The sequence below is a fragment of the Cheilinus undulatus genome, linkage group 2 (assembly GCF_018320785.1).
Source record: "Cheilinus undulatus linkage group 2, ASM1832078v1, whole genome shotgun sequence".
NCBI classification, from domain to species: domain Eukaryota; kingdom Metazoa; phylum Chordata; class Actinopteri; order Labriformes; family Labridae; genus Cheilinus; species Cheilinus undulatus.
In genome coordinates, this window is record NC_054866.1 from 48,924,968 (window position 1) to 49,213,325 (window position 288,358).

General features: G+C 39.1%; 8 protein-coding genes, 1 long non-coding RNA gene and 3 other non-coding genes across 17 annotated transcripts; 7 read left to right on the forward strand and 5 right to left on the reverse strand.

Moving 5' to 3' along the window:
* Positions 1-9,355: 9,355 nt before the first annotated feature.
* Positions 9,356-35,761, reverse strand: zgc:85932 (uncharacterized protein LOC405875 homolog). Its single transcript, XM_041810788.1, has 20 exons — positions 35,473-35,761; positions 28,410-28,479; positions 24,769-24,887; positions 24,413-24,546; positions 23,943-24,114; positions 23,685-23,756; positions 23,414-23,505; positions 22,876-22,950; positions 22,296-22,456; positions 20,131-20,288; positions 18,967-19,175; positions 17,793-17,841; positions 16,518-16,592; positions 16,155-16,215; positions 15,229-15,293; positions 13,237-13,305; positions 12,757-12,835; positions 12,084-12,200; positions 10,256-10,314; positions 9,356-10,165 (listed from the first exon to the last, which is right to left on the reverse strand). The coding sequence occupies exons 1-20, from the start codon at positions 35,719-35,721 to the stop codon at positions 10,139-10,141; spliced, it is 2,112 nt and encodes a 703-aa protein (XP_041666722.1). The 5' UTR covers positions 35,722-35,761; the 3' UTR covers positions 9,356-10,138.
* trnak-uuu lies at positions 14,543-14,615 on the forward strand. The gene has a single exon. It is a non-coding gene; the product is annotated as a tRNA-Lys (tRNA).
* On the reverse strand, positions 14,937-15,009 carry trnak-uuu. The gene has a single exon. It is a non-coding gene; the product is annotated as a tRNA-Lys (tRNA).
* Positions 17,056-17,128, forward strand: trnak-uuu. Its single transcript has one exon. It is a non-coding gene; the product is annotated as a tRNA-Lys (tRNA).
* Positions 35,762-37,814: 2,053 nt separating the features above from the next.
* Positions 37,815-44,215, reverse strand: eif3k (eukaryotic translation initiation factor 3, subunit K). 2 transcript variants are annotated; one of them, XM_041807876.1, is made up of 8 exons: positions 44,024-44,215; positions 43,204-43,302; positions 42,872-42,992; positions 42,458-42,532; positions 40,002-40,068; positions 39,763-39,840; positions 39,328-39,453; positions 37,815-37,958 (listed from the first exon to the last, which is right to left on the reverse strand). In XM_041807876.1, exons 1-8 carry the CDS (start codon positions 44,083-44,085, stop codon positions 37,927-37,929), a joined length of 660 nt encoding a protein of 219 aa, XP_041663810.1. In that variant the 5' UTR covers positions 44,086-44,215; the 3' UTR covers positions 37,815-37,926. The 2 variants fall into 2 exon arrangements, with proteins under 2 accessions (XP_041663810.1, XP_041663803.1); XM_041807869.1 differs by having other exon boundaries at positions 42,458-42,535.
* Positions 44,198-51,873, forward strand: LOC121523112. Of its 2 annotated transcripts, none has more exons than XR_005993023.1 (3): positions 44,198-44,297; positions 46,057-46,178; positions 49,099-49,167. It is a non-coding gene; the product is annotated as an uncharacterized LOC121523112 (long non-coding RNA). The 2 variants fall into 2 exon arrangements; XR_005993022.1 differs by lacking the exon at positions 49,099-49,167 and adding an exon at positions 51,796-51,873 and having other exon boundaries at positions 44,199-44,297.
* Positions 51,874-55,792: 3,919 nt separating this feature from the next.
* On the forward strand, positions 55,793-122,099 carry LOC121526116 (mitogen-activated protein kinase kinase kinase kinase 5-like). 2 transcript variants are annotated; one of them, XM_041812487.1, is made up of 32 exons: positions 55,793-56,053; positions 83,239-83,296; positions 92,135-92,225; positions 92,305-92,369; positions 94,432-94,487; positions 94,627-94,674; positions 95,267-95,309; positions 96,602-96,674; positions 99,577-99,708; positions 101,857-101,919; positions 102,726-102,807; positions 103,093-103,209; positions 103,347-103,428; positions 103,729-103,781; positions 104,135-104,181; positions 104,269-104,313; positions 105,156-105,176; positions 105,267-105,312; positions 106,128-106,284; positions 106,683-106,783; positions 106,935-106,976; positions 107,508-107,586; positions 107,679-107,755; positions 109,334-109,394; positions 111,093-111,195; positions 111,299-111,357; positions 111,651-111,754; positions 113,921-114,098; positions 115,913-115,981; positions 118,844-118,933; positions 119,022-119,148; positions 121,448-122,099. In XM_041812487.1, the coding sequence occupies exons 1-32, from the start codon at positions 55,946-55,948 to the stop codon at positions 121,542-121,544; spliced, it is 2,574 nt and encodes an 857-aa protein (XP_041668421.1). In that variant the 5' UTR covers positions 55,793-55,945; the 3' UTR covers positions 121,545-122,099. The 2 variants fall into 2 exon arrangements, with proteins under 2 accessions (XP_041668421.1, XP_041668430.1); XM_041812496.1 differs by having other exon boundaries at positions 111,654-111,754.
* A 1,254-nt stretch (positions 122,100-123,353) lies between these two features.
* On the forward strand, positions 123,354-151,404 carry zmp:0000000529 (WD repeat-containing protein 20). The gene is made up of 4 exons (XM_041807271.1): positions 123,354-124,078; positions 134,310-134,492; positions 137,945-139,345; positions 145,761-151,404. Exons 1-4 carry the CDS (start codon positions 123,680-123,682, stop codon positions 145,806-145,808), a joined length of 2,031 nt encoding a protein of 676 aa, XP_041663205.1. The 5' UTR covers positions 123,354-123,679; the 3' UTR covers positions 145,809-151,404.
* Positions 151,405-153,471: 2,067 nt separating this feature from the next.
* LOC121525204 (piggyBac transposable element-derived protein 4-like) lies at positions 153,472-157,330 on the forward strand. Its single transcript, XM_041811063.1, has 3 exons — positions 153,472-153,597; positions 155,494-156,754; positions 156,890-157,330. The coding sequence occupies exons 1-3, from the start codon at positions 153,491-153,493 to the stop codon at positions 157,307-157,309; spliced, it is 1,788 nt and encodes a 595-aa protein (XP_041666997.1). The 5' UTR covers positions 153,472-153,490; the 3' UTR covers positions 157,310-157,330.
* A 1,116-nt stretch (positions 157,331-158,446) lies between these two features.
* Positions 158,447-188,757, forward strand: hif1al (hypoxia inducible factor 1 subunit alpha, like). 2 transcript variants are annotated; one of them, XM_041813029.1, is made up of 15 exons: positions 158,447-158,569; positions 173,520-173,710; positions 174,869-175,023; positions 176,413-176,497; positions 177,129-177,244; positions 179,309-179,493; positions 179,950-180,056; positions 180,309-180,456; positions 180,594-180,844; positions 183,050-183,219; positions 183,330-183,425; positions 183,603-183,754; positions 184,294-184,405; positions 184,855-184,978; positions 185,646-188,757. In XM_041813029.1, exons 1-15 carry the CDS (start codon positions 158,535-158,537, stop codon positions 185,711-185,713), a joined length of 1,995 nt encoding a protein of 664 aa, XP_041668963.1. In that variant the 5' UTR covers positions 158,447-158,534; the 3' UTR covers positions 185,714-188,757. The 2 variants fall into 2 exon arrangements, with proteins under 2 accessions (XP_041668963.1, XP_041668971.1); XM_041813037.1 differs by having other exon boundaries at positions 174,872-175,023.
* A 7,043-nt stretch (positions 188,758-195,800) lies between these two features.
* zgc:152863 (uncharacterized protein LOC562658 homolog) lies at positions 195,801-226,644 on the reverse strand. Its single transcript, XM_041809076.1, has 5 exons — positions 226,499-226,644; positions 209,895-209,995; positions 203,945-204,145; positions 198,381-198,519; positions 195,801-197,121 (listed from the first exon to the last, which is right to left on the reverse strand). Exons 2-5 carry the CDS (start codon positions 209,980-209,982, stop codon positions 196,794-196,796), a joined length of 756 nt encoding a protein of 251 aa, XP_041665010.1. The 5' UTR covers positions 209,983-209,995; positions 226,499-226,644; the 3' UTR covers positions 195,801-196,793.
* Positions 226,645-232,449: 5,805 nt separating this feature from the next.
* On the reverse strand, positions 232,450-284,733 carry pak4 (p21 protein (Cdc42/Rac)-activated kinase 4). Of its 2 annotated transcripts, none has more exons than XM_041800904.1 (11): positions 284,582-284,733; positions 254,819-255,058; positions 254,427-254,635; positions 253,689-253,896; positions 252,573-252,806; positions 251,590-252,048; positions 251,057-251,190; positions 247,886-248,012; positions 242,922-243,047; positions 242,691-242,825; positions 232,450-238,425 (listed from the first exon to the last, which is right to left on the reverse strand). In XM_041800904.1, the coding sequence occupies exons 2-11, from the start codon at positions 255,020-255,022 to the stop codon at positions 238,270-238,272; spliced, it is 1,992 nt and encodes a 663-aa protein (XP_041656838.1). In that variant the 5' UTR covers positions 255,023-255,058; positions 284,582-284,733; the 3' UTR covers positions 232,450-238,269. The 2 variants fall into 2 exon arrangements, with proteins under 2 accessions (XP_041656838.1, XP_041656845.1); XM_041800911.1 differs by lacking the exon at positions 284,582-284,733 and adding an exon at positions 270,463-270,717.
* Positions 284,734-288,358: the final 3,625 nt, after the last annotated feature.

Consider the following 288,358-nt stretch of genomic DNA (forward strand, 5'->3'; position numbering starts at 1 on the left):
GCCAGACTGTCTAGAAAATTTTGAACAACACGTTTGTTTTAGGAAAAACGTTGCTGTTTGGATACTTGATGGAGCAAAATATATGACTGAAAAATGAACAGGACAAATAAAAAAATACACCCCGTTTTCTCATGATGGGTGGGTGATGAGATCTTGACAAATCACTTCATCATCTTGAGGAAAGCTTTGTTATCGCTAGACAAGGAGATAAATGAGTTGAAATTAAAAAACATTGAAATTGTCCCATTATCAAAGTAAACAGAATAAAATATAAAAAATGGATGCACTGGCACTACAGACTTCAGATTTTTTGACACCTTTGTTCTCCAGACACACATTTGGGACCCATGTGCAAACATTTCTGTGACTTACTTTTGGGCCCCAACCCACCAGTTGAGAACCGCTGATCTGGGCTACTTCATGTTCTATCACCATCATGATCATTTTTGGGTTTATTAGCTATTTTGTTTGCTCATCAAGTTTTATTTCTATACTCCATTTGACAAAAGGGAAAGTTTTGGAGTATTTGTTTGTCCCATAAAAGTCCATTAGTCAAAAAGATTTAATCAACTCTTAAATTATATGAAATGCACTGAGATACAGGAATGTGACAAGACCATATATCTGACATTATTGTAAAAAACAAACAAACAAAAGACCAAAGCAGTCGTTTTAGTCATTTTTTGATCTTAAGTTGATTTTTGAAACAAGGCAGTTATCAGCTAACAGTTACTCTACAAGGCCTCACACCAAAATTGTCATATCAGGATGATTTTAGATTGAAAATCAGCTGTTGAAAAGATTTTTCTCCGTCAGTTCATTTTGGATTTCTTCCACGTTCGTTTATTTCCCCCTCTCTAGGACCTTTATTTTGAAGGCAGCCTCGCCTCCTTTGCGCTGTGAATTTGTATTTCCGTTCAACTTGACTCACCTGTCTCCAGTAGCTGCCATAGGCTCAGACAGGTCATGAATATTCATGTTTGATTTGAACATGAGCTGCTGAAATAATGACACAGTAGAAACGCTAGAGACTTTAATATTAAAACAGAATGGCTCACACTGTCATTAATTTTATAGTTTTTTTTTCAATTAGACTCCAGAGGAATAATTGACTATTTAAATGTTAACATTTGATCCTCTCTCTCAGCAGACAAAATATGATTTGCAGATAAATCAGCCACCAGCAAAAATTTATAAAAAATATTCTAAGAGGTAGTGTCAAACAGATCAGAACAGTTCTTTATGCAAGATTTAATAAAAAATAATGTTAGGCAAAGGAACTTTATTCAAAGAGAAGCAGTCATATAGAGTGATCCAAAGTGTTTTACAGAGTTCAGAACAGACATTAAAAGTAAATATAAAAATATAATAAAAGAAGAATGAAAGAAAGTCAAATTCAGTAGAAATAAGAAAAATAAAATGTATCATTTTCAAAATGATTCAAAGCGTAACCAGATGTAGAACTCCTTAAGTTCTCTGGTAGTTTGTTACATAGATGAGGAGTGTAGAAACTCACAACTGCCTCACCCTCTTGGTTCTAGTTCTGGGAACAGGTGTAGACCTGCCTACAAGTACCTGAGTGGTCCAGGTGCCTCGTAGGGGACTTAAAGATCTGATCATTTTGTCCCAAGTCCATTTAGTGTTCTCTAAACCAGGCATAGGATTTTAACTGTGATCCATTGCCTCACAGGAAGCCAGTGTAGAAATCAGAGGACTGGTGTAATGTGCTCAGTCTTAGTCTTTGTGTTGAGGACTCTGGCTTTTCTGCCCCCCCCCCCCATTAGACCCATGAACACATCTTAACAATAATCTAGCCTGAACAAAATCAGTCTCCTTTATTTACCACCAGGAAATTTTTTGCAAATTCACTCAGTGATTTCTTCAATAGTCCTCCTCAGGGAGTGTCAGGGAGTGCAGTCATGTGATGACAGCAGGATATAGTTGTGCATCATGATCTGCATGGGCATGATGAGAGATATCATAGAGTCAGAGCAGGTGGCAACATGACAATATTAAAAAGAATAGTCCCAAGAATTAGTCCTTAGGGAACACCGCACGTCATCATTCTATGCTCAGATTCATAGTTGACCACAATTAAGATACATACAAAATAATTCAGATGTTTTTCTGATTCTGTTGTCACTCTCAATTATTTCTAGAGATGGAGCTGTGGTCCAGTGGTTGGTTGGCACTGTCGCCTTAGAGCAAAAAAGATTCCTGGTTCAAATCCCAGTCAAACTGGGCCTTTCTGTGTTCTATCTGGAGTTTGCATGTCCTTGCTTGCATGCGTGGGGCCTCTCCAGGTACTCCAGCTTCATCCAACTCTCCAAACACATGCTCATTAGGTTAACTGGTGAGTCTAAATTGACCGTTAGTGTGACTATGGCTGCTTGTTTGTCAGTGGCTGACTGGTGATCAGTCCAGGGTGTATCCTGCCTATCACCCAGTGACAGCTCAGACTGACTCCAACCCCGTAACCTTAGCATAAGTAGTATGGATAAAACGTCAATGGACAATCATTTCTATTCTTATCGATTCTGTTTGCCACCAACAGAATTAATTTAATGCATACAGTGGAAAAAATATCTATCTAAGAGGGAAGGCACACAGATGATGAATACATCAGTGGTAAAATCCCTGACTTACAGCGACAGGTAAAAATGAAGAGGGAAAGGAAGAACAAGATATGAAGATGCAAGAACTACAAAATAAAACAGGAAACACAAGGAACTGCAAAAAAACATAAAAATTATAACCATACAGGGATCATTAATGTCAAGACACCAAGTCGACAAGAGCAGACAGAGGCTGTGGAGGATCACTGGTCTCCTTATACCATCAGACCTCCACTTTATTTCTGTTTTATTACAAATATTAGAGGACAATGTAAAAACACATAAACTGATGGGGCAAAGGGGGAAATTTTCAGTGTTAACAACAGCAAAAAAGTTTATAGGAAGGGAGAAATATGCAAAGTGCTAGGTGCATCACATAATCGAATAGATTAAAAAGGAAATCTTGAAAGAAATGGAAGTGCTACAAAAGAATATTTCCCATAAAAGAGAAGAATACAATCCAAAAAGTGCACAAGAAAAGATGTTATTGCACAGTTAAGCTCTATTATTGCACCAAATCGGTCATCATTACAATGCCTTATGACCTCCTGTAAATCAGCCAAGCCTTGCTAATATTCAACTTGGTTTACTCTAAATTAAAGCTGAGATTCAATTCTGTAGAACAAGCATAAGCTTTCCATCCTAGCACAATCCATCCTCTTTAACCCAGCATGCACTGTGGTCAATTCCACGCCGCTTGCAGAAATGGGTCACATGTGAATGTAGTTATTATGTCTAACCTGGTCATTCAAGCTCACAACATCTGATTTACATGTGAAATATCTCATTTAAACATCAAATTCAGACCTTTTCAAAGAATTCAAACATGATTTTTAAAAGCTTTTGGTGTACAACAGCACACTGGTAAATTCTGTGTACTTGTAGCTGGTTTTAAGGCTCAAGGGTGGCCTGTTACTTCATTTAGTTGATATCTTGCATCATGTTAGGCCTAAAAATGCTCGATCGGGGGGAAACGTAAACATCCCTTTAACATACTGTATATATTGAATACTTTAATTCTTTTTTATTCATTAAAGACATAAAATAGTGTCTGCTGTCTCCGGTGATGAGTAAAGAAATGAACTAGCCTGATTAAACCCTTCATGGTGTGAGTCATGTCCAGCCTGGGAGCATGCAGAGGTCATGATCAAACCACTGACCCAGAGGACTGACTCCCATAAAAACAGTAGAGCCCAAGCTCTACTATCATCCATTACATCTGTCTGGGCAGAGGGGGCAGGGTGTGGTGGTGGAGGTGGGGGCTCAGGCTGGTTTGCAGGGTGACGGTCCAGCCTGCAGGATCCACCTCCAGAAGTAGGTCATGTTCAGGCTGTCGTGGTCGATTAGTGTCACGGCAGCTCGGAGCAGCGTGCAAACTGAAGCAGGAGCATGTCTCAGCTCTGATGCTGTCATGTGACGTCTCACCGAGGAGGTCTGCCCGTATCGGCTCTGTGATTGGTCGGAGCAGTGGTGAGTCATGACTACAGTATCCTCTGCACGAGGGAGATGCTCATGAATGGGCTGTTTTTAAAGAGGAAGCTGAACAAAGGGGGACACACATGCAGCTGTGTGCTCACAAAGGGGCGATGATGAGAATGACACAGAAATGCAATCATTGTGTCTTTGTGTGTGTGCATCACATCAGCAGCTTTTGCATTAATGTAAACATTTTTACGTGTAATCCCAAAGACAGAGCAGAGGTAATTATTCTATTTTAATGCCATCATGAATGATTGCCAAAATAAGAGCTGGTTCAACCAAAATGACAAAAATAGTACTGAAGAGGTAAAAACATTCTAACAAAGCATCCTAATATAACACTGATCACACAAACATAGGTGTCATTGATCAGCAGTCCTTTGCTTGGGTATTGAGACTATCTTTAAGTTTGCTGGTAATGCAGTGAAGACATTTGCCTAAAGAAAGGCCTGAAAACAGACTCAAAGTGTGTGACATTGGTCGTGGATATTTCTACAAAAGAAAGTATCATATAATGCATTCACAAGCAAGGGATGACCACTAGGCCTAATGACCTTTGACCTTTAGAATGAAATCAGATCATCCTTGAGCCAGAGTGGACATGTGATGAAAATTTTGTACATTAAGGAGAGTTTGGGTTCTATTCAACATCCTTTTTACAATCTACATGTGTTTTTTATTTAACCAAAATATACCAGTGAAATATTCCCTGTAAAACTGTTTCCGCTAAGTTGCTGTTTTTTATTAGAGCAGAGAAAAATCTATTCCATTTCAGTTGTAAGGGCCAAAAGACTAAATTCAATTCACTTTAGTAAATGATCACTCTGTGTATTTACCACTGGCAAAGGATGTTCCTCAGGGTACACAGTTTAAAGGTCACATATTTTACCCATTTAAGACAAGTTTATGTTGGTCTCACAGGTCCCCAGAACATGCCTGTGATATTTGTTGCTGAAAAAACACTCCAGTATTGGATTTTTGCTTGTCTAAAAACCCCTCTGTTCTTGTGTCTGTGGCTTTAAATGTTAATGAGCTGTCTGACCCCCCCCCCCCCCCAGGAAATGGATGTGGCTTAATGGATGTGGCTCTCCTGATCCTGAGGCGGACCTTTCTTCCAAGCAGGGAGGGCCAACCAAACCCGGGGGCGGGACTAACTCCCCACATGACATCATGAGGGGAAAACCTTAGAACTGTATTGTGGACAGGACAGGGGCACATCTTTTTGCTAGAAAAGCCTGAAAAAGTGTTTTTACATAATATGTGACCTTTAAATGAGTAGCAGTTCCTTTCTTTTTGCAGATTACAGAATTCTTTTTTATTTTATAGCAATATATTTAGAATCAGACAGCAGTTACCTTATTACAACAATAATCATGAAGTGTTTTAAGATACCAAATCTTGCAAAAATATGAAGATGTTTTAAAATCAGCACATAAGAATCCATCATCTTGCAATAAAACTCATCTGAAGCCAGAGAGGACAAAAAACTCTTAATAAAACGGGAAATCCACACAGTCAATACATCATAACTACACATCTTAACTGCATTAGCAGCATCAGCATTAGCATCAGTCCTGATGAGTAAGGGTCACTTCCAGTCACTCTGACAGAGTTTTAAAGTTTAGCTGACCTTCATTAATACTAAGCCAGGAAAGACATCGCTGACTTATATATACAACTGGACATCTGCCCTCATACATCAACTCCTTATTGAACTTCTCTGATAATAATTTGGCACTGTATTGTGCTGGATAAACATTAAAACTGGAAAAACATCCTTTCAGATTTTTATGCAGCACACACGGGACATTTAACAACAAACATTAAAATTCAGATCAACTGTTACCTGAAAGACAATTTCTATAAATGGGTGTAGAAAGATAAAAAGTAAGAAATAAAAAGTAGAAAAACAGGAAGAGAAAATGTGTAAAGTTGTGTCTGCTGGACAGCTTTAATCCTCTGTTGTCCTTACAGAGTGTTTGAACAGTAGCAGAACAGGAAACACACACAGCTGTAGCTAAACGTTCTCACTTTAAAGAAAGATGCTGGGAGACGGATATTTACACATACCAGACATTAGCAGAGAACACAAGGTCATTTCTGAAAAATCCCTCCTGTGGAGCCTCTGCAGAGGAAGAGCGAGGAGGAATAAAGCAGAGAAGAGGGGAAATATAAGCCCCTAACAAGACAAATAATCAGTTTACTTTAACAATAAAGTAAAATAAAGAAAGAAACCAGAGATGACATGAAAAACAGCTACTAATCCTCAGACGCAGAAAATGTTTGTGACTCCAGTTTGAGAAGTGTCTGTAAATATCTGAGAGTTTCTATTTTCAGAGAGTGACCAACGGGCTCATTATTTATTTAAGTTGTTCACACGTGGCTGGATGATTTGCATGCTTGCGGGGGCAGTTTAAGTGATTTGGAGGCCCCAGGAACATGTTAATATGTGGCCCTTCTTTATTTATCTAAACTCAGCCAAAGTGAGAAAACAAAGTATGTGACTTTCAGGTAACAGAGAAGTATTGGACACATCCAAATCTGGATGACAAAAACTCGAACGGCCTTCAAAACTCAAACTCGCCCGTCTCACAGGTATAACTTATTGAAACAAAAATACATGCTCAATGCAATTTTTGTTCTTCTGTCAAAACTCTGTTTTTTATCACACAGTAATACACCAATCCATGGTTTCAATATGTGGATAGAGATCTACTTAAACAGAATGTGCTTTGTACAGAAATACTGGGGCTTTTTGAGGGGCCTGGGAGGCTAGGGGTCCTCCCAAAGAAAATTTTGAATGATCAGAAACTATTTTCACTCTCGGCCTCTTATTTATCACCTCCGCCAAGGAGGTTATGTGATCGGGTGGGTTTGTTCATTTGTTAGCAACATAACTCAAAAGTTGTGGATGGATTTTGATGAAATTTTCAGGAAATGTCAGAAAAGGCATAAGGAAGAACTGATTAGATTTTGGGAGTGATCTGGATCACTGTCTGGATCCAGGAATTTTTTTTAAGGTTTCTGTACTATTGGGAGATAGGGACCTTTAAGTAAGGGACATTTACCTATAAACCACCAATGCATACTTATGCACATCAGGTTTAACACAATTTTGAGCAAAATTATGTGGTATCCAGTTGTATGGAGGACTTCAGTATTAGTTGTGTGATTAACTTACACCATGTTTCATGCAAATGATATTTCCCTCTGATTTTCAGAAATAGTTGATGCAAATGAGTCAGTATAATTTTCAAGTCACCAAACTTTAGAGCATAATTCAAATTTGATTGGACAAACCTCCCAATGACATCTGTTTTTTTTTTCCAAAAATAAAAAAGGTCAAAATACACTGTTCCAAAATTATTATGTACAACACAGTTTCAAAACATTTTTTGGTTGTAAAGAACTGAAAATTGTCATTTGTTGAATTTGCAGCATTAGGAGGTCATATTTCCTGAAATCAAATCTTTTTCAATCAAAAACATCTCAACAGGCCAAGTTACATGTCAACATAGGAGCCCTTCTTTGATATCACCTTCACAATTCTTACATCCATTGAACTTGTGAGTTTTTGGAGAGTTTCTGCTTGAATTTCATTGCAAGATGTCAGAATAGCCTCCCAGAGCTGCTGTTTTGATGTGAACTGCCTCCCACCCTCATAGATCTTACGCTTGAGGATGCTCCAAAGGTTCTCAACAGGGTTGAGGTCAGGGGAGGATGGGGCCACACCATAAGTTTCTCTCCTTTTATGCCCATAGCAGCCAATGATACAGAGGTATTCTTTGCAGCATGAGATAATGCATTGCCCTGCATGAAGATAATTTTGCTACGGAAGGCACGGCCCTTCTTTTTGTACCATGGAAGAAAGTGGTCAGTCAGAAACTCTATATACTTTGCCGAGGTCATTTTCACACCTTCAGAGGGCCCTACCAGCTCTCTCCTCATGATTCCAGCCCAAAACATGATTCCTCCACCTTCTTGCTGACTTGGCAGCCTTATTGGGACATGGTTGCCATCCACCAACTATCCACTACTCCTCCATCTGGACCATCCAGGGTTTCACAGCACTCATCAGTAAAAAAGACTGTTTGAAAATGAGTCTTTGTGTATTTCTGGGCCCACTGCAACTGTTTCTGCTTATGAGCATTGGTTAGGGTGGGCTGAATAGTAGGTTTATGTACAACTGCAAGTCTCTGAGGATCCTTGAGGTTGGTGGGACTCCAGAGGCACCAGCAGCTTCAAATATCTGTTTGCTGCTTTGTAATGACATTTTAGCAGCTGCTCTCTTAATCTGATGAATTTGTCAGGTAGAAACCTTCATCATGTCTTTTTCTGCACAAACCCACCTGTGCTCTGAATCAGCCACAAATTTCTTCACAGTACGATCACGCTTAAGTTTTCATGAAATATCTAATGTTTTCATACCTTGTCCAAGACATTGCACTATTTGAGGCTTTTCAGCAGCAGAGAGATCCTTTTTCTTTCCCATATTGCTGAAACCTGTGGCCTGCTTAATAATGTGGAACGTCCTTCTAAAGTAGTTTTCCTTTACTTAGGCTCACCTGACAAAGTAATGATAACAGGTGTCTGAGATTGATTTCAGTGTTCCAAAGAGCCCTGAGACACAAAATCATCCGTGAGTTTAAATGAAAAACAAAAAAAGTGAATGTTAATGACACTAAAATCCAACTTGCATTATAATGTGAAACACGGTGGGATTTTTACATGTGCATATTTATGCATGTAGACAACATTCTTATTGTGCTTTTAGTCTTGGATTACTGAAAACACACCACGGCAGCTTAACCATGAAGCTGAAGACCATGTAAAATTACAGAGCAGGGTCAACGGCTATTAGGGCTTTTGTCCATGTAGTGTACTAAGTGACAGATCTGCAATTATTTTCATACAACTAGAAGGCCACCATCTTTGTTTTACAAATGACCATGCTGGCCAATATCAATAAAATTAAACCATACTTTCAATCATTACTAAATTTACCAACATTTTCTGTTTCAGAGAATCTTAACAGAATAAAACAATACTAAAACAAGTTTGTTGTTGGTATCGTTGACAGGAAATTGAAAAATGGGAACAAAGACATCACTTCTTCTGTCTCACTTTATATCATCTTTACTCAGACAAAATGAGAAGAAAATAGAAGAAACGAGTGAAACAACCATTAATGTACATTTTTACAATCATGTGCAGGGCATCTATCCAGAATGATTGAACGATCATTTACTGTTAAGGCCTTTTGTTGTAATTTCATTGGTTGCAAAGAAGAAAATCAACTAATACAGTGTCAAAGAAATGTGTCATGGAAGATGTGAAAGAAATGGTTAATGAAGTAAAAAAGAACTCATCAAGAAATCTTGCTGGTTTTAAAATAATTGTTCTAATGCTATGTTTTAATATTTCTCTTTGTTGTGCAGATCATTGGTGTGTCATGACTATTTACAGTACTAATTATGTTTTACCTTGTTATGATGTAAAAGCATGTCTTAAAAAAAAGAAACTAGTAAATCTTAATGTGAAGAAGCAGACATAAATCTGTACATTTTATCTACTCCATTTCTCCCTGATAGTTACATAATTTATGTTGTTTTCCCTGATGTCTTGTTTATCCCAGTAGGATAAATTTTCCAGAAATAAAATTTTCTCTCCAAAGTGTATTCTTTATCATAGGAATACTGAGTAAATTAAATATGATAATTTTCCCCTCTGGGCCCCCATATGTAATGAAACTCATCTAATAGAGTGAATCAAAAAATATTTATTCCTAGAACTTTACATGACTCAAGAGTTTTTAAAGCCATCGTAGTTTGTATTGTTGGAGTGATAAAAAAATATGAAAGAAAAAATGTTTAAAAAATCTTACTTCTCAGCCTGTTGTGTTTTCTACATGTCTCTGTCATTAACTCCACTGTACATCTACTTTAAACTACTTTACACATTAAAATCACGCATTCAAATTAAGAAAGCAGTAAGACCAAACAAAGAAAAGTCCTGAGGGATCGGTCTGACGGGACCAGGTCAGGTCAGTTGTACATGGTCATGTGAAGCCACTGGAACCAATCAGAGAACAGAAAACGTTAAGCTGAATCACTGAGATTAAAAACTTGTTGTGATAGGAGTGCAGGTGTCAGTGTTCTCACCTGTCTGTAGCTGACGGTCACTGTTCCCATCCCTACCATGTCATAGGCTTGAAATTTTTCTGTACAAGACAAAAAAACATGAGAAAAAGGAACACACCCCAGTGTTAAATGGCATGCGATATATTTCACACCCATCTGGGCAACAGCTCATAGACGATGTTTTGGAAGACCCCTTCAAACTCTTGCCAAAGATGTTAAGAGAAAAAGAGCAAAAAGATCTATTCCACCAAGAAAAACTTTCAGTGCACTTCTTTGCTCTTTTTTAATAAAGAAAGGTCCAGATCTGATAAAACTACAACTGTAGCTGCATCCACACAGGCTTGCAGTCACTTCTACAGAACCACACATGTAGCTATGGCCACCTGCTGTGCTGGCTGGTCCAGTCATTCTCTGACAAGGAACAAACATGGAAGCTTAAAGCCTTGCAAGGTGGATCTACTGGTAAATTCAGGTTGTGTGGAGAGAGAGAAGGAGAGAGGAGCTGCAGCTGCTGTTCTGAAAAGTCAGCCCCCCTGTTTAAATAATTGGATGATTGCAAAACATGTAAATAATCAAACCTGTTGCAAAAAACATAATGATGGATGTACGTTTTGGATTCGTCCTGCAAACATGATTCTGGTTGAAGAATATTTTGGGGCTTTTGCCTCTGTTAGATACTAACATTTATAAAAGACAGGAAATATAGGGAGAATACAAGCACCAAAATGTACCAGGCTTGGGATTTGAACCTGAAACCTGTGAATCAAGAACTGCAGCATCTGTGGGTGTGTACTATACACTCAACCAGCCTAACTCTGTGTGCAAGGGCCTTTATTGTTTTGATTTCCTTCAAAAACAGGTCATCAATACACATTTTTCTTCCTGCTGTCTTTGCTGAAGAAGCTTAAACCCAACATCTACCAGAACTGTCAGAACAACAGAAGCTTTGTTTGACTCTGCCTGACTGTTAGTTTGTTAATAATGATCCACATCTGTGATATTCAACCCACAGAGCCACATGTGGGTCTTCCGTGAGAAGATGTGGCTTTTTAAGACCTACTTGAAGAAACAGTTCTGTTTGAAAAAACACAGTTATCCAATGTTGAAATCTGTAATGAAGCTGGCAGGGTTAGGAAACTGAATGAAGTGACATATGCTTACATTATGATGTGTTCAGTGTAGGCTTAGAAAAATGATTGTTAGGTAAATATAAGGGCTGCATGGCAGTGCAGGGGTTAGCGCTGTTGCCTTACAGCAAGAAGGTCCCTGGTTTGCTTCCCAGTCAGGGCCTTTCTGTGTGGAGTTTGCATGTTCTCCCTGTGCACACATAGGTTCTCTCTGGGTATTCTGGCTTCCTCCCACCACCAAAAACATGCTCATTAGGAGGGAAAGTAGGGACTAACATGAAGGAAAGGAGCCATGGGTCATACTCAAACCCTAGCCTCCTGCTTTTAGGACCTCAACTTCTGTACATCAGGCATGATCCTACTTGGACCCCTCTACCCAGTTTTCTGTTTTACTGCGTCTTTTTTTCCCCACAACTTTTTCATCACCTCGCTCATCCTCTCCCCTGCTCCATTTCTCTCCCATCATCCTTTTTCCTGTGCACATGTTTGATATCTTTCCATCACATCATTGCTGTCAATACAAACTCCCTAATGGAACATGGTGTACATGTCGGCCTGCTGGTGGTAATCACCAGCAGGATCAGTGGGACTGAATTGATTTAAACATGTTATTCTTTCTAATTTGTAGCATCCAGCCCCTCTCTATTCTTTAAATCCAGGCACAATGCGCCTTTGTATTCTTAACTAAAGCCCTCCCTGTTTTCCCTGTCTCCCTCCCTTACGGATCATGCTATCCAGTTTCATCAGCAGGTAGAGGAAGCCGGGGTAGCTGATCGTCATGTCTGGTTCTGTGTATCTCAGTCCAACCAGCTGCATCACCAGATCATCCACCATGATTCCTGGAGCAGAGACAAATTCAGGTCAGAATAAAGTTTAAATGTGAGGTGGCAACAGGAGGAAGATTATCTGCTGTTAAATATATTGTCATTGGTATAGTAACAGTATGAGCAGATATCAGCTTTAAAAATGAATTACAAAATTTCACTGTGAAAGAGGACTGGAAAAGCATCTGGTCTGATAAGTCTCTATTTCTGAATGGTAGGGTGTTTCATGACATGAAAGCCTACCAGAGCGCCAACAACAAAGTCACCTAAATCCACTTCCATGATTGGCAGATAACATGCTGATTCTGCAACTGAATATTTTGTTAATTTTGTCATGATGACAACATTTACATTAGTTCGAGTAAATACAATGTTAACCATCATGAACAGATTATAGTACATCCCAAAGAAAACAGAGGAAGTGTTTTGGCTCCCTCTGCTGGTCACACAAGTTTGTGAATAATGTGGAAACTAAATTCTATAAATCATGATGCACAGGTTTAAATATGGTCTCACCTGTCAGTAAATAATTTTTTAAACATTTTTTAAATCTGTGTGCATTCAGTCGTACCCGCTGCCTTCAGAGCCGGGGCGACCTCAGGATACTCAAGGTGGAGAGTTTTGTTTTTGTCAAACACGAGGAAGATATCCTGAGAGGAGATGAGATTGAACACAGCATACTAAACGCATGAAAAAAACATCATTTAAAATGTCTGTCTTACTATTGGGGTGAATTTTTAGAACATCTTGTAAGAAAGAGCAGCTAAATTCTCAAAAATGCCAACCAACCTATAACTGTCAGAGAGTAAATTAGACCATTTAATGTAGTGTAATAAGTGTAAATGTGGATCCTAAGGTGTTATATGCTTGTGCTTTCTTGTTACTGAAACAAATTAAATACACAGATAAACATGGCTTTATAAATATAAAGACACAGACAAGCAGTGAGTTCATATCCATTCAGAGGCAGATCTATGCACGCAGCTTCCATACGATCAGTGATGTGTGTGAAATGTTGATGTTGCTGCTGCCAGAATGACTAAGAGCTTACTGTCCACTTCCTGATCTTGTCCCACAGACCCTGAAACTCTGGCCAGCTCAGCTGAGCGATGCCCTGACTCTGAAAACACCAATGTCAAAGAAACGAACCAGACAAACCAAAGCAAGCCTTCTCAGGATCACCTCTATCAGACAGAGGGGATAAACGATAAAAAAATAAATAAATAAATAAAAACACTTCATATAACAATCAAATAAGTCATATCAGAGGTTATAGTTTGTGGTGCTGTTGAACTGTTTTTAATCAGTAACCCTTTAATCTATACCATTATAAATTACATTAAGTGTGGAAAAAATGTTTCAGTTTTCTTTGAAGAGCAAAGGGACAAAATCTGGTTTTTAAAAAGGCCGGTATGACTGCTGGTGGACTCAGATTGGGAGTGAGGGGGAGCAATCCCTAATGTTCTAAAAAGCGCTGTAAAAATACTGTCTTGAATGCCCCCTGTGATACATAAAATATGAAAAAGGGCCTAAGTTTTCAACTGGTGTGTCAGGACTCAGGACCCGAAAGTGGGTTGCAGAGCCATTTTCAAAGGGTTGTGAATGTGTGCCTGGAAAAAAATATGTGGCAAAAAATATTTTTGTTCCATCTCAGGTTCAAACTGCCCCTTTTCATTTAGATGTTTAGTTATGATTAAAAATATAAGAAATGTGGACTGTGATTTGTTCTGAAGGGGATAGTAGCGGATGCTGACGCTAGATCAGTTGAGAACCAGTGCTCTATGGTTCCCCTCCAGTAGACAGAATGTGCTTAGGTGTCCTCAAGGGCCTTAGTTCCCATTGTGGGGTCCAGGACCCCTTAGGGGGCAACGAGAGATTTCATGGGGGGACGTAAGCCTGTTAAAATAAGATTTATACATACTACCTAAAATCACGATACAACACTTCACAAAGGCCTTTGTGTAAGAGATTAGATTAAAATAATAATAATAATAATAATAATAATAACAATAATAATTTGAACTTAATTTTAAACCACAATGTACCACGTTTTTGTTAATGGTCCTCAGGAGGCTTAAATATCTTTCTGAGCTCATGTCATCCAAATTTGGTAAATGCACAAAAGATCTAGCCCCTTTTTTGATGGCAACTAATGCATTTCTATGATACCAGCTTTAGATGAAACAGGTTTCATAGTGAGGAGTTGTGTTGGCCTTGGCCAGCTGCCTGATCAAATCTGAGTAAGATTTGACTAAAAATGATAGACATAGTACTGGTAATGTGCATTATAATGGCGTCATTATTCTCTGTTGTTTTCATATGATAAAAATTGTGAATACAGTGTAGACATAGTCAGAGTCTGGATAGCTCAGTCGGTAGAGCATCAGACTTTTAATCTGAGGGTCCAGGGTTCAAGTCCCTGTTCATATGTAGTTAGTTTTAAGTGCCATGCTAAGGATACAGTATGAACCGACAGATTCTAAAGTTAGATCACTGGTTGCTACTCTGGACTAAGCTGTCTACTTCAGTCATAAATGAATCTCGAATCAGGAAAAAATAAAAACTCTGGAGAGAACAGAATTCAAGACACCCCAAAGAACACATTAGGTTTCAGGAGGGAACTTCATAGTTTACTGTTCAGTGTACACATTTCACCCATAACCACTGGTGTATAGTGGTTTACTCAACATACGACTACAAGCAGACTTTCCTGTTATGACTGTAAGTCACTAGGCTTATTAAAACTGTCCTTGCCTGAACAGGGACTTGAACCCTGGACCCTCAGATTAAAAGTCTGATGCTCTACCGACTGAGCTACCCAGGCTCGTGTCAGCAAGGCAATAGCATACATTGATCACAAATACTCTTCAAATGAACCTAGAGACTAAAAGGATAGAAGAAATTATATTTCTCCTGATTCAAAAGAGTTCTCCACCTTTTCTTTCACTCATTCTTTGGAAGGTCATCTGTTTGTGTAAAAGTTTTCTTTTCTTTAAAACCACAGAAATAAAATAAATCTTTGATAACTTCTTAAGGAGGATACATCCATGAGGACCACCAAGCTCTTGCAGTGCTCCAGAGCCAAGAACTTCTCACTGCCGGCCAACACTGAGAAAAAAAACATCCAGAATTGTCAGTGAACATTTCAACATAAACACATTAGAATTAATTAGAACAGATGTTCTGTCTCATGTTTGATTTTGACCTTATCAATATTATTTAAGGTCAAGAAGCAACAAAGCTTTTTCATTTCATGGTCTTTGCTGTGACTTTTAAAAGATGTTGTCAGTGTCATGAATGTTGATTTAGTCATGTTAATGAAACTCAAATAGTCTGTCAGTAGAGGTTAGTGTTGATTCTTTCCCTCAGTACCATTGTCTCCTAATCTCTCCCACTTCTTCTGTTCCTTAAAACACTGAGCTTTATCTGCCAACATTGACGAACACAGCTCTGTGGCAGGACATAACACTGAAGTGTTAACAAAGGGAATACTGCAGTGACCTGCTATAAAAATAACAATCATCATTTAATCCTAACATTAAACATTAGCAAGTGTCATGAAAGCCAGTTTAATGTGGTACCAGGATAAAACAAACACAAACTGGTTTTAAGAGGCTGTTTAAACAGATAGTGTCACCAGAGTGAGGCTCACAGGTTGATTTAAAAACTAGATGGCTGAAAGCCACAAACCAAACTGGTTTGACTGGTATAAATCTGATTTCAGAGATAGTTATCAGCCTTAAAAGCCGGGCCACCCGCGTAATGGGTCGCGCCTTAGACTGTTAGGCCATCTTTGAAGATGACACTGGGAAGGACAACCCTGGGAAAAAAGATACACTCCTTCACCCATGCATGAGTCATTGTGCCAAAAACAACTAACAAATTAAACACTGAAAATAATCTTAGATTGATTCAAACTAGACAGAACAAGTGCATTAATCCTGTTGTGAAATTAGAAACATCACTAACCTCCTCCCTGTAGGGCCTCTGTCAGCAGGTTGTAGAGGTGCAATGGTTTACAATATCCTTTCTGACGGTACAAAGCAGGAAAGAGTCACAACACATGTAAGAGACCAACATCCATCTCTATAAAACTACATTTAACATACAGACAGCTTATTAAAGCCTATGGTTTTAATCTGTATTGTTACATAACTTTAGCATCTAAATTGACCTGCTTTGAGCCCTAGAGGGGTGGATGAACCACACCAGAATGGCTCTGAGAAGTGCCAATAAACTCTGGCTGGGAATAAAGCTCTTCAGACGTGTATGCAAATGTGAATTCACCCAGCTATTGTCTGGATTTACAGCAGCCGTGTGTGCAGATCTCACCTTGTTGCAGTGCTTCTTAAACAGCTGTTTGGTGGATTTAGGAGAGGGAAGAGCAGCCTGATGAGGAAATGACAGCTACAGTGAGAGAAAACAAAGAGCCTGAATTATACCATTATAGGGACATGCAGAACATGCATTTTAAAGCTCAATACCGAGATCAGGGCTTAAACTGTCTGGACAGTAACTTAAAACATTTGGCTTATATCTCCTGTCTGAATTTAGGGTGAAAGCATTGTGCAGCTTTTAGCTGTTGGGTCACAAATATCTTTCTGCCAGTGAAGCTGAACGGTAGCAACATTGCCAGGTTTCTGTTTTAGTTCAATTGACAGTTTAAAACATCCTTTATGTACCAATTATCCACAGCCAATGCATTCTGGAGTCGGTCCCAGAGGAGGGTAAACTTGGGTGTGGGTTACACATTCCAGCACTGGGCTTGTGTAACTAAAGTGATTGACATGAATTCTTCTCTTCTTCTAGTTTTTTCCCCTGAATAGTTTCATCAGTGATTGGTCAGATCAGGAGACCTCCCACGACAAGAGCCTGGATAGCTCAGTCGGTAGAGCATCAGACTTTTAATCTGAGGGTCCAGGGTTCAAGTCCCTGTTCAGGCGAGGATAGTTTTAAGACACTTTGACCCCGAGATACAAACTAAAGTAAGCATGTTTCATGAACAATTTCAGTCATTTCACAATAAATCAGAGAGCTTGTAAAGCATACAGCGTTTATACAGTACAAAACATGTATAAATTGAGCTGCAGCTTTGAAATGACAAAAAAAAAAAATGTAATAAATCCACTTCCTTGCCAATCAATCACAGTAATACCATCGTCAAAAACTAAACAAGTGTGAAAGAATGAAGGCTCAGGAAATCTTTGCAAAGACTTTGCAGACTTTTCCATAATATTCTAATATTTTGAGATAGTGGACTTTTGATTTTTATAAGCAGTAAACCGTCATCATCAAAATGTAAACAGGCTAAAGATGTTTCAGTTTGTATGAGATGAACCCAGAATTTATGGAAATGTAACTTTCTAAAGAAAATCACAGTAAAAGTTGAAATTTTACTTGATATTAAATTTTTTTGAGATGTACCTATATATTGTCTGACTTGTGCACATGGAAAATTATGTAAGCTTAGTTTCATCACAGCAGTGGGACAAGCAGAGTTTAGACAGAAGGAGGGGCTCTCTTAAGGAATGTTTTACTGTCATTCACAATTTAAAATGAACAGACATTTTCTTTTATATTTACTAACTGCTCTGGCTTGTCTCCTACCTCTGATGCTGAAGAGACGTCTTGTGGTGGTGGTGGTTTCTGAGCTGGACTGGATGAAAGGCATAAGACATGTTCGGATCATATTTTAATGAGAAATCTGAAAGTTTGACATCGATGGAAACACTTCTAAAATACACTGGTAGCCTGCAAATTCCACATACTCGGCCAGTGCTGCGTTCTGGAGCACAGTGCTTTGCTTCAATAGACGGTGAGCTACCCTCGCCCACTAGAGGCGTTCCTGGAGCACAGCCCTGAGCAGCTGGAGACTTGAGATCACAAGATCCCAGGAGAACTGCCAGTTCACGAGGGAAGAGCATGAAAATGTCAGATTATTTTGCCTGGGATTGATTTGTGATTAATTTTGAACTGATTCCATCATCTTTTTCGCTTCTGTCATTGGTGAGTACATTAGGAAGTTAAAAGGTTTGTGTTTGTGTTTGCTACAAAGGATGCAGGGGTTTCAAGTAAAATCATATGATTTTCCAAAAAGTTAACTTTTTCCTCATCAATGAAGCCATAGCAGCTCTGTGACCCACTGACAGATTGGTGACTTGTTGCTTGTGCCACAAGATGAAATGTGGTGTTGATATAGTGATGATTTACAATTTGGAGTCAGTGCATTATGTTGTATTTTGAAGTTGACAGGATGCATGGAATGTTTTCTGGCTCAATCTGCTCTACATGGACTGATGCGAATGGGAGCAGCTGGCAAAGACCTGGCATGCATATCAGCATGCAGAGTGGAGCTTCAACAGGCTGAAGAGGGACCAGAGTCCGTGCAATGGAGTTGCTCAGACAATCTAGAGAGAATGATTTGCTCAGCACTGAGCTTCGGATCGCTGCGCAGAGTATGTGGAGTTTGTAGGTATTAGTGATCTTTTCTTACCTAACACACTTTCAAAATTAAGTATTGTTTAAAAACAACCCCAAAACGTTAGGTTTTCTTTAAAATGGCACACAATTTCAAAATAAAATCACTAAAATCTTCACTTCTTAGCCTTGATGGCAAATAGAGCCTTGAAATATAAACCTCTAAAGGTCTATTTAACCCCTGGATTTAACTGTAAAATGTGACATGAAGTTTCTTTGTCTCATCAGCAGATTTGAATTTCCTCTTTATCTTTTCTTCTTTTGCACTTACAACTCCATCATTTGATGCTGTTTTAGGACTCACATTGCATCATTTCCCTTCTCGGTCAGCACACGAAGGAGGAACGATCCCTGTTGGTCGGGCTCGGAGGTTGAAGCGATGATGATGTAATGACCTGGTGGGAGGGAGCTGCGGAGAACGACCTCCCGACGTGAGGAGTAGATGGGGGTGTAGAGGACTGGGTGGAGCCTGCTTAAATCCTCAGGTGACAGGTATGTATTCTTTCTCTGAGCCTGCAGAGAAAGCATGCGGACATTAAACATGTTTATACACAGGCAGCAAAGACCATGGAGTCAAGGTTGCATCAGACCTCAGTCAGACGGATCTGAGCAGTTATGAGAAAATAAATCAAACTTAAAAAATTTGTCCTAGTAATTTTGTACTTATATTATTACAGTTTTTTTCTGAAGTATTCTAACAAGTTAAGATGAAACACTGCAGTGAGTCAAGAGGGAAATGTACCTTTTATGGATAGGGTAACAACTCATACATATTCTTGAGCTTGGAGCTCAAATAAATGTTAGTGGAGCAAATGAAATATGATATGATATACTTAAAATATCCAACTCTAAAGGCAATTTAACACAAAATTAACACACTACAAAGAGCTGCAAAAATTGAACTTGAGCACAGGACATGCAATCAGTTGCAACCCCTAACTCCAAAAATGTTGGGACATTGTGTAAAATGTGAAATAAAAGAATAAACAGTAACTTGCAGATCTTTTTCAATCTACTGTCAACTAAATACAGCACAAGGTATTTAATACACCAAGTTTAAGATATTTTGAAAACATACACACAATCGGAATTTCATGTCTGCGGCATGTTTCTAAAAAAGTTGGGCCAGGAGCACGTTTACCACTATTTAGCATCCGCTTTTTCAGAGTTTCTGTTGTCATATTTTGTGCCCAATACATTTCTAAAAGGAAACAGGTCTGGACTGCAAGCAGGCCTGTATAGTACTGTGAAGCCATGCTGTTGTAATTCATGTAGTATGTGTCTTGTCCAGTTTATAAGTTTGAAAATGAATCTTCAATTGAAAATTAGTTGACAAGGATTTACAAATCACTCTGTTTTGTTTTCATTCACATTTCACGCAACATCCCAACTTTTCTGGAACTGGGTGTTGTTCTTCAGACTTTGCTTCACTGTGTGCATTTGTGTGTGTATATATTTGTATGTATACCGGGTAGATGTGCAGAGCTATAGACAGGTTAATCCCTCTGCGTCTCTGGTGTTTCTGCATCAGTGCCAGAACGAAGGAGCACGTTTTCTTGGAGTCGTCTTGGTTGCTGTCCACCTCTGACAGGTCGAAGTAGAACTGAGGATTTTGATAAAACCTATCTGGAAACACAGATGGAGACACATTATCAGTATAACAAATGTCTTACATGGCTGTCCTCAGATTAAGTGTGCACATGGAAATGAATGTCGTTGTCATTTTCAACAACCAAAACATCCATTTTAGCATCTTTAACTCTAACTGAATCTTGAATTATGTTTGTTTTTATGACAAAGTATTTACAAATGTTCCTTTGCAAACTGATTTATAAATGTCTGTAAGGGTCATTGCTGTTGTGTGCTGTGACTCCTTCTAATCCAAACAATTAGACCAACTAGAGTCTGTGATAACATTTACAAAAAAGCAAAGTTAAACTACACCACACCTCCACTGAAACAGACAGATAGGCACACAGAAATGCAGCATGTGTTTCTACAATCTATGCTGTCTTAATGCTAGTAAAGACTACACAAATAAACGTGTCTGCACCTGATAAAAGCTGGCCCTGATACAAAAAAGATCTGTGAATTAAAAAAACATTCTGACTAAAATGCTTTACAGCTTGTTTGCTTTAATCTCTACAAGCATTCAAGCTCAGATGTGGATAAGAAATATGCTTACATGACATTTTCAAATAAAAGCAGAAAATAATGGGTGTGGTGTGTTTGAACAAAAAAGTCTGGAGTCACACACAGCAAGTCCTACCTGCACTACTATCCCTCTTGTAATGCTTTAAGTAACTTTCTGAAACTTTCTCAAGACCTAAAACCCGTTGATATTGTGTATATTCATATAACAACAGTGGCTATAGAAACTCTTTGAAAACAATGTACAATGAAATACTAAATTGATGCAAGAAGACTGAACAAAATAGAAGGAAATTAAGTTTATACTAGCCAGGTTTTCAGCAAGCTAACTGATGCTGCTGCAAAGCAAACATTCATTAAATTTAGTCGGCTGGTCAGGGCCATACAGGCTTCAGACAGTGATACAGCTCTCCCGCTAAAAAAAAAGCTAACATCTGGTCAATAAAAGATAACTGGAAAGAGCTTAATTCATGTTTACAGCTATAATGCCATTCTCCTCTTGATATTTTTTTGTTTTCTGTTTTAAAGGCATATACACAGAAAAAAGCATACTTAAAGATCAATATTTTATGTATTTTATAAGCAGAGTACTGGATTAGAAATGCCACTAAAACCAGATCATTAACAGACGTATTTCAGTAAATTTTCTGAGACTGTCAAAACTGTTCACAAATCAAACATTTACTTTTGAAGATTTAAGAGGGAAAATATTCCAATCATGTGACAAAAGGGGCTGCAAGTCAGCCTAGAACCTGGGCTGCCTGATTGGAGGAATATATTCTCCATTCATGGTGTGTAACCTAACTGTGATTATGCACAACTGGTGCTGAGTAGAGGCAATACTAAGGCAATTTTTAGATCAAAGGTCATCAATTACATTTGTGCAAGGTCCAGCTTTATTCTTGGAGTGCTTTCATGGGCCAACATGCTAACAGGAAGTTGTTGTCTATTGGTTCTGGTGTCAAAATAGGAACACTGCTAACATTTTCATAGCAAAAAAAACACTGTAAATATTCACATAATTATAGATTTCACGATGTAGAGTTGTAGTATCAAAGCTCTGAATAAACAAAACTCTTTGCGCCTGGATTAAAAATCTTCTGGAAAGGGTAGAAACGCCAGGAGCAGTCTGTAGATCAGCAAAAAGGTAAGCTTAGGGTCACAATTTAATCCAAAGAGATTCGTCTTTTGATTCCTGAGATAACGTAAACAATGTGTGCACTGCCACTAGGGATCATTGGTGATCCAGTAAGATTTGGAGGGTGAAAGTGTTTCTGCCTCGATTGTTTATGGGGTTGGTTTAACATCTGAAGGTCTGACAAAAAGGATACCCTCAATATCACAACACCTTTTTCCTCCGTACACTTGGATATAAATGAAAAATATATACTTACAGGTGTCACAGACTGGGTGTTTTTTTTTAAATGTCATGCACAGACCAATAAACACAAACTATTTAGCAAGTGTGATTGTATTTCTTACCCCCCATTGGAGACCCCCCTGCTGTGACGCGCGGCACCCAGTCCCCATGATACATTATGCAGGACCACGGACGCACTTTGGAGCCTGGTTCGCTCAGAGCGTCAGGTAGGTGGCACACCTCCATAGTTGCAAAGTACTGTCTGAAGTCTGCCACTGACATCCTGATGAGGAGACAAAATAAAAGGTGTAAGGATATATTTTTTGTTGACAAACTCCATAATCAAATTCACACTGAGCTCTGTGTGTAAGATAGTTGCATGTATTTTATAATAACTGAAAATTGACTGAATTCTTTTACTCCATGATTTATAATAAAAAATTCTCTCCTAATTCACTATGTCTGCAGATTCAGAAGTGTAACAGCAGCTGCGTTTGCGTTGCTTTGTGTCTTTGTCACGAAAGTGCACAGTCTACTTTTTCTTCCTTTGAAAAGTAAGAATAAAAGGAGTGTTTGCCTGGGAAAACGATGAATAAGGAAGGACAGAATGGTCTCAGAATATGTGTTGTGTTCGGGGCCCTATGTGCTGTCATGTGCTGTTCTGCACAAAGAGAAACTGAAGTTCACCATGACACCACATACCAGAACTCTCCATCCTCCCGTCTGACTCTTTCCAGTCTTTGCTGCTCCTTCATGCTCACAGTGTTCCATTCTGGGCTGGATTGCCAAAAATTAACATAAAAAATTAACTCAAAATGTCAGCACTCTCTGAGAAAAAAGTGTCAGTTATGTTGATTAAAACCAGTTAGTATCAAATTATTTTCAATAAACTTAAAAATATCATGTGCATGGGCACAATGTTGGTTTGGTGTTGCCTCAGCTTTAATCTAGAAAAGACAGCATTGTTCCCAAGTAACAGGAAAGCACTGACAATGAACTTACACTTCTATTTATTTAAAGAGAACAACAATTGCTCCCATATTAAGGAGTTAACCTGCCATAGCCTTACAAATACCTGTTCACATAATTCTCTACAAGGCTGTGGCCAAATGTTTGTCTTTTAAGTGGCATTCTTCTCATGGCAGAACCTATTTATATTTCAAATCTGACTATAGATTTAGGGGAGGAAATGTATGAATCACACAAACTTCCTGCTTTCTTCATGTAAAAATGCACAAACCCTTTAAGGTCACTCCAGGGCCCCTCCCACTCTGTGTTGCCCCAGGGGTTGAGGATTCTCACCAGATAAACCTCACCGTGTGCCGTCTCCACCTAGAAGAGGAGCGGCAAAACAGACAGAAATAAGAGGAGGAGAATAAAGAACAGAGGACAAAAAAGAGGAGAGAAGAAGGCATTCTGCTGCTCCTACGATGCACATAAACATCTTTTAATAAAGCTTAACTTCTGCAAAGTACCAAAATTAACATGCACCTTTGTCTGGGGACATTTACCTTCTCAACTGCAGTCAGGGAGTAAGCATGTCTGAACATGATCCCAAGTTCATTCTTTTGCTCCAAAAGACCCTGGAGGAAAAAAAAAACATCCACCCAAAGGTGGGACAGAAGGTAAAGGCTAAATAACACACCTGACTCATCACATAGAACTACTCTTCCTGTGGGGACATGTTTGCTTCTGTTACCCCAGCAGAGCCAGGGATTAAAACTTAAGATAATTTCTCTGGAACTTACGTAACTTTACTTCAAGCGTACCTCGCAGTTTGCACAGTTGATGAGCGCTCCCCTAGCCAGCAGGTGTCTGAGGAAAGTGGGCAGGTCTGCAGGCAGAGAGGCGATGGGCACAACTTCAGTCACCCCGCCCGTCATATCAACCATGGCTTCATGAGGGAAGCCCATGTCCAGAGCTCTGTAGCCCCCCTTCAGCCTGGAACAAAACAAAAGAAGAAATGTTCGCATTTGTTGAAGCACTTTCATTATAATGTTCTAGTTTTAGGGACATACGTATACTCATCTATAATCTGGATGATTGACTTCCTTCTGTCTGAGTACATAAATTATCAGTTGTGATCAGCCAATACTGTCATATTTTCCAGTGCTAAAAGAATGAATCTGTACATGACACTGACCACGTCACTCTCTAATCTTAATCACAACAGAGGACACCTGCTGACAGTGTTTGTTTCAAGTTTTTATGATAATGGGGGTTCAGAAAAAGAACTTACTTGGCATAAGCTTTCTCCAGTAGTGAGCTCCAGAACTCGTTTCTGTCTGGGGAGCTGAGATAGATCAGTTTGTTGTTCTTAGTTGGCAACAAGTCGTCTATCCTGACCTCCTCCCACTGACCGTACTGCCAGAACTACACAGAGAGAAATGAGACAGGAGCATGAATGGGAGTTTTTCTTTACATGAAAGGATATATATTTCTTTTCAGTTTCATAAAGTTTCTTAACCCTGCAGCCATGGAGAATCTCTCTAATCTTACTCATATCGCCATAGTGTAGATTTTTATCTTGGGACGAAAATTCTAAATCTTATATTTTGTGCAGCACAGAAAAAAAGACAGAAATTAAGAGGTTACCCTGAAGGTGAAGCAGCCGTTATATCCGTCCTGAAAGCTCTGATCTAGAGAGACGACCTTCTTTAGGAGGGAGCGATGAACACAGAGAGAGGCGATGGCAGAAAGTAACCAGCAGTCATCTACAGAGAGCAGGTTTGAGAAGACAGGAAGATGCATCCTTTATATGCTGTAATAAAGTTGTCACGACATTTTAACCTTTGATATACTGGTAAAATTTTAATTATATGGCAAATTTTTAGGCTATGTCATCTGAAACTAGAAATCTGAGACCCCCAATACTGGCAAGTGTCTTTTCTTTTCTATCTAAAATAGCAGACAAACTCTTGCACCCTGTTTAAATTGCATGAAACCACTGGTAATGTTTTGGTGCTAAAACAACTGGCAACTGTACCGTTACCCATGCCAATGTTTAAGTACAGTAAGTTCATTATCTTCTCTGGAGTAGGAGAGCTGAACTTGAGGTGAGAGGACTTTTGTGTTTTTCATGTCAAACTGAAAATATTCAGCTAGTTTTCTTCTAGGCTTTTAACCAATGGGTTAATAACAAAACAACCTAAAAAGTGTGAAAGTAAAGCTGTAGTTTGGATTGTTGTTAGTTAGCTGACTTGTTAGAAGGTTGTTAGCCTTCATGCTAGCAAGAAGTTCCAGTTGGGGTTGGTTGTCACATTTCTCTTTGGAGTTGGTTGTCGCAGTGGTAGGGAGGTATGGGAAAAGTGTGGATGTGCAATAAGTGGGCACACAAGCTCTGCTCAGTGATGGAGCATGGACCCTACATTTGTTATAGGGGTGAATCGGTATCGGCCAAAAGCAGAATCGGCAGGTCAGCTTTTTAAAGATCGGTGATCGGCCAGAAAATTGCAATCGGTGCACCCCTATTTGCTATCACTGTAACTCAGATAGTGAATGTGTGTACCCTAGTTGTGTATGCTATTATTGTTAGGCCTATTTGTTTTATTTTTTATGTTGCTACAGGCCTACAGGCTGGCCTAAAGAAGTTCATATTCCTCTTCTTTGCTCATTTTGTGTAAAAATGCATTAAGTTATGTTGTCAACTTGTCAATGTAATTTAAGTTTCAAGTTTAGTTCTGCCTTCTTGCCTTCTTTAAGATTTTCCCTTTAAGATATCACTTTGACAAACAACCCCATAGTGTGTGACAATCATACCCGTGATGGGGTTGGTTGTCACAATACGTCAGAGTGTCTTTAATCATTAATTACGTCTTTGTTCCAATAAGCTGGAAAGCGAGAGGGATGCACATTTCAAACCTTAAACTTTTAAGTAATGTAGGAATGACTTCTGATGGATGTTCTGATGATGAGAAATTCACACTGGAGTAAAAAGTGTGACAAGCAACCCCGCTCTCCCCTACATCAAGACAACTTTTGTGAGTTGTCTGGTGCATCCTCTTAGGCTCTCGGCTTCCCATATTTCATTGTGCCACTCACTTCATGTCATCAAAAATCCACACAACCACACTGGCTTTAACAGGTATTTGTCTTTGGGTGAGGTAGCTAAACCTCACGACACTGACAAGCCTGAACTTCTCCACAGGGAGCTAAATATTTGCTGTTTGTTCTTGTTAGCTGTCTGGAAAATCAAACAGAGGATGTTTGCTGTCTGTGCAGCCACTGGACTGATGTGTTTGGAGGAGAAGCAAGTTTCATCTGGTCCTCATAAGAACCTAACTTTGTGAGCTGCATCCTATGAAGTATAAAGTCCCTGATGTGGAAACAACAAGTATAGTCCCAAATATGGCTGCATAAAAAGTAACTGCATGAGGAGTGGTCAACTAATGTAACCAGGCTATGAAATGCATGTTAAATATCAAGTATATACTGTCGTTCTGATAATAAATCTAATGTTTGGTGTGTCATGGCTAGCTGATGCTATACCTTTGATGCATATAAGGATACAAAGGAAGCTTACAGATACCAAACATTGTAATACCACTAGGAATCATGTGTGCAATATTGAGCAGCGTAGCCAACAGTAAAACCCAGAGAAGCATAAAACAATAAGAGGAGTATTTTGGAAAGTGGTGAAACTTTTTGAATAAATAATAGCAAACATTGTGTGAGTTATTAGACACTAAAAACATGCAGTATAATTGAAGCCAGCTTACCTGGCTACAGTGACAAAATACTATAACAAAATAGCAGAGCAGGGATCAGATGAAGGGGGCAATGAAGTAAAGGTGGAGGCACTTGTGATACCCCAACCTCTCTTTAATTCTTTTAGCACCCACCCATACATAACAGACATGTGTGAGTTCAAGGGTAGTGACAGTTCTATCATTTCTGCTTTCATAGGTAAAGGGAGCATAGATAGTCATACTGGGCAATCAATTAAGTTTCACTTTCATACAGTTGCTTCCCACAATAATGACACAAAAAACCCCCCAAAAAACAAGATTAATCAGTTGTGTGGGATTTGTTTTGTCCATAGGTTTTGTCATGTGTGCACTTTCCATTCATAAAGTAAAGACCCTCCCATCAAAACAGCTTTCACTTTGATTTAAGTCAGGAGCAAAGGGAGGTATGTCTACTCCAGTTACAATAAAGACACAAAGCAGGAGAGATAAAGAAGACAACAGAAGTGCGGTCATATAGAACCACTATGGTTTGAGTCAGATCTGGAATGATGCAAATTAGCCTGAAAACTTATTTCCTGGTTGCAGCTAACCCTCTAGACCAGTGGTTTTCAAACTTTTTTCACCCAAGGCCGTGTAAATTCAAGGCATTTTAATTACAAATAGTGTGCCTTGGGCAGTTGCAGTTTTTCTATTTTTTGACTATAAAAATTTGCATTAAACCCACTTTTTAATCATGCAACCACCCCTTAACCAGATGAACTGAGCAAATCAAGCCCAAAATTTCCACAGAGCACCTGTGAATGCAACTACAGAGACCCAGCAGTGCTTCTTTTTGTCCTCAAGCACACCATATCTATTTCCATGCAAAATAGCCTCTTTAACTCTTGTTATAGTATCTTCTGTACAGTTATAGTAATGATACAATGTTATACAAATTCCCAAGGCACAACTAGACATGCCTCAAGGCACACCAGTGTGCCTCGCCACACCATTCGAGAACTACTGCTCTAGACAACATGACAAAATCATATAATCATTTCAGATTCATGCACAAAGTGGTATGTTTAAAACTGGTAATTGCAATATAGATAAAGATGATTGTGAAACCATTTTTTTGCCCTAATTTAGCATCCCTATCTTACAGGTATGCTGCTTTCTTCACCAGACTCAGTGCCCATAACAGTGTGGTATTTTTGTCCTTTATGCAGTTGAACAGCAGTCAGTAGCAGTCTTCATCCGTCTCTTAAAGCTTAAAGCTGTTGTCAAAGTGCTGAAAAATGCTCCAACATCAATCTGAACCTGATATAACTCTACTTTTCTAAAGGGGTCATAACAATGTAGTAATTATTTTACTTGTGATGTAAACTTTAACTATGTTTCATGTGGTTTTATTCGACCTCTAAACGTAAGAATGGAAAAACACAGCAGTGTTGTAAACTACTCTCCATGCAGAGGATGAACCAGGTTTGACCGAAGCGTCTTCGTGAGAAGCTCTTCTTTTGTTTAATAATAGTGTGTTATGTAACACTACGATAGTCAAGTACTTACTGAGTCCTCCCTGGCGGACGTCCAGGCGCGTAGCTCCGTTTACTATGAACTGAGGTGATGAACAGAGCTCCTAAGAGAAAGACAAAAAAACATGAGAAAAGTTAAAATGACAGAGGGGTGGAGAGGAAACCACAACATAATACATCAAACAAGACTCAGCAAGTCTGAGTGCTGCCAAAGGGAGTGACAGAAAATATTAGAGATCAACTATCAGGAAGATTTGGCATGAACTTGGCATCAAATCTGTTCTTTTTAAGGAGCCAGGCAACAAAATGAAGAGTAGTTTAATCTCTTCACAATGCTGCCAGCTGTGCTTAAATTGTTATATTGATTTACATTACATTTTCAAACCCAAAAACACAAAATCACTGATAAACTGGAGAGAATGCAGACAACTTTTGTGCCATCAAACATCATAATAAACAACTTTTCAGGACTACTTAGGTACGGAGGAAGTGATCATCTTTTATAGGGGGCTTAAGAACAAACCTGCCCATAACTTTCTTTTAGACCCTGGGCTGTTTCATAGGGCTCAGATCACATTTATCCAGATAACAGACCTGCAGCTCAGTGCTGTGGAGCCAGGATGTTATCTCCTGTTGAAAATAAAGTTTTAGTCTGTTTTTTGAAATTCTCTGGAAATGCCATTACCTCTTACCCTGTTTGGATCAAGTAAATTTCCTATGAAATCTAATCAAATATGGATGCTGTTTTAATGTCTTGGCTATGACACAGCAATGGAGCTGCAGGTACAGGGGAGTTGTACCTGGCTGCCTAATTTAAGGCCATCTGCCTCTATGTGGTATACAAACTAACAGCTGAGCCAGACATTTCTTTAAGTGATTAAACATTTGAATGCAAAAACAGGCCTGTTATTTAATTTCTGATCATTCTGATTGCTGAATAGGGATACCTTTAATTTTATCTATTTTATTTAGCTAGATTTATTTAACCAGGAAAGACTCATTGAGATTACAAATCTTATTGACACAAGTGTCCTGGCCAAGACAAGCAGCAGCACATTCACAGAGTTACAAACATGAAACATTAAACATAAAAAACAATACAAGGCACAGATCAACAAATCCTGAGTCACCGATCAGAAAGTCAACCTAACCTTTCTGAGAAAGGCTTTTATAAGCGGTTTGATTCTGCCTATGTCTTTACAGTCACTACTAAATATATGACTAGTGACTTTGTTAGAATTGTCTATACCGTGCAAACATTTTAGATTTTGTGTGATGACGAAATAAAAACAACAACTACTACAACTACTTCTACTACTACTAGATGTTCCAAAGAGGTAGGGCTGCACTAATAAAAGTATTCAGCCCAATCTACTTAGAAAAACCTAGGCAACTTTTGCATCAACTTTTTTGTAGATCAGCCAGATTAATCTTTGTAAAAACCACTGTTCTGTTTTAGTTCAAGAACAAAAAAATCAACTGAAATTGACTTACACTTTCAAGATTCAACAAGACTCATCTTTGTTTAACTTAATGTTTTCTTTGAAATACATGTAATTTCAATTATTCTCAGCTTGTAAAAATTACTCATGCTTTCAATAAAGTCTAACACAATAATATGAATAGTATAATTTATGATTCCCTCCCAGTGTTCGTTGGAACAACCTGTAACAGTGCTAACAAAGGAAGTATCTGCATGTGTTTCTACGCCTTCTTGATTTTCCTCATAAAAGAAATTAACAGAGAATAGTCAGAGAATAAGTCAGGCAAAGTCATTTTCAGGAAGTCCTCTTTTCACTCATGGTGCAAAGGTGTTGACCATCAAAATCAACAATAATCCATCAGAAAGACGAACAAAGAAATCCCAGCAGTGATCTCTGTACAACATTCAACATCTAAACTCACCTGATCACATTTAAACATATCTAGACACATACAAACACTCTGCCCCAGGGCATCATGGGAAAATTCTGTCTACATATCCCCAGATTTGAATCCCACCAATCTGATCTATCATCACTGCCATGCCTTCACTTAGTAGTTCATCTATTCCTGGTTGTTGGAAAAGCCATTTATCACTAATTTGAAATACCCAAAGTGCATCACAGGGGGCATTTATTCATGGATAATGAAGTATTTTGAAGTTTTGAAACAGAATGAAACTGAGTAAAGGTAACAAAGTCAGGCTTAGTCGTGTGGACAAACTTTGGAAGATTGGCTGACATTACCTAAAATATTCTAGTTTTGGAAAAAATCACAGTGTCTTGTATTTTTAACAAAAGAAACTGACTACAAAATAAGATTAACTTATGTCAAGCTAAAAACTTGGATTTTTATTGTCAATATCAAAGATTAAATTAAGTTAAATTTACATTGTACCAGATTCATTTTTCTCAGTGTGGGTGATATGACCTGAAAATTAAAATCTCATATTTTTTCACATCAAACTTGATGTACAATTTTTATCCATTTTCTTTCCTACAACAAAAACAAAAACAAACGAAAAGGAAATAAGTCAAACAAGTTTTACTTATATTTATCACGAACATTTGACAAAAGTAAACACAATTTTTTTTCATTTCAGGGTTACAACGTAAGCTATAAACTTTCTTTTTAAATTTGCACCGTAGGGTTTGAAGGGATGAGGAATAATATAGTATTTTATTGAGTTAAATATCGATATTAAAAAAAACATGTGCTTTTGTTATATGTATTGACCCTTTCCCCATAAAAATTAGACCAATTAGGTAGAATGGGAACAGTCATGACAGAAAAAGGCAAAATTATCCCATTTACACAAGGTAGGATTATATATTTTGATAATTTGGAAAACCTGCAAAATCATAGAGATGCATTGGGGGAAGTTTAATTTTTTTTACCGTAATACAGCGGCTCTTCAACTAAAGGCAGGCTCCCTATTATAGAACCATCACTTATAAGCCTGACAGTGAATCAGTGTTTCCTGTTGTAGAGTTAATGTTTGATAAATATGACAACATTGTTTGCTGATCTGAGAGGTGTGTTCTATCTATTTTTATTACAGCTGCATTGCTACTGCTCTAAAGTGTGCCAACAATAGAAATGAACAGTTCTGTTTCCTAAAGTCAATAAGATGATCATAAAAATAACAACCTTAACCGCCAATTGCCTCCATAAATGTAAATTTGACCTCGTATATTGACTTTCATTTTTACATCACATTAAGATGACAGTTTTTATCCTTATGATCACTGTAAAAAAAAAGTTATTCTACCATTGGTAAGTTTCTTTTAGGGCTACCTTAAGATTTAAGGTTGAGTGAACTTGAAAGAGTATGCTGAGATAAGACTTAAAAATTTTATGTTAAGAGTCAAAGGCCACTCCTTAAAATAAAGTTGGCCCAAACACATACCTATAATTATGATAAAGCTTTATGAAGTGACTACCTAGCACAGTGGTTACTGTCCAGGCCTTGAAACTAGGAGCTCTCAGGTTTCAAGTTCAGTGGACCTGAAAGATAAAGGCAGTCTGAAAACTAACTTTCTAAACTTTGAAAAGCTTCTTTTTAACAGTTTCATTTTTAGTTTCTTTTGATAAGTTAATATTTATTCAACTAAGGTCCTTTATGTCTACAGGAGCCATTGTTATCTGAATCAAGTCCTGACCTGCTGGATTTGTTCAAGGGGAGGAAGAAAATAGATAAAGGTGGCATTTATCTATGAAAACTTGGCTTAGATCTAGCGAGGTGCTTTGCAGGCCTTTGTTTGTGTGCATAATATCATCTATTTTATGTAACATCCCAATGGCATGTCGCTGTCACACACCCAACAAGGGTAACAGAAACATGACTGTGAAGAAGTCAATAACTGAGGCAGCATACCTGGTAAATATACAAAACAGCAGGTTCAGATCTGACGTGGCTTTAACCACTAATTATAATATTATGTCATGTCAGCAGAGCTCTGAGTGTCATTCACCAACCGTAAATTTTAAATTAAGACGCTGTTATGTAAGCTTTGACATTCACTGGCTTCATCTAAAAACCCAAACACACGATGCCTGGTGTGTTTTTCTCAAAGGTTTAACCATTTCATTTTCTATAAGATGTTTAAAAAAGCCTAAAGTGTTTCACTTTTGACTCTTGCAGGGTAAGTGGTGCACTGTTATAGAGTCTCTAGTAAATCCTCCTAATTGCTCTTCATTGCTTTTTTGAGTTTTAAGACTTTTTTTTTAGTAATCACAAAGTAAACTTACATAATAGTCATTTTCATATTAATTGCAATGGCTTGTTTTTGTGTTTTTTGGGGGTTTTCCATGTTACAATTAATTCCTACTCAATCCCTCCTAAACTATTTTAATATTCTGATAAGTTTAAGTCATCTCTATCTGATGATAAATAACAATGATCACATTTTGTAAAGACATAAAGTATTTACTTTAAACATTCAGTTTCTAATTCCCTTTTAGTCCATACCTCACTATGCATCTTAATACTACTCTACTGCCACAGGGGTGTGGAGTAGTACTACAAACAGGAGCATTATTATCATGTCTAACTTTCTAGTGCATTGTTTACATTCTGCAACATGGATGATAAATAATCACATGAGCAGCACGTCATAAACTCATAAATCATGAGTGAAACTATCCAACAGCAGAGGTGACGGTAGCACTGAAATCTACAGAATCACTCAGCAACACAACTCTACCCTACAAAATATTAGAAGTAGAATCACACATTCTGTTACTGAGTACAACAGTATTATAACTGGAATGTAATCAATACAAGAAGTTGAAGGGATAGTTTATAGGTAAATTATTGTATTATTTATTAAATTGTAAAAATAATAAAATATGTCTTAGAGGAGACAGAGCTTAAATGTTCAATAGTAACTAATACTTGTTGATTTTAAATTTATTTTCTTCTGGCCATTTTTAAAAAGTGCAGAAATAGGTGATAACAGCTGTCAAATAAATGTAGAGAAGTAAAGGCAGGTTAGCGTCACACACCTTCAAATCCACTTGATGAGAACCATGAATGAAATAAAGCTGAGTATGAAGTTGTGCAAATTAGAGTACATCAAAATAGTGATTAGTCACCACATTATTGTGGCTCAGACTTATGACTATATCTTTATTTGGCTTTTCTCAATCTAAAACTTTCATCTCTTTAATATAAATCTAATACCTGTAATTTGCTATGAAGGCAGCATATTGGTGTTAGCAATGTTGCCCCACAACATCTATGTGATGTTTGCATGTTCTCCCTTTTCATGCATGGGTTTATTCTGTGTACTCCAGCTTCCTCCAGCAGCCTTAAGCCATGCATGTTAGGCTGACTGGGAATGCTAAATTGCCTGTAGGTGTGTGTGTGGCTGCTTGTCTGTCTCTGTGATTCACAGGCAACCAGTCTCATGTAATAACAACCAGGATTTGCTCCAGCCCCCCCAAGACCCTGAATGTGAAAAGTAGTGCAGATAATGTAAGTATTCTTAATAAACTTGCATCAGCTCTGCTGTATATCATTTTGGTCTAACTCCTGTTGTTTCTACGTGTGCTGTATATTTAAAGTGACTTGACTTTGTTACCTTAAGCACTACTGTTACAGCCGCCACGTATCCCCTGTGTTTTCCCTTCCTCTTTGTTGTGTGTCTGTGTGGTTTTATTTGACTGGGCATGTCCAAATTCCACTTTTTTTCAGGCTGCTGCAGATCCTGATTGGACTGATTCTATCCATCTGTGCAGCTGCTGTTTTCTGGAGTGCAAGCCAACCTGATCAATCAGAGAGCGGATCACTGTAAGAAGCCTGCAGACCTGGGAGCCAAGGACAGCCGTGGACAGCCTTGCTCTGTGCCCTGTGTGCTGTTAAAGAACTGTTATAAAGAAAACTGTTTCTGAAGCACTAGTTTTTCAGGGCCAGCGTAGGTCACTTTAAGGCACACATTTCGCACACAAGTTTACTTTATTTACATTTATTTTAATGGCTTGACACATTAATTAGGGGTGTTATTTTGTTGTATTTTCTATTTGATATATTGAGTCTGTTAGTCCTAAAAACTCTAGGTTTGAGTGTCTTTTGGTTCTCCATAGTTCTTTATTTAAATAGAGCTCGTTTGATCCTAAATTTTACCTCACTTTTTTATCATTTGGGAATTTTTTGCTTATACTAATTTCATTTGGTTTTATGTTAATTTCCTTTTACCTATAACAAGCTGGCTGTAACAACTGTCTGAACTGCACCAAGACAGGAATCAAATGCTCTTTATTTTCTAAAACATCAACATCTTGTCTTTCATTTGACATAAGTAAATTAGCAGGCCTTCAGACTGTATTCCTGAAATGTTTATCTAGAAGGTAAGTGTCAACTTTGTGTACTAAAAAAACAAACAAACAAACAAAAAAAAAACATTTTAATGCAATACTTTATAGTGTGTTTGTAATTTACTTCAAAGTGTGACAAAATATGTTGATTGTATTCATACAGCGACACAAATTTATCTTAAAATGTACAGTTTTGAGTGATTTAAACAGACAAAGTAGCCTATGATTGCAAGCATAGAATTAGACCGATGGTATTAATGTGTCTTTGTTTATTTCATACACATTTATAAAAGCTATGATAAAAGTGCAATTGTTATACTCCAGCATTATATTCTAATTTCACTTCAAATACTTTTATAATGTGACAAAAAGTACCTTTGGATAATATATTGGGAGTCTACCTTAATGTATTTAAAGCTATGTTATTTTTACTAAAAGAACTTTTACATTACAAAGTGCATACACTTTAGTAGACTATATAAAAGTGCATCTGGAATACTCAAAATAACCATGTTTACAATACTCCAAATACATGTAAAATGTTCTGCTATTTAAAAACTAAAGAAGGCCTATACTTACCATAAACATTTTTTTTATATATTTTAACACTTCAAGGAAGAAAACCTCTAGTTGCTTGGCAAGTATAGCCTACCATTGTGCTTGTGTATATAGCGCTCATTTGCATTAGCCTATTTCTCATTAGCATAATCTTGATAAACCTAGCTCTATGAAACACGTGGTGCATCATAAGAATAAAACAACAGCTCGACAAAGCTACGTTTCCATCTTCTATTTACCCTTGGTCGTTTCCAAATGACCCCAGACTGCATCTCCAGCTCCCCCAGAGGAAAGTGATAATCCACGAACAGCCCGTCCCGGCCCATCGTGTTCACCTCCCCGGTCTCCGGAGGCAGATCCCCGGTCATGAGTTCACTGAGCCAGCGGCGGGAGTGAGAGCCAAGCAGCTCGTCTGAACACACCGAGTCCAGATCATCTTCAAGGGGAGGGAGAGAGCTTTCTGAGGAGACGCTCAGAGACTTTATCATGGCTGATTTAACGAGTTAAACTCCACTGTAGGTATGCTGTCAGTGCAGAGCTTCCTACCTGTCTGCCTGACTTTCACCTGAACAGAAAACAAATATACTGAGGCCACGCCCTGCTGCTGGAAAGGTACACAGGCAGATGCTCACCTGTGCGGAAGGTGTGTGTGGTTCATGCTGTTACAGAGTTCACGCCAGTTCGCACGTGGATCTGCAGGGCACACCTATAGGTTTTAAGGCTGGGTAATTTATCGAGTTTTAAAGATCAGTCAAAGTATTTCCAACGAGGTGGAGAAAAAAAAAACTATTTTAACCTCAGAATGCTGCTCTCTCACCCTACATGACTGTGGAGACAGGCACTGATGTAGTGCTTGGTGTATATCTGGTTGAAATAAAAGATTTCAGATCACTCACCCAAATACATACACATTCAAAAAACGTACTCTTTGATTTTTCTACCAAGTGAAAATTTCCAGTGAAGACTAGGTACAAAATAATCATGCCTGTTTTTAACGCCACCAAAGATCACCTACATCCAATATTGACCGTCAACCCGGCCCTTTGCTCACAGAAATTTCTCCATATTCTCTGTTTGTTTTTATATCATGCACTGTAGATGGTGTGATATTCAGTCTTTTCAGTTTTACATTGAGAAACACTCTTTCTGAAATTGTTCCAAAATTTTAAGATGCAGTTTTTGCAGATTGGTGAACCTCTGCCAATCTTCTCTTCTAAAAGACTCTGCCTGTCTAAAATGCTCCTTTCATACCCAGTCATGTTACTGACCTGTAGCCAGTTAACCTTATCATTTGCAAAATGCTCCTCAAGCTGTTTTTCCATGAGAAGCACCTATTATTACAGCCTTTTGTTGCCCTGTACCTACTTTTTCATAATGTGATGCTGCAATCAAATTCAAAATGAGCTTATATTAATTATAAAATGGTGAAATGTCTCAGTTTAACATCTGATATGTTTATGTTCTTTTTTGAATAAAATGTTTAATGCAAATCATTGCAGTTTTACTACATTTAACAAAGCATCCCAGCTTTTTTAGAATTGGGGATGTAATTCAGAATCTAATAGGTAATTTGGTAACAGGATAATCTGTTTTAAATGTTCAGTCTTAATGGAGAATAATAATTTGTTTATTTCAGTATTATTAATTTTAGTATAAAACAGGGTCATAGCTAGGGATTTAGGGCCCCCAGAAAAAAAAAAAAATAACACAGGGCCCCCTTTAGCCGGCTAGCCAAGCAACAAATGTTGTGTAATTTACAAATATTTATGCATTTTAATGTATTTTTGAACCAGAATTTCTCCATTTCTGAGCAATACTTTTCATATGGTCAAATTAAATTTTCTTACATTATTTCTCAGTGGGGGACGATACCATTTGGACATTCATAAAAGAGGAGCAGCCCCCTCCCCAGTATTTTTTTTATTCTATTTGATACAAATTTCAGTCTGTTTTTTTTTGATTCATTGAATAATGACTGTTATTACTGAGAAAAATAAAAACACACTTCTCATTACAGGCTTCTCAAGGGCCCCTCCCTACTGGGGGCCCAGGTATTCAGTACCCTTTTTCTCCCCTGTGCTATGCCCATGGTATAAAATTAGATGATTTTGATCCCACAGCAAGAAAATAGAATTCCCAGCATCCAATGTTGGGGAAATGTTTTTAGTTATTCAAAATTTCATGCAGAGTCCTGTTCTTAGGGGTTTTTTCAAGTTCCTGAAAAATGTGTGAAATACCGGTAATGACCCATCACATAATCCTTTAATCCAAACACACCGGATACCCATGAAAACACACAATAACATAATCACAGTGCAGAACAAAACATTCAGCAGCCATTTAAGCCCCACTACTCTGATTCACAGCAAGTCTTTATTTTTAACTGACACAGCCGACACCCTGATACCATCTGGGATTAACAAGGAAGGAAGTCAGGGAATTCCTGGGAATACTGAGTAAATAGCTCCATTGCAAAAATTTAGCATGGTCTGATGAAAATTTCTATCAATGACAGAAATGCTGGATTATTTTTGAAGAATTACACAAAGAACAGCATAAAATACGACACACAGACACAGGCTGGAAAGGATAAATTACATTTATTGAGAAAAGTGTGATTATGAAAACAAAATGACCTGGTTAAATCTTCAACAGCTGATGTGTGTGTGTATATGCACGTGTGTGTGTTTGCATCACTGAGATGTGGCCATAATGCTCGACACACCTGAGAAAGAAAAAAACAGGGCGAGTGGAAAGAGAGAAGAGGGAGAGAGAAAAAGAGAAAACATAAAGAGAATATTTAGTTTGACTTAATTATTAATCTCTAATTAAGACAGAAATAGGAAATAATCTTAAACTGTTAAATGTGTTATGTCAGACAAACTGGTTAAATGTAAGTCAGAAATATTGTTTTGACTTCCTCTCGGCTACAAGGAACAAACATGGATTCTATAATATATAAGCGTATATAATATTCTATGCTTTAAATAAATGTTTTTATAAGTTAAGTCATTAAAAGTATAAAAAAAAAACACGAAGAAAAATACTAACTGGAACTTTTTTCTGTCACTTACATGCCTCCTTTAGATATACAAGTATTAGACAGTTAAAGCTGGGCAGTGGATCAAGGAAGCGGGTGGGGTGGTTTTTGACGTTGACCTACAACCTCCTAGATGTGTTGAGTTCATACTGAGTCAGATTTGAAACTCGCACACAGTTGAAAGAAAACCCCTCAAATCATTCTTAAGAAAATGTTTTCACATTAATAGCCTGGATGTATGGGTAGATGTAGGAACGTACAGTCAACATGAAAAAATCACGCTTCCTGCCGTGGCTGTTCACAGAGTTCAGTCACATGACCTGTGCGTTGGCCTGGAGGGCAAAAAGAGCTTAGACAAAAGCCAGGGTCAGAGGAATTATGTTTTCAGGATGTTTGATTCTTGTGTTAGATCTTAGATGTTACAGGTCAAAGGTCAGGGTCATCAGGCCTTATTTTCATCCCTTGCTTTTGAATCTAATATCTAAAGAACACTGAGGGATTTTCTTCAAACTGTGCACAAATGTGAAGTCAGAGTCAATGATGAACTGAGTAGATTTATGGGGTACAAAGTGGGCATAAAGTGTGCAAAATGTTTCAAGAATACAATGAAGGATTTTTACCAGATTTTGAAGAAACCTTCCCTGGGACTCGAGGCTAAACTGATTAGGTTCTCGAGGTCAAAGGTCACTGTACATATTTTGAGGTTGCAGTGACCTTGTACTTATTTATATTTCAGCCTCTAAGGATCTTGCCTTCTATCATTTCTTATTGCTCCAGATCAACAAAACATCAGCAAGAGCAACAACTTCTAGGTTTGTGCCAAGTGTTAGTTCTAGCTTTTGTTTGGTCAGTGCAACTGAAGGTCAATATTTGAAAGGGGAGGATATGTCTGGGTCTGAATGTTTCTGCTGTCAATAAATGAGCACTTTAGGAGAGCCTGTTTTTTGTGTTTTGTGTCAAAGTGGCGATACTGCAGTGACCTGCACTCACACACTAGTGGAAGATTAAGTGGTCTATGTTCTGATGTATGCTGAATAAAGTCGACAGCACTCACTCTCAAAGTCGATCTTCTCCACGATGTTTTTGGGCTTGACGCTCTCCTCCTGGTTGAAGATGAAGATTTGTCCCTCCTCATTCTCTGTCCAGCCGTACTTATTCATCCAAATCTTCACCTGTGTGTCTGTGAGGACAGAGAGAGTCTTAAACTTTTTTTTTATATTACGAAAATTTTCTCAGATAAATATTTGATTATTAGAGCTTTAATGTTAAATCTGCTCATCTGTTATAGAGGTTCATCTGTCTTTGATGTGTAGAATTTTGATGGTTTTACTGTTATTTAGCATGAAGTCTGGCGATCCTCTCACATAATAATTAAACAAAGTGATGTTTTATGATCTAAATTTAGGCTTTAAACTGCAGGTTGTTAAAGATCTGCTGTGTTACTGTCTATCTGGTCTGAGTTTTCCTACCAGGGGCTCCTTGTTCTTACCCAGAGGGTCTCCCAGCATCTCAGCCAGTAACCGGTGCTCTATGGTCTGGTAGGTGATGCCCACGACATGGCAGATGACTGAAGAGGAAAACCAAACAGACATCGATGAATCCCAATAATATCTAAACAAATCACTACGGTTGTTCAGTGGTTCAGACTGTACAATAAAATCCTCCTCTTCCTTGTATTTGCTGTAGGGCTTTAACGTTAACCATTATGAGTCAGATGACAATACTCACACTTGCGGACAGAGTCTTCAAAACCGGTGATGCCATCGATGAGCTCTCTGTTCTCCTCCAGACTCGTCTGTGAGGAAGAAAAGGAAGAGGAGGTGATTAAAATGATCAACCACTGTTGCAGGTTTTGAGAGGAGAAAATTATCAGCAGGTATGAGAAGAAAAGAGATGTCGCAATGAGGGAGCAGAAGCAGCATTTAATGATGGATGAGTCAGGAATTTCACAGCAGTGAATGTAATTAGATCACAAACACTTTGATGATTAATAACAACATCTGTCATGACTGAATGTGGAAGATAACGACGGGAATCACCTTTGGAAAATATGTTTTAAACTAGAGAGAAACTTCCTTCTATCACAGCAACTCTTCTAACATTCAAATATGAATGAGGAACTCTGATTTAAAATGCAACTTTGACATCTTTGGACTTCCTAATGAAGTAATCCTTCATGCATAACACTGAAATAAGTTTGGGATAAAATGGAGACATGGATAATTTAAATGTGAAAGAAGAATAATGAGGATATATAAAGAAAAAGACTTAAATTGGCATAGGTCCATTGGTCCAGTCTAAAACTACACTAACTTATTAGTATATTTGGCCAGAACTTATAGAAATTTTGATATCTGCCAATACAGTTATTTACTTTTCTTATGCTTATATCTGCAGATTCCGATATCAGACTGATAACGTGCATCCCTCCTCTCCAGTGAAGGATATGCAGTTCACAAGAGTTATCCAAACAAGAGAAAACAACTAGAAACAAACCAAATGTTCAGTTTAGAGGCACTTAAATTTTCATTTGTATGAAGCAGAATAGATTTGTTATAAACCTTAGTGCTCCGTGGTACACAGTATCTGAACATTTAAGGCAATGGGAAGATGCACGCATGTACAGAACATCACTTTAATCAATCAGATGCATAAAAACGGCAGCAACAAGCCTATTCTTAGCAGCAAAAAAACCCCCAAGACTTATTTCTTAAGAAAAAGCCCAGATGCAGTATTAACTTCTTTACAAGTTAGTCGATATGACGCTTAAAAGACAAAGATTCATCCACCCAACACCCAGGTATTTATACAAAGACACAGACTCAATCACATCCACCTGAAACGCAGTGATAGAGGAAAGGTTTGGTGGCTTTTTCTTTGAGCTTGAAAACATTATGGGTTTGGTTAAGTTAGGATTCAGAAGCAGTTTTAACTTGCACAGAGTTTCCTGTACAATATCAAAGGCTTCTTGTGCATGACAGACAGGCTGATGCTGCGTAGGAGCAAAGCAATAAATGACAATATCATCAGTGTTTAAGTGAACATTTGCATGTGGTACATTTTGACATGTGGTGTTTTTAAAGAGCTGGTGTTTGGAATACTTGAGGAAAGTGTATGTTTTAAAATGTGACATCACCAAAATGGGCATGTTTTGCAGAATTGACTGTATGTTTATGAGTCTGTGAGTAATTTCTATTGGTGTTATTTTACTATATTAAGATGTTTTTATTTGTTTTGCTTCTGTATAACTGCAGGGCACTCCTAGAAAAGAGACCGTGGTCTCAATAAGCTTTGACCGATGTACTTTTTACTTTTCCTTGAGTAGGTTTAGAGGCCGGCATTTTTGCTTCTACTTAAGTAGATTTTAACCGAAGTTACTGTACTTTGTCTTGACTATGAGTCTTGTACTACTTCCACCTTTGAGTAGTTCCAAAATAAAAGGAAAAAAGGCAAAGTCATAAGAGTTTGCATAGCACCATAAGGGTTTTAATAGTCATTAGATCTCGGGACCACATCAAAACAAGGATATATTCTAATACTTTTTCAGTCTGAATTCTGTTATCAACACAGCACCAAAACAACCCTGATCAAAGTTACAAATGACCTCCTCCTTTCCTCTGACTCTGGACATCTCAACATCCTCATCCTCCTCAACCTCACAGCTGCTTTTGACACTATCAACCACAATAATTTTAAGTACAAGTACAGGATTATTACCTTTATCATGGTAAAATTTCTAGGTTTATATTCTTTTGCATATATATAATCTGAGAATCTTTCAAGATTTGTCTTAGATTAAATATTTTTCTGTCATATCTACTATTTTTTGTACCAAATACTGTAGAAAAGTATGAATGAGAGTATTGGTAATAATCGCATCAATAAGCAATATTGGCATGCCTACTATTCCACCATGAAATTAGCACTAAGAACCATTTAGAAAAGTTTCAATGGTGAGGAAAAGCGTCTTTTTACCAGGCAGAAACCCAGAGCAGAACTAAACTCAGGTTAAACACGCTGCTGTGGCTTCTGAACATTTTTCCTGGTGATCTAAAAAGGTCAAATTTCCCTTCATAAACTCTGAACATGCCTTATTATAGAAAGTATTCAATGTTTCTGATGTCTGTTGTATCTCTGAAGACTGACACTGTCTGTGGAGTCTTGAAAATGTTCGTGTGTCATACCCAGAAGTTCTGGAAGTGGCAGGTCTCCAGCAGGTTCCCCAGGTACAGGATCTGTCTGATGGGGCGCTCCTCCTGCTGCGACACTGTAGTCAAGGAAAGGACCCTGACCCCAAAAACATGATTTTATTCCTACAAACAGATCATGGTGGGCAGGTAGGCTGGAATCAATACAGTATTATTACTGCCAATATGAAAATAAAAGTAGCAAAACGGTCAAAAAGGCATCAATGCAATGCTACTGATCTGTTTTTGTTGTGTTACTAATCATGTCTTTAACACCTTAATCATCCCTGCAAGGAGAAGTCTCTGTAAATCATGAAATATTGCATGGTTTTCTGCAGACCAAACACCACCAGTAAATCATTACAGTGTGGATCAACACTCAGGGCAGATTAGACAGCAACGAAAGGATACGTGAGTCTGGTCGATCATGCACTTGCAGAGAGTGAAGTCGGTGTGTGGCAGGTTGGTGAGAGCCTTCAGCAGAATCTGTGACGTCACCTGAGTCTGGAAGTAGGCAGGGTTGAACTGATACCTGCACAGATGAAATGAGTTCAGCTTTTTACTGATGAGTGCAAAACAATTTACAAAACTGAGAGTAAAGATTGAAAGAAAACTTAATATTTCTCAGGTCATGATGAAACTCTCCCTACAATACCAGCTACTCTGTTACTCTACACAGTGTCTCGTAATAAGACTCAAGGTAAATTGTAAATGGACTGCTGCACAGAAAAGGTGTAACTTACAGCTTCAGGACAGCCAGGTTGGCCTCCAGATCGTAGGCATTTTCTCTGGCTTGTGTTTCAACGTAGCGCTCCAATGTTGCAAGGTTTTCTGGGTTATACCTTTAGGAAAAGACAAGAACATAAAGTGCAGGTGAATCAGTGTAATCAAGTGTGCACTACATGGTTCTTCTTTTCCATTTTTTAAACTCATATCTACTACAATGAAGCTCCCGTAAAGACTGTCATAATATCAATACTTTGAAACCGTTTGAAACATTTATTTTAATCCCCTTTACTGTGATATGGAACTTGAAACTGCCATGAGATAATGACAGAAACCCCAGTCTAAACTGCATGAATACATTAGCGATTTCCCCAACAACACAGAGCCAATGTATTAATAAAGACGGAGAGCTGGAGACTATAATTCTATAAAGTTAAGCCTTAAAAATGAGCAATGCAACTGAAAGAAGTCTCGATATGGTTGGGTTTTTCTGTTGTGGGAATTTCTTTAAAATTGTGGTATACTGACAGCACAAGAAAGATTTCATTTGGGAAAAAAGACAGATGCTGACGACCACAACAAGCTAGCATTAGCCGCTTCCATAGTTTTAAATGACAGCTCAGTCTGTTTTAGATTCATTTCCTTATTTGCTTATTCTTATAAAACCACTCTTCTGTCTAGCATCAGTACAGGGAAAACAAACTCGTAATGCAGGATGCTGACAGCTTTCTAAATGAGTTAACCTCCCATCTCAACTTAGAGGCGTTAGCTTTAAACATTAGCAACCATGCTAATTGTCCATTAGCTCTTCCGCCCGGGTTTTCTCCTCATCCATACCTGTCGATTCCTCGCAGGAGTTTACCCACGTTCGCCCTCATCTGCTCAAAAGACGCCGACATTTGGTCCAAATTTTTAAGGCCAAACTTATGGATAAAAACCGAATTAAATCCACACGTGGGCTGCAAGGTACAAAAAAGCACCGGGCGGAGGAAGATGAGCCGGACCGAAAAGAGCGACACACAGGCGGAGCGGAAAGTGTACGGACCTGGAAAGTGAAGGACCACTATCGAGGCAACCTCGGCAGTAAAGGTATTAAGTTTTACAGACGAAAGTAAGTGACGTTATTTACGCTTAACGTGACATAGCCGTCGTTTTTTTTCATTTACGAGTAATTGAATATTTGATGCCATTCCTCCGGTTTTAGAAAAATTGTATCTTTATGTCATTATTATTTTGAAAGAATTAACCGGAAGCTTTCGTCTGGAATTGTATGGTGACCACTGGGGGGCGACAAATACGCTTAATTGAATAGACTCCTAAACTCCACTGATTATTGTCAGTGGACAAGGGAACGTTATAATATAGCAGGCTAAATTAAATCCCCTTTTAAGAATTAATTGTTTAATACGTAACGACAGAACTTATCTGATCTAATAAGAAATTCAGAGGATGTAAATTTTTCAGTTTTAGAAGCTATTCTTAAAAATGTATTCATAACAAATCCTTTCTGAGATTAAGATGGCGTATGAAGGCCACTCTTAAAACAATAAAAAAATAAAGAGTCATTAGTTAATTTAAATTTCTATGCTATTTAAGTCTTAAAATTACGAAAAAGCAAACTCAGAATTTTGAGTTTGCAAACTTGTTGATTGTTGTTGATGTATCTTTTTACTCATGTATTCATTCATTCAGGAGTAACACTTCTTTGATATTACTATTTTAAAAATTGAATCGTTATATTTAGTTTACCATCCAGTAAAAACCTAATGTGGCCTTTTATGGGACAAACAATAAATGAAACCGTTTTACTGCCCCCGTGGAACTGCAGCATTAAAAGGGGACGTCTTTTTTAAAGGTTTTTTAAAAGCTAAAATTTAGTTTTAATTATTTTATTCAATCTATTAAACTAGTAGTTTATTGAAACATTCACTTTTACATATATGTCATTGTCATTTTTTAAAATTATTTTTTACAAGTTTAGATTAATATTATTTTATGCCATTATTGAAATTACTTGATTTATTTAAATCATAATTCTCATTTCTTTATTTAAAATTTGAATAATTGGAATATTTGATTTAGTCTGGTTTAAGTTTTTTATTTATTATTATTTATTTTTTAATGTAACTGCATTTTTTTTTTTTTTTTTTTTGTCTCTTTGGAATCGCCCCATAAACTGTGTCATAATCGGCTGTGGTTTCGATCAGACGTTGGAGAGACGGTAAAGAGCGCCTCCTGCTGCCGCCTTATGGTCATAACCTGAAACTGCAACATATTAGTAAAGGTAGCCTTAATGTGCACAACTAAGTAAACACATCCGGCGGCTATTTTCAAAATAAAAATATCTAAGTGATTTTTTTTGTTGTTGTAGTTGTTTTAATTTTTTCAAAAGTTAAAACATATTGTATATAATAACAGACAAAATTCTACCGAGAGATGTTACTTACCAAAGACATCAACTCTTAAAGTATCCAAGCAATTTATCCAAATATTAGCTAACAGTAAAATTAGCGCTGTTAGCTTTTTCTAGCTCTAAAGCTATCTCGTAGTTTTGTAAGCTGTTGTTAATTTCAAGGGCGACATTATTTTTAATTTTGTTTCTCTAAACAACTTTGTCTTTGAGTAAGTTAGGTACAGTTTACGTTCTAAAAAAGTATCCACCTAAACTTACAGCTACAAATTGTCTGATGTACGGGTATTGAACGTTACATTGTAGTTCACTACTTTGACCAGAGGAGGGAAGTGCACTCTAATTATCATCAGTTATAGACACCATGCTGATGCAGCGTGTGTTTTACCCATTGATTGAACTGATATTACATTTTCCAACAGTATAATAGGATACTGTAATTTCACACGTTTCCTCCTAGGTCTCTCTGATCAGGACGTCTTAGATTGAGACCAACTTTGGTGACTTTATTGCAGACAATGTGAACAAAATACCAATGTCTACAGAACGGCTGCCTGAGACACGGTTAATGAAACTCTTCAGGTAAGTGTATTGATGTAACGTAGCGCACGTAGACTCATCATAGTCATATATCATTAAAGCAGCTTTATGCAGGGATCCATACAAAGTCTTATGAAAAGTTGAGTCTAATTTTTAAAATGTAAAGCCATGAAATGTCTTAAACATGTAAACTCCGCTGCCAGGAAGCTCTCAGTAAAAACAAAATTACAATATTACACACAGAGACTAGCACTGCTCAGCTCCACTCACCTCTGCTCTTCTTGTTTTGAGCTGCAAACTGTTCAGGATACTCCGTTAGGGGAATTTACTGAACAGTACACCAACACTTTGGTTTCACTTGACTTTATCATAGTGAGGAAGAAAAGCTGTCAAAAGTGGCCTTCCTGGTTTGGGATATTTAGAAAGCATTCTGGGATTGCTCACAGCACAGACCAGGGAAGTCCCTTTCAACAGCTTTTCCCCCACATTACATGATATTTATCAATGAAACCAAAATTTCAGTTTTTTTTCAAAATAAAAACAAAACAAGTGGAGGATGGCTTGCTGAATCTGGTCTCAACTCGATATTTAGGTAATGTAAGACTGATAAATAAAGACATTTCAGTGCAAAAATCTATATATTGTTGGGTTAAAAGTTTGAGATGGCACTCTGCCAAGTGTCTGAGTATGTTATGAGGTTTACGCTGTCTACTAAATATCACATTTTGTTTATTATTCTTTTTGGTCTATTTTCATCTCATACCAATTTTACAAATTTTATGGCAGCTTTTCCAGCAGTGTTTTACATATGACAGAGAAGATCGTTTAAGGATATTTAGATTAGAGATGAAGAATACAGCCAGTGGATGTCAATGGCCGCTATTATGAAGGGACTTGCAAGTCATGCAAAAAATAAATTGATAATTTATTTCAATTCAATTAAGACAGGGAATCAGAGCTGTTGAAGTCCAGAAAGCCCTGACCCTACCTATGACAGAGGTGCTATTCATTTATTCATTTATCTAAACAAGCAAGTATCCACCCCTTACTAAAATAAAACAACCTTGATCAGTCACTTCCACAGAATTACAGGCCCATTTCTCAACTCCCATTCATATCAAAAGTCCTTGAAAAAGTGGTTCTTAACCAATTATCATCTGTTTTAACTGAACATTTTTGATAAATTTCAGTCAGGATTTTGCAAACAACACAGTACAGAAACTGCTCTTGTCAGGGTCACAAATGATTTATGAATGAGTGCTGATAACAGTGACTGCTCTGTTTTATTAATGTTGGACCTAAGCTCAGTATCTGACACAATTTGTCACAACATTTTAATCAACAGACTGGAACAATGTGTGGGTATTAGTGGAACTGCACTAAAATGGTTCAAGTCCTACCTGTCAGACACAGAATTTTCAGTCTCCACTGGTAACTCTGTTTCTTCCTCTGCTCCAGTGATGTACGGTCTGCCACAGGGTTCAATTCTTAGTCCTGTTCTGTTTTCACTGTACATGCTTCCATTGGAAAATATTATCAACCAGTTCAACGGGGTCTCTTACCATTGCTATGCTGATGACACACAAATATACATGCCACTTAAGTCCAGTAACATCGACAACCTTACTACACTACTAGAGTGTCTCATGACCATAGAAAAATGGATGAGCTGTCATTTTTTTGCAGCTGAACACAGAAAAGACAGAGGTGATATTCTTTGGCCATGATCACTTAACTAGTAAAATAGAGTTGTCCCTCGGTCTACCAGCGCACAATATAAAATCTACAGGTAGAAACCTTGGTATTATCTTTGATTCTCAACTCAACTTCAATTCACATATCAGTAGTCTCATAAAACTTCCTGTTACTTCAACTTAAGAAACATTAATAAGATCAAATCAACTCTGTCTTTTCCCGATCTACAAAAACTCATTCATGCCTTTGTTTTTTCTTGGCTTGACTACTGCAATTCTTTATTTACCTGCATTAGTCAGTCTGCAATGGCTCGACTCCAACAAGTTCAGAATGCTGCTGCTCAGATTTTAACAAACACAAACCGTAGGTCCCACATTACCCCGATACTTTCTTCTCTACATTGGTTGCCCATAAAATACAGAATTGATTTTAAAACCCTTTTATTAACATTTAAAGCACAACACCATCTGGCCCCTCCATATGTCACTGAGCTCTTAACTCCCTATCCCCAAAATTGCAATCTAAGAGCCCCTTCATTCGCTGTTGCCAGGTCCAGACTGGCTACCTAAGGTGACTGGGCATTTGCCATTAAAGCCCCTAAACTCTGGAACTCCCTACCAGAGGATATAAGGCTGACCAACTCGCTCCCAGTTTTCAAATCTAAGCTTAAAACTTATTTTTATAGGAAGGCTTTTTCTTAAAGTTGAAAATCTTTGTTAATCTTGGGTGCTATTTGAACTGTATCTATTTCACCCCCTCCCTAATATATTTGTTGCATTTTTATTACGTGTATTAATCATCTCCTTTTTACTGTTGTTCGTTCTTGTTTTAATCTGGCCCTGTTTATCTTGTTTTATTCTATGCATTTTGTAAAGCACTTTGAAACTGTGTTTTGGTAGGTGCTATATAAATAAAGTTTATTATTATATTATTATTATTCATGTTCAGGTCTTTAAAGGTCTTAGACTTGATTCTAAAGGTGCACAACAGCCGTTTCGGTTACAGAACACTTTTTTAAAAAACATTGTTTCTTTTTGTAAAAATGATGATGATGATGATATCATCAGCATCACCTGTGCTGAAGGTCAGAAGTCAGCTCTGTCCATTAGACGACTTCAAACTTCACTTTTTTAATTCTTTAGGATGATTTTTTTGTGCCTGTTTCAACAACCCTCTGATCCTGCTCTCAGGGCTGTGCTGAGGTTAAGGCAGTTATTTGTGGTTAACTCACCTTGTTGTGTGTCTCTCACATCATGTGGGCGTTGAGGGGTCACAAGGACCGAATGAGACAGCAGACAGACAGTTGACTACAGAGAGAAGAGGAGGGAGGTTGAAGGTCAAACGTTGAAGATGACATCTTTAGTGCTGCATAGAAGGTGTGACTTCTTTCTGTTTCTACGCTTTTCACAACTTCATCAGTCCTGCATTCTGACACACAAGCTCCTTTTTCATCATAAAAGTCACAGTGAGTGACTTCTGCAGCTGTCTCCAAAAATGAGGAGTTTTTGTCCTGTAGGTTAGTTCAGAGTATTTCACCTCAACCTCAGAACCAGATGGACTTTGAGTTCAGTGCTCATTCATAAATCTTTAACATGCTCCCAGGATAAAGAGAAAGATCTGATCATAAATACACTTAAACATAGTTATACCTCCTTATTATCAGGACACGAGTGTCTTCATTGCTGCTGCAGCTTGCTGACATCAGAGAATTACACCCTGAAAAGTGCCTTGTCTAAATGTTCCTCCTCCATCTCTGACGTCACATCAGAGCGGACTCTGTCGGCCATTTCTGATTGCTTCTGAAACAGGCCGTTAGACTTTTACACCCACGTCGAGCTCTGATTGGCCGGCTGTGTGGAGGCGAGAGATGAAGCTGAGGTTTGAACTTCATCTGTCAGCGTGTCACTTTGCATTTGTTGCACAACCGTGCGTGTTTTTATGAAGAATATTTTATTTTTACCCCTTCACGTTACATTATAAACTTCACATAATAACAACAGAAAAACACACAAAGGAAGGAAAAAAACACCAAAAAATCAGCAAAACAAACATGTATGCACAAAAAAGAAAGCTCAATAAAAACTCAACATCAGTGTTTGAGGTGAGACGGGTAATTTGAATAATGCATTCAGTACTTCCCCTTAATTTACACATAATCTGTCTTTGCACCGTCCATCCACACTCTGTCCTCTGGAGCCCCTGTCAAGCCAGTCTTTGGGATTCTGCAGAATGCAGTGAGATCCATCTTTGGCGTGTGCCAGGGGCACTAAAGATTGCACCATGTCTGTTTTCAGTGAAGCCCGCCGCCGTAACACGTAAAGCTCAACAGAGCAGATCGACTCAAACAGGAAGTCACACAGGAACACACAGAGCATCTGGTCATTTTCAAAATAAAACACCAGATTCAGACTCCAGATCATTTATCCCATCACCAAACCAACATTATGTCCAAACAGGAGGCAAATGAACAGCAAATCACTCCATACGGGCAAAGAGACTTGCTGTTGGTGTTATATTCCTGAATGATCCTGTGATCCTGTGATGCAGCTGCTCAGCCCTGTCTGAGCTGAGCCTCATGGACGAGGGTGTGCACTGTTTGTTGCAGAAAAACCATGGTATAGTCAGACAATGCAGACATTGACCATGTAGGTTTGCAGTGCTGTCACAGATGGGGCCCCTTTAGGGAGGTTTCCTACTGTCATTACAAAATTTGCTATTTACCTTGCAAAGCCAATGAATTGGTCAGACTCCATGTCTGTCATCAGGTAAAACCATCATGTAAGACTCCAATCTGAGACCACTGTGCCATGTCTGAGAATGGACCTGACCAATCAGCATACTTTGAGGAGAATAAGGCGGAGCTTAGATGTAGCTTTAGTAGAGTGGCAGATTTACATTTCTTTATTAAATAAAAAGAAAAGCACAGCAATGAAATCTTTTCATGACAGAAAAGATGTTTGTGTTGTTCTGGTGACCTGCTTCAGCATGAGTTTGTGATTGTTATGGGTTGGGTTTAGTTTTACTGTAGGATGCGTTTACAATGGCTGCTGCCAGTCTAATGATTAGCCTGGTTGTAGCTGTAGTATAGCAGCAGTTTTATCAGAAGTGGGCCACATTTCTTTATGAAATCAAGAGCAAGAGACCACACTGAAAGCTTCTCTTAGCAGAGATGTTTTTGCACTCCTCACAAATGGCCTCAGCATTAGTTTTATTCACCAACAACGCTCCGCTGTTCATAAACTACGATAGCCAGCCTGTAGAACTCAGATTACCACCTCATTTTTTCTTGTCACTCTAGATGGCCTGTCATGAATGTGACAGCCAGAATATGTATCCAATCACCTTCCCAGAATCTTTTGAAAAGTCTTGCCCTTCAGCACTAAAGGGCTCCCTACAGACCTGAGGCCCCTTACCATTGCCTGCTTTGTATTTTGGCAAGCAACATCTTTTTGAAAAAAGGAGGACAAAAATGCCCACCTTCATGTGGAGTAGGCCTGAGTGCAGTGACAACAGATCAACAGAAACACAAAAACATGAGATTGTAAAACCTCCCAAACTAGATAAAGTCCACATAAAGTATCAGTAAATAAACCAATACATACAGAACATTAAAACACTGTAGAGTTTACAGAAATGTTCAAGTGCTGTCCATGAATGAAGTACAGCTATCAGCTTTTAACAGCCTGATGCTGGAGGAATAAAGGAGTCTCTGAGGATGATAGTGCCATCCAGAGAGCGATTTATAGAAGTTATGGTCAGAGAATGTGGTCAGGTTGGTTTACTCCCCCCTCCAGTCTTTCACCTGGACTCCTGTAATCTCAGACTTTTATAAAATTATTTATACTGATCTAATCTGTCACAGAAAATTTGTTAAACCAGCTAATTGAAGGAATATGAGAAGGACTTTGATATGATGAGTTAGAAGGATTTGATATCAGCTGATGTGATTTGTTCTCTTTGACAGGAAGTAAAGAGCGCCCGCGTTCATCTGCAGGGAAACGCTTTGAAACAGGAAGCTTGATGGGGAGCTCCGAGCAACAGTGAGTTTGCTCCTTGCAGAGCTGCAACTCACACACCTACACAAACACCTACACACACACCCACTCATACAGAAACACACGATTTAGTGGGTTTGAAGAAAACCTGAACCCTCGTTTGAAATGAATGACAATGAAAACTGAAACAGCAGAACCAAAAACAAGACCTCACGTACTCACACACTCCGCTTTATCTTGTGTGCTGAACCAGGCATAAACTTTGACTCCATTACTCAAATTACTTCACCTGACACCAAAAAGACTGTTTTATATTTATCCATGGGCTATATTTCACACCAAAGTTATTAGAGTGAACTAAAACTAACAAAATAACTATGATTAAATGTTAAAATCATTTAGATAATTAAATCTAAAATTAAAATGAGGCTTTACCAAAGAATAAAAGCTAAGACTTTATCGTATGCTCTTAAAACTAACTTAAATGAAATAAAATTTGTGACAAAATCTCTTAGTTTTAGTGTTTTTACAGCAGCGACTGACTGAGAGGAACACCCAGGCATTGGGAGTGTAAAAAAGCCTGATTCATTAAAGGAAGACCTCACACAGTGCTAGTTTTAGGTGCTCTCTGGTGCTACTCTGTGAGATTAACTTTAGCTACGTAGCTACGCAGCTAAACTAAGCTCACCAAAAAAGCTATGTAATCTACGCAGGTACCTTAGCTTTAGCTACATTTGCTAAAGCTAGCTTAGTTATAGATAGTGGAATTCTAAAGCTAACATAACTAAAGCTAAGCTAACAAAGCAGCAATGTAAACTATGCAGGTACGCTGGCTTTAGCTATGCAGCTATCATAGCAAAACTAAACTTACAAGAAAGCTATGCCATCTACGCAGGTACCTAATCTTTAGCTCCATTTGCTAAGTCTCATGTTGCTGAAGCTAACATAGCTATAGATAACGGAAATACTTCGCTGATATAGCTAAAGCCAATCTCACAAAGCAGCTATGTAAACTAATCATGAATGTCAACTTTAGCTACATAGCTAATGTAGCTTAACTAAGCTTACAAGAAGGCTATGTAATCTTCGCAGGTACCTTATCCTAAGATCCAATTGCTAAAGCTAACTTTGCTAAAGCTAACACAGCTATAGATAATGGAAATACTTAGCTAACATAGCTAAAGCTAAGCTCGCAAAGCAGCTATGTAAACTATGCATGTACGTTGGCTTTAGCTACATTTGCTAAATCTCATGTTGCTAAAGCTAGCTTAGCTTTAGATAATGGTGCTACATAGCTATGGCAGCTAAAGCTAATGTACCAGTGTAGTTTACATAGTTGCTTTGTGAGGTGAGCTTTAGTAATGTAGCTAATGTAGCTAAACCTAATCTCAAAAAGCAGCTATGTAAACTAATCATGAATGTTAACTTTAGCTACGTAACTAATGTAGCTGAACTAAGCTTACAAGAAGGCTATGAAATCTTCGCAGGTACCTTATCCTAAGCTCATGTTGGTAAAGCTAACTTTGCTAAAGCCAATGTAGCTATAGATAACAGAAATACTTAGCTAACATAGCTAAAGCTAAGCTTGCAAAGCAGCTACATTAGGTACATTAGCTTTAGCTAATGTAAAAGCTCATCTTGGTAAAGCTAACTTAGCTAGCACTGCTTATATTGTGATATTAACTACGTAGCTATTGTAGCTTTGTTAGCTTAAGTTTAAGCTTATGAAGCTAAAGCAAGCAACTGATTTTATAACTACTTTTTAAACAGGTCTATTTATGGGGCGCAGGTGGCCGAGTGGTTAAGGCGCACCCCATGTACGCGGATGGCCCGGGTTCAAATCTGGCCTGAGGCCCCTTGCTGCATGTCTCTCCTCTGCTCTCATCCCTGTTTCTGACTTTATCCACTATCCTCCTCTATCAAATAAAGGCATAAAATAAACCTTTAAAAAAACAGGTCTATTCATGATTTAATCCTGGATTAGACCCCTAACTTTTCTCTCTTCTATTTATGAAATGTTGCTGAGTCTGTAATGTTTGTAATGCTATTGTTTCTTTACTTGTAAATGCTACTTAGCAGACATTTAGCAGATGCTTTTATCCAAAGCAACTTACATCTTGTGTGTATCCTGGCGTGTACAGTGTAAACCACTGAGCAATCCAGCAGTATTTAAATAAAGATGAATTTAAAGAAAATTGGTAGAGTTGAAATATGTTGACCAGCAAATTGTGGCACTTCCTTTCTGAGATTTACGATGTCTCTGATGAAAAGTCTGTAAGCGTGGCTGTCAGAAATGTGTGGTCTGCAGCCAGACCCCTCTCAAAGTAGAGAGTGGCCTATTTGAATACATTTCAAAAATGTACAGTGCTTAACAAATTTATTAGACCACCTGTCATATTTGACTCAAAGACCATCCAGCATCATGAAGTACTTTAATGCAGACTCTTTCATTTTCAGTGAGCTCTCTATGTTTTACCATTTTGAACAGTAATGAGGAATTTCAAACTGAATTCACCCAAATTTGAGCCAGCTCACTGGGCTTCACTGAGAAGTCCGAAATGAATCAAGCATAACATACAACCACTAAAACTATTTTTTTCTGTTCAGGAATGCAAGTAAATAACTATAATTTGACATATTAATCAATAAATGATAATGTGCTTTACTATTTTTTCAGTTTTTTTTAATATCAGTAAATTTGAAAATTCATGCATAACAATAATAATGATATTTTAGCATTAAAAATATCATTTGGGTTAAAGAGCTTCTACAAATTGGTGTATTAACCATTGCAGAAATATAAAAAATGATTTTGGTAATTACCAGTGCTGTTAATTTAGGGCAGCTGTGGCATAAACATTACTTTGGTTAGGGTTAGGGTGGTCTAATAAATTTGTTTAAGCACTGTATATGTTTACTTTTTCCAGCCCTTTGGGTTTAGACCCTAACAAGTATCCCATATTTCCCAAAAAACTAAAACTAACACTACACTATTAAAAACTTGACTAAAACAAAGTATTTTTACAAAGTGAAAACTAAGCAAAACTAACAAACCAGTGGGAAATACTTGTAAAAACTAAACTGGAATTGAATCCAAAAAGTAAAACTGAAAAAATTAAAAAAAAAAAAAAAAAAATTACTACCTCCTGGACAGGATTCCTCAAAGTGTCACCTTTCCGTAGAAACCAAGATGATGTCTATGTTGAAGCATTCAGGAATAGCTGACTTTAATGGTTACCAGGATCAACAAGGGTCCTTTTTCAGAGTCTTTAGCTTGTAAACACCCGGACTTTTCTCCATAAAACAGGTGTAAAATACTAAATCTCTGTTCTTTTGTTATCAGCTTTGAACCTAAACTCCCTAAGGCTTTATGCTTTGGTCTAGTTGAGTTTTCCAGCTAATACCTCCCAGCTGCAGTCATCTACAGGCCTCTGTTTCACTATTCAAATTCAAAGGTTACATGGGCTGCACCACTCAGTTCTGCAAAGTCCCCAGCAGAGGGTGCAAATGTAACACAAAGCACCAGTCCCATTGGAAACTTACAGGAACACAATAAACAAACAGTGTTAACACAATAAAAATAGTCAAGTGTAAACTATGGCAGATTAACTCTCATCTAGTGTACTTAAAAAAGATAACAGGCACAGTTTGTCCTCTTGAAAGAGCTTAAAAGTTTTTTTTATGTCCCCATAAGCACAAAAATCAAACCAAAACAATAAAGCACAAATCATTAAACCCTGAAAGAAAGCTGTCACCACCCTCAGCCTGAGCGTGTCAGCCTCATGCTCTCTCACCCAACAGGAAACAGACACAAAATATGCAAATGACTGAAAAAATGTGTGTGAGAGTGTGTGTGTGTGTGTGTGTGTGTGTGTGTGTGTGAGTGAGAGAGAGGGAGGATCAATAGCAGCCTGAGAAACAGAAACAGGAAGGTGTGTGTGCTGGTGTGTGACAGCAGCTGAATGACAGACGGTCACAGAGACCGAGAAAGAGCGAGTGACTCTCTCAGCCGCTCCTTTCTTCTGACATTTTAGACGTCTGTGGATGTAGATGCTGTTCAGCGTGTGAGTGAGAGAGAGTGTGTGTGACATGTCTGAGGAGGAATACCAGTGACAGAAAATGGATTTGTCAAACCGGACCGGCCTGGATATCTCCACCAGAAACCCTCAGGATGACTTTGAGATCCTGCTGAGAGTTGGAGGAGGGACATACGGGGAAGTTTACAAGGTGAGAGAAGTTTCTGCCGCCCAGTGCTGCTGATCTGAGTCAGTTTAAAGCTGAGAGTGATGGGAAATCAAACAGTTACTGACAGAGAAAATAGTTTTATTTTGATTAAAGTGTGAGGCTGAAAACCAGAGGGAGTTCAGTGAGGACGTTTGTCATCTCAAGTGAAGCATGTCAGACTTCTGCCTTCTTCACAGCTGACTCACTTATCTTTCTGGTCTTTGGCTCTTCAAACTGTTGCCTGTAACATAAATGTACAGCACAAATGCTGCTGTGCACGGTGAGAATTTCTTCATGAGTTTTAAAGGAAATAAAAGTGTGACTGATTCTAGTTTCATTGGTTGATTACAATCACATCTTTGAGTGTAGGCCCCGGGTCCTTCTGAAGGAAGTGGTTAGACTTGAAGTGAAAGTATTTTTGATCAGTTTTACTCCAAGGAGAAGTTAGTCGAAGCTTCTCCCTATTTGTGGTTGTGTAAAATAATTGAAGTTTGAGACGAAACTTTAAGTTGTTGTTGTTAGTTGTGATTTATTTTCAGCATGTAAAGTAAAATAAAAACACAGAGAAGGCAAAAATCAGTAACACATGAAAAATGATCAAAGCAAACACATCAAAAAATTATTTTACACTTCTGAAAAAAGAATGGAAGAAGTAAGGCTGAGAGTGGCAAGATTTGGCTTATGAATGGCAAAAACAGGCAGAAAAAAAGTGGTGGAAAGAGTTTAAAATAGACAAAAATGGGTTTTAAGTTGCAGAAATGTGTTACAATTGGCAAATTGGTGGGAAAAGTGATGAAAACGGTTTGAAATTATTTGGAGACTCCCTCTCAGTGTCTTGCAATCCCCAATGGGGTCCCGACCCCAACGTTGAGAACCCCTGACCTAGAGAAAGCTAGTTATTTAGTTTCCTTATCAATAAAAACCTATTTTTTTACTTTGACTTGTTCTGACTTATGACATTTGATCCTAGTTATCATTGTCATACAAAAACAAGTACATCACAAAATCCAGTAAAGTACGAAGCTTATTACTGAAAAACGAATTCTTATAAATAATCACTATTTTTGATCCTACCAGAAACCTGTTAGATGTTCTTTCCTATCTAAAATAGACGTTTATACTTACAGTGTGTTCAGACCACCTTCACTTTTGTTACATTGTTAAGTTGCAGCCTGATGCTACAGTGGAAAAAAAATATCCCCATTAATCTACACTCAGTACACCATCATAGCAAAGTTAAAAACAGTAACTGAAGTATTCAGACCCTTTGCAAAAAACACTTGAATTTTCACTCAGGTTCCACCCATGTCTCTGGATCTTTGCTGAGATCTTTCTACACCTTGATTGGAGTCCACCTGTGGTAAATTAAATTGGCTGGACTTGATTTGAAAAGGCGCAAACCTCTCTATAGAAGGCCTCACAGCTGACAATGATTGCATAGCAAAAATGAAGCTACAAGGTCAAAAGAACTCTTTGCACTGAGGAGAGGCTTCAGTCTAGCCACTCTGCTATAAAGCCCAAATCAGTGGAGAGCTGCAGCGATGGCTGTCCTTCTGGAACTTTATTTGTTCTTGGTCACCTGTCATACATATCTCTTCTCCCCAGAGCAGTCAGCTTTTCCAGGGGACCAGCTCTTGCAAGAGTCCTGGTTGTACTTCAGTGCAGGGAATGATCTTTTTGTTGTGTTCCCCAGTACTGTGTCTTGCAACAATCCTGTCTCTGAGCTCTGCAGGCCGTTCTCTGGCCTCATGGCTTGGTTTATGGTTTATATCATAGTTAGCTGTGAGGCCTTCTATAGAGAGGTGTGTGCCTTTCCAAGTCATGTCCAACCAATTTAATTTACCACAGGTGGACTCCAATCAAGGTGTAGAAAGATCTTAGCAAAGACCCAGAGAAAAGGGAGGAACTGGAGTGAAATTCAAGTGTTTGTGTAAGGGGTCTGCATACTTAAGCCAATGTGACATTTCAGTTTTTAACTCTCAGTAAATCAGCAAAAATGTAAAAGTTCTGTTTTCACTTTGTCATGATGGGGTACTGAGTGTAGATCAGGGGTGTCCAAACTATGGCCTGGGGGCCACATGTGGCCTGCGGGCCATTTTTGATTGGCAAATTCTAGAGTTTAAGTGAAATATGGCCCACATTAAAACATGAAGCGTGTGCCTAACTGTATTGTACTTTCTGGTATCAACAAAAGGCAGTGCTACCATGTTAAATCTGTAAACAAACATTTTGACAAGAAGATATTTTGATTAATAATGTCCTGATGGTTTATCACAGCAGCAATGATAACTTTTCGAGGGCAGAGCCAGTGGAAGACAGGGCTAAACAGCTCCCAGGAATCTGACTGGCTCCACAAAATCCTATAAATGACTGTCTATTTGCCCTGTCAGCCATCAACCAGCAATTTAGGCGTACTCAATCACCAAGCATGTATTTACTTACATTGGGTTGGTCTTACTAACTTTGATATCCTCGTGGCAAAGAGAATGAAAGTGCCCCTGCCATCCTAATATATTTTTGTACGTGGCCCTCTGTGGAAAAAGTTTGGTCACCCCTGGTGTAGATTAATGAGAATAAAAGTTTTTTGTTTTTTTCTTTGACTGAAGCATCAGGCTGAAACAATAAAATAGAAAAAGTGAAGGCAGTCTGAATACTTTCTGGATGCTGTGCTTATATATCATCATTTATTTGAAATAATACATAATGTTTGATATACAATTCATGTAGAGAGTGTTATAATACATCTGTAACATCCAGTATAACACACCATCTGTGACCCTGTATTTTCATATGAATGCCTCTAGATTTATTCTGTTATTATTGAGAAAAATAATCGACAGTAAACAATTAGTCCTCAGCAATAGTCAAACACCTTCCTCATTACTGTACCTCGTCAAAAATCCTATTTTTATAGCACTTTTTAAACTGACACATGTGTGGATATTCCTTTAACTCCACGTTTAAGCTCCTCCATAGCTTCACTGCACACAAAAGATTTTTCTTGTTGTACGAACACTCAAACTTTGATATTGTATTTACCCCTTAAATGATTTTTTTATGTGTGCTGTTCAAATTCAACAAGATCTGAGTGATTTTGCCCGTAGATCTCAGAGTTTTAGAAATGATGTTTGAAATGAATCTTTTTGGCTGTGTTCTCACTACAAGCATTCATTCTTGATTTTGATTTTTTTTTTTTTTTGATTTTTTTTTGGGCATTTATTAGATTGATTTTGACTTTTGCTCATTTCTGATTTTTCTGTTTGCCCTCTCAAACTTTTTTTAACCCTGAGACCTAAGGCTGCCTAAAAACCACCCAACCTCCCAGAGCCTGAGGGGTTTTCTGAAAAACTGCACGGAATTTCAATGATGACTAAAGCCTTTATTCTCCACCTCTGTGGAGGAAAGAGGCATAGAATAAAAACAACCAGGAAGTTTAAACTCTTAACTCTAGTTTAAGTGATTGAATTTACACTGAAGTTCATTAACTTTTTTTAAAACAATCAAAAATCAGTATAATCTGTTTAAGTTTCTTCTCAAAAAGTACATTTTTCTTGATGTTGCATTTGAACACATTAAGGCATTGTATTTACATTCACCTGATAGCCATTTTTACAGAGCTGACCATGAACACATCATAACAGAATCCTCTGTGGGCTCTTTCAGCGAGCTTATTAACTTCTATTCTGCTGATTTCAACATAAATTTCAACACTGGATTCTTATTTTAACTAACAGGAAGTTTGGGAGAACTTTTCAAAGGCAGATGAGGAAGATTAATGTCCTGGAGCAGTTAAAGACAGTGTTATTAGTGCATACCTCTCACAGCAGGAGACCGATTTGTTTTTTTCCAAGTACAGCAGAAGGAGCCACATTTTGGTTTGATATGATGCTGATGTGCTTGTCATTCTTGTGATGTTCCTGTCTAGTTACTTAGACACTCTAAAATGTCACTGCAGTCCGCCTCTTTGTCATTTCCCTGACACAGGTTGTCTGTGTCACAGCTCAACTATAGGAACTTTTTTCATCCATCAGCATGCCAGCGTCTCATCTGGTCTTGAGGGAACATACACGCAAATACAGTATCCGGTCTAAATGGGTTAAATGCACCCTGTGTCCAGAGGTCGTGCAATGTAAATGCAGGTATATGGAGTTTACTCTCTTATTGTTTTGTCTTCATATAGTATACATACTTCTAAATAAAAAATGTACCCAATAAAGCGTATATCAATTAAAAGTAATCCAACTTCTTCTCACACTACACCACCCCCTGTTCAGACTCCATTCACCTCGATGAACCCACCTACAGAAGTGTCCCAAATCACATTTGAAAACCATTGATACCTGATAGCTCAGGCTGTACATAGAAGTGGTGTGGGAGGCCTTCATCCAGATTGGATTGGTTGTGTAGACACAATAGCACACATTAAAGACCGCATCGTCATCTGCTGTATTCCACCAGTAAACAAAAGCATGGCTTTATTCTTGGCTTTGCTCTGAGTGATGGGAACTGTGGCTCTTTTTAGAGATCTGGATTATTCTTCTCACCTCAGTAAGAAGCCAGTCTTTTGGTTACCAAACAGCCCTTTATGAGGTCCTATTGTGCCTTCTACATATCTTTAAAACAGCAAACAGGAAAAACGACTCTGTCTCTCAGACAGGAGTCAGCTCCCATTGATCACTAAAGGAGCCAGCTCTTAGAACCAGCACATGATGCATCGTGACTCCTGCACAACGAGCCTTCTCAATTGTCTTATCATCAGATTGCAAGCACGCAATCTTAAATGGTAATATTAGTGCAATTCAGGCTGCAAAAGTTTAATTGCATTTTTGACTATTAGAATAAATAAACAAGCACTGTTTTTCCAGGACTTCTGTTGTTGCTTTTGTGGTATCAAACAGGTACTGATAGGATCTGTTTTTGATCAGGTTTTAAACTTTGATATCGAGACATCTCTACACATGATGAGTCTTCTCACCCACTCTGATTGGGGGACAGTCCTGTAGATCTTCCTGTGTTTTATCTTTTTACAATTATTTTTGACCTTAAGTCCCAGCAGACCTCTCAGACATCATACAGTAAACTAACTCAGTTTTGTTTTAACACAACATTCAAACAGTTAAATAAATTATGATTTTATTTATGCTCTAAGATAAAAGAAATAAAGTTTATGTTTGGCTGAGACAGCAGTTTCTTTCATCAGTTTATTCAGAGTTTTACCTTTGTTGAATATATATAAGGCTGAAAAATGCTGGGTTTGTGCTTTAAATGTCTTGTATGAGGAGAAATAACATAATGCATGTAATTTAGTGTTAATTACCATGTAATTCCATGTAATTAAGTGTGTAATTTTAAGACTCGTGAGGCTGATTACTGAAGATTTTGATGATGCTGGGTCATCTAAAGTTTAACGTCATATTTTAGGCAGCTGTGTCTGTGAGTCAGGATGTCAATGAGAACTGGCTGCTTATGAAGATCTGATAAGACTTTGGATTTTTTTTTTCTCATCACACACAAGCTTAACGGACAGAATAGAATAGGATAGGATGGGATAGGATCTAGGGTAGGGTAGGATAGGATCTAGGGTAGGGTAGGATAGGATCTAGGGTAGGGTAGGATAGGATAGGATAGGATACGATAGGGTAGGATAGTATAGGATGGGATAGGGTAGGGTAGGGTAGGATAAGATAGGATTGGTCTGGATAGGATGGGATTGGTTGGGATGACATGGGGTGGGATGGGATAGGATAGGGTAGAGTAGGATAGGATATGTTTTTTTTAATATATTTTTCGTTTTTTCTCATTTTATGCAAGTCCAACATTTAAACTACTCATTTGATGAAAAAAGTAACACAAATGGGATATTTAAAAGTGTTAATTTTGTGTTTTAAAATGCCCTATTCTCGCAGTTGCTGCAAGGATATTGAGGGGAGGGGAAAGCGAACTGCAGGGTGATAATTGGCCGCTCAGTCTGCCATTGTTCCCAGTTTCGCCCATTGAGATGGACAATAACAAACACCGCATGGCTCAAACGCCACCCCCCTCGGCACGTAACTACAGCTTTTTCTAGTTATCACCTTTAACAACAAGCCTCAAGATGCACCCTGCAGCGAAGAAAAGTAGAAGGGACGATGAAGAAGCAGCAAGAATTATAAACAGACTTCGGACAACTTCAAGATCCCTCAACAGGGCAAGTTTGATGACGGCGGATTTTCTGAGGGAATATTTTGATGATCGTCACCAGTCGATTCAGAAGCTTGGTTTAGGTGGATTTTATGTAAATGTGGCTCTATTGTTCACGCCCATCTCCTGGCCTGCCTGAAGGTAGGAGAAGTCCTGAAGCTTTGAGCCTGTTTTTCTCTGAACAAACAGGAACTAGAAGTTAACATTCAAATAAGCATATCTTTGTAAAATATGATCAGATTAAGGTGTATGATACACCATTTGAAAGCTTGGAATCTACACTTTCATAATGTGTAAAAAACTCAAAAATGACCTTGGACGACTTGCAGGACTTTTTACCAGCTTTGGTCACATATATTTTGATTCAATGTGTTGGATCACAATATAATATGATATGATACAATATGAGGCTTTGTTCTCAATTGAAAGGCAAATCAACAATGAAATTAAATTACTAAGGCTCTCCCTGAGTCAAACGATAAATGGCAATCAAAATAAAAGGCTCAAAAGAAATTCAAGAATTAAAAACAGCATAAAAACTGAACAACTGGGCATACTCACACCAGGCCACGATATTCTAACCACACTGAAGCCCATTTGACCCCCACCTCTGTCCCCCATTGGCCCGCACTTACACTGCTCAACGCATCCAGGCCTGGGCAAGGACACGTCACTCACTGACACATGAAGCATCTACTGCTGATGAACTTATACGTGTTGATGACTCAGTATACATAAGTATGGTTTTTAGGCTGTAAAATAGCAACAGATTTATACAAAATCTGATCTGACACCAGAATTATTTCAGCTGACCTGGGATCAGTAGACTACGTTAACTATACAGTGCCCAGTGAGGAGAGAGAGGGAGAGAGAGGAAGCGGTTCATAGCGGAGAATTATCTATCACAGCATATACTACTAATCTTGAGCCTGATCAGAGTCCCAGGCACTTCTGCCGAATGAAACCCAACTTTTTAACTTGTATGAGCCCCTACAGTCATTCTTCTGCATGTCTGTATAGCTACTATCTGAATCCCCCTGGCATTCCTTTATGTGCCATGAGCTGTACTATTTCTATGCATAATTCTGGATGCCTGCTGCACCAAACAAGCTCTCATGTCATAGGACAGCCTGTGTCCAGAGCAGGATTAAATGTTAAGTTAAAAGATTTTTTTACTGTGACGAGAGCAATTTTAACCCTCTGATAAGAGCTGGAAGTGAAAACGCCACAGGATTAATAAATGAAGTTCGGTTCAAACATCAGCGATCAAGATCCCAATTTCACTTCTTGGTGACATTAAATAGAATTAGAGGTAAGTTAATTCAGTGGATGATAGTTTGGCATTAATTTTTCTATAATAAGAGAGAGAGGTTAAATCGGTTGTGAGATTAACCCCGACACTTGTCTGTGTATTTGGCACTTCCTTTACGCACGGAGAACAAAAGGTGTTTGTTATCCTGTGAGCTGCTGTTTGTGACTCAATCAAGGGAAGAAGCTTTATTTACAAAACCAAAAATCCCCTAACGGTTGTTAAAGCCTAGCTTTGCAAGAAACTGGTCAGAAATGTGGACAGGGCTGGGATCCATTAGAATGAGGTTGTAGTGGAGCTGTGCAGAGTTAAATTCTACAGCTCTTATAAAGTCCTTGTAACTTGTTGAAATACAATGAGACAAAATACATAGTTCTCTCTATCTCTCTAGAAAAAAATCCTGCTGTCTCCTCCTTCCTGCAATCCTGCATGTAGCTGCTGCCTGCTGTGCTCTCTGTGCTCTCAGGCAGGTTCTTTTGTTGTTACTTCATGTTATGTCACATTCCTGTGCTTGTGCTCCTTCATTTGCATCCGTGCCATGCCTAGGCCCACCTTGTCCTTCCATGCCGCGCTGAAGCCTGGAACGATTGTACTCACCCTGGCCAAACGTACCAGACTTTCGGCTGAAATGGGCCCACGTGCGGTACGGATGGCCTGGTGTGAGTGCACCCAGCCCAAAGACCAGTAACACCACAAACTGCAGTGGATGTTCAAATAAGCACATCACTCAGCTTCACTGTAAGACTGTCATTATTTTTCATGCTTTGATTCTCTAATTTTGCATGTTAAAAAAATGAAACGGTCTTTGTTATTAATGATCAAAAGTACCGAAAAGCACCAAAGTTTTAAAGACAGTTTCAGATCTTCAATCCTATTTTTAACCAAAGCTTTTATAAGAGAGAGAGCAGTGTTGGTGTTCTCAGATTCACACATCGGTTAATACTGACATTGGAGTCTTTAAAAGATCCAGTAGTTACATTTATGTCCCTTGCAGCGCTTTGTTCAGGATGCTTATTGAAAATAACGCAGAAATACTTTGCATGTCAGTTTTATAAGATAGGAAAGGAAGTCCTTCAAAATACAAGTCCTGCCAGTGTATGTGTGCAGTTTGGAAAGTGTCGCTTGTAATTTTGGAAAGTGAAAGTAAGAAACAACCCGGTATTAGGAGCTTTTGAGCTCTATTTCTGTCGTAGTGGTAGTGAAACAGCAATTGATATTGGTGGATTTTACTCATTCTGTTGTAAAAACACAGGGCCTGATCTTTAATCACATGATGTGATTGTGTCTCTGGTTGCTAATATTTATAAAACAGCAGGAAACTTTGCTCAAGTTGTTGATCAATGTACAGAAATCCATAACCAACAGAAATATTTATTTTGCTTCTTATTTTTTATAAGTACACTGAGCGATGGTTCAGTTCAGTTGGCAGAGCAGACGCTCGTCTGAACGCTACAGTCCTCGACTCTCTGGTGGCAGGTTTGATTCCTGGTCCTGGTGCTGTTTGAGTCATGTCTCCCCTCGTGCCCTCTCCCAATATTAACGGTCTCTTTTCAGCTTTCTTATCAGATAAAGCAAGAAGCCTAAAAATAATCAGATAAACCCAAATAAATCACTGAGAATAATCTTAGACCTGAACCTCATATGTGATGCACCCTTCCGTCAGCCATCGTAAGGCCCCTCTTGTGGATATTTGATCTAAAAACTGGTTTTAAAGGACTCATTTTAAATCTTCTGTCACGTTTATCTCATTTACTTCATGAATTAAAAAGCAGTGCTGTGTCAGCCTTAGAAATATATAACTACCTCTTTGGCTTATCAGTGAAGTATGTGAATAATGTAGGGTAGGGCCATTTAGCTAGTCTGGAATGAAGGCCAGGTCCTGAATAATGATCCTTGAGGTGGGGTTGCATGAACAGTCGACTTTACTATTGTCTGATGACCTTTTTGTTGCTTGAAAAGCAAAACCAGTGAAAAACCAGTAGTGCACCAGGTGTGAATACTATATACTTTATTTATTGCTCCATAAATGTGTTAGCTGCCTGTTGTTAGTAGCATATCTTTATAATAGTGCTGTTACTCAATTACAAAAATAATCAAGTTAATCACATCACTACACTTTGATTAATCATGATTAATGTGATTGATCATGATTGAACATGATTAATCACAGCATTTTTTTGAAATAGTTTAAGTAAGTTTTTATGTTTTCTGATTTTTTAAAGATTGTTATTGTCAAGTGTTTTATTTTTATTCTTTTAATTCTATGTACAGCACATTGAAAGTGCTGATCTGAGTCCTTATCGATACCACTATCAATGCTTTCTATAGTTTAGTGGAAAGACAAAATAAGGGCAAATATTAAACCACAAGTGGTCTTAGCTGAGAAGAGCTTAAGTTAAAAGGATATGATTCTTTCTGTCACACCTATTGTATATCCCTCAAATAAAAACACATTCACAACTGTATTTATTGAGATTTCTCATCAAAAACTAAATTTTCCCATTTTTATGTGATATTTGAACATGTCATAACATGTAGAATGCAGTCGTCTAATTTACTGAGGTTACCTGAACGTATCATATTTTCCGTCTTCAGCTCCTAAAGTTCACTTATTAACTTCAGTTTTTCTAGTGCCACCGTGGATTTCTACACTGGATTAATATTGTTATCAAACAGGACTGTCTCAAAGTTTTGGAGCACTTTTCAGCATTTATCTGAGCAGCTGAAGAAGAAAACTGTCCTGAAGCAGCTGAAGAGAGTGGTATGACCATGGCTTGATCCCATGTTGTTCTTAGCGTCTTTGCTAACATTAGTAAAGATGTGCTTTGCCCGAAGGTGGAAATTCAGACTCATTGTGCTTCGGTGTAAAGGTAGTTCAACACTGCAGCATGCACCCACAATTTAGGTTTCATCTTAACCAACATTCACCAGCTTTTTAAAAAGAAAATTGCAATTAAGCCAGGGATGTCAAACTTAATCACAGCAGGGGCCGAATTCTGTATTTGGGCCAACCTGAGGTCCAACATTTATCCATAAACTGTCAACTTCATTTTCACTAGCAATTGATTTTGGAGGGAAAAAAACTTTAGCACTGATGATAAATGATTTTGAGATCAAAAAAGTAAAAATGCTGAGTTTAAAGCCTCAAAATCTGAGATAAAAATTCAAACTTATTGGCTCAAAAGGCCATTAGAGTCAAAATCATGTTTTTAAAAAGGCAAATATATAAGAAGGAGCGTTTAAATCATGTTTTTCAAGGGTGAAAACATGAGATTAAAATTTGAAATCATGAGTTTTAAAGGTCAACATATGAGAAATTTCAAAACCATTGGGTAAAAATGTCAAAGCCTGAGAAAAAAATAAATACATTTTGAATTTCACAGGTCAAAATATTACTTAAAATTTAAAACTGAGGATACAAAAGGCCAAGTTATGAGATAAAAGTCAAAGTATGGAGCTAAAAAGGTCAAAATGTGAGAAAAAATAAAATAAAATTGTGCATTAAAAGTTCAAAGTATTACTTAAAATTTCAAAATTGAGACTAAAAAAAGGTAAAAAAAAAAAAAAAGATAAAAAGTCAAGATGTGAATTGAAAAGGTCAGTATATGAAATAAAGTTTCAAAACCATAAATTTCCCTGATAACTTTGAGATGGATGTTTTGAATCATCAGGGTTAGGTTTACATTTTTAAACTGGAGGAAACCTGCAGATCAGTGGGCCAGTTATAATAAGAATATGATACGATCTGAAGGGCAGGATTTGTCCCCCGGGCCTTGAGTTTGACACCCCTGCGTTAAGAGGACCTGGGTCTGTCTCCTCACTCATTACTGCTGGCTGTGTCTGACCCTCTCACCTCTTCACCCCCAGGCACATAAACATCCACACTGGAGGACTATTGGAGCAAGTTGTGGTCAAACTTAGTCATATGATTAAATTTAGTTGTCATCTTTTTAACGTTAGGGTTTCAGGATTAATCACAAGCCTTAACGTGTTAATGTTACAACCCTACTTTATAATGATTTGAGATTGTTGTCGGTTGTTGCGAACATTCCCTTCTAATGAGGATTTATTCATGATGTCATCAATGATCAGTCAAAGTCGACTCACTTTTATCATGCAGCTTCAGTAAATCATTTTAAATTGCACTGAAGAAAACACTGGGCAGGGCGGTGTGAAGCTCCTGGCATCCAAGCATGTGGACAAAAGTCTTTTGATCCTCTAGCCTCTGTTTCATTTTGTTGCTGCATTTCACACTTAAATCTAAAAACAACTTAACATCTTTGAAATTTCAGCCTTTAGAGTTTTCTTTCATGAATCTGTGACCTGCTGTACTCAGAGTGTTAAACAATGAGACGTCGCTCAGTAACTGTAACTGATGCAAAGCAGGTTAGCTGCAGTGAGCACACTTCCTCTAAACAGGTCAGTAGACCCTGCTGTGAGAGAGGAGGGGAGATTTACATATCTGCCCTTCCTTCACATTTAAACACACACTCACACCTTCCAACAGATACGATCACACACACACGTGTCCACAAACATGTTTCTGATCACGTGAAGCCACGCTAATGGCGCAGCAGAGGTCGGCCTGCTAATGCTGCAGTTTTACAGGAGCAGCAGCGGTGAGAAAGTAGGCCTTCACTCTGCAGGAGTTGGTGTGTGTTTTGACCATAACAGAGATGACCTTATTTATGCTGATGGTGCAGCAGCAGGATGAAGTTTAAACCTTTAGACAGAGAGAGTTTAGTGAGCTCCTGTAAAGAATCAGTCAGAGGAGTAGACGCTGACATAAAGTCAGCCAAAGAGACAGAGACGTTCTGGATGAGTCAGATTAGTAGTACAACTAGCCGCATTTTTCCTTCTGTGAAGTTTGTCTTCATGACTTTTATCCTTACCCAGTAGACTGGAGGCACAACTCCAGACTCCTAAATCTCTGAAAGTGCCGAAAAGAATAGACACAGTTGGACCTCTCAGGTCTTTTATCATAACATTTAAATGTGACATTATGAAACAAGGGACAGGAAAGTTCAGAGGTATGCTGTGTCTGTTAAGATGCAGGCATGTACCCAAACAAGATTTCTGCCTGCTGAGGCGTCACTCTTGTTTCCTTTATTCAACTGCCAGCCACTGAGCTGGAAATAGAAGCTAGTTTAACGCGTTGGACGATGACACACAGCCAAATAAAGGTGGTGGGAGGGGGTGCAGGTACCATAGGCCACATGATTGTACTCACTATCAAGTCAGGTTGAACCAAATCCAGTCTGTTCACTTTATCAGTGCAGGTTTATGGCATGTAGTCTTTGTATTCCTACTGAGAGAAATGCTGCTTCTGTTTTGACGTAGGAAAGTTTTTTTTTTGATAAGCCACATGCAGGGGGCTGCAACGTGGCTCTGTGGTTAGTGCTGCTTTTTCACATCAAGAAGGTTCAAGGTCTGTATCCTGGCCAGATAGAAGCTTTTCTGTGTGAAGTCTGCATGTTCCCCCTGTGCTAGTGTGAGTTCTTTCTGGGTGAATTGCCAGTAGGTGCTTGTTTGTCTGCATACATCAGCTAGGGTGTGAGCCACCTCTCACCTAAAGGCATCAGCAGTGGTGCAGTGGTGCAAGCAGAAGTGGGTGTGCTCTTAATTTAAATTCTCTTTTCTGGCTATGCCTTTTATTCAGAGGATTTTATACTCTGTGGAGAAAAAAAATGTAGGTATACTCTGTAGACCTGCGTCAGGGGCTTGCCCCTGCCCTCTGTAACCACACATGGTGGATGTAAACCACATGCATGAACACATTTTTCTCTCATACCGTTGTGGGAACTTATACGACACCCCTATACTGTATATCTATACATATAGATCAAGCCAACCTGGGTCGCCACAGTTCACAGGAACAACTCAGGTGCCAAGCTAGAGGTGTGTCATCATTTTCATATTGAATGTAAGGCGATGAAAGCTGGAGACGTATCCACCAAAAAATCATTCATCATGTTATATGAATCCATTTCAAGCAAGTTGTTTTGTCACAAATGTCAGACATTAATTTATGATTTTGGATACTTGTTTGAACAAAAAAATGCAGGTTTCATACTGAAATGCTCTTTATTAGCACTTTTCAAATTGTTACAATGCAAGCAGTGTAGTCACTGGTAACTGGCTAAATGAAGCTTTTCTCTTTGCTAATTCCAATTGTCTAAACACATCAACTGCAAAAATATGCCTAACTATGCTAATGTCCAACAATAAGTCAAGCCTATAGGGTTAGATCAGGCAGGTCACAGAGTGTTGCCATGTAATTGAGATCTCACACAAGCCCCCCATCAGCTGACAGCCAGCTGATTCACTCTAAGCACACTATTGGCTAATCACACTCATGCTGCCATATTCAAACTGATCTAGCCTAGCTATATGCTGCTGCTCCCTCTGCAAGATGCTTCTTGCAACCTTCCTCCACCCCAGCTCCTCCTTTTATCTGCTTCAGACTTACAGTGTCGTTCTGTTGCCATTCGTGCTCCGCTCTGGGTTTTTGATGCTTCTCTCCCTGCTTCAGACTTTTCTTGTAGGCACTAGGCTAGTAAAAGAGACTAAGCTTTGACCTGGGGTGAGCTTTAATTTGAAGTTTAACAGTTTTGAGATAATAATGACACCTGATAGGTCAAAGCTCAACATAGATATTCTAGTGTTTTATCTGCCACTGCTCTAGATGTGTTTTCTCTACTCTTTTAGCCAACCCACATACTAATCAGGGTGTGTAAAAGGTCATGACCTGTTGAAGGTAAATGCCTCACACTATAATCTTAAAGATGAAAAAACACTGTGTAAATGTTAAATGTATTTAAGAACATGAAGCCGTCTTACCCTCATGTTGAACTATGAACATAAACACAAACACTGAGCCACACGTTTGCAGAGATGTGATCTGTGTGATTGTTCTTTCATTAGGAGCAACATGCTTCTGTGTTTAAACACCGTCAGAGGATGACAGTAGAGCTGGGCAACATGGAACAAACCATAGCTTGTAGTTTTCTTAGCTACATTGAAAAATATGATATATAGTGTTTTTTTTTTTAAAGAATCACCAAATAGTTATCCCAGTACCAGAATTAAAAACTTTGATATGACTCTAGTAAAATCAAACCATATTGAAAGCTGTTTGACATCATTACAACACTAAAAGTCCTAGACTGGCAGAATGTCCATAATTTTATTTTACTTTGATGATCAAAAATCGCAGACAAACCCCCACACACAGATTAGCAACATTAAACTACATTGCATTTGTCAAATTTTCCATATTCTTAATGTGTTTCAAAATGAAATCTTTATTATTTTAATGTTTAGAGGCATCTAAACAAACAAAAACATATGGCACTGCATAATAGTGCAGTGGTTGCAGCCTTTCTGTGTGGAGTCTGCATGTTCTCTCTGTGCATGTGTGGGCTCTCTCCAGGCACTTCAGCTTCCTTCCACAAACCAAAGACATGCTTGTGAGATTAAATGGTGACTCTAAATTGCCCGTAGGTGTGAGTGTGAGCATGCCAGGTTGTTTGTCTCTAAAAACCAGCCTTGTGACTGACAGGTAACTAGTCCAGAGTGCACCTCGCCTTTCACCCATCGACTGCAGACCCTGGTGACCCCAAACGGGACAAGACGAAGAGATGATAGATGAATAGATGAGGTCATTATTTTAACCAGTGTTTCTGGAAATAGTGATGAGAAAGGGAAACCCTCACTTCTTGCTACTTTCTCTACATTTCCATACATTTCCAATGTATTTGTTCAATTTAGACTGTGTGTAGGAGTTTGTCTGCAGTTTTTGGTCATTGAAAACATTGACATGTCCAAGATTTACTGTCTGATACTTAAGCAGAAGAACCAAAATGGTATCAATATGAAAGACTTTTAATAATATACATAAATCATTTTGAATTACATAAATTAAAGGATAATTTGAGATGCACCAATACCACTTTTTTCCAGACCAAGTACAAGTACTTACTCACCAATACTGAGTGCAGCTATGAGTACTTAATGATACTAGCAATCTTCTTACAATTAATTTGAAAGTTTGTCATAGTAGCTACAAAAGTTAGTTTGGTAGTTACACTACCGCTCAAAGTTTGGGATCCTGGCAAATTTCATTGTTTTCCAAAATTAAAAAAAATAAAAAATTTCATGCAGTTCACAAACAGTTATCATCAACTGTCAGTCCTCTGCATCAATCTACTAGTATGACTGCTAATCCAAGTTAATCATGTTTCACAGCTAAAAACCATTTTACTAATAAGGGAGCAAAAAGACTGGCCACTGGAGGACTGTAAGAAGGTGTCATGCACAGATGAGTCCAAGTTTGAGGTCTTTGGTTCAAACTAAAGAACATTTGTGAGACGCAGAACAAATGAAAAGATGCAGGAACAATGAACCATCAGTCAGGTGGAGGCAGCGTGGCGTCTGGGGGGCTTTGGAGGTGGTAGAATAGGAGATTTATACAGAGTGGAAGAGACCCTCAGGAAGGAAAGCTATCACAAGATTTTGCAATGCCATGCCATACCCTGTGGACAGCACTTGCTTAGGACCAGTTTAATCCTACAACAGGATAATGACCCAAAACACACCTCCAGAATGTCTACAAAATATTTAAATGGAGTGGCCAGCACAGTCTTCAGATCTGAACCCTATTGAGCTGTTGTGGGAGCAGCTTGACCGTACAGTATGAAGGAAAAACTGACAGCTAGAATGTCTGCATGGCTTCAGCTGCTGCCAAAGGTGTTTCTTTTTTCTATGAAGGAAAGTTTAAAGAACATTTCTCATTAAAATCATTATTTCTAACTCTGACAATGCCAGCATGTCCAGTTTATTTGCTGTATTTCCTCCTCAGACTAATTTCATGAGTTTTTCCAAGGAAAAAAAGGAAAATTCGGAGTGATCCCAAACTTTTGAGCGGTAATGTACGTTCTTCATCCCTCCTCTTGACATTTTATTCGTGCATAATTTCATTCTGCTCTACTGTTTTCATCCTCCTCTCTGTTAAAATATCAGCAAACTGCAGACACAACCCTCACATAATGAGAGGCTAACATCATGCTTTAAAAAGAGGCTGAGTGGGCTTGGTAATGGCATTGATACCCAATATTGATATCGTTATCTGGAAAGTACTCATTCGAATAGGTTATCTGGAGGTCAGTTAGCTTGATCTTTACTTATCTACATGACCTTTATCAATCTGCTACTTTCTTTATATGAGTAGGACTAAAAAAATAGTTTTGTACCTCAGTGGTAATACTCCTGGTTATATAAAGGTCAAATATAATAAAGAAAAAAAGTCAATTCATCTTAAAAACTCAATTTCCTGCCCAGCCTTAGACTACAGCATCTTCAGCCACTTTCACAAACCAAAACTCTTTATCTATTTAGAATATTTATGCTCACTAAATTGGTGTTTCTCTCACAAAACTGCTCAAAGTCTAGGTTTATTAATTCAGGATATGTAAAAGATTTTTTCAGAGCATGTTTTTGGAGCAGGGCTTCATTTTCTCTAGAGTTGACTCAACTCTGATGGAAGCTACTGCAGCTCAGCATAAAGCCTGACTGTGTTTATCAGATGTGGCTGTGCTGCTAAACTGCAGTTTTGGTTGCAGCTCTCATTACAGACCTGCAGCCTTGCTGGAGCTGTGGGCTGCACCTGGTATTTTAGTGTGTGTGTGTGTGTGTGTGTGTGTGTGTGTGAAGGCTTTGACACAAAATCAAGAAGTGAGAGAAACCAGCAGTGAACAACAGGAGGTGCCTGCACTGTTAACTGTGTCAGGTTTCTTTGTGCGCACATTTAAATGAGTGAGGATTTTTTTTTTATTATTATTTATAAAAGAGGAAGACTGATGACACTTAAGACTGACAACATCCCACAAATGACATTAATCAGCCTGTGACTGACATTTATGTGTGGGTTATCCAAGCTGCCTTTGGGCAAGAGGTCAAAAGCAGGCACACAGAGACACACAGTTAGACTCACACCTACAGGAAATTTGGATGGTTTCACAGTAGGGACCCAGGCCTAGATTCAAGTACAAGTGACCCTATAGTCTGGTTCATTCGAGTCCATTTGGTCTCAGGCTGATGTGAGTTCACCCATGTCTGAGTACATACTACCTGGAGTAAAAAGAGTTGTAAAGGCACTTACTCTGTCAGGCAGAATACATATGCAAATGGTGCAAAATGATGCTACTAATGTGAAAAATTCAAGTCACTCATGACCTAATACGAGTGATGTTGGACTGTGGGTGGAAACTGGAGTACCCAGAGAGAATCGGTGCATGCACAAAGCAAACATTCAAACTAAAACAGAAACGCCCTGCCTGATGGGGATTTGAACCACAAACCTTCCTGCTGCAAAGCAACAGTGCTAACCTCTGCACTGACACCTTGCAGCCCCAGGATGAAACAGGTGTTATTAAAAAAAAACATCTGCTAGGTTACATTTTTCACCTTTTAGTAACAAAACTTCACTGACTTCTTAATCTTTTGACTTGAATTACATGATGGGAACAATAAAAAAATTTGGACTATCACAGTAAAGTTTCTAGATAACTCAAATCTAATTGATCCAAGCTAACTGCTAACTTCTCCCGAGATGTCAGAGTCTTATCTTACTGTTTTATCTGTGCATGTGGTTTGAAGCATTTTATCTGATTGTTAATCAGATTTGTTCTCGTGTTAGTCCACATTACTTAAAGCTCTCCCTTTCTGTGTCCTTCCATATCATGTCAAATACTCGGTTTGCATTGTGATAGGAAACAGTTAGACTTGTACATTGCTTTGAGAGCAAGGACAGTACTGCATATTTACTGTTTTCTGTATCTCTGTCTTCATTAGGATGTGCAACATTAGGCTGCATGATTCCTGCATAATTGTGATCATCCCAAGCTGCCATCACCATCTTAGCACGGCAGCAAAATTCACAGACACAAATAAGCAAAAAAATTCTCTAACTTAGATATCAGCTGAAAACAATTATTTTTCCTCAGACAGTTTTAGCTACTACAGCCTTGATTTTCTTGTGTGTTATCTAATGAAGCTTAGCATTAGTTTATGCAGGACAAAAAAAAAAAATCATACGCTCAGCTTTGATAAGCTAGTGGCCAAATGATCACCTTCCAGCTGCCTCAGCCAATCACAGAGCTTTCTCTCAACACATTAGTGTATTTAATTATGATGTACTTCTCACTAATCCCTGCTTGCATTAATGCTGATGCACCACTCTGCTGCCAATGGAAAAGCTTAACCTCCTCCACCCCAGCCTCCTCCTTTATAGCATAAAGCTTGTTGCACTCTCATATTCAGGTTCATGCTACTGTGGATTCATTGCTTTTTAACTAATTACATTGTAGTCAGTATGCGTTGTCATAAATACATCTATTCATATGGAGGTTTCTAGCTACATGCTTCCTGGAAAGTCATAGCATGCTGCTTGGCTTACCCAGGGAGCTTTTTCTGAGCAGAGCCTTGTCTACCAAGTAAAACTGTGTATATGTATATGTATACAGACATTTTGCAATAAAATGATTAAACGTATAATGAGTGTCCCTGACTGAACTGCTTTTAAAAGTACACCTCTGCATTCTTGCTGGAAGCAACCTCAGAGTGCATCCTTGGATCCCAGAGCACATGCCCATTCTGGGGCTGCTTCCATCATGAATGTGAATGTGGAAGTGCACTTTTAAGTGCATTTCCCCCTCATTATGAGAAATTTATGAGTGAAAACAAAACTTTGATTATCTAAGCCTCATGAGGAGCCATTATTGAACAGAGTCCTCAAATCAAAACAAGAAGTGAAGAGTTTGGCAGAGATTGGCAGGACTGGTCTGTACTTGTCATATTGATAGAGAGGCCACTGAAGGCAGAATTTTACATATTGTGCAATTTACAAAAGGCATGTAATTGTTTAAAAAAATTCCTGATTTCAGAATCCAGATTTCCGTTTCACATTTACCTGCTTGCATTTCCAGAAATCAGCTCACTAGTTTGATGAACTGAATCGCAGGCAAAACCTTCAGACGTCCTGATTTCAGCCTCAATAGCTCAGTTCATTTCTGCTGTAGCTGTGTCTGTGATGCTCTATAGTGGTTTGCTGTGTCACAGATCTTTAGTCTGAGCTGGGTTTAAGATGGAACAAAACATATTAAACAAAGACAAAATAAACATGCTTTAAAAGGTCACCATCAGCAAAGCAATTGGAGTACAAGAATGCATACATTTGATGTTATGTTTCCCATGGTAACAAGTAAATTTTGGTTGTTTAGTGGAGATCTCAAGATATAAAGTCATAACTGTGGGATTACCAGTGTTGTTGTCTTAATATAACACTGTAAATTAGTTGAAATCTTGAAAAAGCAACCAAAATATACTCAATTTAATGGAAAAAATGTTGAATAAAAAGCACAGATGTAAGTCTGCACATCATAGATTTGTCTGCCATATTTTTTCCAGCATCCCACAGAAATACAAACTGGACTAAACTTTTTATTGATTATATAAAAATAAAATCAAAGCATGCAATTCTGTATAAATCCAGGAATACATTTGACTATAAGGCCTTAAGCGTCATTTATTCCTTGCATGTCATACTGGGTGGAGTTCTGGTAATATGCCTTAAAACAATTATTAATTCAATAAAAATGAGCCATGTGACTAATATAAGCACTGTGTAGTTCATGAATACATGACTGTTGACTTTAACTTACGGTTTATAATTGTTGCATTTTGTGTGATGGCTGAGTAAAAATACTGCTACTACTAAATTAGCTGTGTGACCTACTCATAGCTCCTACCCTTCAGTTGAGAACCTGTCTCACAGAGGTCAATGAAAGGAAAGAGCCCTCCTCATCTATGATCAGACGAAAGGAGTCCACTCACTAAGAGATGGAAACGTTTGTGTGGAAGTTCTGCGGCTTTCGCTTTGACGTCCACCTCGTGTGTTTGTGTGTGGTTGTATGTTTAGTTGTTTACTTGTTGGGCGTCTTTCCTCGCATTGACCTCTCTGATGTCACGCACACACTGACACAGTAACACACAAATATGCACACATACACAGCCTTACTGCAGTGGACTTTCCACTGTCATTGTTGCTTTCATGTTCAGTCTGGGCTGTACCTCATATGAGAGTCTGTGTGACTACACAGCTTCTTTTATTTCCCACATGTTGACCTTGTTCATGTGTGTTTTATGTCTCATATTTTACACGAAGAGTTGTGCAATAATGCCCAAGAAAGTACACGCATGGCTGTGCAGTAATCTGCTCTCTAACAGTAAAAATGACTAAACTTTCTCAGAAACACCCATCACTGAAAACAAGCAGATTTAGTTCTTCTTTTTAAAAACAGTATGGAGGTTTATTTGTTTTATTTATACTGAATGATACCATTTAGTAATGTTAAAGGTTTCACATTAAGTCTTTTAGAGGCTTTACTTTTTCTATGTTATGAATTAATTTGTTTTTCTAATTTGCCAATTAGAAATTCGACAAAGCGCCCTTCTAAAGGCCCTCAGAATAAATACACAAACGCTCTCTTTAATAAAATTTAAACAAAGTGTGCCTTCAAATGCCTAATTAGAAAAAAACATCTGATTAAGTTCCCTCCTGAATAATCAAAATATGACAAAGTGCTCTCCTAAGGGCCCTCTGCATAATTAAAATTTTACAAAGTGCCCTCCTAGAGGCCCTTCAAGATACAAAATATGTTTTGACAGAGCACCCTCCTAAGGGACCTTTGAATAATCAAAATTAGACAAAGCACCCTCCTAAAGAACCTTCAAATAAACAAAATATGACTAAATGCTCTCCTAAGGTCCCTTCAAATACACAAAATGAAAAAGGGCCCTGAATAAACAAAATATGATTATTTGGGTAAATGACAGTGTCTCAAAATTTCCTTTAAATGGCTAATACATGCTAAATTGCCCTCCATGCGGCCTTTCCAGTGGAGATTAAATGACAAAGTGCTCTCCAGGGTTGTCTTTAGTGGGCAGGGTCTCCTCTCAGTGGACAAAACTATATAACCAACAGTGGAGAAACTAGCCCTGAAGTGCTTAAAGCTCCTTGGTGAAAAGTTCATGTTCATTGAAATCCTCCATTGTCTATCTTTGTTCAGTCAGTCCTCAAATGGTTCCTGATTTCTTCTGTTTTTACAGAAGTGTTAGTGGGTATAATCATGATTAAAATATCAAAATCTTAACCAGGATTTCAAACTATTCGACTATAAATGTTTGATAAATTAAAAAAAAATGGTGCCCCACTTCACACAGTAGGTTCCTTTTAAAATCATCATACTGGGCCCTCAAACACCCTGAGTCCACCAGTGTTGCAAGGCTTGGGTAGAATGACATCAGCCCACCTTTACACCTCCTTGTCTTACCAGTGCAGGCGAGGCATAACGGATGTAAATATTCCACCTTCAAATGGCTGTCTGTAAGCACCGAACGTCATGAACTTTAACTGAAATCGAAGGAGACGCTTGACAGTTGAAAATATTTTAATGTTGGAGGTGGTCTACGTAAAGTCGGCCTAATTGTGGTGTCAAAGTGGAACGGTAGGAAATCAGCGAACTACATCCACAGTGATGAAATGATCAGGATGGACAGAAATGACGCGAAAGAGAGGGGTGAGAGACGAGCTAGTCTTTATTCAGCCATAAATGACGCTGAACACAACCTTCAGATAACTGATCTCAGACTCACTTCCCCCAAAAATATCAACTTTCTCCTGCTGGTATCGAGGCACAGTTTTTGTTTAACCAGTAGACATTTGAAGTTATATATCTCTGAGATTGTCTTTGCTGCTCTCACATAGAGGTGGGAATACAGGCTGGTTTGGGACTTTGCAGATTCTGCATGAAGAGTAAAATATTGAACAATGTTTTACTAATAAAATGTCTCCAATGATGATATTGATTGCTGAAAATAGAAAAGGGAGCGTGATATCAGGTCATTTTGCATGAAGACAGATCATGTAATCAGTTTAAAAGCAGATGGGTGCCTTTACTTCTTAAAGGCTCTGTGACTAACGCTTCATGTTGTTTTCTCATTGACACATTATAGTTTACATTTCTTACAATTACTGGTGTCAGGTGCTGTACCAAGCCTTCTTAACTAAATATACTTTAGTGATTTAGTTTCTCTGGCCTTTGTCGCTGATGTTGACTAAAGCTGTTTGTCTTACACTGAGCCCGATCAGACAACACCTTGAGCAGCTAGGCTTGAAAAGACTTTTATTTGCATGTCTCCACATTGTCAGATTGGCCGACATGCTGCTTATTTTATCTTAAGCTGCAACACAAAAGGGCAGTGTGCCAAAAACAGTGCTGTCTGAAAGAGGTAAAAGATGAATGCTGACCACTGTGCATAATTATGAAAAACTCTTTCCTAGAGAGTCCATGAAGGACTCCACACATGCTCACAGCAGCCCATACTCACCACTGCCCTCAGGTCAGCAACAGGACTTGTAACACAAGGTGCCACATATTAAAAACCTTTAAATACTTATGAAAATATAAATATTTATGAAAGAAGACACAATAGAGTCAATGTACAGTGGGCAAGACAGTCTCTGTGAGGTCTTGAATTTACAAACATGAATATACAATCCTGTTTTTTGGTACTAACCAAAGACTGTTTGTTAATGTGTTAAGGTGCCACATTTGTAAACAGAGCTGTTGAACTTGATGCTGCATTGCATCGACTAACTTCACTCTTAAAACTTAACAGAAAACTGAACTCCTGGACATTAATTATCAACTACAGCCACTATCATCAGAGTGTGGGTTTGACTTAAAGTTATTTGACATGTGTTTAACTGTTGCAGTTTGACCCATGTCCCTTCTGTTAACATGGTGGAGGCAGTGTTCAGGGCAGCAGGCTGAGCTTTAAATATTTTACACCACATCCTGACAGCATATGAGCGTCCGACATCACAGCACATCACACAGTACTGCATGCTCACTGTCCATGCTGCATCTGTTAAATGTTTGATTCTGCACCCTAAGAATTTCTCCTTGTAAAAAATATGACATCTAGCACTTTTATGTTTTGAAAGCAGGAACCAGGCTTGTGGCGCTTTGGATTGATAAGCATTCGACCGCTTTGAGCTGAATAGTTTTGTCTCTGTGCTGACCTGAGTCAGAGCACAATACTCTGCAAACAAGAGGACCTTGGGCAAAGTCCTTCATGCCACAAACACCTGCCTATCTCTCAGATGTGCAGTGCTTTGGACAAATGTGTCTGCTGAATGAGATTCTGAAATTGTTACATATGGATTATTCATTCAAAGAGTTTCCGACTTTATAAATAAACAAGAAGTCAAAGAAAATCATGGAAATAATCTATCTGACACTTCATTGGGCCTGCACAATATTTGTCTGTTTGGATTCAGAATCGCTCTTATTTTGAAAGAAAACTGGGAACTTTGGGTAGATTGAAGAATGTAACATTAACTTATCCACAGAAAATGGAACTTGTTAATGATGTGAAATGGAGATAAGGGAACAGTGAAGAGATGAGTGTTTGATAACAGAAGATGCCGATGACTTCTGACTTGTCCACTGAGATGTCTGTAATTTTTTTAAGGACAATGAGATATTGAGGAGCAGTGGCCTTCTTTGGCATCACTGTTGATGCAAAAAAATGCTGACATGACTCAACCAAAGTGTGCTGAAAGGGACATGCCATTAAAAAAAGTTAGTGCACTGATCAAGGACTTAAAGGACCTCCAGGTTGGACTTTAATAACCAATGAGAGCGAGCTGAATCTAGATATTATTCTCTTTAAATTTTAGAAAGATAAAAATACCTTCTTCTAAATCATGATTTCACCCATGCTTCTGTCCTCTTTTCTTCCTTCAAAGCAGATCTTGCACCAATATAGCCAGCTAACAAATTGTCCTCCACATTAGTTTTTCTTTTGAAGTCAAATCTGATCACTTAAGTTTCTGCGAGATATCTTGATTGTGAAATAACCATTTTGAAATTGCTGATACAAACACCAAACTGGGGTCTCATTGTCGGGCCTAATTCTCTAGTGTATCGGACTATAACGTTTAAAATAAGTGGAAACTGTCCTCATGTCTGTGGGCTGTGTTTTTAAATCAGTTCAGCTGTAAAAATCATCTGTGCTGCCGGCCTTAGCAGATTCAGAATGAGATGCATCAGCCATCTTTGTCCTTACAAAAATGCATCAATTGTGTCAAATCATCCCTTTGACATTATATGAATCAGGCCGGATGTAAAACTCCTCTAAGCGGAGAAAAGACACTTCTGACTGATAATTAGATAATAAATCAATCCCGAGCTCAGAGACTGAGACGGCAGAATTTCCATCGTCTGTGTTCCCTACCTGACCCACACTCGCTGACCGACTACACATATGACTGTCTGTGCGTCAGGGCAGACGCAGGGTGAGCAGATATTTCCTCCCTGAAGGAAACATGGTGGTGGCAGTGTGATGGGCTGGGGCTGCTTTGCTGCTTCAGGACCTAGATCAATTGCCATAATTGATTCAACCATGAATTCTGCTCTTTACCAGAAAATCCTGAAGGAGAATGTCTGGCCATCAGTTCATGACCTCAGAATGAAGGTACTAGGGTTATGCAGCAGGACAATAATCTGAAAAGCACCAACAAGTCCACCTCTGAATGGCTTCAGAAAAATAAAATGAGTGGCTGAGCAAAGTGAAGATTTAAATTGGAACGAAATGCTGTGGCACAAGACCTAAAACAGGCTGTTCATGCTTGAAAACCCTCCAAACAATTCTGCAAGGGAGAGTGGGCAAAAATTCCTCCTTTCTTGTCTCTCTGTGAAAGACTCATTGCAAATACTTGCTTGCAGTTGTTTCCCCTAAGAGTGGCACAACCAGTTAGGAGGTTTAAGGGACAATTACTTTTTCACATAGGGCCAGGTAGGATTGGATGGTGTTTTACCTTAATAGATGAAATCATGATTTAAAAACTGCTTTTTGTATTAGTATGGGTTTTAGATTTTTTTATATTTAAAAAACAACACAAATACCTTTCATTTAGGACCATTCATTTTTAATTTGTTACCCCACGGTGTTGTCATCAGCTATTTCCACCTGAGTGTGGATGACACTCAGCTCTATGTGGCTGTATCCCCTGATACTATCAGACAAACAGACCCACTTTTAACTTTTTTTCATATATATATATATATATATATATATATTTCATGCTGAAGTAAGGCGTGTAATGGCGAGTCCACCTGAGGGCCCCATCGAGCGGGAAGGAGGATTGACACAACCCAGGTCATGCTCTGGATGTCTTTGTATATCACCAGGGGCATGGGAAAATAAACTGATGAAAACAAAACAAAACCCACAGCTTTAGGGCGGAGTTATGGGTAGATGTGGTGCTTAAACATAGCCTAGGGTGCTATTAGGGCAGGTAAGAGGGTTGCCACAACCCCCTGGTTGTTGTCTGTATGTTTTAAGCACCTGAAAGCTGTTGGTGGTTGCTGGGCGTATTACCAGGGGTGCAAAGGCCCGGACAAAAGAAATGCTGTTAAGCTCGACCTTGGCTGCTGAGCAACACACATTCATGTCAAATGTGTCGACACTGACTCTGGCCGCCCTCCCTCCTCTCTTCAACCCGGGGTTGTGGAACATCAGGACCTGTGACGAACCCTTAGCGCTCTACATGCCTAAAACTTCTGCACAGTACTGTACATATATATAAAGCCATGGTAATACATTTTTTTGTAACTTGATTAGGACAAAACAGGTGTCATCATTGGTTCAGAAGCTCAGACAGAAACTGATCCCTAAACTTCACAAAATAGGAGTCAACTCAAGCAAAGAAACCCAAAATGCAGGAGTTATCTTTGATTCTGATTTAGATTTTAAGGCTTACATGCAGGATGTCATTTAAACAGCGTTTTATGACTTGATAATGGTGCTAAAGAAAGGTAATTTCTTTTTCTCATATTATTTAATGATTTATCTTTTTATTGTGTTAATTCATATTGGTGTACATCAGACTAAGATCGAATATTTTAGTCAATCACTTTTTCTGTTTACTTGCAAACAACTTTAAAATGCAACTTAATTTGTCTGTAAGGGGCTGTACAAATAAAGTACGATTAATGGATGAACTGGTCTGCAGCAGTAAACTTTACTCCTTTTTTTCTCTGCAGCTTTTAAAGATTTTTAAGACTTTTTCTCTTAGATCGTGTCATTAGTATCCTCATGAAAGTGAGCCAACGCTTGATAAAGAGAGGACTACAGCCCAGAACCTCGCTGATTCAGGCTGAGCCACATTCAGTCTTCTTCTGATCAAACACTTGTAGGGTCAACTTGCTGAAAAAAAGCAGCTCGAACACATTTAGAAAAAATTTCTGTGTAAATGCAGCCGTGGTTTCTGTTAATAAATAGCGTGAATAACAAAGGGAAGTGAAACCAGTCCCTGGTATCACACTTTTAAAGGTCATCGTTTGTGTATGTTGGGCTCTGCAGGCTACCATGTGTGATATATTTTTGTCTTTAATGACACAGTGTAGTACATGGAGCTGTTTGTTTAACGCCACTGATCTGGGCGACAACCATGGAAATGAAGCTCTGCAGGCTCACAAGAAAACTCCACTCAAACACACAACAGTCACACACACAGAAAGCTGCATTGTTTAATAAGTACCTCTGTGTATGTCTGTGTTTCTGTGTTCAGGCACGTAACAAGCAGAATGGAGAGCTGGCAGCAATCAAAGTCATCAAGATGGAGCCAGGTGAGTGCTTACCCTGTTTTTGATTTTTGTTTTCGTCTCATCCATCTTAACTCTTATCACACACTACGTTTGTACATTACATCCATTACAGTTGCAATTTCAATTCAGCTCCCTCTCTTGTCAGTTAGATTGTGGTATATTTTAAAGTGCAGTGTAAAAACTCATAGTTTTGCCACAAATCAAAAAGTTGCTCCTCCATTTCCGACTTCCATCCAACTTTATGCTTCTCATGTATTATTGTTGCCATGGCTGTGTTTGTTGTGCTTCTTCCTTTAGTTGGCCTGCCGTCTGATTTTGTGACCATCCTGCTCCTGTCTGGTTGACTGTCGTCACTGTTTCCCTCAGAGAGCAGATCAGACAGGGACAGATCCTTATTGATATACCTTAACTGACACACCAGAGAGACTGTTTCAAAAATCCATTGTATGGATATATTTCACATTCATCTGGCAAAGCTCCTGTAAAAAGCATTTGGAAAGGGCAGGACTTTTCAAGAAAGTCTTTGAAGGTGATCGGATGATCAACCTGTCACATTCATGATGGACCAATCAGAGTGATAAGACAAACTGAGGCTGTAATCTGTACTTAACAGGCAATCGCTGCCACACTTTATGAACGGCAGAGTTTGATGTGAATGAAACCCATGCCAAGGCGGCCAGGAGAAGAGCTAAAAGATCTTCTCTGACAAGAAAATTAAATAAAAAAATGTGATCCAGTTCTGATAAAAATTACACTATGCAATAGCAACCTCTGAGCTAAGTGTTACACAGCCATCAGCCATTGCTTTCGTCTCCCAGAACAAAAAAAACCCTGTCCATTGCTACAGGGGAGTAGCTAGAAATTCTGGGCCCCCAGAGAGAATATTACACAGGGCCCCCCTTAACCGGCTAGCCAAGCAACAAATTTTGTGCCATTTTTACAAATATCCATGCGTTTTAATGTGCTTTTGAACCATAATTTCCCCATTTAGGAGCAATATTTTTACTATGGTTAAATTACATTTAAGTGCATTATTAAGCAGTGCTGGACTATATCATTCAGACATTTTTAAGGAAGGAGCAGATGCCCCTCAGTACTGTATTTTACTCTATCGGTGACTTCTTCACCTCAAATGAGGCTGATTGGATATTTCTGTTTTCAGACCTGGCACAAACATTTCAAACTGGAACTCTGCAAGCTGGATTTGCCTTTTGATAGATATGGAATCTGGCCAATCCATCTGATTTGCACACCTCACACCACAGGAAAATCTGGCAAGATAATCTTTAGATACTATTTGGTCTTTGCAGACTTTGGTTGGAAGAGGGGAAGTGGCTGAAAATCAACACAGGAAAATAACTTCCCCTTTTGATTAAACGCAAATTATTAGGACATGTCTAATGTCTGGTAAATACAAACCAACTTCACTTTACAACAGTTAAGCAACTTCATACCTTAGTGAGGTGGATTGGTTTGCAGAATGTTTGCAGGCCTTCGATCCTCTTTGTAGTTGTTTAAAGCCCACATTTCTTGGTTACGTGCAGATGTGGAAAAAGTACACAACTGTTGTGCTCAAGTCAAAGTAAAGTTACTCTGGTTAAGATTTACTTAAGTAAAAGTAAAAACACTGATCTAAAAATCTACTCAAGTTAAAGTGTAAAGTGGCGAAGTTAAAATATGCTAAAAGTACTAAATATCTACTGAGGAGTAGTTCAGTAAATGTTATTTTTTCCTTACTGGCATAAACAACAAGAGAATAGATCTCCAACCTGGTTGTTCAGTTAAAGTCACAGCCTCAATAATAAAGTAAAATACACACAGAATTTAAAGTGTTAATTAAACTCATGTAGAGTTAAATTGAACACTTAAAAAGTGTCTACATTAGACAACACTACATATAGTTAAACTACTCTTAAGTCAGACAGAGCTGCACTAACTCCAACTAACAGTCAACCTCATAGCATGGCAATGCATACAGATGAAGAACTGTCATAATGCATCCCTTAGGCACAGCTACAGTCACAGTTGGAAACATGAATTCACTGGATAACTTCATTCATGGTGCAAATATGCCTTAAATCAAAAACAACAACAATCCATTAGAAACAAGAGCAAAACAACCCAGCAGTCACCAGCTGTTTTGGGTTGTGTTGTGGAAGCATTCTCCTGCTATGTTCTACTATTTAGTCAACAGAGGCTGGAAAAGTACAAGAGTTCAGTACTCAAGTAAAAGTACAGTTACTCCAGTTAAAACATGCATAGGTAGAAAGAAAATAACTGATTACAAAATCTACTCAAAAAATGACAAGTATCCACAAACTTCTCAAGTACAGTAATTTGATTAAATCTTAATAATCACTTTCCATCCCTGGTTATATGTGAGTATAACCTCTGGACAACTTTATCCCTGTACTGTAGATCAAAATAGTGCTAACCATGCTGTTTGAAGAGATGCTATCAGTTGCTACTAGTTAGTCATTCATGTGGGAGTAAAGAGCATTGTGGTAGCTAGGCTTTAGTCATTAAGAACCACCACAGTTGCTACTAGTGGTAGACGGCTGTATTACAGGTTAGACAGAGGGTTTGACTGGGAGTGTGAGCTGGAAATGACAGCTAAATGTTAATAATTTAACTGACTAGCAATTATGGTGCCCACTACAAAGAGATCTGACTTAAAACCTTTAGCTGGCTAATCATGTTTCCCTATAGTCAAGGGTCATGAACTACATTTGTCCTAGGGCCAGATTTTTCCTTGATGGATGCTTTTGGGGCCATACTTTCAAATAAACTTAAATTAAGAGATTCTTTTGGTCTAATTAACGTACTTAAAAATTCATTTTGTTTTGAATATATGGCATTTTTAGCCTCTTAAAGTAAGATCAATCCCTATACCATATCCAGCCACAAGGGGGTTATTGAGATATTTTAGCTGAATATCTCCAGTGCTGTTATGTTCTCCATCTCTGAGTTCGCTGCTAATATGGTGTGCCCTGATTGAAAGAAAGCTGTGCTAGTAAAAGAATATTTAGTGCTGATTCTCAGGCAGGAAAACGCTTGAAGTCAAAAGAAAACCATAGTTCTAATCAAGAATAAACTCAAAATATGTGTTTATCGTGCATCATATTTGGTGGCAATGAAATGAATCAAACGTTTAACCAATCCAGACAATTTTATCAATCTCAATTTTTTTTAAATAGCTGTAGGGAATTTAAAAAAGGTACCTTACATACATCAACCTATTTTTTCCTTTGTATATTTCTGAATTTAATCATGTTCTGGGGGCCAGATGGGAAGATATGAGGGGCCTGATGTGGCCCTCGGGCCCCCAGTTGATGATCACTGCCCTATAGAAGGATTGACCTGCTCTGAGCCTGTTTGTTTAATGGCATCCGGACTCCTTCTTCTCATATTTCTTGTCTCTCTGTAGTTGTATTTGCTGTAGTTAATAAAGGCAAGAATGTCAAAGAAAATGTAGAACAACAGCAGGAAAGGATTCAGATTTACAAGGAAAATTCTGTTTTATAGCCAAGTGAGTCTTATCAAGAAAAAATAAAAGATGCAGAGAGTCACAGCAATACCTGGGAAATTCATATTCACATCTCAGTAACAACAGATCAGCAGACGCACTGATCACTTATGAAAAGAGAAAAAACAGACTCGAGTTGCATCAAACAGGTGAGGATCTACCCTGCCCGTAAAACCTGCTCTCTAGTCTCTGATTTCTCTGTTGATATAACTATGACTTATTCGTTCTTGTGTCCTAAGAGGCTCCTGGGAGCATGCTTCTCGCTGTGGTTGAGTGTGTAATCCCGCCTTCATCTTCATAAAGTCCCCCAACATTTAACACAGTAACAAACTCCTAACCTCATTATGCTCTCATTACAGGAGCTTTTAACAAACACTACCCTGCAGTAAAAACTCAAAAGCAGGGCCACAACCACTAATTCAGAAAGAGAAAGAGAGAGTGGTTATTTCCCTTGATACGAACCCTACAAATTAAAGCTATGAAGTATAAACACCAGTAATAACAAAAGAAAACAGGCTACTATTACTGCAGCTAATTAGACCTCCAGAAGTTAAACTCACAAAAACAACATCTTTAAAAATTCAAATTACAATTATTGGAGACCCTGAGTCACTATCAAGTTTATGCTGTGCAAGATAAATCCTCTAGATTCACTGGGACTCATCCTCAGTGATATGTCATCAGACACCCACCCAACCGGGTTACATCAGACCTCAGCAGCAGCCGCCCACGAATCTGCCCTCTTGATCCAAGGCCATCTGGGGGCATTCTCCAAACCATGTCCAGCTGGTTTAGGACTTCACCCAACAAGTGTCCCACAAATCCTCATTGCCAGCTTCTGTGGAATCTTGGGTTTTTTGGGTGGGGTGTTTCTCTAGCGATGGTGATGGACTTATTTGGCTCATGCTGGTGTTTCCCTGAGCTGATGGGGGTATCTACAGTCTTTAGCACATGGCTGTGTCACCAGTGATAGTGGCTGTCTTTAAGGGCTTTTTGGCAGCTGCTGAGGAGATGCTCTGGACTAGCATTGTTTCCCAACCTGGGGTCCAGTACCACCCAGGGGGGGCATCAGGGACCTTAGGGGGGGGCATGAGGCTTTGTCTGCTCTGAGGCTGCCAAAATTAGATTTGCAAATATTGACTAAAACCATGACAAAACAGTTATTAAGTAGTTTATACTAAGGTCTTTTGAGTTAAAAAAAAAGCATGCATGGGCCTTTTTTAGGGTATTATAGTTGAAATAATTCAATAATTCGGGGGGGGGGGGGGCGCTCCGGTACATGTAGGGGGGGCTCCAAGGAAAAATGGTTGGGAAACTCTGTTCTACCTGAGCAGAGTGTGCAGGAAAGCATCTCATTCTTGCTGCTGGTGTGAAGGTTTGCATGAGTTGGTAGAATGTCGTAGGCAGCTTGGACAAGGAGCCAGACATGGGGGAGGTCTGCATGCACAGTGGCATTAGATATCAGTTAAAATCATAACACAGGAACATCGAATCACTTTGACCTCTTTATATAGACTACCGCTTTGAGTCTATCTTTAAATCTGGTTTCACAAACAAACAAACAGTGGAAACTTGTGGTTTGTGTCTAAAGTTGAAGCATTAAAATACTGCAGACCTGATTGGCCTGTGTTTCCTGCAGAAACAAAAACAAAGAGCATTCATGATTCTGAAGAGCTGCATGATATCAAATATAGATTTTACTGAAAAAGCTTCGAGTCTAGACAAGGAAAAAATTCAAATTAAATAGTAAGTAAGCAATTAAAACAGCAGATTTTTTGTCTTTCTCTTCTCCCTGCACACACTGTAATCTTTACCCTGTTGGGATCTCATCTTCTTATGATAATTGTATCCAGGGATGCACAGTATTATCAGTGTGATGTCTCATAAAGTAGCTGTATAGAGGACACTCAGCTGGGCAGAAGGTGACTGTATAGATTGATGTTTTGACATTCTGTCAGTCTGACTGGATAATTAATTAACCAGTGGATCAATCAATATACAGTACTGTGCAGAACTTTTAGGCATGTTTGGGCCAAAAATTGAAGCTGCATTAAGGCATAGAAGTGGGGAGTGAGCCCATCTGAGGGCACCAACGGTGGGAGGAGGATCAACACAACCCACCCCAGTGGTGCTCTGGATGTCCTTGCATATAACCAGGGGCATTGGAATATAATCTGTTACAAAATGAAGTCCACACCTCTAGAGCGGAGTAAGGGGTGGAAGTGGCAGGTATGCATGGCCTAGGATACCGTCTGGGTGTAGCAGAACAAGGGTGTGCCAGAAGCCCCTCATCATGCTGTGGACGTCTCAAGGGTCTGAAAACTGAAAAAGAAATGCTGCCAACACATGTGTCGACATGTTTCAAGCTTGAATCTGCTCCCCCCATGAACCCTCGGACAGTGGTGCACTCCAACAACATGGTCAATTTTGTTGTTCTTATTGGCCTGTAATGCATCTCCATCAGAGTAGACACAGTGAGTGTGGAAATGTTAGCCCTTTGCACCTTACTAGAATGCAAAAAAGGTGAATTGTGTTCCAGTCTCTTCTTTGGATTTGCCTATGAGAGGGAGACCTTTGAATCATCTTCTGAATTTCTTAGGAGCACAGGAGACTATTTAATCATAACAAAAGTCATCCCGAGACATTTTACAAAGGGGGGAGGTCTACACCATACTCTTTTTTTTTGTTGTTGTTGTTGATTTAGAATACAGTCTAGGATGAAAGTATTGGCATCCGTAGAATTTTTCCAGAAAATACACCATTTCTCCCAGAAATTGTTGTAATTACAAGGGTTTTTGGTACACACATATTTATTTCCTTTATGTGCATTTGAACAACACAAGAAAAAAGCCAAAATTGACATAATTTTACACAAAACCCCAAAAATGGGCTGGACAAAATTGTTGGCACCCTCAACTTAATATTTGGTTGCACATCCTTGGGAAGAAATAACTGAAAACAATCACTTCCTTTAACCATCAACAAGCTTCTTACACCTCTCAACTGGAATTTTGGACCACTCCTCTTTTGCAAACTGCTCCAGGTCTCTCAGATTAGAAGGGTGTCTTCTTGCAACAGCAATTTTGAGATCTCTCCATAACAGGGCATGTGAGCGGAGTGGAGCGATGAGATTTCCCGCTCCTCGCTCACAGAGCTGTTCCTTGCGCCCGCTCGTCCGCTCAGAGGGGAGTCACGCCGCTCCACTCATTATCGCTCCACCTTCCACTCAAATTTCTACCCACTCCACTCAAATCACTCACCGCTCACTCAACGACAACACGGAAGCGCATTACCATTACCATCCTCGCGGTTTCAGACACTTGGAAATACTGATGTTTTTAAAAAATGACGATGGTGTTAATATTGGTATATCAACACTGTGCAGGCATCTCAAGTCTCTCGGATTATTCCGGCGGAAAGCCCAGTCTGACGTGCTGGATGTCGCTGTCTCTCTGCAGGAGCAGTGAAACCAACATGGGATACTTCACGGATACAAATTCTTGCAGATGCATTCTGGGTGAGACATGCTTCAGACGCATGGTGTGAGCGGTACTGGAGCGAAATTGGAGTGGGATGGAGCGCAAGATAGGGTGCCAGTCCAGCTTTTTGGAAAAAACCGCTCCGCGCTCAGGCCAAAATCCTTCCGCTTGCGCTCCCCGCTCGCTCCCGCTCCGCTCCGCTCACATGCTCTGCTCCATAGGTGTTCAATGGGATTTTGATCCGGACTCATTGCTGGCCACTTCAGAACTCTCCAGCCCTTTGTCTCCAACCATTTCTTGGTGCCTTTTGAGGTATGTTTGGGGTCATTGTCCTGCTGGAACACCCATGACCTCTGTACCAGACCTAGCTTTTTGACACTAGGCCCTACATTGCGGCCGAAAATCTCTTGATATGCTCCAAATTTCATGACTCCTTGCACACAGTCAAGGCACCCAGTGCCAGAGGCAGCAAAACAACCCCAAAACATCTTTGAACCTCCACCATGTTTGACTGTAGGTACTGTGTTCTTTTCTTTGTAGGCCTCATTCTGTTTTCTGTAATCAGTAGAATGACATGCTCTTCCAAAAAGCTCTACCGTAGTCTCATCTGTCCACAAAATGTTCTCCAAGAAGGATTGAGGTTTTCTCAGGTACATTTTTGCAAACTCCAGTCTGGCTTTTTTTTATGTCTCTTTGTCAGCAGTGGGGTTCTCCTCGGTCTCCTGCCATAGCGCTTCATCTCATTCAGATGACCACCTATGGTCCGAGCTGACACTTTTGCACCCTGAGTCTGCAGGACAGCCTGAATTTGACCGAGGATGTTTATCCACCATTCCAATTATCTTACGTTGCATTCTTTTGTCAATTTTTCTCTTCTGTCTACTCCAGGGAGATTAGCCACAGTTCCACGGGTTATAAACTTCTTGATTATATTAAGCAGTGGACAAAGGAATTTGAAGATCTCTGGAGATGGTCTTGTAACCTTGAGATTGTTCATATTTTTCCACAATTTTGCTTCTCAAGTCCTCAGACAGTTCTTGGCTCCTCTTTCTCTTCTCCATGCTTGGTGTGACACACACAGACACACAACACAAAGGTTGAGTCAACTTTTATACATTCTAACTGGCTTCAGGTGTGATTTCTAGATTGCCAGCACCTGTTACTGCCACAGGTGAGTTTAAATGAGCATCACATGCTTGAAATAAAATGATTTACCCACAGTTTTAGAAGGGTGCCAATCATTTTGTCCAGCCCATTTTTGAGTTGTGTGTAAAATTATTTCAATTTTGGCTTTTTTCTTCTGGGTTTTTTTGTGTTGTTCCAATGCACATAAATTAGATAAACATGTGTGTACCAAAATATTTGTAATGCAACAATTTCTAGGAGAAATGGTGTATTTTCTGGAAAAATTCCAGGGGTGCCAGTGCTTTCATCCATGACTGTATACTCGAGAGATCATGGCAGGGCAGCCCTCATTTTCAAGTCAATTCCAAGACAGAAAATAAATCATTTAAAGAACCAGAACACAGATCAACTCTTTTGTTATATTATTTTCAAAGATCCAAGATTAATCTAACCAGAGTACACTAAGAAAGATTAAGCAAAGTTACAGTGGTGAGGAAAAACTTCATTTAACCAGACTGAAACCTCAGACTCAAGCTGGACTAATAATGATAGAAATGCATTTAAAAACAGTCTTTTATATTCCGAGCTATTCAGAGGACTTTCTGTACCCCCGAAAGAGCAGAAAAGTTAGTGCTCTGCTCTTATGTTTCCTGCTGAAAATATGTGTGTACTTGTGTTTATGTGATTACCAGTGATGCTAATAAATGTGTTCTCTTTCTGTGTCCACAGAGGATGATTTTTCCATCATCCAGCAGGAAATCGTCATTGTAAAGAGCTGCAAACATCACAACATAGTTGCATATTATGGCAGCTACATCCGGTTAGTTCCTAAGTTTCTTAACTCTTTCTATGAATCATAGAAACAGAAGTTAACTGAGCTATTTCTTCTCTCTCTGCAGAGCTAACAAGCTGTGGATATGTATGGAGTTCTGTGGAGGAGGCTCCCTGCAAGACATTTACCATGGTGAGGGAGTTTGTTTGAGTTTATCTAATAATGAAGCTTTGTGTTAGTTCATCCAGGACACGGATGTCATACACCCCGGCTGACAGCCTGCTGATTGAGTTATCGCTTTTTATCATTTACTAACCAATCACAGCTCATTCTTACACGATTCAGGCCATTTTCTGGTCCCTGCTACTCCAGTACTGATCACATTACACTGGTGCTGCAGAGCTTTGCCTCTACAACCCCGGCCTCCGCCTTTCAAGCTTAAACAGAGGCCGTATCACCCTGTGCTCTGGAAGGCTGGGACGTACTGCTCAGCTAACCCAGAGAGCATCTTTAGAGCAGAGCTAACAGCATCAGGTTTCATTGTGTTTCTGTTAGAAAAAGGAAGAGAAAATGTCTGATGTATTGTACAGTTACAGTTTGAAATCTAAGGTTGTGTTTGTGCATTTGTGTAGCTTTATCGGAGCTACACATTTTAGCTGAGCTGCTTAATGAGCAACACAGCAGAGAGAACCTTTCTCTCCATATAAGCAGTCATCATTTGTATTAATGAAAGTATCAAGCAGTCTTAATGCTCCCTAACAATAGATAAACAATTGATATTAATCAAAAGCTAATTCCAGCCAAATGTGAGTGTTTGAAGTCCATTTTGGACCAAAACCTCCAAACAAGAGGAGCTGAAGCTCACAACTTCTTGTAACAGGCCACTCTGGTACTTTCTGATAGCGTGTCGGTTCACACCACTGCAACTGGAAAGGGGATGTATCGTTTCCATTCCAACAACTCTCACAGTCACTCAGCTTAAAGTAAAAAGTTTTAAAAAGTTAAAAAGATATGTGGTTCAGTTCCGATTGAACCATTGGTTTCCTACAGCTGCATCTAAGCTAACGGCTACCGCAGCAACCACTGGATACACCACCAAACGATCGCAAACCCATGCCAAAGCAGACCGGAAGAAGACCGAAAACATCTTTTCTGCCATGAAAACCTTTCGGTGTTGCTCTCTTCTCTTGTTTTAATAAAGAAATGTTGTCCAGCTCTACAAATCAGCCACTGTGGCTAAGTCCAAGCTAATCCACTCCACTAGCAGCCATATATACCCACTGACACAACAGCCAACCCTTTCCACCATGACTATCAACACTCATGCCAAAGCAGGTCAGCAGAAGAGCAAAAACCTCTTTCCCAACACAAAAAGCTTTTAGTGTTGCTTTGTTCTTTATCTCATGCAGAAACGTGGTCAAGTTCTGATAAAATTGAAGCGTCACTAGAGCTATATCCGAGCTAATCACCGCACTGGAGGCAGCCATTGCAAACGGCTTTGAGTACAACTAAACCCCGTCCTTAGCTACCACCTCATTATCCTCGGATGAAGCTGGTTGTAATTTGCAGGTTAAACCTGCACAACTGATTCGAAGATTCGAATCAGGCCACAAGCAAATTTGCATGCCATATAAAACTACATACAATACCAAACAAGTTCAATCATGCAATTTGAGGAGATTTTTTTAAAGCTTAAACAGTTTTGTGTCAATAGTGGCTGCCGAGATTTTTGGATAGAATGGCAGCCATCTTGAATGGACACTGATGACAAGATGGAAGACAAAGAGTCCACGAATCTAAAATTTAACATCCTTCTATGAGGATGCTGGGACATAGGAGGTTATAGACGGTCTAAACCCAAAATTCAGTCACATGTAGATCTCAGTGTTTTCACATGTTTACCATATTCCAACATATCTAATGTGTTAAGACAAAAACTTTGGATTTCACTTTACAGGGTTTTTAAAGACCCAACCTTTAAAAGCCTGCAACTTTCCTTTCATCCTCTTTGACACATCCTGAGCAGAGAAGTTTGTAGTTTAATTTGTGGCTGCAGCATTGGTCATAAGATTTTCCACTGAGTTTATACACTAAATAATGTCCACAGTGTTCTGCAAATGTCTATGCCATACATCACACAGCCATGTCACTATGTGATCACTCAGGTTTTCTTTCTCTTGTCACCTCCTGGAGGCTAATCCTACTTTGTCATTAAACAGTTTCTACATAGAGTAAGTGTGCTTGTGTTTCACAGTGACTGGTCCTCTATCAGAGCCACAGATCGCCTACATCTGCAGGGAGATGCTACAGGTGAGGCCACACTGAGTACCATACCTTTGAATGAACAATGTGAAAGACACTACTCCTGATATAGCACAAAAAAAATCAAACATTTGAATTGGTTACAACAGTTTTATGTATGTATGTATATGTATGTTTGTATGACCAGGGCCTGGACTACCTGCATGGACAGAAGAAAATCCACAGAGACATCAAGGTAAACATCTCAGACATTGATCATTTAGGATGTTTGTATTTTTGTTTACACATATTTTGCATTTCTTTGCATGTTTAACTGTCGTAGATGAGACTTGGCTGTTAGCTAAATTGGGTCACTGCAGCAGCAGCAGCAGAGAGATGTAAACAGGAACTCAGCAAACACTTCAGAGAAGATAAAAAAATTCACCTGAAAAATCACAGTAAAATAATCTGCATATTTTTATAAATCATAGCGAGTGTAAAGATAATCTCAAATTAAATTTTCACGATTAATAAATGTGGAAGTTCCAAGTTTCTAAACTTCCACTATTAGGAAACCAAAGCGTAAGTCTGCACATTAGCATCCAGGGTTAAAGATTCATATTTAAATAGAGCTTAATGTATCTGGGAATTAGCAGATAATTAAGAGAATATAATGAGAGACTGTAAACGAGGAACCAAAGGCAGTCATATAAACTTTTAATGAGACTTTTAGGGTGAGCAGATGTCTGATTTCCATCATGAGTGGGTTCACTTGAAGATCAGCGAGTGGTTAAAGGAGCCTTCTCTGTTTGTTTGTGTTTCATGTCTCTCTCCTCTTCTGTCTCCAGGGTGCCAACATCCTCCTCAATGATCAGGGCGAGGTCAAGCTGGGTGGGTGGATGTTTGCTCCGCTCTGCGCTGTGCCCATGTGGTTCAGATGAGTCACCCATCGCAGAGAGACGACTCAGTTAACGTCCTCTGTTGCAGCGTTAAAACACGGCTGATGTGAATGTTGTTGAGGGACTGAGTCGGCCTCAGCGCTGTTTCCCGCTGGTTTAGAGGTTGATTTGTTTTAGTCTGAGTTAGACGGTACCTATTTTGCTGCTGAATGTTGTTTCATGCGCACGCAAACTACTGTCAAGGGAAGTCATTTTCCTTTTAATTTTTTTATGAATACACTCTTCCAACTAAGATAGAACAACTGCATGTGAAATTTCCATTGGGATATTTCTTTGTGCTTTAAACGGGACATATTTTACCCTTTTAAGACAAGTTTATATTGGTCTCAGCAGTCCCCAAAGCATGCCTGTAAAGTTTGTTGCTGAAAAAAACACTCCAGTATTGGATTCTTGAGCCCTGCTCAGAATGAGCTGTTTCTATGTCCTGTGTCTGTGGCTTTAAATGTTAATGAGCTGTCTAACTCCACCCCTGACTCCGCCCTCTCAAGATGGATGTGGCTTAATGGACATGACTCTTCTGCTGGCAGTTTAGAGGAGGATCAGGAGAAGAGGGCAGAACTTTCTTCAAAGCAGGGAGGGCCAACCGAACCTGGGGGCGGGGCTAACTCCTCACATGACATCATGAGGGGGAAATCTGAGAACAGCTTGTTTCAGCACACATTTTCTGAAAGGTGGAGAAAGAGAGAAGGGAAGAGAATGGATTTTTCTGGTCTTGTGGACAGGTCAGGGGCACATAGTCTTATTAGAAAAGCCTGAAAAGGTGATTTTTGTATAATATGTCCCCTTTAAAAACACAACTAGTGTTGAGACACTGATGGCCTAGTGGTTAGCTTAAATCTGATGTGTGGATGCTAAAGTGGCATGGCTTCAAGTCCAACCTGCAGCTTCAGTCTTGCTCTGTGCTCTCAAACAAAGGTGTAAAAAGCCTTTAAGCAAATCCTGAAATAGCACTAGTTCTTAAAAAATTAAAAACATTTTGATATGTTTAATGAACTCCAGATGTGTGAGAACTTTTAGTTTTGTAGCACTAATTATTTTATCTGTTTAAATAAAACATTGAGGTGGATTTTCTTTAAACAACTGATTTTGGACTACTTTAAGGTTTATATCATCTCCAACATTAGAATATTTAGTCACTAACAAGTATTTTAAAGGATTTTTATTCAGTCAGATTAAGTGGCTATGTGGTTTAATGAAAATCTTTTCTTTTCCTCTGTTGGGCAGCTGACTTTGGGATCTCAGCTCAGATCACGGCCACTCTGGCACGGCGGATGTCCTTCATTGGGACGCCATACTGGTAAGCTGAAACCAGGAGATTATTTCTATTATTTTTTATTAACCTTCATTTTGTCAGGAAACATTCCTATTGAGATATAAAATCTTTTTTGGAGGCAGTCCGGGCTGAAATGGCAGCACAAAAGTTTCACAACAGACCACAGAATAGAAATGACGTCAGATATTAGCAGTGTTAAGCAGGAAGAAGCAGGTACGTGGTTAAATGGTTTTGAGGTCATCCATGCTAATGAGATGCTCTGGTTTACCCTGTAGCTCAGACCGTGATGAAGGAACGAAACATTACAGATGGAAATTAGCAGTATTGCTAACTCCGGCATGTTTACATTTGTCTTTTAGGCTTATGTTCATTTCAGTCAGTCAATTCACGTGTGCGATTTTTTTAAGCATTTATTATGGTAGCATAGCATAGCATAGTTTGGCATCAGGCTCCGACTTCATCACTCCTCGCCGATAAATCTTACATGCAGAATTGAGGAGTGATGAGAGAACATCTTAAACCCCCCGTTGGAGCCAACAGGTGGATGCTGGGGTGGAGGTGGGTTGAAGCGAGAGCACAGTGCCGAACCAGGCAGTAGGCGATTGAGCAGAGGAAGAGACAGGAAATCTTGCAGCTTAAATAGGCCACTGAATTAGGAGGATGGGAGTCATATGATTTGATTAATAGATGTCAGGTGTGAATCGTTGTGCTCAGAATTACTGCCTGAACTAACTCATGAAGCTTGTCACATTAATGTGCTCTGTCCCTTTTAGATAAATAAAATGAAGGCACTTTTGCCAAAAACAGAGCAAGTTTGAGGAAATAAATAAATGATATGTCCTCACTGAATGCTTTCAGTAATTCAAAAGAGGTTTGCTTGCAGCTTAGGTTTACTTCTAGAAGGTGTTTGACTCGGTGAGAGATGCCTTCTGGAGGATTCTGGAGCTCTTGTATGATCCTACATTTGCTCATCCAGCTGATGTATGGTCTGTATTTTTGTACAGAGTGCTGTTAGGTGTGTTGGTTCCACCTCTGACTTCTTCCCAGTTGATTCTGGTGTGAGGCAGGGGTGTGTCTTAGCCCTTATGCTCTTCATTACCTGTGTGGACTGGATAATGGCATGGGTAACAGGGACAGTGAACTGTGGTGTGTCATTGGGGGATTTCCAGATCACTGATCTCGACTGTTGTGATCCTTATGGAGACTGTAGATGTCCTTCTAGGGGCTCTTATCTTGTTGAGTGAGGAGGCTGAAGCGTCCGACATGCACATCTCCAGGGCCAAAACAAAGATCCAGGCATTTGGGGATGCCTTGGATGCTGCCATCGGATCTGTGTTTGTGAATGGTGAGACCATGGAAGTTGAGGAGCAACAAGGCTGAGATCAACTGCAGACTTGGACTCGCATGTGAAGTGATGGGTTTGCTGAGCAAGACAGTATTGCCTTCCCAGTATCAGAATCTTTTGGTCCTTGGTCCTTCCAATCTTACTGTACTCTTGTGAGGACTGGATGTTGACTGGTGGCCAGAGGTACTGACTGGACTCCTTTGTGACAGCTTCTCTTTGGCAGATCTTTGGGTATCACTGGCAAGACCGTGTGTGTAATGCTGACGTGTTTCAGGAGAGCGAAGATTGGAAGGGTCAGCTGCTTGATACAGGGATGGCAGCTTTGCTTTTATAGGCACCTTGCGTGGTTCCCTGGGCCTGATCCAGCTCACCCCATACTGGGCATCCAGGATTCAGTAGGCTGGTCCAGACTTCGGGGGGCAACCATGTGTATCGTGGAGGAGGCAGCTGGGAGGATACCTGGAGAGATGGGGCATGGGCCTGGCGCAGGCCTGGATGATGGCCAGAGCACTACAGGACGAAAGGTTGATGTTGCAAAGTGCACATAAACTTGCATCAAACTTATTGACTACTTCACGTATTTCACACATCTCTTACACAGTTTCATGAATAAGGGAATGGTTTGTCAAACAGTAGAGTACCTTTAGTAAATATTCTTTGTAGTGTTGTTGATCTAGTATCGTAGTTTTTAAAAAAATTTTACACATGCATAGAAGCAATATAAGCCTGGAACTAAAATTAGAAAATTTGTTCAAACAGCTTGAGTTTTTCTCAGTCTCTTTATTCTTTAGTCACATGGGACTCTTGTCTTTAACATGATTATATTTTAGGAACACATTTATCTTGTGTGCAAAAAATATTTCATTATAAGAAAAAGGCTGTCTCTCAGAAACTGCAAGAATCACAATTAAGTTTTTGGAGTTATGGTCTCACAACAAGTTAGATATTCAAGTTATACACCATTTGAACTGTAATTGCATTCGTGAAAGAATACAATGCCTGCAGCTCGATCAGGCTGTCACAGCCGAGCTTAATGATTCACACCTGACATGCATCATAATCAAATCACATGACACACATCCTACTAATTCAGTGGTTTATATAAGCTGCAAGATTTCCGGTCTCTTCCTCTGCTCTGCAATTGCCAGCTCTGCCCTGAATCAGCACCGTGCTCTCGCTTTCAACCCACCTTCACCCCAGCATCCACCTGTAGGCTCCACCGTGGGTTTTAAGATGTTACCTCATCACTCCTCAGATCCTGCATGTTGAATAAATCTGTGATGAAGTTGGAGACTTACGCCAAACATACTGCCAGAATAAATGCTTCAGCAATTACAAACATGAGTTGACTGACTAAAATGTAGTTACCATAGTTACTTTGACATAGTGTGACTTATGTCTATCTTGTAGTTGCATTTTATGTGTATACTTTAGTTTTGAATCTTAAATGATGATTCAGAATAGTATTTGCCATCTGTCAAGTTTCTCTTTAAACTGTTCTTCAGGCTGATGAAATATCTCCTCTTCACCTGTTTAGAGTAAATACCTCCTTACTCACTGCTGTTCCCCTCCTGTCCTCAGGATGGCACCAGAGGTGGCAGCGGTGGAGATCAAGGGCGGCTACAATGAACTCTGTGACATCTGGTCAGTGGGAATCACAGCCATCGAGCTGGCAGAGCTACAGCCGCCGATGTTTGATGTCCACCCATTACGGTAAAAAGACACAGAGTGACTCAAACTCACCTGTCTACACCTCCACAAAAACTGACACAGATATAAGTTACGAAATATTTCCTCTCTGCCTCACAGCAGCATTAAAAGATCACACATTGAGTTTGTCTTGACCTACAGCAAAACACTTCTCTCTGGGTTCATGTTTAAGAAAAGTTACTTTACTCCTTTTAGCGGCCTGTATGGCTAAGGTATTGTGATAGTTGCATCATCTGACCAATCAGAATCAGGAGCTGTTTGTGTTTTTATACAAAAAGCACATCACTCACAGCCAGTTTTTTTTAAGGAAGCTTTTTCTTGCAGGTTAGAAACACATCAGCATCACTTTGTGTTCAGCATACTGTATCTGTAGGAATCTCCTTGCCACGGCTCACTCTGCACGGGGACTTTTCAAATCTAGAAGAAAACGGGAAATCAGAAGTTTACGGAGATTAATGAGTCAGTAGTTTCAGGGATATAGCTGCAACGACTGGTTGTCAGACAAAAGAGTGAAGTCATCAGACTTGTTACTCAACTAAAAGCTCCTGTGATATTTTAAGCTGGTTATGAAACATCCCGCATTAATGCTGCTTCCTTTATTGTTTTTCTCCTAGCTACAAAAGCAAACAACCATCAGCAAGAAGACATAATTATTTCTTTAAAGATATTTTTAATGCTTGTGAATGCTGCTGCCAGGAAGGTGTCAAACATTTTCTGCTGCAAATATGAGTATGATACAGTCGACGGCTAATGATTAACAGCAAAATGAAATTTATTTTCAAATCATAAAATCCTTCTTACACCTGTACAGGAAAAGATCCTCAAAGAGCCTTAAACAAGAAGAATTGAAATCATAGATAAAACTGAGAAAATGGCTGCTGCTGCTATTTTTGGGTCGCGGTCTCTTCGCAGTTCTATCCAAAATCACAAAAATTAATGTCATCTAATTTTTAAATTATTATATAAAATTATTATCATTATTATTTTGATTATTCTCTGATGATTTAAAAAGAGTTCTGCTTCTATTGTTTGTCCTACTAATGCACTTCTAACACCAGAAGCAGCCAGGGTCTCTGTATACCTAAAACAGCCAGCAGGTAAAATTGACCCGCTATTAGAGTGCATTCATTTTCATTAATAAACCAGACAGTGACCAGCTTGTTCACCACAAAAGAGACTTGGATCAGCAGGTGGATTATGATCCATTATATCCAAAACTATCTTCAAACAGATCATTCAGTCTGAAATCTCACTAACATCAGATTCTTTTCCACTAAAAGCACTGAGCAAATTTATTGGCATTCACAAAAATGAATCTCTGTTTTTGCCAGGGGTATCAATGTTAAAGGTTTTTCTATGACTTAAGCAGTGTAGCAGCAAAGAATATGCGTTTTCATAGCGACATCTATTGTTTATCTGCTAGCATGAAATTACACAGAGTGGAAAATCAGTGATTTCTTATGGGGTCAATTTTATCTGCATGGTTGTTCGAGATATAAATAGCCATTTATAACATTTGGAGTAATGCAAACAATTTTTATGACGCCAGGTGCTACCCTACAAACTTTTGGGAAAAGCCAGTGACTAATAGACTTAAAAGTTGTATTAATTCAAAGTTAGAGACCATCTAAGAGCAGCCTTAGGTAGATTTTACCCGATGGCGGTTCTAGTGTAAAAGGGAAAGTTAAACCCGCACTATTGAGATGCTTAACTAAGACACAGTTTCCTTAAGTTTGCAGCCTATATTTTCCCCCCTTTTCGGCCCTTCAGTTCACTGGTTTGAATAAAAATCTGTTGCAAAAACGAACAAAATTCCACACACAAGTTTGTGGGCTGTAACAGCCTGAGTTTACGTCTCATCTAGGTTATGACTCAGTCTTTCATACGTTGATTGAGGCAGAACAGCGTCACCCACAGTAAACTTTAAATGTTACGTCTTAGGGATAGCAGAGAAACTAGTTTGGCTCTGACATGCTCACTATTGACAGCTGTCATACTTTATAGAAAACCCACTTATCCAGGACTTTTATATTCATTTTTAAAAACCTGCACAGATAGAATCACACAAAGTACATCTTCACTTTGCTGAAGAAAACATGACACAGAACTGACTGGTTCTCACTAATTGTGCTCTTTTCATTTTTCCTTCAGGGTCCTGTTTCTCATGTCCAAGAGCGGCTACCAGCCTCCTAAACTGAAGGACAAATCTAAGTGGTGAATGAATAACACACACAGCAACCATTCATTTTCTATAATCAACATAGGAAAGACTTTATACAATATCATTTAAGCTTTATGAAGTCGTTCTTTCATTTCAAAGTGATGATGTGTGATTATTGAAACCAAGTGTTTTGTTTGGAAAATAATGAGAATATAATTTCAAACTTTCTTTTAACTTTATCTCAGATACATAGGTCCCTACTGTCCTCATAGCAGCCAAAAATAACAGCACTCTGTGGGCATTTTGTCTGTTGATGCTAACAGCTGGTGTTAGCTTTGAAAGATAGAGTCAGTCTTTTGCAGTTGCCTCTGCCTTTATATGATCCCAGTCCTTATCTGACAACGAGTGTCCCTTGTATGACAGCTGAGATAAAGCTATCATGAATACATTTTTAGACTCAGGTGACCTACACTTATATTTGAATATGAAATTTCTAACAGCATTAAAGGTTGGAACATTATCAGTGACAAATTGCTCACACTTACCCACCTTGGTAGCCTAAGTATGATTATTGCATCATTTATACCACCGAAAGCATTTTCACTTTCACTTTAGTATAACGGCACCAACCACAGCACACACAGCACACTAATTAGAAGAATATTACAGTTGATTCAAGCCACCAGGAGTCAACAAAGCGCATGTAAAGAAGATCGAAAAACACCCTGCTGGCATGCTTTATAAGCCGATGGTCTTAATTAAATCATCCATCACATATTTTTACTGTTGGTTTATAAAGAATAGTGTGCTTCCTTTTATAAAGTTTTATGCCTTATAAAGCCATCACTCCTGTCTGCAGGTCATCCATGTTTTATAACTTTGTGAAGGCCATGTTGGTTAGGAACCCAAAGAAGAGACCCAGCGCCTCCAAGATGCTCTCTGTGAGTTCTGATCAATAACATATAATGACGTATAACTTCATTTCAAGGGGACATATTTTACCCCTTTAAGACAAGTCTATAATGGTCTTTTCTGGTACTTGAGGGTATTGTGGACAGGCCAGGGGCACATATTTTTGTTAGTAATGCCTGAAAAAGTGATTTTTGCAAAATATGTCCCCTTTAAGGTTTATTTAGTGTCAGTCTAGTGATGGCATTATGAATCAGTCATTCTGCTCCAGTAATGCTCTTTTTCTTCAACTTTTGCTCCTTGTCTCTTCTCTGCAGCACATGTTTCTGACGCAGCAGTGTCTGAACCAGGAACTGACCCAAGACCTGCTGGAGAAATATCGCAATCCTGAGAAACTCAAGACCAACCTGATGACAGAAGACGAGGACATGGAGGTTTTAGTCTAGATTATTTCACACTGTTTAAAGTTCCCTGGTAGATATTTACTATTTGTTTAAACACCAAACACAATGTGATCTGAAAAAAACCCCAAACTGTTCACTATATCACTATATTTTCTTGTTGTTTTCAGGTGGCGTTGCCTGGATCTTTAAAGAGGATCCAGTCAATCAACAAACACAATCAGGCAGAGAGGACAAACTCAGACATAAGCAGTAAGACAACACTTCATTTAAACTTTAACCAACCCAATCAGACTTCAGACTAGATAAGTCTGCGTTATGTGAATGTTTTTCTCAAATAGAATGAAAGGAAAGATTTTTCCATCATTTTTGTTTTGCTCCTGTCGCCCTTTGTTCACTGAATATAATACTGCAGAATAAAAGAAAGAGTATAAATTTATGCTGCTCTCACTGTTATTGAATCCTCTCTGGATGAAATATTTTGTAAAAAAATGACTGAAATGTTAATGCGCAGAGTTCTACTGTGTAACGTCTTTTTGTTATTGCCATCAGTGGAACAGATCTACACTCGGAGGCCTATGAGGAATGTTCCACCAGACACAACGGTGAGATATGTTGCATGCATACAAACAGAAACTTCTGGTGTCTGTAGACACATTTATAAATACATGCAGTACATTTGTATGTACACAGACCTACTCTACACTCTAACAGTTTTAACACTGAGAAACAAAATCACAGCATAAATGTGCAAATAAAGAGTTGTTTTAAACCCACAAGTTTACCCCTTTCACATGAATCTATCTCTGAAAACTAAACGAGATATTTATATAAAGTCAGGAGAATGGAGGAGTGTGAAAAGATTTCAGGGTCTTTCTTTCTTGCTTTCTTTTTTTCTTTCTTTCCTCCTCGTTAAAAAAACTCGTTTTACAACTGATTTCATGTGTTTTTTTTACAGTTAAGGCCTTCTCTGGACTCAACAGACAGCAGCAAGAGTCCACAGAGGTAACAGGATCAGTCAAAGACATGAAGTACCATTAACGGCCAGTATTTTTATAGAATAATAAAGATTTATTTCTCATTCTCTCTCAGGGATCAGGACACAGACACAGATGATGACTACGATGATGTGGATATGTAAGAAGACATTAAACGATGCCACCAAATACATGCTTAATAAAAAAATACCAGAGAGTATACAGTGCCTATAAAAAATATTCACCCCATGGATGTTTGACCATTTTAAATTTTTGTAAATCAATCATGGTCAACATAATTTGGCTTTTTTGACAAAGAAAACACAAAAAACCTCTTTGATGCCAAAGTGAAAACAGATTTTTACAAAGTAAGGTCAATTAAATAAAAGTATGTAATGTAAAATAAGTGAAAAATATAAATATTTACCCTCTTTAAAGTGACTGACCTAGATCAACAGAGGTTCAGCCAACTGGTCCTAGGAGTCTCACAGTTAGTGAAATGGGGATCACCTGAGTGCAGTGAATTTGTCTCTCTGATTGTAGTATAAAGACACCTGTGTCTGGAATGTCCAGTCACTGGTTAATCAGTATTTCTTGCTACCATTACACCTTGAAGACAAAAGAACACTCCAAACAACTAAGAGAAAAGGTTCTTGAAAAGTCTAAGTCAGGGGATGGAGACAAAATTATATATTGACCATGATTGGTTTATAAAATCATTAAAGAGTTAAACATCCAAGGGGGTGAATATTTTCTATATGCACTGTATATGATGGGTTTTTATGGAACAATTCTGTAGCCTAAATTTAACATGTTTTGTAAGATTCTGAGTTAAATGTCTGGCAAACTGATGACTTTATGAAAAAATGTCATTTTGTTATTTCTTTCTGCTCTGTGTAAGTTCAGGTTCGTTTTCCATTTCTTTCTCTTTTATAGCATTGATTGTTTTCTGTGATTTCAATTATTTTTACTGATGTATTCTCTTTGTTTTTCCCTCCTCAGTCCAACATTAACAGGCTCCAGGTGCGTGTAATGAACACAAACACATCTTCATTAAGGACTATGTTTTATCATTTGTGAGTCAGACTGAATGAACGCTTTCTCTGCCCACAGTCTTATCATGCCACCTGACGAAACGCCACCTCCGCTTCCTCCAAAGGTGATTACGGATCTGACAGAGAACACTTCCTCTATACATGAAACGTGCTTTTCTTTATCTTTTACAAAATATCATTCTATGAGGACGTTTTGTAAACATCCGTAGAACAGTTTTAGCAGTTAATCTGATTATAATGGTGATAGTTATTATGGCAACGATAATTAAAGCAAGAATGCATAGACTCATTTGAAAGGCTTGTACCAACTCTGTAACAAATTTGAAATGAAGGACCATCTGTAGTCAGGTCACTGATATTTGTTTAGTGTTAAATTTAAAGTGGACTACAGTATTTTTTACTGACAATGGGCAGTTTTTATGGTAAGAAGAAAGCATTTCTCAGAGGGAGTTTTTCCACTTCATCATATTAAGTTAAAAGACTTAGCTGTATGATAGAAGTTTCAGTTTGGGTCTGGCATTAGCATATAAAACCTCTTCCTTCTTGTCATTCCAAGTATTTAGGATAAGAAGTTTGTCACTTTATGTTATTTAACTCTGCAGCCAGGAGCGTCAGAGCATTATATCTCTGCAAGAACAGCAAAACTCATCTTTAACCTTAAAAACAGAGGACATTTGATTATGCTTGGTGTTTCATTTTTGCTTAAGGTGATGGTTCTTACTGTCTTTTGATGTTAAATTTCCTTTTTTATAAATTTAAATGTCTCATTTTTCTTTATGCCATGCCTTTTAATGCTCATCATATTATAAATGTTCTGTTTTTAACCTGTAAAGCCCTTTAAACTGCTTTATGTATGACTAGTGCTCTGTGAATCAGCCATCCTTGCCTTGTGTTGATGTCTGTTTGTTTCTCTGTTCAGCCAAAAGTGCGGACCAGTTCGGAGGAAAGCGTGACCGGGGATGACGACCGGGTGAGGAAACCCTGCTCTCTGTATGCCCCCTCATCTCCACTCCTTAGGACATCCAGTGGGACTCACGTCAGACCTACGCCCAGACCACGATCCACCCGACACTCAGGTCAGCTGCTTCACCTTCATACTGTTATATAAGAGCACAAAACAAAAGTGATCTGGATGTGTCCTCATTCAGTTTTTATAATGTTTTTAACCTGCAAAGCTAATGGCTAGATTCCATGACAGTCATCAGGCCGATTCATATTGCAAAGCTTCTAACAGAAACTGTTGTTCCTAATGATTTGACCAATCAGCATCATTTGTAGAGAAATAGGCATATTGTGGATCTTGCTAAAGTGGGATTTATATTGACAGCCCTAAAATAAGTAAAGGGTAAAAAGTCTGTCATTAAGAATTTTTGTGCTGCTCTGTTAGTCTTTTGGGGCTTTTTTTCTGCTTTACAAATGAATTGCAAATGTTGTCACACAGTTTTTAATATGTTCATATTTCCGTACGGTCCAGACCCAGCTTCGTTACCTGTACAGCTTAAAGACACCCCGGCCAGCCTCGTTCCTCCAGAGCTCCCTCCTAAAGGCATACGCAAACGACAAGTCATGTCAAAGGTAGGGCAGAAGACAAAATTAGAAAAGGATTTGTTTTCATGCCTGTTTCTAACACAGAAACGGCATAAAGTCTACAGAAGCTAATATTTAGCTCCATTTTCTTGTCTGACCCACATTTTCTCTCCTCCACACTCTTGGCGTTTGTTCTCAGGACCTCTCTGAGTGTCTCAGTCCCATCATGAAGAAACCTCCCGTGAGTTTCCTTTTATCTGCTCGACTTCTCCTCCTTCAAATCAGCTCCACTGCTGAGTGATGTGTGGTGTTTCATGTGTGTGTGTTAGGTTTCTATCACCCAGGAGAAGCTGTATGACTTCAGATTCAGCAGGCTTCATATTTATTATGATGTCTTCAATTTTAAAGATTCTTCACTTCTGAGATCAGTCTCCAAAAGAAAATATAGAAGCCCAATTTTTCCACCTTTTATTATTCTGAAACATTATTCTTGGCATATTAGCTATGCTGGGTTTAGTATGAATGAAAAACAGATTAACTAACAGAACATTATAAAAGTATTTAGCAAATAAAACATCCCAGGTGTATGAAAACATACCTAAGGATGCAGATGTTTATATAGTTTGGTATGGGTTGGGTTTGAAGGTGTTTTTATCCAAAGATGATGCAGGTTTTCTGTCATTTCTGTCATTACGGCTGCAGGTGTGTCTGTTATAGAAAGTAGTGCAGAGAGGACAAAATGAATTATTGAAAGCCTCCTGTGTCTCTGCAGGTCTTCTTTAAAAAGATCTTCCACGGCTGCCCTCTTAAAATAAACTCCTCTACGACCTGGGAAAACCCGGCTAACAAAGGTTGTATCATCAAACATGGCTCTCAGTAAATTCTTCTCTCTCTCTTTTGTGTTGATTTGTCTGACCAGCTTTGCTTCCTCTCTCTCCATCAGATCAGCATCTCATCCTGGGAGCAGAGGAAGGGATCTACACCCTGAACCTTAGTGGCTCAGAGGCCACGATGGAGCTGGTAGGACTTGATCATTTATACAGAGAATAATCAGGCTTTAACTGAAATGAGTTTGGATTAAAAGAAAAAGTTAGGAGGAGAATGAAACGGGCCCTAAAAAGAATTATGTTAATGACACCAGGTCTGAAAATCTCTTCCCTATAGCCAGTAGAGGGCGTCTCCACTAATTGCAAGAGTACTACTACAGTACAGAGGTCTATGGTTGTTTTCAAAACCACATACTTAGAGTACACATTGCCTGTGACACACTCAGTTGGTTTATACTGAAAACCACAATATACTAACCATTTCTGGCATGCCATCTACACCATAGGTCAGACTTGGGGTGCTGAAATTCCTTCTGAGTTTCCAAGTTGAAGTTCCAACTTTAGCAGGCATTCATCAGGATGACGTATCTGACTAACATCCTGGAATTTTCCAGCTTCCGAGTTTGTCTGGACTAAAATACTTCCAAAAATTCTTTCTACTTATCAAAAAACTGGCTCATTATAAGTCAGGTAATACTCTAGGTAGCATTAAGAAGTTCATAAGCTAAATGCAACATTAAATAAGTTAGCGCTAAGCTAGCTCAGCTGTTGGAACTTTTGTTTTTTACAAAGCTGTGTAATTATTTTTCAACAGTTTGACTTAAAATAAAATGAATGAGGCGGTAGTTTATGAGCTAGCTTGTAAAGGAAAAGGGAGGAAATAAAAAAATTCAGATGGTGTAGGTAGATTGCAGTTATTTATTACAAAGGGAGTTAAAGTGTGGGGGTAAAAAAGCATCTAATAAAATGTAACAATAGAAGAACTCTGATGAGAGGTTTAAATTCTAATCTTATCTAAATTGAGTTGAAACGTGCACCAGAGTAGCTTCTCTAAGAACTAACTAGGCATTCTAGTGACTTTATATGCTTGCATAAATTTATGTATGCAATTTTTGTGATATAGTGGGTACATAATTAAACCTATGTATGCTAACCAGACGTCTGTGTGTGCAAAATAAGTGCAATAGGGCAACGTGCAATATATAACAGCACTTTAAAAAAATCTAGCACTCAAGCACTTTAGCACATAAAGCACTTTAGCACACAGGCACTTTAACTTAACAAGCCAAATCCCCAAGATTTTCTTTTTTTTTCTGATCTGTCATGAGTTTATTGTCTGTCAAAGTTGTTTATTGTACTTTTCATTCTTATTTGCAATCTTTTATTCTCTACCTTTTATTGCTATTGTACCTCTGTTTTATTGATTGTACATTGTTAACATCAACCTGTCCAGGGTCAAAGGATGGAAATTAACCACTGGCTACAATCCTACATATTTACATGCAAGTGTTTAATAATATGTACTGACCTTGATATTTCAAATAAAATAAAATACAAAATACAAATACAGAACTAAGGTTTAACCACACAAAAAAACAATCCTAATGTGAGTATTTGTGTGTTTCTAAAACCAAACTATTACTTGAACCAGCCGCCCTAAACAAGTGACTCATAAATGAGTCAAACCAACATTTAAGAAACTTTGACTTCTTTTAAGACTCTGGATTTAAGGATGTGGTTAATAACAGGAAGTCTCTTCTTTCTCTTTCAGCTGTACCCTGGGAAGTGTACCTGGATCTACACCATCAGTAATGTCCTCATGTCTGTGTCAGGTAAATCAAAAGACAAACAAGAAATGCTTCATTCAGCCACAGAGCTGTGTTCTCTTGGAGCTTCTTGAAGAAGATGAGGTCTGATACTTGAGTGAATTGCGGACATGCCAGGGGCACATATTTTTGTTAGAAACTATGCCCCCTTTAATCAATAGCTCAAAATTTGTTTCCTTATGGACCCAGCAACAGTGGGAAACAAAACTTATCCTTCAAACAACTCTTAGTTGACAGTAAAGATATTTGTTTTGAATAATTTATCGGGAGATTGTAGTTTCAGTTAAAAACACATTTCTTTCCATCCGTTCAGTCAGCAGGAAATGTATGGTGTCATTTTCCTGTTGATGGACTACAAGGACTTCTCAAGGCCAAGAATGAGCCAAAAATCCACTAAAAGCGCTGGAAGTCATGGAAAATATCATTTAAATTTTTTGAGACTTCCAAAACATAAAACATACCTAACATTCCCTTAAATTTCCAACACGTTATCAAAAAAAAAAAAACCTGGACACTTCTTAAACATTAAAAAAGTCAGAGAAAACCCAAATTTCCCTAAAAGATTTCCTCAGCAGTCTTCCCCATGATTGTTGTTGTTGTGTGAACTTACCAGAGTGAGAGAATGAAGACTCAGACAAACTTTGCAAATGGGACTTTTCCACAGTATATTTTGAGGTAGTGGAATTTTAATTTTCATGAGCTGTAATCATCGAGATTAAAACAAACAATGTCCTAAAATGTTTTTCTTTGAGTGTAATAATCTAGAATATGTATCGGTTTTAGTGTCTTAGGAGGATGTACAGTAAAGCAGTGGTTCTCAACCTTGGGGTCGGGACCCCCTTGGGGGTCGGGAGACACTGAGGGGGGGTCACCAGATGCCTTAAAAACACTAAGAATATTTTTAAAATTACGCTGTTGCTACTTTATACCAGTTTTACCAAATTCCAACCCTTTTTCATCACTTTAAAGCACCAATTTTGCCAATTTTAGAACATTGTTGCCACTTAAAACCCATTTTTGTCCATTTTAAACCCTTTCTATCACCTTTTTCTGCCACTTCTAAACCAATTCATGCCACTTTCTGCCTATTGTTGCCTCTGTTGACCCATTATTGCCTCTATCAATCATTTTTATAACCTTTTTTGCCCATTTTAACCACAGTTAACACATTTTTTTTTTTTTTGGTTTTGCTAACCTCCACGGGCTCCCAGTTTGGCTGGGTCCCAGAGACCTCCCTCTTTATCCCCCTTATGGACAGCTTTGTCTACACTATCCTTGAATATGCATGGCAGTGTTCAACCACCTCCAGGCACAGTGGGGGTCTCTGGTCTCTGGAGCCTTTGTTTTGGGGGTCGCAGGCTGAAAAGGCTGAGAAGCACTGCAGTAAAGAATATTAACTTTTGTCTAAAGTGTCATTCAGGGGGAAGAGGTGTTGTGGTTTTAAATATAGGCCATATTTTTATCAGATTTTGGAGCTTAAATAGATACAAAGTACTAGAGGTTAAGAACTTGCTTTTCTGTGTTTCTTGGAATGATAACCATGAAACCGATGATTTTTTTGCCAAGCCCTAGCATTCTTTTTAATCACCCTGGGACTGATAAATTATTCCTGGTTCTGATTTGAGGTCTCTGAAGAGACTGCTGTAATAAATGTGAGTGTTTTTGATTCATTCTTCCCCACTGCCTCTGATTGTGTGTTTGCAGGTAAATCATCACAGCTTCACTCCCATTCGCTCAAAGAGTTGTATGAACAGGCTCGGAAAGACCAGAGGATGGTTGCCTTGCCGACTCACAGACTGTTACCAAGGTAACACAGGAACTTACTGATGCTCTCAGTTTTTAATTTGAAAATTAACATTAGAAATTACATCTATTCTGTTAATTAAAAACTCTATCTGTTGTACCTTTAGGAAATTTGCAGTGACGTCAAAAATACCAGATACAAAGGGCTGCAAGACATGCTCAGTTGGTGAGATGATGCAAAAATAATCTGATATTTTTATTATTAATTATGATATTAATCATGCTAATGAATCATTCCCTTGACTGCAGTATGAAGTGTGCATGTTAAGCTTTAAAGTGTTGTGGATAAGACTTTACATTTCTTCCATTTCCCTCTGCTTCTCTGTAAATATGAACTGACTCTGTCTGAATACAACTTTGTCTGGTGTTTATTTGAGGATTTGAACTCTATAAGGAAACAGATGTCTACTCAGTTTACTATTTCACAGAAATCTTGTATTCTTTCCTGTTTCCCTGTAGCAGATAACACGGTGCGAGGCTGCGTGTTCCTGGCCTGTGCTCTGGAGTCCAGTGTGGTGCTGCTGCAGTGGTACGAGCCCATGCACAAATTCATGCTCATCAAGGTACGTTCATAAAGCAGTGACCAAGGTTATTACTGTTAACTAAAACTAACTAAAAACTAAGCTTTCTTGAACCAAAGTATGGTGAAAAGTAGAACAACATCAACTCTTTATATAAGGGACAAATGGGAAAGGGAAATAAAGAGGGGAAATAACAGAACAGGAGTGTAATGTGCACGACACAGATGAGGACTTCTAGCTCCAGATACTGGAGGAATATTGTCAGATTGTTTATCACCCCTAGTTTAAAGGGCAGCCTTGAACTAGGGGTGATAAAAGCTGGAGAAAGTGTGGAGAGCAGGATGTTGATTATACCCATGTTTTCTGGTATTTTATGAAAATAACTATATAAATATTGGGAAGAAGTGGGAAAGGGATGAAAGCAATATTAGGATATGAGCTTCCCATGACTTTTGAGGTATTATACCTGGGTAATTTAACACAAGAAAACACACAAGCTAAAGACAGATACTTGGTTGAAATACTTCTTGTGGCATCAAAGAAGGCTGTTACAAGGAAATGGTGTAAGAAGGATTCCCCACCCCCTAATCAGAGAAACTGGCTGGACATTGTGGAAGAAACACATGATATGGATAAATTCACACATGCTTTACAGTTGCAACAAGATTCAAGCACCCAAAAGTGGGGAAAATGGACCAACTTTAAATCTGTTCACAGAACATGAAAAGAATGGACAACTTTAATGGAGGCTTAAAGGACTACTCTTTTGACACCAGGCTTTGTTTGTATGTTTGTATGTTTTGCTTTTGTTGTTATTGTAAAAGCGAGCAAATAAAATTTAAGTAACAAAAAAAAAACAAAAACGAAACTTTCAAAAACCTAGAAACGAATTAAAATTGAATTCTATTCTTTGAAAAACTAACTGAAATAAAATAACATATATGCCGAGGCCTGGAGAGAGTAAAATCCCCTGATTTGATTGGAGAAGACTTCACAGTGGTAATTTTTGGTCTTAAGTTGTATAACATCAAAATTGAATAAATAAAATGAAAAGGGATGAGCTCTTTTGGGTCTGACCCCTGGCAGGTATGCGATGTTGCAGAAAAAACTAACAATAAAACTAATAAAAACTAATCTGAAACTAAGCATTTTTGCAAAATAAAAACTAAATTAACAAACCAGCAGGTAAACTAATTAAACCTAACTAAAATGTAAAACAAAAGATAAAAATTAGATAAAAATACAAAATAAAGAAAAACTTAACTAAACTAAATATTGACATATTTACACACAGAAAAGGTAATTTTTAAAAACATTTCCTGTCTGCAGAGACACAGAGGGACACATCACAGGCTCTCTGTCTCTCTTTTATGAGCTACATAAGTCATGTCTTTTCAATATTTATTGATTTTTTGCTTATTTGCAAAGCGAAAAGAAAGACATACAGATGTCATCACAATAGCAACTCACCTGTGTTGTATACGCACATGAACGTAGGCCCTCTCTGTAAAGATAACTTCAGTTATGAATGGGCGCTTTGCAAACAAAGACTGATTGTATTTATGTGGGTAAATCCAACAAAAATAACACTTTTCAGTGTTACTGATTACTTTTGAATCTTATCTTACATTATTTTTATTTCCTTTGTGTTGTTTGGATTTAATGTTGCATGAAAATGTGTCAGAAAAACAAAATCCCTGCCTCTTTTCCTCCTTTAGATGTTTGCTACATCTACAGTTAAAGTCTGTATAATAGCAGAGGGTGAGGAGAGGAACAACATAACCACCTGTGATGGAAAAACAACAATTAGTCTAATAGAGGACATTAATTATGGCAATACAAAAGAAGCATGCACAATGAGATGTTGTGTAATGGACTTATCTTTGTGTGTCTCCAGTTTAAACCAGTTTTATTGGTCCATTAACACTGACAGCAGCAAATAAACATCTGCTGGCAGGGATATGAAGCACGTTACAATCACTATTAAATGTATGAGTTAGCTGTTGACCTCTGACCATGAAGTGATTACAGTTTTCAGAATAGACTCATCGACCACACAATGGAAGGAAGGTCGCAGGTTTAAGTGTCCTTGAATGAAACACTTAACCCGTTTGCTTTGTGTGCTTCTCTGAGTGAGAGGGAAAAATAACACAGAGCTGAACATCCTAACAGGAAGATAAACTCCTGACTGTCATCTATCCTCTGCAGCACTTTGACTTCCCCCTGCCAAGCCCTCTGCGTGTGTTTGAGATGGTGGTGGTGCCGCAGCAGGAGTACCCGCTGGTGTGTATCGGGGTCTCTCGAGGGTCCAGTCCCAACCAGCCGGTTGCCATAGAGTACATCAACCTGAACTCTAACACTTCCTGGTTCACAAACTCTGGCTTAGGTAGGATGATACTGCATTTTAGAGTCCATTTTAAAGACTAGAGAATAAAAGAAGCTACAAAACTAAACGGTGCATTGGTTTTGCTCTCAATTTGGATTTTTAATTTAATTTTGGCAGGAAAAATGTATGTGACTCCAACTCAACCTTAACACATCTATGCATTAAACTTTGAGTTTATTTTAAACATGTCTAATGTAAAAAGGGTAGGTTAATAAAACTTGAAGACATAGCTAGAAAAACTTAATTTGTCTCACAGAGACAAAGTGATTTTATGTTGATCCAACTCAATTATCAACATAAAATATTAAGACTGATCTAAATCTATCCAGCTGTTTTATGGGCCTAAGTAAGGTAATAAGGTAATGGCATTTAATAATAATAGTAATAATAATAACAGTAATAATACATTTTATTAATAAGCGCCTTTCTCAACACTCAGGGTCTCTTTACAGATAAAAACAAGTACAGTAAAACAACAGATGAAAGCTATCAAGTATAAAACAGGACAAAGTAATTACAAAGAAGAGGCTGTCCTGAACAGGTGGGTTTTGAGTCTAGATTTGAAAAGAGGGAGAGAGTCAATATTCCGGATGCAGAGCGGCTTAAAGCTCTGCTCCCCATGGTGCTGAGGCGGGCAGAGGGCACAGTGAGGTGGATGGAGGAGGAGGATCTGAGGGAGCAGGAGGAGGTGGCTATGTGGAGGAGATCAGAGCGATAACTTCACAGCTTCATTTAGCTGCATTTTGTTGTTATCTAGTGTTGCCTAATGCCAGAGAATACATAGACATGGACTCTAATCCAGGGCATAGTCTTTAACAGAAAGAAAAGCACATCATTGAAATATTAACTCTAACCAGACAGGGAATTACTACCTGAGTGGATAACTTCAGCCATGGTGCAAAAGTGTCCAAAATTAAAATGACAACAATCCATCAGGAACATGTTCAAAAATACCCCAGCTGTAATCACTGTACAACAGGGGACACCTGAACACATCTGTCCAGCTGTGGTTTAACTACCGCAGCCTTTCAGACAGTAGAAGTGACTCAGAGATAACTGACTTTACCTAAGTGTTTGGTATAAAGTAACCAGATTTTTTTGTGTCACTCAATTATTTTGAGTTCATTTTTAGAAGAATTTAAGAATAATATGACTGGATAAATTTTAATCGAGCAAAATAAATAAATAAATTAATTAATTAAATGTGTCACATCTTTGAATGGCCTAAATAAGTTTTTTTGGTGCATGCAGTCTCCCTGATTTCAAGTCCGGCTTTTGGCCGCTTTTCTGCAAGTCATTCCTTCTCCCTCATCCCTGTTTCTGACTATCCACTTCTTTTCTCTTCTCCATGAATAAGGGTACAAAAAGCCCAAAAATACATCTTTAAAAAGAGATCAATCAAATCAAATCAAAATCAAACCAGCCACAGTTACATGAGGTGGTTGGATCTTAGGCAATGTCAATGTCAAGGTCAAAATATGGAGTTTTCTTGTTCTATTCAACAGACTGCTTTACATTTAAACCAGTGTTTCTCTCTTGAGATTTCCTGTTGAGTCCCTGGTAAGGAAAAAACAAATCCTGCAACGCATATGGCATGAAACTACTCATTTTATTAAAATGAAGACAAAATAAGTACTCAGATATTATAAATAATGGTGTCAAACTTAATATTTTAGCTTCCTTAAATACCATAACAATAAATATACAAATAACTAAATGTTATAAAACTACAGCAAATAACATGAATACCTTGAGCTGTGCTTTACTCTGTCACTTTTGTTGATTGTGATGTTTTGATGTTTGTTTCCTTCCAGAGAGACCCTGTCCAGATGTGGTTCAAGTAAACCAGTTGGACAGTAGTTCCCTGCTCGTTCTATTGGAAAGTAAGTAACATGGGATTCCTTGCTAGTACAGGCAGACAGCTCAAACTGTGCTGGTTTCACACATGACATCCATCCTTCCATTCAGCTGACAAACATCCTCCCAACTGGAGGTCAGTGTAGGCTTTAGGAGTTCCTGTTTCTACCTCTGCTCCACCACTGCTTTAACACTGCGTTCTTGCTTTCAAACCCAATACCACCCCAGTTTCCACCTGTAGGCTCTGACAGGAGGTTTAAGATACTCATCACTCTTCAAAATCTGCATGTTAAATAAATCTGCAAAGAGTAATGAAGTCTTAGACTGGACGCCAAGCACAAACATGTTCTGCTGCTGCAAAAGGAAACATGTTGAACATAAGCTGTCTGACTAAACTGCCCATAATATCGAAGCGTTTGTTATTAAATTTACAGGGATTGTATCTAAACAGAAAATATCTTTGTATGGTACCGGATAAAAATGCATAATATAGCCTAGATTATAAAAACATCACAGAGGAGTGAAGCGCTCTCTGCCAACAGATCATCTGTTGCATGAATAATGTGTAGAGTTGCATCACATTGTACAGACGGGCCATATTAATGTGTTCATTCCCATTCTGTTATGGAACACCATAACATTGTTTTAATACTGCATCCAACAGGGTATAACTGGGTTTAATGTTATAAACCAATTAGCTTTAATTTATATTTGAGATGCAATTGATGTACCATCCTTATTTACAGTGATAAGTTCACAATACAAAAGCAGTTTAAAGACGAACAAATCAGATGATGATGAAAGGTCAATAAAATGACTGAAAAACTGAAATATACACTGACATAAATGTTACATTTACAAGGTAAAATGAAATAAAATTGAAAGATGAAGCCTTAAAATGCAGTGAAATAGTCATCAAAGTTTAGTGAAAAAATGTAGAGATATTTAATAAGGTACACCCAAGATAGAGAAAATCCAGAGATAAAAAATAGAGCAGAAGCTTCTTGTTTGGACTTTGTTGGACTCTCATATTGGAATAATTCATTTGTTCCAATTTTTAACTGCTTTGGAACATTATTTCCACCTATTTTTGCCACTTTTATGTGCTGTTCTCATCAATTTGCACTTTTTTTTTTACACAATTTTGTCTTTTTCCTTTCTTCCTTCTTTTTATTTTTTTTTTCCTGTTACAATTTTTGGACCATTTTAATCCCATTTCATCACCTTTTTACTCCCATTTTTGCCACTTCAAAAACATTTTGTCACTATGGACCAATTAGCCCATTTCTGTCAATTTCAAGGCATTTCTGTCAGGTGTGGCAAAAACCTCAGACTTAACATGCAGCACAGGAAGCTAACAGCAAACAATGAACTGACAACAGACAGGGAGAAACACAGAACTTAAATACACAGGGAGTGATTAGACAAGGAGAGACAGGTGTGGTAAATGAGACTCAGGTGAAACTATTGAGGGCAATCACAGTGGAGGGAAACTGACACAGGAAGCAAAACTGGAATCACACACAAGGGAAGGCAACTACAAAGTAAAACAGGAAACATGAAACATTTCACAAGAAGCACACAAGGACTGAAAGACAACAAAACAGTACACTAGAAGCTTAACTAAGGAAACACTGAAAACACAGGAGGATATGTAACTGAAAACACTAGAAGCAACAGGGATTATAACATACAAAACCTAAATACAAAATAAAAATAGAAACACGAAATACACAGAAAATCATACAAGAAATACTGAAACACCAAGGTAATTGACTAAACACTAGAAACATAAAATACACAGAATAAACACAGGAACACACTAGACTACACAAGAATTAATGAAACATAAATGCTAATCAACTGAACACTAGAAACATGAAACATACAGCACAAAATACACAGAAACACAAGGGCTATAGAAAAACTCCTAATAAACTGAAAACCTTAACACAAAGTCAAACTAGAAACATTGAAATCACAGAATTAACAAAGGAAAACACTAGAAAAACTCAGGAACGTAATAAATCAAAACATGAATCTTGACAATTTTGCCACTTTTGTTTGACATTTTCATCAATTTGCACATTTTTGTTACATATTTTTGTGTCTTTTTCTTTTTCTTCATTTCTTCTGATTTTTTATTTTTTCTATTACAATTTTTGGACCATTTTAATCCCACTTCATCACTTTTTTACTCCCATTTTTGCCACTTCAAAAACACTTTGTCACTATTGACCAATTTGCCTATTTCTGCCAATTTTAAGGCCTTTTGCCACTTTTTAAACCTTTTAAAACCACTTTTCTGCCTATTTTTCCACTGTCATTTTTGCCTTTCTTAACCTCTTTTTTAAACACTTTTATAGCCCTTTTTTGCCCATTTTAACGCCATTTCACTATTTTTTCTCAATATTGCAACTTTTATCCCATTTTTGCTACTTTCTGCCAATCTTTTTGTCAGTTCACACATTTTTCCACTTAAAATACATTAATGCCAGTTTTTCATTTTATTTCAGAGGCCAATTATTGCCTCTGTCAACTCATTTTTTTGCTACTTTTTTATCCTGATTTTTGCCACTTCCAACCCTATTGTAACCTATTTCATGCTGTTTTAAGAAAAGGGGTTTACATTTTGAAGGGTATGTACTGCAGCATAAATTAAAAAATATATATTTGTTGCTTTGATATGAGTTGTTACTTTTTATCTTTAAGAAAATAAAATATTGTTATCACAGCTTTACTTTACAATGGACCCTGATTTTGCTGTCCTCCATTGGCCCCCAGTGTTGCTGGGCTCCAGAAAGCTCTCTTTTATCTCACCGTATGAGCAGCCTTGCTCCTCAGTCCTCCTCCACACTGATGTTTTTGCTGTCCTCTCTCCTCCACAGAGTCAGTTCATATAGTCGGACTGGAGGGGGAGCTAAAGAGCAACAGGCCTCTGCAACAGGAGACCTTCCCTCATGATGTCGAGTCGATAGGTGAGAACATCCAGAGACAAACTAGAGACAGGTATTATTGTTCAGAGCTCAGCAGTGACTCAGTCTCTCTGTCTGTCTGTCTATTCAGTGTATTTTGAGGACACGCTGCTGGTAGTGTGGCGTCACGGCTGGCAGAGGAGAGGACACAGTTTCACTGAAGTTCTGGAGGAAACCACTGAGCTGAGGAAGATCTACAGACTGATTCATTCAGACAGGTACAACACATCCTCACCCACTGATGTGGTGTTTTATGTCTGGAGGCTGGGGCTCTCTGATGAGAATAGCATTTGTTCATTTTTTTATCTGTCTGTTTGGACATTATGACAGTCAGCTCAGCTTATGTTTGGTATAAACAATCTGGGAATGCCATGATACAAGAATTTTAAACTTTGATGATGCCAGTAAAAATCAAATAGTACTGATACCTGTTTCAGTTCTCAACGACCATAAAGATGCCCTTGCTAACAACTACTGAGTCATTTCTTAATTTGGGTAACAAAAAAACTCAGGCAAACTCACTCACAATTAAAATTGCAGAGACGTTTTCAACATCAGACAGTGAAATATATATATATAATTATTTCAATTTATTACAGTTTTTTGTAAAACTAAGGAAGGTTAAAGGAGACATAGTTTACCTTTTTTAAGACAAGTTTATATTGGTCTCAGAGGTCCCCAAAACATGCCTTTGAAGTTTGTTGCTGAAAAAACACTCCAGTATTGGATTTTAGCATGTCTAAAAAGCCCACTGTTTCAGCCTTGCTCAGAGCGAACTCTTTCTGTGTCTGTACCTTTAAATGTGAATGAGCTGTCTGACTCCTTTCAGCTGCCAGCTGAGAGGAGGATCAGAAGAGGAAGATAGAACTTTCTCTCAAGTGGGGAGGGCCAACCGAACCTGGGGGTGGGGCTAACTCCCCACATGACATCATAAGGGGAAAATCTGTGAACAGCTTGTTTCAGCACACATTTTCTGAAAGGTGGTGGTGGTGGTCAGGGGGTGTTCTGGTATTTGAGGGGATTGTGGACAGGTCAGGGGCACATATTTTTAGTAGAAAAACGTGAAAAGGTGATTTTTGCATGATATGTCCCCCTTTAAAGCTTCTCTCAAGAAAGACTTACCAGTTTTTTAACCCTGAGTCAGAGGGGATATTTTTGTTCCTATGGTCCTGTGCTCTTGAATCAATAAATTCTTATCTATTTGTATAGCCCCAATTCATATCCAATGTTATCTCAAGACACTATTTGCCCACTTTTTCCATGTTCCAAGCAGTGTTTCTATTCATTAATTAAATGTTTGTGTCCTTTGTTTAAACAGCTGTACAGACAAAATACAAATCATATAGAGCTTAATATGTTTTATTGCTTTTATCCCTCAAAGCCCACTAATTGTCAACACCCTTGAAATTTCCATCTAAAACTCACCTGTAGACATTTATATCCCCACAGTGCATTGGCAAATTTGTACCGTAATTACAGCACTTGAAACTTTCTTCAGCTTTTTGTTGTTTGTACAGCCAAACTAGGGAATATTTTACAATTTTAGAGAACAAGGAATTTTAAAAACATAAGGATGAACCTGTCTACAGAAAACAAGCATCTCTGTGTTGCTATTTAAGCCTTCAAACATCTGGCTAAATATTGCATGCTGCTCTGTTTGCCAGGTCTGAACTCACTGTGTTCCAAACAACATACTTCTGCACTAAATACTTGATATTTTGGGTGCACAAAGTGAGTTGACTCTGAGAAGTATGCTCAAATGCAGAGCACTACCAGAGCGCCAAAAATCATCCAAGAGTTCAGTGTGGACGATGAACACTTCACACTCTCGATGAGCGCCATATTGGTGAGGTAGCAGACATGGTACTGTTAGCATGCTAGTTAGCCAGCTGACGTTGGCTTTCGCTATCTTGTTACTACAACGTTAGCATATTTTAATCAATCAAAACTCATTTGAGACAAAATAATTTTCTTTTCTTGGATTAATGTTAAAATAAAATACAAGTTGATTGAATTTAATAGTGAGTGAAAATAGTAGTCAAATTTCAGTGATAATCACTGAACATCTGTTTGCAGTCTGTTGTTAAAAAAAAGAAGTAGAAGAAGACAGAGGCAGTTAAACCATCATCACTTCCTGTAAGTGCAAAATGACAGTGCACAATTTGAGATATTTTTCTAGTATTTTGCATGTTAGGAAGTGAGCTTAGAAGAAGACTCAGGTCTAGACAGGGTTGTTGTTTGTATCCATGGGTTAAAGAATTAGAATAAGGTGCTGTATGACTTATATTGTCATTTTCATGTCTGTTTTTTCCTGATGTTTTCTTTTTTATCTGTGTAAAGCATCTTGAGTCACCCTAGAATATATTCTACATGTGCTTTTTGGGGAATAAAATCTATGTGACCCTTATCCATTCATGCACACATTCGCCTGTGAGCCCCTTCATTTCTCAGCTATTATGATTTCCATTGAGTTGATTGGTGGTTAATGCAAATTCTGTCTTATTAACGGTCATACAGGATGGTCGTCTTGGAGACACGTCAGACGGAGGACCAGACAGGACTGTCCAACCTTTATGTTCTGGAAATAGCTGAAAACTACGTCATGCTGCCCTGATTCTTCTGTCTGCTGGCACAAAGCATCATGGGAAACTCCTTATATAGATGCCTCCACTCAGGACTTTCATCCTTTACCGTGATGGATATGGATGCATCACTGCCACAGTATTTTACTTTAATTTAACGGCAGGAGAGTAGAAGAAAATAAATGACAGCAGCATGTTGCAAGGATTGTTGTGCTGCAGCCTTAATCCTCCAATCTGGTGGAGTCTGCTCTTATTTATGCTGATTTCAACTTAGTATGTGACATCAAGAAGAATCTCCACCACACAGACAACTGATTAAGCCGTTAATGAGGACAGAAGGGTGGCTCATCTCTGATTAAAAGGGAAGGATCTACTTTCTTCTGCCACATAAGTGTTGATCACAGCAGCAGCTGTCTACAGGGACAGTAATATACAACACAGCTTCCCACACATGGCACAATCAACACAAAGGACGAGAGATCAACGTCTCTGCTGTTTCTAATGCAGGTTTCACCTTTATGTCAGTGTTGAATCAGAGATGCACATTTGTGACTGCTGTTATTCTGTAATAAATTTAATTAACACACGATGGATGATGTGAACTGTGATCACTGGGGATTCTTTACTGTGTTGGGGCCCTGGGCCAAATTACACAGGGCCTCCACTACCTGCATGTATCAATATTTTATTTGTAATTTTAAATGAACAAATATACAAATGTATATTCCTGCCTCTATATGGGTGCCTGCTCTACCAGCTCAGCTAAGCAGGTGCTCTCTTAGGCACATTTTGGGTATTGTTGGCAAGACTGTGTGTCTAATGCTGACATGATCAGGAGAGCAGGGACAGGAAGGGTCAGCAGCTGCACTCCTAGGGGCTCCTGGTGTGCTTTTTCCTGAGCCTGACCCCGCTCACTGCATACTGAGTGCCAGCGGGTTGGACCAGACCTCGGGGATGGCTATGTACATCATGGAGGGGTCAGCTGGGAAGATACCTAAAGGATTGGGCATGGCACAGGCCTGGACAATAGCCAATCAGGCCAGAGTAGTAGAGGGCCAAAGCTGACAGGGCAAAACCACAATATGTGCCAGGTTAGCACATATGTCCTACCTGGGCTTCTGTAATGATGCTTGGTGCTTCTTAAACACGCTTATGCCCTGTCTCTTGGTTCAGTTATTTTTGGTTCAGTCTGAGGTTTGAGGCTCATTTTTATCACAATTTCTTGTTAAGGAGGCTGTTGTGGACCCTAAGGGTAGACCAGTTGAGAACCACTTTTCTGGATTGTTGGTTCTCATCAGGGGGTCCAGAGGCACTAAAGATCTCAGAGAAATAGAGGCTTGGAGCTGTGTCTTCTGTGAGGTTGTCAAAATTAAATTTGGACATCTAATTCAAATAGTGATAAGACACTTATTAGATAGTTTATTCACAAGTTTGTGGCTGGAATGATGTGAAGTTAGTGTTCCTTTTTCAGAAATACCAGGCTACCAAGTCAGTCACACTTGTAATTCGGGATATAATAAAAAAAATTAAAATTCTGGTAAATTTTGGTTAGGTATGATTTGTTTTTTTTTCCAGTTTAGGTCAGCTCCAATTAAAAAGGCTAGGTACTTCCTGTAAATGACACTTCAAAGAATTTAAAACTTTACGCCCATATGGCATCATCACTGCCTTTCATAAAGGGGAGGGGGGAGGACTACCACCCTTGTTTATTTCTTTAAGGTGGTCCTGTTGGGTGTCACTGGGAGGTTAAACGGGAGGTAAATGAAGCGAGCTGTCCAGGGCCGGGTGCCCTCTCTTTACCCCCCTTCAGTCACATCAGTGGGAGTGCGCAGTGTCAGACCGGGCCAGCAGCAGCAGCAGCAGCGACGCATCCTCTCACGTCTTTACGCACAGTGGATGGACGGAGGCAGAGACCCGGTCGAGGATGCTGCTCTCAGCGGCTCAGGAGGGCTCTCTCTCGGGGTTTATTTATCAGGTAGCGGTGGTTTGGTCGCCGGTGCTGCTGTAAAATGCACTGGAGCAGAGCGGCTGTGCTGGTCGGCCTAGCTGAGCTCGGCTGCTGCTGCTCGCCGTCGCCTCTCCCATTTCTCTTCTAGTACTTTTTATTGTAGCGTTATTATTTCCAGGTCAAAATCTCAGTTTCCTGTGCGGCTTGTTTGGACCAAAAATGGCCGGAGATGGCGGCGCTCTGAAGGATATCAATGAGATTAAATCCCAGTTCCGGACCAGGGAGGGTTTCTACAAGCTGCTCACCCTCTCGGACTCGCAGCAGCGGGGCGGCCTGCCGCGGGGTCCGTCCTCCGGAGCCACGCTGGGCCCCGGAGCTGGACCCGCTCCGATACCCGGCGGAGGGGTCGGGTTGCTGCAGGGGCCCGGGGCTGCCGCCGCCGCTGCCGCCTCCTCCTCCTCCAATGCCGCAGCCAACTCCTCTCCTGCGGGCTTCCTGCCGCCGGTTCGGGTCTCTATGGTCAAGCTCCAGCCCGAAGACCCGAGCGAGGAGTCGGAGCGGGTGTGCTTCAACATCGGCAGGGAGCTTTATTTCTACACGTACACCAACATAAAGAAGGTGAGCCCGTTCATCATCCTCCTCTCTCTGAGTGATACTCTGGATGGTCAGTGTTAGCTTAGCATGCTAGCCTGCTCTGCTAATGGGATGCTGTTAGCTTAGATTTCGTCATCTTTTCAAACAGAGCAGCCTTGGCTGCTTCTGCTGCCCTGGCCGGACCAAAATGAACATTTTATGTTTGTTTTCCTCAATACTGAATGGGATGAAAGCCAATTCAGCTGCCTTTAGAGTGATGGTGCTTCATACAGAGGGATGCTCAGAGTCAGAGGAGGCTACAGGAGGTACCAGTGTTACTACAAGAGCAGGAAGCAGACAGGGAGGCTCTGACACACTTCATTCACTGAAATCATTATCACTGAACGCTGTTCATCCTCCAAAATGCACCAGCATGCATCCTCCACTTTCTAGCTAGCTGTCTGTAAAGACTGAAAGATTGATGAGTAAGTTAGCAGCAGGTGGTTAAACTCCCAGACATGAGCTTATGTCTGGAGTGATTTTAGTTTCTTCCACTTAATTTGGTACAAGTAGAGTCTGATAAGTTAAAACATACAACAGAAATTTCTTTGAAATTTCCCTTTCCATGACCCAAAAAATCCCCCAAAGTTTCAAAGAAATTACTCAAAATATCTGTGAAAATTCTTAAACATATTTTGTAATTATCTCATAGAAAGACCCCAAAATTTCTTCAGTCACTCTTTCAGTGAATCTTTATCATTAAACTTTAACATTCATTTACTAAAGCAAGCAAATTCCCCAAATATCTAAGCTAAGTCCCCTCAAAATCTCTTAGCAAATGCTAAAAAAATTACAAATACATTATCCAAAATTCCACAATAATGACAGAAACGTCTAAACATCCAAAAGAATTTCACGAAAATACCGAAAATTTCAAAGGACAGCCCTACTGCACAGATTCCCAATCCAATAAAAAAAACCTTACAATTAAATATCCTAAATTCTTATGAAAATGCCCACCAAAAATTCAAAGCAATTTCTCCAAATCTTCCAATTAACTAAACCCTAAAATATGCAGATATGTCCCATAAATTTCCATGAAAATACTCAATAATTTCCAAGCAAATTCCTCCAAATATCGAATAGAAAATCATCACAACAGTTCAAGCAAATTACTTTAACCTCAGTAGACATTTTTGACAATATTTTAAAAAATGAGAGTATCAGAAATTATTATGATGCTGTAGGACAGCAGAAATGTAATGTCCTCTTAGGTGCATGCAGGATCTTAGAAGGTAGTAAGTGATTTTAAAAATAGATGCCTGAAACCTAGAGCTGGGTCATATGGACTAGAAAATATTTTTCAACTTGAATAGCAGTTTATTATATTTATTTCTGAATATTTTCCTGAGAACTATTAAGTCTGATATATACACACTATATACATGTTCCTTACATCTTATTTCAACAAGATTAAAATGCAAAATTTGAATACAAATCTGTCAAGGCAGTTATACAAAGGGTTATTCAACTGGAATAAGAGAAAAAATAGGCTTTCAAGCCTGCCTATGTCATATTTATCATGCAAAATATCAATTTAATCTGCCCCTGTTTTTAGATATTTGTGTCAAAGATTTCTGCCCCCTATTCAGAACCATCTCCCTGTTAGACCTTTTTACCTACAAGTGAAAGAAATGCACAAAAATCTTTGTCTATTAAACCTTAATTCAACCAGGAAAACCCTGATGAGATTTCAAATCTCTTTTGTAAGAGTGTCCTTGCTAGAAGAGCCAGCGGCACAGTAAACTAAGTTTCTGGCAGGAAATGATCAGCCATTCACACAAGTAAAAACTAGTGCTGCACAATATTATTAACATGATGGCTGATATCAGCAGATACAAAGATTTCTGCCTGTATTTAGGACAGATATTATGGCTTAAAACATCTGCATACATCAGCTGTAAATATTATCAGTAAGAACAAATAAGTGGTTGAGTTTGAAGCTAGACCAACAGACCTATGTCAGCTGAAGTCTCTTTGTTCATCATCATTCTTTAAACTTAAACATTTGTTTTAAGGACTGAAAATTGTCTTTTTAATTTTGTAATTGGTTTTAGTAATACATGAGCTACTGTATCTTAAGATTTCTCTGCAAAGAAATGACAAATGGTTGTCACAATACTAGGATTATAACCACAGACATGGTTCTAATGAGAAAAAAAATATTGAGACCTATTTGATTAAAAAATGGATTCCTAGGCAGTTGATACTGGTCAAGTTGTTTGTGTTTAGTTTTTTTTTTAAATGCAGGAAAAAAAACTCCTAAACACTGTCCAAATAGTTTAAAAACGCCAGAATCATTTAAGGTAAATGCAGTTGTGAAAAAAGTTGTATACTCTTAAATACCACAAGTTTCATTATTGTGGCATCACAAACACATAGTCATAACAAAAAGAGAGAGCACCATCTAATTTGCACAAATACATTTGGAACATTTGGAAATGTGGAAAACTCTGGCAAAGGGCAGCAGGCCAAAAACAATAAATGAAGTCTTTTGTTGCTGTGGTGTCAAACTGGTTAAAAAGCACCTAAATAAAATAAAATCAATAAAAATATATGTCTCAATAAGCCCTAAAATTTCTATCAAATTATCTTTTGGTCATAAGCATTTTGCTGTTAGTGTTGTTTACTGTAAACAATCTTTTTACTGAGCTTTAAGCCTAGCCTCATTTTCATTCCAATTAACATAAACTATTTTAATGTAAGCAATATTTTCCTAGCCCATGCTTTGCATGAAAATGTATCTTAGATACTGCCCAGCCTTAGTAACAATGATGATTTAAAAACCGGAAATCTGAAACGTCTCAGATTTTTATCACCACAGGGAAGGAGTATTATCAGTGTTTGTTTGTCCTCAGTGTCCCCTTACACGGCTTGTTTTTAGCATTGCTAGCATTCACCAAAGATTTTTAGAGAGCTGAAATTGCTCGCAGCGAGCTGCACCACTCTCGCCTGTTAATGAGGAATACTAATAACCCATTAAGGAGGAACTGGAGGACAAACGTAAAAAGCTTCCCCTCCTTTTAACCTGACATGGATCAATGAGGGAAAACGTGGAAATGACATCAGGTGAGCACTTCAAGGCTTTTCTCATATTACGAGGATCTCTAACATCTTTGTGCTGATCATTTTCTACGTCATAATGAAAGCACTCAACATTTACTGTAGATATGGATACCTAATATGGCTTTTTAAGCGTGTCTCACAGTGTCTCAGCAGAATCAGTTTAAGATGCCCAGCAGACTGCGGGTACATATCACCGTTAATGTACCTTACATTTAGTTTTAGTCCTTTTTGTCTTACAGCAGCAGAACATGTCACATATATAGACATGCATGATATTGTATTTTTGCTGATATCGGAAAGGCTGATATTTCCATGATCAATTAAGCCAGTACTCATACCAGACACACCTTTAGATATAGACAAACATAGATTTATTCCATTTTAAGTAGTCACTCAGTAATGTGTCATTTCTTTGGATTACATGTACCGGCTGACACCCTCCAGCCTGTTGGTGATGATTTGGTCCCTGAGCTTTTGTCCGACCATATCTCATCAGTCTAGTGTAGGGCAGCTGCGTTAGATTAGAGATGCACAACACCTTTGCCTTTATTCGATATGATGATTGTTATGAATACTTGGATTTTTAAGAAAGTGGATGACGTTTTTCCCCACAAAAACTCTGTGAAAATTCACCCTGCTTGTTTAGGGAAACTTTGTGCACCTGAGTGCACCCTTTAGCGACCTTAGTTATAAAGTTTGTGTTTTTCTTGGGGGGGAAACGTAACAATGATACTTACAAAATAATTGTAGCCAATACCAATATTTCATTGTAGTTCAGACCTTAAACATCAGCCCTTTAAAGACACAATTAAAAGTTTTAGGATGAAAAATTCAGTCCTTAGAACTCACTTTAAAATGTAAGGACTGATGAATAAAGAAAAGTCATCAGCTCATGTAGGTCTGTTGATCCAGCCTAAAACCCCACTAACTTATTTGTTCATATGGTCAGTATTACAGCTGATAAGGTGCTCATCAGTGTGGTTCTGAAATCAAAAATCCCATTATTTTCTTCATAATGGATTTGATTGTTAGCTTTATTATCACGAGTATCCCTGTCAGACTGACCACACACAACCTTACTGATGAACAATGATATATGCTTCTGGAGAAGAGAAAAGTTTGCGAGGTTTCAATCTCGTTTTTAGAAAAATGTAGTTTATTTACAATCTCAGTTAACAAAACTACAATACCCACAATCCTTGAGTGTCACAGCAACATGTGTGATTGGTGGGGTCTCTGGTTACGAACTAAGGCTGTCTGCATTTTCATTTCAAATATAATCACTACAATAAAGATATGTGAAAAAAGTTAATTACATGGTTTTAAAGCTTTAAAAGCTAAAAATGGATAAAATAAGTCACAGTGCATTGTAGGATACGTAGTTCCTTCTTCCGTATAAAGAAGTATGACCACTGTTTTTGCACTAAATCAAACATTTTGTTACCATGAGTGCTCAGGTAGCTTTTAGCTTGGTTCATGCATTTAAAGCATTGCAATAAGAATTTTACAAAATGTCTTTGGGCGAATTAAATGGGAAAATTTGCTTCAGGAACCAGCATCGCTGAAAAAGTCAACAGACACTGTTGAGCTTTATTAGCAGATATATTTTTAACCATATTGTTTGTAAATATTGGCAGAAATGTTCATATCTGCTGATGCTGGTGTAACGCCAATAATACCCAGCATACCTAGTTTAGTTTGAAGCGTTCAGCCAGGACTGTGGGTCCTAACTGATAACAAACACTAAGAATTAGTTTAACAGACTCATAATCCTAGAGCCGACCACCAGGGATCCAACTCTAACTGTTATGCTGGTTAACTGCGTGCATCCCTTTCAATACACGATTCTTCACTATCAGTGGAGCTAGTTGGTAAATTAAACTCTTGCCAAAGCCAGTGAGACGAGCAAGGACATTTAACAAAGAAATGTCCAGGTCTGCTGCTATGATTGCGTTCAAGGTCATCTCTTTTTAGGCCGCCAGTGTTTACAAGCTTGCAGTCGCTTCAATAAACCACACCCACAACAACGGCCTTTTTCTCCTAAAATGATGCTGATTGGTCCGGTCATTTTCTGACTGGAAACTAGCCTTTCAGCCCATAGCTTTGCATGGAAACTACAATTTATCTGTGGAATATTCTGCTGGTTTTCTAGCAGAGGTAGCACTAGACTAACTTCATCTCTGTGCTTTAGAGCTTGAAGAAAAGCTTTACTTGAGTACCATGTTAAAGCTATTACAGTGCTCTTCAAAGAGTAGCAGAAACCTCTTGTATTAAAATTTTCAATTTGATATTGAACTTTATGTTTCTCTCCAAGGAGACTGTCGACTCTTTGAGTTCTTCAACTTTAGCTTAAAGGTGTCTGTGTGTCGTCTGTCTTTCATTTGTAAGTCTGGTTGATCTGTTGTTCACCATTTGAACAGAACATCACCACTTTCAACATTCTTGACACAAAATGTCATCTATTACTTTAAATGACCCTCTGCAAATTAACTTATAAAGACCATTAAATAAATCATTGTCCTCTCAGATGTCTGACTGTTCAGAGTTCAGTCTCTCAGGCCATAGCGTCATTCTTATGACCCCTGCTGTACCAGACACTGCGTTATAATGAGGATATTTAGGGGACTTAGAGCTGTTTCTGCTGCACAGAGTAATTATAGGGAAAACTGAAGTTTAAAGTGACATTGACCAAGACTGTATTTAATGTGGCTTTTTCCTTTCTGCATTACAAGCTCAGCATTAGTGCTGCTGCTGATACAGATCTGGAACATCTCTCATAATCCGCCTTGATGCCCTTCACAACTTGTTTTATGTGCAGTGAATGACTTTTCATTAATAAATAGGATTTTTTTATCCGCTTTATTCACTCTGAATATGTTTGAAAATGTGTTAGATATTAAAGTATAAAGAGTGACTACGCCTGTAGACAGCTTTTCATGGATGCTTATGTTTATGGAAGATTAGTTTTAGCGTTGTTCAGTTAAGGTCAAAATCTCAGATTTCAGGTGCAAAGGTTTAAATTCTTCATGTTAAATCAGAAATATACAAAGTATGGTTTGTACCCCAGCTACACCTTTCTACAGGCTGATCTGAGGGCAGGTGATGTATTTGGTGCCAGCTTTCATCACCACACAGCTCAACAGTCACCTCTCTTTATTCAGCAACTCCTCTCTGTATAAAAAGTTTAGGACGGCCTGTCCTCTCTGCTCCGACACCCTGGTGTGAGTTCTGGCCAGATGGTCAGTGAACTCCTGGTAAAGAGACTTCTAGACACTAACATTCAGAAAAGTAAAGGATTTTGTCTGAGTAGCCTTTTGCTAAAGTGCTCCTTCCTGCTTCACTGCATGAGTCTGTCTACTCATCCCCTCCATCAGAGAGAGAGAGCAGACAGAAAGAGAGTGAGAGGAGAGAGAGAGAGAGAGTGAGAGACAGTAGTGTCTTCTCACCCTTAAACGTGTCCCTTATGTCCCGTGCTGACCTATTTGAATTCACTTAGGTAAACAAAGCCATGATACATGCTGTCTGTATTTACTGCAATATTAAAGTGTGGTTAACACTAGTGGTTTTCATAATAATTCAACTTTAAATGGTATTACTAACCATAGGAAAATGTCTGTTTCAGGGATGCATAATCTTACCAGGATAATGTTGGTATCTGCAGGTTTTAGCTTAAAAAGTAAATTGGCAGTGTTGGTAGATTAAAAAAAACTGCTGATATTTTCATACCATATATCAGTTGTACATATAGGCAGTAAGGGATGTGATTTAAAAAAAATGCTGTCATTCACAGAAAACTCAAATATTTTAGGAGCTGGAATGTGATGTACATCTGTATTTTTAGCTTAATGCTAGCGCTGCTCTCCTTGAAAGGTCAGGTCAGATTAGGAGTGGGAGTAAATGCCATTTTGGCACTTTGTAGCATTGACTTTGGTCCTGTTCTTCTCCAGTCTCCTGGTGGTCCTCATAAAGAAACCAGGTATCTTCCCAGCAGACCGTAGGTATGCGAAAGTCCTCCTGAAGAGAGGTCACATTCCAGTCACTGACTCGGACCCTCCGCCCCAGTCGTCAACACCACCAGCCGTGTTCAGCCTATGTTTGCTGCGCAGGGACCCCCAGACTGGCATGAGAGCCCTGAAGGCTTTTCCCTGCTGGCTCCATATCACAGGCAGCTTGTCCAATGACTGTGGCATCAGAAACGATCTTCCACACAGCCCTGTTGTACCTAAAAACACATCATTGAATTGATTGTATAAATTGATTGTTTTTTAAAGAGAAGTGAAGTTATTCTCTTAACAACACAGCCATCCTGGCGGTTACTTATATTTCATTTTTTTGGTCATTCAGTGTTGGTTAGCAAAGAGCTTTCAGATGTGCTATAGCACCCGTCTGGCATTAATACAACAATAAAACCTGGCTCCATTTAGAATAATCGAAAATATAGAGTTTTGAATTAAGATTATAACAGTTGACCTTGCAAAGCAGATGGATTTTCCAGCCTCCATGTCTGTCATCAGACAAATCCATCTTAAAAAGCTCTAATACACAACATATGTAAGAAACCAAAAACTGTTCTCACCAATCAGCATCATTTGAGGAGGATGAGGCAGTAGCCAAAAGCAATGGCTGCAGCCAGTGCAGTGATTAGCTCTGATTTATCCCAGTATAGCAGTGTTATGATTTGTTAGATTTTTAAGAAACTGGATGATTTTTTTTCCCTACATAAACTCAGTGGAAATGCACCCTGCTTGTTTAAGGAAACTTGGTGCACCTGAGGTGGCTGCTCCCAGCTGAGAGCTGTTGGTAATCAGCAGGGCTGGGGGGCTATATAGGGAGCAGGTTACTGCTCAGTTCTGTGGGGGGTCATGAGTGTGTGAGGGTCAATACCATCAGTTGACTCTCTATTTGTGTTTGAATTTAAAGAGAAAGAGAAAACTTTGTTTCAGGGCCTTTTGTTTGTGTGCGAGGGGAAAAATCAAAAAATATTTTTATTTCACTTGCCCCTTATTTGAAATGACTCCCACCAGTCCTTATTTTGGGTCTTTTTTTTTATTCTATCATTTTGATAGACTTAGTGGGTGGCAGTGTGGAGAAATAAACCCTGCAACCTTTTAGAAACCCAGGACCCATTTTGTTTTGTTCATTCAATTTTTGTTAGTTTCCCCATTAGCGACCTTTGTTATAAAATTTGTGTTTTCTTTGGAGGGAAATGTAACAAGCAGCAGTTTTATCAGAACTGGGCCACGTTTCTGAATGAAATAAACAGTAAAAACAACACTGAAAGCCTTTCATAACCCTTAAGATGTTTCCACTCTTCTCCCTGCCTGCTTTGGCATGAGTTTTTGCTGGTGTATACAATGGCTACTGCTGTGGTAGCTGTTAGCACAGTTGTAGATGTAGCATAGTGGCGGTTTAAACAGAACTGGACAACATTTCTTTGTTAAAACACAAGGAAAGAGCCACATTAAAAGCTTGTCTTGGTTGAGAAGATGTTTTAGCGTGTATCCCAACTGGCTTTGGTGAGAAACTCTAAGAGTCTCGGTTTTGCCGCATACAGTATGGCAGCATAAGCTGTAGAGCTCAGGTTTCAACCATATTTGGGCATGGCCGACTACCTCATTTTGTCTTGTCACTCTGTTTGGCCCTAACCTGATATGTCAGCTTCAATAGGAAACTTCTGAGAAAAGACAGAGGCTTTGAAAAATCCTCGGAGTATGATTGGGTGAACGTTCTGTCTGTCACTTCTCTACGGGCCAATCAGAGCAACAAAGCACGTGGTGTTGTGTTGTGCAAGCTGCGCATGCACAGCTACCGAGGAATAATGCGAAACATGGCAACTATAGACATGTAAGTACTCTACTTTTATCATTTTTGAAAAGAAAACAACTCACTGCTGTTCTTTGTTCTTCTTTTAATGAAGAAATGTCGTCAAGTTCTGATAAAACTGGTGCTTTAGCAGCATCCACGCTAATCTCTTCCTCCATAACTGCACCAGTTCTTGCTGCTGCTTGTTTACGTCATGACTCTACTGCGCCTGAAAGTACTGCCTCTCATAGCTGATTGGTCCTGTCACTTTCTAACTGGGCCCAAATGGTTCAGATGGGAGCTTTGCAAGATGGATTCACCAGTGAAAAACAAGGAAACAGGCGTATCCATCTGCTTTGCAAGGTTAGCTCTGTATAGGTTTCCCAGATAATTGTGAAATATATCCGTTCAGTAGATATATTAAACAGTTGATCTAGTGTGTCAAAAACTTTCCATCGTTATCCATGTCTTGCTCACCTTATAAGGCAAGCACATTTATGGAGTATATATCAGTCATGGTATCACAAAACGAGTTTTGAAATATCTGCATATTAGACAGTGACAAAAATTCAGTATTGTACATCTCAAAAGTTTCTGTATCATCCCTAGTGGTTTTGGTGCAACCCTACTAGCCATGACTATAGGCATAAAATATGAGTTGGTTAGAGGGACAACCTTTTGATTTCAGTCATTGCAATTCTACATCATAGTATAATGTGTTTTATTGTTTCATCAGTCTTATGGCTGTGACTTCCTCCCATGTTCATTAAATGTCGGCATCAAGGACTGAAGCTTATCACAGAATGACTTGAGTAAACCCTCAGAGATTAGGAGGGACCTTTCTGTTTGATGATGGTACAATAACAAGAGTGCTTACAGTCCAGAAATCCTCCTGCAGCCATGAATGATGCTTTCTCGTCTCTTTTTGCTGCTGTTGGTTAAAAGTAGCTGCACCTTTGTATCTAGGCTGATGGATTTCTCTGTGTGTGATTGTTGAATTTCAGCTCACACAGCAGCTCCCACAGAGAACATTTACTCCTTCACTCTGACACCAAAACTCCATGTTTACCATCCATCTTTAGCTGGATAAAAACTTTTTCATATTTAACTCAACTCCAGCTGCTGTGGAAATCTCTCAATGTGACTTTTTGTCATTGATGCTTGATGATCTTCTGTCAGAGAAGAAAAACAACCCACTAGAAAAGGCTCAGTAATGTGAGATGCATTGTTAGCTGATGTTGGTATTTCTGGTAAATGTTTTTGTGTGGTTTTTGCTTTCAAAATAAATCATGCTGGACAAATGATTCCGGCCCTGAAACTTCTCCTTCTCTGGTCTCTCCATCTGCAGGCTGTAGACCTCAGTAAGCCCATAGACAAGAGAATCTACAAGGGGACTCAGCCCACGTGTCACGACTTCAACCAGTACTCGGCCACGGCAGAGAGCGTCGCTCTGATCGTGGGTTTCTCAGCCGGACAGGTCCAGTACCTTGACCCCATCAAGAAGGAAACCAGTAAACTCTTCAACGAGGAGGTGTGGTATTTGCCTTTCTTTGCTCTGATTAATGCGGCGACAGGAGCAGTTTGTTGTTCCTGTATCTTTGTTCGTTTTGTTTTAGTGTAGAAATTCAGACGCCTTCTTCAGCCTCAAATAAGCTTTGTCATTTTCCCACTATCACCATGTCTCCTCATCTTCCCTTTTTCTCTTTAATGGGATCCCCAATTAAATTTGGGAGATTCCTGGAGAGTCTGTGTGTACTGCTGCATGAAGACAGTCTCATATCTGTTTGCCTCCCTTGGGTTTGCTTCTCTACATCTTTTTATTTGCTCGCCCACCCAGACTGTCTCCTCAGCGTCTCTGCTGCAGCCTGTCTCTTGATCTCTGCAGACCCTCCCATGTGTCCTTTCTGCATGTTCTTCTGTCATCACTTTATTTTTAGCTTTTTTAATCAGACATTTAGCTTGGGAAGAGCTGGCTTCGGTATGTATCGTCTGCATCAGTGGTTCTCAACTGGTCTAGCCAACCACCAACCACCACCTCCCCCTTACATGAGAAACCATGACCCAAATTTCAGAAAAATTTCAACCACTCAAATTCATTTAATGTAAAATGCTGCAGTCTGTGTGTTTGATGGAACAAAACATATGACTGAACAAAGAGACGAGACCAAACAATGTTTAAAGATGCATCAGCGGTCATGAGATATTAGCACATTATTATGGGAACACAACGTTGTCTTCTCCTTAAAGCAAGATAAATTGGTCTGGATCTTGAGAGAGCAACCAAAATTTACTTGTTCTCATGGCAAATGGCAAAACCTGAAATATTTATTTATTTAAATATATTTAACCAGGAAAACCTCACTGAGATTAAGAATCTAATTTACAAGAGTGTCCTGGCCAAGACAGACAGCAATGAAACTAACAAAGACTCAGACACAAAAACAGAGCAGTAACAATCACAGAAAAACCAAAACCTGAGTCACAAAGCAGCAAGCTTTAGTCTACCTTTAAAAGATTTTTAAACATATAAGACATCAGGTCCAGGCTGCAGGAGCAGTGTACCTGAAACTCCTTTGACTCGTTTCAAGACGGACTTTGTGAACAGAGAGCAAAAGGAAAATTTGTGGCTGGGTCACAGAGCGGAGACTTTAGCTTCCAGCACTTTAGGCACTAATAAAATCACACACGTATGATGGCAGCAGATTAAGTTTAGCCTTATAAATAAGGATCTGGCAATGATTTAGCCTACGTGTGTTCAAAGAAGGCCAACCAGAATACAAATACTGTATATGGATGTTTATCAACAGGTCCAAAATTCACACCCCTTGAAAATAGCACCATGACAGCAGAGGATACACTCTGTTAACAGATAATCCATTACATTTTCTTATAAATAAGTGACTTTGAAATCAACAATAACTTTACAACTATAACAGTCAAACATTTAATGTTTTTAATCGTCATGAATCTCAGACTTTCTGAAGTTAATCATACTTAGTCTCCTTTTTTATCGCATTTTGAAATTCCACTATTTTGCTTTTAAACTGTTCTTTGTTCATTTTTGTTCTGTCTTAAGCTAAGACTTACTGACTTCCTTTTTGAATAAAAACTTGCTTTCATTTTGAAATCAAGTAAAGAATATTTGGGTAGATTGAAGATCTAACTTAACCACGGAAAAAGGAACTTACTATGGATGGAAAAGTTAGCAGTGTGATAGAAAAAGGTAAATGTTTGATATCAGTGGGAGCAGATGACTTTTGACTTTTCCACTCAGCTTTCTGTGAGTTTTTTAAAGTGAAATGTGACATTAAAGGTCACATATTTTACCTTTTTAAGACAGGTTTCTGTGGCTTTAAATGTTAATGAGCTGTCTGACTCCACCCCTCACAGAAAAAAGATGTGGCTCTCCTGATCAGGAGAGGAGGGCCGGACTCTCTTCCAAAAGGGGAGGGCCGACTGAACCTGGGGGTGGGGCTAACTCCCCACATGACGTCATAATGGCAAAATCTGAGAATGGCTTGTTTCAGCACACATTTTCTGAAAGGTGGAGAAAGGGGGGGGATTTTTCTGAGTCAGCGGGGGACAGGCCAGGGGCACATATTTTTTGTAGAAAAGCCTGAAAAAGTGTATTTTGCATAATATGTGACCTTTAAGGAGTGGTGGTGGTCTTATTCGTCATCACTGTGGCTGCAGGGAGAGGCTGACATGGCCTAACCAAAGGGACAATAAAGCATTCGATTAATGGTGTTTAAAAACCCAGAATTCATTAATTATGGACCGTATAGTTGTGGCTAATGCCTGAATGTTACTTACAAAACTGCTATGTTTAAGAATTATTTCATATATCTCTAAAAAGTTTTGATTATAGTAATTTTGACTGTTTTAATATTTAACCACCACAATCTGTGCATCTATCAAACCCCTGACAAAGAACAGTTTGCAGTCATTAAAATGAACGTTTGAGGGGTGCAGATTGAGTCGCGGTTAGATTGCGCATTATACAGAAGCTCGTCTTCAAAGGTTTGAAGCCCCCTTATGGCTCTTTAACCACGTGTCATCCCTGCCCTCTCCCTGATTTCCTGCACTATCCGCTGCCCTTTCCTCTCGGATTTAAGACAGAAAGCCCCTAAAATATTTTAAAACATTGCCATTTTAGGGCACCAGTTTAGTTTAGTAGGTAGAGCAGGTGCCTATACACAGTGGCTACTGTCTGACGCATGCAGTTGCAGGTTCGAACCCTGATCCCAGCCCTGTTTAGTGCATGTCTTTGCCCACTCTTTCCCCATAGCTTGTGTTTTTCTTTAGCTGTCCATTGAAGACAAAGCTCAAAGCATAATCTTTGAAGAAATTAACATTTGATGCTCTGCAGGTACTCTCTGAAGCATAATATTTTAACAAAAAAAGCCCTGTGTCAGGAAGGGTCCACAATCCAAATCCAGTAGATCTCAACACATTACATCAATAAAGAGCCATGGATTGATTCCAATCTACAAAAATGGATTCTTATTTCATTCACTCTTGCAGAGCTCTGGAGGGACTCCATGTAGGTAAAGCATCATTTCATTATAAAAGCGCCTTGGGCACTTTGGCTGGTTATTCAGTGAGCTCTGTAAAGTACAGGAAGCTGCATGCTCTTACTTTGAAAGCGACCTGAAGTGAATTTAATGGAAGTCACAGGTTCAGGAATAGTTTTGTGAAATAATTTCCACGTAAAAAAAAATTATTTGGAAAATATAATTCTAATATGGAATTAACAGACATGTCCCTGGCTTTGGAGGCAACCCCCTTTCTGTTCCTGACCCACCAGTTGAGAACCTATAGTCTACATAAACACAAATATGTTAAAACCTAATTTTTATAACTTCTTGACTCACTTTTTCTCCTTACTCTCCTTTTCTTCAATCTTTTAATTTTCCTCCTCCTCTTCATTTCCATTTTTCTTAAATCTCTCTCTTCCTTCTCTGCTCCCTTTGTGTTTTCCAGAGGTTGATAGACAAATCCAAGGTGACGTGTCTAAAATGGCTTCCTAAATCAGAGAACCTGTTTCTAGCCTCCCATGCTAGTGGCCACCTCTACCTCTACAACGTGGACCACCCGTGTGGCACCACAGCCCCACAGTACTCTCTGCTGCGGCAGGGCGAAGGCTTTGCTGTCTACGCCTGCAAAACCAAGACGCCACGCAATCCATTGTTACGATGGGCCGTGGGCGAGGGCGGCTTGAATGAGTTTGCTTTCTCCCCGGATGGCGTGCATGTGGCATGTGTGGGCCAGGATGGCTGCCTGCGCGTCTTCCACTTTGACTCCATGGAGCTGCAGGGTGTGATGAAGAGCTACTTTGGCGGGCTTCTTTGTGTGTCCTGGAGTCCTGATGGGAAATATCTCGCCACAGGTGGAGAGGATGATCTAGTCACTGTCTGGTCATTCGCGGAAAGCCGGGTTGTTGCAAGAGGTCATGGACACAAGTCTTGGGTCAATGTGGTGGCGTTTGACCCCTTCACGACTTCCCTGGAGGACGAGGAGCCAATGGAGCTTAGCGGTAGTGAGGAAGACCTCCATCAGGGGGCACCAAATAACTCCATGCACTTCGGCCGGGTCAGAACGAGCAGCACGTTGTCGCGTCTTTCTCGGCACAGCTCCAAAGGAGGCGGTTCGGCCTCTGTCACGTATCGGTTCGGCTCTGTGGGACAGGACACTCAGTTCTGTCTGTGGGACCTGACGGATGACGTTTTATACCCCCGCTTGCCGCTGACCCGCGCCTTTACTAACACTTTTGGGCCGTCGCTGTCCAACTCTGCAGTTAACAGCACCTCAGGAGGGGGAGGAAGTGGAGGGGTGGAGGGGCATCATCACCCCCCAAACACTAACACTGGCACGTCCAACCCACCAACGCTTCCTTTACCTCTCCCTCGCTCCCTGTCCCGCTCCAACTCTCTGCCACACCCCGCCGTGGCCAATGCCTCCAAAGGCCAGGGCACGACAGAGGGCAGCGGGGGAGGTGGAGGAGGGGGAGGGAGCACCACTGGGGGAAATAGCACCCCATTTAGCATTGGCCGCTTCGCCACGCTGTCACTACAGGAGCGCAAGTCGGATAAGTCCGGCTGTGGCAGTGGGGTGGAGAAGGAGCACAAGAGGTACCACAGCCTGGGAAATATCAGCAAAAGCAACGATAAGATCAATGTGGCTCCGAGAAGCAACCGGCTGGACGCTGCCAAGGTCCTGGGCACCACGCTGTGCCCGCGCATGCACGAGGTGCCGCTGCTAGAGCCGCTGGTGTGCAAGAAGATCGCACACGAGCGGCTCACTGTCCTGGTGTTCATGGACGACTGCATCATCACCGCCTGCCAAGAGGGTCTCATCTGCACCTGGGCGCGGCCGGGGAAGGCGGTATGTTTCAACTTCCTGTTTTTACAGAGAAACATAATGAGGGGGTTCAGAACTTAAAGGTACAATACGTTGAAATTTCACAACAAAATATTTAAAAATGGATAAACCGTTGTTATATATGTATGTTTTTAGTTGAGTACTTGCATACCTCTTCATTTCAACAGTCAGAGAAATCCTTCATTTTTATAGCTGCTTATGTCTTTTCATGAAGTGTGGCTGCTAATGCTGCACTTATGCTGTCCAAATCATCAAATTACCACAAAGTAATGAAATGTAGACCTAACCTGTCTAAACTGTTTCCTTTTATCAAAAAATGAGCTAGCACAGATTTTATTAGGAGTAATCAAAGCAAACATGTCCCTCCACTACTTCCTGTCTGTGTTTGAACACATCCTTTGGACTGTATGTCCATTTTAGACAGCATATGAATCCAGCAAACAGTTCAAAGAAAACTCTCCCATACTACCCAACTTCAGAATCAGAATCAGATTTATTGCCAAGTAGGTTTTTTACACTTAACAAGGAATTTGTTCTGGTGTTCTTTGGTGCAAAGTATACTTACATGGTAGATAAAAATAGGAGAAAAATAGATAAATAGGTAAAAGATAAAAATAATAATAAAAATAAGGTAAGGTGCATGTATTAATAATTAGAATAAAATAAAATAAAATCAGGTATATACAGTTATTTACATAGTAATAAAATAATACAAGATATATACAGTTATTTACATAGGCATAAAATAAAATAAGACATACACCGTAATTTACATTAATTTAACCCAACTTGGGCTGGACCGAGTGCATCACTGGGATGTCAATGACTGAGAGCTGCATGAGTTAGTGGTGGGTGGAGGGTGGAGGTAGGGGTGGAATCAGTGTTTATGAGTGTTGTAGCAGAGAGAAAGAAACTTTTTTGTGGCGTGAAATTTTAGTCCTGATGGACCTCAGCCTCTTGCCTGAGGGAAGGGGCTTGAAACGTTTGTGACCGGGGTGAGATGGGTTGGCCAAGATCTGGCCTGCATGCCTCAGAGTCCTAGAAGTGTACAGATCCTGGAGAGTTGGCAGGTTGCATCCGATCACCTTCTCTGCAGAGCAGATGATGCGCTGCAGCCTGCTCTTGTCCCGAGCGGTGGCTGCAGAGTACCAGACGGTGATGGAGGACGAGGGGATGGACTCTATGATGGCCGTGTAGAAGTGCACCATCATAGTCTTTGGCAGGCCGAATTTCTTCTGGAAGTACATCCTCTGCTGTGTCTTTTTGATGAGGGAGGTGATGTTTAGCTCCCACTTCAGGTCTTAGGAGATGATGGACCCCAGGAAGCGGAAAGACTCCACAGTGGGTACTGTGGAGTCAGAGAGTTTGATGGGAGCGGGGGGGGGCTGTGTCCCTCCTGAAGTCCACCACCATCTCCACTGTCTTCAGGGCCTTGAGCTCCAGGTTGTTCCTGTTGCACCAGGTCACCAGATGGTTCACCTCCAGTCTGTAAGCAGACTCAACCCCATCAGAGATGAGTCCAATGAGGGTGGTGTCATCCGCAAACTTCAGGAGTTTGATGGACTGGTGACTGGAAGTGCAGCTGTTGGTATACAGGGAGAACAGCAGTGGGGAAAGTACACAGCCTTGGGGGGAGCCGGTGCTGATGGTCCTGGTGTCAGAGATGTGCTTCCCCAGGTTCACATGCTGCCTCCTGTCAGACAGAAAGTCTGTGATCCATCTGCAGGTGAAGGCAGGCATACTCAGCTGGGAGAGCTTGTCCTGGAGCAGGGCAGGGATGACTGTGTTGAAGGCAGAACTGAAATTCACAAACAGGATCCTGGCATAGGTCTCTGCTGAGTCCAGATGCTGCAGAATGAAATGGAGGGCCAGGTTGACGGCATCATCTACAGACCTGTTGGCTAAGTAGGCAACCTGCAGGGGGTCCAGGAGCGGGTCTGTGATGGCTTTCAGGTGAGAGAGCACAAGGTGCTCAAAAGACTTCATTACCACAGAGGTCAGAGTGACGGGTCTGTAATCATTAAGTCCACTGGGCCTTGGCTTTTTAGGAACAGGGATAATGGTGGAGGTCTTGAAGCAGGCTGGCACATGGCATGTCTCCAGTGATGTGTTGAAGATATCTGTGAAGACTGGAGAGAGCAGTGCTTCAAGATGGAGACAGAGTCAGGTCCTGCTGCTTTGTGGGGCCTCTATCTCTTGAAGAGTCTGTTGACGTCTCTCTCCTGGATAGAGAGCGGTGTCGCTGAGGTGGGGGAGGAAAAGGAGTCTTGGAGCGCAGGTCTGTTGGAGACTCTGGGCCCCTGCTGGGATGGGGGTGTGGAGCCTGTGTGATGAGGTGGGCTGGAGGTGTGAAGTTGGGGGATGGAGTCTTTACTTGTCCATTGTCTTTCAAAGTGACAGTAAAACTCATTCAACTGGTTTGCCAGGCACAGATCGTTGATGGAGTGAAGAGACAATGGCTTGTAGTTGGTTATCTTTTGCAAGCCTTTCCAGACAGAAGCAGTGTTGTTGGCAGAGAACTGTTGTTGAAGTGTCTCTGAGTACTGTCGTTTTGCTGCTCTCACGGCTTTGCTAAACTCATGCTTAGCTGCCCTGAAGCTGTCTCTGTCCCCACTTCTAAATGCCTTCTCCTTCTCCAACCTGAGTTTCCTGAGTTTGGCAGTGAACCAGGGTTTGCCATTGTTGTAACTCACTTTGATGCGAGATGTTACACAGCTGTCCTCACAGAGGCTGATATATGACGTCACCGTGTCTGTGTACTCATCCAGACTGTTGGTAGAAGTCCTAAAAACATCCCAGTCAGTAGAGTCCAAGCATGCCTGTAGCTTCTCCACAGCTTCACTGGTCCAGTGTTTTAAAATCCTTACCACAGGTTTGCAGAGTTTGAACTTCTGCCTGTAAGCAGGGATCAGATGAATCATGACGTGGTCAGACTCACCCAGTGGAGCACGGGGCACGGCATGAAAGGCGTCTTTAACGGTGGTGTAAAAGTGATCCAAAGTATTCTCCTTCCTGGTGGGGCATTTAATAAACTGTTAATATCTGGGGAATTTGTGAGTGAGGCTTCCCTTATTAAAGTCACCAAGGACAATAATCAGAGAGTCCGGGTTTTTCCTCTCCACATGTTGTATCTGGTCGGCCAGAACACGCTGCGTCTCCTGTGCGTTACCAGCTGGAGGAATGTAAACGCCGACCAGAATGAATGAAGCGAACTCACGGGGCGAGTAGAACGGTTTACAGTTTATGAAGAAAGATTCCAGGTCAGCCGAACAGTGTTTCTGGTTCACAGTCACATCGTTACACCAGCTACAATTGATGTAAAAGCAGATACCTCCACCTTGCTTCTTGCCAGAGAGTACCGCTTGCCGGTCTGCTCTGAAAAGTTGGAACCCTTCCAAATACAGCACGGAGTGTTTTCACACAGCCAGGACTCCGTGAAGCAGAGGACAGATGAAGAAGAGAGTGCGATGTCCACGTTGGCAAAGGAGCACGCCAGCACGTTGTCCTCTCCTACGGCGCTTCCTACGTAGTGTGTTGGCGAAGGTGAGCACACCTTTGACCAAAATGTCCCATAAATCCGCAGAAGATTCAATGAATTAGAATTAGATCCACTGGAGTTGTAGCCCTGATGTTCAGAAGTTCATCTCTGGTGAAAAACTCCTGATAGCGTGGCAAAAACTAAAGTTTACGGACAAAACAAAACAAAACACAGCGCACCAAAACACTGTGGCTGCCGTCCGTGGCGCCATCTTGCTGATTATCTTGCAAAAAGAGGGGTTTATTTGCAAGGTTTCTGTACTAGACCCTCATCAGGCAACAGTGGTCTAGTACCTAAAGCGTTGCAAATGAATACTCCTCTTTTGTGCAAGTTGGGCAGTGTGCAGGAGTTTTCTTTGAACTGTTTGCTGGATACCTTGCCCTCTGACGCACCTGCCCTAATCAATAGATGGGCGAAGTAACTCTTTCAGAAAGTATATGAATGAAAGCATTGTCATTAGGTTTTTTTAGTGTGTGACTGCTGTTTGCATTGTTTCAACAGGCATCTTCACAGTTACTGTGCCCTTAATTTCCTTGCAGATATTTTTTGCTTTAAACTTTCTTTGTGATGCTTCCCTCATTTCCTCTTATAATGGAGGAGCAAACAATGTAATTGCATATTTAATGCTCTTTTGAAGGTAAACAAGAGACCTCAATAGTCCTCTGAATGTCAGCCTCGACTACCATCAGTTAATCTGGCACACTGGGAGTTCGGTGTGTTATGCAGGTGTAACAATATTATTTGATAATAGCAGTGTGCTGACTCATACTGTAACATCATTTTGTGTTATTCATTTGGAAGACTGGCCACTATTTGACAGCTCTTTTTCAGAGAGAGCGGCGGATCCAGGAGCCAAACGAAGGGATATCAAGACTTTGCTAAGGCTCAAGAAACTTAACCAAGTCTAGTTGTCCCTCATGGATCAGGCTTTGGAATAGAAGAATTAGGACATACATTAATTTGATTTATTATTACTATTATATAAAGTATTAATACAGAAATTATTAGCTGAAAATTTATTTTTTTTGTACCTGGGTCTGTTATGGCCACGTCTCCTCAAATAAAGGGGATCTTAATCTCACGACCTGCTTAAATTAAGGTTAAATTTGAAAAATTAAAAAATCTAGATTTTCTTTTGAACTTCCTCTGCTGCTTTTGCGTAGAGGAGGAATTGGTTGGACACACTTGACGAAATGAGAAATGTGTGGACTGTTTGAGCCTCTGCTTGTTGAGCAGACTAAACTCTTTTGTGAACACCAAAATTATTATGATTAAAGCCCAACAAACCAATTTAGACCTAAGCCCACCTAAAAAAGACAAAACTCTCTAAAACCTAATAATTCCTGGAAGTCAGACCCCCAAATCCTGTTTTTTTCTGAAAAAACTGCAGAGAATGTCAACATTTAATAAAGTCTCTGTTTATGTCTCTGTAGCAGCTTGACAGCAGCTTAACAACTTAAAACGTTGGCTTTAACGGCAAAACACTGGCATTGCTCTAAAGTATATGAGTCTGTGTTATTTATTTATTTTTAAAAAGGGAATTTTAAGAAAACACTGATGTGCGACATCAGACAGATCAACATCTACCCCAGGTTCATGGTCATACTTCTACAGTTAGGGATGGAGATTGTTCAATTTTATAGATACCGATGCCCCTATTGATACTCCTCATCGATCCAGGTCTTTATAAGATTTATATCAATATCATCAAATCATGCTGCAGTTTATCATTCATATAAATGATGAGATCATCCAAAACACAAAACACTTTATCCAGTCATAAAAGTAGAAGCATGCAAACATTGCACTTGGTCTAAATGGGTTAACAAAGTAGACAATATTACCTATTATAAAGGGAGTAACGTTGTCTATCGTTATTAAGATTGTTCCCTTGCTGCTTTATTTGTTGAGTGATTCTGTAAGGGGAAGATAAGATAAGATAAGATGGTAAGACTTTATTGATCCCCAGAAGGGAAATTCTGTCATTGCAGCAACACAGCAAAGGAGAAAGGTGGTAAAATACAATAGAAATGAATAAGAATAAGCAACAAAAATATAAGCTAAATAAAATAATAAAAAAAGGGACCTTACGTATATGCAATTAATATCATTATATCATAGAATACAATACATGTCTATACCTTACACTGCCCCTAATACTAAATACTTCCCTGAAACTACACAGTGCACTTTTAAGAACAGTTTACATTTAAAAGGAAATTCAATTTAGTTCTGTTAAATTTTGTCGACAAAATAAAACAAAGCTTGACTGAGTCATTTCTTTTTCTTTTGTAGAAAGTAAATCAAATTTGTAAATCATGTTTGGTGTGAAAATCAGAGATTTTATTTTTAGGACATATTGGCCAGCCCTATCTCCCATGATTTCTTGCTACCCTCAGCATCATCTTCTGTTACAGTTTTTGTTAAAAGGCCAGGCAGTGGAATTAATGCACTTTGCATTTGAAAAACATCAACAGTATTTTCATACTTTGGGATCAAATGAATTGTTGGTACAAAAGCCTGTTACCTCTTAGATAGATCTGTAACAAGATCATCAGCTCCAAATCTACTGCTGTAAGTTTCCAGGATAATCTTAGAGTTTTTTAGTTGAACTATGAACTTTAAAAAGTGTTCATTCAAAAATATTCTGATTATTTCCCCCTGCTCATCAAAAATAAGTTTGTTTTTGTGTGGTATTTTCCCCTGGTGGATGTAAGACCGCATCTTTTCACAAACCAAACAAATGACTTAACACGGAGAGAAGATTTTATCTCTTTTTCTCAGTTACTACAGCTCTCTTATCTTGAGTAGAGTATAGATTTTCTTGTTGTGATCGTCCCTGGTGTCTAACTCTTCTTTATGTTTCGTCTCTCCGTACAGAACTTGACAGCACAGAACGGGAACTCTCCGAGCGGCACAGTGGTATAGCTGGAGGAGAAGCTTTGCACTCACCCCTCCCTCATCCTTCATCTTCCTTCAGTCTGACATGATGTGGAATTAGGGGCCAAAACCAGAGACTGTACTCTACCTACCACTGCAGTATTATCCCTCAGTGTAACCCTCTGTACCAGCCATGATCCAAACCCTGATCAACGCGGACTCTACTCTCATGGTGGCCGGGTGGGAAACACTTCTGAATTATTTGCACATGTGGAATAAAACTGCACTGCAACATAAATCTTACATCTGAGATAAAGTTAGCTGGAAATCTGTGGAACTAGAGATGATTAAATGTAGCACACTGTCAGAGATTGAAAACTTATTGGTACGTAATAATACTGGGTGACTTTAATGGGCCTCTACCAAACCTCAGTAACTAGTACTTTGTCATAAAATCAGGTTTAAAGGGCAGAAATTGTTTACCTTAAATCTCCAGTAACAGAAACAAAAGTCTAAATTTTATTATGGTGCTAAGTGTTAGGACACAGTAACACATGGGAGAGTTTCCCACCTCGTGCCACTGTGGGAGTAAAGTTTTCTCCTCGTGCTTCGGCCCTCTGCCTTCACTCCAGCCCTCCGTGTTTCTCTGCAGAACGACTGCATCAAACAGTAGAGACTGTTTATCCGCTCTATCTGCAACCCTGAAGGAGCGAACAGCAGGCTCAGCCTTCATTCGTCCTTCATCCGATCCCTTCTGTTTTCCCCTTCATGCAAAGACACTGCAAAAGCCACGGCCGTTGTATTTAAGTTATTTATTTTATCACAAGACTGTGTAGTAATTTATAATGTAAATACTGAAAATACTCTATAAATACAAATGGACAAACGTGTATGGAATAATGACTTGACAACAAGGACGTAAAGAGAAAAGAGGACAGATGAAGAATATTAATATATGAAGATCCTTCTATTGTACATAGCAACCACAGTTAAAATTGAATGTCTGCTGTTTTAGGGAACTTGAAGATGTCAATGTGTTTTTATTTTGTGTGATAGAGTTTCTCCGGTTTGTCCCTGAAAGTGTGCTGGGTTTAATTCGTCAAAAGACCGAAGCATTTTGTGTCCAGAGTAACTTTTCAGAGAAACTGACCCGAGTCGAGCACAGAGAGCAATATTCAGAGTGTCTGTTGGCTGTACGTCTCAGCTGAAGTTAACCGAACGATGATAATCCTGATGAACATCAAGTTCAGACAAACAGCATCTTCATGAATATCCTGCTCACGAACAAACACACCCTCTTGCACATTCCGAACACACACCGGCTCACACACACCGCACCCACACACACACACACACGATCCTCTCATGGTGTAGCATCTGGTATTCTGTGTCTAGACATCATTCCTGTTGCACCTGAATTGCCTCTTGCAAGAATTTGCACATACAATAAACCACGGTCGATCCTGAGCTGCCATCAGAGACTTAAGAGGTGTTTTTGTCTGGTTTGATCTGACCTCTGCTCAGAAAACAGCTCTTATAACACAACAACACCTGCATTTTTTAGGTTTAAAGGATTGGAGAGGTGTGAGACTTCAAACAAGATGGGTCTTTAACTTTGTGGTTGGATTCAGAGGATTTTAAGGAATAGGAACCAAAATACTCTGACAACAAAAAAGCTCCTTTATTTCGTAGGCTTGGGCTGCCTGCTATAATCCTGCCTAACAATATGTTGTGATTATTATTTTACATTTAATGGTTAAACAAACAAAATAAATCTCCCCTGTTCGACATAAGCCAGAGACAAGTAATGAACAAAACGTTTCATGATTATTTTTTTTCTCTAACAACGGCTGAAAGTGAAGTTCTCCTGGATTATTTTTGAGTGAAAAGTAGACATTGCAAGATGTCTGTGCAGGTTCTCATTCATCCCGGTCATGCTAATCCAAAGCTAGATCCAAAAGGGTCGGCTGGACTAGTTGATGTCAAAAGTTGTGGAACAAGTCCAGCTGCCCCCCTGGATCAAGCTTTGGATGTTGTAGGCTCGTTTTGGTCTCATATGACTGAAATGCAGCTTCATAAGTAAAGGTTAGCATTCCTGAAAGAGCTAAGAAAAATCCTGAAAAAAAAATCCCTGTTTTTGAGTCAGAAATGGAAGCTAAATCAATTTTAAAATATCAGTTTTCCTTCTTTACTGAAGCACCAGGCTTCAGACATCAGACATGCAAGGCTCACAGGTGTGTAAGCATGTGCAGTGACTTCAGTTTGCACATGTGTTTACTGCCATCCACTGGTTTCAGCCATAGCTTTCATGAGAGAAACGATAGTAGGAGATATTAATGTTTTTCTTAATAATACATTTTTGGCTTTCTCATGCCTTTATTCAGAGTGGAGGACAGTGGAACTGTGGACAGTGTCAGAAACAGGCGAGAGAAAAGTGAGGCAGAGCTGCAGGCCAGACTTGAACCCCGGCTGCCTGCGTACATGATGTGGTGTGACCTAACCGCTAGACCAGAGGTTCCCTAACTTTCTAGTGACCCTCAGAATAATGATGGCAGGGACTTTGGACCCCCAGACATGCACATTTAAGAATAGTTGTGTGCAGGCTTGCATTTTTGGGGCTTTTTGCCTTTGTTTTTATAGAACAGCTGAGGTGAGACAGGAAATATGGGACCAAAGAGTGGGGGAAGGCTGTTTTATTTTGAATCAAAATATTTTTATACTTACATTTGTAATTTAATGGGAGAATATATATAATTTAAACCATTAAAAATGTTCTTTGTATTTTGAAAGTATATCAAGACGCAGCTTTCAGTTGCGACCCCCACTTTGAGAACCACTTGGCTAGACTGTCAGCGCCCCAGAGACACAGAAATTTTTAAAGAAAGAGACTGATGTTAACGGAGAGCAAGAAGAAAGCTTAGCTAACTGTAAAGTGAGATTCATTCAGCAGAGACAACATTATTTGTTTAAAGGTGCAGTGTGAAATAGTTCAGTGCATTGAGCAGAACATGCTTGGTGAAAATGAAACGTAATATGCCTCTCTGATCTGGTGTTTAATCACTTCAATATAGAAAGTTGTTTTGATTATTTGGTCACTTCTGTGGTACTGTAGAAACATGCATGATGCAAAAATCCAACATGGCGGAGACCATGGAATCCATCCTTATGTATGAATAAAAGACTTTTTCTGTGTTATAAAACCAAATAATTTTATATATTCAGGTGATTAACACTAAAATAGAGAGGCCTACATATAATGTTCATTTCTACCAAGTTTGTTTTACTAAATACTACCAGGATAAATAGTACACACTGCACCTTTAATGGTCCAAAAAAAGGCTGGGGAAAAACATGTTTAAATAACTGTCGGACTTAAAAAGATCATTTAAAGTAACTTGAAATAAGCCATTTTAGAAGTTCTGTTTTAACTGCTATTAAAGAAGAGTCCTATTAATTTACTGATCAAAAGCTGAGACCTAAATGCACATGCCTGATGTCTGCAGCCAGGTTCTCCTGTTTTTTGAAACTTGTGGGCTCCCCTACTCTTGCGATGCTGAATTTAAAGGTCCATGTCACATTTTTACACTGAAATGTTTAAATTCATTACAAACGACTAAACCTATTTTATGTATTTTAACTAAATACTTATTCGACCTCAGTATTCCCAATAGTTTTCAAAGCCAGAGACATCCTTAGTTTTCATAGTTGTAACTGGATGTTTCTTGTTTGCCATGACAGACATGACATGATTATCATTACAGAGGAAACACCAAAACTTTGTCAAAGAATGCAATATTCTGAGCCTCTATCTCATTCATTTTTTGTACTCCTTACCTGTGTAGGTCCATTCATGACACAAAATGTCTGTTCCTACATCATCTTACTAAGCATTATGACACCTTAATGCAAATCCCTGAAGCCATTTACAGAAGACATCTATGCTAAGGATGTGCTTCCCTACGTGTTTAATAACAAATATGCTGAAATTAGAGCAGTAATCAGTGGCCAGCCATTTTTTTTATGCTGCACCTGGTCACCAAAACATCTCAGTCCACTTCTGTGAAACGCCTCAGAGGTAAACTTCCACATCTCTTTTTACTGTCTTTACAAGTATGCTCAGCTCCAGTTGAATGCTCATGATACATGACAAACTTTTTGTTATGAACTTCTCGTGTTATTGAGCCACCTGTCCAACAGTAGCATCCTATAAATAGCACACAAACTTCCAAGACTGCAGGAGAGCCAAGGTTACGCCCTTGGTGCAACAGAAAAACCACCAGTTTCTCTGCACCATGTTCAAGACGGTGTGTGTGGGGGGGTATTGTTGCAGGCAGCCCATACACTCAGCCCTGTTGTCATAGCAACAGCATGTCTGCAGGGTGTATCTTGAATGAGCTCATGAGCTCTGGGGTCAACCTCAGCATCAGGGCTAAATTAATGCTTCGCCACGATGTCTGATATGAGAGCAAAAAGTACACCTGCTGTCGCTGAAGGAGAAATTCACCACAATATGATCGATATGATTTAACTGTTTTTATTCTGTGAAAGATGCTCAACTGACCTTTTGTCAAACCCTTCCCTCTTTGGTCACTGTTAATGGGTTAGACTAGACTCTGAAACAGTTGAAAATATCCTACAAATGGACTAACTTTGGGTTAAAAACCTGTCAAAATCATTTGAAACTTATTCAATAACTGATGCTGGTGATGTTAGCTAGCATGATCTTTTTACCAAGTGCTTTTTTCTGCAAAAAGAGATTAAAAGGATTTTTTTTATCTGCTTCTAGCTTTACTAGACTAGCATGAACATTAAGTTGTACTGAATAGTAATGTCAATATTTCATTAATGTTACCTTACTAACATTACCAGCAATGCAATATTAGTCAATTTGCTGTTAAGTAATGTTAAAGCCACTTGATATTAGCTGAGCATTACATACAGCCAGTATTAAAATGTTTTCTCTTGTGTTCAAGCATACAGTGTAGTGAAAAGGTATTTGCCTCCTTCCTGATTTCTTATTTTTTACGTATTTGTCACACTTCAGTGTTTGAGATTATCAAACAAATTTTAATGTCAGACAAAGGTTATCTGAGTAAATACAAAGGGCAGTTTTTAAATAATAATTTCATTTATTAAGGAAAAAGCCTTCCTAATCTACCTGGCACTATGTGAATAAGCCATTGCCCCTAAATAGAACAACTGGTTGTGCCTCCCTTGGCGGCAGCAACTGTGTATTTGCAATAACTGGCAATGAGTCTTTCACACATCATTGTGGAGGAATTTTTGCCTGCTCTTTACAGAACTGTTTTAACTCAGCCACCTTTGAGAGTTTTCGAGCATGGACTGCCTTTTTAAGATTATAGCAAATGTGAGATGAGCTTTAGTGTTCTTTTTGGTCTGCAGTGGTTTTTGCCTTGGAACTCTCCCATGATCCAATTCTTGCTCTGTCTCTTTCTTATTGTTGAATCATGACCTCTGACCTTAACTAAGTCAAGTAAGGCCTGCAGGTTATTTTGGTTGGCCGGCCACTCCTGGGACAGTTCACCACTGTTTTAAGTTTTTTCCATTTGTGAATAATGGCTGTCACTGTGGTTCATTGGAGTCCCAAAGCCTTAGAAATGTCTTTGTAGCCCATGTCATTGGCTTTTTTCCCCCTGATCTGTTCTTGAATTTTTTTAGATGAAGCCATAATGTGCTGCTTTTTGAGATCTTTTAGCCAACTTCACTTTGTCAGACCAGTTTATTTAAGGGGTTTGTGGATTCAGCATGTCTGGCAGTAATCAGACTTGGGTGTGGATAGTGAAATTGAACTCAGTCTTCCAAAAAATCACAGTTAATTCATGATTGAACAAGGGGGCGATGACTTTTTCACATAGGACCAGGCAGGTTTCGCTTTTTTCTTCTAATAGATGAAATGATCATTTGAAAGCTGTAGTTTGTATTTACTCTGGTTATCTTTGTCTAATATTGAAATATGCTTGATGATCTGAAACATTTTTGTGTGACAAATATACAAAAATTAAGAAGTCAGGAAGGAAAATACCTTTTCACTGCATTGTCTATAGCTGTTCTTCAGCTTTTTGTGATAAATCTTCAGTTTTAGGAAACAGGAAAATACTCCCTGATTATGATGTGTATTATCATGTATCAACTTACAATGTCACCCATACCACAAGTGGAGGTGTCTTTGAAGGCACCACTGACCAAGGTAAAAGTTTGTCTTAACCTAGCAATGCTTCCCAAGAGAGGGGCTCTCTGATTGGTAAGTCAGTGGACCAATCAGAGCATCAGCAAGGGGTCAGTTTCTGGAGCAAGCTTTTCTTCTTTAATGATGATCCAGAGGAGACACAGATGATGGAAAAGAACAGAGTAAACTCCACATAACTTACACCTCTTTGCACTGAACTGAAGAGAAAAAGTCGTCCTACATAAGCTGAATCCACCTCTCACTTCTGCACGTTGCTGCATTTAAAAGCTGAAAGTACAAAAGGTATCAGAAAAGGAAAAAGCTGAGCCAAAAACAGTGTTAAAAAGTTCAGAAGCCTCATTTTTCTCTTAAAGTCTCATTCTGCACATAGACCACTCAAACACTCAGCACCAAGGGAACAAATGTCATTCCATCAACAGTATGCTGTTCATCTGTGATCATTTTTATGACTGTTTTTTATTTTTAAGTTATTTTTATTTTCTATGTGCATGTGTGTATGTCTCTTCATTAACACCAAACAGTTACCACATGTAAGGGTGCACTCAAATACACACACACTCCACATCACAAGCGCTCTCATACACCTGATGCCTGATCTGGTGGAAGTCAAAGGCAGAATGACATCACTGTACCAGTTTGTATATGGAGATCTGTTATTAAAACGTTAAACCTGATACAACCTGTGTGTATTCCCTTACAGCGAGTGTGTGTGTGAGAGAAAGATGGGGCACTTAACAGACATGTTGCTGCCCAATTATGACAATAATAAAAGTAGTTATAGTATTAATTCATATTTTAGACATGCCATGAACCAAAAGAGGTTTTAACTGCTAAAACTCCCATTAATTCAAACTAAACATACTCTCATACTCTTAGTTCACTTCACAGTAACGGTAACTGACGTTAGATAGTCCTGTATCTCTCAATAATGATCGGTGGGGGGCGTCACAGATGCACACAGTCAGTTCTACTTCCTCTCTGCACCTGAGGAGGAAGAAGTCCACGCTTTCAGCCGAGAAGAAACGAAGATTGCCGAAGTGACGAGAAGCGTGGCGAACGGCTCCCCTCGTTGGGCCATGAGGACGTCAAACCAGAGCCAATCGATAACAGAAGGTGAACCCCACTTAGAAATAAAACCTCGTAAAAGTAGCTTTGCTAGTGATATTACTGGAGAAGAATATATTTTAAATACAATGAGATCAATTCCTTTTTGTTAAGAAAAATAGAAGACAAAATTTCCACCATTACGTCATAGAATTAACTCAACAACGACTAAATAAATATGTGTGAGTAAAAAACTACTGACTCCCAGACCTTACATTAATGTCATATGGTAATTTCCAGTGCTACAAAATAGCCAGAGACAGACTGAGTTCATGCAGTGTCAAAACACAGCGTGATTCACACACAGGTATTCTGTATGCTATTTCAATACAACTGAGCTCATATCGACTTTAATTTTTGAAAATGACCGGAAGCGGATTTACTCACAGCGGTGAACTTTGCCGATCTAAGGGTTTGAATGATACAGTCTTGTCGCAGGAGAATAAACAATAATAAAAGGCAGACTCACCACTCTGTGTGCAGTTTAAACATGGACGAGAGAGAAGAGATCGTCCCAGTTAAACGGTAAGACGTAATTTTAATTATTTATGTCTTTTTTTCTGAGTTGTATTTTCAGCTAATTTTCATGCACGAGTCCACCTGGACCAACAAATAAAACAGCGAAAATAACAGCGAGTGTGGTCAGAATGTAAACCGTTTAACGTTCATGTGTTTGTCAAAGATTGTGTGCTTTATAATCGGTCATTAGAATCACAGATCAGAGATTTATCTCCTGTTTTTTCATCACCTTTTCAACCCACTGGTTCCACTATTTGCTGAAGCCTTTTTGACCATTTTTTGTCACTATTAACCCGATTTTGCCGCTAAACCAGTTTTTGCCAGTGCTTAGACACTTTTTTTTTTACTTATCTTTGCCACTTTTAACAAATTTTTACCATTTCAACCAATTGCCACCATTTCCCCCCCTCTAACTCATTGCTGACACTGCATGCCCAGTTTTGCTTTTTTTCTTGTAATTATTTGATTTTCCCCTGAAGTTGTCTCAGTTTTCTTGTCTTAATTTCTGGCATGCAAGCATTTGTACACATTAAGGGTCACATATTTTACCCCTTTAAGAAAAGTTCATATTGGTCTTAGATAGGGCTGGGCAATTAATTGCAAATGAGATTATATTGCAATATGGCATGCTGCAATTTAAAAATCACAGACATCACAATATTGCTTTAACTTGAAATATGTCAAAATACCAGTTTAATACATTCATTTTTTTTACAGCAGAGATTTTATGCACATTTTCCAAACAGAAGTGTCATTTTTTTTAGAATGGTTTTAAAAATGGTCCTTTTCGTGTTTAATGCATGTTTTTCTTAAAAATGATTGACAGAAAACAATAATCCCCATTCAATATAGCAACTGATATCAAATCTGCGATATGCACAACTATAATTGCAATTACATTTTTTAAATCTAATATTGATGAAGCTTTGCGTTAGTTTATGGAAGTCATACCCCTCGCCATGATTGGCTGATAGCCAGCTGACACCATGATTGTCTCACCTCCCACAGCCGATCACAGCTCTTTCTCTCAACACAGCGGTCCATTAAAAGATGATGTACTTCTTATCCCTGCTTGCATCAATGCTGATGCATCACACTGCTGCTGGCAAAGCTTCACCTCCACCCCAGGTTCCTCCTTTATAGCTTAAAACTTGTTGCATCCTCATATTCAGGTTTATGCTACTATAGATTCATTGCTTCTGAATAATTTCATTGTTTTCAATGCACACTGTCATAAATGCATCTATCCATATGGATATTTCTTGCTACGCACTCCCTGGAAAGTCAAAGCATGCTGCTTGACTCACCCAGGGAGCAGAGCTTTCTCTGTCAAGTAAAACTATAGTAGATCCATTTTGCAATAAAATGGTTAAATGTATGATGACGAGTGTTCCTGACTAAATGTAGGTTATAATATAGAATGATTTATTGCTTGAATTTGTTGAAAAATACACAAGATGAAGAACCTAATAATAGTAATCGCATATGAAATCGCAATCTCAATACTGGGGGAAAAAAAGAAAATCGCAATTAGATTATTTTTGAAAATGGTTCAGCCCTAGTCTCAGAAGTCCCCAAATCAGGCTTGTGAAGGTTGTTTCTGAAGGAATACTCTAGTATTGGATTTTTGCATGTCCAAAAACTCCTCTGTTTCAGCCCTGTTCAGAATGAGCTGTTTCTGTGTCTGTAGCTTTAAATGTTAATGAGCTGTTATGGATAGGCCAGGAGGCACAAGTTTTTGTTAGAAAAGCCTGAAAAAGCGTATTTTGCATGATATGTTACCTTGAAGGCTTAGCTTTGGCGTCTTACAATACTTTCCAAATTGTTCAGTTCAGTTTGCCTGTCTGCACTGACAACATTACAGAAAAAATAACTTTCATTTATTTCTTTTGGTTTGATTAGAGTGGTTACTCAGGGTAACCTGCTTAACGAGGAGAATCCTCCCACTTCATCCTCAGATGGATCACCATCGGATGATGATGATGAGGTGGAGGATGAAACCTTTGTCCCAGGGCCAGAGGGCACTTCGGAGGAGGAGGGGGAAGGGATGGATGTGGATGAGGATGTGAATGAGGGAGGGGACAAGCCTTGCACCGCCTGGTTATCCAAAAGCGGCATTACCTGGTCCCCAACTGAGGAGGAGACCCTTCGTTATCGGGCGGCGGGGATTCGTAAACCCGGGATCACCCGCTATGCCGCCTCCCACATCAATGATTTGGAGGACAGTTTTTCTTTCTTTATCACTGAGGAGATAATTGATACTATTGTCCGCCAGACGAATGTCCAGGGAGGAAGGAAAGCAGGGGATGGGTGGAAGGAGGTCGACAGGGTGGAGATGAGGGCGTACCTGGGGCTACTCCTGCTGGCTGGGGTGCACCGCTCCAGAGGGGAGGCCACATGCAGCCTCTGGGGTGAAGACACGGGCCGGCCAATCTTCAGGGCTACCATGTCCCTAAAGCGCTTCATCACCCTGAGCCGCATGATCCGGTTCGATGACAGGCTGACCAGACAGGCACAAAAGAAACCGGACAAGCTCGCCCCCATCCGGGACGTTTGGGACCAGTGGGTGGTCCGACTCCCTCTCGCCTTCAACCCCGGGGAGAACATATGTATCGATGAGCAGCTGGTGGGATTTAGGGGGCGCTGCCGCTTCAAACAGTACATCCCCTCCAAGCCAGCCAAGTACGGGCTGAAGCTGTGGGCCCTGTGTGATGTCGCCACATCGTATGCGTGGGGTCTGCAGCCCTACCTGGGTAAGCCGACACGGGAGGCTCCACCAGAGGGGGAGCAGGGGAAGAGGGTTGTGCTGGAGCTGACGGAGGGGCTGAGTGGCCACACTGTTACAACAGACAACTTCTTCACCTCATATGACCTTGGGATGAAGCTGCTGGAGAGGAAGATGGCCTTAGTGGGAACGGTGCGGCATAACAAGCCAGAGCTGCCCCCACAGCTACTGAAGGTCAAGGAGCGGCAGGTGCTGTCATCACTCTTCGCCTTTACCTCCAAGATGACGGCTGTCAGCTATGTCCCCAAGCGAAGCCGCAACGTGCTCCTTCTCAGCACAAAGCATCGCAGCGCGGAGGTGTCGGGGGAACAGCACCAGAAACCCCAAATTATCTTGGACTACAATCGCTGCAAGGGGGCGGTGGATAACTTGGATAAGGTGTGCTGTTTATTCACAGTCTTTTATTAATTATCTTATAATATTTATATCGGATAAAGAATGAATGGTGGCTGGAGTATCGGAGACGGTTTCTGTTGTTTATTTATTATATTTGGTCTCTTTTACTTTCTTCAGCTTGTAGCATTGTACAGCTCCCGCCGAATGACCCGCCGCTGGCCCATGGTGCTCTTCGGCAACATGCTGGATGTGAGCGCCTACAACGCGCTGGTGCTGTGGCTGGAAGTGAACCCCGAGTGGAACAGGGGCAAAAACTTTCGGCGGCGGCTCTTCCTGCAGGAGCTTGGGAACTGCCTTGTGAGGCCGGCTATGGCACGGCGCAAACGTCTGCCGCGTACTCCAAATACTGCAGCGATGGTGGAGGCGGCGCAGCGTGCTGCTGACCAAAGCCCATCCAAAGCAGAGGAGCCCAGGGCAAAGAGGAAGTGCCGTCTCTGCCATGGCAAGAGGAGTGTGTTCTCCAGGAGCTGCTCCAAATGTGGGCATGCTGTCTGCAAGGACCACACGGTCTGGATTTGCTCTGCTTGCACAAACTAACACACCCACCCACACACACACCTACACACACACTGTTCTGTTCTCTATGTGTTTGTGTTTGTAATAAAGGTTTTTTTTTATGGCCGTCTTTATTGGAGCATTTTTTTCTGCGTTAGGGCAAAAGGTGACATATGTCCTAGGGTTGTAGGAGGGTTAAATATGAAATATGATTATCACGGCTTAAGTCTACATAGACCAGATTTGACTGACCTCTGTGGGCTCCAGTTTGACTGGGCCCCAGAAGGCTCCACCCTTTCCTCCTTTATGGACAATGTTGAAACCTGTTTCAAATAAGAAGTTTGACACGCTCAGAGTTTGGTAAGTTTTTGTTTGTCATTAAGACATAAGGGCAAAAAAAAAAAAAAACAATTATAAAGGATGAAAACAAATAATACTAAAATGACAGTAAAATAATACAAACAAGAAAAAAGATCAAGCCCAGTATTTTTCCTGTTGTAATACTATAACTCATGGACACTAATTAATCAGTCTGCTGTGCTTTATGACGGATCCCGTTGTAGTTGAGCTTTGGTGAAGGTTACTGACATTAGATAGTCCTGTATCTCTCAATAATGATCGGTGGGGGGCGTCACAGATGCACACAGTCAGTTCTACTTCCTCTCTGCACCTGAGGAGGAAGAAGTCCACGCTTTCAGCCGAGAAGAAACGAAGATTGCCGAAGGGACGAGAGTCGTGGCGAACGGCTCCCCTCGTTAGTCTATGATGACGTCAAGCTAGAGCGAATCGATACCGGAAGGTGAATTACAGTCAAAAATAAAAGCTGGTAAAAGTAGCTGTGCTAGTGGTATTATGGGAGAAGAATATATTTTAAATACATTTTGGTTCCATTCTTCTTTGTTAATGGAAAACAGAAGACAAAGTTTCCACCATTACATCACAGAATTAACTCAATTACCATTCAATAAATACATGTGGTAGAAACTACTGACTCACGGATCTCAAATTAATTTCATATCATAATAAGAGCGACTGAGTTCATGCATTGTGTCAAAAAACAACAGTTAAGCTCCTTCGCAAGCAGGTATTCTGTATGCTATTTCCATATAACTGAGCTCATTGGGACTTTTATTTTTGAAAATGACCGGAAGCAGCTTTACTTACAGCAGTTAACTTGATCGATCTAAGGGTTTGGACCGTACAGTCTTGTCACAGGAGAATAAACAATAATAAAAGGCAGACTCACCACACTGTGTGCAGTTTGAACATGGAGGAGACGGGAGAGATTGTGCCAGTTAAACGGTAAGACATAATTTTAATTATCTATGTCTTTTATTCTGAGTTTAATTTTCAGCTAACTTTCAGACACGAATCCAACTGGACCATCAAATAAAAGAGCGGAAATAACAGCGAGTGTGATCACCATGTAAACCGTTTAACGCTGATGTGTTTGATTAAGGTTGTGTGCTTTATAATCGGTCATGAGACATCACAGATCAGAGATTTATCTCCTTTTTTATTTTAGTGTGAGATCTCTGCACCAATTACCACCATCGGAGTGAACATCATGTTACTTTATGCTTTCAGAGGAAGGCTGTGGTTATTTTGTGGAGCCCAGCTGTAAGTGTACAGTAAAGTACACTTGATTTCTAGTTTGTTTTAGATAAAAAAGCAATAATCCTGCAAAATTAATCAGCTGTGATACATGTAGATGTCCCGTTTTGTTATGACGGTTGAAGTCCACTGCAGCCTTTGTTCATGCCTCACGGTGATGACATTACTGTGATCATGTGGAGAATGCTGCACTCATTCTTCATGGCACAGCCTTTTGGTTTTAAATTAAACCCAGCAGGGACAAAAGCATTTAAACAGCTTCATGCTTATGTTTGTAATATTCAAGTGTCTTTTAATTAAAGAAAAAAATGGGATCCTCGTTCCAACTGTAAAATGTAAAGCTACTAGATTAAAAAGCAATTACAGGATTAAATAAGGGTTGAGGTTGGGATTTTCACACCTGTACAGTTTTAAAATTCTATATTATAGATTAAGTGTGTTGACAATGGACGCTTAGCTTATCACAATCGTAAGAAGATTACAGGATCAAATGATTACTGAAACATAGTTATCTAATTCATATTTAATATTTACATTTACTCTACATGTGCACTGACTATATTCTTTGTTACAATGTCTACTTATAATTTGGTGAGGTTTAATTATAAGCCTGTTAGGTTTCCTACCTCACAATCACATTCTTCACTTTAGTCTTTCCCTGTCAAAGCTGTATCAGTATCACAACACATTATATTTCACATGTGCATGTTAATAAATGAATAGATATTTACAATTATATTTCTAACTTGCTTTTGTTTAAGACTTTTCAGAATCTTAAAGTGTTAGAAGGAGTTATGTTAAAGAAATGCATGTGATTCTGGTGTTATAAAATCAATTACTGATCACATTTGATAATCATTGCAGTCTCAATATCAATCAACACAATTAGGAGTAGGATTTTGCCATAATGTGCTGTCCTAATATGATCAGGCCTGCCCACAGAATTGGCTGGGCTAAGTCTTACATTACTTTCCAAATAGTTTAGTTCAGTTTGCCTGTCCACGTTGTTAACCTTACAGCATAAAATAACATTTTTTTATTATTCAGCTTAAAAAAATATGATGATCACAGCTTAACTTAAAATGGACTAGGCTAGATTTGCTGACCTATGGACCCCAGGAATTTACTGCTCGGTAGCGTTGCACCTCGGTAACGGCTACATCACGTGTTTTGCCGCTCTAATTGACCTGTAAAGAAGTGGCTGACAGAACGTCCGAATTTTTTCTGTTAAATGCTCTGCTTGTTCCCAAACGCAGTCTATGGAAGGTTTTCCAGATGGATGTGTGTCAGGATAACACTCCAGTGTTTGCAAACACAGATACTCAGTATATTGACACCCAAGTATACTTGCAGACCATTTTTCTCCGCCATCCATGCGCTAGAGAGAGGTGTCCACTTGTACATAAATATACAATTTATGTAGTAATTCTTCCTTTTAAAATTCAGCTTCTTATGCTATTGTTTTAACATTTTTCTGCAGCTGCTTGCTGCTGGTAGCATCCTGTTCTCCTGCACTGTAGGTTGATGCTTGCAGTGTGCTATCTCAGCAAGTCTTCATGCATGCAGCTCAACAACTATGGAATATTGAGTGAGAACTCTGTAAAAGCATGTGATGCTACACTGATACCAGTTGTGTCAGCAAATACTGGTCATGGGCCAAATGAGCTGGCATGAGCAGATGTCAGTTTTCAGTGTTCATGTGCTGTGTCCAATCAGCTTTATGCTGTCATCTGGATCAGCACTGGACTGGGAGAGAAATGTGGCACTGGCATTTTTACAGCAAACCGACCCTTTAGTCCTGGTCCAACACAGTTTGATATCAAAATATTTCCTCAAGCCATTACAAAGCTGAGAAGTAAATGCCATAGTAACGCCATAATAATGCCATAATAACACAATGACGTTTTACTCTGTTTTCATAGACTCTGATGTTGGCAAAGATGAATATTCTGCACCCCTGTCACCCTAGTGTAGTGACACTGGATGTCAAACACTCGACTCTAAATAGTGTTAAATGTGAACTTCTACAGACTAATAACTGAGGTTTTCCACTCTCTTTTATTCAGTCTTTCGTCCTCATTCAACTCCCAGCTCACAAGGCTTTGTTCTCATGGAGATGTGCTAAATATATATCTATTTTTGGCTTTGGGCCATTTTTAAACCATATCAGTGTTTAATGTAAACAGCGGAGCTGGAAATAGCTGTTGGAGTGGACTCACTGAGACAACATGAGGGGTAAATGTCTGAGAACCTGAGAGGACCCCACTTGGCACAGTGATGAAACCTGCTGTTCTGTGTGTATAAGCTAACAGGGTGAGGCTCTCAATCTCTTGATATGTAATCTGAGGTCACGTTGGGATTCGAATACACAAGAGAAAAAAACATGCTGCACATTTAGGAAACATTTTAAAGCCAAAAAATTCCTGAGATTACTTCCAGATTTTACATTAGAAGCAGTAAAATGTTGGTCCTGAACTGTTGAGCATTCAGAGTCCATGATATTATTCCACTGTAAATTCAGTGCCTATTCATCCTCCTGGATGCTTTACCCTTTAATTGATTTAATACATCAGTCATGGTCAATATAATTTGGCTTTTTTGACAAAAACCCTCATCAATGTCAAAGGGAAATATTTCTACAAAGTAATGTCAAATAAAAACATGCAATATAAAATAAGTGACTGCATAAATATTCACCCCCTTCAAGTCAGTATTTAGTAGGGCTGTAGAATTAATCGCAAATAACATTAAATCACAATACGGCCAGCTGCAATTTCAATTCGCAGAAGTTGCAATATTTCTTTAACTTGAAATGTGTAAAAATACCAGTTTAATAAATACATTTTTTTGCAACACAGAGATTTTATGCATATTATTCAAACATTCAAGTGTCAGGTTTTTTTTTATAATGGTTTACAAAAATTCTCCCTTTTGTGTTTTATGTATGTTTTTTTTTTCATCAAAATGAGTGACAGAGAAATGATTATGTCCTTAAAAAAAGTAAATGACATCACATTTGCAATAGGAGCAAAAATAGTTCGCTCATTTTATCTAAAAGTCATACCCCAGCTACGATCAGCTGATCACCAGCTTCACCTCCCCCACCCCAGCTGCCTCCTTTATCGCTTAAAGCTTGATGCACCCCCATATTCAGATTCATGCTACTGTGGATTCATTGCTTTGGAAATAATTTCATTGTTTTTAATACACATTGTCTTATTTATGAAATTATTTGTTGCTTGAATTTGTCAAAAAATACATAAGATTAACCCAGGAATAATCGCATATTAAATCGCAATATTTGGGAAAAATATTGCAGTTAGATTATTTTTGCAAATCGTTCAGCCCTAGTATTTAGTAGAGTCGCCTTTGACTGTAATCACAGCACTGAGTCTGTGTGGATAGGTCTCAGGTGTGCACATCTGGACACTGAAATTTTACTCTTTTTTGCAGAAACTTGTGGGATCTGGTGTGAACAGCCCTGTTCAAGCCCTGCCACAGATTCTCTCTTGGATTGAGGTCTGGGCTTTGACTCAGCCACTCCAGAACATTCACCTTGATGTCTTTGAACCATTTCTGTGTAGCTTTCACTGTATGCTTCAGGTCATTGTTTTGCTGGAAAATTAATCTTCTCCCAAGCCGTAGTTCTTTTCCAGACTTAGAGAGATTGTTCTCCAGGAGTTCCCTGTATTTTGCAGCATTCATTTTACCCTTTTCATTTAAAAGCCTTCCAGGGCAAGCTGCTGAGAGGCATCCCCACAGCATGCTGCTGCCACCACTGTGCTTCAGATCAGAGATTGTTCAGAGTTTGGTGTCTTGTCTGACAGCCAGAAGGCTCCATTCTGGTCTCACCAGACCAGAAAACTTGCTTGCCACTCTCCCATAAAGCTTTGACTGGTGAAGACCCCAGCCAACAGTTGTTGTCTGCAGAGTCTCTCCCATCGCAGCTGCTGAAGCTTGGAATTCCTTCAGAGTAGTGTTAGGTGTCTTGGTTGTTTCTCTCACTAGTCTCCTTCTTGCATCTCACTCAGTTTGTGAGGACGGCTTGATATAGGCATGTTTACATGTGCCATATTCCTTCCATTTCTTGATGATAGGTTTATCTGAATTCTGGGGGATGTTCTGTGCCTTAGATTTGTTTACATCCATCCCCTGACTTATAATTTATAATAGCCTTTACTCTGAGTTGCTTGGAGTATTCCTTTGTCTTCATGGTGTAATGGTAGCCAGGAGTACTGATAATATTTACCATGATTGATTTATAAGATCCTTGAAAGAGTAAAACATCCCAGGGTTGAATACTTGTTACAGACACTGTTAGCAGCCTCACTGGGTCAGTCAGCTTATTTCAGAAGAAACGTGCCATTCTCCTTAAAAAAAACAAGCTTGCAAAAATACAGATGTGCTAGTTGGGGTTTGTTTTGGAACATCTGTGTTGTTGGAAATGGATGTCCAGAATATTTTGGACTCTGTGTCGTCCTGAAGTTGAGTGTGACTGGGAAAAGGAAAGGCTGTTTTAGTCGATGTGAAGTTGTGTTTACTTTATGTGTGTTTGGAAGCAGCAGTGATCTGTGTGTCGTCACACTCTTAAGCTCTCTTTGTTATTTCGTGAACAGTTTGTTCCAACACAAACAAGTTCAGCTTCATCTGGGATTCAGATCGTCAAACTCTGCACGTGAGCCACATTCTCACTGTGTTTGTGTGTCACTCTCTCTCTTTTCAGATCTTCAACCTTCCTGTTCTTTCTCTTTTCCTCCTCTCTCTCTAAAGTCTAAATGAGGACAGTAGAGGACATTATGTTCTTGTGCAGGCGGGTTATCCTCAAATTACACCTCACACACACCTGCAGAGTGTATGAGTGTGTGTTACAGATACAGAGCTCAAAGTTTCATACATCTCTCTACAGCTGGTAAAGCTATAAAGGGAGATCAGACATTATTTTATAGCAGTATAGTTTATAATGATGTTGATAGCAAAAAAATTTCAGGTCTAATGCAAGGTAAACGAGTGTCTACTATAAGAACTACTATCAGTGATTTACTTGTGATTTAAAAAGTTTTTAACAAGAACAACCTGGCAGAGAAGATTTGGAAAATTTTTCATTGACGCAACCCACATACTCAGCTCTGCTGCTCATCTCATAAATGCAGGATCCTTACAAATGTGGCACCATTTAAATTCCTTATACTTTTTAAAGTGTGTTTTAGGTCCGAACTAAATTTAAATATTTTCAATATCAGCATTGGCTAAAATCAATCTTTAAATATGGACATATGAGATATCAGCATGAATGCAATATTGTACATCCTTAGGAAACAATCACAGAGGCAGAAGCTGTGGATTTGGTGGACTTTAATCAAAGCTGGGTAGTTCTGCAGACGTTCCGAGGGTTCAGGGTTCAAGGTTAAGGGGTCACTTTATTATCCCTGTGAAGGGCAATTTGTTTTGCTGCTGGCAGTCACATATATCCAGACTGATCATAAATACAGCATAAACAATACAGTAAATAAAAGCACAAGAGACAGTGTGCAATACAATGATTAACATACATAGTAAGAAATAACACAGGCACACAACTAACCGTTAAAAAAAACAGTGGCAGCAGGGAAAATAGAGTTTTTTAGCCTTTTTGTCCTGCATGCTGGCAGTACAGTGCAACAGTAGTTTATCATATCAGCAGTCCTTTAAGGCTTCTCGAGGGACAGCCCTCTGGTGGAATTTACATACTGTGGATTTAAGGAGATTTTATTTAGTTTGTTTTTACTACCAGCTAGTTTATTCTTCTGTTATATTCACGTGTGTTGACTTTGTGCTGCCAGCTGTTGATAAAAGTACCCATGTGACATTTGGTCTCTGTGGATTTGACTTAGAACTGACTATTTTTACTTCTTTGCATAAAAACACCGAGATATATATTTTTCGATCACCATATAGTTAAAAAAAATATCCAGACAGGATTTCTGGTCCCTGTTGCCCAGCCCTATGTCAAACAGGCACGTTTAGATTGAGCAATCTGAGCTGGTTCACAGAGTACAGCAGGCATGTGAGGACACTCTGTTCCCTGAAACTCCTCCAGCTCACACACTCACACTCAGACACACACACACACACACACAAGCTGCTGCTGTGCTGTACTAATAGTAAACATTCATACCGCTGAATATCAGCAGCAGCATTATGAACAGTGTCAGTAGATGTACTATAAACAGGAACAGAAACAGCAGCTGCTCTGTAAACACTTTTTTCTTTTAGTCACTCCTCCGTCATGATGGCATTGATGCACATTTTCAGCTCATTTATTTACAGTTTCGTATCTATCTTTTTTAACAGTTTCATGTTTTATAGACTTTTTAAATAGACTTGTAATTGTTGCATGTGCTAAATAAGTACCCCAGATTACAGATGTACCAATGTTGATTTGATTTGTTTTCATTCTCATTTTTTTCTTGTATCTTTTTGTCCACACATTTCTCTGGTATTCAAAATAAATCTAAAAGACTGGTTCTTTTTGCAGCATTCAAGTAGCTCCTACTGTACTAAACTGAATCCCAGATTTTAGCACTTCATTTTGACCCGCCGCGTTATGTAGATAGATAGACAGACAGACAAATAGTCGGTTATTGTCATTGCATTGTAAAAAAATACAACGAAATTATGTTTGGCAGTCTCCTCTGTAGCAGCAAACACAGTTGTCCATGCTGCTGGCAAGAGAGCAGGCATCCAGGAGAAAGATGCTTGGTAGGGCAGGTTTAGGTGGGGCCACTCAAGCATCAGATTGCCAGATGGAGAAGTGCAATTTGTCACTCCAGAGAATGCGTCTCCACTGCTCTAGAGTCCAGTGGCGGCGTGCTTTACACCACTCCATCCGCTTTGCATTGCATTTGGTGATGTATGGCTTGGATGCAGCTGCTCGGCCATGGCAACCCATTCCTTGAAGCTCTCTACGCACTGTTCTTGAGCTAATCTGAAGGCCACATGAAGTTTGGAGGTCTGTAGTGACTGACTCTGCAGAAAGTTGGCGACCTCTGCACACTATGCACTTTAGCATCCGCTGACCCCACTCCGTCATTTCACATGGCCTACCACTTCGTGGCTGAGTTGCTGTCATTCCCAGTATTCCACTTTGTTATAATACCACTGACAGTTGACTGTGGAAAATTTAGGAGTGAGGAAATTTCACCACTAGACTTGTTGCACAGGTGGCATCCTATCACAGCATCATGCTGGAATTCACTGAGCTCCTGAGAGCGACCCATTCTTTCACGAATGTTTGTAGAAACAGTCTGCATGCCTAGGTGCCTGATTTTATACACCTGTGGCCATGGAAGAGACTGGGACACCTGATTTCAATTATTTGGATGAGTGAGTGAATATTTTTGGCAATATAGTGTATGTTTTCACCTTCTTTCTTGAAGTTTGAATTAAACCTTCAACTTAGCTGCTTCTCAGACATGAAGCACACTAGTATTTCTGTAATTTGGCATGGTAAACACACTTACTGTTATCTTGATCAAAGTTGTGGTCTTTCACATAAATTTTCCATATAAGGCTCTTGAAGAGAGCATTTCCCCCCTGAGAATTTTCACAGAAAATGTTTTCTGTACGTGTTTTTGACCAGTCACAACGCAGAAATAAGTAGCTAAAATATCTCAATCCCCTGTGTGGCTGGCTGCAGTAAAGGTGACAGGGACTGACCTCACTATTAAAGGCTTAAAGTTCCATTCATTTTGGAAGGAATGAGTTTGTGTTAAATGGATGAAAATACTGATTTTATTTGAGTTTTATTCCAATGTCCAGCCCCCACAGCGTCGGTCTGGCCCTTGTGAAGATGAAGTTGATGACCCCTGCTTTACTCGTGTACATATCCATTCACTCTTTGGACCTTGCACGTTTCCTCTGCAGCAGTGTGATGTCAGTTTCTGACCTCTTCTGGACATCTGATGAGTGTGTTCCCTCCAGACGTGTGTTAATGTGTGTCTTCTTGTAGACAGTCACCTTTCTGTGAGAGCATGTCTGTAGTATTTCCATGTGTGGTCATCCGTCATGTCTGGACTTCCTAAAGCTGCAGGCATGCTGAGAGCACACATGACCTTTCTGTCAACTATTTGTAGTGAAGTGACTCCTGCAGTATTCATTTACACACATTATGTGACAGACGCAGTGCTGACATGTGTGTCTGTGATAACTCCTACGGCATCTCTGTTCCTCTGTAAACACACCATGTTCTCTGAGGTCTGTGAATGTGTAAATTAAGTGTTGGGTATTTTTAACCAGAAATAATTGAACACATGTACAGTCTGTGTTCATTCTGCAGGTCTGTCCTGCTTATGTAAATGGATGGTGGCGATTTCAGCTGTAGGATGGCATCGGGAACAGCATGTCCTCCGAATCCTCACAGAACATGAGGGAGATTTAAGAAAATAAAAAATCATGTGCTCAAACTGTTTGGTTGTAGTAAACTGAAGATTGAGTTAGCTGTGTAACTCTTTTTGAAAGTGAAACCAATAGAAGTGGCAAAAACTGCAGCTCTTTAAGTTTGAGGCTGACTGCAGAAACACCGGATGTCAAAGAGGAATTGTTAACCTTGCACTTTAGTGCTGCGTCCATACTGTACATTAACAACATGTCCTCATTGATGACCTTCAGACAGAACTCTCTATTTCGCCTGTTATGCAAATGGCATCCATTTCATGGCTTGGTATCTCTTCATGCCTTGAGCATTGAAGCTACTGGCAATAAGAAAGAATGGGAGCAAATTAGCCACAAGCTACAAGGCTAGCCATGACTCTTTAACAGCTTTTCTCCCTCATGTTGTCATGAACATGCTTTTAAAGGACATTGATTTATTTTGCAGATAAATCTCATCATAAAGTTACTAGTGTTGTACTCAAGACCACACTATGTGAGACCAAGACTTACCCGAGACCAGAGTGCACCTAGGCCAAGACAAGACCAAGACTTTTAGGGGTCGAGACTGAGTCAAGACCGAGACTGACACAAGCCGAGGCCAACCAAGACCATAAAGTCAATAAAAAAGAAACGTGACAAGGTTGAACTTTTCTCTCTTTAATTTTAGTTTTCTTTTTAATAAATTTGATGGATAAAAACGTGGTGTCTACAACTCTTTCAAAGCACAAAATGCAAAAATTTCAAATCTTAACAAATTTTTTCAACTCACTTCTTGTAAAAAATAAATCCTTGTATGTATTTAAAGGCAACCAACAAGTCCAGGATTATTTTAAATATCTGAAAATTTGATATTTATCTAGATTTGTCAGGTAAATGAGGCATAAAGCAAGTGTTCAGAGGTATTTCTGACTAGAAATAAGATGGAATGATGTCCGAGTTTTTACAGGTATAGCTGTTTGTTGTTCTAGTGCTTCTTTTATTATCACAAAGTGAAATTGGAGACTAGCAGATCAGTGCTGGTCTCGATCGGTCTTGATGGAAAATCCCGAGTCCGGCCAGTCCGAGACCGAGACAAGACAGAGTAAAAATGCTCTTGAGTCCGAGACAAGATCAAGACATTCAAAACGTACCATTCTCAAGGACTGCAACACTAGAAATTACTATCCAGTTCAAGACAAAAGTTAAAAGGGAGTTGTGATCTGTCGTTTGCAGATGAGCTGGTTAAAGGCTGGCCCCTGTTTGTGAGACAGTTTCCTTTTTTTCAGTCTTGTGTTGAGGGCATCAAAAAAGACTAATGTTGTCAAGTTTAGAGTCCTGTTGGAGCTGAAGGACCAGCTCTTATTACTGAGACTCAAGCCCTGTGTAGGACTCTTTTCTTAATCCTGCTGCCACTGGATTTCTGACCATTACTGCTCACCCCCGCAGTGTGTGTCGTCCACTCCCATCGGCACCCACTACAGGTGTATCAAATCCCGCCTGCGTCCCACACTGATTCTGACATTCCATGTTTAATATTCAGAATAACAGACAGTGCATTTACCAAAAGGCAATATCGATATGTTCACTTAAGCCCCACCCTGATTAAGTTTCCTCTCAGACTGATTTGACTCCTGGTTATGGCAAATGTAATAGCAATGTCAATGTAATATATGCTGACCTTATTTACACATCATTTAAATGTCATATATTTTGAAGTCTACTTAAGCTGTGCTGTTACCAACCTAACCATTAGATGCTTAATGTAATAAGGCCAATTTGCATGAAAGGGGTGTTCTTCCCCAGATAACTGTATAATGGCTCAGCGTCTCTGCGTGCCAGTGTATATGTACAGTGACTGGTCTACGACACAGTAAGAGGAGAATAAAAGCTGTGTCTTTTGACTTATTAATCAAGTTTAGTGAGCGCTTTTTATCATGGAGTTTCAACAAAGCATCTCACTGTTTGGCTTCACAGACAATAAGATATTTAATAAATACACAGCACTGCCAACTACAATGGACAAATAACAGCAAATAAACCATGATTTCTGACACTAATGCATGACACATCTATTATCTTGTTTAGTATGAGCATTGAGAAGTGCTTAAAAGACAGTTTACTTTAATCAGAATTGTAGAGCAGGTGTATCATCACATCCAGGTGTGGCAAATACGTTTCCCTGTGGGCGTGTTTCCACTAAGTCCATTTGTTTTTCAGCTCTGTCACTTTCTCTCTCAGTTATAAGGAGGAACCAGAGTCATGAGCCAGGGTAGTTTCAGTCTTTCAGCATGTGTTTGAGAGCAAAGGCCGTCTTCTCTTCAGCATTATGACGTTGTGAACGTGTTATACAGGGTAGGTGACGTGATGGGGGAGGTGAGAGGGGCAAACTGAAGTGAAAGGCGCAACAATATTTGTTCTTATAGAAAATCTGTACATATTTATGATTTTGCAGTGACTCCAGTTTCAAACTAGAACACCCAAGACGTCACCTGAGAGGCATCAAGGACAATTGGAGCAACGGTGTGGTGTGAAAATCTACACAGACAGACACCCCACCAGTCACAGTTGTAAGATATAGCTAGATGTTTGTCTGTACAGGAGGCCAGGTCTTTTTGTTTCTTGTGTTTAAGAAGTAAAACAAATGATATATTTGGAAATTATACTTGTTTTTTTTTTTTTTTAAATAAAAGTTTTGAGTAAAACAGACTTGGAACAAAATGTCCTGAATCGTAACCCATGAATCCAGATTTGAATCAGATCGTCTTGTAAAGGAGGTATTCACATTTTACACAATAAGATCATCCCATGTTTGAAAGATAGAAACCGAAGGATAAAGGGAGTCAGGTGAAATGATCCAGGAGGATTAATATCATCATATCATGTGCCGGTCATGTCTGTCAGCTGCTGCTTTATAGTCACAGCTGGGATATTATTTATGAGCTCCATGTTGTGTCCTTGATGTGCAGAGAGGACATGTTAAATAAAGGATTTAGAGTCATGATACATTACAGAAATACTCTGAATAACCCGAGAGAACTCTGCATGGTTTAACAATGAATTTTATAGTTTTTATTATTATATACTACTTTCATTTAACTTCACAGGATGATTTTGTTTCACTACGCAGTGAAAGTGTGGCGTATGCGATTATACCTCCACTAAGTGTAGAGAAACGAAACTAGTGTCTGGTCTGCACGTGTTGTTTGATACAGACCAAAGCAAAGGAGAGCAGAGAGCGAGGGTGAAGAGAGAGAGAGGAACAGCCATCCAGGGAAGGGAGGGAGGGAGGAGGGCCTGGAGGATCTCCAAGTAGCTGAGATAAATAACATTCTGTTCCACTTGGTTTTGGACATTTTTGCTCTACTTTAGTGGAGAAATATGCAGCAGTGTTTACAGAGCTGAACTCTGGTCAGGAGCAGTCTTTTAAGGTCAGGGTGTGAAAAAGTTTCATGCATGATGAGGGGAATTTTATTCAACTTTACCACAAAATTCTAAATGATTACAGAAAATGAGAGGAAACACTAAAACGGTAAAGCATACAAGAGGGAGATGTTGGAGTTTTAGGTCACTATTCATGAAACAGTAGAAGGATTAATGAGTAGGATGAATAAAAAGAAAAGTGATCTTCAACTGGAGGGATGTCAGAGTTTACAGGAAAATATGTATAAATTTAAATGGGAAATCAAGTTGGTTCTAAAATAAACTAGAGAGCTACAATATTTTCAGTATATTGGTATCAGCAGATATTAGCCTAAAAAGTGAATTATCATGAAAATTTTTCAGTATCTGCCAAAGTGCAGAGGCATCTTCTCTGCCAAAAAAGCTTTTGGTGTGGCTCTTTGCCTACAGTAAAGAAATGTGCTCCAGTTCTAATAAAACTACCACTATTCTATGGCTACATCTGAGCTAATCGCTACACTGGTGGAAACCAGCTTACAGTACAACTAAACCCATCTAAAGCAGGTAGGGAGAAGACCGACAACAGTTTTCCATCATGAAGCTTTGAGTGCTGTTCTTTGCTCTTCATTTAATAAAGAAATATGGTCCTGCGCTGATAAAATTGCTACCATACCACAGCTACATCAGAGCTAATTGCTACCCCAGTGACAACCATCACTATCGGCTTTTTTTCAAAGCCTCTGCCTTTTCTCAAACGTTTCCTATTGAAGCTTTCCAAGATGGATGTGAGAAACAATCCATCTGGCATGTCAGGTTAGGTCCGAACCATTTTGGAAGTGGATCTGCCGGATGACAGACATAGAATCTGTCCCATCCGTCTGCTTTGCAAGGTTATTGTCATATTGGATTCTGGCAAAAATCCACTATCCTGCATCCCTAAAATATGGAGTTGTGACATTTTGTGGAAAATTTTGAACGTTAGTAGGAACTGCTTCAGCTTTGGAATAAACTAATAAGATGTCCGATCAGAGACTCACTTATAGACATTTCAGCTACTTCTTATTAGGGCAGGGCTCTCCACAAACATATGGAATAGCCAGCCAATGGGGAAAATAGTCTACAAAGAGGTTCAAAGGTACAGATCATTGAGGTTTGCTAAGAAGGCAAAAATGGGTCACTTTCAAAGTAGATTAAAATATTGGATCTAAGAATGAGCGTTATATCAGCACTTAGATGGCAATATGGCCTACTAGTGCTGCACGATTTTGTAATAATGTGTGATTGCAATTATAAAGGATAATATTGTGATTGTGATTATGATAAAATTCATGATAGGTATCATGAATCTACTTGTTTGGTTATCAAGGAAAATGCAGATAATAATGACAGTTATAAAGTGTGTATTATACATAAATATTAAATAGTATTAAATACAAAACCTGAAATATTTAAAGTACTGCTCTAAAAATAACTCTGCACACATTTTTGTAAACTTTTCAAGTAATGCAAAAGTAATTGCAGCCTTTTATGTGATCATGAAATTACACTGATATTGTGGTGACCACTGTGGTGGTGAAGAAGGTGAAATATTTCTTTAACCTTAAAATGTGTGTACTTTTTTGTAGCAGAGATGTACTCTACACCAGTGGTTCTCAAACTGGGGTCAGGGGGCCCTTGGGGGTCCATGAGCCACAGCTTGGGGGTCCATCAAAATAATTTAAAATAATTTATTAAAGTAATGCCATGTCATCCAAATCCAAATAAATACATATAGGGACCACAGTGCCATAGAACAACCTTACAAAACCAATGACTCCCACATAAGTCAGCTCTGGGCCAATAACAACTCAGATATGATTGTCAGGTATCATGTAAATCTATCACTTGTCATGCATCAGGCACTTTGCTCAGGATGTATTTGGTCCAGCTAGCAACAATGAATAAATATTTAAGCATGTCCATTTTATCAAGTGATGCTACGCCCCATACCAGCTAAACTGAGGTATAATGACAACAGTCTTGAGTTTGGTTTCATTGAGAGCAGCAAATGAAGACCAAAATGTGTTTTGTGTCTTCATGTGAGGCCATGAAGCCACCAAGCTAAAGCATCATCTGATAACAAAGCATGCAGAGTAAACAAAATATGTTTTCTGACAAAACGTCAACGAAAAATGGCAGTTAACATGTTTAATCTGCGTGAGGGTAATGTGGGGGTCCTTGGAAAATTTTCTGCCCTGTAAAGGGTCCCTAGCCCTGAAAAGTTTGAGAACCCCTGCTCTACACATCATTCAAACATTCAAATGTTATTATTTTGAAGAAAAATTTGCAAAAAAGGGTGATTCCATTTAATACAACAGTTCATATCAAATTTTTAATGCGAGTCAAAGTCATTGCATTAGATCATTTTCAAAATTGTCCAGCCCTAATTAGAGCAACTGTAATTATTATAAGAATTATTATTATAAGATTTGAACTTTTAGGAATGCAACGTTGAATAAAAATGTTCAGGATTCCCTCTCCAAGTTATTAACAAACAATTACCCGCAAGATTTTTCTGAACTGTCCAGTGATCTCACTTGTCTTCTTTAAAGCTGAACTGGAATCATTTAAATGTAGTCAAACTATGGGATGAAAATCAGAGGAGAAGAAAGACAAAGGCTGTTATCTGGCACTGAGGGGGAATGTAGACTGTAGTCTGAAAAATGTGGAAAAACACTCAGAGTGACTCAGGGTGACCTCTTTTAAAAAAATCTAATTCCAAGTCTTGTTTTTTTCCTGACTTTCCCACATTCTTTCTTTCCTCTGCATGCCTGTCCTCCTCTTCCTCCTCCTCCTCCTCTTCCTCCTCTAGGACCAGCTCGGAGCAAAGGAAGCTGCGTTCTCGCGATGCGGCCCGCTGTAGGAGGAGTAAAGAGACTGAAGTGTTTTATGAACTCGCCCGCACTTTGCCTCTCCCTCGGCGAGTCTCCACCCACCTGGACAAGGCCGCCATCATGAGAGTCGTGCTCAGCTTCCTGTCGCTGCGTCGCCTCCTATGCTCCGGTGAGACAAGAATCATCAGTAGACCTCTGACCTAAATGTGAATTTTCACTTTATAGTTTTTGTCTTGACTCCAGTTAGCCTGCTGTGTGGTCAAACTTCAGTGCAAATATTTTAGGATGTGACATTTATGTTCCATGTGCCTCCATCAGTAAAGACTTTAATACAAACTGATAAATGATGAAAAGTAAAGCAGTCAGAAAACACCGGCCATTTGAAGGGAAGGTAGTTGTCACATACAAACAGCGGCAGTTTTAGTGATTTGGAAGCCCCAGACCAAGACTTATGAGGCCCTTCCCCATTTAGGTGCAAGCAATAGTATTACTTTTTCTGGTAACAAAGCCAAAGAACTACATGAAGTACCCAAATATGAAATAAGATTACTCTAATACTAACAACACTTGCTCATTTTTTCACTTTTGGTAACTTTAGATTTATACCTCATATGCACACCTCATATGACTGTATGGGCATGAGGTCCTGAGCAGTTTCCTACCTCTGCCTTATGGTTAGACTTGCTGTGGCTGCAAACACTTAAGCTGTTTCTTTGTCCTTCTAGTGTGTTATTGTGCTGATATGAGTCAGCTCAGTGCTGTGTTGTTCCCTCAGGTGTGAGACAAAAGTTATGAACTCATCAATAATAATGGAATGTTGCAGAATTTTTATCAATACTCAGAAAGCAAACATAAAAAATGTATCAGGATTTGTGACTGGAGTCTACAGATAAAGCCTGGCTGATATTACCTGGATATCTATGCTGACATTAAAGTCAGCACAAATGCATCCATGTGTTCTTTTCTGCAGAGTAAATTATGCAAATACAGTGAGGCTGTCTTGGAACTCATTAGCAATTTTGTGATAATTATATGTATCCCTATTAAGCAGGGTCTGAAGTAGACAAGCAAGGGTAAAGGTGAGCAACACCTTTACCTGTCAGATCTTTGCAAATAAAGTTCAAGAATGAATAGCTGAAAACAGGTGTTTTTCTTGACAAAGATCAAAAAGTCATGGTCCTGATTGGGCCACCCTTTCTTCAGAGACATGAGACAAGTCTGAACTTTTGAAGGACAAAAAATAAAGGTGTATTGCCTCTCTTTTTATGCTATCCGTAAAAAAAATCTAAATGTAAATGAGTCCTGTCCTGTCTGGTTCTCTTCACAGCAGATGAGAAGCAGACAGAGTCTGAGGAAGAGGAGGAGGATCCGATGGACTCATTCTTTCCTCAGGTGTTGGCTGGATTCATCATGGTGATGTCGGAGGAGGGAGACTTGATTTACCTGACGGAAAATGTCAACAAACACATCGGCATCACTCAGGTATGAGGAAGCAAAAACAAATGTCAGATTTTTGGTTTAAACATCCTAAATTACAGGATTTATAAAATTGAAATTGGAAGTAGTTAAACTAGTCAGCAAATACATCAAAATAACTCAAAATCTTTTGTTTGTCTTTAATGAGAAATGAATTATTTATTACTGCCAGTCTGCTCAAAAGTTATCTCTGTGTTTCAGTGGTTGATGATTTGTGTTTTAAGCTGCTGGTACAGTGTGTGACTTACTCTGAGTAACTGGAGCTGCAGGATGTAGAAACATAGAGAGAGTTCATTCCTATCATCTATTCTTAGCTCTGTTTGAGATCAGATTTATTATTGAAATTAAACCAAGTAATGAGAACTGCATACAGACGTACAGTAGAGCTGTTATGATTTATCCCAGCGGTGTCAACACATGGCAGCTGTAGAGATGACAGAGCTCATCCACCTTCTGAGAAAGGAGCCCTGAGTTCTTTAACCTATTTATGTTGGTAGGACAGCTCAGAGGAACACAATATCGTTATTATTCTTGGGTAACAAAGTAAACATCGTGCTCACTGATAAAACTTAAATTTTGCAGACTTCAGTGTACAAAATGGTCATGATAAGATAAACTCGCATCGATCCCTCTGTGGGGAAATTTTCAGTCAAGTCAACTTTATTTATCTAACACGTTCAAAACAACCGGGGTTCACCAAAGTTCTTACCAAGAAAGGGAAAAAGATGAAAAATGAACAGAATACCCTCCATCAAATTTTACAAAAAATAACGCTAAACATCCTAGAATGATAATAAAACTAACGGTAAAATCTGTGGAGATTAAACTAAACTATAGAAAGTATCAATAGTGGTATCGATAAGGACAGATCAGCACTTTCATTGTACTGTACATAGAATTAAGAGAATAAAAATAAAAAACTTGACAAAAACAACCTTTAAAAATCTAAAAACATAACTAAAATAAAATAAAAATAGAGTAAAATATCCTCAGTTTTAATCTTTGACACAACCATACTGACCAGCACGTACACCCAAATCTGAGGAGTGTAAAATGGCCTGATTTGATTTGTTAAGACTTCAAACAGTGGTAGTTTTAAGTCTAGAGATGTATTCAACCATCATCTTTAAATAAATGAAAAGTGAAGAATTGCTTGTTTGAGTATGTTTTTAAAAATGAAGCCCTGACATGTGTCTGATAAAAACTAAAATAAACAAACAAACCAGCAGTAAAAACTAACTAAAACTAAACTGAAATTGAACACAGAAGGTGAAAACGAAATAAAAAGAAAGACTAATGAAAAATCCCAAACTATTATAACCTTGCTTCCTAGCCTATGAAAGAGTGCATTAACACGTGTTTGTCCCTGACAGTGTTGTTGTTTGTTGTTTCCAGCTGGAGCTGCTCGGTCAGAGCATTTATGACTTTGTTCATCCGTGTGATCAGGAGGAGCTCAGAGACCTGCTCGCTCCACGTCCAGGTCAGAACCACAGTTCACAAACCCTCACCAACAGACATTTTAATGTAAAGATGAGACAGGGGAAACACTTTTATATAACTACATATAAGGCAATTCATAAGGTGTTAGTAAATACTTAACTTATCATCTATAGTGTACTATCCACTCATTCATACATCATTTATAAAAACAGTTGTAAGTATAATATAATGAATTAGTGAGGTAAAAGTACATGGGTACAGGAAGGTACAGGTATTAGCAAAGTTTTTACAGCTTTGTTTAGAAATGACATGTAATTAAATCAATAATACTTTGTTGATAATAACTTCAACTGTTTAAAAGTTTTTGCCTTTAAGAAACTAAGGATGACTGGATTCTTTTTATCGATATCATCATACACTCTTTTCAGACATAGACCAGTTTTGATTTTACAGAAAATATGCTGTTTTGTTTGTCCAGACATTTTACTTCTTGTCTTTGTTCAAAAATAGAGATGTAAGCTATGTTTTATTTATTTTATTTATTTAGGATATATAAAGTAGCCTCAATATTTATTTGACTCAGCACTTTTGTTTATAAAAACAGAACTTTTTAGATACTTCAGGTATCTGATAATTTACATGTTATGTACAATTTGTCGTGCCACCCTCAGGTCTGAGTAAGAAACCGTTGGCAGAGCAGTCCAGTGAGAGAAACTTCTTCCTGAGAATGAAGAGCACTCTGACCAGCAGGGGGCGCACTGTCAACATCAAGTCTGCTGACTGGAAGGTTCAGTACCATACACACACTGTAAACTAACACATACACACACACACACCCACACCCACACACAGAGGGCTACAGTCCAGCCTGACAGAGATACCAGTCAAAACGTGTTTGGCACTCGGCCCTGTTCTCTTTACTCTGCCCAGTCTGAACGGGTCACTTACAGTTGTTTATGATTAAGTATACACAGATACACAAATACACACTTTAGCACATGCACACACACACACACACACACACACAGCTCATTAAAGTTCAGTACGTAACGTTCATCCTGTAATGAAACTTTACACAGCTTATCTAGTCCCATTGCATTCTTTTCATGTCCAGCACAGGGCGACTCCACTGCCTATAAAAGGAGGTCAAATTCTGAAGAAATGCCTGACACAATGACCTCATTTCTCATGTAATTTATGAGCCTAACTAACATTTACAAATGAGTCCCAGACACAAGTTAAAATCTTTATTAGCACAGCTTCAGTTTCATTTTTAAAGCATTTTACAGCAGCCTTCCCCAAACTTAAGCATTCTGGGGCCCACCAAACCCCTCGGAGTCTGTAACTTTACTTTTTTTTTTAATCAGAAACTGAGAATTTCAAAGCGTAGGCTTAGTTCTATAGACATTAATGATGCAGGTAAACCATTTGTGTTTTTACAAAGATGAATGACCCACCAGAGCAATTTTGATCAGACTTCTGCACTGTCACCTTTATTTTCTTTGCTAATATTTCCCTCTTTTAATGTACTTTGTGACTCTACAGAGTCTTCTCCATTCATTTTATGTACCCAAAGGTATTGGTAAATTAGCGAGCAGCGTTGAATGTTTAATGGAATTAAATCAACACCGGTTAAACTGTCAGACTGGTTTTCTACATCAGACAAAATAAATGATTAAAACATGATATGAAAATTAAATGTTCTGGCTGTATTTTGTTAGTCCTTGGACATTTTTTTATTTTTTTATTTTTTTTAGAATCAGCTTTATTGTCCAAATTTGATTAATTTGACGCCGTTAGCTTTGCTCTCAGTGTACAGGAATTAAACCTTAAACACAAAAAAATAAATAAAACTGAAGAAAGTAGAAGAACATTAAGATTTAAATAATTACAAGCTCTTGCTAGGTTTTTTTTCGTATACATACAAGTTATGTGCATTGAGAGTGAGGTTGCAAGATGTGCACAGGGTGAAAGAATGCTGGCTAGACAGCATCAGAGCATAAAATATGCAAGGATGTAGGCAGAATTATATGAGGTAGGGCTCGGCGAATATGGCAGAAATCAAAATCTTTGTTCTTAGAATACTTGTATAATTTTCCTTTGTATAAAAAGTAGAAAATAACTTTGCTGCCAACGTTGCACAGTCAGCTCCATGAGTTTTAGCAGACTGGATGGGATGGATTGCATGACTAGTACTTCTTCTTCTTCTCTTGGGTTTCCAGCAGGCTTCATGCCTTGAAACGCCTTGCTGCCTATCATGTGACTACACAGCCAGTATTTTTACAAAGGGGTGGGAAAAAACTGAAATAATTAACACAGCGGTTTATGTTGGTTAGAGGCTCTAAATGTCAGTTTTGATTATTTTTTGATTCATTGCCCAGCTCTAATATATGGTAGATAAGATCTTTTAAGATAGTTGGTTAATGTAAGTGAGCATATGAAGTGAGGCGTTTTACCACAGAGAGCCTTCTTACAGTGTTTGAGTTAATAGATGAATTATTTACATCATTAAACTACGGTAAATAGATTAATGAGGTGAGTTATTTTACCACAGTGATTTAAGTTACACTTACTAGATTAATTATTGTAAATGTGCATATAAGGTGAGGCTTTTACAACAGAGAGCTTTCTTACAGTATTTGAGATATGTAAAGCAGGAAGAGCAAGTGCAGGATATTTTACATTTAGCAGGGCTAAGATGCTTGTTAAGTTAGAGTTCTGTTTTCTGATTTTCTATTTTCTGACACTGTGACTGTGGGCTGATCTTATTCTTAAATAAACAACAAATTCTGGGGAAAAAAAAAAACGGCTAAAACACAGATTTTGATGCATCTCCCTTCTCTGTCTGCAGGTTCTTCACTGTACGGGTCACATGCGTCTATTTAGCCATGAGTCTGCGTCGCCCCCTGCAGGCAGAGTTATGACCCTGCTGTGTGAGCCCATTCCTCACCCATCCAGCGTTGAGTTTCCTCTGGACACTCACACCTTCCTCACACGCCACAGCATGGACCTACGCTTCACTCACTGTGAGGGCAGGTAGGACGAGCTCTGTGCTAATATCATACATACATGTATTTCTATATTAGTGTTAGTAGATGTTGTTTGTGCATATCTGTTTCTCTTTTTCATTCTCTTTCATACATTTTGAACATCGCAGTAAATTCATATCAGTACCAAATATCAGTTATCAGTCTCATAAATAAATATCGGTTTACTCCTACTTCATGGTACTCCACCTGCTGTTTGACTTGAGACGACATGTGTTATGAACTGGCATATTTAAAGTTCTTAATACTAAACTTAACATGTCTTAATCGATCGATCAAGTCCTCATGTGCTCCAGAATCACAGCTAATGTTTTATACTCGTTAGGAGCGTAGAGAAATTTTTCCTCCTATTCCAGAGAGCGAGAGAGAGGAAAGAAAGGAATGAAACCCTTAGTTTGTGAGTTTAAATCCTCTGATGTTTTTTCCTTCATCTTTCTGTTTCCAGGGTGACAGAGTTGGTGGGGTACAAACCTGACGATCTGGTTGGCTGCTCAGCCTATGAGTTTTATCATGCACTCGACTCTGATCATGTCAACAAGAGCCTGCACACGTGTAAGTTTGTGTGAGCACCAGGAGCAGTTCTGAACACGACACGCCTTAATATCACTGAAAAGGACTGGGATTTTTGAGGAAGTGTCAAGTTTTCTTTTGTCCTAATGTAAAGCAAAAGCACCAGTATTGGTTTTAGTGTTGCATAATTCTGAGAATGATTTAGCCAAATCATGAGCAGACCTTTTTCATTGCTCCAGTCTTTGTACATAAGTGTAAATACCTCTGTTCTGTTTATATCTGTGTCACATGAAGTGCTGTCCAAAGGTCAGGTGAGCACCAGCTGCTATCGTTTCCTGACAAACAGCGGCGGCTTCGTCTGGGCTCAGACTCAGGCCACCGTCCTCTACAACAGCAAGACGTCTCAGCCTGAGGCCATCGTCTGCCTCAACTTCATACTCAGGTACTTAAATGATCACTGGGACAGCGATTATGCTGTAAATTAAAAAAAGAAAGATTACATCAGATGTCCTTTGTGATTAGATAAGCTAAATTCATGTTTCCTCTCATATTAAATGTTCCTTCTCTCTCCTCCTGCAGTGCCGTGGAGCAGCCAGATGTTGTTTTCTCCATTGGGCAGATCCGCAAGAGCCGCTCGTCTGAATCTGAGTCCCTCTCACCAGAGCTTAAAGCAAAGGTTGATGGGTCTGCTGACATCAGTGACTCCGACAGCTCTAAGGATTCAAACTCGAGCAGCTCAGCAGATCTCTTCTCTAAACTAGAGCAGGAGCCAGAGGCCCTTCTGCAGTTGGCTCCTGTGGCTGGAGATGTCATTGTACCGCTGACTGAAGGTAAGGCTCAGATTAATGTAGGTTTACAGCATCAGGGAGGGAGGGAAAAGAGGTGATTTTTAACTTTAGAAGAATTAGGGTATCAGTGTTATTCAGTTGGGAGGCCATTTTTTCTCCATGAATCAACAACTCCACTCAAAAATCAGTGTTACTCCACAGAGTGCTGGTTTTTTAATTTCTCCTAAGTTTAACATCAGTATTCTCTGGTTTGAAGATGAATCTGAACTTGTGTCCGTTAGGTTTTTAGCGGTCTGACGGCACTGCTCTAAATGCATCCAGGCCGGGCAGCAGCGGAGCGTCATGCTCTACCTGCCTCTGTTGCTTACTTTCCTGTTTGAATTCATTAGTCTCTTTAAGAAAAACTGAACTCCATGATGTTTTTTGTTCTGATGCAACATCTACAGATTCTGAATGATCTCAGACACATGTCTAAAGAACTGCAGTGTGATTTGCTGAATCTGGAAGGCCGATGGGATAGAAAATGTTTTAGCTTTAACTTTTAAAATTAATGGATGGAAAAAAATTTTAAAGTTGAACAAATGATTGCTGATGAACTAAACAAGTAGAGTAGCAAAGAAGCTGAACACTACAGTACTTAAAAAGATATTTTTGGGCTTTCATGCCTTTATTGATAGAGGAGGACAGTGGATAGAGTCAGACACAGGGACGAGAGAGTGGGGGAGAGACATGCAGGAAAGGGGCCATTGGCCAAACTTAAACCCAGGCCATGTGCAAACATGGGACACAACTGAACCATCAGGCCAGTGATTCTCAACGCATGGCTCTTGAGCTACATGTGGTTCTTTTGTGATGATTTGTGGCTCTTTTATGTCTTAATCTGAAATAATATTCCCCCAGAAAACCTGATAAAAGGGAAACTTTGACCTCAGAAATTATCCATTGCAGGTCACTTTAATCAGTTTGTTTCCTACACTTGTGCAGTATTCTTTAATTGTCAAACTTGATTGTCAATCTATATTTTTTTCTGTATATTTCCATTGCCCTTATTTGCAATTTTTGCCCCTGTTTTCCCTTTTTCTTTTCACCAGTTTTACACAATTTACAGCTTTTTGCCAATTTATGTCTCTTCTTTTTGTCACTTTGATCCCATTTTTGCCACTTTGATCCCATTTTTTACACCTTTACCCTGCTTTTTGCTTTTTTTTCTTGCCTCTTTCTTGTCTTTTTTGGCCATTTTTGCCACTTTTCACCCATTATAAGCTGCCTTTTGCCATTAAATGCCACTGTTGTTTTCACATTTTTTGCTACTCTTTGCTGGCTTTCCCGCATTTTCCCCCACCTTTTTGTTGATTTCTGCCCATTTCAGTCACTTTTCACTCATTTTGACACAAAGAATCGCTTTTTGACGATTTTTGCCACCTGTGATTCATTTTTTTGTCACTTTTCACCCATTTTTGCCACTTTTCTTCTCCATCTTTGCCGCTTTTCACTCATTTTGTGCAATGTTATGCCTATTTTGCCCCTTTTCACCCATTTTTGCCTCTTTTTTTAAGATTTATTTTTGGGCATTTTTGTGCCTTTATTAGATAGAGGAGTACAGTGGATAGAGTCAGAAACGGGGTCAAGAGTGGAGGAGAGACATGCGGTAGGAAGCCTCAGGCTGGATTTGAACCCGGGCTGCCCACGAACATGGAGAGCGTCTTTAACCACTAGGCCACCTGCTCCCCCATTTTTGCCACTTTTTGACCATTTTTGCCACCTTTCAATACTTAGCTTGTGGCTCTTGAAAATGTATTTTTCAACAATTTGGCTCTTTGGTTAAGCAGGGTTGAGTAACACTGCACTAGGCCATCTGAGCGCCCCACTGCTGTAGTGTTTTAGATCAGGACAATGAATTTAATGAGAACCATATTTGGACAGTGACCCAGATCACGAATTGGCCGCAGTTGCCTATCCACGGATTAGGCCATAAGGGACATGCTTGAAGAGAAGGATGCTGATCATTTTTCAGGAAAAAATATTAAATATACATCAAGTGCTGTATGAAATTGCAAATGTCATATTTTTGTCTGTGAACAGAAAATATTTTACCCCTAGAAAAGACAACAGAAGAGTAAACACATTTTTATCACTAACGTATTGCAGTTCAACAAAGGAAGTTCATTTTGAACCAGTCAGAGTTTCTGAATTATTTAGAAGTTCCCAGATAAAGTGTCTGAGCTCTTTGTCATTTCTCTCTGTCAGATTTTGTCGAGCTGTCGTTCTGCAGTATGTCTGGTTCAGACTCAGTGCCAGACAACCCTCAGGATCTGTGCACCCCTCAGCTGAGACGGCTGCTGTCACCCATCTTCAACCCCATCACTCCACCGCCGTCATCTTCATCATCATCAGAGCCTTCACCTCAGCCTGAGACGGTAAAATCAGCGATGAATTGCTTCATCTTTTAAAGCACTTTGACTGTCTTTATCTAATCTTACTGCTCACTCTGTCTCTCTTTAATTATTCTGTCTTGATTTTTCCTCAGAGCTCCAGAGAGGACGAAGGGATGGACATAAGCGAGGTGATGAAGTTTTTCACTGTTTGTTCAGAAGATGCTCAAAAAGGAGAAGAAATCCCTGAAGTAAGGGCAAAAAAACATTTTTACATGGCTGAACACTTTCAAAGAGGAGTTTAAGTAAATAAATACAGTCAAAAATGAAGAATATACTAAAATACGTGTAATATTGATTAAAAAAATGATTTAGGACAAACCTGCTCACCTCCCTGACTCTGACTGTGTCTCTTCTGTGTGGTAAAGGAGATGGATCTGGAATTGTTGGCTCCCTACATCTCCATGGATGACGACTTCCAGCTGACCTTCCTCAGCAGCAGTTTGTCAGAGGAGGCTGAAAAACCTTCATCATCATTGTCTAAGCCAGAAACGCCTGCTGTTACAGAGAGGAGGAAACGGTACAACATGCTCATTATCTCTGTGCTCACTTGAATTTTGAAGGATTGTATGAAGAAATAAGAGCTCAGTAACACCACTTTGGTTTTGGAAAAGGTCCTAAAAAGAGATGGAAAATTATCTTTTATCAAATATTACATATGCAGGTATATGCAAATAACTGGAAGTATTTAAACTTATAAATATTTTTTTGCATGTTAATATCCTGCAGAGGTTTCAGAGGCCATTTTTAGGCCTTGCAGCACCATAATAACTTTGATTCTCTTTAGTTTAGTGTATTTATTTGCACATTACAAAACAAGTTGGAACAGTAGTAGATAATTAAACAAAATACCTGTAGGGGGCACCACAGCAAAGCTCATGTTATGCTAAATCATCAGGGTTTATCCTCTGCACCAGGACTGGATGATAACATGAGCTATTTGTTTAGTTGCCTGCTCTATAGGTTCATGAAAACCAGATTTTAAAGGTTTTAAAGTATAAACACTCCACAAAAATGTGTGTAATGTTTGTCTAACATGCTCTGCTCTGTCTGTTTCAGGATCCATGATCCAGATGAGGAGATGGCATCTGAGCTGATGATTCAGGACAAAAGACAGAAACAAGAAGCTTCCTCCATAGAAGAGGAACTTCTCCTCAGCCACAGACTGCTGGTGAGTGAAGGAAGAGGAAGGAGGGAGACAAATGTGTCTATCCAGCTCCTTTTTAAAAACAAACTGCTTACATAACAACACAACACAGATCTTTTTCCCTCCATTCAGAACTTTCAGCTGACCTTCACAACAATCCAGCTTTTCCAAAACAAGAGTTAAAGCTCTGCAGTACGTGAATTTACATGATATAAGAAATAAAAGTCCTGATGTTTCTAAAGAGAGCAGAAGTCAGGACTGAACCATAGTATGAAATCAGCTCTGTTTGTGTGATAATCATGAGTATTACACAAACTCCAGATCATTGTAAGAATGCTCAATAATGAAATAATCTACATATTAAAGCCTTGATCGCAATGAAACATCTTAAGTTAAACTGATATAATCATCTATAAATGTCATGATTCCACCCAACTGTGCATCTCTGAGCATTTTTTAAACTCTGTCCTCAGGGGTGTTTGGAGGAAACCGACCAATCAGATCTGGTCCCACTGGCAAGATCAGACAGGTGGAGTCAGCTGCTCACAGACAGAGACCCTCTGTTAGGAGGCGTTGAGGGACTCTGTGATACAGCAGGTAACATGAACCTGGAGCATGTCCAGACTTTTTTGATAGGGACACTTCTTATTTTAACTGGAAAAGGTCATACAAGGTCATTTAACAGATGATTTTACTTATACAGAACTGATTTTGGATTTTTATCTTGAAATAAGATGTTTATGTGGACTTTCCTGGCAATGTGGCTTTACATGAGAGTACTAAACACTCTTGACTTGAAATCAGGTAAAATCCAATTAATAGCTGGGCAGTCTCATATTTTTAAGATATATTGATATAGTTTAAAACAAGATACATTATTGTTTGTACCTGATGCAGTTTAAGCTGATTGATTAAAACAAACAAACAAACCCCAACTCCAAAAATGTTTGGAAAATTATGTTTAAGGTAAATAAAAACAGAACACAGGGATTTTTTTCAACCTATTAGGCAGATTTTACTTGTTGAGCATCTTCAGTAAGTAATTCAAATTTGTTGCAGAGTCTGAATTCTGTTCAGACTCTCCAAAAATCTAAAATCTGCCAACAACGGCATGCTCGTGCCAGATCTCCACAGTCAGTCTGCTCATTCTGTGAATTTACACATTTTATTTATATACTTGTTTTCTCATCTAAACCTTGTGTTAAAATCAGGTGTAAATAAAGATCTCAGTGATTTTAAACACCTTATGTCTCTCTCTATCCAGCTCTGATGAAAGACATTTTCTACCCTCATCCTCCTGTCCTGTCGCCGCCTCTCTCCCCGATGACCTGACCGAGCTCCTCGAGTAACGAGCCGGCTGGACTTAAGTAAAGCCACAAACACAGTAACCTGAGCGCACACGTAACGCACGCAATGCCACAGTCACATACGCACACCAACATAAACTCACATGCTGTCATTATTGTTTGTTTTATGGAATCAATAAGTGGTGCTATAAAGATGTAAAAAAAACATGAATGTGTAAAACAATCATCTGTAAACGTGTCAATTTGTGCAGCTAAACATTAATCACAGTTTCTGAGTTTGTCACATTTTTCTGTTTTGGTGCTTCTATAGTCATAGGAATTCCCTGTATGCTTCACTTTGAGTGAAACTATGTCCCAATTCAGGGGCTGCAGCCTTTGACGGGTACATTTGAAGATAGATTATGTCATAGCAGTGCTTTGAAGGATTTCCTATTTTTAATGCTTCTTCAATAGGGGCCAAATATCCTTCCCTCAACAAAAGTATGATCCATTTAGTCCTCCCCCGTTACAGTTCTTTCATACTCGGGGCCTTGTCATGGTCAGATCAGTGTGAATACAGATATACCACGATTGGGTTCCGGGTCCAGGCCTGCATAGGGAGTTGGTCTTGGGTGTGATTCAAGTGGATTCTAGCATGGTTTTGATGGGATGCAAATGCAACCCGGCCCTGTAACAGGACAGAGAGTTGCATCAGCCACAGGACATCAGCACAAAAAAAAAACTTTTATCCCCAGCGTGGAAGTTTGTTCACATATAACGGTGGAAATATTCAGAATCTCTGTTGTGACTCCCCTTAAGGATGAAAGCTAGATGTAGTCAGCTAGTAGAGTTTCAAAGGCAACAAACCTCTAACCTTGCAAAGCACCAGTCCACAATGTTTGTGAGGAACTGAAGACAGTTTGGACCAGTTAGCGGTAGTTGAGGAGATTAAAGCAGTAGCTATGGGCAGGGCTTAGTTATACTGTTAACAATGGCTACCTCCAGTATGTTAGCTCTGTAGTTACATCAGAGCTGTTAGCTCTGATGTAACTACAGTCTAGTAGCTTTTCATGACTAAAAATGGTTTCTTTCTTCTGCTGACCTGTTTTAGCATAAGTTTTTTATTGTTACGGTTGGGGTTAAGTTATACTTTAAGCTAGTGTAAACAAGGGCTACCACCACGATAAGGGTTAGCATGGGTGTAGCTGTAGAAAAGTGGCAGATTAATCAGAGCAAACAGCCACACTGAAAGTTTCTCTTATGTGTGATGTTTTTGCATGTCTCCCCTGAGGTTATTGCATAAACTTTAGCCATAAAAAAAGCTTCACAGTTAAAATACCACAGTAGCGCTAGCCTGTATAGCTTAGATTAGCATTGGAGCTGCACATGTCTTGTACCTTATTTTGTCTTGTTGCTCTGATTGGCCCTTTATGAATAGGACAGACAGAATGTTCCTCCAATCACCTTCTGGGAATTTTTTGAAAAGTCCCGCCCTTCCCAAATGCTTTCTATGGGAGGTTTCCCAGATGAATGTAAATGTCTAAATACAAAGAGGGTCGTTGCTGGTATCTTGAAAATCCATGGAGCAGGACGGACTACTTTCACTGCATAAAACAGAACCAGTCTTCTCCTAGGTCATGACCTAAGCAGTTGCAGTGGTAGCATCTTCTTCTTTCTCCTCCTTGGTGGATTTTCAAACCAACTACACGCATACCGCTACCTGCTGTACAGTTCAAAACAATCATGCCAAATGTAAAAACACCCCTTGTTTTGAATGGCGGTTCACAAATCTGATATCAAGACAACTCTAATCTCAGGAGTAATGCAGTTAGTTTTTTGTGCTTTCACCTTTATCTGAAGTGGGCTGGACAGTAGATAGTGTAGGAAATCAGGGAGAGAGATCAGGTTTGACGTGGCATGAAAGGAGCCACACTGCACTTCCCGCTTTGAAGACTAGCCTTGGTACATTGAAACAGCCGAACCACCTGGCCATTTGCACCTTGTAATACAATTTTAAATCTTCATTATGGGTCTCAACTCAAGAGAAGCTACAGATGCTGGTGTTTTGAAAAGGGGGGTCTTGAAATATCTAGTCCTCTTTAAAACAAAAGGTTATGTAGCTAGCTAGCTCTGCTGATGTTAGAGCGTTAGCACTTGGCTTCAAAAAGGGCAGGGGAAGCTGGTGATGCAAACTTGCAATCCTCAGTAGGCTGAAGTGTCTCAGTTTAATTCAGCTGGATTTGTCTACATAGCCTATGACGGCTCCGTTGAAGGATGCTACCTCTGAATTGGGACACAGCTTACGATTGAAATCAATTCACCCGCCATCTTGTTGTCTTCCACGTACACCTGAAACCAAACCTGCAAATATCAGTGGCAACTTAAATTTTTTTTATATCTACAATAATAATTATTAACCCTACTGAGGAACTCTGAGCTGTTATTACTGTGATCTAAACCCAATCATGTTGTGTTTGTTTTATCCACCCTGACATTTAAAGTGAGTGGGGATTATTTGATCTGTCACTCCCTGTGAGTTCATGTGATGATCAATCAGTGAGAAGCTAATAATACTGACTTTTAGATCATGACTGTGTGAATTAGCAGATACGATGCAGCTAAATATTGAATATTTAACCTGATTAGCTTTCAGCACAAACATTAATAGTGCTTGTATCATCGGGCCTCATGTTCATGTAACTGAATACTATCATTGATGTATTTGTGATATATGAGAGTGATTTTTAACAGACTGTGCCTCAACACAAACCAGCTAAGAGCAGACTTCTTTTTATTTTCCTGATTCTGCTTCACTGTGTGAGATGTGGAGGTTTTTATGTCACTAATTTTCCAAGAGTTAAACTTTAAACTAACTGTCCTCATTTAATGAGAAAAAAATATTCAAAGTTTTCTGTGCCTTCTATCATCCAGGAAAAGCGATGTCATAAAGGTTCCTGTTAGATCTGTTACAGACACAGGATCTGTTCTGTAATCAACCAGAGATAAATTGAGAAAGAAAATGACTCATGCTTTATTTTACTTCTCATGTTTGTCTTATTTTCACTCTTAATATGAATAAATGTGTTGAAACAGAAACTGCTGTGTTATGATTGTTCACCATTGGCAGGAACTATAAAAAGGGTTAACCCCCTTAGATATTTTACCATTTTACTGATTTTATAAATCAATTATAGTCAATGTGTTTTTTTTTTGTTTTGTTTTTTTGTAGTATAAAGACACCTGTGTTTGGAAGGACCAGTCACTGGTTGATCAGTATTCCTGGCTACCATTACACCATGTAGAAAAAAGAACACTCCAAGCAATTCAGAGAAAAGGTTATTGAAAAGAATGAATTAGGGGATGGATATACTGTAAAAACATTCCCAAGGCTCTGCACATCCCCCAGAGTTCAGTTAAATGGTGGAAATATGTCACATGTGTAAATCTGCCTAGGTCAGACTGTCCTCACAAACTGGGTGAGTGTGCAAGAAGGAGACAAGTGAGAGAGGCCATCAAGACACCTATGACTGCTCTGAAGGAGTTACAAGCTTCGGCAGCTGAGATGGGAGAGACTCTGCAGACAGCAAGATTTATTTTCCAGCAAGAACACTAATTAACTAGTTAAAGTATAAATAAGAAATTTGTGGGTAGTTAACAAAGAAACTAACTGCTTGTAAACAGGGATAAAATGAGAAACAAAAAAAAGACAGTTAACCAGGGAAGAAATGAATATATATCTGCCACTTAACTAGGAAACAAGTGTTTTATTAATAAGGGAACAAATAGATAACTATCTTCTAGTTATCTAGGTAACAAATGAGTAAATAACAGTGCTAGTTAACAAGGGAATTAATGAGTAACTAGCCTCTTAACTAGGAAAACACCATTTTACTGCTAGTTGACTGGGAAAGAATGAGAAATTAACAGCAGGATTAACCATCAGCTTTTTTACTTCCATGCTCTCTGGCAACTTCTAGTTTTAAGGGCTTTTAGCATTAGTTCATTAATTCCATTAATTGCAATGAATTGAGATGTATAGTTGGTGTGTTACTTTTTAAAATCAAGTTGATTGCTTGCTTTATCATCCCTTTAGGTATACTTTGATTTTGTGGCTTCTCCTTGCAGCCTCATTCATGTTAAATAAGTCCACCACTGCTCCCAAATGTCTCATTTCTCTTAAAAACTCACAGACAGCTCAGTGGATGAGTCAAAAGTCATCTGGACCTTGTGTTGTCAAAGTGAAACTTATTTACTGTTCCTTTATTTGTTTTCAGTCCACAACAAGTTCCTTTTCCTGTGGTTAAGGTCACATTATACTCTTCAAAACTAAAGCGGGTCTGTATCCAAATAAGAAGTCAATGACCCTCAGTTTGAGTCAGCACAAAAATCCAAAACAAAACATGAACAGATATAAATGGAAGTAGTAGAATTAAAAGCTGCAACAAAAGATAAGATTAATCATGATCAACGATTAATCATTAACTGCAGAAACTCTGAGATTAATGGTAATTGAACATTTTAGTCATTTGACAGCCCTGTCCTTATGTGGGAAAAAAAATGTAAACATCATCTTTAATGTGAAATCCTGGTCAAGATGTTCTCATGAGCTGTGACTCAGTTTCTTCATCTCAGGTGACACAGACTGGAGAGTTTGCTTATGTTTCGAGAATACTAGCATGTTTCTGAGGACACCTTGAAACTAAGGCTGTTGTGAAACAGTGAGATTTCTGTTCTTGTCTATGACGGAGCGTCCCTCTCTGATTGTGTAATCCGGTGAGTCCTTGTACTCTGAGTTTATCATCATCTTCCTGTGTAGTGAGGTTGTGAAGTCCTCACATGGTGGACAGTGGAGTTAAAGGGCCTGTGGTTACATAAGGCTGGTTGATAAATGACTCACGAGCTCATCCATGCCTCTACATAAATGTGACAAAAAAGTACATTCTAGGTCATCATGATGCTGTGGTACAAAACCTCACAGTACGTGGTTGTGACATTCTCCAATAACTGATTAACAACATGCTGTAAAAACCCCCAAACAACAACAAGATTTAAGAGTCAAAAAAATTGATGTGTCCTATTAAATAAAGGAAAAACATGTGAGACTCCTTTTTAAAAGGGTAAATAATTGAAATAATTGTTATGCCTTTGTTTTTACGCTGAAACCCCTGAACAAACGTGACATTTGAAGCATATTAGGCATTTTATATAAGAAAGAGGCCAACTTCCTGTGAAACTGGTGAGATACTGAAATGCTCGCCATCAGCAGCAAAGAGTCCTGTAAAAAGACATGTCAGTGTTGTGAGAAAATTTGAGGCTTTACTTTCTAAATATGAGCCTTAAAGATTCTGCTAAGTAAAGAAATAAAGAAAGTGCCAAACTGTGTCACTTCCTGTTGGTACTAGGGTGCACTACAGCTAAGCAATGGAATCAACCTTTGAATATGTAGTGGGACAGGCCTCGATCATACATATGAAATTCGATGGCAATCAGATGTTTGGTATGAGAGTTACAGCAACTTCCTGTGAAATTGGCGAGATATGGAAACGGTCACCATCGCCGGTGAGACATCATTTAATGAAACATGTCTGTGTTGTGGACAATTATCGAAGCCTTTCTTTCCAAATCAGAGCTCAATAGGTTAAGCACAGTAAGAGAAATGTAGGCCATTTGTGTTACTTCCTGTTGCCAGTAGGGGGCGCTATGGGGAAATCTTTCTATTATATGCGTTTTTCTTTGGTTTGTTTTTTGTTTAAGATTTATTTTTGGGCTTTTCATGCCTTTATTTTGATAGAGGAGGACAGTGGATAGAGTAGGAAGCAGGGACGAGACAGTGGGGAGAGACATGCAGGAAAGGACCACAGAGCGCATTCGAACCCGGGCCACCCGCATACATGGGGCACGCCTTAAACCACTTGGCCATCCTCCCACTTGTAGGCATTTTCAGTGTGACACTGTTGTGTGGCCTGAGAATGTTGAGGAGCACTGAATGATGTATGGGGCATCGGTCTAAGAGGATTTTGTAGGTCTGAACTGGTGCTTGAGTGTACGGTGCTATGAAAAAGTAACATACCCCCCCCTTCCCCATTTCTTTTATTTATTTACACCTAAATGTTTCAGATCATCAAATGTAATATTAGACATGCATAACTTTAGTAAATACAAAAGGCAGTTTTTAAAAGATGACATAATTTATTACGAAAAAAAAGCATCCAAACCTACCAGACCCTGTACCAGGACCCTCCAGCTCCCAACACAAGTCTCTGTGGACTGGACTTCTGCTACTGCCAGTATGTTTTTGAATAAAAGTATGAAACATTTTCCTGTATTATGGCAGCAGAAATTGAAAGTGAACCCAGTCTAATATGAGTAATCTTACTGGATTCATCCCAGTTATTTTATAAGAAACACTGGTCTGTCTTTATCAGTGACTTTTCTTCCTCCACCTTTTCCTCAGACAGTAAAATCAGCTGATGGCTGACAGTAAACTCTACCAGCTCTTCTGCTTTTTATTTCTCAAAAGTGAATTCACCCAGCTTCTGCTTTCAGTCAAACAGGACCAACTTCTCAGACACGCCCACAGATTTAATCAACAGCAGAAGGTTTGACTGTTAACCCTTTAATCACCTTCCTCTCACGACATTGACAAACACAACAGCTCTTCTGTTATGATTATCAGCACCCACGTTCTGAGTGTTTGAGTCAGTGCCTGGCTTTTTTGGAAAAACCTGCAGACAGGATGTGACTTCTTTTATTTTAATGGGCAGCAGCAATGGAGGCTTGATCAAGGGTCACCTCCAAGTGAGGGCAGTGCTTGATAAAGGTTTCAGTCATTGATAGAGCCACAGTGGATCAGCTTTGTTCAGGCATCAGCTGCATGGTGGCTCATGGTTAATGCTGCTGTCTCACAGCATAGAAGGTTTCCCAATGTGTGTTGGACAGAGGGTTTTTGTGGTGCTTGCATGCTCTCCCTATGCTCGCTTCCTCCCACAGCCCAAAGACATACTTGTTGGGTTAGAAGGTGACTCTAAATTGCATGTAGGTGGAGTAGGAGCATGATTGTTTGTCTCAGCTCTGTGATTGACTGACTGAGATGATTGAAAGTAGCGTTGAAGGGATGCAGAATGCATGGAGGAGCTTGACCTGGACACCGATGAGATGTAATGAAGGTGGCTGGGGAGGAGGAGGGTTGCAGCGATCGCTCTGAAACCATTGACTGATTGTGAAGGAAGGAGAACAGATTTTAAAATATGACAGCTTCAGGATGATTGGATTGAGTTGTGGCTGAAAGGAATTGGCTCAAAGCCTAAAGGAACCCTGCATGATCAGACAAGTTCATATTGATGGATAGATATTTGTATCTCTCATTGAAGTAAAAAACTCACTAGATATCTGCATTTTAAGTAATTTGACATTATAAACCCACCAGGAGGCCATGTTTTGGCCTGTAACTGTGATGTTACAGTGCGCAGCGCTCCTCCACTGTTGCAGTAACCAGCCGATGTTAGGACTGCATCTCAGAGATGATGTCTCACGCACGGAGTATTCTAAAATTTTAGGTCTCTTCTATTTTGTTCCTTGCACCACGAGCGGTTATCGGTAAAATTAGACAGACAAATGATAAATACAAAGTCATATTTACTTTGTTGTAGCAAATATGTACTTTTGAATTGTTAGAATTTGTTTGAAATCAGTTTCTTGATGAACCAGATGAAGGCCAGGAGCTAAAACCCTTCTGTTAAATAAAGTTGTTCCTCAAACTTCTATTTATGAAGCTTTCTGTTTCCACACAGTTCAAAATGTTGTAGGTAAAGATAGTTCAGGCTTGCACTTTTCAAAGTAAAAGCCCACTATAGCATTTGTTTGGAGGAACTCCCTTCGTATGTATATGAGGCTTTTTATTTTGAACAGCTCCTGGCACAAGTCCACTATAAGCTGAATCCAGCCACTTGTAGGGAGGTTTATTTAGGTAAAACTTCAGTGAGGAATAAAAGAGCTTTGACGGCGTAGAGACAAATCCAACACGCGGCAAACTCACGCCTGGTATAAAAGCTGTTATGGCAGCAACAGCTGCAAGCAGCAAAACATACTGCCAGTATGTAAGACGGTTACTGCCTAGCAACAGCGACGAGTGCTGCGGCTACGTGACGTCACAGTACCAGCACGGACCAAAACAAGGTGGCCTACTGTTGAGTTATAACCTCAAATTACTTAAAATGCAGATATCTAGCATATCTAGATATCTCTCATATAATATAAATATGAGAGATAAAAATATCTATCCAACAAGATGAACATGTCTGATCATGTAGCGTTCCTTCTCAGTGAGTAGATGCCCATTGATGATTACTAGAGGTGCGGGGAAGGGGGGGGCAGGTGAGTGAGTGGTTACTAATGAATGAACAGTGAATGGAAATGAAACAGTCCTCCTGCTTGAACTTGCACTAAGCTTCATTAGCCTCTGACAGGAACCCCCTCTCATAAAATTCCAACAGCATTTACTATAGCAAGTAAAAACATTAAGCATGCAACTCTCATAAAGTGTCATGCTCCTTTTTTTTTTTTTTACCTGGGACTAGGTAATAATGGAAGCAGTCTAAGCAAGCCATATTTTCCAATTCCTTCAGTGAGAACCCAAGGCATTCTCAGGCCAGACTGGACACAGAAGCCAATTGTTAAAGTCAAGGTAATTGTTGAATTGCCAGCAAGTCTTGTTTCTTCAGACTTTAATCATCCAATCCACCAAACAAGAGCCAATGGTGGAATAAGCTGTTAGGCACTGGCAAAGAAGATTTGGCACATTTTTCATGGATGCAGCCCACATTCTGAGCTCTGCTGCACATTCAACAAATGCATGTTCCTTGTAAATGTGGCACCCTTCAAAGGGAAATACTACCAGTTACATCCACCTAAGTAGCAACTTTGGTCCAGTTCCTCTTAGCCAGTAATATGGCATGATTTACAGGACAAGTTGTATAACTTTATTGATCATTTATAATATTGTTACCATGATTGTGTTTGTTGTTCTTCCTCCTTTGCTGAGCTTGCTTCCTGATTTGGCTGTTTCCCTGAACCATGTTCCCTTTACCATAGACATAATATATGTAGACGGTAGATGCCCCATTGACCGTGTTTGAGTGCTGCCACGAGCCGTCAACATGTCTGCCATATTGCCAGAGGCAAATATAAACAAACGCAAGTATATGAGGGATGAAGGGTTTTCTGATTAAAAAACACACACGTTTACATATATGTGATGGTAATGAGTCGTTTGTATATAAAATGGTTTACAGGTATGTTTTTTGTTAATGAAATTATTCAAAATGACTATTAGAGCGCCAAAAAATGTAGATAACTCAAGTATTAATATACTGCAACTGGAGGTGCGCCTGTGTTTCTTACTTTTTAGAACTTAAATGAAACATACATGCTTATAGAACATTTTAGTAAATTATTATTTTCACAATAAAATACCATGGTTAAGTTTCTATACAGTATATATATATTTATATCTTTTACGTTTTACATCAAATCTTATTTTACTGACAGCGATCAAGTCATCCTCTTCTGGAAACAAAATAACCGTTAGGCAAAACGTTGTTAAAAAGCTAGTTTAACCACGGATATTAATCTACTTAACAACAAGTTTAGGGAAATTGGCACTGAACTTGTTGTTATTCTAGTCAAATTTGACGAAAACTGTTTAACTTACCCATGTAATGTTATTCAAAGCAATTTTGTCTCTTCTGTGCATTTATTACTGCAGCCCCACACAGCACAGGAGAAAGGCATCTTACCCAGGAATGCCTCTGGCGGCAGTGTTGACATATGGCCCACTGGCCAATGCAGCGTTTACGAATATTATGTCCATGCCCTTTACACCACAGGATTTCTGATCATGATTAATATTTACCATTTCAAGTTGGAGCAACTCCGATCATCTTCTGGGAAGATCAGCAAGGAAAAGATCACTCAGGAAAATCTGGCAAGATAATTGTTAAAACAATTAGGACTTTGCTGAAAATCATCGTGATGATCTCGTAGTGCCAGAATCTGCTGAGCGAAACACAGTCAATGATCTCCAGTCTCAAAGAAAGTTCAGACGTCAGACAAAGAAACATGTCATCAACATTTATTCATTATATAATTCTGTGCAGTAATACAATGTACAAATAATCTCTCTGTAAATATTACAATCCATATAATATTAATATTAATTAGATTTATTCAACATAAAATACATTCATGGTCAGTGAAGGCGTCAGTCGCTCTGCAGAGGTCAAACACACACAGACTCAGTGTTTGACTTCGGGGTTATTTCAGGGTTTTGGTCCAAAATTGATGTGGAATAAAAACGCTTATTTGGATGATTTTTTTGGTAAAAGCACCTACATATGTATGTATCTGCAGCCATGCCACCAGGGCCAATAAATTCAGAACTTTTCATTGACAAGGATCCAAATATTTGAGGAACACTTTAAAGGCTGTTTGGTTTTCCAGGTTTTTCAAGTCTCTAAATATCTGCCGTGCACAAAATCAACGTCACACCATGCTCATTGTTGTCACCACTGTCCGTGCATGAAGCCAGCTTCAAACCCACAACACCACATTTTCAGACGACTCAGAGAATCAGGAAACAAACAATGAAGAAATGAGATAAAGGCAGTTACCATGGAAACACAGCACACAGCTGACTTCACCAGAAGCCTGGATTGACCCCGTCACTGACGAGAAGAATAACGTCTCCAGATACACTGAAAACACACAAACACACACAGGCACTTGCACCTTTACACGACTCCTGCCCTTTAAAAACCTCATAACTCTCACTTTAACACACAAGGCTGTTCAGATACAAGGTTTCACCTGTCACATTCATTCAACATAAACTTTACAATCAGTGATTCATTTATAGATTAACTGTAGTCCCTTCATTCAGGTTCATCACCTAAACAACCATCCAATCAGAGCTTATCATCTTTGTCATGTGATTGGACAAAGTGTCCCATTGAGCTGCAGCGAACCAGGAGAAGTGCAGACGGTGTCTCCTTCTGAGTCGTTGTTTCTGCAGAGTAAACACTGAGCTGCAGCCAGCTGTCAATCATCAATAAATACGTGCAGTTATTCCATCAGGTGTCTTTGTCGTCTGACAGGGTGACTTGTCTGATGTCCCCGCTGTTCGTCCTGTCCCTGGATGTTGGCACCTCCTCGTACGGAGGTGGGGGGTTATCAGGACTCTGGTTGCACAGGAGGGGGTGCTGACTGCCGTCCGATTGGTTGTCAGTAGATGATGGGTGACAATTTGGAGCCTCCTGAGCTAATAGGAGCTGAGTGGGTCCAGGTGCAGAGCAGGCGGGGAGGCGCTGCCCCCAGCTTCCGTACACCGCCTCCTCATAGGACGGGAGGGAGACAGGAAGGCCTTCCACCATCAGGTCCAGCTGATCTGAGGAGCGGCGACTATGAGGGCAGAGAGAAAGAGAGAGAGTTAGTGGATGTGGGCTGAACAGGTGAGGCATTTGTTTCTTTTAAAAATGTATGCTTCAGAGGATCCAGATCTTTTCTGTCTGATGTCTTGAATAACTCAATCTGATGAGCTCCCTTAAACAAAGAAATGTAAGTACACTTTATTTTCAAATTTGTATTTAGAGATCTATAATTGCAGATATTCTGCAAGGGCTCATACATTCAATCCATCCACTATTTGTAATACAATGCCATGATGCGATATGATGTAATGCAACGGAATGTTATGCAACGTATTATGATAGAATTAGATACAATATGACGATACGATGCGATGCAATGAAATTTTATCCAATGCCATACGATGCCATATGATACGGTGTGATATGAATCCTTGCTGAACCTTCCTTACAACAAAAGCAGCCTTTTTATTGCATGGGCTGTTTATACATACTCTTTATAAATAATGCATAAACATAAAACTTGTGCAATATCCATCTTGTTCTCTGCCTCCCTCTTTGATTTTTCCCTCTGCATGCATTTTTTTTTTTGCACCTGTTAGCTCATTTACAACTTGAACAACACTCATAGCTTGTGTTGAGATGGGGGAGGAACAAGGAAAGAGGGGGATGACAAACCATCAGGAGTGTCTGACGGTAAGATTTTCTTGGTTTTCTTCCCCTTTCTTCACTCAACAAAACTTATTAGCTTGTTTAAACAAAGTGTAGATAGTTTTGCAATAATGATATCCATATCCATGATCTCAATGTGTTGTGTCAGCAGAGAGGGAAAAACAATTAGGCTAATTCTGTTGGGGCTCGTCAATACAAGGCACCAAACTTCTGTTTCTCCGCATGTAAAATAAAATTACTCGATGTCATACCATTTACAAGGTGGAAGCTGTAATTTACTGGACAGATATTTATTGGATGTAGCGACATTCACATGCATTTAGGGCAACTAAGTGATTTAGTTGCCAATTTTCAATTTTGAGGCCATAAAGTTTGCTTCAAAAAACATACATCAAGTGAGGGAAGTCAAAAGCAGATAACACTTCATGCCAGTAAAAAAAGAAGGTATTGCTAATGCTCCATATTTGTATTGATTATCCATCATTTTACCAGACATAGTTATATCCCTGAACTTCAAATGTACTGTATGGCTCCAGAACAATCCCAGAAACCCACAAACAAAAACTTTAACAGTAGTATCTTTGGTTTTGAAGAGATGCAGGAAAGAAGCTTATTTCTTACCTTTGTGATTGACAGGGATAGAGGCGGGACTTGACGACCAGACAGGCAGTGGTGGTGAGCAGGAAGATGGACACGCCCACGGCTGTTGTCGCCATGCTGGGCATGGAGTCATTCCCTCTGTCGTTCATGTTTTGATCGTCTGAGAAAAAAAAGAAGGAAACAGACACAGATGTTGAGAACCAGGGCTTAGACAAAAATATCAAACATTTGCTTTTAAATCCTGAAAACCTGCAACTTTAAACATTTATGTAAAAACAGTTTGGGTTATGGAGAATTGGTTTGACTAAAGATGCAATATGAAAATAGACTATACAGGCTGTGTATTTATGTTTTTTGTTTTGTTCAAAGTCCCGTTTAGTCTTTGCTGGTCTTTTACACGTGTGACTTTGACAACAGGAATAGTTGTTTGTTTTTTGGGGGTCATTAGAGGTCGTGTGATAGGTGGTTAGTATCAGCGTTGTCACTACTCGCATGTACAGAGTCTGGGCCTGCTGTAGGTGTCAATGCTATTTGGGCTGTGATGGGTAGGTAGGTAAGCCAGAGAACATTGCAGGGTATGGTACAGTATGGTGGGCATTGGGATCCCAGTTGGAAAGGAGGTCTTGTGAACTAGAGCTAAATATCTGGCCTCTAATTGGACAAATCACCAAAAGAGGAGGTTCCCACTTGACACCTATCTAGTGCTGAGCCGGCTCTTGCTGCCCATCAGTCTACACGGGTAAGTTGTGGGGACCAAAAGGGGGCATGTGTTACAGTAAGTAGGTCAGGTAGTGTTGATGGTGTCATTTCCAGGCAAGCCTGTATAAATGGAGCCTTGGTCTGTTGAAGTTGGCGGTGCTGTTTTGTTTGCTCTGTAAACTGAGCGCCATGTGGTTATCAGTAGGGCATAGGGGCATGGCTAGCATAAGGGGCTCATCACTGAGCATTTCACGGAGTACTTCATCATGATTCAAGCATCTTGGGTTTATTTCAAATAAATAAAGACAACAGAGAATGTTAACCAAACAAGTTTGTGAGTTAGTGTGAAGTTTTCTAAACTTGGTTAGGGAGTAGGGCTGGGCAGTTAATTGCAAATGAGATTAAATCGCAATATGGCAAGCTACATTTTACAAATTGCAGACATTACAATATTTCTTTAACTTGAAATATGTCAAAATACCAGTTTAATACATTCATTTTTTGCAGCAGCAGCAGAGATTTTATGCACATTTTGCAAACAGAAGTGTCATTTTTTAGAAGGGTTTACAAAAATGGTCCTTTTTTGTGTTTGATGTATGTTGAGAAAAGATAATCCTTATTCAATAAAGCAATTGATACCAAATCCGCAATATGTAAAACAATAATTGCAATTAGATTTTTTAATCTAATATTGATGAAGCTTAGCATTAGTTCACAGAAGTCATACCCCTAGCCACAATTGGCTGTTAGCCAGCTGACACCACAGTTGTCTCCCAGCTCCCACAGCCAATCACAGTGCTTTCGCTGAACACAGCAGTCCATTAAAAGTAGGGCTGGGTATTTTTAAGAATTTCACGATTCAATTCGATTTTGATTCTTTAGGTTGCGATTCGATTTGATATTGATTTAAATGCTTCAATGTCGATTCAGTAAGAAGTAGAAATACACAAATAACCTGTTGACAATTTTTTAAATAATTATTTTCATACCCATTTGAACATATTTGGTAAGTCGCCTCACATTTTTGAGCAATAGAACATCTGAAAATAAAAATTTGCACAATAATAACTTATTTGTGCAGATGGAGTACAAAAGTAAAAAACATGACAGTTTTGTATAAACACTGAAAAAGTAAAGTAAAGACTATTTCTGTACTCTTGGAAATTGTGATAAACCTCACATAACATGGTTATGGTTGGTTGTTGTTGTTTGGTCTAGTGCGGCCTCCGTCCATACAACGCAAATCACACACACAGTGACCCCCACTGGCCAGGAGGTGAATGGATTCAGAGGATTTGCTGAATCAATATTGAATTGGGGGAGGAAATATTGCGATGCATCGATAAATCGATATTTTAACCCAACCCTAATTAAAAGATGACGTACTTCTCACTAATCCCTTAATCAATGCTGATGCATCACGCTGCTGCTGGCAAAGCTTCACCTCCACCCCAGCCTCCTCCTTTATAGCGTAAAGCTTTTTGCATTCTCATATTCAGATTCATGCTGCTATGGATTAATGACTTCTGAATAATTTGATTGTTTTCAATGCACACTGTCATAAATGTATTTATCTTTATGGAGGTTTCTTGCTTATGCACTCCCTGGAAAGTCAAAGCATGCCACTTGACTCACCCAGGAAGCATCTTTTGAGCAGAGCTTTCTCCACCAAGTAAAACTGTAGTAGATTTATCTTGCAATAAAATGGTTAAATGTATGATGACGAGTGTTCCTGACTAAATGTAGGTTATAATATAGAATGATTTATTGCTTGAATTTGTTGAAAAATACACAAGATGAAGAACCTAATAATAGTAATTGCATATGAAATCGCAATCGCAATACTGGGGGAAAAAATTGCAATTAGATTATTTTTGCATTCGTTCAGGTCTATTGGAGGGCATAGATCAAGCATCCAACACATCCCATTTCTGTGGCAAACATGCAGTATTTCAGCATTCCTTAGTCTTGGTGTATACTTCTGCACCTAATTTACACCCTGCTAGTTTTACTCTTATGTGTCGTTAACCCTTGTCCAGTCACTCCCTTCCTCTTTCATTGTCCCCTCCACCCTCAACCCTTATCCTCTGTTATCCAGTCCTTACTACTTCCCTCTATCTCATGACCCCTACCCTCATCCCTTCATGCAAGCCTCTCTTGTCATTTTAGTCATTCTTATGCATATAACAATAAACTATTCTAAATCCATGCCTTTATTGGCATTTATTCTGTCAGTGAAGAATTTTTTGTTCTGACAGATGTGCATGCTTTACATCTGATCTAATAAAGGTCAGGTCAGGCCAGGCCGAACCATTCATCTTAAGTAATTTAAGCACAGTGCAGGGTTAAGTGTAAAACAAAGATGGCTGCTTTTGATACAGAATGCTTTTGGGCATACTACCAGGACATGAGGAAAAAGTGGTTAATGTTTTTACAGAGACTTTCTGCATATGTTAGACTAAAGACTATAGAAACTGGATGTTGGAGCTACCTTTGCATCTAGCATTACAGTTAATGTTGTTGCTCTGATTACTTAGAGCTTCCAAAGGCATTCTGTAACCGTCTGCTGAGAACATCATAAGGGGAAAAACAGTTCTGATCAAAAGGATGTTTTACTGTAATTTGTTCATTTTTCTCTGGTTTTAAAAAGGCAAAACATAAATAACTTAAAGGGCAGTGATGTAAAGGAACATCCAGATGTGCACGTAACAGTGGAAAACCCGTGGTTCTCAAAAATAGATTATCAAATAACAGATCAATAACAGGAAGGTTTGTATGTCTTCCTGTGGTTGCTTCTGCCCGTGACAGCAGACTGTGGCAGAGTTCCATGAGGCTCTGACAGCATCGTCACAGAGGAAGTGTTTTGCTGGTGATTACAGTGGCTTCACCCGCTTCCTTGTTGCATGTTCTGACTTCCTGTCGCCGATGGTTTCAGTGAATGGTGACAGGAGGAAGTCAGAGCTGGTCTGAGGAGAGGAGAGCTTCTTGTTCCTGTGCAGAGGGGAGTCAGTGGGTGTCTGAAAGTAGGTCAAATGATAAACTTGATCTGCTGCAGCTGGGTTCGTCAAAAAGGTACCGAAACGCTCTAAAGGGTTAATGATGCTCCAGTTTAGAGCTGTGACGGTAAGATGACACCCAACACCACCCAGGATGTTTTAGAAACACGACTTAAAGGTTATATTTTCTTCTGGTCTGACAGCAGACTATGTGTCACGAGAAGACAGTTTAAACTGTGCTGTGAACCTCCACATTGCCTTTTGAAAGTTTATTTGCTTTTATAAAGTCTTAACAGACATGTGTGAGCATATTTAACCCATATCAAAGCAGATCATGGTGATTAAACCTGTGAAACAACAACAACAAAGGTGCCGCCTGTTTCCTTACACTGATATTAAGGACACTGTCATAAAGTGGTGGATCAGCCTCTAAACCATCTGGGTCACTGTGGTCATGAGTCATTAGTTCTGTAGATGATAAACTCATCCAATCAGACGATAACAGAGGGCTGCTGGGAAATCTAAAGATATATTAGAGACGTCCTCATTCATCAGTTTATGGTTAGTCTAACAGTCACAGATACATGATGATCCAAACTCAGAAACCTAAGAGAGCTAACTGTCCCTGTTTGAGCTTCAACATTTATTTAGCAGGGAAAAATCTTAATTAGATTAGGATCCTATGAGTTTCCTGGCCAAGACGAGCAGCAGCTCATTTTACAGTTATAAACATAAAACAGGAAGTAGTGCAAGGACGCAGGTCAAATTTAATCCTCAGTCACAGCAGCAAGTTGTTAGAAAAAGCATCCGTGCATCTTCCTCCAAGACATTCAATCTAAACATAGCATTCAATGAGGGGCGCCAGGTCGCACCGATGCATGAAGGATATCGACCCTCAAGCAGACAGCTTGGACTTTGAGTCCAACCCGTGGCTCCTATCTTGCATGTCATTCCCCACTATCTCTCCTCAGTTGCCCACTCCATCCTCTGTCATACCAAATAAAGGCATCTGCAGTTAGCAGATTGATGAATTATGCTGCTAATGTATCTAAACTGTTCCACAACTTTCATGCAATCTCCAAGCACTTTTAAATGTAGAATTAGAGCAAAATCCACAGAGTACAGGCAGAAGCCTTCGCCTATAGCAGTGTTGATTTTGTCTACTAAAACTATGACTTAAAATGTTTGTCTCTAGCCTTTTTTTCCATGACAAAAACTAGACTAAGACTAATAAAAATAGGTCTGTGATGACTAAAACTGACAAAAAGTAAGTTAAGTTTTCGTCACGATGACTAAAACTAGACTAAAATGTAATGTTGTTTCTGTCGGACATTAAAAATCTGTGATATTTCTCCACCGTGAGTAAATCTGTCAAAATGCAATGCATCTACATCTCTATTGCCCCTTAGCAGTAGAAATAAGAGAGCCCTGGTTTGGCAGAGTGCAAAGAACACACTACCATGACTTGGAAGAAAAATTAGGCAAGAGAATAAATGCTTTGACTAAAAGTAAAGACTAAAACGTGAGGACTTTTTATGGGCTAAAACTAGACTAAAATGTTTTTGAGGTTTCGTTGACAAAAAACTAAAAAAAATTTCATCTGAAGACTAAGACTGAGACTAAAATTAAAAATAGCTGCCAAAATTAACACTGGTCATATCCTTATACATAATAAGCCACTGTAGGCCTACTTGGGTTGCTTACTCTACCAACAGAGCTAAACTACTACCCTACAGTCTAAAAACTAGTGACCCTAATGCCTTGAGCCTCTCATCCTGAAACTGATTTATCATTAAAGAGGCAATTATTTGCAGCTGAACTCCAAAGTTGAAGAAACAGATGTAAGGCTGTCCACATTATGAAGGCTGCTCCTGTGTTTTTGACTCTCACCTCTGACAGGGACGCAGGCAGGGATCGGTGGCCTCCACTTCCCATGGGTGCACTTGGACACACGGTACTTGCTGTTGATGTGGTACCCCGGCTCACAGAAGAAGTGGATGGTGCTCTTCAGGTGGAAACCTCGACATGGGGACGGGTCACAGCGGAAACCTCCATGTTCAGGAACCAGAGGGTGGGTGCAGTTATTCCGGCCTGCGAGCACACACCACATGAGAATAAAGACTTTTTAGGAGTTTTTGACAGTATTTTTGGGTGTGTTTTTCCTCTGAATTCAAACTTTTACCAACATTTGCCCATTCTCTCTGTTTTCATAATATTTTCTGCACCTTTTCAACACTGCTTCACATACAATCACTGATTTCCTCTCAGAAAGATGCCAGCAACTCAAACTTCAGTTTTCTTCAGGAGAAGTGATTTTATTTGAGTGTATCTTTTAAACTGCCAGCTCATTTCATAAAGAGGAAGTTGTGAATTGGCTTGATAATCAGGGCTTAAACAAACCGCTTCTGGCTGACAAACTGGAAGGAGTTTCTGCTCTGTTTTATGATGATGAGTAATCACAGCAGCAGTAAATGTAGTACATTAAACAGTAAAATGATATCACCAGGGTTTAAGAGCAACAGACTTTACAACTGTGACCCAGAGACCCAGATAAGAATGATAGTCCCACACAACATAAACCTAAAGAGGTTAAATGAGGTGAAAGTCACCTACAGAAGGCCTCGCCTGTGTCTGATATTTGTTGTTTCAGCGCTTTGTGAGGGGAGGAGCAAGAGGGGACACTTCAGGGTGAGACGGTGATGGATGGGGAGTGAGGTTGACAGCAGCTGAGAGGAAAACTTTTATTGTGAAAGGTCGGAGAGGTGATGTTTTGACTGTAAACAAATGCTGACGTGTGAGTGAAAGGCTCTGCAGAGGCTCAGAGATAGTTTAGATACAAACAGACGAGAGATGGGTAATATGTCAGGGTTTAAAGATGTTTCTTTTCAAATAAACTACAGGGTAAAACAACTTTGTTTATGTCCATACAGTTCAACATGATTTAAAGAGAAACAGAAAACAGGCCTGGTGCTCAGAAAAACAAGTAAAAACCACTAACAGTAACCTTCTATACTCTTGAACACTTCAGTTGGATTATTATAAGAAATTAAAGCTTTATGAAGAGCATATCATTAATTTCCTTCAACTTATTAAGGCAGCATTTATACTTTTAAGCTCAAACGCAAATAGGAATTCTTAATTTAACAAGCTCAGAATAGAATTAAAGCATATTTGATCCACTTTTCCAACACACTGAACACAATTTAGCTGTTACAGAAGGAAATTTGACTTACATTTAGCAATGCATCATAATAGAGTTTTACAGAAACAATTACAGCCAATTCAAGTCATTTATCTCCTGCACAGACTAAAGCATGTACCAGTGATCCAAGATAGTATATCAATGTTTCTCTTTCATATTGTATTTGGTGCACAGCTCCTCAGGTTGAATTGCTTCTTGGCTGATATTTTCATATTTTTTTCATGTTCATACTTTGCCAGCTTGAAATTGACTCTGGGGCCACATTTAGTGAAGTTAGGGGCTACATGTACCTGCCAGTCGCCTAATCCTGGTCGGTTAGGGAATGGCAGGATGTTTCAAAAAAATATTTGAAGGTGATTGGACAGACTTTCTGTCTGTCATATTCATGACCGGCCAATCAGAATACCACGATAAATGGAGGTAGTAGACACGCACAGCTCCGGTTGTAACCACAGTTTATGAACGATGGAGCTTACTGGCGGATAAAACCAGCACCGAGGCCGGTTGACGTGCAAATCATGTTCTCTGTCAAGAGAAGTTTTCAGTGCAAGTCTTTGCTCTTATTTTAATAAGGAAATGTGGCCTGGTGCTAAAAAAGCTACTGCTATGCTACTGGGGCTAAGTGCTACACAGGCAGCAGCTATTACCATCTGCTTCCAGTACAACAAAACCCCGCCTCATGCTAACGCCTCATTCTCCTTAAATCACGGTGGTTGATCACGTCTGCTTCCAGATTTGGCACAATCATTTCAGATTGGAACTTTGCAAGATGGATTTGCTTGACGACAGACGTGGAATCTGACCAGTCCATCTCTTCTGCAAGGTTAGTCAATCATTCCACAGCACACACTCCAATCTGCCGCCTAGTACTCTACGCTACTACACTCTAGATGCACCTAGGCTCAGATCGACCCAAACAGGAACTAGAATGCACAAAGCATCCAGCTGATTTCAGAATATTACACAACACACAGACTTCTAACTGTAGATCTTATCACTACATCAACATCACAACTAGCAGCACCAACATCAGCTGATCAGCCACAGAGGTAACATGACACCTTGCTAATGAACTCATCAAAAAAGCAGACCTCAGACCTTTTATATAACACTTCCACGTTGAACTTGTTGTGACCACATGAACATGTACTTCTCCCATGATCTTATGATATCATACATCATGTGAAATATGATATCTCATGATCAGCATCTCTGATCCATGCTTCTTCAGGGAGCATCTAGAGGGTAAGAGTGTACACCATCAGTCTGAGCAAAACCACTGCTCAACACTGCAGACGCTGAAAATGGGGAATTTAATTATATGCTTATTGAACACAAGAGAATCTAGTTAAATTTTTAATCTAAAATTATTCTTATATTTTTTTTCTTCTTTATAAGAAATGTTCGCATTATCAGTTGAAATCAAACCCAAGATCCATTTGATAGAAATGTGATAAAAAAACAAAAAAAAACAAAAACAAAGAAATGTTTTACTGCTCCTGACCCACCTGACCTTAACTCTAACCCCTACCCTAACCAGAAGAGTGATCTGATTTCATGGGATAAAAGGTACCAATTACCCGGGCCCACAGCAGGGAGGGGCCCTTAGAAAGCCTGCAATAAAAAGTGTGTTTTAATTTTTTTTCCAAGTGATTAGTGCCATTATTGGATCAAAAGAGAAAAAATGAATTGATCAACAGACTGAAATTTGTATCAAATAGAGTAAAATAAAATACTGAGGGGCTCTGCTCCCCTCTTAAAAATGTCCAAATGGTGTAGTCCAGCGCTGCCAAATAATGCAAGTAAATTTAATTTAACCATAGTAAAAATATTGCTCATAAATGGGGAAATTATGGTTTAAAAATACATTAAAATGCATAGATATTTGTAAAAATGACACAACATTTGTTGTTTGGCTAGTTGGTTAAGGGGGGTCTTATGTAATATTCTTACTGGGGGACCAAAATCCCTAGCTACGCCCCTGTCTGATTTTATTGTTAAATTTTTTGCATTTATCAGTTGAAATTAAACAGCAGCCACTCGACATTTGGTAATCTATTGATTTTTCCTGTCAACATCTGTAGACTAACTCATGTCTGAGTTGCAGAAACACATTGGCAATGTTTGGAAAAGTGGGCGGAACTGTTGAGCAGCGAGGGAACTCTTACTTCTCAACAGCTCCGCCCACTTTCTCAAATGTTGTCAACGTGTTTGTGCAATGAAGACGGCTTCCTCTCGTTTTTGGTTAAAATTATGACTGATGGTCATAAAGCTTCTGGACTTTCTGATAACCAATGATTACTAAAATTATGGAGGTTTGACCATTTAAAAAAAACACATGGTACAGAAGCCTTAAAAGGCCAAATATTTGCATATATTATTTACTCCGTTTCCCATGATAAATAATTTCTGTCTGTTTTCTCGTGATCTCGACTGACTTTTCATGTTACAAAGGGATAAAACTGTTTTTTTTCCTGTGATAATGAGTTAATGTATCCCCTGATCATGGAGAAACAGAGTAAATAATATATATATATATGAATACATGTCCCTTTAGGGCTTCCATATCATGTTGTATTTAAGAGTGTAGAAAATGATGACAACCTTAATAAACCAGCGCTTTTGTGTTATTTACAAATTGTGTATGAGTTTGTCAGCATTGTTTATAATTGAAAACAAAAAATACTCAGTGTTGGATGTTTTAGACTTCTATTTTTTGTTGATATTGTATCAAAAAAGCCTTAATATGGTGTGATTTCACCAGAATCATATCAAAGTACATTATTCTAGTGTGACAACTAGTTTTTAAATTTATTTACAGAAAAAAAAATCCAGATATACAGTACTACTACTACTACATATCACTGTGCAGAATTTTGAGGCATGTTTGGGCATGTCCTTGCATGTTACCAGGGCCATGGGGAAAATAGTTTGTTGAAAAGATAACAGAGGTCACACCTTCAAGGTGGAGTTTTGGGTGGATGTAGAGAGAAAGCATGGCCTAGGGTACCACGTAGGAGCATAGCTATGAGCCTCTGGTTGTGTTGTGGATGCTCAGAAGGCCTGAAAACTGCTGCCACTCTCTGTGCCTACCACCAGGGATAAAAAGGCCCACGTCCTCACCTCCAGTCCCATACTGTGGCACATCAGGCCCCATAACCGCCCAGCCTTTCAGCAGACATATGAATACACACTGCACACCACAAACACTGCCTACATTTCCTCGCTCATTCAGTGAAAAAACCTCCGTTTTAAAACTTGCTGACATCTTCTCTTTCGTCTTGCCCAGAGGGCAGCTTTGCCCGAGCAGCCTGCAGCATTACCCACTTCCTGTATTTCTTCACCTTCCACCTTAAAAGTCGTCGTCTGCAGATTTTACGTTTCCACTGTTTCCGTGGTCTCCAACAGCATCACATCATTTCTAGTAATAAGGCTTCAGCCCAGCTAAAGTTGACCTTTTCTTGTTTAAGAACATGAGCCATGTCAGGTTCTCTCTGTTAGAAAAAAGGAAGTCAGAGCTACATTTAGAACCGTGGCTTAGGGACTGCAGCTTCTAAAACCTGTTATGCCAAAAATATAAACTGTAAAATGTGAAATGGACGAGATAAGGCAGCTCGGAGGAGAAAACAAAAAAGACGGCTGGTTTGAGAGAGAGCAGACACTGAGCCGAACAGAACGTCAGCCCAGCTGCTAAAGTTCATTTCGTGTTTCACAATCAGTCATCATGAAGTTATAAAAGAGTGTGGGATCTTTGATATTTCAATAAAGGTGAGATGTTTTTGATTCTGGTTCAGCTTATGAAACCTGTCTCACATTTCTCAGTGAAATGAATGAAAATGTTTTCACAGACTCATTTTAAGAGTCTCAGTCTTTCGTTAGCCATATCTATGTTTTAATAATGTTTCTTGTTCTTGCTGACAGCTGTTATTATGACAAACCAGCTTGAATTTAGAGTATCTTTATGATTTGAATTAAAGCATTCTGTACAAACATGCAAGTTTCGTGGCCCTTAAATGTTGGAAAATTAAAAATGAAATGGGTTTTTTATCAGCCTCTGACCGCTGACTTATGAATGGAGAGCACTTTAAGGATGCTTACATTGCAGACATAAACCCCAAAAGGAAAAGGAAGTCTTGCCTGGAAGTTATTTATGTCTGACTGCTGTCTTCACCAAATTACAGAGAAACTCCCATATGCTGCCAGAGACATAGAGCGTCTATAGATGGTATAGACGATGATTGCTGAAGGGTTCAGAGATCAGTCTTAACCTGACTACTGTACATATACAGCAGACCCCTTTAACCATGGATAAACCCTGGACAAGATGTCTATGAGGGGTGTTTGTGTTTGTACTCCTTAAAAAGACAGCATAATTTGAATTGAATATGAACCAACTACACTGCATAATTTCATAAACATTAAGAGTAAACCTGCCCATACTCCCTGACAGATTTAGTCGTATAGTATCTGTTAATGGCATTTCAAAAAAGCCTGAATTTTCCGTGAATGAGCCCTTTAAAGTCAACATCCCTGAAGCCTGAGACTGACTGGAGATGTAGTTAGAGGATGGATGTTATAAGAGAAAGTATTATCAGAGGTATGGGGGGTTTATGTGGCGGTCGGGGTCAGAGGTCATACCAGTAGCGAGGAGCGGTGAGGAGGCCAGGAGGAGGAGTCCACAGAGCAGACAGATGCGTCCACATGGAGACTGAGCTGTCGCAGACATCAAATCAGCCTTCCTACAGACAAAGACGAGATAGAACCAGTAAAAAAACCAGAAGAGTGCTCGAGGTTTCTTCGAACAGAAGCAGAAGTCACACCTCTGTCACCCCCACTGTTAAAGATTTCAGCTCTATTTTAAACCTTTAAACAGAAAAGTGACAACACAGCTGTGAAAGATAGGGGCCTCCATACGTCTTCAGCTGTGAATCACTTCTGTACCATTTGCATTAGCCCGAAGACAGACGGAGCCGAGCCAGCTGTCGTCTACCTTCACACAGCCGCTGAGTCTCCTGCTGATCTCAGAGCAGCTGAAACCGTTTCAGAGCCCCGTGTTTGTTTAACAAACACAAACCTGAAATTTGAACTGGCACCCTGCTGCCAGAACCTTCCAGGAAAAAAAAACCCTTCAAGCTACAGCAGGATCCAGCATGCAAACTCAGATAACAGCCATATTATTTCAGCTTTAATAACATTAATACATTACAAATAATCAATTTAATTCACTGTAGTGATTTAATACAGACGCCCTGAGCAGATAGACATCCAAACATTTCACTGCTGTTCTTTTTTCTGCCATACCAAAGGAACTTTTGGTTGTTTTTACCAGATCTTCAAATATTTATGTCATTATCTCACAATGACGAGGCTGGTTTGAGGATGAAATTGACTCATTGGCACAGGAATCCTCCACTGTAATCCTAAGATAACTACAAATGTGAGACTTCAATTTACTCGATATGCGAGGCACAGACAGCTGTGATCCTGTAAGGCCTGTGGCTATGTTGAAAAATTATTTATTTTAAAAAACTAAATTGTAACAACAGCTGATCTGTTTGATTCTTTCTCGTTGCCTCTTCCACTAACCATCAGCATACGTCGACTCTGATGGTCAAAGGTTACTGAACTTTTCTGGTACTGAAATGTAAATTTAGCTGTGGTAAAGCAACAATATGTAGATTTTTTTAAAGGGAAGGTCTACGTTAATTAAGAATGGGGTCTTATATTACCTCAAAACTTCCAACAGCTTTCAGAAACACAGAAATTCTGCACACATTTGCTTTAATAGTTGGTGAAACTTTAGTTAACTTAGTGCCAAAATTCAAATAAAAAGAGTTGAAAAAAAGAGAGAAATTCTTCATTGTTATAATTCTTACAGGATGTGTTCTCTTAGGTTGGCTGTCATGACAGAGCGACTGTGACTGACATGTCTGGTTTGGAAATGTCCCCGTAAAAGTATGCCCCGTGATGCAGCTTGGACTGAAGCTGCCGTTCTGTTGCTGTATCTCATTCGTGTTTTGTGCAGCTAAGCTGTGATGGATCATGATCTGTCCGCCAAACATGTAAGTCCAAGTTTTAGCCATTAAAAAGTCCTCACATTTTAGTCTTCACTTTAAGTCCCATATTTATTCTCTTTACACTAATTTTATAAGCCATATTATCAAATCAATACAATGATAGTATTGCTCCATTACCACTGAATTTACTCTAACCCTCAGATGCCTGTAAAAACTTGTTACACAGACTGCGTTTGTGATGAAAAATGGACACCATATAGAAAGAGCACCAAAAAAAAATTATGTGTTACGACTTTTTCCCCACTTTTTTTGGCATTAGTTTTTCATCAGCTTGGGACCTGATCATAAATATCTTGTTTTAATTCATTACCCTTTAACCCTTTAAATGCCAGATTGATTACTGTAAAGAATCTATGTACAGAGACGTGGTTTAGAGACTTTTATTTTGAAAATTGACTTGGAAAAAGCAGCTATTCCCGCTTCCTGTTTTACCATATTTTCACGCTGTTTACTATTCTTCATGCGGTCTCCAACGGTGCACAACTCATTGATGATGAGAGTTGTGTTGCGCTGTAAGATTAACACAGTAAATATAAGATTATACTCTGTTTCCATGACGTTATCTTAACTGTTTAAGGTTTATATTCTGATGTTATTTGCTGAATATGTTTAGTAAGTAGCTTCTGAATGCTAAGCTAACTAACAAGCTTGCTAACTTCTCTGTGCTGATCACTAGCTGTGTGCGCTCATACAGATGTGAGTTCATTGACAAGTTAGAACTGTTTATGTCTTAATATTTCTTTAGAAAGCATTTAATACTTAAGTTGACATTGCTATAAGTGAAGAAACTAATCAGGCATATTCATTTGTGCCTTATGTTTATTTCAGTCACTAAAGGAAAGCACTGATTTGTACAACCTCCATCGCTTCAGTAAAATATTAAATCCATCTGATGACTCTGTGTTCTCTAACCGGAGCCCCTGTAGTGGTCAATAATCCCACAAACCAGTTTCAGGATATAATATCCAACAATTGCTTTAAACTTACATTTTTTAATGTAAAAAACCCCACAAAAACTGAATTAATTTCAATAAACTACCTATATATTAGATTTCCTAGAAAGGGTTATCCCAGCTTTGGATGTGTCAGTAATGAGCATCAACTTTGGGTTTATGCATTATTATTTTTTCACTCTGAGATATGAAAATAGCAATAAAAATATAAACTTTAAAATACACTGGAAAAAATACAGGCACACCTTAAATGCTCTCTTGCCTCGTCTCTCCTTGCCTTTTCACAAACCTAGACATGTTGGAAATATCAGGGACTTAAAATCTCAAAAAAGTCCAGCTCTAACATTTTAGAATTGTCTTAGTCTCCTTGATAAAAACTAAACTTCCTTTTTTTATTGTAGTTTTTATTATCTAAAGCATTGGCTCTTTACTGGTCTAGCCTCAGTAGCCACCTCCTCCTCAGTAAGGAATTTGACGTACTAACGTATCAATTAGTTAGTTTTCACAGGAGGAGTATCTCTGTTAACACTCTACAACAAAAGCATCAAATGTAACACCTCCACAACACCAAACTCTGCTCCAGCTCTCTGCACCCAAACTTTTACAGTCCTGACCACAAACTTTCAGCACAGCAAGAATGAAACTGTCAGCATGCATAGTTTACAATTCCAGCACTGACCATATAGATGCCTGAAAGCACCGCAACCCAGCTGAAACACAAACAGATCACCACGATACCAAACCCTGGCTCCAGATGACTGACGCTCAGACATTCACTTCCTGTCAGAAACTGGTGCCAGCAGAGCCGACCTCTGTCAGAGTCAGGCTAAATGTCACAGCAAGTGTAGCAGTGCTCTGATGGTTTTATCTCAGGAGAGCAATCAGACATCTGTGGAACAGCGGGGGACGGCCCCCGCCTCAGAGCACCTGAGCGCACAGAGAGTTCTAACGCTGTACCTGTGGATTTAACCCTCACAGACACATAGAGGGTTTTAACGCTGCACCTACACCACGTTCCAAATTATTTTGCAAATTATATTTTTCTCTGATTTTCCTAAATAGTCGATGCAAACGACAGTCAATATAATTTTCAAGTCATCAACCATTAGAGCATAATTCAAATTTTATTAAACCTCCCAATGATAACTATTCTTATTTTGAAATATATTTAAAAAACCTCAAAATGGACTGTTTATTATTATGTTTATAAGTATGCACAACAGTTTCAAAACATTTTATAGATTGTAAAAAACTGAAAATTTGTTGAATTTGCAGCATTAGGAGGTCATATTTACTGAAATCAAAGCTATTTCAATTAAAAACATCTTAACAGGCAAAGTTCCATGTTAACATTGGAGCCCTTCTTTGATATCACCTTCACAATTGTTGCATCCATTGAACTTATGAGTTTTTGGAGAGTTTCTGCTTGAATTTCTCTGCTAGATGTCAGAATATCCTCCCAGAGCTGCTCTTTTGATGTGAACTGCCTCCCACCCTCATAGATCTTTAGCTTGAGGATGCTCCAAAGGTTCTCAACAGGGTTGAGGTCATGGGAGGATGAGTTTCTCTCCTTTTATGCCAATAGCAGCCAATGACACAGAGGTGTTCTTTGTAGCATGAGATGGTGCGTTGTCATGCATGAAGATAATTTTGCTATGGAAGGCATGGTTCTTCTTCTTGTACCATGGAAGAAAGTGGTCAGTCAGAAACTCTATATACTTTGCCGAGGTCATTTTCACACCTTCAGGGATCCTAAAGGGGCCTACCAGCTCCCTCCCCATGATTCCAGACCAAAACATGATTCCACCACCTTCTTGCTGACATTGCAGCCTTGTTGGGACATGGTAGCCATCCACCAACCATCCACTACTCCTCCATCTGGACCATCCAGGGTTGCACAGCACGCATCAGTCAACAAGACTGCTTGAAAATGAGTCTTCATGTATTTCTGGGCCCACTGCAACCGTTTCTGCTTGTGAGCATTGGTTAGGGGTGGCCGGATAGTAGGTTTATACCCAACCACAAGCCTCTGAAGGATCCTACACCTTGAGGTTGGTGGGACTCCAGAAGCACCAGCAGCTTCAAATACCTGTTTGCTGCTTTGTAAGGCATTTTAGCAGCTGCTCTCTTAATCCGATGAATTCTGGCAGAAACCTTCCTCATTATGTCTTTATCTGCACGAACCCATCTGAGCTCAGAATCAGCCACAAATTTTTTTACAGTATGACGATCACGCTTACGTTTTTGTGAAATATCTCATGTTTTCATACCTTTTCCAAGGCATTGTGCTGTTGAGCCTTTCCAGCAGCAGAGATCCTTTTTGGTTCCCATATTGCTGAAACCTGTGGCCTGCTTAATAATGTGGAACATGTGGAAAAGTGCATTTTGAGGTTTTTATTTAAAAAAAAGTAATAGTTATCATTATGAAGTTTGCTTGCTTAATAATGTGGAACATCTTTTTTTAGTAGTTTTACTTTAATTGGGCTCACCTGGCTAACTAATGATCACAGGTGTCTGAGATTGATTTCAGGGATCCAAAGAGCCCTCACCGACACATAGAGGGTTCTAATGCTGTACCTGTGGATTTAACACAGACACACAGACATGCATTGAAACACAAACACGGCTCCGTCTGTGCGGCTACAGTCTGCGTGGGAGAGGTGGCTCTTAGTCATCACTCGGCTCTCTGATATTTAAACTTCTGCGGTGATGTTTGTGGAGCTGAAACAGAGAGGCTGCAGGAGTATCGTGACAGCAGAAACATTCCTCTGAATTCATCTTCAGCTCTCTTTTATGAGAGAACAGCACGCCAACCATGATGCTGCTAAATTATAGGAGGGTCTACCATTAGGCAGAGAAAGGTTAAGCTCCAGGGGGCCTCAAGACAGTCATGATAGATGAACATCAAATATAAGATACACATTTAAAATTACATTAGCAATTAACACGCGCGTCCATTGCTCCACAGTCCAGTGTCCCTGTGCTTTACACTGCTCCATCCAAAGCTTGGCACTGGACTTGGTCATGTGAGGTTTGCAAGCAGCTGCTCTGCCATTAAAACTTGTTCATGACGTTACCGCTGCACAGTTTTGTGTTTGTATTAATGCCAGTGGAAGTTTAGCACTCTTCAGCGATGGAATCAGCAGAGTGTTGAAGACTTTTACACAAAATGCTTCCATACCTGTGGCGACAGGTCTGATTGAAACACCTGAATTCAATCATTTACAGGTGTGGTCAAATACGTTTGTCCTCTAGAAATTCTCTAGAATGTCAGTTTATGGGCACTGTTGTTTTACTTTACACCTAAATGACTAAACATGTATTGCTTCATCTGCATCTCAGGTTTCTATCGGTACTGATCGTCTTAGATAACAGAGTTTGTATACATCACTCAAAATTACCTCTCATGGTATTTCCAGTACATTTGGAATTCTGGCCTTTCTGGTGTTAAATTGTTTAGGGGTCAAGAGTGAATAAATAGGTACCAAAAAAGATTTTAATTATCTTATAAAGACTCTGAGGAGGATCCCTGGCCCCTAAAGCAAGGTCCAAAAAGCTCCAAATCGTCTTCATATCAGGGAAATTATCTCTATGGACATATTAAATCAATTGGTGCAATCAAAATGTTTGATTTGTTGAAGACGAACGGGTATTATATAGATAAAACGCATAAATATTTGTAATTTTTCTGCTCCATCTTGCTTAGACAAGTTAAAAAATTATGATGTGTGAAATTCAGTGCTGTTACTTGATTAAAAAAATGTAATCAAGTTAATCACTTCACTACATTGTAATTAATCATGATTAATCACAGCTTTTTTAATAGTTTATATTTTTAAAGCTTGTTATTGTCAAGTGTTTCTATAGTTTGGTGGAGAGACAAAATATAAACACATATTCACACTGTATTTATTGAAGTTTCTTATCAAAAACTAAATTTTCCCATTTTTTATGTGACATTTGAACATATCATAATATATAGAATACAGTCGTCTAATTTACTGAGGTTACCTGAACGTATCTTCAGCTCATAAAGTTCACTGATTAACTTCAATTTTGCCAATTCCACTGTGGATTTCTGGGTCTGTCTCCTCACTCATCACTACTGGCTGTGTCTGACCCTCTCACCTCTTCACCCCCAGGCACATAAACGTTCACACTGGAGGACTATGGGAGCACGCTGTGGTCAAACTTAGTCATATGATTAAATTACGTTATTATTTTTTTCTATGCATTAAGGTTTCAAAATTAATCACAAGCGTTACTGCGTCAGTGGTAACAGCCCTAGTTTAATTTTAAATTATGACGCTCTGTGAAGAGCTGATTTTGTCTATTTGTATATTTATATTTCACATTTCAGCACGTCCTGTACGTTTCAGATTGCAGCTTTGGTCTCTGGCTTTGTCCGCAGAAACAACAAAAACCCACTGAAATGTCTGCCTGGCTTCATCCGGACCCCATCTTCGTGATCATATGAGTAATGTTGGGTTCAAAGACGTGACGCATCAACGCCGACACACTTAAGATCACTACTAACAACAATCTGTCGAGTTTTTAAATGCCACTGTTCTGGCTGATTTCTGCCTGCACCATCTGGCTCTGCTCTGCTCTGCTGACGGCCGAGGGCTGCTCAGAATATCAAGATGACTTCATGTCTGAGGCGTCACAACAAACTGCTGCAGCTGCACTTCTGATAAAAACTCAGATCAACATTTTCTGGTCCCCGCAGCCTCCCTCATAAAGGGAAATATTCAGAGGGATTTATTTCAGTTGGTGAAGTGTAAAGGCTGTGGGTGAATTTCACCACTACAGTCCTGTGAGGAGTTCCCCTGGCAGCTTAGGGCTGTGCCCAAAACAGACGGTGCAAACTGTGAGCCTAAAGGCCTAGTCTGACTCTAGGCAGGTATATTTGAAAAAAATGTTTCAGATTGCAGCTTTGCAAAATGGATCTGTCTGATGACATATGTGGAATCTGGCCAATCAATCAACATTGCAAGTTAAGCGATTTCACACGTAACATGCATTATCCAAAGACAAACATCCTCCCAGTTTAGCTGTCCATTTAAGCTGCAAGATTCAAAGTCAGAACTGTACTCTTGCTTTTAAAATGCTGCTGCTGCATTTTTGAACGGTTGCAAAGAGGAGTTGTTTAACTGAAGAGTGTTTAAGTGTAGAGGGGAAAAGCAGTTTTCTAATGTTACCCTGGTTTCTGCTCTGTTCGACATCACTGGTGTGTGAATTATCCCTTTTATTTTCACTGCAACAGTTGATTTAACCCATCCTGTGCTTGTGTTAACTGGACTTTTGATGAACAGAGATGCCTGGGTGGACTACAGAGGTCACTGCTGCTTCATACAACTCTGAAGACATGATCCCTGACGCCAGCATCAGCCATTCACCTGCACTGGAAAGGATAGACCGCTATTGACTTAGCATGCTCTTTACAGCACGTAACATTACATTTGTAAGTTTTCATCTGATTAAGATGTCACAGAGTACGTAATGTTTGGAAATTTTGAAAATGAAGGAAGAAAATCTCACTTTTTAAAAATTCCTGTATGTCCTAAATCTTCAGGGGGCATTCAGGGTTAAGTAGGAAGGAATAATATCTCAGAGATGTTGAATGGCTTCTTCATTCACTGATTCACATCATAACAGCTACTGTCTGGCTGTAACGTGACCAGTTTTCAACCATCCAACAGCAACAGCTTGGTGTTGGACTTACAGACGACTGTTTTGTGAAGCTCTCAACAATGTAAGAAAGTCTGTCCAATATTTACTCTTCCTGGCGTCTTGCTCGGTCACTCTTATTCTCTTCTTAGCTTCATTCGTCATCGTCTTTTTCTGTCTCTCAGCCTCAGTCTTCAAATCAAACAGCTGAAGGCTGGTGGATGGACGAGCACTGCAAGGTGACCAGGGCACTCTGTGACACTGTACTCCAGCTGAGTCACTGGACAATCAGATCAACTTTGAAACGATTATTCAAGGTGAAAAATCTTTAGCCTAAAGTGGAGCCCCATGAAATTCAGTTTTAAAGTGACTGCAAACATTAATGACAACATCAGACAGAATGACAGCAACAATAATGACCTGCTCATCTAGAACTACCAGAGAGTGAGGATGTTGAAAGCTTTAACAAAGAACAGTTACATTTAAAAGCCAAAGCCAGTCCTTTAGTATCACTGATGTGTAAATCTTTCCTGGCTTGTTTGAAATCGGTGTAAAACCCTCGTCTAATGAGATCACATCAGACACTTTGAAGTGGAAAGGTTCAGGCTGCACATCAGGTCATGTGACCAGGATGAAATAAAAAAAACATGCAGGGAATCCTGATTTACGAGGATATGAGAACCTTTAAGGGTTAAAGTTTTCCATGTATGCAACAGGATGAAACACTTCAGGGGTGGCGCTCTTTAATAAGTACCGCAGCTTAATTTCCTTTTCTGTTCTCTTTTTTAAAACCACAAGAGGATGTGTGGGAGGTTTAGTTTGGGCTGGTTGGGATTTTTTTTTCTTGCATACTTGTTATCTGTGAAAGGGGAATTCTGGTACTTTAAAATAAGGAGGCTATATTTATACACTGTGGTAGAAATACCTGAAACACCAGAAAAGATTTGGAATTGTTCCAGTTTGCTTCAGCTGATGGCCATTTAACATCTGCAACTAAATCTCTTAAAGAGGGTCTCCATAAAGCTTGTTCTCTGAAAGACTATTTTCCAGGCTTTTATGATGTTATTTAAGAAAACACAGAATGAAGAACATCAGTAATAGACTTGAGGGTGACATATGGGTAAGGAGCCACAGGTTGGACTCATAGTAAGGTAGCTACAGCCTCCATAAAGGGAGATCAACCTAATCAAGAGTTTTAAGTGTTTAAGACAAAATCAAAAGGGATTTTCAAAGACATCAAATAAACTGTACAGACCTGTAGCTGGTATAATGGAAGGGGGTAATATTTCCAAAACCTGGACCTTACAGCAGTTTCTCTCATTATTTTCAGGATATTTTGGGCTTCAAATAATGTGCAGCAGAGCCGTCTGCTGTGCACCAACAAGTTCTGAACATCCATAATGAGGGGAAAATCACCTCTCTGTTTCTTTAATCACCTAGAGAAGTAAAAAGTCCTTCTCTTTACACACATCAGAACCCCCTGAGAAAAAACAGACCCTGCAGCAAAAAATGCAAATTTTCAAACTATTCTCTATCAATTCTGAGTACAATAGAAAAGTCAGAATGTGGGACGCTTCAAAGTCAAAGTAATCCTTAATTTCACACGCAAGATAAACTGTTTCTCATAGCATTGCATGGATGAGTTTCACAATGATCTAGGCCAGGGGTTCCCAAACTTTTCAGCTCGTGACCCCAAAATAACGGCGTCAGAGATCCGGGACCTCCACCTTCCCTTGAGGGGGATAAAGTGCATGATGTTGCACAAAACAACTTGCTTTTTAGGTACTTTTTATCACTTTTACTTACATTTAAGCACAAATATCACTTAAACAATCTCATTTTTATATTAAATTAGACTCATTTTGACAACTTTGTTTACAATAATATACAAAATGTATGATTTCAAATCATATTAAATTTTGGAAAGCATTCTGCAACCCCCCCCCCCCTTCACTGTCTCGCGACCCCCACTTTGGGAACCACTGATCTAGGCAACATGTGGTGTTTGGGAAGTTCAGAACCTTAAACAAATCTCAGAGGATGACTGAATGACAGACATGGAATCAGGACTTCAACATAGCAAGGTGAAGAAGTCTCCAGATGTTTAAGAGATAAGTCAGATTTCCCCTAATGGGGCAACCATTAAAAGTTATCTTATCTGATCTTATCTAAGCCAGATTTCTTGTTTGGGCCAAACCTTGAGGCTGAAGTAAGGCGTCTGAGGGCACCATGGGGTTGGAAGGAGGATTGGCACAACCCCTTGTCTTGCTCTGGATGACCTTGAATGTCCTACCATGGACACACAAAGTCCACACCTTTAGAGCCTTTAGGACAGAGCAAGGGATGATGAGTAGTGGGGTTGCCACTGGTCATGCTGTGGACTTCTCAAGGGCACAAAAACCACAGGCAGTCTCTGGGCTTATTACCAGGGAGAAAAGGCATAAACAAAAGAGACGCTGGCGAGCTTGACCTTGACTGTCGAGTGACACACATGTGCCATATCAGCGGACTCTGTAAACCCCTATGGCACATCAGGCCCTTTAGAAATCCTTAATGCCCTACATGTCTAAAACAAATCTCTTGGACTCCTAATGAGAGGATGAGCATTATTGTGCAAACGTCTTACTAGCAGTCTAGTTAGTATCAGTACAGTACCTGATTATGTAGCGTGAGAATAGGCTGTGTGGTTTGTAACAAAGCCTATGACTTGAAGTTCAGACCAGAAGAGGTCATAACCAGGCTGTAAACATGTTTACGAGGACAAACGTGTCTACAGCCTGGTTCAAAAGGTGGTTTTGGTCAGAATAGTTCATGTCTGAGGTGAATATTTTTGTCAGGAGGCTTAAGACCCGCCTCAGTTCTAACCTCTACCTATACTGACCAAAAGTAAGTTTAGCCTGATTCACAGTGTCATTTAAAGCTGGGATATTTACTTTCACGTTATTTCACCCTCTCGATGAACATCACAGAGCCTTTAGCTAGATATGAGGGGATGACTCTCTGTGCCATCAGAGCTCTACAAAGAGGTGAAAACAGGATCAGCAGAGCCAGCAGGGGAGGCAGAGCTGTCTGTCTGCATGTCTGACTGTAAAAGGAGCTCCGGCTGTGCTGTGCCCTCTTGCCATCACGCAACGCTGACTCACACTGTGAATTGACCTACAGAGATATATAAGATCACCTGAGGGTGAAAGATATGGAGCTTCTTTACAGCACATTTGCAGAACTACGGAATGAAAACACCCAAGACTGTGCTTTTTAGCACAGCAACCGCCACAGATTGACTTAAAAAGACGATTTCAGTGACATCACTCAGACTTCTTCCCATATTTCCAAACTCTGCGGTCATTCTGTGTTTAATTGAAGCCTTACATGGAAATGTGCACACAGCCTTACTGGTGATTCAATCAACCATCATTATGGAGTTTTAAATGAGGTTGTGAACTGTTCTTGGGAATGTGTCTGTGGTACACAGGAAATGATGCATGTCATGTTTCCAACTACAACCAAGGTGTATTTGTTAAAAACAGAGGAAGAGGTGGGTAGTTAAAAAACACATTACTACATAAAGACATTTTGTAAAGGAGAACTTCACGCAGGAAATTCTCACAGTGTCTGATCAGATAAATTAAGACTGAAAAATGTGGGTGACCCTGGGAAGTGTGCTCTGACTCAGACACTGCTGGTTCATAGATAAAGAGTGTTTTCACCTGCTGAACCACATCTGACTGTCTGGTTGATCAGTAGCTGTGACTCCTGCTCTGATGAACTTTGCTCCCTCTCTGCTCGGCTCATTAACTCTTCCTGAGTGAGTAAAAGAAATGAGGACAAAGCCTGAGGAGAGGAGAAGGAAGTTCACCTGCAGGATGTCTGTTTGCTCTTTTATAAGGATCGAACTCTAGTTTTTAATCACAGCCTGTCAAAACATTTAAACACTATTTTCATGTCATGTTTGGACACAGCAGAAGCTCGAGGACCTGGGTTGGGATCTGGAGGGTGACCAAGTCAGGTCTAACGGCTGTTGAAGTGCCAGGGGTGCTTGGTCCTGGGCAGTAGCTTCTCCAACATCTCTTCATCTATAGCAGGGATGTCAAACTCAATCACAGCAGGGGCCAAATTCTGAATTTGGGTCCAACCTGAGGCCCGAGTAGGGTCAAAATTTAACCATAAACTTTCATTTGCAATTTAACCAGCAATGAATTACAGGGAGGAAAAAAACTTAACACTGACAATTATTGATTTTGAGATCAAAAAGGTCAACATGATAAGTTTATTATGATAATTATTACTTAAAATTTAAAATGGAGGATCTAGAAGGAAAAAAAATAATATAAAAAGTCGAAATTGCAAATTGAAAATGTCAACATATGAAACTGAAAGTCAAAACCATAACTGTGAGATGCAAAATTAAGAATATGAAATGAAAACATAAATGTATTTTCTCAAATTCCTGACTTTTATCCAATTATTTGAACTTTTTACTTTTTCTAATGACTTAAGGATATTTTAAATTATCATAGTTAAGTTTACATTTTTAAACTGGGGGAAATCTGCAGACCTCAGGCCAGTTATAAAGAAAATGAAAATATAAAAATATGAAAGGATCTGGTGGGCTGGGTGTAACTGTACCACAGGCCAGGTTTGGCCCCTTGGGCCTTGAGGTTGACACCCCTAATCAACAGGATTCTGTTTGTGCATGCACGATTCACTCCATGTGTATGGGGCATGCAGGAATTACTGCTTAAAGGATAAATAAAGTATATCTTCTTCTCCCTAACACACTTAAACTTTGCTCTTTTAGGCCGATCCGTTATTAGACTCCTACAGAAATAAAAGGTCCATACAGATGATTTCACAGATTAGATCTGGTTTTAGAAACCTGTGGGACACTTTTGCATTTTTTAAATCTACAGGAGTGAGGAAGTGAACCAAACATCACCGAGACTCAAATACTTCAGTCAGACCACAACGCTTCCGCTTCACTATATTTAATACAACAAAAGCAGATTTGAATGAATCGTGTGCAGGATTTAGTGTCTATGCAGCTGGACTGCAGATTTTTACAATCTAAAAGCTGCTTTCCTCCTTTAACCTTTTAAAGGTTATTTTAAAGGGTTTTTCCACCTCTATTAGAGAAATTGGACTGCAGATAGAGTTAGAAGGTCAGGGGGAGCGAGTGGGAATGACGTGTGATGAAGGAGCCACAGGCTGGACATGAAACAGGACCGCCTGCTCTCTGTACATGGGGAGCATGGACTTCACCACTAACCCTGCTAGTTGGAGAAGAATAAAGCTTTCAGCCTTTTCACATAAAGAAGAGTGACCCTGGACTCAGTGAAAGTGCTGACGCTGCATTACTGGACAGGTCACTGGAACGCAGTAAGGGGGAGGGGGACAACTCATGTCCATTCACATTCTTACAACATGGAAAGCATGTGCTGTGATTTAAAGTCTGAGATTCTGTACAAATGTCTGATTTGTCTTTTTTAATGTCCTGAGGCTTTGTTTGAGGCTTTGACACTTAATCGATAAGCCTGGTGTGTGCTGTGGTCAGCAGAAGCTGCTGCATCATATCAATCCCATGAGCCAGCCTCCCTCTGAGCATCTCAGCTCACATTCACATCAGCAGCACAATCATGTCCATAGATTCATACAGGGGAAGGAGACAGAGGCAGGTCCGTTAAGGGTGGGGTTTCCATCCACCACTTTAATGCACATTAATTATGTGCAGAAAAATCCAAACACTTCTAAATAAGATTTTTACAACTGGAGAAGGTAATTAAGGAGGCTTTATGGATTAAATAAAAGCATGTTTGCAATAGTAACACATTTAGTGAATACATTGACCTGTCTGGATAAGCATGCTTTCGTAAGCATGGTTTTATTTCAGGAGCACATAGGTCTAGAAAAACATTCTTAACATTTTGATTCTTAAGGATCTTAAGGATCACAAAACAGAAGTGGAAGGAAACAGACTCATTTTCTGCAGTCTAGTTGGATGGAAAGCTCCCCCATGGTGTGACGCTTCCCTTTTTTATCTTATCTTGTAGCTGGAGCGGTGTCACCCGAGGTAAAGAAGAATCCCAGCAGGGCGGGGAACACAAACACACACACACCTCAATAAAAAAATACACACTTCCACCACAAACACTCACACCTCAATAAAAAGCACACACTTCCACCACAAACACACACTATGTGGCAAACAGGAAACTGTAAATATCTGATTTCCTTCACATGGGAAACTGAAGCTGATCTGTATGAAGGAAGCTGCTGATATGACAATTTGTGGTTCAATAACTTCATCAGCTGTTTGTTGTAGAGCTGGGGAAAATATCAATATACCATTTGGAAAGCAATTTAAGATTCATAGCTAAGCATTAATGTTCTCAAACATCAGGATGCCAAACAACTTCTGGGGGGAAAATTGTTAAATAATTGCAAAAGGTTAAAAAAAAAAAAAAGGTCAAAGAAATGACAAAAGAAAGAGGAAAAAAGTGATAAAAATGAGGTGGAAGTGACAAAGAGGTGGCAAAAATCTAATGGCAAGGATTTGGCACAACTGGTTTAAGTGGCAAAAATGTGTTACATGAAAAAAAGCATTGGCAAAAATGGGTCAAAAGTGACAATAAGTGGCATAAATGTGAGGAAAGGGGGTTAAATTGGCAAAACAAGACACCAATGGGTTAAAAGCAGCAAAAAAAGGGTTAAAAGTGATTACAATTGTTAAAAAAAAGTGGTGAAAGCAGCTAAAAATGAGCAGGATTGGATTAAAATGTTGCAATATATTGGCTTAAAGTGGCAAAAAGGGGTCGAATGTGGCAAAAATGCACACAGAAAGGGATGAAAAACAGTTAAAAAGTGTAAAAGAAAATTCAGCAATGGGTTAAAAGTTGCAAAAGATGGCATAGATGGGCAAAAAAAAATGAAACTTGGCTAGAAAGTGGTAAGAATCAGTTAAAATGGCAAAACACAATGTGGCAGCAATGGTAAAAAAAAATGGAATTAAGGTGGTGAACATGGGTTAAAAGTGGCAAAAAAAAGTAAAAATGGCAATAAAGGTGTCAAGAAATATTAAAAATGGCAAAAAGTGGCAAAAAAATATAAAAGCTGCAAAAATGGGCAAAAAAAGTCGGTAAAAGCAGCTAAAAAGGAGTAGGATTGGATTAAAATGTGGGAATTGATTGGCTAAAAGTGGTAAAATGGGCAGAGAACGGGTTGAAAAGCAGTTAGAAAGTGTAAAAAAAAAAGTTAAAATGGAAAGAAATTCAGCAACGGGTTAAAAGTGGCAAAGATGGCATAGATGGGCAGAAAAAACAGTGAAAATTGGCTAAAAAGTGGTAAAAATAAAATAAAATGGCAAAACAATGTGGAAGCAATGGTAAAAAACGGAAAAAAAGGTGGTAAGCATGGATTTAAAGATAAAAAATAGTGTAAAAAATGATAAAAATGGCAAAAAGGTGCCAAGAAATATTTAAAATTGGTAAAAAAAATTAATAGAAGCAAAAACTGGTGGTGAAAAGTGGTTAAAAGTGGCAGGTATTGTTTTGAAGAGGCAAACATGGATAGGAAAAGTGGGGAAAAGCAGATAAAGAGTGGCATGATTGAATAAGCTCAACATCAGAGCCCAGTAATAGCTCAATATCAGCCCTACAGTGAGAGAAGTGTTAGAACCAAGGCTGCTGGTCTAACACACATGCATTCACACAGTCAACGAACCACAACCAGGGACCAATAAGAGGGTATTTAGGACAGGTCTGGACATGTGACACCTGGCCCTGCTGGTTTGATTTAGAACTGACTCTGTATAAAAATACTGTCTGTATTTATTATGAAGCCCTACTCAGCTTTAGAAAATGTGAAGATTTGATTTTTGATCAATTCGCCCAGCCCTAGATTGGTGAATAAAAACCATCAGAACTTCACCAAAGACAGAAGTTTGAGCTTTCACCTGGTGACTGTATTGATTGACGCGCTGCTGCAGATTATTTTGTTTACTCGTCATTTCTAACTCTTTTAACCCTTAAAATCAACACTCAGTCTCTGTATCACAGCCTGCACCCCTTCAGGAAACCTCAAACCCCCTTAAACCCCCTACATGGTCCCTTGGACACCCCCAGGGTGCCACAAAAACCTCTCCTCCTCTTTAGTCCTGTCAGTCAGAGCTGTAGGGCCCCCCAGTGAAGCCTGGCCCCCCGGTAAAGACCACTGCTGGCCTGTTTTTAGAAACAGTTTATTATGTAAAAAGCTGCTTTGTTCCTCAGCAACATGAGAGGGAGGAGAAGCTTCGTGAGGTCACCATCAGGCTCCTGATCTCATTACTGAACATCACTGATTCAAACCATCCTTCGCTGCAATCATTCAGATCTGGTTATCATTAGAATACAGCAGGAAATAAGAGCTCTGCATGGACCACGAACTACAACAACGATCCAGTCTGTTCCAATCAATCAGAGCCTGGATCGATCGATCCGCTAAAGACATTTAAATCCTCTCCTGTTTGAATGGAGCAGATCAGAGAGTACGAAGGTGATAAATGACTGACCTGAGGCGGTAAACAGGCAGCAGCAGAGAGGAGATGTGAAGGAGCAGAGACGGGTCTGGTCTCTCCGCACTAATCCGGATTCAGGCGATAAAAAGACGAAAATCAGAGATGATGATCCGTGCTAGTCCTCCTCTGACGCTCTCGGCTCCTGCACAGCAACAAGTGAGACCTTTTCAGCTCTCCGTCCTGACTCATCGATCAGCTGGCTCTGACACCGACACACCAGCCTCCTATTGGCTGATCAGGAAGTCTAACCCCGCCCACACGAGGGCGCCGTCATGTTCTAGAAACACCCTCTTTTATTCTACAGACCCTCCAAACAGAGGAGTCAGAGATACAGGTGATCTTTATATCAATCTCACTGCTGTTTTAATAACTTCCTCTTACTAATCTTTTCTTCTGTTTCTGGTTTTAATAGTCTGTTTTAAAATGATCATGAAGAGGAGTTCTCCTGAATCAGATCCAAATACACCAACAGGCAGTCTTGATGTTTACAGAAGCTGTTTATAACAACTGTTATCTAAAGACACCTTATAGGAGGCAGGAACCTCCTGTGTTAAAAAGAAATAGTGCAGAAATGTACAGAGCTGTAGTTCCTTGATTGTCCACTAGAGGCTGGCTGCAGAAACACCAGACGTCACATACACACCCATGTTAAAACGGCCATTTTAAAACTAGAAATACACGCAATAACAGCCTGGTTCAGAAAACCATTTTGGTTAGAAAAGCTCATTCCTTCCTGATTAAGCATTATGCATATTTAAAGTAGGATAAATTTTACAACAGGGCTGTTCAATTACAAATTCAACTAGGCCAAATTTCAAAATCAAGAAATGTAGCCGGGCCAGACATATTTGGCACCCACTAGGCAGCTGGTAATTTCAAATTTTGAACTAATACAGATCAATTTGATTAAAATGTATGCACATTTTATTCATAGTCTCCCTTTTAAATTTGGCAGGATGACAAAAGTTCATCAAAAGTGCATAAAAACACAACAACTTTTAGTTAACACAACGATTTTTAGTTAAATTTGGGTTATTTCAAATGTTTCAGTTTTAGTCCAGTTTTAGTTGACAAAAACTCAAAAACATTTTTGTCCAGATTTGGTCCATAAAAATTCCTAACGTTTTAGTCTTTACTTTAAGTCAAGGTATTTTTTTTTTTTTTTGAACTAATTTAATCATCCATATTGTTAATATAAATGTAAAAGTAAAACACTCATGTTATTGTATTATGTAAGGGTTAATGCCCGACGAGGTATCCAGTTATCACGGATCAATGGACGATGCCTCCACGAAGCATCCCAGTCATCAAAGTTGTCGTATTCACCAAATAAATTAAATGAAATGATAAAATCACTTATCATTGAATGAAATTTGCTAATTCCTGTCCTCAGAGAACTTCACGTTTACTTATCAGAAAATATGACTGTCTCAGGTTGCTATGGTTACTCCTAACGGAGTAAAGACTAACAGCTGCTGTGCATTAATTTGGAACAGTGAAAACATTTTTTGACCAGGACTACTTGAGAAGTTCGAAAGGTGTCCGTTTATCAGAAGTTAATTGACACCAATGGAATTTCCAGAGCCAATCAGAATCGAGTATTCACCAAGACCGTGCTATAATAATAGTTTAATTGATTTTAAATTCATGTATAAAATACTGATATACCTTGTGTGCACATAGAAGAAACATCAAAGATTTCTAATGTCTTGTAATCGAGTTTATAGATCAGGTTCAAAACTTTTCACTTTTGGTGTCCTAACCCAGTGGCTCCCTGCCATTTTTCCTCCGACGCCCCCATTTGTCTCTTAGAAAATTGAACCTCCAACCAAATTTAATTCTTATTTTATTTAAATCCAAATGAAATAGCCATAAACACAAATTTAGTACCCAAAGATCATTGTATGAAACATTTATCAGTGTTATATCATGGTTTTAGGTAATATGTGCAAATCCCTGGAACCCCCCCTAATGGGGTCCCAGACCCCAGGTTGGGAACCAAAGCCCTAACCCTTACCCTAACCTTTACTTCAACTCTAAGCAGAAGTTTAATTTGATTTTATTCTGAAATATTTTGCATGTATTTCCGTCCTGACAGTGGAGGTGTCTGACAGCAATGGTCTGCAGAGCAGGCGCCTGGAGAGGGGGTCTGCAGCTGGACTGTCCTGAAACCTGTCTCAATCCAGGTTGGATCTGATCCAGATATTTTGAAAAGGAGACAGAGAATACAAAATAAAGCATTAACCTCATTCCATCCTGTTCACCAAGCCTTCTCATTGAACCAGCACCTTGAATAATAGCAAGTGTAATTTCTGCCAGTGTCACAGTATTAATTTTGTCAACTAAAACTATGACTAAAAATGTTCATCGACAGCCTTTTTTTTCATGACAAAAACTAGACTAAAACTAATAAAAATAGATCAGTGATGACTAAAACTGACAAAAGGTAAGTTTATTTTTTTGTCGAGATGACTAAAACTAGACTAAAATGTCATGTAGTTTTCGTCAAATATTCAAAATCTGTATTATTTCTCCACTGTGAGTAAATCTGTCAAAAAACAATATATCTGTATCTCTTCTGCCTCTCAGCTGTAGAAAGCAGGGACCCCAGGTTTAGCAGAATGCAGAGACTACACTACCATGGTTTGGAACCAGATTTAGGCAAGAAAATCAATGTTTGGACTAAAAGTAAAGACTAAAATGTGAGGACTTTTATGGACTAAAACTAGACTAAAACTAAAAAGGATAGAAACGACTAAAACGTGACTAAAACTAAAATACATTTCATTTAAAGACTAAAACTAAGACTAAAAGTAAAAATAGCTGCCAATATTAACACTGCAGTGTCACAGGTTTGTTGTTTAATCTTGAAGCCTAGTCGATCAGGTCTGAGCTCTAAGCTTCTCCTCTACGAAGACCTTATTCTTTAAGAGTGATGGAGGGCAGCTCCCTAGCACCCCCTATTGACCGGCTGCCACTTGTAAAGAGCGATCTTTCCCTCTCTGATCTTCTTGGAAGACGGTTGGAGCTGCTCTGTATGACGATGTCAAAATCAAACACGTTCACTATTTACATATGGGTAGGAAATGTGATTCAAAAGTTGCATAATTGGATAATTTCAATGTCATAACCCAACAATAAATTGACACAGTTGTCTGCCCCAAAATGAGATAATTTCCAACGCTACTGATCGAACACACATTCATTGACATTATCAATAATACAAACTGGAGAGGGACCATCAACTGGGTTTTTCAGGGGTCTAGCCAGTTCTGTGGACAGGCCTCCCAGTAGGGAATGACTGGTCAAAAGAATGACAATGCAGCCTTAAATATAACTAAATATGAATATTATAGTTCTACAATTTAGCTCTTACAGGAGTAGTTCACTCTGTCATATGTTGTGTTTTATTTTGTACTGTTGAAAGCAACATTTCTGTTTACATGTTGACATGCTTTCAGTGTTTTCTCCATTACAACTGTTAACTATTGCCTATCTTACCACACATACAGGCACTTGCATTCATTACTGTAAACACTCTAAACTCAGATATTCATTTCATCATGACAGAGAAAAGGAAGAAGCAGAAAGTTTGCCTCACATGCTTTCTACCACAGAATCACACAGCTGACCTGAGTCTCTGGTTAGAGGGTCCCACCCCTCAGGCTGTTTACCGTAAAGCTGCTGATTCTCAGTAGTCAGAGTTTGAGTCTGCAGTTTGAGTGTGCAGAGTTTGAGTGTGCAGAGTTTAGTCTGCAGAGTTTAGTCTGCAGAGTTTGAGATTGGACAGTTTGAGATTGCAGTTTAGTCTGCAGAGTTTGAGATTGGACAGTTTGAGATTGCAGTTTAATCTGCAGAGTTTGAGTCTGCAGATTTAGTCTGCACAGTTTGAGTCTGCACAGTTTGAGTCTGCACAGTTTGAGTGTGCAGCGCGTCGGCCTCACATCCCAACATGCTGCTCAGCTTCTCCGACTGACTTGACGGAAGTGCTAAAAATAAAACACTGCTGACTCTGCTGCTGTTTACAACAGGAAAATAAAAAAGGAGTTTTCAGGGTTTCCTCTTCACACTGCTCTGTAGTACCCTTTTTATCTTTGCTGTGCAAGAGGTTTGTTTGAAAATGGCTACTGAATGCCCCCTCATGCTGATGCTTGTACCTAATAAAGGCAGGATACTTTCATGGACTGGAGTAAATAAAATCTTAGGCTTTTCACTAAAGTTTTACCAGAACTTCAGAGCTGAATGGAGTTGTGCTTCTGCTGTGATGCTGATTTTTATGCAGTAAATACATTCATCTGATTAACTTTTTTCCATAGCTGTAGTAAATTACATATTTATATAAATAGATAATCTCAATAAGGATCTTTCAGATATCAATATACAGTCACCAGCCACTTTATTAGGTAAAAGTGTAAGGTAAAAAATAATAGTTTCAAATTCAAAAAACAAGAAAAATTGGTTTAGTGGCATAAATGGGTCGAAAAAAGTGGTGAAAAGAGGTTACAAAGAAAAAAATGGCTAAAAACAGTGGCAAAAATTATGTAAAATTGGGAAAAAGTGGCCAAAACTGACACAAAATGCGGTGAAAAGTGGTTAAAAAGTGGCAAAATGTAGTTAAAGGTGGCGTATATAGGCAGGAAATGTGATTCAAAAGTTGCAAATTGTTTGTTAACGCAAACAGCTATTCAGCCAATCACATAGCAGCAACTCAATGCATTTTGTAGATTTGGGCTTTTATGCCTCAGAGACAGTGGATAGAGTCAGAAACAGGGATTAGAGAGAGAGGAAGTGATATGTGGGAAAGAAGCTGCAAACTGGACTTGAACCTGGGTGGCCTGCAAACATGAGGCATGACTGAGCCACCAGGTCTTCTGCACCCCATCTTTGTTTAACTTTTAATCTGGAATGGTTAAAAAAAAAGATAAACTGTATGAATAACTGAGCATGTGCATCATTTTCTCATAGTAATGTGCGATTTATGTGAAATATAATTACAATTTTAAGCACTTTATTTGAACTCTAAGCACTTTTTTTCAAGGATTTTAAGCACCCATATGTTCCTACAACTGTGTGAGCTCTTCTCCAGGTTTGAGTCAACAACAAAAACTTTGTGTTTTTATGTCAATCTAAGAGGAGCTGTGAGTCAGACATGGCTGATTTGCAGAGAACATTTCAAACACACACAGAAGAGAAAACAGACGAGGGATGACTTTTACAAAATCTGTATTTGCAAAGTGAAGTCTATGTTTTTACAATACCAGTGAAATTTACAAAAACAGGATGGTGCAGGAATGACCGTTGGAGCTTTATGTTTCAACAAGAAACAGCTTTTACACCAGAAGAGAGTCGATGACGACCAGATGAGTCAGTTAGAGAGAATTTCTGTCGTCACATTTTTGACAGGGTGGGCAGAGGGAACTAGAGAGACGGGGGTTTCCAAGAAGCAGGACTTAATCTGGACAGTGTAAAGCAAGGCACTAAACCCTGATGAGCAGGACCATGGCTGCTCATCGCCCGCTAATGATGAAGATTCAACAGAAAACCTTTGGAAGCACAAAGAGGTCTAATGAATCGAGCCCCAGCAGTTCTGCTTCTTCAAAAACCACCATCACTGAAAGAGTGCCGTACTCAGGCACTCAGTAACCACATTTTTTATTAAAACTCCTCGAAGTGAAGACTTCTCCTCTGTTTGAAAGGATCAGGAATGCTAGTGAGCACTTCAGCCAAAAGGAGCAAACAGCACTTGGCGTAAAAATGACGTCAAAAATACTTCAAGACTTTCAGATATGTGCGATGAGGAGAGGAAGAGTTGTGGCGTCTCCTTTCAACATCATCGTAGTTTCAATTCAGAATCACAATCCGTCAAGTAGTGATTGTTAATATTAAGGCATGAACTGGATGTGCAGACACAAAGCTTTACACTCACATTAACACAAACACAGCAGTAGATTCTGGTCCTTTATGTGTTTACAGTCCACGGAGAGAGAAACATCAGTCCAACAGCAGAATAAAACCATCCAGGATTTCACATTGACAACAAAAGAAACAAAAACGGATGTGATGTGGGATGAAGTAACAGTTTCATAGCACAGGGTGTTTACAGCTAAACTGAACCAAAGTTGGACGAAAAACAGTGATTGAAAAACACAATAAAAGTCTTAATAATCAGAGTACTAGAGACACTGGTGGGAAAATAAATAATCAAAGATTTCAAAGCCAGAGTAAAGTTCACAAATATTTCAGAAAGTCACAAAGGGAGCAGAAAGTTTGAGGTTAATTAAATGATTGGTTGTTAACATTTCAGAGCAATGATTGAAGCACAGCGGGTTTTCTCTGTGGGCCGTAGTGTGACCTCTCATTAGTGGGGATGGAGATGGAAACCTAGCGACAAAGGGACCCAGAGCTGCAATTTTAAAAAGCCAAAAGGCAATAAAGTTAAGCAAATCAATGCTGCTATGGAGTCTTGTGGGTCCTGTAACTCCATGTCATATTTTGAGTTCAGACACAGCTAAATCAGTTTAACAAATCGCTGGAGAATGATTGTAGGGATGCAGAACGTCGGCTTTTTGTCAATATCCAATATGCTGCTCTTCATAAATCATTTTTAGCCAATATAGATACAGATATTTAAATGAGTTCAGACCTTAATATCAGTCCTAAAAACACACAATTCAAATTTTAAGGAAGGAAAAGACCAGCCCAAAACTCCACTGACTTTTGTTGGTACGGCCAATATTTACAGCAGATTTCTACTGCCAGAACATTTGCCAATGCCAATAACATCAAGCATCCCTAAATGATTGTCTAACACAGTTGTGAATAAACCTGATATGAAGCATATCAGCACTAAGAATCAAATAAATCCCAAATTTAGCAGCTTCAGCTGTGTGTCAGCTTGTCTGCTGCTGCTGAAGGTCGGTTATCCTCCTCCTCAAAGCCACTGACTGCCAAAAGGGATGCACAGACGCGTCGGTTTAACTGCATTAGACAATATCAGCACGTTTGAAAATTGTGGGCACCAGTAGCAGACGTTTATGTATTGTGTATCTATTCAGTGCTGGCATTTAGCACATTAACTGCTGACTTTGAAACAGAATATCTGTTTGGCATTTATTGGGAAAAGGAAGGGACCTGTTGGACAAACTCTGGTGGGTTTTCACGGTCAAACATGAGACGAAATATTGGAGCAATGCTAGTCTGACACTAAAATAAGCAATTTAAAAAAATTGGCACTGGAATCAGTCATGGGTTAAATTGTTATTTTAAACAATTTCGGGTAATGGCCTTGATTTTTACAATCTGTGCAGAAAAATGAATTGATAAGTGTTCCCCATCCCTACTACAAATCTCATCAAAACAACAATACTTATTTTTCTGCCTCAAAAAGGGCCACTGTTATTATTATTATTTTAAAGGGTAATAACGTTCTTTGTGCTGTAATGACATTATTGTGAAAATCTCAGATTTTCATCTACTGCTCAGTAGGAATCCAGACATTAGCCATTCATGTGAAACATGATAGATGCTTTGTACCCAAAGTTTAGTGTAGAGTCTAGTTGTAGTGATCTTTAAGAACTTTCATTAGCTATTTCAGAGGACATCTACATGTACATTTTAACCAGATTTAAAAATAGCATTAACATTTATATGTATAATTCTGACAGGAGAAAAAACCTGTCAAATCAGAAAAATACAAGGTCTTATTTTACTTTTTCTTCTCCCCTCCAGCTGATTGTCTTTCAGTCCTCTTCATTCATTCAGCTCTACCTTTGTTTCTCTGATTAAAGCATTAAAGATCTCTGAGTGTTTCATAATGTGTGAGTCATTATTGACCCACTTGACCACAAAGAGATCCAGAAACTGACACAGCTGAAAACGCTCTGCCGGCTGAGCTGCAGAGGAGCCAAAGTACAACACGCCTACTAGAATTTCTCCTCGATGAGTGTTCTTGAAGGAAAAAATGCAGAGTTCTGGACAAAGTTTAAGATTAACAAAAGGCTGCACATGATCTGAAGCATGAAAACATGACGACACATGTTGATTCATGTTGTTAGCCTGCAGCTGCAGACAGAGCATGCCTGAAAGGAAGTTTGATCAGTGTGGTTTAAAGTGCAGCCTACAACAACAGTGAAAAATACTCTAAAGGCTACTGCTGTGGCTTTTCTAAAGAAGTTAGTGTTGTACATCCTCAAACATGTGCAGCTACAAAATAATGACAGTCTCCTCACACTGTAGCTACTGTGCTCTGCAGGTATGATGGACAATTTTAGAAAACTGGAAGCTTGGAATAAAACTAACTTCCTACTTAAAAAAAGTCTTCCTCCTACTCTTGTGTTGCTACTCCTCACAAGGGTTCAGTCTCTGATATAAAGAAATTGCATGAACCAAATATGGGCTACAACTTTGAAGAACCCTGGAAGTGTGTTTTAAGTTTGTTTCATACATGCACAAACTCCTGAAAACGTCCAGAAATTTCAAGGGCAAGCTGCATGAAAGAAAACGGGTAAATTTTCCAAATTTACCTGGACTTTTTCCTGCCAGCCCACTCAATTTTCCATGTGAAGTCAATGTGTGCTGATGTGAACGCAGCAGGAAAAAATCATGAAATTCTGACCAGGAAAGTCACTCGCTTTTAGGTACTTAAGCTTAAAAATAATCAAGGAAGATTTCAGGGTAGCTATAAATGTAGACATTTCCAGGAGTGCATATGTGAAAACAGCTTTGTTAAGGCTGGCTACAAACTGATTTTAGGCTCGATTCTGGGTCATCCTGCCTGCCTAAGGAATTCTCACAAAAGGCAATGGGAGCGAGCAGACCCAGAGGTCTCCAACTGGATGATGCATACTTTTACAGCTCACAAACATGGCAGCGAACTTGAACACAACTGTGCCCTAAGCCAAGTGAAATATTGAGTTATGGCAACAACACAAGTGCCTCTATGTCTCATGCAAGAAATGCCACAGTAGGCTGGCAGACATATTTGATTTTCTGCTGAAATCACACTTGATCACATGAATTTCTATGAGATCTCATAGATGTGGAATTGCTACTAAAAACAGCAGCTATGTGGTCTCACAGCCTGGTTAAATCATCTATTATTTAGAGCATTAAAAAGTTGAAAATCAGTTGAATCCATCCACATACCCATGGTCTCCTGCTTTTTGAAAATAGTCTGGCATGTCAGCAGCCTTAGAGGAGGACTCAAAAAATGAGTATCCCTGACAAGACCGCATCTGAACATGAAAAATGTTCCTCTGCTTTCACTTTCACAGGGTTTTAGTATTCTGTGTTCCTAATCTTAAAGTGTCTCGCTGACCGAGGTTTGGTCTGACAAGAGGAAAGCTCTCTGCGGCAGCTGAAGTGGAAGACAGACAAAAGACAAAAAAAAACTGCCTCAGCAGTTGGGAATGTGCTTGCTGCCTGTGTTTATATGCATCTCTGTTAGAGAGGCACTGAGTTTTCTTTTTTAATTTTCAGAGTATTCATTGTTATTAGATACAGTGTGAAACTACAGAAGTCTGCTGACAAACACAAGAGGGGAAGACCGATGAAAATAACCAGTGCTATGCCAAAAGGAGCAGAAATTGATTCTGCAAGGCTGCTGAGGCGGTCTGTAGGTGAAGTTTGGTATGGGTGATAAAAAATTTAGTCAATACGTTTACATGCAGAGTGAAGTTGAGCTACAGATTTAGGCCATCTGACTCATGTTTTTGTGTCAGCACACTGTCATAGTCTCTCCCTGACCTTGCAGACACATTAACAGGCAGCTAACTCATTGTAATAGGAACACTGAAAACATGGACGATTCCAAAGATCTACAGATTCCTTGCATGTCCTTCACTTTATTTTGGGTGTATGATGCATGCAGCCTCTTCAGCTTAGGGTGGCAGGCAGACAACAAGTTGACTTCAGCTACTCCTGCAGATTTCTGGATCAAAACCAAGCGCAGAAACTGTTAGATTATCTTGGCGTTTTAGGTCCGACTTCAAGAAATTTGATTTGGTATGATTTCAATCAGACTAATAAGCTTAAATGCATTTTAAAAGTTCAGGTAAAGTCCGACTAATGACTGCATGTAAAGGTATTGAGTGTAATTGCAGGAACTGGTGTGAATAACATGATGCAACAAGTAACAGCAGCAAAATGAACTCGATCCTGGACCCTGAATTTAGCCTATTTCACTTCTGTCTATCATCATGTGCATGCATGTTATTAAAGACTGCTTTCTGTGGTCAAAGTAGATTCTGATGAACACGTTTCTACAGATTAACAACTTTTCTGTCTCTCTGTCATTTCCTAAATGTTCCACTCTGAATACAAGAATGCTGGCAAACAGTAACAACAGATCCCATATCTGCTAAGGATGAGCAGAAAGAATTATGGGAGATAAAATCTAATCTTCCTCATTGGTTTCCCTACTGCTCTGCATATTGAGTTTTCTTTTGTGGTTTATAAATAAAACACTGGAGGGGAAGTCGGGTGCTGCAATCAAACATTAATCGAAAAAGACAGTAAACAATCAAGAGGGTCCGCTGTGTGAGTGTTGCTATTATACTGCAGAAAAATTACTGATTGCCTAAGAAGCAGCTTGTGTTTGTTTTCTACCTCAGATGCATTGTGGATCGAGTCACGTACAGCATGTCTGCTTAAATCGCTCTTTAGAAATAGAGACAAAGATAAGACCAGTCATTGGAAGAAAACCAGAAAATAGAAAACTTATAGTTGTTTTGTCAGGACCAATTTAACTTTAAAGGGTGACTTTGTGCCTTTTTTCTCTCTCTGTCGCTTTTGTTTCTGTAAAAACTTTCCTGCTAATTTGGTGTGGTCTATAATAATAAAATAAACAAAATAAATCGTCTAGTGTCTATTATCTGAAATCAACCGGGAGTGCAGCTTCTATCTCTTATTGACAGTGCTTCAAAACATCAATCACATCTTTCTCTAAAATAAACCATGAAACAAATCATCGTCATCATCATAAAACAATCACAAAATAGAGATAGTAAAACATCAAAACTGATATATCTCTCTATGTTCATTGTACTTACACAGGAAAATAAAGAGGAAAAAAGAGTAAAATTCATCTGTTAAAAAAAAAAAACCACAACTCCAGTGTTTATCTCCTGACGTAGTGTATGTGTAGGTCTGCTTGTTTACAACAGGAAGCTAGTGTTTATACGGCTACAAAATAAAAGTCTGTCCTCCCTCAGTAGTAAGTTCTGGATGTTTGGGATCCGTCCACGTCAGGAGTCTATGTAGTGAGAAAAATTGGCTCCAGATCGTCATAGTGAGATTAAAAAAGTGTCTAAAATCAGCCATCGGACTCCTTCAAAACATCTGATTGGTGTGCAAAACCACCTTCACACTTGAAATCCAGCTCAGGTCCAAACAGATAAGTAAAAAGCTGAAATCAATCCAGGTCAGGCCCTTGGATTGAAACAAAATGTTTAACTGAAATAAAATCACTCGAAAGGCAGGTTGTGGCTTCGCTGCTGTTCTTCTCACATTTACGAGCCATGAAACACTGACAGTGTTTCCCACGTTTACAAACTCACACACAATCACACTTTGCCTTATTGCCTCTTGTTGAGGGAGCACACGCCCCACAGTTCAGTGATTCACAGAGGAGAAAGAGAATACTCCTGCACACCCGCTCCGCGTCTCTCAGCACAGTTTCGACCTCCCGTCTGTGTGCAGGAGTTTTCTGTTCCATCTGGACCTGACACGCTGCCCTCTACAGTCCGGAGGTCTCAGCGTCACAGGTCTCATCTCATCCTGTTCTGCCTCATAAGAGGGACGATGCAGGACGGCGGACCCGCCTTCGTCAGGAACGGATGTTTGAGGAGCTCGCTGGCTGTGGCCCTCTGAGCAGGATCACGCACCAACATCCGGTCCAGAAAGCCTTTGAGGAGAGGAGAGACCTGGAGAGATAAAACCAGAGTCAGTCAGTGGTTTTCTAGAAGTAGTGATTAAAGATTTCACTGCTATTTGACACAAAGTAAGGAAATGCAGATCTCAGATCTCAAACACATCAAACTGCTGACTGTGCTAAAGGCTGGTTGGTTGTGGCTTAAAACATTGCAATAAAACACAGAATATAATTTTCAAGTTTTCCATTTAGTTCAGCGAAGGCCACAATGTGCCGTTTCTGCAGCATTGTTGCTCTTTTAGCACTCCTCTTTCAACATATGGAGTATGTGCATTCACTAGCTATAGTACAGCAGTTTAGTTCTCAGCCTGCGAATATGTTATAAGACAAACTCACAGCCCGGTCACTCTGCCCTCCTCCTCGACTAACTTGTCCTCACTGTGGATTCTTTTTGTTCAAACCAGCTTTATTTGCTTAATGAAAACTCCTCTTTTAAATTACACGGTTACGACTTTACAAGGGAGAAAAGCAGGTAAAAAGTGGCAGCGCATTCTGAGCAGTGAAGCTATCCCTGCTGGTTGGATCAAAAATCCATCAGTCATGAAAATAATTTGCAGATAAATAACTATTCATATCTTTCTTTTATAGTCCAAAAAATGATCTGAAGGGGAATAACAGAGAGACACACAGACGTTGTTACTGTGTGAATGCATTTGTGTTTTCCTGCAGTGGGAATGAACTTATTAATTTCTATTTTAATATCAGTTCTTCTCTGACGGTGGATTTAATCATATTGGACGCAGAAACACAGAGGGTTTATGAGTCATGTCGTCTGCACACATACCCACTTTGGCAGCAGAAAACACACTTCTCATTTTTCAGATGCCTTACTGCATTAACCATTTCTTTCCCGGTCTGTCTTACACAATCACATATTCTGTTTATGAAAATTTTAAAAATCAGGTCACTGCTGAGAGACTAAAATAAATCAACAGACTTAGAGGTTTAGTATGTAGAATATTTTCACTGATATTTCTTAATGTATTAAGAAGGATATTTTAGTCGAGTATTCACAATCCCAACAGTTTTCAAAGACTGTCAATGTCACTGTACAGTCCTATAGTTGTAACTAGATTTGTCTTCCCCTCCATGGTAGGGGTAATGTTTTAATCATTGCCATGAAAACACAGAATATTAAGTCAAAGACTTCTGAGGAAGTGTGGACTTCTACTGAAAGCTGCCGTTCTGTTGCTGTAGCTCATTCATGTTTTGTACTTCTGAACTGTAATGACCATGATTATTCCCTGCCATAGAATATAGCTTCAACATGTACTCCAGTCTGCTGTGCAGTAAGGAAGCAAATTATAATTTGACATTACAAAGCGCAATAAAATACGCTCAAGATTATACACTGTTATATCTGTGAATTTTAGCAGCTCCTTAGCCTTGAGTAATTAAAACAGACAGAAGAAAACAACAATAAAGCATTTATTGATGCTGTTATGATAAGATATGTTAATTGGAATAAAATGTGTGGGCTTGGGTCTGAAAACTAATCTGAGACTTTAAAGTGAAAATAATGTGACTGGAGGGGGTTTTGGTTTAACTAGTGACCACATTGAGAGACTTTTTACTGAATGGCTGTAGACTGAACACTTTTCTTTAAGTCTAAAATACACTTAGAGGTATGCACTTAATAGAGAAAACTAAACAAAGCGTCACAGCATTTAAAGACACATTTGACACAAAGTCTTTAGTCGACATGGACACTTGTCAAACCATAACATTTGTCTTCGACAAGAAAATGAAACAAACTATGTATATTTCTATTTTCAACATATTTCTGTATATTTTAAAATTTTCATTCAGTACTGGCTGGCAGATTGTTAAAGTGATGGTAGCAGTAGGGCTGAACGATTTGAGAAAATAATCTAATTGCGATTTCTTTTCCCCAATACTGCAATTGCGATTTGAAAGGCAACTATTTCTAAAGTTCCTCATCTTATCTATTTTCCAACAAACACAAGCAATAAATCATTTTATATTAGAAAAAAAACACAATTTTAGATAAAACAAAGGCTAAAAAATTTTGAGAAAATATTTAATTGTGATGATTTCAACCTGTATTGCAAATCGGACATGAATCCTTGTATTGAAGGGAGTGATCATTTTGATGTAACTCTCATATTCAATAAGAAAAACATACAAAAATGAAGAAAATAGGATTTTGTTTGTAGACTATTCTTTAAAAATGGCACTTGAATGATTGCATAACATGTAAGTCATAACATCACCGCTGCAAAAAAGTTTTAAACTGGTATTTTCAGGTCAAAGAAATATTGCACCTTCTGCGATTTGAAAATTGCAGCTGTCCATATTGCGATTCAATCTAATTTGCAATTAACTGCCCAGCCCTAGTCAGCAGCTGGCTGAAACAAAATGGATTTCTAAGTTTTGATAATGATGCCCTCCTGTCCCTGTCTGCATGTTTATTCAGCCTCTTCATTAGAGGCACACAGTGACTGTAATTCTCTTATTATCAAGAGCTTAGCTATATTTTTGTATGAAATGTGCTATGCTAACAAGGTTTATTTAGACTATTTATGATCCAATCCAATATGCTTTATTTCCCCCGATTCTGTCAACAGGAAAATAGCCAGGAAACAAATTTCTGCCTCTCAAAATCTGTTCTTATTGCATTGCATGCCTGTTAGACTGCACATTGAATTTCAAGACCTCCATCCATTTTTACACCACTTATCTCATTCAGGGTTGTGTGGACTGGACAACCTGGCATGCTCACGCTGAAACCTACGGCCAATTTAGTGTCACCAATTAACCGAACGAGCATGTCTTTGGTGGTGGGAGGAAGCCGGAGTACCCAGAAAGAACCCACAAATGCACAGGGAGAACATGCAAACGCCACACAGAAATGCCATAACGAACCAGGAACAAAACACGTTCTGATCAGATCCCAAAAAAGGAACTTTCTGGAAAAAGTGTGTGATTTTATTTCTGATTATTATTTTCAATGTCACACTTTAATGTTTGGACAAAGGTTCCTGTAACTTTTTTATTTGCCTGCGTGGATCTTAAACCACCATGAGTTAAGAGGGCGGCAGAAGCTCCAGGATCTGTTCCAGAGTGGAGGAAATTTCTCTCAAAGGCCAAAAATTACACAACGCTTCTCTGATGTACTGTGTCACTTCTCAACCTCAAAGCACCAAAACAACAAGAATATTTCCTATGACATAACCAAACTGTGCCATAACAGCTGGTTGTTACAAAATTCAATTAGTCTTGGCTCTTACTCTTGAACACACAAGGTCTCATGTAATAATACCACATGGTAGTAAAACAGGGAAGTGACTGGCAGAAGATGTATGAAAAAGTAGAAATTAACATTTGAATGTGCAAAAACAATAAGTACAAAAGAAGTAAATTTGTAATGTTATTTTGTCTTCAGCAACATCCTGTTGATAAAATATTCAGCATCTAATAGTGAAATCCATCAGGTAAAAGGGGGTCTGGATGTGACCCCTGATTTGGTTTAAGCATCAGACATTTCTTTCTCAGCATTCTGATCAATGTTTGTACATCAATTTGTGCTTTCTGCACCATTTCCAACCAGATTCTAGTCATGTGTATTTTAAATCTTCTTCAGTATCAGGCAAATTTTCCGCCCAATGTTAAAAGTGGACATTTAAGAGTTCTTCTGAATTCCTACAGCTGTATCATCATCAACAGTATCTTTTATAAGACGCCCAAGCAACACAACTCTATTTTTGAAAAGTTTCACCTGAATTTCCATCATGACAGTTATGATGTTGTAAAATCTTACCAGCAACCAACAACACAAACCAACTATTACAACAGTCATGAGGGTTCCTATTTAACATGAAATGTTGCATTACAATTTTACATTTAAAGAGGAACACAACATCAGGCGCTCTCCTTTTTCTGATCTCCTGCAGAGCCAACAACCTCTACTGACAAAAACATGTGAGGTGGAAATGAGTGCTGATTATCATCTAGTTTATCGCTCCTAGATTGTGATTCTAAATGGATATAATAAATGTAAAACATTAAAGAAATGTCCACATATGTATGTCGGAAGTTATAGATGGGTGCAACACTAAAGTGTAGTGTGCTGGATGTGTAGATAAATAAATCTTATGGGTCAACTTTCCAAGTCAGAATATCCAGAATCCTATCCCTGCTTGCTGCTTATTGTTGAGTATTAGCAGAACAACATCCAGATGAGTTGCTTAACATTCGTTGCTGGTTCTTCACAGTCTGCTCAGTCTTTGTACTCACCTTATGCAGGTTCTTTAGTTTGGGAGGCAGGTTGTCTCGGATCATCTTCATGGCTTTGAGTGGTGGCTCGTTGAAGTATGGCGGCTCTCCGTCGACCATCTCAATGACCATGATCCCTAGAGACCAGATATCCACCTGCACACAGTGAGGACACGTGATCAGCAAGGAGAATGGTGGGCATGCTGGGAGGTACAGGTCATAAACTATGATAAAACACTGTCAGATTCGTACCTCTGGTCCATAAGGCAGTCTGGAAATAAGCTCTGGTGCCATCCAGTATGGTGTCCCAACCAGAGACTTCCTTCTTTGCACTTCTTTAGACACCTGAGCGCAGAAGCCAAAGTCTGACAGCTTCACCTGCAAAGCGAATACAGAGAAATTTTTATTCTCCTTTATCTTGCATTTATGATCTACATTAGGATCCATATTAGTTCTGTTATGTCCGTTAATATCATTACATTTAGCTCAAATGCAGTAGGCCTACTAGAGATAATTGTTTGCAGAGAACATATTTTTAAACACAACTTTTTCATATTTCACAGACCTTAGATAACACAACACCCAACTAATTTACACTGTATGGTGTCACAGGACTAGAAATAGATGTCTAAAGGAATGTGTGGTGCTGCAGCCCAGACGTTTTATCATTCTACTGTGCATTAGTGAAACGTCTTTCAGAATATAAAAGATCACTGCAGAAGAAGAGCCAAATTGAGCTCAACAAAATAATATGTAAATCTGGGTGTCTGTGGCACATCTTTCATTTCAATGCTTCAACAGTTTCATGGTCCAGACTGTGTTATCTCTCCTGCAATGTTTAACATCTACCCCTCTTTCTGAGAAGGTCTGTGCATGGTTGAGAATGGCACAGAGAAGCAGCCTTTCATGTTGCCCACATGGGGGGACCTGCTCACCACAGCTGGCTCAGAAAGAGAAACGAAACAAAGTTTGCATGGGAGCAGATGTTTATGAACACTCCCACAAGCTAACACTTTAACAAGATGGCCGACACTGGCTTACTGAGCTTTAATAAAAGCATCAACAGCTTTCTTATTTATTAACACCAACATTAACACCAGACTGAACCAGAACAACAAGCTAATGTTTAACCTACTTTTCTTGACCTGACACACATTTGCGTTCAGACACACCAAACAAACCCACCCTTCTGCTGAGAAACACTTCAGGCTTGGTTAAGTCTGCTTCCTCTGCCAGGCAGAAGAAGTCAAACCCAACCCTGCACTGAAACAGCAGAACAAGCAGCAGGAAGCTTTCTGTGAGAAACTGTGGCCAAACCTTAGAGGTCTTCCTCAAATATATCAAAACAGCTAACGAAATCCAAAATATGTTGAAATCATCAATGTCCTCTTTTATGTTTATGAAACGTGCATATATGTAATATTTTTGCACAGGATGATTGAAAGCACAAGAAACAATCCATAAGTTTAAGTGTAAACGTTTTACACCTGATGCACACAGATTTTATTTGCGTCATGCATAATCTTTAAAACATACTATAAGATGCAGCAGGTGATTTTATGATTTATGAAAAAATGATTGCGAATGTTCATGAAATATGCAATGGGGGGGGGGTCTTGTGCATTAGGACACCCAGGTGATGGCAGAGGATAATTATGGTAAAGCAAAGCAGCTAAAAACATGAACGAAATGAAACAACAAAATGGTAGCTTTCAGTGGCAAATCTAGCTTCCTTTGTACATGTCTTTGGTGTAATACTGAGTGTTTCCATGGCAACAATAAACATATTGTGTCTGTCATGAGACGCCACATTACAACTACAAAAATTAAGGATTTCTCCAGCTTTGAAAAATAATAATTTGGACATTCCAGTGCAAAATCCTACATATGGTGCCTTTAATAATTATAGTAAGGCTTGGTTAATTCAGTGAAGTTTTTGCAGTATTTCTGAGATCACTCTAATAGCAACACTTTGTCACCACAGAGAAACCTGTTAACAAGACTTTAAGACACATAAAATAGTCCCTGCAGGTTTCTTTTTCTGCACAGTTATGCTCTGTGAGACAGAAAAAAACCCTTCTAGGTGACTGCTGGGTCTGCCTGGCCGAGCGTGCAGCAGTAGGCCGAGTCGATTGGTGAAACCACAACTCACAAAAGAAATTAAACCACAAACACTTGTCAGCTGTCATTGGGGGAGGCTGTGGTTTTCACTTTAACTCATCTTAGCTACACATGTGTTATATGCACATGCAGGTCATGATGGTGTAGATGCAAGAGACTCAGCAAAAAACCTGCACCATGTGTGCCTTACAAAAGGTAGACTAATGATCTAAATGGAGGGTGACGAAGCAAAATGTCATGATGTATGGAATAAAACTTAAATAAACAGCCCAGGATTTATTTTCTTTACTCCATGAAAGGGACAGGGATCAACAGGAGACAGAACTTTCATTGTTTTCAAACAAAACTCATGCACAATAAAGATGAATGACTAAAGTAGTGTATTAACACCTGAAAGAACATTTAACTGTGTATAAAATAAGGATATCGATAAGCTATGTACATTACAAATCATTTATTTCATCTTTCTTTGCAAAGCAGCTTATTTATGCCAGCATGCTGCACTGTGGTATGTGGTAGTGGGAACAAAACCCTTAACATGATTGCAAACTAGGGAAGCACAACAATATGCTGTAGTTCAACCCTGAATACACATGGGACTTTAATTGAAACCTGCCCCTTTCTGTCAAAACATGCTGCAACACTTGGCTAGTAAAAGGAACTAAGCCTTAAACTGGATGGCCTTTTATTCAAATTTTAACAGTGACTTCAAGTGCTTAAATATTAAGATACAGCATGACGCAAAATACTCAATCAAACTTTGCAGTAAATTCAGCAACAACAGCTGCTGCCAAGCAACGTGAACAACAGATGTCATGTCAAGACGTCGATCAACTCTAAATCTTTATTCTCAATTTGCAACGACTAAACTGCCTATTATAAACCTTGATTCCTGTCTTTTGGTTAGTGCTGTAATACATCCTCTCATTTAAATGTGCACTGGGTGCATGCACCCCACTGCTGCAAAATTAATTTCCAGCAAGGCACGAAAATTAACTGCTGATTCAGTCCTATTGATTTTAATCATTTTATCACCTAGTGTGGCTTGTGCAAAGAATGTAAAATAGTTCTATTTATATGCAGGAAAGTTGGTAGATTTCTACTCAAAAGACTTTTCATCTTATATAACCATTGGAGTACTAATAAGACGTCAAAACCTGGACAAAGTCAAGAGCTGAACTACAGCACTGACAACATTCAGCTGGAGGTTTTGTCAGATACATGGCAATGATGTGGTTAAAATCAGAGCTTAGCAGAAACAAACATGGATAATATGAATTCTGCTACAGAAATGAGTATCCATTAACATCTAGCATACTCACTGGCAGACATGTGACAGAACATATTCTAACAGGACTAAGACCAAAGACTGTTGGACACAGAGACTATGTTTGGATGAAGGCTGTGACACATCAGAGGTTTCATGTTAGTTTCATTTTTTGCAGAAAGCAGAAACTTGCCTGACGACAGGCAGGAAGTAGACCAGCATCAGCAGCAGTGGTTAGCAGACAGATACCTAGTTCCTTTTTCAAACCAACAGTTTCCTTTATTTATCATAAAAGTAGGTTAAGTTCACTGTTTCTGTCCTTGGTGGGGATGATGTGCTGCGATATTTTCCCCCTATGAAAGTCATGACAGGAAGTTTTTGTGCAAATTATGAATGATCTCTGTATGCATTAAGTGTCATCACATTTTACTGGGTCAGTTGAGCATAACAGATCCATAATAAATGTTATTCACGAAGAGTTATGAAAATAGAAATAAGCCACTATGCACTTTAAAGAGTAACTAAACCTCAGAGTTTCGGCTGAAGTGCATCAACCCAAGATTTTTAAAAAAACACCTTCTGAGCATGGACAGGTGAGGGAGAAGGCACGCCCACTTCTGGGTTTTTATTTTTATTTTTATTTCATTTTTATTCTTGGTTCTCCTTTTATTACAAAATGTTTCAAATCTGGGTTTTTATGATGTCCCCCTAAATTGACACCATCATTTTTTGTGCTTAGAATGTTCAGCTAGTTTTTGTGATGTTGGAGTTGCACTGTTGGCTTGTTGTTGGGGTTTCATCTTTCTTGTGATGTTTTGCCATTGTGTTTGATGCTTTGTAATTGTGATTCTGCTTATTGTCAAAGCACTTTGTTAACCTCTGTTTTTAAAGGTGCTATACAAATAAAGTTTATTCTTATTATTATTCTGTCTTCATGCAACTATCATCATCAAAAAATCAAAAAAATCAAAAAATCATAATAAACTTTTCTGCTAACATGGCTTTTATTATTCGCCATATCATAACAGAGGCAGACATATAACAAGCTACCTGAGTTTGAAAAAATAGTTTATGCTCACATAGAAGTCACAAGTTTGTAAATTATCTGCCTCATTTTAAGAAAGACACATTTTATTTGCAATCTCAGAGAAAAGAACTAGAGTATCTACAATCCTACAGTGTCACAGTGATATCTCTGATTGGTGGAGTCCGCTGTAACCATGGAAATGTAGACCAACCCTGCAAACTTCAACTACTGGTTGCCACCACTGAAGTGACTGTGGTTTTTTACAACACAAAAACTGGCACCAAGTTCATTGCCTGCCACACATCAGCCAAAAGAAAAATTAAACTGCAGTAGCCAGGTTTCAATCTGAAGAGGACAGCTACTTAGCATATTTTTTACACAACACATAAACTTAAGATACTTTCTACTCCAATGCTGAGATTTGGATCAAAATTGATCAACAGAACTACTTAATAGCCATAATCATAGGTTTTTATCTGAGAAAATGGTCTGTGGTCTGGGGGTTTAGCAGCCTCAGCAACACTGTGTAAACTGATATAAAAGCAGATGTTTGAAACTGAAGAGAAAACCGGGGTTCAGTTTAATCTGTATGAAATAACACACTGAATACTGTTCTCTTCTTTAGCAGCTAGTCATCAAGTTTTCTGCACTTTTGACATTTTTAAGGAAGCATTAATAAAGCCTTTAACCCCAGCCGTTATTCATTTTAAAAACTGTGCTTCCTGATTCGAAAGAACTAAAGAGCAGTTAAGAAATCTGGAGTTATGCAGAAAACTAGGGTGTGAGGTATGAGTTACATACTCGGCCATCATGAGTGAGGAGGATGGAGTCGCTCTTTATGTCTCTGTGGATTACACCCTGTGTGTGGAGGACAGACAACGCCTTCAGGACAGACAGGCACACGGTGGCAATCTGCTCCTCGTTCATCCTGTGGAAAGACATGGAGATTTGTCACTTATAATTTTAACCAGCTTTGTTTGGGCTGTTGAGTTGGTCCTCTTGGATCGTCTCCAGCAAGGTGTGATCCCCTGTGATGACCCGCATCAAAAAACAGATCTTTGCACTTAAGAAATACAAAAGATTTTAGAATATTTTAAGATAAATAATCAGATAATGTGCTGTTTTAAAGACTTGAATGGTGACAGTCATAGTGCTCTGCCTGTTGGTTCACACATCAGACAACACTGCCCTCTTATGGAAAGGAACGGTTTTAATAAATGCAGGATTTAATAAGAACAAATCAAAGTAGGACACAGACGAACGGCCAAGCAGTAATACTAAATCATAAGATTAAAAAAAAAAACTTGATTAAAAAAGATTAATCAGTCACCAAAGAGGAAAGGTAGCAGTGTTGACACACACTTTTAAACATCAGATTTAAGACTTTTTAAGACCCGAACTGAGAAAAATGAATACTACATACTAGGGCTGAACAATCTGGGAAAATAATCTACACACATGGACAAAATTGTTGGTACCCCTCTGTTAATGAAAGAAAAACCCACAATGGTCACAGAAATAACTTGAATCTGACAAAAGTGATAATAAATAAAAATTCAATGAAAATTAACCAATAAAAATCAGACATTGCTTTTGAATTGTCGTTCAACAGAATTATTTCAAAAAAGAAACTCATGAAACAGGCCTGGACAAAAATGATGGTACCCATAACTTAATATTTTGTTGCACAACCATTTGAGGCAATCACCGCAATCAAATGATTTCTGTAACTTTCAATGAGACTTCTGCACCTCTCAGCAGGTATTTTGGCCCACTCCTCATGAGCAAACTGCTCCAGTTGTCTCAGGTTTGAAGGGTGCCTTCTCCAGACGCCATGTTTCAGCTCCTTCCACAGATGTTTAATAGGATTTAGATCAGGGCTCATAGAAGGCCACTTCAGTATAGTCCAATGTTTTGCTCTTAGCCATTCTTGGGTGTTTTTAGCTGTGTGTTTTGGGTTATATCCTGTTGCAAGACCCATGACCTGTGACTGAGACCAAGCTTTCTGACACTGGGCAGCACATTTCTCTCTAGAATACCTTGATAGTCATGAGATTTCATTGTACCCTTCACAGATTCAAGACACCCTGTGCCAGACGCAGCAAAGCAGCCCCAGAACATAACAGAGCCTCCTCCATGTTTCACAGTGGGGACAGTGTTCTTTTCTTGGTATGCTTCATTTTTGCGTCTGTGAACATAGGGCTGATGTGCCTTGCCAAAAAGTTCCTGTTTTGTCTCGTCTGTCCATAGGACATTCTCCCAGAAGCTTTGTGGCTTGTCAACATGCAGTTTGGCAAATTCCAGTCTCGCCTTTTTATGATTTGTTTTCAACAGTGGTGGCCTCCTTCGATGCGATCTGACACTGATGTACCTTGACCTTGGAGTTCACCTTTAATGTCTTTGGAGGTTGTTCTGGGCTCTTTTGTTACCATTTGTATTATCTGTCTCTTCGATTTGTCATCAGTTTTCCTCCTGTGGCCACGTCCAGGGAGGTTGGCTACAGTCCCATGGATCTTAAATTTCTGAATAATATGTGCAACTGTAGTCACAGGAACATCAAGCTGCTTGGAGATGGTCTTATGGCCTTTACCTTTAACATGCTTGTCTATAATTTTCTTTCTAGACAAGAGAGAGACAACTCTCTCCTTCGCTTTCTCTGGTCCATGTTTAGTGTGGTACACACCATGTCACCAAACAGCACGGTGACTACTTGTCACCCTTTAAATAGGCCGACTGACTGACTACAAGTTTGCAGACACCTGTGATGCTAATTAGAGGACACACCTTGGTTGAACATGTCCCTATGGTCACATTATTTTCAATCTATTCTCGGGGTACCATCATTTTTGTCCAGGCCTGTTTCATGAGTTTCTTTTGAAAAAAAATTCTGTTGAACCACAGTTCAAAAGCAATGTCTGATTTTCATTGGTTAATTTTCATTGAATTTGTATTAATTATTACTTTTGTCAGATTCAAGTTATTTCTGTGACCATTGTGGGTTTTTCTTTCATTAACAAAGGGGTACCAACAATTTTGTCCACGTGTGTAATTGCGATTATTTTTTCCAATATTGCAATGGCAACTTAATGTGCGATTATTTTTTAAGTTCCACATCTTATGTATTTTCAATGAACAAGAGCAGTAAATCCTACTATATTTTAACCACCACAACATTAAATAGATTAAAGTAGTGCTGAATGATTTTAAATTTTTTTTAATTGCAATTATTTTGATTCATATTGCAAATTCAGTATGAATTGTTGTATTGAAAGGAACGCTCATTTTCATGTCATTCTCATTTTGATTTAGAAAAACTTAAAACAACCAAAGTAGGATTTTTGCAAACTATTCTAAAACAATGTTACGCTTAGATGTTTGCATGATGGGTGGAACATATCTCTGCTGCATACATTTTTTTATTCAACTGGTATTTTAACACATTTTTCATTTCAAAGAAATATTGCGATTTAATCTTAATTTTGATTAATTGCCCAGCCCTACTACATACGCTGCAAAAATGAAAGGGTTGTGAGATTTCTCAGTACACCAGAGCCAGACTGTTTGATTTAATTAGCTGTTTATAGACTGTCAAATGGTATTGGACAAAGATGTTTTCTGGTCATAAACACTTAACTTTGGTGACTTCTGGAACATTTATAGCCTCTATTCTTTAAATAAACTGTAAACTGGAATCTAATTATCATGTTTTTTTAGCAGGGGAATTAAGATGATTGTAATGATTAAAACGAAAAACGCTTTTTTCTATGAAGATCAGTCAAAATAAGAAATATAGACAGGTGAATAAATTTTTTTTTCATCATCCCTACATTGTTTCTTTGTGTTAAGGCATGAAGTTGAGCTAAAATTCAAGCAGTCAAATGCATGGTCAAATAAAAATATATTCAGTGCCTTGAAAATAAAATTGTTCAAATTAGAGTTTCAAAGAAACCCTACAGAAGGCCTGTCTCTCACCTGGTGTGCGTCACAATGTCAGTGAGGGCTCCACCCTCCAGAAACTCCATGACGACCCAGAGCTCGTCTCCAACCAGGTAGCTGTTGTACATCTCCACCACATTCTCATGGTGGTAGTCTCGCATGATCACCACCTTTTAGTCACAACAGGACACAAAGAGAGAGAGCACAAATGTGTTAATCAGTAGATTCAAGAGAGGAGCGAGGCCAAGAAGGCAGGTAAAGAGAATACTGAAATAATATCATCAGGGGATGGGGGAAAACTTTACAAGCCCATTTAAAACAGAACTTAGAGATTTATGATCAGACTCGTCATTTGTCTAAATTGTCAGTTACATGCCACAAACTTGGGGTCACTTATAACTTCTTACAAAACATGAAGGAAGCAAAACAGTTAAATTAAAAGAAAAAATATTACTTGTCCTATAAGGAATAAAGCAGTTGTAATGCAGTAAACCATCCAGCATTCTGTCTCTGCTCTCACTGATTACATGGAGCGTTTCATGATCACTCTTAGAGAAAACAGTTTTTACCTCATTGAAGAGGAGTTCTCTGCGCTGCTGTTTCCTCAAGTCCATCTTCTTCACAGCCACCAGCTTCCCAGTGGTCTTCACCGTGGCGATACACACGATCCCTGTGGACCCTTCCCCTATTTTAATGTAATGGTCCAGGTAGGTCCGTGGATCACCTGGATCCACCACCATCTGTAGCGCCGCTCTGAACTGCTCATGAGAAACCCTCTGAGGCTCCCTCTGCGGTGAGCGGCCTTGAGGGGGAGCGCCTGATGAAGGTGGCCCAGAGGGCACAGGGGGCCGCGGGGCAGGGACGTTAGGGTGGGGCGTGTGAGGGTGCTGGGTGGCTTCGGGGGTCAGGCTTGGGTGTGAAGTGTGATGGGGGTGCGGGTGGCTTATAGGGGGTTTAGAGCCGGAGGAACCTCGTGTAGAGCCACCAGAGGGGCCGTTCTGAGGGGAGGGTTCATGATGTCGGACCGGCTGGAAAAACAGAAAGAGGAAAATCATCAACCACAAAAAAATAATGAATTAAAACAACCAACACAAAAAATAAACCACATGAACTAGTCTAAATAATCTGGTGTAAACTTTTTTCTTAGCGTTAGAGCAATTACGAGTCCCATAGTCAGAAAGTGCATAATCAAAGCATTTATAAATAACCCTGCTCTTTCACAGTAGGGCTAAATGATACATCATTTTACTACTGCAATGCTGTGGTCCACATACACAATAGTCACTGGATGTACAATGAAAGTCATGTAACCTGAAGCACATCATGCTGTAACTCCAGAGCTGTTTGATGACAGCTAAAACTGCAATTTTCTTGTTTTGAATAATTCACAAAGAGTAGGGTGTTCAAGGTTATAGCAAACCGTCATCAACAGACCAGATGCAAAAACTGCACCTATATTTTTGTCATCAATAATCTTCTTAGATTTTATTCTTATTAGATAAAATTGTTCTGTCCTTGTGCTGACCCTGTCTGCTCATGCAGCTGTGCCTACCTGTCCTGTGGGGCTTCGTCCACCCTCACTGTCTGTCCTTGGGTATGTGTTAAATGGCCTTGTGTTCTGCTGGGCATTCTTTATCACCCCCTCTGTCACTGGCAGGTTTGGTGTGCGGATGTTGGGTCCAGAGAGAGGCCTCTTGTCCCTTGGTGACTGGGGGCTGCCATCACGGACAGTATAGCTGGACTTTGGCCTGTGTTCACTGGACTGATCCCTGTGAGGCACCTGTTCCTGAAGAGAAGATGGTTTATATAAGTGGTGGACGGTTTTTTGGTTATGTCAAGAGAAAACATTTTCAGAAGAAAAAGAGATCAAATGAAGGGAACCAGAGGAGCTAAGCTACAGCAACTAGAAGACTTATCTGTGTAGCAGTTGAATTAAAGCAAATCAAACCAAATCTCTCAACACTTAATTTATCATTTCTGCTTTCTTCAGAGATATCTAGAACACAACATTTCTTTCTTGGTGAGGTAAACAAAAAAGACTAAGGCTACTGCTCTAGACTGAAGATGCTAACAGCTACAAAAAGGGCTCTATGCTCCAATGCACCAGCAATTTTCATTATTTCTCCGTAATTCTTTGTATCTGTTTTTCAAATGAGCAGTGAGATTTGATTTAACTGTTGTGTTAATAGTGGTGTCTTCTCATGCAATGTCTCTTAAACATGCCTGACAAGCTGCAAGTTTGACCACAGGCTTATTCACAGTGTAATTTTAAGGTGGGATATTTACACCTCTGTGGTGTATGTCTTCACATTGACTGTCAGAGAGCTGTGGATGGGGGAACATCAGTATTAAACAGTTTCAGAATTATACGATGTCTGCAGGTGTAATGATGGCAGAGCTTCGCTACAGCACCACTGTGGAATAGCAATATGAAAACAAATCAAGAGTTTGTCTCACAGATGTCTTTCGCCCAAAACAAACCTATTCCCTAAATGACCAGTTAGATGCCAGGTTTAATTTGGTGCAACACAACAGCTACTGACATCAGTGCAAGCTAGATTATTTTTTGTCAGCTGTTTATCCAATAAAACAGAGCATTCCTAAAAAAACGTAATTTCAATACTTAAGAGGATAATGGTCTTGCTCTGGAGTCTTCTGCAGTCTTTACCTGGTCCCGATCCCGTGGCGTTCTGTCTCTGTGAGGGGGAGGAGGGGGGCCTGAGCCTGGTCTGTCCCTGTGGACCCTGCTAGGCTCTTGGCCCCGAGGCTGCTGCTGTGGCCGACCCTGAACTCCGTCATCCCGCTGAGGAGGACGGAGCGCTCGCTGACTCTGACGGGGATCACCTCCACTCTGGTGGTCTGGTCTGGGTCGGTCTCTGAGAAACAGTGACATAAGGATCAGTGCTGGTGCTCAAGTTGGAAGAGCTTATCACCTCACATTCAGCACGTTTACATTCGGTAAGAAAAGTCGAATTATTGTGTTAGTCTGACTAGAACTAGACCTTTAAAATACTTGCAAAAACCTGTTGGGCATCTGTCCTGTCACATCACCATAAGCCTGAGGTGTAGCTTGCATTGTATTAATACCAAAAGTAAAGTTTAGATGTATATGAAATGTACGAAGGTTTAAAGTTTGTCCATGTTCTCACTGTTTAAAAGCAACTGGTTAGCAGCTTCTTAGCTTACTGAAAAAGTTTCAGTAATTACTGGCTGAAAAGGGGTATGTTGCAGGAACAAAAACATCAGTTCAGTCAAACAGCCTAATCAAGCTATAGCTGTAGTTTGGCTTAATTGTGCATGTAGACATACTGAATGACAGCATCTCTGAAGTCAGTTCAAACATCTCACATCTGTTTCACCTGCTGCTACTAAAGAAACAAGCAGGGATAAAATCCACACCCATTACCTGTCTTGTCTGTCTGAGTGTGTGTAGTGTCTGTGGTGGGGGTCTCCATTCTCCTGCCCCCCTCCTCCCCCTGAGGAGTCTTTACGTGGCTGTATGGGAGGACTGCCTCGTCGTAGGGAGTTGGAGCGAGTCACAGACATGGTGTCGAACTCATCCAATAGCCATGTAAGGGAGCCGTCCACTCCCAGCTTGTTGCCACGCACAATTGTCTGAGGATAAAAGAAAAATGCATTAGACCAGAATGAATAGTGCTGGACAAGATGTAGGACCTCACTAACTGCAGAAAAACACTAGTCTATTACCACTAAGTTGAATTTACAGTTGCTATTAAAACCAAATAATGAAATTCAGCACAGGTTTTGAATATGATATTTAGGATTTGGACCTCCCACCTTTCGTGGCTCTACAGTAGTGATGACCGTTGCATCGATGAACGGTTTGGGCCTTTTGGCAGTGTCTTCGATGAGCGACTGCCATTGTCGCGGCAATCCAACAAACTTCTGCTCCTGCTCGTCAAAGTCTGTATGTACACGATGCTCAAAGTTTGATGGAGCAGAGATCTGGATCCGAGACTTGTTTTTCTTTTTGGTAAACATGATGGCGGCTGGGGCAGCTGCAGCCAAGCATCAGACCTGCAGGGGGGAAGCAAGAAAAGTTGAGCAGGAAATACTGAGGGGAGTATGCAAATGTCAAGCATTCAAGTTGGACATGTAAAACACATCTTTGTGAATGATCACAACCATGCAAACAAGCATAGATGGCAAGTTGAAAAACACTGTTACTGTTTTTAAATTTGAAGATTATTCTTAATCTTCAATAGTGTTAAAATTGAGATGTTGATGCAGGCTCTGACAAGTTGAAACAATTTCTTCTACATTTAGCATCATTACCAGAAGCTACATGAGAGCTTTCAACACAGGAGCAACACAACTGAAAGAGTTTGTGCATGTGGTGCAGCAAATAAATTACATCCCAACTGCCCTACTTTCAGGTCATTGAGCATTTATTGCTTTAATGGCACTAAAACAGCCGTGGCCTTTAGCTGAAGGTCATCAGAAAGCTCAACAATAAGACAACTGCTTCTCTCCCATTATCAATGACAGAGCCACTACCCATGCTCCATTTTTACTCACAGGCACAACAACACAACAGAGTCTGCAGAGGGAGATAACATAAGAGCTGCTTCTCCAGTGTGTATCCTCGATGTCAACACTGACTGTCACAGCTCAGGTGTCACTCTCTGCTGGGTTATGTGTATGTATGTACGCACAGACTGACAAACACCAGCTCTCTTTCAGTCTGATAAAACTGATGCATGCTCTATTCTGGACTTTGCTTCTTTGAACAACACAGTATGGAAATTCTGTCACCAGTAGGCTCTTAATAAAAAAAAAACAAACAAAATATTACAAGTAGAGGCAGCTCTGCCCATCTTCTCTGTATACTTTTTGTTTTGAATTGAGGACTGTTCATTAAAAACTGCACTCCATACAGTGTATTTACTAAACAGTAAGACAATGTGTCTGATTCACTGTTGAGTTTCACATAATTTGAGAGAAAAGCTGTTAATAGTGGCCTTTCTGGTTCATGCTATTAGCTACTAGCAAAGGGATTGCTTGCAGCGCTCACCAGGTATGGCTTTTTTAACAGCTTTTCACTTTTATTATGAGAAATTCATTTAAGACACCAAAACATTGGTTTACTGTTAAGTATATACGCAGAGGTGGCACGCGGAGCAGTGAGCCTGGTCTCTACTTTGACCACGAAATGCCCAGTGAGGGTGCAACTACATACAGAGACGGAGTTCTAGACAGTTCTAGGGGGCGCTAGACAGATAGATGTTTGAATTTGGATCTTAGCTCAAAATGTTCAGGCCTTACAATGGACCCCGTGTTTGGTACCCTAAGCCAGTGGTTCTCAACACTGGGGTCGGGACCCCCTTGGGGTTTGGGAGACACTGACAGGGGGTCGCCAGATGTCTTTTAAAAAATAGAGAATATTTTTGAAATGCTACCAAACTGTATATTTTAGCCATTTCAATGAAATTATAAGCATGAAATGATTTAATAAAAATGTTTTATCCTGAGCTTTGGTGCTCGCATCCTAAATAGGCTTACTCTTCCCTCATTTAGGAGGGGTATGGGGTTTTTATATTGAAAATATCTATTTGTTCCACTTTTTAACCACCTTCCCTAACCAATTTTGACGCTATCATTGAAACTTTTTATCATTTTTTTGCACAATTTGGACCCTTTTTTGCCACTTTTTACTCACTTTTGACACTTAACACCAATTTTGCCTGACTGTAACCAGATTTCATCACCTTTTCCCCACCAATTTTAACAAGTTTAACACATTGTTAACACTTTTTTGGGTCAATTTTTACCTATTGTTGCTTCTTTTGACCAGATATCAGCACTATTAGCCCCTTTCTTCACTTTAGATACCCATTTTTTTCCATTGTAACCAAATTTCACTATTTGTGATGTCCATTTTTTTCATTTTTACTCATTTCTGTCAAATTTTGCATATTTTTCCACCTAAGTTAACCAAATGTTGCCAGTTTCAACCATTTTTCCACAATTAATTCCCATTTCACCAAATTTGCTACATTATTGCCACATTACTCATTACTGCCATACTTTTCTTATGTTTGCCACTTCTGACCCATTTCTGCTACTTTCAAAATCCCATTTCACCATTTTTTCCACCAATTTTTGAGAAGACACAAAGGCACAAATGAATAAGAAAATATATCTGGGATATTTGTTGCTTTGGTAAGAGTTATTATTCGGGTGAAAAGTAAGGATATCACAACTTAACCTAAACATGCAGTTTGATAAGGTCCCAGAAAGCTCCCCCCTCTATGAGCGGCCTAGTTTGCACATGACTATTCTTGAATATGCATGGCTGTTCAACCACCTTCAGGTACAGTGGGGGTCCCTGGTCCCTGGCACTTTTATTTGGGGGGTTGCGGGCTGAAAAGGTTGAGAACCACTGCCCTAAGCAACTAACTATACCTGATGGCACAGCTGTGCTTTTTGCTGATAGTTGAAGCTACTATATGCTTTAAACTACAAATGTGTACAGCCAATATATCAGCAGTAAATATCTGTGGATTTTTTTCATATCTGCTGATACTAATATCATGCTAATAATATCATGCTAGGGGTGCACCGATTGCAATTTTCTGGCCGATCACCGATCACTGATCTTTAAAAAGCCTGACCTGCTGATTCCGATTTTGGCTGATACCAATTTTTTTTTATAACTGACAGCATACATCTTCAATGTTTCAATCTTATTTCATTGAATAACATTGAACAATACCCGTGAAACAATACAAACTTGTTGTTTTAACTGCACATGAGGTAGTTCTCTTAAATATAAATGAAAAGTTTAAAGCATTGCTGTCCAAACGACTAAATATCTATTCCTTTTGTCTTTCATTCTTCACATTTTAGTAAGTAGATGCATATGAAACCGATCTTATCCACCAATCTTATTTACAAGGATCGACCGATCACAGATCTCCTAAAATTAAGGAAATCGGTACAATACCGATTTTGGCCAATCGATCGGTGCACCCCTATATCATGCATCCCGGAAAGGCAGCCTTCTGTAGCAGTTCCAACTGCATAATGTAGCAGCCTTTCATGTACCATCAAACACCTCCATGGCAATGATAAACAAATTCACAGTGATTCTGGCATGACAGCGACTGTAGCACGACATGTCCCATCACTACTACAAATATAAAGAATTTCTCTGGTTTTAATAAACAGTTATACAATATACTAGGTGATGTGAAACTTCAACAAAAACATATATTACATAGGACTGGAGTATTCATTTTTAATCAATATAGACATTTCAGTGCAAAAAATCCCCACACTGTAGTTTAACAAATAACTCTGACTTTAACTTATCAGTGTGTAAAAGTGGGAGGAACTGCCTTTTAGAGCTTTTGTCAGCACTGGTACCTGAACTACATCTACTCACACTGATCCAAAGACTAAGGGTGACCATTGTAAGTTATTTCATGTTCTTAGCCAGTAACAGGGAGTATATCATAATTGTTCTGCCTCTAATCAGTGAAGTTATTTGCATCGGCTGCTGCTATAGCCGGCTAAAAACAAACAATGGGACAAACTCATCTCTGCAGCACCAAGTGTTTCACCCTCCACCTCTGTCAGTGGGAATCAAAGGAGACACTCCCAGTAGTCAAACATGGGCTCGCCAGGGATCTATGTGTCATAAGCAAAACCTGGTCCTGCTGAACAGCTGACCAGATGGGGGCTGCAGGATTGGTGGAGCAACTAAAACAGCATCTCTTCTTGTTTATGTGCAAAACCCTGACCAAACACTTCAAAAGAGAGGAACAAAAACAGCCGAGGTTGCACAGGAGCACCGCAGTGGGGCAGGCGGGTGGTGGGCGGTGGAGCCAAGTGAGAGGGCAATCAGGGCGGGTCAGAAGTGAGAGGGCATGAGTCATGCTGTCCACAGATTTAATAAAGTCTTTCACAGCAGGAGTGTTTGAAGTGGAGCAGGACCCACCCAGAAACACACTGAGAGAAGAGGGTTCACAGCCAACAACACAACCTCGACACAGAACTTCAACACAAAACTCAACTACAAACAGAGTGAAGAAATTAGGGTAAGGTGTGGGTACCTTTGTTTATAACAGGCGGTAGTGTGGAGAACAGATGAACACTCGTTATGGAATGGTTCAAAGCCATGAGTTTACATCATGTGCAACACATGTATGTGTTTAATTAGCAGCTTATTTATACAGCTCAGGGTTTTAATGCGAGCCCAAATAGGAAAACAAATCCATGAGTACCACAGTAAATTCTAAGTTACACAACACCCCTATAAATCCTTCCCACTGTTGCTAACATTTTATTCTCATATGTTTATCATTTTCAGCATGTCTTCCATCATACTGCAGGAATATTAACTTTTTCAAAAGATATGAAATCCCATTTTCTTCATTTATAAAACAGCTGCAAGTAAAAAGGAAAATGTGGTTTGTCAGTCGCCTAGACAACAGAAACACAATGAATTCAGGTCCTGGCTAAGATACATGCTCAGTATCTAAAAAAAATAAAATAAAAAAGTTTAATCTCCACCCAACTACCCACTGTGGGTTTTTAAACCATTAGCCAAACTATCTCATAACAGTAAGGTTGCAACACTGGTGATAAATGCCTCTTTTCAGTCATAATGAGTGTAGTGACAGCATAGAGGAGGCGTATTAATCACTGCAGAGGCCCATCATTAGTGTTCAGCTGAGACAGCAACACAGCCAATCAATGCATCTGAACTCTGGAACACAGTGAGACACAACTGCCTTAAGGAAGAATCTAATTAATGGAGACTGAAGGAGGAGGCTGAAGAAATGATCTTATCATCTACAGAGAACAATATTATACACTAATATGTACATGATGAGCCCTATATTTGATCAGTGAGATGGGCTGATAGCTAATGGCTGCAGTCTTAATATCTTATTGAAAGCATAAGGAGCTTTACAGACTGTAAATCAGTATGAAACACTGTCATGCGGGGATACAGAAACACACTGAGCCTCTCATAATCACAGACAGCGGTCTGGCAGTGAATCATGGAGGATTGTGGCCTTTCAGAGTTTTTTGGAGTTATCTGGAACCCTTCGCCTGAGGGCTGTGGGTGAAAAACAAGATTTAAGTGCTGCTGACAAGAGCCAAGACATGATAAGTTTTGAATGCTATGGAGGCAGAGTGGAAAACATCCAACAGATTACTGTTACCTCAGAGATTTTATGATATGAGATTGAGCTTTTTTTCTAGTAAGCATGCTTGTAATTGGTTCTTTGTAGCACGGTAAAATGGGTGCAATCAAGGGCTTAAAATGCACCTTAGACAGAGTCACGTTTTAGGTTCTGTCAAAAGGGACTATGTTAGGACTAACATGTTTTATAAATAGGCTATATTTTTACTGGGATTCTTACACAAATTCAGTATTTCAAATCATTTTAAAGTCAGGGGAATTCTTCAGTTTAGTAACGGTAACGGGACATGTCTTCACTGCCATGACAGACAGGACATGCCTATTGTCCACTGAAGCACACCAGATATAACATCAGAGACCGCTACAAAAGGAAGCAGGAACTACAACTAGACAGTTTTTGTTCTGTTCAATTCAATTCAATTCAAGTTTATTTTTATAGCACACTTAAAACAACTTCAGTTGACCAAAGTGCTTCACATGAAGGAACAGCAAAAACTGTAAAATACAATACACACACATAATATCATTTATAAAAGCAGACTGTTGCAGACTGTTGCTGCATCTCATGTTTGTTTTGGGATTCCTGCTTGTAACAGACCACCTTATTCCGTGATTATTATTGGACAAAACAGAACACTTGGGGACATCATCTTGAGTATTTTGAAATACACACTGCTATTTTTAACTATTCTTTAGACCACAGGAAAGCTAAAGAGACTCATTAATCTCGTATTTATTGGCTGGCTTCAGTGTAACTCTGGAGCTGGATGATAATTTCAGTTTTGTTAGAAAGTGATACCAACAGAAATCTCATCATTAGGTTTAAACTGGTTATAAAACTATTTCAGTCTCACATTAAACTGAAAATGTTTATGAACTCACATTCATGTAGATAGCTAGTAAGGCACTGCTTGTTTGACCTGAAAATGATTTTTTTATTGTTATCAATTAAAAATGAAAATGAAAGGCCCACATATTACAACATGTAATTTGATAAAAGAGAGGGGAGACAGACATTGAATTTTAAATAACATGAACTCTTCATGTATAAGCCCCTCTTGTATAAGCTTTATACTGACAGAGTGAGACAGGTGTAAGGAAAACAGGTGAGCTCCAGACACACAGTCATGGAGAGTGAGTAACAGCTGGAGTAGGTGCTTCTCTACGTCCCCTTCAGCATAAAACTGGAAACAAAGAGTAAAAACTTTAGACAGCAGCAGGAGAGCAACAGGTGTCTGCTTTTACTGACAACCTGATGGGCTGCTTCTTCACTTTTAAACACAAAGACTGAATTTACAGTGCAGCTGATCAAACAAAAACATGAGAACCCACATACTCAACTCAGCTATCAGCTCTTCTGAGTCTGACTACACGTCACAGTTTTCTCTCAATGTTTCATACATTTGACTGTAAAGTCAGTGAATGACTTAAAGTCTTTTTAAAATTTTCTTACTTCAGCATGGTTAAAAACAGTACTTGGGGTGTCTGTAAGTGATTCTATACATCAACACATGTCCACAGTTGCTTTTTACCCACTGGCAGCGCTCATATTCTGTACAAAACCAGTGTAGTCCAGTGATTTCAGCGCTCAGCGCCCTCCAGTGTGAAAACACCCTTGGCATCAGTCATTTTTTGTTGCCATACTCTCAGTTGATAATAGTTAAACTTTTGATACAGTGCCATGCTGGTCAATACCACTTCTCTCTCTCTTACTCGCCAATCCAAATCAAGAAAGGCAGGAACTACCCTTATCAGCTTTGTCAACATCAATGGTGGAGGAAACATCGATCTGACCCATCTTTTCTAGAGTGTAAATCCTCAATCTACAGCTGCAGAATGTGCCTGGACAGGATTCCTTGGTCTCGTGTCATATTTCCCTGGTCACAAAATAAAATAAGCTATTAAAAACAGACCTTAGAGATTATAACAAGAGAAACACGAGTCAACTTTAGAAGTCTTGCAACAATAGAGGCTGGTAAGAAGTGCTCTAAAACAGAGGTTGTGGGCACAGGCCTGAACTATGAGAAATGCCTTCTTTAGATATGACAACACTGGAAACTCAAGCCACCGATGCACCATATCTTTGTCTTTATTCTTTCCCTGAGGCCAAGTTCATAAAAGAATCTAATCAATTAAACAGAAATAAAATAAGTCAGATCTTTCACCAGTGACTATTTCACAATAAAATGCACAATCTAATCATATTTGCAAAAAAAAAAAAAATTTGACCATGCCATCTCAGTAATTAAAACGTTTTGAAGACTTGTAAGACATGGAGTATTGACTGAAAGTTTTTATTTGTGAATGTAAGATAAATCTTGCTGATAAAAGTGAGACAGAAAGCTCAGACAGAGATTAAATGGTGCCCATCGCTCTTGGTTGAAAGTATAGATGATGTTGTGGAAAAAATGTTGGGCTTGGTGCCATGAAGACAAATCTTACAACGGGCTTTTGAAGTGCTGCACCACCCACTTCAGTGTACACTGTGAATGCTTTCTCACACACAGCATAAAGCAGAAGCGATAAAAGGAGCCCCTCCTCTCAAAGTAGAACAAGCAGGTCCCTCCCTGAACACAACAGTCTAAGTAGTTATAGCTTCCCTGTGTTTTCCCCTCCCTCCTACGCAAAATCAATCACTATCTCATCACCCACCACTCCCCTCAAACTTTCTCTCTGCTCTCAATCCCCACCCCCACTTTTGCTTCCACACTTCAAACCCAAACCTCTCTCCCTCCACACTGCTCCACTGCAGCCTGTGTATGCCTGGCTGAACAGTTAGAAAGCCTGTCCTGTCTGCAGGCCTGAGTCAGGCTGATGAGCTCTGGATGAAGCTGCTGTCCTCTGGCCTGATTTAAGGACTGGACATGGGTGGTCCACACTTAGAGGGACCTCCCATCACAACTACTGCTTAGCTGCACTGATACAGCTGGCTAAGAAAACCCTTCGTTAAAACCAGATCTACATTTTTAAAGGCAGTGAATCCCTTTGGACAAAGGCTATACGATTCTGTTTATCAGTTTATGACAGCAGTTCTAAACCTGTCAACACACATGTACAGTGTTATCAACACTCTTGACAGACACAACTAAGGCTGGGGTGCAAATCAGCATAATCCAAGCCATCGATCACTCTAGAGATAACAGTTGACTATGGTTATCAAAAATTTTATGCACTGTGCTTTCAAAGATAAATGCTGACATTTCAAGGACCAAAACTTCATCTTGAGGTTTTCAGTCAGGTTAAACCATGACTATTGAACACATAGCCAAATAAACTCCATTACAATGATTGCAATACATAAACAATAGTTCCGACCTTAAAAAAAATCCATTCATCAGACAGATGTGTAGGGGAGGAGAGAATCCATCAACAGGCAAACTCCTGTACACTGTCTAAACTGCACAAAAACACTGGCAATGTTTGGTGCAGAGAAGTTTTCTCTTTTTGTGGTTATTTAGGCTGTTTGCCTACGACTGATGACTGAAACAACAAATTACCTGATTTTGGTTTCCAGCACTTTTTTGACATTATGACGACCACATGGAGCTCAAAAGAACAGAGACTACCCACATGTATGGCAGCTCAAGTTCTGGAAGTGAACTTTCCCGTTCAAATCCTCTACTGACTTCTCAGAAAATCCTTACATTAGTATTTTTTATCCAGGAACCAAGCCAACCAGCATGAATACCCATGACTATGAAAGATTCGATTCGGTGTGAAAATGAGACTGGAAAACAGAGAAAGGCAAAGGTAAAAGGCAGTGTACACATTCTTTGGGAATGGAGGAAGACAGCTTTCCAATGAGTGTTTCACAAAGTGTGAATTGTATAGGATGGTGTGTATTGTTGACATCAACAGCTGACAACCGAGGTTTGCTGGGAAGGTACAAATTTACATGATAAATGCCAGTTCCAACATCCAGAATGCCACTGTGACACTCTAGGACTGTTGTTCTCAAACAGTGTGGCGAGGCACTAGTGGGCCTTGAGGCAAGTCAAGGTGTGCCGTGGGAATTTTACAACAAACACTATCGCTACAACTACACAACACCTGATAGAAACAAATTTAGGCCTTGTCTACACAGAGATGGAAAAGAAATATTTCCCTTTCGTTTTGAAAAAGTTTTCCATAAACACGGGATCGTTTTAGAAAATGTCTGCGTAAGCACTGAACCACTGAAAACGACTGAAAATGCTGTAGTATACATGCCAAGCCTGTAAGTGGCGCTGTAACACTGCCACAGAAATGCACCAAAAGAGAGAAGAAGATTACAGAAAACTGCCACAGACTTTCTCCTGGTTGTTCTCCACGGTGGATTTAAGGACATCCGGTGTATGCTGTTCTCGGTGGTGGTAAAGGGGCATCAGATTTTGTTGTAAAAGCCATAATAAGCTCAATAGCTTCGGCAGCACAAACACGACCATGTAATCCGCCATTGTTGTTTTGGTTCAATTCGTGCATGCGGCGTAGGTGGGCAACGCTATGTGTGATGCAATCGTTTCAGGAAAGATGCTGTTGGGATTGAAAATAACTGTTTCTTTTAAATCAAAGACAATGTCATAAAAACGAATGCCTTCTATAAAGCATCATTTCATACTCTGGTTGCTAATGGTAAGTTTACATTGAATGGTAATGACATTGTGGCTAATTACAGGTCTGCTATGGAGAAAATGAATGGGATTTTAACATCCAGAAACACACAGTTGAGCTCTGCAGTTGACATTTATATAAAAACGTGCAAAAGCTTGAAGCAGAAGCATTCTGGAGATCTTTGCTAAGATGGAAGCAAGGTTCTGCACTTTTTATTCCAGTGTTAACATAATGCTTTAGGAAATGGACAGGCAGAGCATTTTCTGTAAGATGCAAAAAAAAAATTAAAAATCTAGCTGTTTCTTCAGCTCCCCTTGTTTACTCTTGTCTGCCATCCTTATATCATCCATTAACTGTAACTGCCATGTTTAAACTATAATCCCTACCAATCAAAGTCAAGCACTAAACAGTTTGTGAAAATAATAATGTTTCTTAAGAGTTGACTCTATTGAAAGCTTAATATAAAATGAATACCAAACACAGATGTGATGTTACTTTCAGTGTGCTCTCTTCCTCAGTGAAAACTATCTCATCATATATTTGGCAAAATGTGAAACAGTTCATCTGAAAGCATATCATGAGCATGATAAAAGCCTGTGTGAATCACATATTTCATCCCTCTGCTTTAATGGTTTTCTGTCTGTGACTCTGTTGAGAAATACCTTGCATAACTGCACTCTTAGGAAGACACTAACAACACTCAGAGGTTAAGAGGGCCATGTAAACACACTTCAAACAGCAAAATAAATCATTACAGCACCAGGGGATTCATTTCGAGATGGTAGGAATTCACCTCAGTACTTCATCTTTTAATACTGCATATAAACTCAGGTCATGAATCATTTCCTTGAATCACTGAGCACATCACCCCCTCTATCACTGACCACTTCTACTAAACTTAGGTGAATATGCCCCGTGTCTAATGCAGAAATTCAGAATCCACATAAAGGCCAATTCAACAGCTGAATACATTTTCAGACTGAATCGATAAACAGGCTCTAAATGACTGCTAATAGTCTGCCAACATAAAACAGCCAAGGTTAAAAAACATTACTAGTGGTTGTCAGGAGGCAATTTCTCACGCTGTGCTGATTATGGAGAGTATCTTTTACCAGAATGGTCCCTAGAGAAGGTATTAGGGCACAAAACAAGTGTTCAATGAAACTGAACAGCACAGAGCAGACAGCAGTATTCAGGCTAACATTGTTGTGGTGCTCTTACAGTAGCTTGCTGCTGCTGCTGAATCAGGGTGATAATTAATAGCCTGTCCTCTCACTTTAGCAAACAGAAACAGCATCACACATACACACAAAATACACAACACACACACACACACACACAGCACCTATCTCTCAGTGTTTCCCAGATTTATAAATCCTGTGTAAACACCACGTACACTGTGACCTTGGAGTGACTGACTGCTCTAATGACCATCAGACCATTTACAACTGTGCTGGAAGTGACAAATACTGCAGGGAAGTACACACATAAGGTATTTATACTGTACTATTTCTGTCATCTAAACTAGCTATGTGTAAATAAAGCTGTTACCTTGGGTATTGACAGAAGTCTCTGTACACTAATACAGCTGTATTTGTATCTATTAATATTCATTTTTAAAAGAACAGGTATGTAGCATGTTAACCACAGCCCCTCACCACAGGATTCATAGCAAGAACTAGTCTGAAAGGCAATCCTTGGAATGGCACTTAAAATATAAATCTGAATGTGGTTGTCAAAGTTTTTGACACTTCAATACCTTTCATAATATCTTATTCCAATGACCATCCTCAAGTGTTGTTGATCAATCAAATCAATTTTATTGATTTATTCTATTTCTTGGAAATCTACATTTTTGAAAAAATTAAAAATTTGATTTTCTCTTGAACCTTGACCACCTCTCATTCAGGTTTTTTTGGATTACAGGCAACATGGCAGAAAACACTCGTCAGAATCAGAAAAGTTTGTATCATTTGGTAACCAGCTTGGTTTACTCTCATATAGTCAGAAACGGGGAAGAGAGCGGGGGAGACATGCGACAAAGGCCACAGGCTGGATTCGACCCGGGCTGGCCGCGTACATGGGTAGCACCTTATACCACTAAACCATCTGCGTGCCCATTTGTTTCATGATTTTAATAATTTTTTTCTTTTCAACTGAAAAAGAACCTACTCAAGCAGGCTTACTTTGGTCTTAACAATAGCATGTAACACAAGTAAACAATAATTCCTTTACATGTAAAAGAATAAACTGTAACCTTGTCTCAGAAAGTGCACAGTGATTGAGCATTTCTAAGTTATTATCTGCTGAAGAAATAGACTGAAAGTAATCCTGATATCTACCCATGATCTATGCAAGTAGAGAAGAATATTAATTATTTCTCTTTCTTTTTTCCTCTCTCCATTTATTTCACCTGTAGATGTTAGAATGATCAAGTAGGAAAATTGAAATTGGGTTTGTTTTGAAAAATCTGATATTTTATTTTAAGGTTGTATCCCCCATCCCTAAAACAAGCATTTATATAGTTTGAGTTTTACTAGAATTGTATCAAAGTTTAAAATTCTGGTATCATGATTCATACCTTCACCGACCACTTTATTAGGTACAATGCATCAAGGCATATAGACAGGATAAGACAATAAGATCAAGCTCAAACCAAGCATCACAATGAGGAAGAAAATGATTTAAGTGACTCTGAATGGTCATTGGTGCCAGACTGACTGGTTCTTCTTCACAAACTGCTGATCTACTGGGATTGCACAACCATCTCTAGGGTTTACTAAGAAAAAAAGAAAATATTACGTGAGCTGTAGAGGAGAATAATTCAGTCTAATAAAAAAAAGACAACACAAACTCAAAAAAACACTCATCAAATCTGAAGCATGCAGAAGAGCATCTCTGAACAGACAACAGGTTTAGACAACACCGAGTGACTCTCCTGTCAGACAGGAAACTGAGGCTATAATTCACACTGGCTCCCCAAATTTGACAATAAGAGATTGGACAAACTTTGCCTGGTTTGATGAGTCTCATTCTGCTGCCACATTTGAATGGTAGGGTCAGAATTTGGCGTAAACAACATGAAAGCCTGCCAGAGCAGCCACAACCATGCCATTTTCAAAATCCCTTTTCTTTTCCATTAGGATGCTTAGTTTTAACTTTAGCACATCATCTTAGTGATCATATGCCTTAATACATTAATTGTTTACATACAATGAGCAGTTGATGAAGTAGTCAGTGAGTGTATTTCACAGCATCATATCATGAGAGACAGAGAGAGGAAGAGAGCGCTTACATCTGCCTGTCATTATGTTAAATTAGGTGGTTAAGACAGAGAACTGAGTGTCACACTCACTGAAGTTCCCATGACATAAACTGCATCGACCAGCTGACTGCCAGCTGATGTTTCTATCATGAGGTCTCAAAGGTAATGACGCTGACTGAGCACATACATGTAGGAGTTGATCCAGTCAAAACGATTACAGACAGCTGTAAAATGTATTCCTGATGATCTGTAATCTTGTTTTTACAGTCTGTATTATAAAAGATACAAGACTATCAACAAATATTCAGTAGAAACCCTTTAATATATTTAATGTTTACAATTAAAGGCGATGATGTGACTGAATGTCTGCATACACTGACACTACCTATTTACGTGTGTTTAGATTCTTTATACTGTTGTTTTAATCTTAATTTACTCTGAGACTTTCTTGATAGTGTTAAGCGAAATTACTGTCGGTATCAATTTCTTTTTTACATGTGTGATAGAGTTTATTGACAGTGTATTCATTCTTCTGCTGCTTTACTCACTTGCCCGCTGGCTGCCGCAACATCACACTATCACAGATGGACAATAAAGTGCATCTGTCCATCTGTGAGCCCAGGGTATCATCCAGATATGAGAAGTAACAACTGATCTGGAAGTTAAGTCCTAAAATATCTTTATCAATTAATCTATAATAAATTTCAGACATTCAGGCTAAAATGGCAGACAATGTTGTTTTCAGCAGATCAGTAATTGAGTCTCTGTGTCTTCATGTCATATTGAAGTGATCATGTTTGGGTTTAGGATCTGTAAAACATGATATTTAAAGACAATCTATATCTTGATTAAATGAGTCACACATTTTTATGATGAGTTATAAAATTAACACTCTTTAACCATGATAAGGCTGTGAGAAACATGCATTTCTACACATAAACAAAGGCCACAATTTCTAAAAGACCAGAGAAAAATATGGATAAATGGGGAGTTTGATTGAACATTTTCAGATAAAACGTTTGATGAAAAAAGAAACTTTCACAATAATCTTAAGAACTGTAATGGCATTATTAAGTGTTCAAATACAGATTCAATCTTTATAAGTGCTGCAAGATTAATCTAAGTTTTGATATGAGGCTGTTTAATTATATCAGCATAAAAGGCTGCAGTTATTTTCTTTTAAGTACTACTTGAAAGGTTATCAAAGTTGCAGAAAGGCCTTTAAGTTTACTACAGTGCCATTATCGTGCTTTGTAGAAGTACCCTTCTTATCAAGTAATTTTCAAAGCAGTGCTTTGAGAACTCATGGTTTTGTATTTTTTTATTCCACTTAATATTTGTGTGTTTGGAGTTGAAAAATACAAACTATCATTCTCTGCATTTTCTTTAATAACCAAACAAGTGGACTCCTACCATTTATGTATTATAAGGTATAGGCAATTGCAAATTGCAATATTGTCCAGTATAAATTGCACATTATTACCAAGTTTTGCAGCTCTATTCTGTATAGGTGTGTACCAAAATATGAGTGCCAATTAAGTAGTATCAGGGCATCCCTATATCATTTAAATAGCTCTTTCACAAACAAGTGGTTTATTTTCTGCCATATTTTCATGTATATTTTGACATTATGCAGATAAAATGGCCTGTGTGACTTTTGGCATTAGATCCACATAGGTCTTCTTCTGTATATCTTCTCGATTCTGGTAAAAAAAAAATCAAGACATGATTTTTCATCCACATCACTCGACTATATAATGCACTGTATAATACTGTTACTCTGGTTGTTGAGGTACATTTCTACTAATATGTCAAATTCCCTGTTGGATGTAAAATCCAGGAACAGGGAAGAACCGCCTTCTCTTCACAGAGAATGCAGTTTTTCTTCTTGTTAAATTACATAAAATGCATAACACAAACTTCCTGTGAATAAAATCACATGCTGCTAGCTTCCTACTGAGTTTAAACGGGAGGTCACAAGGTAACAGATCAAACCTCCTCCTCCCACTCCTCTCCATGTGTCACCAACACTTGTGCAGAGACAGATGACTGGGAGTGGAGCAGCTGTGTGGCTGTAGCCGTCACTGACACGTTTAAATGGTCAGAGTGAGGAAGAGGAGGGAGGAAGGCTATAACAGACAACCACTGTCTCTATCACTCTATGTCTGCCTCCATTCACACACGCGGAACAATAAAGTTATTATGATGTTTTTCTCTGACTCACAGTTAATCCCCGCTGTGAGATTTTAACAACAGAGTTTTGTTGATGTGGCCCAGATTAACTTTCAGCGCTGTTCAGCCCGATCACAAGTTGTAACTTACACCTCTGAACTTAATTTACGGAGCAAGAACAAGGAGTTTAAAGACACTTCAGCGATAGAAACGTCAAATAAACTCTGCGGTACTCACTCTCAGTCCCTGGTACTTGTTCAGCCTGCAGCAACTCTCTATCCACCTGATCTCATGTCGGAAACGCAGCTGAGGACGACGGGAGAAAAAGCACAGACTCCCTGCAGCTACAAAGTAGTTTCCGCGAACAAAATCAACAAAGTGAAACCGTCGGAAGCGTCTCTGTATCCTCATAAACACTGAACCGGACACGTTGGCTGAAAGCGAGACGGTGAAGTTATAAAAAGTCACCCAGAAAAGTCAAAGTGTTGTGGCTTTGGGCTGTAAATACAAAGTGTGTCGCATTCCTATGGTTTCAGCAAACCGCGGCCCAGTTTCATGACGTCACCGGGAGAGAGAGCGAGAGAGAGAGAGGAGAGTTTGGACGTCCAGACATCCAGACACACTGATGTTGAATATAATAAAAAAAACCGTCAATTTCACCGCCATTTCTCACGGTGAAACGTCATCGATCTGACGCCACATAGGTGAACAAATATTGTAACCTGTTCGGTGCTGTTACGTCATGTGGTTTTGACTGATATGCCTTTTTTTGTAAGCTTTTTCTTGGCTACTTCATATTAGTTAATTATTTTCAAAATAAAAACACAGCTGCGAGAAAATAATATTCTGTGGTATCTATTTAAATTGTTTATGCTGTATGGCACAATAAAAATAACAAATAGAAGAGGGTGGGGTGATATGGACCAAAAATCGTATCTTAATATTTTTTAGCTGAATGGAGAGCCACACTATACACCAAACAGTATATCACATTTTTTTTCAGAGAAATAACAAATATAAAATATCCATTTTCTGCCAAATCCACGTGGAGCAAATATGACACATGCACTTTTATAAACAGCTGCAGATTTTTAACATGGACATGAAAAATGACTAAACTAATTGTGGTCAACAACATCACTATTAGTGTAAAACAATCACTGAACTAAGTATGAGGTATCATCAATGTAAACTTCTTCAGTGCAATATTGCCTTACCCTATTAGAACTATAATGATATAGCTCGCAAGGTAATTACAGTTCACCAAAACTAACTAAATAACTAACAATGAAAACTCATTTTAGTTAACTGAAACTAAATTAAAACTAAGCTTTCAAAAGAAAATGAAAACCAACTAAAATTAAATTCTGTGCTTAGAAAAACAACTAAAATAAAATTAAAGACAAAATCTCCTTAGTTTTAGTCTTTGTATGCAGCATAATGACTGATATGTATGCCCAAGCCTGGAAAGAGTGAAATCCCCTGATTTGATTGGAGAAGAATTTACACAAAAGTAATTTTTGGTCAAAGTTTTATACAAACATCAAAATTTAATGAATGAAATGCAAAGGGACAAGCCCTTTTGGGTCTTGGTCCTGACAGGTATCCGATGTTTCAGAAAAAAACTAAAACTAACACTTAAACTAATAAAAACTAAACTAAAATAAAGCATTTTTGCTAAACTAAACTGGTAACCCAGCAGGAAAAAACTAATTAAAACTTAACTAAAATATAAAACAAAAATGGGGGGGGGTAAATAAAAAACCCAAAACTATTATATCCTTGATAGCGTGTTTGCAGATGGCGTCTCGTCACCTACAGAATTCTAGATGGGGGGCAGGAAGGGATTTTGTAAGGAAGTGCTATCAAGATGTCAAAGTTTATGCTGTTCCAAACAGTCAAAAGAAGATAAAGCTTTCTATCTGAGGTTGTTGACCAGCCAATACACTACCAACAATCCCCAACTGGTTTATCACTTCCTGCCCCCACCTGACTTAAAGACACCAGGATCACACAAGTTCAAACAAACTATATCTTAAAAACCCAATCTATTTCCCAGGACTAAATAATCTAGCTTTTGGCTGGGGCTCACGACTTACTGGTTCACTACTTATTTCACTACTATATGTGCAGAGTTACAGCTGATCCAATACGGCAAAAAAATTATCTCATGTAAAGCAAGAGGCACTTAAATGTAATGTACTTATGATGAAGCACTTTAAAATGTGTTGTTTGTTGTATGTCAGTAGAGGCGGTTTATTTCTATTCCAGTGTGATTGGATTATAGTATCTTCCTAATGTTGTATCAGGAGTCAGCCTTTTTATTGTTTTGTTTTCTGATATGATCATGTGATACACTTGGCATATCAGACTCTGAGAGCATGGCTTAAATTAAAGCTATGTGTGGATGTCTCATCAGGGCATGCTGCTGTGAAATATCATGTCTGCCTGCTAATATAAGCACATCCATCATTAAGAAGTTACAGAGGCATGCAGATGTTTAGTCAAGGTGAAAAATCATGATACATGCAAACAGTCAGGGCGAGGTGATGTCTCAGCTTTGTTGTTCAAAACTCCTATCAGAAACTTCGGATTTGTGGCTGAATCAGTGCTTCTTCTGCTGATTTTGACCTTTAAATTTTAAGAATTGGTTTCAACAAGGAATCTCATCCCACTGTCTAGATCAGTCAAATACACTTCTTCTACTAGTTGGAAAGTATAAACAATATTTATGAAAGACTAAAGGCTGTTTAATTTGCTCGATAATATTGACACCTCTGCAACAGCAGTTCAGGCTTTCTCTCACTCTATACATATAAATTTAAAGTTATCGTTATGCACATTATTGTCTATCAGTCAAAAAAATCCTCATGGGAAAGTTAATTAAGCTTAAACCTTTTCCTTGATTTACTACAAGTAGCCTCATTAAAAAGGCTGTCACTACTAACACTACACCAAACCAATAAAGTAGGGATGTACAGATGCACTAGTTTACAACAAATCTTTTTTTTTAACTCTTCTGAGTCACCCCATTGTCCTTCCCTCTCCATCAATTTACCATCAGAGCTAACCATAAAACTTATCTGATCTGTCAAGTTCCTCATTGAATCATGTCCAATGAGAACTTTTCACCCTGTGTCTAAGTGTCTATTATCTTCTGTCTGACAGATTATGAAGTGTCAGAGTCAATAAGGAAAAGGCCTGCTGACATTCCTGTGAGAGTAAAAATACAGCAAGAACAGGTCCCCTCAACGTATCAACCAGAAACACAAACCTGCCAATCCCAAGGCTCAGTTCAAACAAAGCATGCAGTGTTGCAGCCAATGAGGGCCAACTTCCAGAAGCAGGTTGTGGAATGTGGAAAGGTCAATGATAAAGACGGCAGTGAGCACACACAACTTAACTGACACATATTTCAGCATACAGAGAGGAGCAGTTAGTCTGAGCCTTCACAGGACCTCCAGACCTTTGATCGCTCTGTGCTTGCAGACGATATGGTGGACAAAAATCAACCCAAGTTCACTGCAACAAGTTTGAAGTGACAAGTTCATGAGCAGCATACAAGTTCACAGTAAATGGTGTAAAAGGTCAGCGGAGGAGATGGGGCATTAACAAAGCACATGCATGTCTGGTTTCTTGGACTCAATGAGTTCAAGCAGCGCAGAGCTTAAAATCAACAAAACATGAGCAAACAGCAAAGAGAAAAGCTAATATGACCTGTTAATGTAGATATATTTGCATTCAACAGAGTCAGAAAAAGGAACAAGAATAAAACAGAGCAGAGTTCATATTTTTTATGGATTATTTTGTGCCAATGTCATTAAAGTCCAAGCCCTGCATCCTTTTTCTTATTACACTGAGAGTGATCTACTAATCACTCAGATTGATATTAAATGTATTCTATAAGTAACACTTTAGCCAAGAACATTTATAGCACCTATACACACCCCATTCAGGAATGTGAGTTTAGCCGGCTAAACAATCAAATTTAGATCCCTTTGTAGTCAGCACTAGAATTACAAGTCATTATAACTAATTATCATTTTATTATTAGGTCAGGGCTACAATCCCAGTCAAACATTGTCCAAACTGTAGTGCAGCTTCCCGTCACTGATAGCCACTGTAGTTGTTCTTAATGACGACTGCCTTGCTGCCACAATGCCTGTTAATCAGACATAAACACTTTCAATTGTCAGGAATGAGGATGAGCAAAGAAAGACTTCAGCTCTCATAGGCCTGCCTAAACCTCAACAGACTTATTGAAGTGATATTTACAGCTGATATAGATCAATATTTAAAGCCAAAAAGTCAGTTATAAATTTTGGTAGAAATTTTCCTCTGGGCTGATATGGATAATTGATATTTTTAGCTTTTATCCGTGAAACAATAAGCCGATAATATTTCCGTCCATTCATTTTTTTATACCACTTATCCCTTAGGGGGTTGCGTGGGGTGCAGCCTATCACAGCTGTTATTGGGTGAGAGGCGGGGTATATGCTGGACTGGTCAATCACAGGGCTAAAAACATACACTCTTAAGAATATTCCTGCTCTTTACTTAATAAAATCAATGAAAAAATATTACACTCAAAAGTATTGAGGTTAACTGACCAGGGTGATCTAAGTCGAACAAAAGCTATTTGATCAATTAATCGAATTGAAGCTGTCAGCCCTAGTTCCCAAAAAAACTGCACCGTTTGGATCAGAACCATTGGAGAATAAAATCACTTACTCACTTCCTCCCCACTTACTCAATTTTTTTTAGTAGAATAGTAAAGTCACTAATAATATTGAGTAGAACTGTCGAACATTTTTTGTTCATAAAACTGGTAACTTTTCATAGTGTATACTCAAATATATCAATGAAACACACAGAAATTATTAAAGACATTTAAACAATTTAATCTGTCGGTCAAGTCATCATTTCTTTTAATTAAATTACCTTATTTAAAATATGTAGATTTCACTCAAAGATTCATGTTTGAGTTTAACTCAGGAATATTGATCATTTTAACCCAAATACTCAGAATAATGATGTCCATTGATTTTATTAAGTAAGAATAACTTAATATAACTGTTACATTAACTCAGTCCTTGAATTATTTTTTAGAGTGTAGAGACAGACAACAAGGCATGCTCTCATTCACACCTACGGCCAATTTAGAGTGATCAATCAACCTAAGAGCATGTCTTTGGTGGTGGGAGGAAGTCGGAGAGAACCCACGCATGCATGGAGAGAACATGCAAACTCCACACAGAAAGGCCCTGACCAGGAAGCGAACCAGGGACCTTCTTGCTGTGAGGCAACAGCAACCCCTGCGCTGCTGTGCAGCCCTTGATAATATTTTTCACCCATAAAAAAGTCCACATGGCCAGAGTCTCTGTTTATTTAATATCTTAGAGCACTGATCATCAACATCAGGCCCCACCCGGCCCCTAGAAGCTTGATTAAATTCAGACAAAAGTGCCAAGGAAAAAATATATTGCTGTATTTACGGTATCTTTTCTTTCTTTTTCTTTCATAATCCTTCAGATATTAAAGTTGCTCCAAAAGCGATTTAATTCTTTTTTTTTTTTTTTTTTTTTTTGAAGATTGGCTCAATGTTTGATCAGTTGTACAAAAATCCAACTATTATTATCCATCATGAGCAAATAAGATGCATGACAAACTTGGTCATAAGTCCATTCTTGATTAGAACAGATTTCTGCATAAATTTAACAAATCAGTTTCCACTGCCTGGGAATTCAAACAAAGTATCTTTTGTCTTCCTGTTTGTTTTTTCACCAATGGGGCTGCAGCATATTCACATCAAACTACATGGCATCCCCAGAAATATGGGGCTGAAATATCTCAAATGCCCCCTTGTGGCTTGCTGCAGTATAGCGATTTAACTGTGTTATAGGGACTGTTCACTGCTAAAGGCTAAAAATAAGGTATATTTCAAAGAAAATACAATTATTTAGACAGAAATGTTTCTTTTATTTAGTTCAATTGGCACACAGAGTGTCTGCATAGGCATTAGTTGGCCCTTGAACAAATGTAGTTGATGACCCCTATCTTAGAAGTTATTGTGATCAGCTGCTTCTGAAAGTTAGATTATCTCTCCTTATCATCGCAGTGCAAACCAGGGGGATAAATGCTTTATTCTCCCTGAATGTTTGAGGCTGTTTTAAGACTGCAGGGGTCGGTATTAATGTTGACCCATGCACAAATTTAATTACTGTGTTAAACAAGTAACAAGGTAAGCAGAGATTCACACACAGAGGATTTCAGGTAACGCTTCAACCTCCAACAGGATTTATCAAGATAATTTATCTAGTAAATCAGCTGCCAACTGTAACATGATTACACAGATCCTGTTAGGCACCATGTCTAGACAAGTCAAACCCTAAGAGATTAATCTGAATGTACTCGACATCTTTGAGGGTATTCATACTTTCAAAACATGAAAATAAAGACTAGCTGATAAAGGCAGAGTCATGCCCACAATCAGGTGACAAATATCACATCTCTGTGCTGCACTCTCCTTCATAACATGTTGGTGCCCAACATAACTGTCATGTTAAAGATGAAAGCACGCTGTAAAACACAGGATTCAGGATAGCACCAGCTATCAGCTTTATTATCACCATTACATGGTGATGGCATGTTGTCAAAACACAAAGAGTGGGGTGACGTTTTAGTGAAGACGTCAAACATCACATCAGTCTTCTCTGTCATTAGTGAGCCGAGTCATAGCTGCATCAACTCTTGGTCTGACATTTTCTGTCTGCCACATACAACAGAGCAGTGAACCTTATTCAGACCATTAAAGAGCACAGGCAAGACACTGATCAGATGCTTGTAAATACTCTCACAACAGATGAGAAATGCAGGCAGACAAAGTGATTGGTAAACATCATCTTTCACTGTCAGCAGTCAGAGCTGTTGTTCAAGTACAAGTGTGGGCTAGAAACTAAAGTATTCAAAGATTGTGAAGCAACATGCCAAATAGCACTTCAGTTTCATTTTGTGGCTTTCTGGGGAACTCTATATTTAATAAGTGAATTAAGAGAATTAATAACAGTTCTTGGTGTAGTTGTATCAATCGTAAAATTTAGTCAAAGCACTGAGAAGGTCATTGATGGGAAAACATTAGCAGGAGCCCCATACTCATCTACACACCAACAGCACTGCAGCAAAACTCCTGACTGTGTCATCCAGACTATTCCAGTGTTAAAGGGGTACAAACAAGAAAAACAAAACAGTTGCTTTTCCCTCCTCTTGTTTCACTTCCCACTATTACATACTGCCATTCACTAGCATTGCAACACCATTACAGCTGAAGTGTAACGCGGTTCCATCCAGAACTGTCTTTGCATTGTGAGCCAATGTTTGTTAAACCTCCGTATCGCTGTGAACATGCAGGCCTGAGCTTGATTTTTCTGTGGAGAATAAAACAACTGCACACGCAAATACAAGAGCAAAACTCAATACTGTTTCTGTTGTGTATGAAGACAAAGATAGAGGTGAACTGCACCAACTTCATGTTTTATAATACAGTATGAAGAGTGCCCTTTCTCATGTGCTGCTGCAGCTGGTAAAGAACATGGTAGGTGAAGGTCCCCTGTCCCAAACTGAAGTCTGGACACCTCAAAGAAAGGCACCACATTTTTCCAGGAGGGTGCGAGGCTTTACCTACTCTGAGGTTGTCAAATTTGGACTAACTAAAGCCAAATTAGTGACAAATTAATGACAAATAAAAAGTTGTTTTTAACGCACAAGTGTATGCAGGCCTGTCTTATTTGGATTTTATCACTGAGAACCCTCAAAGTTGACATTATGTTTGACAGCTACACATCTTCTTTCTTATGAGAAAAAAAACAAAGCTTAAGAGTAGAGAAACATCTTTGCAAGGAAATAACAAAATTAAGCAGTTTAACTTCATCTATGAACATAGCACCGGTTGTGTTCATTCAAGCTATGATCACGCAGGGATCGAAGGAACAAATGTCACCACCCTGTCCTACTCACTCATGGTTTATTATCCACAATATCCTGCTGTCCTGCTTAAGTCAGTCCACTTGGACTTCATGAAGAAAAAAAATATACCTGGAGGCTGGCATGAACAGGTCCAGGTGAAATGTGAGTGAAAAATGTGTTTCCACATGCAACTCACCCAAAACATTCAGATGTTTTTTGCAAGGTGAAAAGTAGGGCTGGGAAATTAATCGAAAATTAGATGAAATCACAATATGACCTGTCACAATTTTCAAATCACAGAAGGTGCAATATTTCTTTGACCTGAAATTTGTGTCAAAATAGCAGTTTTAAACTTTTTTTGCAGTAGAAATGCTATGCATGATGTATCATGCAATCATTCAAGTGCCAATTTTTTAGAATAGTCTACAAAAAAAATCCTCCCTTCATTTTTGTACTTTTTTCTTATTAAATATGAGCGTGACATAAACCCTTCAATGCAACAAAATTATATCCTATATGCAAGACCAGTCAAAATAATCAGAATTAGATATTTTTAAAGAATTGTTCAGTCCTTGTTTGGGAATAAAAGAGAGTTAAGGAATAATCACATATCAAATTGCAATAGCAATATTGGAGAAAAAAAATTGCAATTTGATTAATTTTCAAAATCGTTCAGCCCAAGTAAAAAGCACTTAGAAAGCCTAAATAGGATGCTCAGTACTGAAACAATCAACAACATTGGATTTTTTACTGAAAATGAATGCTGCCTGTGCTAAAAGGCGCTGTCTGAGGACACTGCCCTTTTCAACTAAAAGTGCTGTGAGCACAGCAACAAAATTACAGAATCATTTCAAAGAACACTGCATATTTTGACTGATTATTTAGAATTTCTCATTGCAGATCTATGCAGAAACAAAGGTCTAGGAAGACGCACATTTCTCCCTGATTTCTTTTTGTTAATTTTAGTCATGATAATGGTACTTAATTTTTCACCAATTGATAAATAACTTGAAGATACAAAACAAAAAGCAAGTTTAGCATGTGACTGACACTTTAAACTTAAGAGAAATCAAAGCAAATGTGGCCTCCCGTAAAGATATGTCAAAAAAAAAGTTATGGAAAAGCTTTAATCTGTCTTGTACCTTGAGAAAGAAACAATTGGCCTGTGTGAAAATGGACAGCCAAAACACTTGACTTACATATTTAAAAAAAGAAAACATTTAAACATGAAGAAGAAAATGCACATCAATCAAAATGCATAAAGAGCTCCTGATTACTGCATACTCAGGTTAGGCAGTCTGGAAAACAAAACGTAAAAAAAAAAAAAAAATACTCATTTCTTGCAAGGCTGCAAATTGAGATGTTTTCTGCATGTGAAAAGCACTAAGAAAAGTCTGAAGGCAAGACAGACTGCTAATGTATGACCAGCATAACATTAGAGCTAATCTTTAGCTAAAAACCAAATTCTTTACATTTTTTCTTTGCAGATATGCTTCATACAATCCTGACCTAAAACCAAGGCTCTGAGGCTAAAACTGAGTCTCAAATACTGGCTGTTGTTATGATACTGAATATTTCTTTTATTCATACGGTGTTCTTGCCTCTGTTCCTGAGCACCTACAGGGCTGTGTTGATGTTGGCTCCTGTAGTCATTCCAAAGAGGATTTTCTTTCCTCTCAGGCAAGCCCGGCTCCTATTCCCCATTACAGCGAAGAATCATAACGTAGCTTTTTTCCCGTTTCTTCTCATCCTCACCAGGGCTCATTTAATCTGTTACCACAATTCAGCTTAGCTCTGCTCACTTCCAGTTTTTTATGCAAAGGGGCCGAACACTACTAGCAGTGTTATGGATCATTTAATGATCAATTTACAATGCTGCTGTCTTTGCATTTTGATTTATAGATACCTTTCTGAAGGATGAGCTATTAAAGACAGAAATACAGGATTTAGCAGATAATATCAAATTACAAAACACCAGAGAACAGAAGGAGACAAAAACAACTGACTTCTTTTCCTTCACTGGTCCCTTGGTATGAGGTGGGGTTGGGGATTTTTGCTTACTCCACTGCTGTGTTGTCTCTGCAGATGTAGTTGTTTGGCTATTAGCCTTAAGCTGAATCTGGTCCAGCCTTGGCTCGGCACCTCGCCTCCTCTTCTCACTCTCTTTCTCTCTCTTTTTGGCACCGCCACCCAAAAATCTACCACCATGCAGGGAAAAACATTCACTTTCATCTTTTCTGCCCCTCCCTCTCTCTGTTAACTTTCCCCCATGTCTGTCTTACACACACACACACACACACAGTCCAAACTTTCTCCCACTTCTCTGAGTGCACAAAGTCTGAACCCTTCCCTCTATTCAAGCCAGAAACAGAAAACTTTCTGTGAGAGATGCTTAATATCTACTTGTCTGCTCATCATTTAAAACACAGGCTTTACCAACATGGATATAACTGAAAGCTAAGCGAGGAGAGGAAATAAGAGAAAACTAGATGACTTGTTAAATAACTGGTACACTGACTATATGAATAGGTTTTGTCTTTTTATGGCCATCCAGGTCTTCAGCCTCTATCGTCAAATATGACAGTGTGAAAGCTGTGTGGAGGTTTTGATAGATGTCCAAACAGCAGCTGTGCTTTCCTTTTTCTCACTTTAAGAGACCCCAGGGTGGCCTCCATCATCTAACATAAACATGTGTCCTGCCATCAGCCCCCACTGGACACCTCTGTCAACGGTCATCTATGGCTCCTGATTGCCTCTGTCTTCAGGATTCCATCTCCCTGCTGTGATCCACTACACCCCTCCTCCAACCCAGGGTTTCCAAAAGGATGACAATGCAGGACAAAACCTCGGGGCTGCTCTGAGTGTCCTCAGCTTGAGTTGACTCCAGATTGTTAGGTCTGTGTCCACAGCCAGTACTTTTCAGAGGGCAGCATCAACAACCTCAGTGTCAGAGCACTTCTAACCTGCACTGTTCTTGCTAGGTGACTAAAGTTGGCTTCTGCTGTTCCATAAGTGAAACTTATTGTGTGCTTTTTACACTTGCTGTGCAAATGTTCAGTACAAAACCAATATAGTCCAGCCTTTTCAGTGCTCAGCATCCTGAACACAAAAACATCCATGGCTTCAGTTTAGGGGTGGGTATCATTTGTTTTATCCTGTTTCCAGTGCTAAATTGACACTTTTAATACAGTGCTGGTGTTAAAACAGTGCCTGATTGATACTTTGAGAGAAAAAAAGTTGGTTGAAAGTCAGCAGGAGACCCTAGGTGTCACAAATAATTTATAGAAATATCTTATATAGGGGTAAGAAAAGGAAACTGCTGACACATAAAGCACACAAATTCCATAATGATTTTCTTGCCTTTCATTAGGGATAGTGGGGTGGTGAAATGGACTATCAATATCTGTGTTGCAATCCAGTCTAGTAGGAATCAGATGTGTTGATACTGACAGATTTCGATACCAGATTACGATACTTATCCCTACCTCAGTTGTGTTTTTTGTCACAGAGCTCTCTGTTAAAAATGTTCAACTTTTAAGCTTGGCTTTTGCTGCACCGATCAAGGTCGAATCACTCTCACTGACCAGTTAAAATCAGAAGGGACAGAACATCTGATATTAGCTCAGTCAACATGAAATGCCAGAGGAAACTAACCTGATTTTTATCTTTTGAGGTGACAATATTCAGGTCTGCAGTAGCTGCAAATGCCTAAGTGCTGAACCTTTACATTCTTTTCATGTTTTTTGGTTATTTGGATACAGTCGAGAGAGGCAGAAGTCAACTTTCATTATTTGGCAACAGCACTGGCGAAACTGAGGTTGTGAGCGCTGCCAGTGCAAAAAGCACGATCTGTAGATACAAGTCCGTTTCAGCTGTGAGTGCAGTGACAAAAAACAGCTGTGCCTATTGCACTGAGGATGCTCAGTGCTAGGGCAAATCAGATTAAATCGCAATATGACCAGCTGCAATTTACAAACCGCACAAATTGCAATATTTCTTTAACTTGATATGGGTCAAAATACCAGTTTAATAAATCCTATTTTTTGCAGCTGCGGAGATTTTTTGCACATTATGCAAACATTCAAATGTCAAATTTTTTTATAATGGTTTACAAAAATCCTCCTTTCCGTGTTTTATGTATGTATTTCTTAATCAATTAATTGCTTCTGAAATAATTTCATTGTTTTCAATAAACACTGTCATAAATGCATCTATACATATGGGGGTTTCTAGCAATATGTTCCCTGTAAAGTCAAACATGCTGCTTTGACTAACCCAGGGAGCATCTTCAGAGAGCCTTCTCCAACAAGTGAAACTACAGATCCATTTTACAATAAAATGTTAAAATGTTTGATGAGAGTGTTCCTGACTGTACGTGGGTCATAATATAGAATGATTTATTGCTTTAATTTGTTGAAAAATACACGAGGAACCTAATAAAAATTGCATATTAAATCGCCATCGCAGTATTGGGGGAAAAAAATTACAGTTAGATCATTTTTGCAACTCGTTCAGTCCCACTCAATGCTGAAAAAAATCAACATTGGATTTTTTACTGAAAATGAATGCTGCCCGTGCAAAAAGGCGCTGTCTGAGGACACTGTCCTTTTCAACTAAAAGTGCTGTGAGCACAGCAACAAAATTACAGAATCATTTCAAAGAACACCGCATATGTTGACTGATTATCTAGAATTTCTCACTGCAGATCTATGCAGGAACAAAGGTCTAGGAAGACGCACATTTTTCCAGATTTTTTTTTTTTTGTTACTTTTAGTCATGATAATGGTATTTAATTTTTCGCCAATCAATATCTAACTTGAAGATAAAAAACAAAAAGCAAGTTTAGCATGTGACTGCCACTTTAAACTTAAGAGAAATCGAAGCAAATGTGGCCTCCTGTAAAGATATGAGCCAAAAAGAAAAATTATGTAAACGCTTTAATCTGTGTCTTGCACCTTGAGAAAGAAAAATTGACATGTGTGATAATGGACAGCCAAAACTCTTGACTTACATATTCAACAAAAGAAAATAATTAAATACGAAGAAGAAAATGCACATCAATTAAAATGCATAAAGAGCTCCTGATTATTGTATACTTGGGTTAGGCAGTCTGGAAAACAAAACGTAAAAAAAAAAAAAAAATACTCATTTCTTTTCCCAGTCAGTTAACTGAACTTTACAAATCAACTGTTTATAAAATTGCTGATATTTAAAATGGCTTGTTAATGTAAGAACTAGTCATAAAATCTGCAAAGAAAAAAACACAGTTCTCTTGCAAACAAAATTTTGACGATAAGTAATGCCACATTTAACATTTTCAAATGCTTTCACTGACTGAGACAGTACTGTTTTCTTCCAGTTCAACTTCCATCATCTGACCTGTAGTTCCTGATGACTTAACTAACCTGACACCAGCCCCTTCCTGACCCAGTTTTCCTGGCTGAATGACTAGCAGAGCATGATGCATTGTGGGGCTGACTTTGATGGGAGTGCCAGGGGAATAATGTGTCCGTGAGAGAGAGGAGTGACCCCTCCATGCAGCTCTGGCATCCCAGGAATGTACGGTGTGCCCAGCACTAATCGCAAATCCTTGATGACTAACCTACAGTACGCAAAATGTTTATTTTCCTCGTGTATAGCCTGCACCCAAATAAACGCCTGAGGCATCTTATAAATGGACGAGAGCGGAACAACGGATGCGGATAAATGACGCGTGCAATAAAGAGTGGGGTTATGAGGGGGAGAGAGAGCAAGTAAATCAGATCTCAGACAGACAATATCCTCTAACCTCCTCCCTGTCTGAGTAAACAGTCTGACAAACACAGCACCATCCAGACTTCACAGGTGAAAATGGAAGTTTCTTATGGTAAGGACAGGCAGGACTAATAAACTTCCCCCAGTGTAACAATTATGAAAAGGGAATTGAAATTAGGTAAACTTTGTCGCACTGCGTTTTGAAAGCTGAGAAACAGAAACAAAAGGCAACGTTACCAGAACCAGATTGTTCCCTGGATTTGCCATTAAGCCGAGCAGCGAGCTAAGAGGGTCTTAGCAAAGAAACCGAGCTCTAACGTAAAGTGAGCTTAGTTTGGTTTCCTCTGCTCCGGATTCTAATTGTTGTACAACTTTCACAAGTGACGCATCAACTTACACCATGGCCACAGCTTAAAAACAACAAGCGTCACACATCACTTGAAGGCGATGTTACAAAACAGTGAAACATAAATAGACAGTTCAAATTGATGTTTCTGGTCCGATCAGACCCAGGCTGGTCAGACGTAAAAGCCGCTAACGTTAGCTACAGTTAGCACCTAAACGGGGAACAGAGGCGCGCCACAAGCTAGCGCACAACACGCCCTAACTTCATTTATTAGGACCAAATGTGCTTACTCACCCCGAAACTCCCACGAAAAAGTTTTTCTGCTGCGTCCGCGGCGTGGGAATTAACCTTCCTCTGTCTCAAATAAAGCGGACGCCGGCTAACTTTGAACAAACTGTGTAACATTAGCTGAAGTCTCACTTTCCCGACGCCATGTTGAACAGTGGGAAAATACTACATCCGGGAAACTGCAGCAAAGCTCCATGGCAACCAAAGCGGCGAGTGGCTGGAAGGTAGGATTAGCATAAAGCCGTGTTATAGTATTAGCATCAAAAACTTCAGTTAACTCTTAATATGCTCTCAATTTATGAATTTTGAAGAGAGAGAGAATACATTTTTTTTCTTTTAAGTTTATATTTCCATGCTAATTAAAGAATATAATTCATAAATATCCGATAAATTAATCAATAATATCTTAAATAAAAATAGATAGGCTAATACAAAAATAAAAAGACAGTTATCACAGGTCTCTATCTGAATTAATCAACAGTTTAAGACATAAAGATCCAACAATTAATCTGTGCTATCGCATAATATCTGATAATTCAATTTAATGATGATTGGATCTCACACAATGTAAATTTATTTAGCCATGTCATATTTTGAGAAAAAAATCCTATTTGAAAGGTTTTATTTGGTTTAGCATATCATATTCTGTTTATTTGGTTATATCACCGTTTATAGTATTTTTAGCCTACTTGACTCTAGCCTTTCAATCCCTTGCATAACCTCAGTAGCCTACAATGTCCACAGGCCTACAGCAACGGCTAGTAAAGTCAAGATTCAAGGATGGTTGCCACTCCAAATAGGGGTAAAATGTGTGAAGATATAGGCTATTAAAATATATATATTCAATTAAAAACATATAAGATGATGTAAAACATTAACAAAGTAGGTATTATTGAAAATAATAAATGAAATTGCATTCAAATTTTAAAAAGAGCAGTTAATACAGGTTGTTGATATATGATTTGGTGTAAGGGGCGAAATGACACATAATAGGATAAAAAAAATCCTTTATGAAAGGCAGATAATTTTCTATAAAACCCTTGAAACTTGTTAATTTAAAATAAGGTAATGACTATAATATATAATAATTAAATATTATAATAATAATAACATGCAAACGAGTTACAATTTTAATCATGGTATTTGTGGTTAATCATTGTTAATCTCAGCCATTTTGTAATTCCACTTTTTTGTATTTAAGGCAATTTTTTCATTTCTTTTATACTTTTACTCTAAGGGTAACTGACATCCAGTTTGGATACAGACCTGCTGATTTTGACAGAAAATAGGGAACAATTAACCTTGCAAAGCAGATGGATACACCAGTTTCCTTGTTTTTCACTGGCGAATCCATCTTGCAGAGCTCCCATCTGAACCGTTTGGGCCCGGTTAGAATGTTTTTTTTGTTTTGTTTTGTTTTGGTTTTTTTACATTATTGCATGATTGAGAAATTTACATGACAAGAAAGGGAAAGTATCACAACAGCCACTTTGATTCTAAGGACTACAGTGGTGGGATGCAAATTGGGATAAAAGAAATAAAAACTTGTGTTTTTCTAATGAAAGTTTTGTAGTTTATAGAGTTTGAAAGATGCACGCCTGGTCGAGGAGACGAGTTGGAGCATAACAGAGAGAAAGACAGCAAATTGTAGCGAGAATACTCACAATGCTGGGAGAAATAGAGGAATATTCACCCTCTGCCATGACTTCCAGTCATCCGGTGAGACCATGGGTGCTTCCGCCATGACAGTCCACATGTAGCGAAGCTAATGCTTTGCCTCATCGTGTCTCCACTCCACTGGGGAGGGAATAATCGGTGAATTAGACTTTGGGACGGCTCCGGATCACCGTCTGAATCCAGGAATGTTTTTCAAAGATTCTTCACTAGGGCTAGGGAGATAGGGCTAATGGCGGAGGTCTGTGTTCTCTGAGTGCTTTTCTAGTTTTGAATAAATAAATAAATTATAAGGAGCTTTGGGTAGATTATGGGAACCATAACTTAACCATTAAAAAGGAACTTGTTATGAATTGAAAAGGAATATGGGAGCAGTAAAAAAGTAAATGTTGGATAATTTTTGACTTATCTAGCAAGCTGTTTTTTAAAGTGAAAAGATACGGTACACTAAGGAGCAATGATGGACTTATTGTACACCATGGTTGCAGGGAGGTATTTTGGTGGCTTAACCTCAGCATGCTGTAAGGCAATGTTTCTCAGATAGTGTGGTAAGGCATGCAAGTGTGCCTTGAGGCAAGTCTTGGTGTGCCAAGGGAATTTGTACAACCATGTATAATTACCGCAAAAACTAAAGATACTCTGACGTGCTTTCACTGGTAATCTTTATATTGTTTTAAAAGTGATATATCACATAACAGCAAAATATAAAAAAAACTGGACAACCTCTCAGAAAACATTGTTTCCACTGTATTTCTGATATTTTCCAGTTGAGCTTTTGTTTCATTAGTATGTATCTTGGATAATTTGGTGAAAATGACAAATAAAGGTACAAAAAGTTTTGAATTTCCAACAGCAGATCACTTAAATCAACAACAGTGAATAAGGCTGATATGGCTGAAAAAACCACACATTTTAGCGTGTATTTGTGTAATTCAGTTGTCAAAATGGCATAGCAAGGCATGTGTAGGTGAGCATTGTGAATTTAAACAACCATGCATTATTACTTTAACAAAACATCAAGTAAAGATCATATAAGACATGTTCAAGAAGGCATTTTGCATATATGAGCATGGTGTGCCTGAGATTTTGGCTTGATCTTAGATGTGCCTTGGACAAAAAAAAAAGTCTGAAAATCACTGCTGTGAGTGACAATAATCCAAAATCTTACATCCTTAAATCTTGTAATTAAGCACCAACAAGCATTACTAATTATAAGTTTGAATAAACATCTTATCTGGACCAGCTACCTCATTCTAGCCCTTTCAACCTGAAATTTTCAGAATTATTTTAGGGTAACCTTCCCTCCCATAAAATTAACTGACTTGCTTGGTCACACTTGTCCATCACAGCAGGAAGTCCTTTTGCTGTTTGGATGTCCATCAGTGAGAATGAGAGACAAAGAAATGTCAGGGTTAATTTAGGGTGAAAACTCTGCTGTTTGCTTTCACATATTGAGCTCACCCAGGTAAATCCAGGACATTTTCAGGAGTTTTGTGCAAGCGAAATCAGTGTTAAAGATCTTTTCTTCAGACAGCTATATGTCTCCAAGTGGTACACAATTATCAGACAGTGAAAGTACAGTGATGAGTCTAGAGCAGTGTTACTTAACCCTACTCAACCAAAGAGCCAAACTGTTGAAAAGTACCTTTGCAAGAGCTGCAATTTAGGAGGTGAAAGTGGCAATAAAAATAAGTTAAAGCTAGCAAAATAGGTGAAAAAACAGCAAAAAGGTGGCCAAAAATGGGGTAAAAGAGGCAGACAATGACAAAGACTGGGTGAAAAGTGACAAAAAAATGTGGAGAAAAAGTGGCAGAAATGGGTAAGATATGACAAAACGCTTACAGGTGACAATAATGGTAAAAAAGCGGCAAAAACTTGGCAGAAAAAGAGTGAAAAGTGACTAAAATTGGCAAAAAGCAGCTCAATGGTGGGGGAAATGAGTGAAAAATAACTAAAATTGGCAAAAAGAGAAGCAAAGAGGCGGGGGAAATGAGTGAAAAGTAACTAAAATTGGCACAAAGCAGTAAAACGGTGGGGGAAAATGTGTGAAAAATAATAAAAATGGGCAAAAAGCAGCAAAAAGGTGAGAGAAAATGAGTGAATAGTGAC

Excerpts from the sequence above, each read along its gene's own strand:
- zmp:0000000529 (XM_041807271.1), top strand. The coding sequence starts at position 123,680 with ATGGCCGGAGATGGCGGCGCTCTGAAGGATATCAATGAGATTAAATCC. Across the intron at positions 134,493-137,944 it reads GTAAACTCTTCAACGAGGAG|AGGTTGATAGACAAATCCAA; the intron begins GTGTGGTATTTG and ends TGTGTTTTCCAG. Across the intron at positions 139,346-145,760 it reads GGGCGCGGCCGGGGAAGGCG|AACTTGACAGCACAGAACGG; the intron begins GTATGTTTCAAC and ends CTCTCCGTACAG.
- LOC121526116 (XM_041812487.1), top strand. The coding sequence starts at position 55,946 with ATGGATTTGTCAAACCGGACCGGCCTGGATATCTCCACCAGAAACCCT. Across the intron at positions 106,977-107,507 it reads CCATCATGAAGAAACCTCCC|GTCTTCTTTAAAAAGATCTT; the intron begins GTGAGTTTCCTT and ends GTGTCTCTGCAG. Across the intron at positions 111,196-111,298 it reads ACTCACAGACTGTTACCAAG|GAAATTTGCAGTGACGTCAA; the intron begins GTAACACAGGAA and ends TTGTACCTTTAG.
- zgc:85932 (XM_041810788.1), bottom strand. The coding sequence starts at position 35,721 with ATGATAAAGTCTCTGAGCGTCTCCTCAGAAAGCTCTCTCCCTCCCCTT. Across the intron at positions 20,289-22,295 it reads AGGGGGGTCTCCAATGGGGG|ATAGGTTTTATCAAAATCCT; the intron begins GTAAGAAATACA and ends CTGTGTTTCCAG. Across the intron at positions 15,294-16,154 it reads AGAGGCCCTACAGGGAGGAG|TGTTGGCCGGCAGTGAGAAG; the intron begins GTTAGTGATGTT and ends TTTTTTTCTCAG.
- zgc:152863 (XM_041809076.1), bottom strand. The coding sequence starts at position 209,982 with ATGTCTGCGACAGCTCAGTCTCCATGTGGACGCATCTGTCTGCTCTGT. Across the intron at positions 204,146-209,894 it reads CTCACCGCTCCTCGCTACTG|GCCGGAATAACTGCACCCAC; the intron begins GTATGACCTCTG and ends GTGTGCTCGCAG. Across the intron at positions 198,520-203,944 it reads TGCCTGCGTCCCTGTCAGAG|ACGATCAAAACATGAACGAC; the intron begins GTGAGAGTCAAA and ends TTTTTTTCTCAG.
- LOC121525204 (XM_041811063.1), top strand. The coding sequence starts at position 153,491 with ATGATACAGTCTTGTCGCAGGAGAATAAACAATAATAAAAGGCAGACT. Across the intron at positions 153,598-155,493 it reads GAGATCGTCCCAGTTAAACG|AGTGGTTACTCAGGGTAACC; the intron begins GTAAGACGTAAT and ends TGGTTTGATTAG. Across the intron at positions 156,755-156,889 it reads CGGTGGATAACTTGGATAAG|CTTGTAGCATTGTACAGCTC; the intron begins GTGTGCTGTTTA and ends TACTTTCTTCAG.
- hif1al (XM_041813029.1), top strand. The coding sequence starts at position 158,535 with ATGGAGGAGACGGGAGAGATTGTGCCAGTTAAACG. Across the intron at positions 158,570-173,519 it reads GAGATTGTGCCAGTTAAACG|GACCAGCTCGGAGCAAAGGA; the intron begins GTAAGACATAAT and ends TTCCTCCTCTAG. Across the intron at positions 175,024-176,412 it reads AACACATCGGCATCACTCAG|CTGGAGCTGCTCGGTCAGAG; the intron begins GTATGAGGAAGC and ends TGTTGTTTCCAG.
- pak4 (XM_041800904.1), bottom strand. The coding sequence starts at position 255,022 with ATGTTTACCAAAAAGAAAAACAAGTCTCGGATCCAGATCTCTGCTCCA. Across the intron at positions 253,897-254,426 it reads CACTCAGACAGACAAGACAG|AGACCGACCCAGACCAGACC; the intron begins GTAATGGGTGTG and ends ACTGTTTCTCAG. Across the intron at positions 248,013-251,056 it reads GACATTGTGACGCACACCAG|GATGAACGAGGAGCAGATTG; the intron begins GTGAGAGACAGG and ends GTCTTTCCACAG.
- eif3k (XM_041807869.1), bottom strand. The coding sequence starts at position 44,085 with ATGTCGGCGTCTTTTGAGCAGATGAGGGCGAACGTGGGTAAACTCCTG. Across the intron at positions 42,536-42,871 it reads GCATGATCGACCAGACTCAC|CAGCAGGAGGAGCGCCCCAT; the intron begins GTATCCTTTCGT and ends ACTACAGTGTCG. Across the intron at positions 39,841-40,001 it reads TGAAGACTCTGTCCGCAAGT|TCATCTGCCATGTCGTGGGC; the intron begins GTGAGTATTGTC and ends TTTCCTCTTCAG.